Source organism: Hetaerina americana, unplaced genomic scaffold (genome assembly GCF_022747635.1).
Source record: "Hetaerina americana unplaced genomic scaffold, ioHetAmer1.1.p SCAF_5, whole genome shotgun sequence".
NCBI lineage: Eukaryota > Metazoa > Arthropoda > Insecta > Odonata > Calopterygidae > Hetaerina > Hetaerina americana.
The window spans coordinates 8,999,856-9,203,836 of NW_027287095.1; the positions used below are offsets into that span (position 1 = coordinate 8,999,856).

Below are 203,981 nucleotides of genomic sequence, written 5' to 3' on the forward strand. Positions count from 1 at the left end.
CTAGATTAGCCATTTATATTAAATTCAAATATCATTTTTCCATCTACTGTCCACAGTATATTTTCCATTAAAGTAGTTTAAATCTTCCAACACTTATTAAAGAAAAAAAAAAGATTTAACCAGGAAATCCAAGAGAAGTGGAAATAATACATAGAAGATCTACATGATTAAGATGTTAAGCCAACATATTAAGACATAGAAATCATGGCATGGATGAGGATAGCTTAGGTCAGGACATATTTGACAGTCATAGATTGAAAGGGAATTAAGAGAACCAAAATTAAATAAGGCTATGAGCACACATAACAACCCTGCAGAACAACTTCAGGGCTTAGACAAACGTGGAAGGAAGAGTATACATCAGTTCTTTCATAGCATTTATGCAGGATTTAATTGGGTGGGTAATTTCATCAGATCAGTGAAAGATCCCATCCAAGAAAAGGGAAAGGCAGCCATAGTGAGAACTGTACAACATCTGAATGAGTTCTCCCTCAGCTGAAGAAGCCACAATAGTCATAAATCAGATGATAGAGGGGAGGATTAATGATAACTTGAGAGGTGATCAGTTTGGATTCAGATCATGATGCCATGACTGTAATGTGATCACTAATGTAGTGGAACATAGAATAAAATCAGGATTTATTTGTTGGTTTAGTAGATTTCAAGAACGCATTCTATCGAGTGAATTGGGTAGAATCAGTGTATGCATTGCAGGAAATAGAAGTAGATTGGAGAGAAAATTTATCCACTACGTATGTACATGTCTCATACTGCTCAAGTGAGAGTGGATGATGGCGAGTCCGGAAGGGTAGTGTTACAAAGAGGGGTGAGATATGGGTAACCATTATCACCTGTGCTGTTCAATGTAAATGAGGAGGAAATGATTAATGAGACAAGGGAAGAACTGGAGGTAGGAACAAAAGCCAGGGCACCACTCTAAAAAATGGTTTGAGAGAGGGTTGAAGCCAATACTTTGCGGAAATTCATTAATAATGATACTGAATGTAAATTATTGCAGGATGATTTAAATAATGCTCTTGAGTGGATGAGGAATAATAAAAAATGGATGTAAATTGTATGAAAATCAAAATAATTATTTTGAAGACAAGTAAGCTCAAATATCATAGTAAATTTGGAAAAGAATACATACCAATAGTAAAACCATAAACACATTAATCAACCCAAAGGTCAGCTCGGTAGGTGATGATAGAGTTCACCCAGAGCTAAGCCCGACAGCATGTAAAATTCACATATCAGGGTAGGGGGGCCAGTTCCTTTCCCTGTGCCGGTTATGGTTTCCCAGGAATATGTGGTAACCGAAAAATCACATAGCCTGAGTGGAGCTGCAGGTGCCCATGGACTTACCAGGGAATCGAACCCGGGACCCTCCGGTCAGTAGTCCAACACTCTACCCCCCTGGACTACCGCGACCCATATACCCATTGTAAGTAAGTGTAAATACCTACCAGTAACTTTATCAAATGACTTCAAATGGAATAAGTATTTGGAAAGAATGACCTATAGACACGCAAAATTTTATCATGTATATTCTAAAGAAATGGAGTATAAAAACTAAAGAAAACGGTTAGCTACACATAGTAAGACCTATTAGAGTATTGATCAAGTTTATGGGACTCTCATCAGAATCAATCAGAGAGAACAATTGAAAGGGTGCAAAGGAAAGCTGCTTGCTTTGTTTTAGATAAATTCAAGAAGGAAGATATCACAAGAGACATGATTGGGTAATGGCAACGGGACAGCTTAAAGAAGAGACGAACAATTGGAAAGTCAGGGAAAATGTTTGGATTTTATGGGTGGAATGGGGAAGCATCAAAGGAAAAACAAAAAAGCTGGTTGTCACAAAGGAAGGGGAAATCATGCGGAAACTAAAATGGCTCACTCAAAGGAGTAACATTAGTAAGCATTCCTTCTTATATAAGGTGATTGGAACAATTTACCTGGAGATTTTTTTAAAGATTTTCCTTTGACCCTCACACAAGTTCCAAGAGGAGAATGGGCAAACACCTGAACTGAATTACTTTTTCTTTCTGATATTTTGATTTGGCTATTAGCTGGCTTACTTCTATTGATTGGTGTAACTGCACCTTGCCACCTGAGATTGTAAAATTGCATTGTCATTATAATACATAAATAGTGATATCTGGAAAATTTCACATTTTTCCAAGGTTTTTAAAATATTTAATTGCATTAATAATGGATAAAAATGCCAATCTGAATAGAATTCAATCAACTGCATCATTCACATTGGTAGACTCAATGTACGAGTGTGGTATGTAGTAGCACCAAATAATATGCTTATTTTTTTACCACTGTAACAAAAATGGAACCTAGTGACGCCTAGAGAGTAATCTTGGATGATTAGCAAACACAATTGAGCCATTTCAATTCAAAAACTCTTTTCCCATGACACTAGGATGGTTTACTTAAGAAATAAAAATGCTGGCCAAGGTTCTTAGAACTATTCCCTCCATATCACGTAATTCTTTGATAGAATACTCAGAGATGTTAGAATAGGAGTGTTTCAAACGATTTTGTTCCCATAAAGGGAACATATCTTCTATAATCACAAAATGTCTTCTTCAAACAAAACACATAAATAATTTTTGCCCAAAGAGTTAACACTGAGAAAGTAGGGGTCATAAGTTCGGCTGTTTGGAGACATATGAAATTATAAAAAATCTTGCAAAGAAGAAAAGCTGTGCTAAATTTTTATACCCTCCCCTCTTCCCAACAGTGGGGGAAAAACTGGCCTAGCACAAGTCCTTCACCTTCCATATACCTCCACACACTCATCAGTCCACTCCACCACCCTTTTCTCCAATTGTAATGTATAAATCTGGTATAAATGTCTTTTAAACACACCTGATGATACACATCTTCGATACAACCTAGGATGTGTTGTGTTCAATAATATTCTAAAAACAATGATATACTTTTTAATTTCAAACTACTTTGGTGTTTTTGTAACATATTAATGAAAGAAATCATGTGTAACTGATAGTACGAATGGGTACTACTTTCCGGATGACCCTCGTTTAAAAAAAAAAAAAAAACGAATTCTTCCACATTCTCAGATGGCTTGCAAGTTCCCACTCCATCTTAACTCCCACCATCTGAAAACCTATATGCAGGTACTGCATGAAGAGACAAATTCAGTGAACTGAGGGAAATGCCGTGACAATAGCTTTAGTGGGGTCATCTGCTAATGTGCATTCAAATGCATTCATTCCAAAGTGTAAAAATCATTTGCCTGGATGGGAATTCAAACCCAGATCCCTCGATATCCAACCAAGTGCTTTTCCCAATTAAGCCACCAAGGCATCCCCATACACTGTGAATTTCTAAGATATCAAGAGGAGAAAGATGCCACAAAATATAATATGAGGCATATTCATAAGGTAAAGGCTGTTCGCTTATATTTAAATATTGGCGCTTCAGAACACAGTTGTACTCCTGTAGCACCATCTACTGATTCATTGAGAAGCTATAGCAGCATTTGTTTTGTTTCAGAAGTTGCTTGCTTGTCCATGCATGCAAACAACAACAACCACGACAATCGTTCATCCCGCCAGCTGTTAAGTTCGTTGTCATACGATTCTTGTATTCAAAAGGATTGTCGGCTACTGAAATTCATCGGGAGTTATGCCTAGTTTATGGACCTACAGTTATGAGTGAAGGAAAGGTTAGACAATGGTGCTATGATTTTAAAAATGGACAAACAAATGTCCATGACAAAGAGCGAAGTGGCAGGCCCAGTATTCTGACCGATGACAATGTTCTGCAAGTGGAACAAAAATTGCGATGTGATCGTCAATTGACGATTAATGGCCTAGCTGAACAATTTCCTCCACTTGGACGCACTACTGTCTACAATATTGTCACGGAAAACCTCAGATACCACAAATTGTGTGCAAGGTGGGTACCGAAAATGCTCACCTACCACCACAAAAAGCAAAGAATGTCCAGTGGACAAGAGTTTTTGGGCAGTCCTGAACTTGCACCTGGCGACTACTTCCTCTTCTTGCACTTGAAACAGTGCCTCAGTGGACCAAGTTTCAAAACCAAAGAGGAACTCAAGAATAGCGTTGACAATTGGTTCAACTCTCAGGCGGCGAGCTACTATGCAAAGGGGTTAAAGAAGCTGGTGCAGCGGTACGAAAAATGCTTAGAAGTGAACGGCGATCATGTAGAGAAGTGAAGTAGGTTTGTAGCTAAAAAAAAGTGTCAATTAAATGTGTTTCATATGAGCATATTTTTTCCTGTGACCAAACGGCCTTCACTTTATGAACATGCCTCATACATATAATGTCACAAGGTAACATAGTCTCTGGTCATCTTGATCCTTTAAAGCCCCTACACATTCAGGGAAAGAGGATGGCCCGATACCTTGATTGGCTTAAGCACTCCGCTGGATATCAAGGGATCCGGCGTCATCAAGGCATTAAGGGAGAAGGAAAGGCAGTACAGAGCTCTACACTTAGTTTGTTGATAATCTACATGGTAATGAGACAAGACCGATGAAATAGCTATATGATGGAAGTCCAAGGAGGCCAAGTCTTGTGGGGTCGCAGACTCAACAAGGGTACGGGTATGACTGGACTGACCGAATATCAATGCTGACATGCTTATAATCCCCTTCAAGGGTTCAAAGGGTGAACTGAGTCATCCTTCGATGTCGTAGCAGGGTGGGGCCAGAGAGTAAGAGAAGCGGGCAAGTGTACTCTCCCCCACATCCCTGTCCCCCCCACCATGACACCTGGTTCAAATTCCAGTCAAGGCAAATGATTTTTATACACATTGAAAATAATATACGAGCATTTAAAGATACCTATATTATGAAAATATTGCATTGAGAGATAGAGTTTTGTCAAGGCTAAGTATTCCAGCTTCACAGTTATCTCACACCAAATAAAACCAAAAATGTATCCTACAACTAATAACCCTGAACTCACAAATTGTCCTTTAATTTTTCCCTTTACATCAGTTCTATAACTATGATTGGTAATGTATTACTTATAATCATGCTCCACTTGCAAGGATAAATGCAGAGGAGAAGAAGGCCATATTTTGAATTAATCCAAGTGAATTTGTAATTCCCTCATCTCCCTGTGAAAGACCATAATGTAATTATTTGCAGTGGCCACTTCATGCAGCAATCAGTAATTCTTATGATGTATCTGTCATTTTGGCAAAATTAATTGCATTTTCAAATTTGGTCGAATAGCTACATGCATCCTAGGTCTTATGCCATCTAAGTACTCAATTTCCCAGCCCATTAGACACTGTGATTTTTCACGTTAGAATTTACGAAAGATACTAGGATCAGACAGAATATGATTAAAGTATTCTGATGTTAACACTTAATGCAAAGAAAATTAAATTAAAACATTAAAAAATTAGCAACTAAACATATATCAGCATTCCTTCATTGTAAATCCCATATCGTAATCACTGTTACCAAATCATTTACGTAGTTATTTTCACAGGGGTTGACACTTTCCTCTGACACAATACATTCTTCATTTCTATGTAACTCAATGCTAATACTGCATTTTTAAACAGGCATCATCATCATATCCCTTTTAACTTCCCACCAGGAATTTCTTAATCACAAACACTAGAAATTGAGAGTAATTTCTTCTTCCCATTGGTGCGACATCATGAGTTGGTGCCTTATAACTTTTCCTACCTATTCAATATGCAGTTTTTGTCATATTGCAGATCTGATACTTATGCACAGGCCATAGTAATTTTTTTATTCATATCTGCATTTACTAAATCCATCTTCTGCTCCCTCTAATCTCCTATCTTTATCTAATTCAGAGCTAGGTCAAAACGCCTTTTAGCTACCCTGTTTCTGTGTGTCTGAAAGGTGATTCACAACTTCCAAATTTAAATGCAATTCTGTCCAACAATCTTCTCTCTTAAGATCCCACGATGATATTATTTTAACTTTTAGTTCTATGCTCGGTTTCTGCTATTATTTTGATATTATCAAAATTGTACTAAAAGTAACCATTTTCTATCCCTTCACGACACTCGCACTACTTAAGGTTTAATACTTGTAGACTCTGAGTTTATTGGGAGAGATACAATTAGTGTCCCAGCAGCAGGCAACATGCAGTGCGGACCGCAATGGTGCGGTGGCTAACGTACTGGCTTCCTGCACAGAGGGCCTGGGTTTGAATCCTTAGCACTGCAGTTATTTTTCAGTGGTATCCCGATCCCTACTTAAGGTACTTTGTGGAGAGCACTTGGAAAGAGTACGCCATCCATCGGATGGGACATTAAAGTGCGGAACCTCAGGCGCCTTTCAAATAGAGTAGGTTAATGCCAGTGCCGGGTTTCTCTCCACCCTTCCTCCTTTCCCATCCGAGGTGCAAATGACCTTAGCTGTCAGTCACCTCTCTAAAAACTACTACCACAAACATCCTCTTTAATCCAATGCTTACAAGTTTCACAGCAGCACCACGTGTGAGATGTAACTTAATGTGCTACATTTTATACATTTACAATTGGGGAATTTTGTAGGGATGTACTTTCAAAGGATTAATTAAAACTGTTCTTACTACTGACTCAAAACCTACATTTGTAGTGAAGGCAACCATTTTCTCTGTTTGATGCGGGAAAAATACCTAATAGTAAGTATTTTTCTGGCGAATCAGCTAGCACTTATGGGTGGACATTATACCCAAGTACCCTAGTAACATGCAGGCTGATTTTAGAACAGATTTTGGAGTAAAAAGTTGATTCTTGTGAGCCAGGAAATGCATATGGCATATGCTGCTTTTCAATTGAAGGATATTCTTTTGGCCCTAATTTAAAAATCTCCAGGCACTGCAGAGGCATCTTAAATTCTAAAATGTTCAGGCACTGACTGACCAAAAAATGTTATCCTTTTTCATGCACATGGTTAACAAGTGATTCCGCCAAATCTGAATCCGATTCCACCGATTCTTCAGGTGAACAAAGGTGAATGAAGTATAAGTTACCATTATCACCAAATCAGAAGGTCAAAAAGGTTTGCAAGTGTGGGTTGTATTTACTATATTAAATGGAAATCGCAATATTTTTACAATCAACTAGAACTCCTAATCTCACTTTACTGAAATAATTCAATGGCCTCCACACAAATCATAACTTTATTACAGTTATCTAATTAACTAATTAAAACTTGTGCCACTATTTACAATGCTTAGAATTATTACATGAAACTAAGTATAAAATTTGAAATCTGCAAATGAAACATTAGGTCCAAATTTTGTATCACAAAGTAATCAAAATTGATACACTTACGTACAATAAACACAATATATTAAGAAAAATACTCCACATTCATTCCATACACGGCAAGATTAAATGAATGTGGATGGCAATGAAATGCTAGTATTCATACCTCCAAATATCTGGATATAATTTTTAACAGCAAACATCCAGACACTAACTTAAAAACCATTCTATTCAATCAACCTATGGCTATTTAGAGGAAGAATTCAGAAACCATTAAGTTCACGCAACACATAAAGAAGATATGGTAATGTAATACTCTTTAATACAGAATCAGGACACAATCCAGAAGCAATTTATATGCAATGCATCATTGATATAATTAATCACAGGGAGTATAGACCCACTGCAAAGGCTACTCCTGTATTCTGTACATGATTATTTCCATTAATGGCTCATGCTCATACACCCTGGCAATGATAATAGGGCAGGAACTTATTTACATTGCATTTTTACATGAAATAAGGGATCATTAAAATATGTAAATGTGCCCTGTGTAAGCAGAGCATTTTTAATAACGGGCAATTCTCTCAATCCTTAAAACTGATGAAATACTCAGGAGCTCTTAATTAATCAAGGAAATCTAATTTCAAAAATATATTTTTAAGTAATGAGTACTATGAAGATTGGTAAAGACCTAAATGAATTTTTCTATTCAAAAAATGCCTGCCATTTAAAACTTCACTAATATAAGTAGAATGTGATATTATAACTGTAAGTACTGACCTAAAATGAAGTCTATGAAAAAATACCTGCCATTCAAATATCACTAAAAACATGAAATTGTATCAAAATATGTTTAACTAGACTTCACAATCCTTTTCTCAACAAAAATACCCGTTGGTGATTTCTATTCTCTATTCATGCACTAAGTTGGAAAAAAAGCTTTATCTGTCCGTATTTTAAAAAGATAAAGACAGGAAAATTTTCTAAAAAATTACATTTCTCTGAAACTTATGGTGAACTATAAAACTTATACTAACCATGCCTAATTTTTTCATCAATTAAGTTTTCAGGATAAATTATAACCACCATAGAGTAATGTAGGTCACCTAAAATATATCCGCAAGCTACAAGTTGGTCATAGTTTTACCATAAATTTCTCTCTCAAGAAAAAAAATTGCAAGTATATATGCATAAATAACGCCAAGAATATAAAAGTCGTTCCATAATCATCAATTTACAGCACCATTAAGTATGCCTTACTGTTATAGATGTTCAATTCCACTCATTGTTAATTCATGAACTCCATCGCATACTATAGCATTACAATAGTAGTGCCAACATTAAAGGGGCAGATAAATGCAGTACAAATATTACATGAACAACACCTACAGAATCCTGCAAGAACATACAGTAACATTTACAAATGTTGACATGGCTCAATCCCTTCCCACCACCTTAGTGCCATCACAGCAGAAACATGAGCTACTGACAGTTATTTCCTTCAAAAGTCAGCAACGGGAGCAATAATACATTTACTTGAATATCATCAAAAGGCCCATGTCGGGCCAAGTGTTGTCATAATAAGAGATCCAAAACAGACTAGCAAGTTGAAGATTTGCATTTCTTAGAGAACCATGAGCTGGCGACAAGTCGTGCTACGAGGGGCATGACGGGACGCTCAAGAGCTGACAAGACGGGAATCGGGAGAACCTGCCTCAGCAGGAACATCAGGGGCTCAGGCACAGACCACCAACATTTTCGGAGTATCTTCTGGCACAGGGAGCTCTGAACACCTTCTCCTTCAACAGGGACAAGCCTCGGTGATTCGGCTTGAGAAGCGGCGGCACCTCCTCTTCCTGGTTGACCGGTGCGGCGACGACGGCCAACCCTCTGATGGCATCAACTGGTGGTGACCAACTCGGGGGGCAAGTGCCCTGAGTCGCCTAGCATGTGCAACACCACATTTCCTTTCGGCCTGATGCTTATCCAAGTAATGCTGGCATTGTTAAGAGACAACCGTAACCATCCTTCGGGTGGAAACTGAAGAGCCCTGTTAGCACAATTGATTACAATCAGGTTAAACCAGCCAACAGAAGACATCCAACAATCACCACGACAAATGCTTTGTCATGAAATATTCACTATGAGGAGTCAGTTGTAAATGAAGAAATGGCCAAAAAACAGAGCATGCAAAAATGCGAGTCCCAAGCAAAGATTCACACACTCTGCATTTTTGCGATCAATTATCTTAGCAACATAAATAAGAGACATAAGTAAGGTAAACGATGAGAAATCACAAAAAGAACACTCACCTACACACAAAGTATCGAATTACATTGGCATGGCATACGTATATTTCAAAGCTGTCCTTTTCCTGAGACACAGGAGCTCTATGGAAGTATTTTCGGAAAGCTGCTTCAATTCTAGCACCATCTTCATAAAACTGCTGATAGTGACAGAAAGGTAGGCATTAGTGTTATGATATGGTATCGGAACCGTTAAGAAATGCCATGCAAAAATTAGGTTATTAACCACACTCCAAGAAAATTTAGCCGATTCAAAATAAAAGAAAGATATGGAGATAACGGAAAAGCAAAACTAGGAAACTAAGAGAAAACAATATATCTTGTCAAGAATATTTAAATCAAGCTTTCACAATAATTCTAATCAGTTTTAGTATTGATATGCACATGAATTAAACCATTCAAAAACTTGCAGTCTGCTTGTCATATCATTTTTAGTAGGTAAGCTCATACAGTCATCAGCTGTTGTCCAATGAAACTAAAAATATAACCCTATATTTCTTCAAAATGCAGACTTAAAACCCAAATGTCTAAGAATAAGCCTCCAAAAGGGCATCTTTTCCATGCACAATTTGATAGTTAACCACATAAATATCTACAGTTAAAATATGGATTCACATATAACATAGAGCTGCTTTTTCAGGTTGATGACTAAGGTCAAGTGAATGATATTAAAAGGCTAAACTGCCCTATCCAAATCAAGTAGTTCAGCCAATTGAAACATTTTTTACACACGTGTCACTTCACTATGGTTGAAGGTTTCAGGGTTCTCATGAAGCTCTTTGCATCCTCTCATTCTATTAGCCACAAATGGTGTCAATAAAAATTCTTCAAAAACATTCTTTTTATATTATATATTTATAATCTAGGGCAAAAAGAGGCCACATTCATATGCATGATGAATCCAATTTTGATAATAATATAAATATAAAATTCCTTTGGTATATAAGGCTTTTATGTGAAAAAATTCAGTGAATTATATGTCCAAAGCAGTGCAAAAACCTGCAAAGCAATGCCAGCACTTGTTTCAGACTCAATGCCATCAAATCCTCTTTCTTCCTTCTTCTCAGTTTCAATTATTACCCTCAAATTCCACACATTTCAATCTTCAAACTGTACACTTTGATGTTCTAAACATAGTGCTTATAAATATGAGGCATATTCATTAAGTAAGGGCTTATATTCAAATATTGGCGCTTTAGAACAAGTTTTACTCCAGCAGCGCCATCTACTGATCCATTGAGAAGCTATAGCAGCATTTGTTTTGTTTCAGAAGTTGTTTCCTTGTCCTTGCACGCAAACAACAATGTCCACGACAGTTGTTTATCCCGCCAGCGATGAAGTGCGTTCTGTCACACAATTCTTGTATGCAAAAGGATTGTCGGCTGCAGAAATTCATCGGGAGTTATGCCTAGTTTATGGACCTTCAGTTATGAGTGAAGGAAAGCTTAGACAATGGTGCCGTGATTTTAAAAATGGACGAACAAATGTCCATGACGAAGAGCGAAGTGTTAGGCCCAGGATTCTGCCCGATAAAATTGTTTTGCAAGTGGAACAAAAACTGCGATGTGATCATTGATTGACGATTAATGGCCTGGCTGAACAATTTCCTTAACTTGGACGCACTACTGTCTACAATATTGTCACAGAAAACCTCGGATACCACAAATTGTGTGCAAGGTGGGTACCGAAACACTGCTGCCAAAACCAATAAGAAAATTCAAGATTTCCGTTGGGAACTCTTCGACCACCCACCGTACAGTCCTGACCTTGCACCTAGTGACTACTTCCTCTTCTTGCAGTTGAAACAGTGGCTCGGTGGACAACATTTCAAAACCAAAGAGGAACTCAAGAATAGCATTGTCAATTGGTTCAACTCTCAGGCGGCGAGCTTCTATGCAGAGGGGTTAAAGAAGCTGGTGCAGCGGTACGAAAAACGCATAGAAGTGAATGCCAATTATGTACAGAAGTGAAGTAGGTTTGTAGCTAACTAAAAGTGCCAATGAAATGTGTTTCATACGAGTATATTTTTTCCTGAGACCAAACAGCCTTTATTTTATGGGCATGCCTCGTAAACATAGTTGTTTCATGTGAGCCATCAGGTGTATGTAAATACTGGCAAGCTGGTATGCATTTTAACTATGACAAATGCCATGTTTGGGTTGGAAACTCAGACTCCTCAGTATTATTGATCCAAAACCAAGAACGACAACAACATAACCCATGTCTCATGCCACTAGCTCCCAATCTTCCACCCCCCTACACCTTTGTAAGCCCCTGTGCTCCCACCTCATTCTCACCAAAGACTCATATGACTCTTTCAAAATGTTGCATTGGGTAATGAGAAGCCTCAAAGGGAGCAATAGAGCAACTAAGGGGAGGGCGTATAAAACCTTGACAAGACCAACTTTAGAGTTTGCATCACAAGTATCAGACCCATATGAAGAATGTGTTTAACCCCTCTTTGAATTCCAATGATTTTCATTCTTTAAGTTTTCTAAGCACTCCCAAATTGGCTCCTCTGAGAATTGATTGTTCACAATCAGTGCTACACAAAATTATAAACTTTGGTGAACTTAATACTTGGAACTTGTAGAAACCTTTACATTTGTGAAATATGAAGAAGACAAAAAGTTACTATGAAGGAATTAATATTAACTTGTATTTCTATTAACAATTTTGTTGTCACGACTAGCAAAGATATAAGATATTTCAGAATTCAACAAGATAGAGAGAAAATCTGCCACTTCATTAAAAATCACAATGAATGAGCATAGATCATCACACAATCAATGGAAGTCCTGTTTGGAGCCAATGTAAGATCAAAGATTACTTGTATGATGGTTTCAATCAATCAAAAGTAATAGATACATTACAGGTTGTTTATAAACAGCCCCTAACAACTACCACATACATAAGGGGGCCCAAAAGTTCCCGGCTTGACCTAGATATAGCAGTAATTGTTAGAAAAATATCACTGTATTAAAAAGTATGCATTCTAGAAAGCATATGCATCAAGTTTGAAGATGCCACGTTGTTTAGTATTTGCTTGGCAGCCATCAATAGTGAACGTTTCCAGTGAATTTGTGAAAATGAAGAAAATTGGTCATCGTTATGTGATACAATACTTATATTTGAAAGGTCTCAGCCCAAACAATATAAAAGCTGAAGTGGATTCTACTCTGGATGAGTCTGCTTCTTTGTTTACAACGGTAAAATATTGGGTAGCAGAGTTTAAACAAGGCTAGATGAGCATCGCATTTGTCAACCAAACAAGGTGAAGACTCCAGAAACAGTGAAGAAAATCCAAAAATAGATACTGGACGATCGTCGACTGAAAGTGCGCAAGCTAGCATATGCAATCTGCATTTCGAAAAGTTCCGTAGATTGCATATTAACTGAAAATTTGGACATGAAAAAGCTGTGTGCAAGATTGGTGCTCACACTCAAGCAAAACCAGTGTCATGAAGATGTTTCAATTGAGTATTTAGCAAAGCTTCACAGCAACAAAGCCGAATTTTTGCACCGCTTCATAACCATGGATGAAACATGGGTCCATTACTTCACACCAGAGACAAAAGAACAATCAAAACAATAGATTATTCAACAGGGAGATCCGGCCTCAAAGAAGACAAAGACAGTTTCATCTGCAGGCAAGGTCATGGCGTCGGTTTTTTGGGATGCAGGTGGGATAATTTTATTTGACTATCTTGAAAAAGGAAAAACTATCAACAGTGAGTATTATGCAAGTATTATTATTAACTTATTGCAATATTCTAGCAAAGAAGTTAAGCAAAAGCGGCCGCATTTGACTAAGAAGAAAGTGTTGTTTCATCAAGACAATGCACCATTAAATCCATTATTGCAATGGACAAAATTCATGAATGAAAGCTTGAATTGCTACCTCATGCAACCAATTCGCCACATTTAGCCCCCTCAAATAATTTTCTGTTCACAAACTTGAAAAAATGGCTCGGGGGTCAAAGATTTTCCAACCGTGAAGACATGATGTCGTCAGTTAATGGCTATTTTGAGGAGCAGGACAGTTATTATAAAAAGGGTATCGGATTTATTGAAAATTGCTGGGAAAAGTGTATAGAGCTGAAAGGAGATTATGTTGAAAAATAAATACATTCTTTCCAAATACTTTTTGTTTTCTTTGTTGGGCCAGGTACTTCTGGGATTACCCTCATATTACATTTCCTATGGACCTACTCCTGATATGTCATTTCTTGCAATGAAAATAAGCAATAACAACATCCAATTTGTCAAGCAGCAAAATCAATTGATGCTTGCAAACTGTGATCCTTATGTCTTCTCAATTACCATTAATCATGAGAAATGTAGACATAATTCACCAATTAATTACTTTTTCACGATTACCCATATTGTCTATGTTTACGCAATACCCCTCTAGCCCCCACAAGAGCATGTGGCAGGGGGGTGTTTGGACAGCACCCGTAAAATAGAATGTAACTATATGCAAAACAAACAAAAAACAAGCTAATGCACACCCACAAAGACAAATATATTCATGCAAAACCCATTTTAACAAGTCAAACACGCAAATACACATTCTAGCAACTAACAAAAACATGCACCTACAAATATACCACATGTGTCACTTGTAATTCTAATCTCTTTACTATTACTTCTAATATTACTTTGATTTCTTACTATGATGATTTCTGATTTTCCGAGGAAAGAACGAATATTTATAGCTATCCATGGAGAAGATAAAGAGATCACAAAAGACCTCCCTTATGTCATCTTTGTGGTCCTACCTATCTAAAGAGTGTGGGGCCATAATTATAATTCCTTTAGCGTCGTTGCTGAACTCGTTTATTCTGAACCTTTCTTTAAGTCTAAGTCTCGCTTGTTCTCATCGCATCTCAAGCAGCTCCCAGCCCCTAAAATTCCCTAAAAGTCCTGTCACACTCGTCTTCTTATGTTAACACTTTTTGATGATTCTGGTGGATTTACTCCGAACATCATCTAATTCTTTCATCAACACTTTCTCCCAAGGATCCCAAATACTTGTGGAGTATTCCAAATGTGGCCTAACCAGCATAAAATAACACCTCTATTTAAACTATTGCATAACATTCCCACCACAAACTGTTCAATGGAGCAGAGATGATGAATACTTCAAATATTTTATTTTACTCTCAGTAAATTACGGTTATGCTTCACATTATGCGATTAACTAGTTCAAAGAATTCATTTCATTAAGTGGCTTGCTATTTGTTTAAGTATCAACTGAATGCATATGAAGGTCACAAGCTGCTGAAATACATAAGCCGCTTTACACAACAGATGCATCCAAATATGGCATAACTAATCACTTTAATTCCATTGATCATCCAATTCATTTTGAGAATGTTTGGTTTCGGCATGAGGTTTTGGTTTCACCATGCTAAAAAAATGCAGCAAGTGATGAGTTGAGAAATATACATCGAGTGATATACGGAATGATTTTTTTTTTAAATGATTGAGTTCCAACATAAAGAAAATACCATAACATCTTCAATATCCTAAGGAAGCTTGCCTTCTAACTAAGACCAACGAATCGCGAACATAAATAAAACAAACTAAACATAAACAACAATAATCCAATGAATAAGAACTTGTAGAGCTAGAATTCATTCTCACATGTTTCTCTGGTCGCCAATGTCCCACTGGTGGTTCGGGAGGAATTGGTGCACCTTCTTGAATGAAAGCCGAGGATTCGCATGGCACATCCGGCAAGTGCTTTTGAATTATCTCAGCGGTCTCCAATGCACGAAACATTGTTGACCTTACCAGTTTAGTAAATGGAAAGTTGAGATCTTTCAGACGCTGGCCAGTGAGATCTGCCTGTTTCCGTCCTGTAAAACGATCGAAAGTTATAAAATTTGAACATTAAATTATTATTATTACACCGAACGTTAAAAATCTTTTATAACTCTTAAACAATATTTCACAGAAAATTGCAAGGCCACAAAAGGAGATCAAACTAAAACGAGGCCAAATTGCGGATGACAACGATTTAAAGCACAAGGAATAGACATTTAATTTTGCTTACAGGGATGCACTTGCCAAACAAAGACTATGTCGGGAGGAACCAAGAAGAATAGCACTAATATCAATGAGATGAAAGGCATGAGTTTTACATGCCATTTATTATTTAAATCATAGAAAAAAACGCACTACTATCGAACTAATATTCTCGAGTACCCATCACGATCATTAAATTAACCAAAACCGCTCACCATCTAACAAACAGGCACTTACCACATAATACCTTCTAATAAAATCGTTCTTAAAACAGCACAAAGGGATTTAAAAATATTTCAATTTTGCTATGGTTAGAAATTGAAAACAAAGGTAAGGACAATCAATTAAAAAACTAATAATGCAAGGACAAAAACATCACACACCATCATAATGGCATCCAAACTCCAGTGCGACAAAATCACAATAGGTTAAGCAATTGAAGAAATAAAAAACCCGAAAATTGTATTTCAGTGACCACAGTAAGCAATCCACAGCTTCGTTTGGTGGGAGGGGGGCAGGGTACATACTGAACCCAACAGTATGGGAAATTCACATATCAGGGTAGGGGGGCCAGTTCCTTTCCCTGTGCCGGTTATGGTTTCTCAGGATGACTATTGGCTTGCTGGCACATTTGTGCCATTAAGCAAAAAGTATTACTAAACCAAGCTCAGAGATACTCCGGATTCACTATCGCCATTCCAAAAAAGTTATCACTCTTATCACATCGCCAAGATACACTGCATATCATCACTCGCAACCAACGACCTGAAGGTTTATGCAATTACGCTAGTCTCTTACAGAAAAACTTAAGTAAAGTAAACAGCATCTGTTAAGATGCAGATAACTCTACAATATTGTGGAGATGAGTGCACCTAAGGTGTGTAATTTGCACCGCAGAAATAATGATTTAATAATTCAGTCACGCATACATTCAAGCATAATAACTACACGTTCGTCTCGAACGTATTTACTAATTTTGCATATAATTTCAAATAAGAAAGAGGTTCTAAAATGAAATAATATTGCATAGGGCTTACCAAGTTCTGTCAGACATTTCTCCTGGTCATTTCCTCCACATAAGTTGTACTGTCCATGTCGGATAAGGAACAGATTTCGCACGGCAGTCGGTTGTGCTTTTTCTATTTGCTCGTTGTACTTATTCTCATCTTTTTCATTTGGTTTTATGAGGCTTCTGGGTTCTCTTCTGTGAGGCAATTTTGCAGTTAATTACTGCATGTACAAAAGAACTAATTTATAATATAATAAAATTAATAAGATAACATACTTATCCCAGTTAAAGTCCCATTTCACTGATGGATTATAATTAGTCGTCCAAGAGGCATGAACACGTTTCCTGGTATTTTCGCGGAAAGCATAATAAAATATAAGAGCACCTCCACAAGCACCAATACCAGTAAAGACCGAACGTAGTCTTGAAAACGACGGCATGCTTACATAAATCACTCCTAAACCGCGATTCTAAGTGCTTCGTTCGGAGTAACCAGGACAATCTACATAATCGACAATGATAGCCTTAGCAACAGCGCCGCTGTCAAACGACGTCAAAATTCGTGTTTACATGCAACAATGTAAAAAATGAGCTTCGGCATGCGTAATGTGGGAAAATGGAAACTGTTTGAATTATTATAATATATATGTACATGCATGGAGCATATGGAACCACATCCATTGACGATATTATAATGCAAATAATCGACCGATGTAGCAATGTTAAGGTTATATGACTAAAGTTACATAATAGGAAAGTTGCTAAATCGTAGAATTTTTTTCCTGTGTATACTTATCCTCATGCATTGGTAATTTATAACATAATAATCACTCGGAGCATGCATATGGCTGGGTGGGTCTTGAAGGATGTTAATAAGTAGGTATATATCAATTAAATAAAATAAATGACATATATTCAACAATCCCACAGGCGAAATTTCCAGCAAATATGAATTCAAGTGGGTAAAAAATCAATTGAACAGGCTAGTGGTATTGAATAAAGCAATGATCCTTATTATAAAAATACTAAGGATATTCTGGTATACATGATTGTGGCCATTGAGAGAGTCTAATGGGATTACGACCACTCCCCTATGCAAATCAAAAGTATATTTCAATGTGTAAATATTTTCAGTCTTATTTTGTTGATTTCTCATTCTATCTCGGCTAAACATTTATGGCATGCGCGTAATTTATCTTTAAAAGTGTAATATGGATATCAAACTCAGTATAAAGTAGTCCTCGAAATTAAAAAATGTTTTGATAAAGATATCATTTTACAGAGCATGAATTTACAGATACGATGTAGTTAAAGTCAATATTTCTGTTTTTTAAATCGTGGTATGAAGTATTAAACTTCAGAAAAAAAAGTGTTAGTCACACTAAGATTGTTCCTGTGAGTTGGGGGGGGGGGGCAGGTTTGCCCCTAAAATACAAGGGTGCAGAGCACTGCAGTAGAGGTCAAGTGTCCAGCATTGCCCAAAGAACGTTTCTGAACTTTGGTGATCTAACAGGAACATGTGTTACAATATGACTAGGCTTCTTCCCTTCCCCAATTCATACTATAATCACGCAACTGACTCCTCTCCTTATAATTTGTTGAATGCTAATAATTTTATCAATACAATTCCCATTAAGACCTTCTGGTTCAGGAACTACAAAAAATTTCTTTTGTAGAAATTCACTGTGTCACTTTTCTTGTCAATCTTGGATGCCTTTAACGTAATGCCATCCTTTCTGTAATCCCTGTAATTTTTCGTGTAGTTCCTTCCTTGCTGAGCCCTTGCCACTCCCAGCCCCACTTCGTGTGGAAACTAATAATATGTGTATGGACAAGCCCTGAGGTTGGTTATCTGAGAAATGCCATGCCTCCGGCTGTTCCATTTGTTTCTCGGTAGATCATAAGCATTGGAATGATCCATTTCTTTGAATGGGTCTATTTTTGTTTTATTGAATTCTGAGAGTTGAACAGCCATGAAAATTCTTAATGATGTTAATAAAATAGGCTTGAAAACAATTTTGTAATTAATGATCTATGTAGCTAAGGATAAGCATGTACATTTATGCATTTTGTGAATCAAAAGTCAGCTGATGTAAAGTTGACGCTCTCTGAAGACGCTCTTTGAAACACGGGCGAAACTGTTGTCAGAAAAACAACCTATGCGGTGACATCCCGAGAATGGAGAGTCTTTCATACTCCACTGCGTTATAATATCACAATTTCAAAGTGTAAAAGTCATTCCCCTTGACTGGGATTCAAACCTGGATCCCTTCTTTGAAGCCCCCAAAATTTCAGACTGTTGGAGAATGCTTCGGTAGCTTAACTAACTGAAGCACTCCGCCAGACAACAAGGGATCCCAGTTTGAATGCCCATTTAGACTAATAAATGAATTTTATGCTTTGAAATTGCTGTGTTGTAATGCGCATTAGTAGTAAGCTCCATTAAAAGTTACTGTTGCAGTATTTCCCACAGTTTCTTTGAATACTCCATTGCACTTTAGATATTGCAATTAGTTAACCATCTGCTGAGAGAAAAGGTAGTGTGCTGTAAACATACATTTTGGAAGAAATAAAAACCTTATCCTAATACTGTCAAAATTTAGGCTGTTGAAATGAGGGCAGATGGTTTTAAAATACCCAGTTACCATGACCTACCAGAGGCTTACGGATGTTTATAAACCTGGCTACTCCACCCATATATCTGATTGTGAAAACCTAGAGTAATTATTGGGTCAAACAGTTGCCCCAGAAGCTCCAAAATCCAACCCTATGCCTACAATGGCTCCTTAAATTCACCAGCAGGGCTCAAAATCTTTAAGTGAGACAATTACCTGGAAACTATCACAACAAAATTTTATTGCAGCCCTCAAGGTCTAATGCAGTCTCCAATCTTACACTCCCGGTGACTTCTCTCGCATTCCTGTTCACAGTCTTCAACCTCTGCCATCCACCCTTCCATCCCCCACTTGCCATCTGCTTCTCCCTCTCCACTGCTCCCCTTTTCAGTAGAACTCACTTTTGGCCACCCTTCACTATCCAAAATATATACTAATATATGAGGTAAAGTGACCAATTAACTTCCATGCCAACCTAGTGTATTCAACAAGATAGTTGACGTGTAACTTCCACATTGACCATATAAAATTGTATTTATTGACTAACATCCAATATACTCAGACCTCATAAACTGATAAAATTGAACTTTATTGTATGTAACCTAAAATGAATTCCTAAACATGTTTTTGTAGAAGCAACTTTATTGCCGAGGAGCAAGACAGACAATACTCAGCTTGAGATTTCTGGCCGAAAAACTGATACACATTAATAAGCCATAATATGTGGCATTCGTGGACTTGGAGAAGGCCTTCAACAACGTCGAATGGAACAAGATATTCAAGATACTAGAAGTGCTTGGATTGGACTACAACAACAGAAGAATTATCCATAACCTCTACAAGAATCAGGTTACAACAATGCAAATGAAAAATGGAAGAAAGATAGAAGCCAAAATAAACAAAGGAGTAAGACAAGGAGGCAACCTCTTTCTGGCAATATTCAACGTATACCTGGAAGAGGCAATAAAGAAAACATAAGAATTGGGTATCAAAGGAGTCAAGGTAAATGGAGAAGAAATCAACATTCTCTGGTTTGCAGATGACATGGCAGAAGTGGCGGAAATGTAATAGGACTCGCAAGTAATCCTAAGTGCTATAGATCAAGTACCGGGGGAATATAATATGAACATCAACAAGAGGAAAACTAAAATCCTTGTATGTTGAAGAGAGAAGATGAATGCAGAGATCACAATTCGAGGGGTGAAACTAGAGCAAGTGGAATTCTTCATCTATTTGGGCAGCAGCATAACATGGGATGGAAGAAGTTCAAACGACATCAAGCGAAGAATAGCCCAAGCTATGAACGCATCCATGAAGAAGAGGCAATTACAATGTTCAAAGGATCTAAGGCTGGAAACAAGGAAGTAATTTGTTAAAACTTTCGTGTGGAGCATGGCGCTGTATGGTTCCGAGACTTGGAACATTGGAAAAGTGGACCAGGGAAGAATAGAAGCCTTTGAAACACGGCTTTGGAGGAGAATGCTGAAGATTAAATGGACAGACAAAGTAAGGAATAAAGAGGTATACAGAAGAGCATAAGACATGTACATAGGACAAATTAAGAAGGAAGTAAAACAGAGAAGGTATCAAGGATTGAAAGAATTGACATTGAATAGAGGGCTGCAATGGAGGGCTGCAGTAAACCAATCCTAGGATTGAAATACTGATGATTATGCGAAAATTCTGTTCTCCTCAGTATTTTCTTGAATTGTGGGTTGCATAATGATAGTTTCACTCTCCAACCCTGCCACTGTTCAAAACCAAAGCAAGTGGAGGAGGAAATACAAACCTGGGCACTAAATCTGAGAGACCAGAATGAATGACAGCCCCAAAATGCCTGTAAAGGTAAGATTGATTTTTTATTTAGATTGTTGATTATTCATCACATTGATATCCTGTGTGGAAAAAAACATTTTCAGAACTTCAGTTCTGTTTCAACTCCTAAGGAATATACAGACCCACAGAGGTTGATTTCTGTGTAGCATAAAACAAAACATAAATTCGAAAACCTAAAAATCACAAATTATTTAATGTATCCATACACATGAAAATTAAAATGGGTGAAAAGTATTTTATACTTTTCCGCCACTTTTAAGGATAAAAATACAAATGACTAAAAAATAATGACTTGACTATGCCAAATTTGAGAAATCCATGAAAATAGGTGGCCACATTTGAAGATAACATGTTCATGGCGCTTTCCAAATCTGCTTATAATCCATATATTTCTAATCCAAAGAGTCTCACTTGAACACAGCCATAGGTACCCTCACATTATTTTACATTTACATGCCACCTGACAATTGTATCTAAACATTCTTTCAATTTTTTCAAAGTGGTTATGAATATTTTGCTAATTCCACCACTGTTGGCAAACTATAATCAGAAATATTAGGTATATCAATTTTACTACAAAGTTAATTTAATTTTGTTGCGACAAAGTGTAAATCATCTGCAATCTTTGTGGAGTTTGGTGCACTTTTTAGTATTCAACTTAATTTTAGTGAAATCATTAGCCCATTGCGGAATTTACCTAAGAATATGCATTTCATGTAATTTGCAAAGCTAGTTAAAATCAGGGTTTGTTTGATGGAATGAAGGCTAAAAGATTAGATGTACTGACAATGGATATATATGAAATGAGTGTACTATTGGTTTGGTCATATTGAGAGAATGTACATAATGAACTACCAAACATACATGAGAAAGCAGTAGATACAGGTACATGGTTTGAAAGGGATCTCAAGATGAGGGATATCAGGAATCAAAGGAACAGAACAGAATGTGAAAGTGTACGCAAATTCAGAGAAATATGGGATAAACTAAGTTTCCTATCATAAACTCAGTTCAACAAAAATAATACAAACAGAAGAAGATATCAGGGGTACGTACACATTAAAATACCAGAGAAAATGTGTCATAATGAAGATTGGAATAATTTAGTATACAGAGACAAAGAAGGGTTTATTTTAACTTTGGATATTGGGTTGTGTTTTATTGGGAGAGACATAGAACTTTACTGTTGTACCATTGTATAGGTTGTGTCCACCCAAATATTTACCTTGAAATGTTAAATACCAATAATAATAATAACATAAATTATGATGTGGACTGACAATTTAATCACCTAACTAAAATTTATTTATTTCACTCAAGTATCCACCAAAAAGCACAGCTATCGGCAAAAAGATCAGCTTGATATGTGAAGCTCACCTAGTACCGAGATGTATGAAATTCACACATCAGAGGGAAGGGGGCAGTTCATTTCCCTGTGCCATTTATGGGTTTACAGGAAGACCAGGAATTCAAAGCTGACATTTCTTCATGACAAAGCTTCATTGACACAGCTTGGGTGAAGCTGAGGGTGTCCAGAGTTGTCAAACCCAGGCCCCTGTGTTATTAGTCTGAACCTCTACCCAATGGGTTATCACGTTCTCTCACTAAAGTATCGTATTGTTTCAATACAATTTCACTTGCACTATTAATATTATTTCCAGTAAGAATGAACCTAGTTCAAATGAGTGTCATAATGATGCCGGACATGATGAAATCAAAACGCGAGTTCTTAAGTTACATAAGAAGAATGAAGTAGTAGTAGTTTTGAGGGGAGGCGACCGACAGCTAAGGTCATTTGCGCCATAGGGGATGGACAGGAAAGGATGAAGGGTGGAGAGAAACCCGGCGTCGGCATTAGCCTACTCTTTACGAAAGGCGCCAAGGGGTCCGCAGTTTAACGTCCCATCCGACAGACGGCGTACTCACTCAAAGTGCCCTCCACAAAGCACCTCAAGTAGGGATCGAGATACCTCTGAAAAATATTCAACACCGCCGGGATTTGAACCCGGGCCCTCTGGGTGGGAAGCCAGTACGTTAGCCCCCGCACCATCTCGATCCCCAAGAAGAATGAATGATAGCACATTGAGAGTGAATAGTGAAATAAATGAAAAAGTTGATAGATTTGTATATTTTGGAAAAATATATGTAGAAGATGAAAAAACCGATCAAAAAACAAAAAATGTAAGCAAATAACTGTAGAAAGCTTGCTAGCAATATTTATATTACACAAAAAAATGAAAATTTATATAAAACAGCAGAGTATGAATATCTGAAGTCTATTTCCAATGGAAGTGAAATTTGAATGTGTCAAGATAATGTCTACCCAATGCAGGGGGCAAGGATTAAATGAGGAATGTTTGCATTCAAAATAGGAAGGACAAATAGAGGAAAGAAGAATGGATCACAAAAGAACAAAGATTAGATGTACTGGCAGTGTACATATATGAAATGAGTTCAATATCGGTTTGGTCATATTGAGAGAATGTACATAATGAACTACCAAACATACATGAGAAAGCAGTACATACAGGTAAATGGTTTGCAAGAAATCTCAAGATGAGGGATATCAGGAATCAAGGGAACAGAATAGAACATGAAAAAGACATACAAATTTTGCATGCAAACTCAGAGAAATTTGGGAGAAACTAAGTATCCTATCATAATCTCAGATCAACAAACCTAATACAAGCAGAAGAAGATATAATGGGCATGTATGCATTACAATAACAGAGAAAATGTGGCATAATGAAGATTGGAATAATTTTAACATTTACAAATAAAATAAATCACCTTAAACGTTCTCAATGAATATCACATATGTATTTAAATATTATTTCTTACATACCACCACCACCTAAATTCATCCTGAGATCTTTATGATGGAATCCATAATGAAAATTATTCCCGGCATCTACAGGACTCAGCCCAATCGGCCATTAGTTGTGTCTGGCAGCAGGGGAGGTAAGGTGAGACAAGATGACATAGGCGAGGTAAGACAATGCATTTCAAAGTGTTTGATCACCTTCAAGAAAAGACATTGCAAGGAAAAATTCTCAATGAGCTAATTTGAAAATAGTAGCATTTGAGAAAACTAATCCCTTAACTATGTCCCAGACTGGAATACTATACATATCTCATGAACCAAATCAAAACAACCCTGTATGCAGTTTTTAACAGTAGCTGAATAGTAATAGGAGTAATTTAATTTTAGGTGCCTTAGTCTTTTTTACAACAAGTAGGCTGCAACTGACATAGTTACATCACATTTTGTTTATGTCTTGGCGACTTGAAAAAGTTAAGTGGGGTCAGGCTGTTAATATAATTATTGGGTTTTTGACTATGGGCCTCATAAAAAAACTCTGTATTTAATATTTTAATCTGAAGTTAAACAAATACAGTAAACTCTCGATTATTCATGTGAGTATTATCCTTAGGATTCTCTGATCCCAATATCTCAAAAGTTTCAATAATATCAAAATCTTAAAGATAATTAAGTTAATGCTTCAAAAATGTTGATACTTTGAAAAAAAAATATTAGTTTGAGCACTTGGGTTTTCTTAAGAACTTTCATTTTCACAAGAGAAAAAGCTGTCAATAAATAGTATCTGTTTAAATTTAAACAGAATATTGTGCTACCCTTAATTTCCCATTACCGCTTCCTTCGAATTTTTAGCTCTTAAGAATTCCATATTCCCCTTTAAGATGGAGAAATGCCCAGTTTTACTGCACAACAAATAAAGGCAACTATCTATGCTGCAATGTTTTAATTTGCATCATATTATGACTTTGAATCCATATTTGTGATCCTTTGTCCCTATAGCTATGCTAGTAATGTTTTTTCCTTGCTGTGTGATTGGTTTAGCTTTCTGAGAAAATACTTTCTGCGATTCACTTGATGATTCTGTGTTCTTGTAAATTTATAATTCCACCCTCGTAAAAATGGCTGAAAAATGGAAGAAAGTGCACCTTCCAATGCTAAAACATGCAAACTAATCTCGTGAAATGAAAAAGGAGTCACCTCACACAGGGTGCGGCAACATAGCTTCCTTTTTTATAAAGCAAAACCCCTTTGAAAAAAAAGTTATGTAGCCGAACCCTGTAAATCTGTTCATACAAAGACCATATTTTCTGAATATTTCCAATATCTCCATTTTACAATTATCTGTATTTTACGATTACACATCCTTCATCATATATCCATTAGCAAGGATAATTGAGAGACTAACATACTGTAAAAAAATATTTACTAGAACTACTTTTAAGTTTTGCAGGAACTTTTAGTGATTAAGAATTAGGGAATTACACGGATCCAGGTTGAAGGCACAGAACTTTCAAATCTGAACACACCCTGAATGCTGCAATTGATTTGACTTCCACAGCATTTAAGAGTGATTATACCTTTGTGATTTCACTTATTATTGCAGATTGGCGAAAACACAGTATGGCTTAATTCAAGAAGGCAACATTAGAACCCAATTAAAAAAATAAAATAAAGAAATCTGATTTCAAAGAGATTTTTATTTTTAACGGACACTTCTTTTATTTTCAACAAAAATAACAATTTTTTAATACACCAAAGTTTACTACATATCTTTTTCAACCTATTATCCTAGACGCTCTTGGGATTTTGCCGGATAGGGCGTAGCAAAAGCCCCTCCCACCATTATTTGCAAAGGAGGAGGGTAACGTGGGTCAGATGTCAAGGGAAGTTTTAAGTTTGCAGGTAAAGGGTTATGGAGCAAGATGGCCATACGAGATGGGCACTTGCCCAAATATCTATCACTCTCATACCCAAACAGCTTGCCACACACAACAATTCACTCTTTTGCAGTAATTTTCACCAAATATGTAGCCAGCAACCCATACCGATGGGCATATATATGTGTTGGGAACATGGCAGGCAATAATAGATCAAGCGCATCCATGGTGAAGCAAGACTTCACAGGCTTCCGTGACAGTCTTTTTGCCAAGTCTCTAGTCATTGAAAAACACCAGGTTATTAAAAAAAATGAAATGGGCATCGTGTCCCTACTCCTTAGTATGCACAGGTCAGAGCAATTGAATTGTTTGGAAGAAGGATCTGGCGGGCAGGAGGCAGGAATGGGGCTTCTTAAAAACCATTTCCGGCACATCAGCACAGAATCACATCACAAATCACATCAAAGAGTGTATTTTTTTTACACCTGAGTTTAAAAAAGTTTCTGTATGTATTCATCCTTCCCACCAACCCTGCCAAAATAAACAACTCCCCCACACAGCATCATACCAGTTAGTAAGTTTGTTCACATTACCAAAAAAAAACAAATATTTGTCACATCCACTCTTATAGAAAAGATTTTATCCACATTCAAGGAGAAACAAAAGTTAAACAAGTTTTAAGCCCTCCTTTACCACATACATTTCTCAATTCTTCTTCTCAGAAATGAGAAATAAAGATCACATCGATCAAGTTCTTACTTCACTTGACACAAAGGGTACCTGGTCCGAAAACTTTTTTGTTTCCATTTTTTCCAGGATTTAAACTTGGATGTTCCAGCCATTTTTTTAAAAATACAAAAGATTCTAAACAAAATGTGTGGAAGAAAAATTCGCATCTTAAAATCTAATTTTCACTTGGTAAGCGTGTGTATTCACGTTTTTTCCTTCCAACATTTAAAATCGTGTTGCATCATACAACAGTCAACAGAATCAAGGTAGCCCAAGGCTAAGATTGCATGCTAAGTAGCACATTGTCCTTTAGTGTTTGTCCATTGAGTTTTTCCTTCCCCCATCCACCCGGCGACGTTCCCAACCCACCGAGGGTGCGAACGCTATCACCGAGCGAGGGGGCCCGTTTCAGTCTTCGTCCGAGAGAGGCTCATACTGCGCCGAGAGCAGGGGTGCTGGTTCCTGCCCACGGACTGCGGGGGCATCCCGGGGGGATCCCGTCCGGCTCGGGGGTCTCCGGGATATTGGGGACGGCTGCGGTGGTGCCGGAGATGGGACTGGGCCTGCCCCCTGGGGCGGTGCAGGTGAGGCTCCCCTCTGACCACCCGGCGAGGCGGATGGAGAGGACGCCGGGATGGCCCTGACGCTCAGGGCCGAATAGGGATAGTAGGAGGGTGCTGAGGGGAAGGTGGAGGCCGTAGCTGGGGAGGGCGTTGGTGGCGATGATCTTGTGTACGGCTGGAAGACTCCTCCCCCCGTGGATGGACTGCCCGAGGTGGGTGTCCCCTCCCGGGCCGTGTCCGCCCCACCCGCAGGGGACATGGTGTCTGGACGCGATGCAGATGGAGCCGAGTCTGCTGAACCAGGGGCACCACCTGATGCTACCGACGATGCCCGCCCCTCATCTATCACCATCTCCCCAGATTGGGGACTGTCTGCAGTCTCAGCTGCCCTCTCACCTCCGCCACTTTCACTTCCCTCTCCACACTTTCCGTCCACTTGGCACTCAGGGTCCCCCGAAGGGCTCACCTCATCTGTCCTTGACCTCTTTCCCCCAGCATCCTCGCGGTCCTCCCCCCTCTGACTGATGCGCTTGTAATGCCTAGCACCCACATCCTGCCGTGCACCATCACCACCACCACCACTCACACCACCTTCATCTGAAGTCCTCATCACCTCCACAATTCTATTTTTCACGTAATCCAGAGGAGAGAGATGAGATTGTGACTGCTGCGTTTGTTTGGTTCGATTCTGGTCTGCAGCCTGAGATCTTCTGTCTGCAGGAGATGCTTCCTGATAGAACCGCCTCGAGAGGAATGCTATATGGTCCCCTGCAGGACCACCTCCTTGCATCCAATGGTTACCACCCCCACCAGAAGGTGCACCATGACTGTCATTTCCCCCAGCACCTGGTGGTGACGCTGATCTCACACGATGGGTTGCATTGGCCCCTGCGGATGGCGGAGTCTTTGTTCCCGCTGGTTGTGCTATACGGATTATCTGCCGCTCATCCAGATTAAGTCCTTGAGCCTTTCCATCTGCTGCCATTCTCTCCTTCATTTCCATCTCCTTTTTCTGCAAGGCCCGCCTCAGTTTCCAGCTGTTGTGCTCAGTAGCAGAGGCTGCTGCCCCATCAGGCATTCCATCTGAGATCGGGGGAGGGGTTGACTGGTGTCTCGGGGGTGTGGGTCCCCTTCCAGGTGGGGGTGGTGGTGCCAAGTTATGGTGGGGATGATGTTGGTAAGGAGCCGAACGCACTGTGGTGGGATAACCACTGCTACCTGACACCACTGCCATATCCTTTGCTATGATTGAATCTATGTGCTCTGCAAGGGTCTTCTCCCGGCTACCCTCGCGATTTTCAGGCCCATCCTCCTCTATGGTGACTGCAGGAGATGATGTTGGAGGGTTGCCACCAGCAGGTCTCAGGGGAGAGGCCTTACCATTTGATTCAGGACCAGCTGATTGTACTGGCATTGGCTGGGATGTTGGTACACCACCACCAGGACCTCTGTGAGGATGATGAGGATTGTGATCTCTATGAAACCCTTGAAAGAGCCTGTCACCAGGCCGAGGGGCACCTGGTGTACCACCTTGTTGAAGACTGTTACCATCTTGGTCTGAACCTTGGTTTATTTGCCTGGTGATAATTGCATCAATTAAGCTAGCAGCAGTCAGTGTGGAATCTCTTGAACTGGAGCCACGTGAGTCCATAGAGCCAGCACCGTGCCGAGGTCTCACATCCCTCGGAAAACTACCAACCAGCATCCTAGTAGCCTCTCGTTCTAGGATTTCTGCATTGCTATTAGGTCTGCCATCCTGGGGACCACCGCCATCCCGTGCCATTTGCTGAGTGGGAACGGCACGCTCCCGTCCCTCTCTCTCCCCTCCCATATGAGAGTAGTGAGATAAGTCACGGTAAGCTGCAGCCATGTGTCTTTGCCGATCCTGCACAGACAGTCGAGCACCTTGCTGTTGCTGCTGCTGTTGTTGTTGCTGTTGTTGTTGTTGCTGCTGCTGCTGTTGGTGTTGAACCTGTTGCTGCTGATGGTGCTGCTGCTGCGCATGCTGTTGCTGATGCTGCAAATGTTGCTGATGGTGCTGCACATGCTGCTGCTGTTGCTGTGCATGCTGTTGTTGCTGATGCTGCTGTTGTATATGCTGCTGCTGTTGAGCATGTTGCTGCTGAGCATGTTGCTGTTGAGCATGTTGCTGCTGCTGCTGTTGTTGTTGCTGTTGTTGTTGTTGTTGTCGATGCATAATCTCACGTTCCCTTTCTCTCATCTCTCGAATTTGATGTAAATGCTGTTGATGTAGTTGCTGCTGTTGTAGTTGCACTTGTTGTTGCAGTTGCACTTGGTGTATCTGCATTTGATGCTGCTGGTGGTGGTGGTGTGCTAGGCTGTCCCTGGCCATTCGTTCTCTCTCCTGCTGCTGCTGCTGTTGTTGTTGCTGATGCAGGCTTTGTTGTTGCCTGATGTGGTGCTGGTGCAGATGATCAACCCTGGCACCTCCTACCATTGAGTCTGCCATGCTCTTTCCTAGACCCTCATGTTGAGGACCTGGAGGCTGCTGCACCTGATGGTGTCTATGTGGGTGAATGGGCCCAGGGGTAGCTGGACGTCTTTTCTCATCTTTTGGGACAGGTAGGCTAGGCTGTTGTACAGCTAAGTCAACCAAGGAAGATAGTGCCTCATGACCAGGAGGATATCCACCATGATGCTGGTGAGCCCTTGGAGAGCCACCAACCGAGAGGTGGTGCTGGGATAGCTGACCACCACTAGGTTGTTGTTGTGATTGAGGAGACTGACTACTTCCGGGTGACTGGTATCTTTCGGGTGGCGATGCTGGAGCACCTTGCTGAATGACCACTCCACTCATAGGTTTGCCACTCCGGCTCGTTGGTGTGTGATGCCTCTGAATGACACCTTGCCGAGGCGGGGGAGGTGGTGGTGGAGGTGATGTCCTTGAAGGAGGAGGCTCTGAAGCTGCAGGAGAAGGGTGGCGAGAGTGGCGGATGTCAGCTGCCAGGTAGGCTCCACTAGTGGATGGTGCAGGTGATGTGCCAGGAGATGGGTAGTACAGGGATGGAGAGGCATGGTGAGGAGGAGCAGCATTGCCTGGTGACAGGCGAGCATCCTTGTCCCCTCCCACTGATGGTGCAACTCCACCACTGCTCCCTCTTCTCCCGTGCATCTGCTGTGATGTAATATAATCACTAATGATCTGACGTGAACTCAACTGCTGTTCAATAGCATATGGTGGCCTTGCAGCATATGGAAATCCAGATGTTGCATTTCCATATGAATGATAAGCATCAGTGGTTGTGGGTGGGGGTGGAGGCGGTGGATGATGACTCTGAATTGCCCCAGGACCACCTGAAGACGGTCGTACATAATAAGGATCGTAAGGTACCGCAGGAGGTGCAACTAGTGGAACTCCTCTGGCGTCATATGCCTGAGGTCTTCCATCCTTTCCCCTCTGCTGCTTGGGATCATGGTGTACTGGAGTCCCTTGAGTAATTGAGCCTTCTTTAGGCTGTGCAGGTTGGGTGGGTATCTGCTGTGGAGGGGTTGGTTGACGAGAGAGACCATCATAGCGAGGCGATGCATGCTGGGGCAGTGGTGGTGCTGCTGGTGAGACAGGAGTGCCATGTGTAATGGACCCGGTCTTGGAGATCAGTGGCTTGGGTGATATGGAGCCCATCTTGGATGTTGGAATAGGGTGAGGCCCCTGTGAACGGACAATAGGCACATCCTCAGCATTCCACGGAAACTTTGGTTGAGAAAATTAAAAGAGAGAAAAGATTTCCATGAACATCAGCACTATACACAGACTAAACTAAATCTGACTTCGTGATATGTTGATAGAATGAAAACATAATTTTTTAAATTTATGAAAATTATTATGCTATTTGCAAGAAATACTTCTTTATACATGAAAGCAGTGAAGTCTGTGTATCTGACATTCAATGACATTGCATTTATCGATGAATGTAAAATTCACCATTCACCAAGATTATAAAAAAATAAATTGTGTGGTTAGGTTAAATAAATAAACAAGATTTGAACAATCCAAAGGCAAATTTTTATATTTAGCTTGTGCTGATCTACAATAGAGCATTTTTGAAACATCAAATAATGTTTCTAAAAATAACTTAACAATGGCTAAACTTTATAGAGTCAGGCTTCACTTCATGGAAGTTTGCCACATCAATATATTTTTAAATGAAAGAGAAACGTAGTTTTCCGAAAACTTTATAAAGAATAATTTTTCCTGTAGAAAAATACATCTTTCATTTGAAATATGAATAAATAATGGCTATAAATACATACCAATGTACATGGACAGTGAAGGAGTGAAAAAAAACTGAAATCAAAACTCACCTTTGGTGCCTTTGGCGTAGGATTAACTGATGTTATCTGTGCAGTAGGAGGCAGAGTAGTCCCTCGACTTGCTGAGCTCATCACAAGGTGAGGTGAACGACCATCAGGCACATACACCGACGGAGACTTGTTGCGAGACTGCTCAGGGGGAGGTGGTGCTGAAATTGGCTGCTGAGACTGATGATGGTGGAGATGATAATATGGGGAAGGAGAATCTCTGTACACAACCGGTGGAGGAACTTCTCGAATCATCACCTCTGGTAGCCTCAATGGTGGCGCCTTTGAATGGGCTGGTGGTGGGTGGAGGAGGTGAGGGTGGGCATCGCGAGCCCCTTGTGTTGAAGGGGCACTGGATGGTGGACTGTCATCACGCTTCTTCAAACTCAGGTCAAGGGTAACTGCCTCCGGCTCTCTCCCACTTTCCCTCAAGGCCTGCTGTACCTAGGTGATGGAAAATGAACTTGTTAAAATACCACACTACATCAATACTGGATTTTAATATTGCTTCACTTCAAGATGTTGTTACACTCAATTTCTTGCCTGGTGGTATAATATCCAATGATTGGGGAATCTGAAGAATCATCACACACTTAGTCATCTCAATCATTAAAATATGCATAAAGAATTCAACTTATTGCGTCAAAGTTGAGGCTATTTTAAACATGTTATGATATTTTATATAATCAGCAAATATTTTCTAGACTTAATAATTTGAAAACAAGCAGTCTATCAATTATAAAATATGAGTCAGACCAGTAAATGAAATATCATTCAAATTGAGTATAGGAATGGACTTTTGAAAGAGATTATTTTCACATTATATCCAAGTATCTCCATGTCTATTAAAAAATTTTTATATAACCACTTCAGTCTAGCAATTTATCCTGCTATTTCTCACTACCCCATTACTAGGTCGGTATGTTTATCACCACCTGTATATTACCTCCTCCTCTATTTTAACCACTTGGTAATTAATACATCAGCTTAAACCACTTCTATGAATATTTCAATTGTCATTACTAATAGGAGAATGAAATACTTGATGATGTCCTCATATTCAATCACAAAATATAAGACACAGAGGTTTTAAAAGGTTTGGATTTAGAAAAGATTAAAAATAACAGATTGAATGGATTCAGAACTTAAGATAGTTAACCATGTTTTTCAGAATGTTCAAAAAAATTCATCGACAAAATGAATTCTGCTAATGAACTCACCTGGACTACTACCAGCCCCTCCTTAGGTAAATCAGCTCTTCCAGGAGCAGGAGCTGGTACCATCATCGTACTCCCTCCTGGGAGTGACATTGGTGCTAGATGGTGTTGCATGTGATGGGTTGGAATCGATGAGGGCTGACTGTGATGCTGGAGTAAGTGATGAGAGCTTACATTGTGGATGGCAGGGGGAGGGAGCACAGACAGTTGGGAATGAGGAGTAGTTCTATGGCTATCAGCAGGTTGCACTGGGGGCGTTTGACCTCTCTGATGCATTACTGCACCAACGTCCTGGGAGGCTACCTGCCTCCTCGAGTTTAGAGGTTGCTGCTGAGACACCTCTGACTGCCCTTGTGAAATCCTACTGATCGCCGTACTGTTTTTAGAGTCACGAAACTCCCTCACAAAAGAAATGTCAGGTCGCTCAGTTGACTTGAGAATGGACGAGATTGTAGGCGATGGTTGATGCTGGGAAGAGAGAATGGATGACTGCATGTGGCCTCCAGTGTGTGACGACTGTTGCTGTGGCCCATGGGGCGTTTTCTTGAGCTGCATCTCGATCACACCACACATCAAGTCCTTCACGGTGAGCACTTCCTGTGTTGTGGTGTCGCCCCCCACCTCCCTCTCCCGATCACGGTCACCCCCTCCATTCGCAGCTTCCGATGCTACCCCGTGGCCCCTGTGGTGCTGCTCTGGAGCCCGTTGGCCCTGCTGTTGAGGCAGCTGCTGGATGGCTGCATAGTTTTTAGGTGACCCTCGAGCACCAGCCCCATCAGCCTCAGAGCCACCTTGACCTTCATCAGCCGTCTCCTGTTAAACACAAAAAAAATCATATTAATGAACAAATTCACCACGACATAAGTAAAAGTGCAATGAAGGATTTTGAAGAAGTCTACTTGAAATTAACTCTAAATCACATTTTTAATTGAATTCCATTGAAGAGCCTTTAAAATCATTATAATACATTAAAAATACTAGAAATAAAAGTCTCCTCTTTTCATCTAAGAAAAAATACACTCATATAAAGCTTATGAAAAAAACCAAGTGGTTTATGGTTCAAAGGTGAAGTTTCACAAAACAGTAACCATGATTCTTAAAGTCTGAAGGAAGTACTTTAACTTTACCAAGATTTTAATGACTTATCAAACAGAGAAATTGGGTTGCTATTTACACAACCAAAAGCAAGTATATGAAAAAGAAGAGTTTTTCAAATGTCTCGAAAGGCCTAAATTTAATAACATGAACAGGAAAAAAATATCACAGAGCATAAGAAATTTAAAACAGCAACATTCAATTCTTAAAATGTAGGGCAGTTATTTATTTAGCTGTGAAACAGGGTTGGCGTACCGTAGCAGAGCTGTCATAGTCTTCCTTGGCAGAAGATGTAGGCGCAGCAGAAACCCCTGGCATGGACATTGCGGAGTTCTGCCTCTGTTGATCTAATGATTGTGGACTTTGAGATGCCATACGTTCTTCTTCTACAACTGACATTAGTGATTTCTCAGCTTCTGGGTCTAATGAATCTGTAGTTTTTCCAGCTGAAAAAATATTTAGCAAATAATACAAATAGAAAAGAAGAAAAATTCCCATGATTCAGGGCATAATTAATTGAGTTTAGATATCAAATACAAATTATGTGAATAAGTGAGCAAATATAATGATACTGAAAAGAATCACACTTTTCATGATTTACATTACACAAATAATAACTCAATTCCCATATGCATAGTTTTTTTTTGAATGCACATCTACAACAAACCACATGTAACATGTAATCTCTTAGCCATAATTGAAAGGGTGATTTAATTAGAATTCTCAAACAAGGTAAAAACAGAGATTTTAAAAAAAATCATAACATGGCTCATTAGGCATGGGATGAGCCAAAATTTCAGGCACACAAAGTCAATTAATAAACTTTGATCAATCCTAAAATCATCAATTATAATCATATTAAATATTTCAGTAGAGCAATCATTAATTGAGTGAAGGCAAAGCAGGCATATTATTTATTAATTAATTTAGGGGAAATACATCACAAGCACTTAAATTAATGGCAACTAAGGGGCCAATTTTATGTCACACCATGAGAATTTAAAATTACTGATCCAATCGTTATTAATATAAATGGATACATGGGAATGTTTAATGTCAAAGTCAATGTATGACCCTCTCGTTTTTGCCGCACCTCCCCAAAAAACAAAGAGGCGGAATAAAAACAGCCAAACTCAGTGAATGAATTTCGCAACTGATGCACAGCCTTACCCCCACTTTGCCCTCCCCATGAAATTCACCACCCCTCCCCCATCCTGAAAATCGCCCGTCCGAATCCCCTGCCCCCCCTTCCCCACTCTACCGCCTCTCTCTCTCCCACACACACACACTTTGGCGTATTTATTTGGATAAGCTTGCATCAATCTCCAAAATTGGGGGAGGAAAAAAAAGGTAGTTTTAGTCCCCACTATATTCAATTACCAAAGATGGATCAATATGATGAGTAGGGGGGAGGTGGGGAGAGGAAGGGAGGGAGGGGAGGGCGTGAGGGCAAGCCAGCGACACTGTGTGGGAGGGATGAGTAGGCTCAACATATTTGTTAAATGAGATTATTACTACCAACCTACGGAAATCAATTGGTTAATCCTGTTGCAATGTTTGGTGCAGCTTCACAAGAAAAAAAAAACAAAAAAGGAAAAACAAGTGGAACAAGAGGCTTGCTTCTCTGACACACACAATTTCAAATTAAGGCACTCCGTTACAAATTCAATTATGATGAGCAACTTAATACAGGACAAATATTTGAAGTTTGCATGGAATCAAAAAGGGATAAATCCAATTTAATCTTTCAATGGAAAATTACACATAGACTGACCAGTAATCAATGAACCAAATTCTATGAATATACGTAGACTATAAAAAAATGCCCCTCTCTCCCCCCTCCCAAAAATGAAAAATTCAATGAAGCATGACAACAAATTTCATCCATGAAATGACCATGCAAAGGCAAATGACATCTAAACACAACGCAACATTTGATGATGACATGCCCAAATGGGCTGGGCTGCTGGGGCAGCCAAAAAAGATGTAGTAACGGGGTATGTTTCACGAGTTCTCGGCTTTAATAATTACCAATTGATATGAGAGCTACTCACCAATATGGTCACTCAGACCTCTGCTTTCAGTAGGGGGGGTTCCTGAGGTGGTAGGCGGTGGGTTTGGGGATGCCGCACTGGCTGTATCACTGCTGTCAGGGGCCATCCCAGCCTCATCACAGCTAGATGTACTCGACCCTGATTCTTCTTCATCCGTCACCGTTGGTGGGGCACCATCACCTCCACCCTTGCTCCGACCTTCCTCACCCAAATGAGCCTGAGGAAAAAATTTCGACAACTTAAAAGCAGCCTAACCAAAAGAGAAAGGTCAAAGAGGAATGTTCCTGCTTAATCTATTCTAAATTTTCCAAATAGAATCGTAAAGTGAAGATCGTATAATGAACATGTTACAGGTAAATGGAATGTCAACTGAAAAGTTCAGTAGAAGCCTGGAGTGCTCAAGCTAAAAATTCTCAGATACAGCTTATTATCGATTCTTTATTGATGGAAATGATGACAAATGCCACTTTAAAGGAAAAGGTAAGCATAATACATATAAGACTAAGGGTTATTCATTTCTTGCTTATTAAAGTCTAACAGATTCAAAACATTAGTAGAACATATTCCACACATGATGAATATTAGGAAAACTACCATTTACAACCTATTACTGCAAGATCATTTTTAAACTTTAATTTTACAACATGTAAAATAACATACCCTAATCCAAAAGTGTGAAGTTTTTATAATGAAAGTAGCATACTAACTTCATTTATAGTATTCATTAATCCATTTATGTGCAAAATTTAAAACTGAATGAAAAAGAGAAACTAGAAGGTGACATGGGTGATATTTGAGTCAAAATGGAAATTTATACACACAGAATTTGGTACATCTACTTTGAATGCAATTCAATTCATTGCAAAGTAAAGTAAAACTTGTCACATTCCCTCAAAGAAGGATACGTGGAAATGAATCCCATGCCTGTGTCACCTACCTCATTGTATTCTCTGATTATGGCATCCAAGCCAAGCTTTTTGCGATAGTTGAAATAGAAGTTCTTGCACTGGTGCTCAGACTTTGAGCCAACACGCTCTGAAATTTTGGCCCAGTGGCCCAATCCAAACTCCCCGAGTGCTCTCCTTGCCAAGTCGATTTCTTCATCCGTCCATCTTGACTGATCAGCTGCAGCCACAGCTGTGGCAGCCGCTAGTGCCGCAGAAGTCCCTGAGCCATCATCTGCCGCGCCATCATTGGGGGACAATCGACGAGAAATGCGATTGAAGCATGCAGAGCAACACTTTGTTACTTGCGCTGGAATTTCTGAGGAACAAATGCAGAAATATATGATTACATACTCATATATATGTTTATAAAAATATTGGATGAACAAAACATTTATGCCAACAAATAATATACATTTCCAATCTCGTTCTTATCACATTTACACTTATAAATCACATTGACAAAAAGTCCTTGAAATAATTTTAAAAGTATTTTCCTTCATTGAGTACTCAATAGGAGGAATTGTGAGATAACTGCAACATTCATCCTAGATATATGGCAATCATTTTATAATTTTTATTTCTTTCCATTTGGAAAACTCAAACAGCTTGTACAATAATAATACCTTCATGACATGATATTTTATTAATTTAACATGCAAAAGATCAGTCAAATATACTGCAGATTAAAATACTTACGAAATTCTGCTATAATAGGTTCTTTTATCTCTGAAGGTAAATCAGCCCATTTTCCTGGTAGAGGGCGCAAGCGTTTTGCTCTACCCTTGGCAGTAGGACACGTGGGAATGGGACACCTGAAACAATTTACTCATTAGTTACGACAATGGAAATAAACCTACTTTTATGAGACACTTTGAGAGTGAATCAAATTAACAAACGATATTTGAACACTCTTCACATTTTCTGCGCCTAAGCTGGCAATGGGATGTACTCCCAACTCATTCAATTCAATGAATAATTGTACTGATAGGTGGACTTATATATTCATCTTTAGTTCCATTTTACAAACTTACAATATTCTATTGCTTAAAACTATATATATGACTGATTGAGTTTAATTCCAGCAATTTTTCATGCTGAATGAACACCTCTTACTGAATGATCAGTGCATGCATCAAATGTAGTCCCACTTACTGAGTGTATCGACTGCGGACGGACTTGCAGCGGCAGGAGTTGCAGACACGTGCACCTGGAGGCACATCCTCGTCTCGAAGACCATACTGTGCGGCATGGTTCCGCGAAAGGGCTCGGGAGAGAGGATACTGCTCCACTGTCACTTTGCAGACTACACAAGGATGGGGGCCTCCTTTTTCTGCAAAAAATAAAATGTGGATAGACATTTTAGCACAATAGGCAATGTAAAGTAGAGGATACAAATTGATCCTATTCCTTAGAATTCACTTTACATGCACCAAGCTGTGTTTGCAAATAAACACAAAATGATTATAGATTGTTCAATTCTTCACCAATGGAAGAAGAAAAAAACCCAAAGTTCAATTCCAAATGAACAATTTCAAATAAGTAAATATTTCGAAAGTTTGGCTCGTATTAATTTTACAAATTTAACAGTAAATTTCAGTCAACTTTAGAAGTAGGCATAATATAAATTAAAAATATAAAGAATATAGATAATTAATACCACTCTTCAAACACATCCATAGCGATGAGCTTCCGACCTAACCAATTACCTAGGAACTAATCGAAAATCAATGATTTGTTGAATTTCTTCAACATTGTTTCGAAGATGGGTCGCAAAGGGTGAAATTACTATTAATCTTGCCTGAACTTAAAATGGGGCAGTCGTGCAGGAATATGGCGAATGTATTTGATAAGGGAGGAGACTGCATATTAGCCATGACAAAAATTGTGTGAAATGAGTGGCAAACTTCGCATCAGTTAATCCCCGAAACAAAACGTCAGCTGGAGAATTCATGAAAAATGGGCATCATCGCGGGGGTGAGAGGGCCGAGGGGAAGGGGGCGCGAGGAGAGACGATAGAAGACAAACGACATGCACGAGTGACAGGTTGGCAGGCAAGAGCGTCGTCGCCACGGCGATTACAAACGCCAACCGGACAGCGCCAGCAACCCGGGGAATCGTTTTTTACCGCTGCGCCTCAATTATGCACACCCTGCCGCCGTCGGCGAACCGATCACCTGCTTAAGCAATATAAATGAAGGCAAGCGGGGGAATGCGGTTGAGAGGAGAGAGAAGGAAGTGAGGAGGAGGTAAGAACTTCGGAGGCGCAACCGGGCCACGGAAAGCAGTCTCCGCAGCGCAAGTATAAAGACTACACACGAGACATTCTTCGTTTTGGGTCACCCGCATCTTTCACGTCTCGTTAGAGAGCAGGCAGGTGGTGGAGGTAATAGCATCTTTCCAAGGGTTTTGTTCTCAGATTGCTTATCCCCATTCTCGACTAGAATAACTTCCATCTAGCCGACCGTTTCCGATATATTTTCTCAAGGCTGCGCTCCAATGCACTCACTACGCCAGTCCCGGGCCTGTGAACTTCTGACATGGGTCAAGTGAGCGACAAAACCCTGACTAAAACGTTTGGAATGGTGCATTTGGTGTGTGGAGGTGAACAATTATATTAGAGGCCTAAACAAAAAGTTATAGGACTGTTTAACTGGCGCATTGACATAAGGTCAGAGCGCGGAGCGATTGACATAAATGTTTAAATCCCCTAACTTCCCGAGAGCCCCCGATTAAGTAGAATCTCGGTAACATCCTTAGTAGCAAACCTACGGTTTATTTGGTGAAATAAGTTTTTTTGTGTTCAGCGGTTATCAACAAATGAATCAAGGGAAGGGCAGCGCGTTCGCGTGAAATTTTATTCGGAGTTGGGTAAAGCGTAATCGGGCAATGTTCAAATGCTACTGGAGGTTTTCGGGGATGGAAGCGTGAGAGGTTCACGGTGCCGCGGGAGACGTTTACAAAATGTAGAAGAACATCGTCAGACGACAATTTTCGTTCGGGAAGAAGAGCCGTCAATCTAGACGCACGTCTCCGTCATGCTCCCTTCGACGGGAAGGGTACCGTCCAACAAGACTTAATTCCACAAGATTAAACGGTTAATCGCGCTCGCTACCTGGTAACCCTGAGCGAAGCGGTGAGGAGGAAGAGACCCGAAAAAAATGCGACGAAGTGGAATAAATGGTGTAACACCACGACAACGCACTCGCTCATTCGCGATTTTAGCACCAAAAACAGAGCACGGAGGTAATTTCATAGCCTCATCACTCACCCGATCTGGTCCCTTCGAACTTTATTGGCGTGCACATAAATATGCAAAACAAGGACTCATTTTCTAATTCCCGGCAAAAAAAAGGCAAAGCATCAACCTCCCAAGTCGATGACACCGCATAGGGGCATCGATAACAAGATGGTCCGCGATAATACTTCACTCATTAAAACGTCACCGAGATCTAAAGTGTCAACGGCGTCGACATTTTTTCGGTGACTTTGCCGTGGCAAACATCATTTGTCCTATGCCACAGCATTTGCACAGATTTCTTTCCCGGTGACTAATTCGGCGAGAGATTCGATCGAAAATGACCGAGGTTCATCCGAAATCATGTCCATTCATCGCCTCTTAGCAATAAAACGCGAGCACCGAATGCTCCGATGATGGGAGCAGGCGTCGCCAAGGGAGAGAGATAAAAAGAGTTGTCTTAAGGCACAATGCTTCGTGTGGAACCCTGTGCAAGACGTGGTGGGCAGTTGGATGGGAGGAGGATTGGGGAGACGGGGGAGAGGGAGGATGGGCGAGATAAGGAGGAAGATGCTTCGGCCCAAGCAACCGAATCAACAACAAGAACGACTCTCGTTCAGAAAGCACACAATAGTTCGGTCTGCGCTGCGATGTATATAACGGTCACCCTAGGGGATTTGAGGGGGCGGGCGAGGTGGCGGAGGGGGTTGTGGGGAGGAGGAGGAGGGGGGGAAGGACAGGGGATGTGGGGAGGGAGGGAGGGGGCAGGGATGGACCCACACTCAGCCCCCCTCCCACAGACCCTCCCGCCCGCCCTGAATAATTGATACTTTCATCAGGTGCACAAACAATTAGACGCGAAGGACGGGCGGCAGGTAGCCTCTGCACTGACGGATATATCCACGTCGGGCCCGAGAGATGAGCTGCGATGAGGAGTGGGTGGGTGGGTGAGTGAGTGGGGGGAGGGGAGGGGGCGGCGCTTAAATATGCACCCGTCGAGTGTGGGGGTATGGGGTGGCGAGTGGGGGGCGAAAGAGGCGAAGGCTCGACGCGGCGGAGCGGTTGTTGGGGCAACTTTCCCGATCAGACCGAAATGCGACCCCGCGGCGGTTTTCGATAACTCTAGCGCTCGGGAAAGTTTAAATAATGGAAATAAATATGGGAATAAACGAAAACTGACGGAAGAGCTCTGTATCCCGGGTTCGAGTGAGTCCAAAACGCGAAAGGGAGGGGGGGGAAGAGAAGGCTCTCAAAACCACACACACACGGACTGTGTGGGTGGGAGAGGGGGAGAGAGAGAAAGGACGGATGTTACTGGGCGAGGGGTTGGGATACGGAGCGTAGGGTGAGGGTGTGTGTGTGTGTGTGTACGGATGCTTCACGGGGCACACTTGCTTGTTTACAGAAGCGGAGGGAAAGGGAAAAACTCGGACGAGACGATACACCATCCCTCCCTTTCCCCCTCCCGCCCCCACTGCCCTCTCCCGCCCGCCCCTGGATCCTGGATCGTCCCTCCCCGATGTATAACGGTGCGAAAATGAACAAACAAAGTGACTGAGCGTCCAGATGTGCGTTCTTTGTGAGGAGAAAGGCAGCCGCTTTGAGGAGACCCGATTGTTTAACCAAAAGGCCCCGGGATACACAATTTCTGGGTTCAATTTTGCGAGAAAAATAATGCTTCGATCGTTTTACTTTTTCTCCAGCAGTAGATGGACTCGGGAAATATTCCGTTGTTTACACGAATGCAGAGTCCTATTTTATAATAAGTTTTTTTCCACACATGATTAAATGCACGAATACATATCCCACTAATTTCAATTCCTATGAGTTTCGGCAAAGTCGCCTAAATTAAGGGAGTTCCATCTTTCATCTGACCAAGATTTTCTCCCAAAAAAATAAACTTTTTTTCCCCCACACACGGATTTCAGTTTTACGCAACGTGTGTCCTGGGCGCAGTTCGTCAATCTTTGTGTGGGCATCAAGACTGTGAAACCAGAAGAGCGAGAGGCGTGGAATATAAATTCCTGCAAAGTTCGACCTTGAAATCTGAATCTATATACAAGTTGTCTGGCTCTTATGGAACACTAAATATCTGGCAGAAATATCGACAATTATTCGCATCGTCAATGACATCCATATTTCAAAGTGACTTCACACCTTGACTTCCGATTTGTCACGCATAGCTTCGCAAACATATAAATTGAATTAACTTCATAAATATAAGTTGTTTTGGCATTTGCTTGCAATTCTAGGAATTTTTTTACAATACATTTGCACGAAATACTAAAGAATAAAACATTTTTGATGAATGTGAATGATAGTCCTCGGTTTACAGCCTTGCCATGACTGGGAACACACAAGTAAACTTACGGTGCGGCGTTTTTGATTAATAAGGCTTCGTACGCTTTAAAATATTCTCTTTTCACTGGAATTTGTATCAAGTTGAATCAGTGCACAATGGCCTCGCTTTGACGAGGTAAATTAAACTTCAATTAAGATTCATTTTCAATTGCACTCGAACAGTAATGAACTTATTTTAAACGAACCTTGTATTCCGTCACAATCTATATTTTTGGTGCAAGTAATTGAAAAAAATTTGAAAACAACAGTCAGTAAAAGTGAGCTTCATCAGGCTTTCATCAAGCCGCACGACGAGTATTAATCAAAATGCACGACCTCCTGCACCGATCCCCCCAACAAGTAAGGATCACGGGCTAATAGAGGTGCGGTCCAGGGGGCGAATTCCGCCCCACCGTAATCGCTTGCCTGTCCTTCTGTGTGCACGGAAGGGCGGGAGGGGCCCGGCATGAGACAGTTCGGTGGATTTGATGCGATTTAATCGAGCATATCTGCAACATCTGTGGCCGTTAGACTAGCGGAGAGAGCGATAGGGGGGGTGGGAGGGGAGAGACGGGAGGCAGGCGGACTCATTCGTGGCTTGCCACTCAAATCGCCGGGGAAATGGCGTTAAGTAACATGGACGAGGGCGGATTGGGGGAGAGGGTAGGGGCAGGTGATCGACTGCACCTTTGACCGGAGGGGGGGGGGGAAATGGATCGGTCTGTCGAATGGTTGAGTGCATTCAGGGCACTGCAAATCCCACACACGCACATAACGGGCAATCTACACCAGCAAGTTTCGGACCCACAAAAATATCCCTACGGGTACGAACATTAGCATCTTACATGTCCCATCTACGAAACTACCGACTTTCATCAGTTCCAGATGCACTGAACATACATTCCCTTGAGTGACACAAACCATTTTTTTACTCTCTCATCCTCTCTCCCTTGAGCTACCCTCACACGTTTTACCTCGAGCGGCCTACATTCCTAATCTATTCCTATCCGCTCCAAGTTAGTTTGATATCACAAAGGTACTCGAAAAGAGGAGGCAAATTGGACGAGGATATTAAACACAAACCTCTCCGAGCCGTTCGTTCTTTATCTACGCGGTGAATAGCCTTTCTTAATGGCGGGAGTTTCGGGGAATCCGAGTGACTGCGGTCGAAAGCAGAGGACGGTCACTTGATTTATTCAACCGTAAATCAAATCCCGATTTCCTCGTAGAGTGACCCGAAGGGTAATTCGAAACGATCATCTTCACCCCGTTCGGGGGGTTGCGTATAAGTATTCTTCGGCGGCGAATATGAGATCCAACCGCAACTTGTAACTAAATGAGAGAGTAACATTCCTCTCCTTGATGAGGTCATCTTGGGACCATGTGTCAAGCTCAGTTCTTTCTCCTTCCTTTTCCTACAATATTTTTTCATATTTTCGCAATATCTCCTTTTTTCTTTCCACTTTTCTCTCGCTCTCTCTTCATTTTACCCTGGAATACCTCCAAATTTAACACACTATCCCTTGAGGACTTTCTTCCAATCGCTTCATATAGTATTCTTTTAAGATGTTCCTCTCACGATCTTTCTTTACTTCTTGGATCCAACTCGGGGCCGTCTTCTTTTTCTGAATAAATTTGAAGATGTGTTTTCAACCAATATCATCCACACTGCATTGATGCCCAGAAAAATGTTTCTTTTATTGCTTCCGTCGCATTTTATACATTTTGAAATATTTCATCAATACTTCTAAATTCATAAACAATATTTTCCCTTTCTAAAAATGAGCGATCATACGAGGGTCATCCGGAAAGTAGTACCCGTTCGTGAAATAAAGACACAAAAGTAAATATTAACAAACATAAAACATTTTATTTGAAAGAGGATACTTTAAACTACTTCTCAACATAATCTCCAAGCAAATTAAGGCATTTGTCATAACGTGTGACAAGTTTCTGTATTCCTGCTGCATAGTCCTTCGCCGCCAGCTCATTGAGATACGCGAGGGACCCATCTTGCACAAATTTTTGCATAATGCAGATGGTGTTTAACAATTTCATGAACAATTGTTCGAGAAACATTGGGAAAATGCTCACAGATGTCATCAATTGTGACGCGCCGATCGTTCCTCACGAATTCGTCAACTGAGCTCACCAGTTGGTCTGTAATGACAGACGGTCTCCCCGAACGCTCATCGTCGTGTGTGTTCCCCCTCCCCATGTTGAAGTTGCGACACCACCGCCGAACAGACGACTCGTCCATTACATTGTCTCCATACACCTCCTTTAATTGGCGATGAATATCACATGGGCGAACGTTTCTTGCATTGAGGAATTTAATCACTGCCCTCACTTCACAACTGGCGGCGTTCTCAATTTTTTTAAACATTGTAAACAATCACAGAAACAACACAGGCAATGCTAGCGTCACGCAACTTGGCTCAGAGAAGGCAGACAAGCCACTGAAGCTATCTGACCTCGTCCAGCGGCTACTCGCGTCGTCAGCACTTCATGCGGCACGAACGGGTACTACTTTCCGGATGACCCTCGTATATCTTTACTCACAAATTCATCATTTAACTTGATGATACAATACACTGTTTTCATGCCAATTAACAGGAAGAGATACTTGTGCTTAGAATTCAACTGCCTTGCTCTTTATTTTGATCTGGAAATTGATTCATTTTGTGGTTCGTTGGTATAAAATATTGGTTTTGAATTGCCCATAGAAGTCTACCAAGTTATTCCATTATAACTTGTTAGGAAATTCTGTTCCTTATCGGGGAAATATACGCGATATGTTTGAAAATAAGGGAATGGATTGTCATCCTTTCCCGAAAACTATTCCACCACGAATGGGAGTCCGCCAGGACAGAAATTGCAAACGGAAAAACGACAAACTGGGGCTTAAAAGGCTAAACGATGATAGTGAGTGAAGGCTATCTAAAATTATTTAGATCCAACCGAATAGGCCACCAGAACACCGTGATAAATGATCCTAGTCAAAAGAGATTAAGTAGTATGCTCTTCTTCCAACCGGGAATACATTAAAAAGCATCAACTTGGACATGCTGTTAAACTCACTCAATCCGGAGAATAGTACGATTAAGAAGAGCTCCGATTAAAAATATCCGCTGTTGAAAAACAAGGCAGGCGATCAAATACGTAAAAAAATAACTTGACCAATATTTCGTCGAATAACGCGCTTTCCCAGTTACGTGATCGCGACATATCCCGAATCACCAGCGTTAACAAATTACGCATTTTATTTTACATCCGAAGCCCCTCGCGCACTGCCCGAGGGCCGCCACTCCAAATCTTCGGCACTCGAGTGCCCTCTCGCCCAGAGCATTGTTCCTCCATCTGATGGACTCTTCCGAGGGAGGGTTGCCTTTCCACTCGTGCGAAGGCCTAATGAATCAAGTCAATCAATTCAACCCCCCCCCCCTTCACCCCCACACCCGCACATTCTTAAAAAACAAACGCCTCCCCCCTCCTCCCCACACGCCACAAACACGCGAACGTCGCATTCCACCGAACCGTCTGACCTCGACCGGCCACGACAGACACTAGACCCATCGCCGCCAATCATCGGAGATTGGCGTCTGTTCGGAGGGACGACTGTGTGTGTGTATGTTGGGGAATGATCGCAATGATAAGAGGGATTGGGGGAGGATGAGGACGGGGAGAGAGAGAGGCTAGCTAGAACGACATTCCGCGGATCGGCGTGTGATTCAAATCGGATGCATTTCGGCGACCAGGCGAAAGAGGGAGGGAGATCAAGTTCGCGCTCTTGTCGGGATCCTGTCGACCGTGCAAAGCGACGTCGTTTACGTTACGACGGCCGCTACGGATGGAGAGGAGGAGGAGAGAGTGACATAGGGCGTAGGCAGAGCGTGTCAGCGCTGGGGATAGGAGAAGGAGAGAGAGGGGGAGGAAGGGGATAATTCGATGTTTTCCTCTCTCCGCGTTGAACGGTGGAAAAATAAAAAAAATAAATCTCCCACACACAAAAAAAACAACGGCTGATCTCCCGAGAAGAGGCGTATATTGGCCGCCAGACCCTCCCCCCCCCCCTTCGCGCCGTCCACAGCGGGAGATTGACATAGGTCAAGGGTTTACCTCTTCCAACCCGAACCGTCCATAACCTCTCGCAACTCGGGGACTCGAATCGACCCTCTCCGGGCTCCCCTCCCATTTCGCCACTCGAGCGAAAACTGTCCCCGGCGATGGATGTCAACGACGACGGATAAAATCGAACGGTCGGTCGGCGCTTTTTTCCTGACGAGAGGCGATTGATCAGGAGGGCACCAAACACGGACGGGAGGGAGGAGGGGGGAAAAAAGAGGGGAAACCCGGATCGGGAGCGCCGGAAAAACGCCGCGGCTCACGTTCTCGTGCCACGACGGGAGACGAGTCGCACGTCGTGGTCCGAAATTTCATAAATTACGCCGAGAAAATAAAAACACTGGCGTCCAGTCTAGCAAATTCTCCATCAAAAGATTTTACTCAATCAGAGAGAGAGAGAGAGAGAATGTTACCCCATAGAAGGACGCTCCTATGCATTGAAAAAACATCCATAAGGGTCCAATAGCAATGAAAACCGATGCCAACACTCCTGTCTACGATACAAGCCCATAATTATTGGAAAGTCAAAAAAATTATGTCAATGGCTGACGACGGAAATATTAAAATACAACAGAAACGATTATATACATAAACTAAATGTTGGTAACACGACCAACTTCAGTTATTGGAAAATGGATTGGACTGAACTTACGAGTGCCAATTCTAATTTTATTTCCTACCGGATCATTTAAAGATTGCTAATTGCGTAAAAATACGCGGGGACGAGAAATCAACTTCATTTAAATAAATAACACTTGGCTAGTTTCGAGTATGATAGCAGTTCATCAAAATGTGTATCCACTTCAAATTAGACTCGAGAATCGACCTGCGTTCCACGAATGGCAACATATTTCGCTACCTTCCACAAAAGATGCTTCTGAAGCGTTAATCGCCAACGCTTTACCAAGTCAAGGGAGAAAGGCTCTCAGTTTTGATAGCACCACTAAAACGTCCACTACCTTCGTCCTATCAAATTAACATTTGACTGCAGTCATCTGTAACATTCCCTAGTAATTACCCTAACAATTTCTGTGATCCTCTATTACTGGAGGAAACCCTAAATACACATACATGCCTTTCCTTTGCAAATTCCTTCATCAATACATTCATTTGCCTCGCAAATACCTTTACGCATGATTCAGCAAAGAATACTTTTGGGGAAACAATTCTTTTTGCGAATTTTGACAAGCCGTCACGAAAGACAAGAAATGCAGTCTGATAGCTCTAAAAAAATCTCTAACGCGGATATTTTGGGTTAGGTTTAACGATGCGTTGCCAAGGGCACGTGGAGGGAGAGAAGATGGTCCAATCTCGAGATGCGGGAGAGAGAAGGAGGCTCACTTCCGAAAGGGGGGAGGTGGACAGGTTTCGGGGGGGGGGGGGGGGGGGGTGGATAGGCACACGACGGACGGGAGAGAGCACATCGGGGAAATCACGCAGCACTCGCCGCGGCCGGAATTTGTATTGACACTCCCCAAATGGAGCCCTCTTATTACGAATACGCGCCTCACGTCCGAGCTCCGAAAATTTAATCAATTACGGCGTCGCGACAAATAAACGGGAAGGGCCTTTGGAACCTACCGGGCGGCTAAAAATCTCCTCAAATCGCCACGCCCCTCCCCCCTCATGCTCGAGCGAACCATTTCAAAAAGCGATACCTCCCGCCCGGTCCCCCAAAACACTCAACGGAAACGGAGAGCACGTATTCAACCGATTGGGATTAGGAGCGCGCGAGAAGGCAGAGTGAAAGAGGGAGAGAAGGATGGGGCGAGCGGAGGGGGGGGGGGTCGCGAAAAGAGATACCAAGATGACGGCGATCGGCAGGCATTTGTTGGGCCGTTGTTGAGGAGAGCGAGGAGGCCGGAGTTGGGGGTGGGAAGGAGAGGGGAGGGAGGGGGCAGTACCCCACCCCCTTAATTACTTACGCTACGCGCGAACTTTGAGCTGAAGGGGTAACCGAGAGAGAGAGATGTTGGAGGTGGGACGGGGTGAGGGTTGGAAGGGGGGGTGTGGGGGGTCGGAAGCAAAGATGGTTATGGGGGGGTTTGATTCAATCCATCCCCCTCAACCGATATCCACTCACAAACGTCAAAATCGGGGGAGAGGACGGGAGACAGGGGAAAAGGGAGGATGCCCCGGCCCTCTCCTTGATAAACTTTGGGATTCTCCGTTTTGACTCGATAACGATGACGACGAAGGGGGGATTGGGGGCGGCGATCGAATGGGGGGGGGTGAGGCGCAACGCAGCAGGGCATACACAACAATCGGTCAAAGTGCCCCAACCCCCCTTTCCCCCCAAATCCATCCTCATCCACCGGCCCCGATAATTTGCACCCGAGGGACCTCCGCGCAGGGCGTACGCTCGCATGCCCACCCTGAAAAGGGACGATTCGGGGGAGAGGGGTGGAAGTGGCACGACTCAGGGGCGGCACGACCCCGGCGGACCATTCCAATTATCGAGATATAAATACACGCGCGCGGGGGAGTGGAGGGGGTTTCCGTTAATGCAAATTGTCACGTGCTAGAGGAGAGTTAAAAAAAAATCTTTGACGTGAAAATGCAATATGAGAATTAAGCGACCAAACCAACGCTCAAGAGAAACGCGCACCCGACGACACCCATCCCCCGTGGCCGCTCACTATGCTCCGTTCTGCCTCGCAATACATCAGATCAGAAACCACAGCGCCATTCCAAGGATTTCATTAACCATCGACCGTGGCAACAAAGTTCGAGCGCCGTTCTCAAGGTATTTCTCACTTCCAGAGGCATACGCCGAGAATGAGGGCGAACAAATGCTGACCGGTAGTCCATAAAATCTACGGAAAAATACTATTTTATATTCCAGCATTACACTTGGACAAAGTACGGTCAAAGACCATTATTACATTACGAATTAACAAGGAATTTTGGCTCAACTTTTTACAACTATTTGAATGATTACATGCGGTGAAATAAATATTCACGATTCGTCCCCTGGATACGCCAGGGGCGGATATAGGATTTTTGCCAGTGAAGCGCGACCTTGCGTTACCAATATATGTGGTAAAGAAAAAAATTGTGCGACATTTTCGGTGAACGTGTTCTGCTAATTCATTTATCTGTCATCCTCAATTAAATGTTTCTAAATAAAAAAGGACCTATGCTAGGAGTTAAGGGACAGAAAAAGAATGGTTCGAGTGCCATTATTAACAGAACAGATAAAATATTTATCAATTGGTCGATCGATTTAAATTTGTCCTGGGTCATTCAGAATTAACCCATTTTCTCGTTATCTTTCAACCCGCATTCGACTCCCTCCTACACTTCAGGAGGGGCGTCTGGCCTCCGCACTAACCGTCTGCATCCCTCCCTGACACGCGCCTGACTGTATATGCTTCTTTGTCTTTCAATTAAAGCCTATCCTATCAACATCATGAATCCCCTAAAATTGACAGTGGTCACCACACATTCCGATGAAAATATGCAATTTCGCTCGGGAATGGCAATCTAACACCCCGACATGTCTCACATTGCAATAAATCCCGTTCTGGGGAATCGTGCTCCATGCAACCTTGACGGTGAATCAAGCATCCGGCGAGAGTGGGTTGGTGCAATCCCTCGGAGAACCCTATCGCCTCCAACACTCATGGAACACGCAGTTTCCGACCACCGGGAGCAAGCGGAGAAGGGCGACCCGATTGGATTTCGTGGGTGCGGCGCGGGATGGCTCGGGAGATGCGGTTCCTGGGGGCGGAGGGGGGGAGAAGAGGAAAGGGATGGGTGGACACACTGCAGATAAGGAGAAGGAAGTAGAGGTGGGGGGGAGGTAGCAACACGGTGGGATGGGGTGGAGGAGCAGCATCGGTGGCAGGAGGAGCCGGAATGAGCAGAGCAAGGTAATTGGATTGAATTTGGCCGCGACGGTGCCTGGGGAGGAAAGTGCACGGCGAGGGGTGGGGTGTCACCGGTGTTGAGGGGAGGAGCGAATGGGGGCCGAGAGAAGGGCTCCGTTACCTCCGCCCCCCTTGGCGGTGCGTCCCGCAAGGGGGAGGGGCATCGGAGCGCCCGACTCGAAGGAAAAAAATCGCACCGGCAAGGCGGGAGGGAGACGGTTCCAAAGGCGCAAGGTCATGGCAGCCCATGGCACCCGACTGTGACCACAACGTCTTAAAAACGAACAATTATACCAATGCACATATCGATCGCAGATTTAAATTTTAACTACAGACAAACAGGAGGAAAAGACCTGGGCAACGAAGGGAGGACGTTTCATCAAATACAGCCAGGGGACAGGTGTGCAGAAGATTTGCTCCTCGCTATCAAGTCATGGCCGAGACGGTAGCAAGTAGCGTATTAACGTGGACGAGATATCAGTTTAAAAGTGAGGAAACGAGAAGATGAGTATTTCACGAAGCAGATCGTGCCCGGGGAAAAAATGTTCGAAATAGGAAGAGGGGACAGCATTAATGGGGGACCCCTCCACAACCCCTCCCCTCCCCAATGTTTGCCCATATGCGTTAGGGTTCCTTCCTACACACAAATCTCCGCCTCATGGCAACATCGAATAGCAATCACTAAATTGCACCAGCCCAAGAAAGGTGTCAAAGCTAGTAAATAATGTAAATGGCTTTAACTTTAAAACAAAACCTCGTCTCCTCTATTCTATCGATAAATTAATTAAAATAAATTAATTAAATTGCTAACCAATGTACGCCGCTGCTACGATGAATGAACCTCATTTGAAACAAACATATTAGGCAAGCACGAGAAAATGGCCTCCCACCCGAGGATATTCCTGGCTACACCACCGACGCACTACCTCTTCCTAGGGTACCTCCCCCACTCGGGTAGAAGCCCCAGAATTACTTTCAATGCTATTTCAACCAACCAAATGAGAAAACCGAAGCCGAAATGTACAAATAAAGTCTACCAGGAGCAGCAAAAATTTTACCGCGGGACAGAATTATTTATTCCCTCACTGCTCTCGATGATATTCTTTTCACATGAATCTCCTACAAAACAAAATTCCTTCATTTAGACGTTTCCTCAGCACAAAGAAACGAACCACCAAAAAGAAGACAGCACTATGAAATCGAAAATCAGAGACCTTCACGCTTTTAAATGCTCAATGCACGAAATATCGATTAAAATCCTCAAACATTCTCGAAGCGCGTAAACCATACGTGTATATGTGTGTGTTTGTGTATCCATCTGCGACGGGGAGACGATTCGCAAATTCCTTGAATGCCAAAAGGAACTCGCTGCTTACCCTGGATTTACCGCGACGGTGTCGCTGCGAGGCAATTCACAACGGATGAACCAGCCAAGAAAAATCAAAGAGGAGAGCCAAAGACTTCAAAACCACCATCAACACACACACCCTGCATGCATATTCCACCAAACCGCCACTCTCCCCGACCGCAATCTTCATCCTAGAAAACCACACTCGTTCGGGGAGTGGAAGGGCCTCCGGCGGCGGTGGCGTCACATCCGACCCCTTCTTTATACCCTCCCCCCCTCAGGATCTCCACCGCATACTACCCCCCTCCCACCCACCCACCCACACACACATACGGCTCCGTGTTGACTCTATCATTTGCGAAATTAATCCACGCATTTCCTGAGGGAGTCCGCCGGTAGGGCGCGGGAGGTTAGAGTCGGGGGACGAGAAGGGGAAGTGAGGGAGAGGACGTGGATGGGGAGGGAGGATTCTGGTGCAGGGCTCCTTCCTTGCACAAGTCACCACTTGGTGCGGGGAGGAGAGGAGGGAAAAGTGGGGCGCAGAAGGGTCTGGCGGATGGGAGCACACTGCAAGGGTGAGTCCATAGACATGGCGAACAGTGCCACGTACCATCGGGCTGCTGTGGGCGATCTTCAGAATGTGCACGATTATCCAGAAGGAATAAGAACAATAGCAGTACACATATTCATGGCAAAAAAACTTGACGAAACATCCTTTCCATAATAACATTCCTAGCATTCGAGCAATTCAGTCTCGCTTGGGAGTCGGTGAAGACATTCGAAACGAAGGACTAGACTACTGGGAATGACCAAATGGTTGCACCGTGCACTTTCAAAAGCACTGAATGCTGACTGAAAACGCTACATCAGAGAGTAACTACACGGAATAAGCTAGAGGAGGGGAAAATAAACACTCTTTTTGAGTATACACGCATACTTATATAGCACGAAAGTGGACATCATTTTTTTTTAACCGCCAGCCGAAACATTCTCGGAAGAAACGGGTGAATTATTCTTTCTCCTCAATTTATCGACTATCTGCGCGTAGAAACGAGGAAGGGTGCGACGCATGGACCCAGATTCCCCTCAGGAGGTCGGAAGGGGCGACGAAAACCTGCATAAAAACTGGCCACGCGTGGACGAAGAAAGGAAAGCACCAATTGCCTGTTGGCGACTCTTCCAGAGCATTAATCACGCAATGAGAGCGCGGAATTGGAAGTTTTTTCAGCTGAGGAAGATGTGGAGATATCCCCCGGGGGGGGGGAAGGGTTTTTTTCCGTTCAAGGGACTGGGGGACGGAGAGAAGACAAGGGAGGATGGTGGGCCATCGCGCCCTGCCTCCCCAATACACTCTCCCCCACCTTGGTTTGAGTGCCCCCTCCCCACACACCACCCCCCCATCGCCGTCCCCTACCCCTCTCCTCCAATCGACCACACGCACATAAGCGGACCCCCCCCCTTTCACGCACCCTTCCCCCGCTCCGGCCGATTCCTACGCCACCGCAAACCTTCCCAGACGATATTCCACACCCTAATAATGAACCATTTTTCAACTCCAGAGCAGGAAGCGACAACCCTTCCGAAATTATGAAAAATCGTACTCGCCTCGCAGCCGCTGCATGAAGCAGTCGAGAATTATTCCTCTCGCAGCCTTTACCCCTTTAAAGAGGCTCCTCCACGTATCAAACATACGTGTGGTTTAATTTTGATTAATGAATTCATTTCCGGAGAGAAATAGATTTTGAGTGGTTTGCTAGTCAAAAAAAAAACAAGCTCCGCGCCCTATCACGTAAAAACCACGTCCCAGTTGCCATTGTAAAATAATGCCACTAGCAGAGAGAGGAAATACTACGATTTACTACGATCTACGAAATACTACTATTTAACCCATGGCTCAGGATTGGGCATGGAGGGAAGCAAAAGGTTTCAGCCAGGATGCTTGATTCGGTGGCAATAAGAATATTATCATTGGTACTCAGTTGTGTCTTACTAAAAAAAAAAGACTTGTTTTCAACACATTTTGTTGGTTCGTGCACAGTCACCGTTCATTTCTTCCACTCTATGGATCCAAAATATTTTAGACCTATGAGAATTCCGAGGAAACTGCGGGAGATGCCGCAACAGTAACTTTTAACGGAGTCATCCGCTAATATGAATTTCAATGCAACAATTTCATAGAGTAAAATTCATTCACCTTGACCGGGATTCGAACCGGGTTCCCGATCAAAATTCAAAATTTCAGAGTTTAAGATGACGCCTCGACAGCTTACCTGGCTGAGGCACTCGACCGGAAATTTGAGGGATCCGGGTTCGAATCCCGGTCAAGGCGAATGATTTTCACACCGAAATTGTTGCATTGAAATCTAAAAGAATATTTTCCCTTAACTTTCGGGTCAAAGGGCAGACCACATCGCGGCATCTTGGAAGGCATACAGAATTAAATCGAATGCATGTGATGTGGACTGAATCCCTCCAATGGGGAAAAGGTTTCCCGCAGATTGATTTTTGGAAATGTGGGAGAGTTTCGCAGTAAAAAGGCGTTGAAACACCGGAAACCAAACAATTCAAACTATTTCAAATTCAAAATGCGAACGTCTCGCACTTTCCCCGCACGTGTCTTTATTTTGTTTTAAATATTATTTTTATTAATTTTGTTATTTCAATTATCATAAACTTATGACAACAAAAAGAGTTAATCCAAGTAAATACAACAGAAGACCAAACATTATAGGGAATCGCTATCCAGAATATTAAGTTCTTTTTTTCCACGGGGAAATATTTCCGAGCCCAAATACGCACGCACAAAATCTTAGAAGAACCTCCGTAGAACACGAAACAGTGGTCTCAGCACGAGGGCCAGTCAAATATGTATGAGCCCCACAAAGACTCGAGGGACGTAGTATATGGAAAAGAAACAGCGAAGACATGCAAACCTGTCGGACGTTCAAATTCCAATTGAGTTACCCCCTTTCCCACCTCGAGAGTTGCCGCTCCTCCCATCACCATCGTGCCCTCTGCAGCATTCATTATGGCTGGAACCGGAAAGGGGGTGTAAGCGTGGAGGGAGTTGAAAACGAGGGGGTGTGAAGAAGGGAAGGGGATTTGAACGTGGGTCGGAGTTACAAGCGAAGCCACCGCATCCTTCCTAAGACACTTCCGATCGCCGAACTTCAACTTTCATCGATTCCACGCTTTCCGAAGAGTCACGGGAATCACAGGTTTCCACAAAGGCCTGAAGATGAGACCGCGGTATGTTTTTGGGAAACCTTTTCTCATGAATTTTGCTAAGACATATTTGACGACCAATTCGATGTAAACGATCGGGTTGGAGCGGTAGACAAACTGTGGACCACTATGCGCCCATCGTTAAGAAGAGACGAATACCATCGACGCCGGGTTTTCCTTAGCTCTTCCCCCATTCCCTGTACATCACATCTCTACCAAATTACCCACCGAGGTAACCGGGGACCTAACGACGCAATTGACTATAGTTGTATACCATCATTGGAATCATTGGATGCAACCAATAACATCTGAGCTGTTTAAATGTTATTGCTTTCATTCGCAAATAACTTCTAGTACTCGATGATGGCAGCAGTTTGCTTGCTGACATTTCTCCTCACAGCGGCATGATACGAATCGGGATGAAACGTTGATGAATACACAATGGGCTGTCCTCTTGGGTAATTAGTATATAATAAAAAGCAATCATTCAAGTTTGAGGCACAAATTAATTAAGGAGAGAGCGCAACCCCCATACTATCATAGCGCAATAAAATTTTCCAGGATAGGAAGAGGGATTTTTAATCTCTTAGGATCAAGAGAAAAGTACGAAATGAATGAGGGGAGGGACATTAAGCACAAAGCCCACTACCGAAAATCCCTTCAGTTCGGCACTATTTAAATGATAGACTCGAACCAAACAGATTAACCATTATGAAAGTAACATTTTCCCGAGGTTACAAGCGAGAGCCTCGCCACCCGGCGTCGCTCTAAGCAGCCCTCGCGGTTTGCAGTCAAGAAATGTCGACGCTTTTCACCGCGAATAATTAATCTTACCTTTATATTAATCAGCAGAGTGGAAACAATTTTTCCTAAGGCTCCTTCCCCCTCAGAAAAACGCACTTCCTGAATTTGTTTTCAAAACGCGGAATCCAGCACAGAGAAGCTTCGCCATCCATCCAGTTTGGACATTTTTTTCTATACGCGAAGTTGCAGGTAATTAATTTAATTAATTTTTAGGGTGATTCACTCTTATGAATTAATAAAATGTAACGGCAACGGCCGACTCCACAATTTTTTTCGACGAGAGAGGAGAAAGATGTATTTGTTCGAACAATATTATCTCGCCAAAATATTTGAATCTCGAATGTGTTTGCGTTATAAAATACATTACTTAAATTGTACGCGAGTGGCCATTCGCACGAAAATAGAATCATTCTCGGATCCGCTCACTCCCGAGTACGATTTGTGTAAGCGTTTCGAAGGAAATCCGAATTAGGTGCACTTTTGTTTATTACGGATCTGGCGAGCTGGGGGAATCTACAGGGGTCACAACGACATGGTCGTCCATCGGCAAACTTACGGGCGCTATTCGCGGTTGTCTACGAGCATCCCCCACAGAAATATTGCCTGAATGAGGAGACAAATTGAATCCTTAACCATCGCCGAAGAAATACAGTATCCTCCTATCTCAAGACACGGAAAAGGTGGCCGGAACTTCTATCGTAAGTGTGCTGCCGCTGCGAGGTTCTTTTAACCCTTGATTAGATATTGAGTTCTCACCCAGTCTTTATCCAGCCTTTATTAAACAGGAAATTACTGGGCACCCATATTAAATTGGATGTATCGATTAAAAATTCCAACATCAGGATTACTCAAAGCTTTATGGATTCTTGGGTTTATGAGATGTGATACGGAGGGCTGGCTCACATTCCGGAGGATCCCTTACGTCCAAGTTTTCATTATTATAATAAGGTTATCTAACGGTTAAGGTAGGTTTTTGGATGGACATAATTACTAATTCAAATAATTTGTGACCCCTAGCAAAACACAACATCCTACTCTACATCAGGTCCCTCTTCATCTCTGAGTACTTCCTTCCACCCTTCATCCCGTCCAACATCCCTATCCTGTTCCTTCCCTTTCCTCGTTTGCCTAACATTCTCTCTTCTATCACAGTCTTCAACATCCCACCGCCGGTCAATACCCCCTTCATCCACTTTTCCTGCCTCCATAGGATTTCTCCCAACAGACCCATCTCTTTGCCCACCATACCAAGTGCTTCCTCATTTGTTTTCTTCTCTATCCATTTCACCTTCTCCATTCTTCCTCACACCCACATTTCAAAAGCCTCCAGTCTACGTCTATCCTCCTGTTTCAATGACCACGTTTCCGCGCCGTACATAGCTACGCTCCATATCAAAGTTCATTTCAAATAGCAACCCTATTAGGCAGGGTAGACGAGGAGAAATGTGAAGAAAACTTCCAATCGGTACTGAATAAAAATACGAACTTCCAACTAGAAATGCCGAGTTTTCCACGAGACGATTCACCTTCGGAAATTAGCCACATTGGCGAAAGATCATGAACAAGATGTCGAAAAGCAAGACGGGAACACTTGACGAGGGGGAGGGGTTAGGGGGAGTGGAGGCAAGCCCCGGAAAAACCTATGGATTATATACGTAAGAGGTGCGCACCTGCTAGAACGCGATGCTCATTTCGAATTAGTTAAATCGATGCCAGTCGAGAGGGATTAGCCGAAAGAAGAAGGGCCCGAAAAGAATAATTTACAACTGCGAAGCGCATTAAAGAATCAAAAACGAGAACCAATCGAAAACGATTAAAAAAAAGAACCGATTTTTTGAGCAGTTGAGCGATGAGGCTCCTTCGTCGCATTCCCCATTCATTCCTTTCAAATGTCCTTTTCCCCGGGCATAAACGGAATCGGTAAGGAGACACCAGCCGGAGGCGAGTGAATTATTAACGCCCGGTCCACCTCAACAATGCGCAACGAGCACAAAAGAGACAAATGGAATGACATAAACCCACCCCCGACTTTTGCAAATCCTTTTGTAAACTTCCTCACACACACACGCACGCACACACACACATACCCTCCCCTTTTCAACCCCCACTCGGTCCCCATTCCATGCAAAGGATCTAATAACAAGGGGTCCCGAACACTGTGAAGGAAAATAACCTTAAAAAAATAGACACTTTCATGGAGCAACAACCGGGGAAAAAATAAAAAAAGGGGACTAGAAGACACAAAGTTTTTTAAAAAAAAAGGCTGGGAAGCAAAAAAAAAGAAAGAAATCACCTCTCATTTACTTTTCCGTAGGAATGAAAAAGATAGCATCTCGCACGCAGCCAACCCGGTCCGCTAATGAATTACTTGGGAAGGCGTGGGTGGGCCGGGCTGCTTGCTCCCTGCCCCGAATTACATGTGCTCACTCCGAAAGTGTATCCCCCCATCACTTCGCACCACGTCCGACAGATGGGGTTGAAAGAGACAAGAGTCACTTCGTTAATCGCCGTAATTGCCGAATTTCGAAATAAATCGAACAGAGAGAGCACCGGGAGACGGAGGCAATACGGATTATTTGATGCGAAATATTTCCTTCGCCCTCCCCAAGCCCTCACGTATCCTTTTATAACGTCACCCCGGGTGATCTTCATTACAAGGATGGACAGCAGGAAATAAATGCTCCAGCAGCGGTGACTACTCTCTCCAGGAGACTTCCCCGGCGGATGACGTCAAAATTTTAATGTAACTCGGGGGGGGGGGGGGGGTGGAATCAGAATTTTGAGCTGGAGTGAAAAGATATCAAGAACGATACCCCGTAATCACAGGAGTATTAATCGTGCTGATAAGCCGACTTAAATCGCAAAACAAACATTTGCAGACGTCAGAAGGAATTTCGGATGATTTCAGGGTTATTAAACTAATGAACGCCATTAAGCGCTTCCATTTGCGAAAAAAATATGCAATCGCGGGTCCAAAGTCTTCTTTCCTCGATTCGCATCACGCAAGTAATCTAAATAGATTCGCCCCCGAGGAGGAGCCTAATAATCCCTCGCATTCCGCCACCGCGTTAGCTACTTTTTTTCTTTGGCAAATTAAGCCGAAATCGATGACGTAATTGAGACGCTTAACGACGATGCCTAACCAAATGAATCCCCGTTAAAAAGCAAGCAAACCGTGACATAACAAAGAAGATGCGAAAAACAAGTCCAGAATCCCTTCCACCCACATTGCCTTCCCCCAGGGAGGGAAGAATGGGAGAGTTGTATCGCGGGGGGTGGGGACTAAACCTTTGTTCAAACCACCCGGACGAGAGGCGGAGAAAAAACCTTTAATTTAAAATTCCGGCGAAGAGGAGTTACAACGGAGACAAGCACGTTTGCCTCCCTTATCCTTCGGGGAATAATCGCGAGCACACAAAGACGACGACTCGAAAAGAATGGAGAGGGTTAAATAAGAAAATTTATGTATACAAATTTATATATATACATACATACATATACTATATGTAACGAATATGCGACGGAGAGGAAACAAAAATTGTCGGAAGGACCCGGGGATCCCGAGGGAAGTTGTCGACAAGTCGCGCGGAGGCGAGCGGATGACTGAAGGAGGGAGGAAGAGAAAAAGGAGGGCGAGAGAGAAAAGGGGGGTCGGAGGAGGAGAACTGGAAGACGCGATAAAAAGACCTCTGGTAGAAAAACGGGTTAAAACATCGTGGGAAGGGGAAAAGAGAAGCGCAGGGAGGGAACACGAGAAAACGCTCGTCTTCCAGCACTCCAGGAGGGTGGAACGTGTTTATTTTCCGCACGCTATCCAGGTTTCGGATGTCCAAGGCTCGGGAGAGGGTGGAATGAGACGCGGACGGGGAGGTGGGAAGGGCCGAAAATATTATGCGCGCGAAAAGAGGGAAGGGGGATGGGATGTAGGAAGGGGAAGAAACCCTTGGAAGCACCATAAGGACCCCGCCCTCTTCAAACTGAGAGGAGGAGGGGTGTATGGAGGGAGGGGGGAAAGGACGTGCGGCCCTCGGACCTTTCCACCCCATCCAACCCCCCCCAGAAAGACTTTTGGGCAAAAAATAAACTGCAGGAGGCAACAAAAAAGGAGAATGGCGGGGGATGGATGGGGAAAGAGGTACGGAGGGGTCGCTGAGATGATTTAAGCCATTTATGATATTTGCCCTCTCTCTCTCCCGGAGCCAAAGCGGCGAGGAACCGATTCTGAAGGAGTGCGGGGAAGGGGGAGGGAAGAGGGAGATCGAAGGAGGGGGGCGGGGATACGGGGGAGTGAGGGGAGAGAAATGAGGTGGGGGAGATATGGTGGGGAGGAGGTATATCAGTTTGAGTGTGTGGACAGAAGGCCAATTAGAACGTCAAAGCGGAAAAATAAATGTGCCTTAGTCTGGCGGGAGAAAAGAAGCCCTGGCAGGGGGGTGCGTGGATGGATGATGAGGGGGGAGGGGGAAAAGGTGGGGGGGAGGGGGCAAAGGGGTGGGGGGGAGGTTTCGAGGTTGCAGGGAACAGGAAAGAGAAATCACACCAATTTTCGAACGAACCCACCGAAACGGCACCGTCCTTCCGACAGAGGCGATGCCGCTCTCTCGGATGAGCCCGTCGGCCCTTAGCCGCGAGGGAGAAGGGCCGGCGGAAATCCCCGCGCCTCGAGGCCGGGGCTGCGGGAAGCAATGTCGGGACCAACGCGGCGAACGAAACGCTGATCGGAGAGAATCGAAACGTCTTTTGCACCCAATCCTACCGAAGGTTTCGGCAGCGATGTGCCACCAAGTGATTCCCTGAATTGCTACGTAAAACATAAAAATCCTTTTCGTTGTAAAATCTTCCATCAAATATCGCTCAAGAAACTGGATTAGGATGTTATCGGATTCGCGAAAGGCGCGTTTACCTGGTATCAACTCCAAACGGTTCAGTTTCCAAGCAAGTTCTCGTTCACAGCCTTTCTCGAAAACTCTCGAGTTCCTTATTGAAACGGAAAACACATGATTAAGGGCTGACGTCCAAAAGCACGTCTACTTAAATAAGAGTATAAAGACGGAAACACCGTCTAAACGTGAAATTTTTAAAGTCATTAAAAATTTGTTAATGAACAAATTCCTCTTATTTCTTTTTTCCGACGTTTTCTTGCGAATCGATTCATTCTCCTTTGAAACGAAGTAATTTACGTCGTTTCAATGCCTGAATTTTCATCTTCACAAATTAAAGTTGGCCAATACCACTTATAATCCACTTGATCTATTTCGAATACGTCAGGAAAACTAAATAATAAATACGCTCTCTCTCTATCTCCCTCCTTTAATTGAATTAATAATTTCCCCTTTTTACGAACACTTCAATTATTTCATGTAGGTTAAGAGAAGGGCCAAGGAGGGACGAACCTCGCTCTAACGCCATCCATTACAGCGGAACGGCGGATAATGCCCCTGAAAAACGTCTATCTCGAAACGCGAGTATCATCTCTTTTATTAATTAATCATCCACTTAGCAAGGGGCCATGGGGTTTCCCTGTTGAAAAAATCCTGTCCTTCACGACGTATCAAACCGAGCGTCTACACAAGGCAATTCGCCTAGTTAAAGAGGCGACGGAATTAACGTCGCGCGGTTCGGGGCAAGGGAGGGAACTGGAGGAAGGATTTGCAGGCACAGAGAAACCTAAAGCGGCGTGTTTGAGCAGTCGAGGAGAGGAATATAAACGACATGAAGACTAACGCAAGAAAGCGTGTGAATACACACCAGGAAATATATCAAGACGGTCGCAATAACTACCTTAAGAGAGCCCCAAAGGGCGATTGCTTCCTCAAAGCTTCAAGGAGAATATTAAACCTTTAAATCTCTCTCCCCCTGAGACACTCTTGACTCGACGCTTTCTCAAAAACGGAGAAAGGGAAATCGCTTTCCCGCACCCTCGACCAGCATCGCAGAGAAGGGGAATGAGTTCTCTGATTAACTAGGAACTCACGGTGACGAAGCGTACTCGCGCGATGGGTGAAGACGCAATTTTCTGAGTGACGGCAGGGGGAAGGGTGGAAGAAGAGAGGATGGGGGTGGAGGTGTGAATCAACTCAGAGGATAAATGCCTCGCGCGATCGCGGTAATCCCCAGCAGAGCACTCGGCTGCTGTGGCGCTCAGATCCCCTTCCGAAGCCACCTTTCCCGCCGATCCCATAGTGCGAGCACAGTACAAACACGGGAGAGAGCGGCGACGATTTGCCGATGACGACTATCCCGTGTGCCAGCCTGACCTCCTAACGAGGGCGCGCGACCCCCCGGACGGAAATGCAGAGATGGGGAGACAGAAATTTGTAAGCGCCGACGAAGAAACTGGAGGACGAAGCCAAGAGAATCACGAAGACCACATAAACAGAAAACTTGCGCAGAAAATTACTTTCGCGTAATAATGAACGCTCCGCCAGAATAAAAGCCATTACATCCGACTCAGGGAGAAAACAAAGAGAACGTACAGGTTTGTCTAAGAAGTTTAAAAAAAAATAAGATTTCACAATATATTGCTACCATCCCTCAAAATTCTGCAAAGTACATCCCTTGAGCGTCGACACACTTGCCAGCGGCTTTTCCACGACTCGAAGTCTCCCTGGTAGGCGGATTACGGAAGGTCCATAAGGGTTTCACGCTTCTTTTACGACACTAAGGGTCCCATGATGATGTCCTTTGAAGGAGTATTTCACTTTTGGGAATAGGAAATAGCCTGCTGGTGCCAAGTCGGGACTGTAAGGGGGTTTGGGGAATCGTAGCGATGTCGTTGCAGCAGGTCTTGGCAAGAAGACACTCGACTCTGCTTTAGGTCGTCCGTGAAGACCTTCTGGACGAGTTCAGCGCAGATCTTTCCCATTGCTTAATTTTCAGTGTTATCATTGGTGTGAACTGTCATCTATTCAATGCCAATACGATCTGCGATCATGCGTACACACTTAACCGACCGTCTGAATTCACCACTTAACGCAATTCACGTCATAAAAAATTTGTTACCGAAATGTTGCATACACACCTTGTATACTCTCAATAATAAAACTTCCCGAGTACCTTTTCAAGTTCTCTCTTTCCAATTCTTTTTTTCGAACCAGCAAGAGTTGGTTCCGCGGCATTTGCGGAATGGTTTGAGGCTAAAGGAAACCAGGTTGCAAATCGGTTCTCCCAACGATTCAACTTCGGAATGAGGCCTAGCCTTCCCTGATAATTGTTCTGGCGCTGATCGGAGCATGGAGCCCGAAATCACCATCTTAATAACAAGCGAGGCGATAAAAGGAAACGCATTAATGCGATTAGCAAGACCTTTGCTCAATAATGGCCTTGCACAGTGCGAAGGTAACTTTTCTGCAGAACTGAAATCATTTTCCATCCGCAAACATGCGTGACTCAGATATGAGCATACAACGACTGACGCCGAGATTCCACTCGCGAAACGCCTCTTTTGGCACTAACGCCTCTTTTTACTCCGGCGTCCCCCTTTATGTTTAAACACCCTCAAAGTCAGCAGAACATCATCTCCGAAATGAAACATCTACCCAGGATAATACAGACCTCCAGGGGAAGATGAGATACATGCATTCACACAAGGTACTCATTCTGGGACTTGACTGCCAGCGACGGAGAAATGGGGCCTTATGAAGCTACGCCATTTGCTCGAATGAAGAAATCCCTTCACGCATCAGGATCCGTGCAAAAATTACGAAGATCCTTTCCCATTTGAAAAATATACGTGATTCTAAAACATATTTGGAAAATTTTCTGCCGACAGTTATATCATCCAGGGACTAGAAGAATGGTGCGAAATGTAATCGCCACAACGTAACTGTAATGTCCTGCGTTCTATGAAAATTCTATTTCAGATTCCAATTCCATGGCATATAAAACTGAGCTAGCGAAAATACTACGTAAATGGTGAATTACTTTACAAAGGGAATGCAAGCGAAAGTAACCGCGGTTGACGGCACATTCTCGATGTAATATGCCACCCGTTTACAACGTGCGTCGACAATCCAGAAGCGGGATTTTTAATTAGACAATTAAGGATTAACATTTCGATGTGCCACAGTATTTATTGTAATGATTTTATAACCGAATGTTTGTAGGAAAATCTTAGAGCATTTCAAGTACCAATTTACTAATCTGCCAATGCAGCAGCTCCATAAAAGAGCTCTCCCCAGTTACCCAGGGTTATCACGGAGATAATAACCCGGGCATAATATCAGGCAATCATGCTGAGAATAGATCATTCCGGTTTGTACTTCTCTTCCGGTTTCACGGCAATCCACGCAAACTAAAATATCGAAATTCATTGTATAAGGGTACATGGATTTCTACAATGCACGCCAACATGGTCGAATTTCTACTTAAATACATTTTCATTCAAGACGACATGCATGACTGTATTACGGCTCATTTTTTTAAAGGAATCGCCAAGCTATTGACAGCGGCAGCGCACTCCCCTTGGAGAGGGAATTAAGTGATCACCCTCCTACACTCTCTCAAGCCTCCTTGGCTAACCGAAAAACACATTCTACAAGGCGAATAAACCAAGAAAAAGGTTACTCCCAAGTGCTTTCCACTGAAGCAAACAGATTTCAAGTGATCCTTTTAAGTGCCTCACGAAAAATCAGAAGGAAACAGTCCAACATTCGGAGGGGAAAAAGATTCAAAAGAACTGCTCACAATTTGTCCTTACAACTCCGACGAAAGAAAAGAAGGGGGGGGGGGTGTACAACACGAATGGGCGGCAGGGGATAAAGCTATTCGAACTCACCCTTCTGAACGGAGGGCGACGTCGAGGAGAATGTCAACGAAAAGAGAAGATCGACCTCAGCCGCCTGCATCGACGAGGACGAGAGAGGGGTGCGGTCCGGGGAGGGAGAGGGCGGTGGGGGACGAGGTGCGGGGGAGGGGGCGCGAGGATGATGGGATCCCCTAACCAGGTAAGTAGCCGCCGTCGGGGAGGAGTAATGGGGGGAGGGTCAGAGGAATGATCGAAGCCCCTCGGAGCGGAGAGGAAGATGGAAACGAACCAGCCAAGAGCAGAGAGCGGGCGAGGAGGGGCGGGAGGCGTCGGATTGAAGTCGTGGGAGAAGAGATCGAAAACTGTGGTTAGGGGTGAAAAACCCGTGGAAATAAATAGCAGAACGGAACGTGAAGAGCTTTTCGGGCTCAAAACTTTTCGGTGGAGGGAGTGCAGGAGGCTACGGGAGGGGACGGAAGGAGGAGATGGAGGGTGGAGGGTGAAAGAACAACCCCCGGCCCCACAATTCCCCACCCCTTCCCCAAACCTCGCTTGTTATCCGAGAACAGGCCAGGGTAAACAATGGTATGGATGGAGTTGGCGGCTCTCCCCTGCCCCTCCAACCCCCGGCCCCTTACTCCCTCCTTCCCCTCCCCGCACTCCACCCCCTCCACCCGCACTCCTCTTCCCCACCCCACCGACTCCGCAGTGTTGACTCCTGGCTAATTAGCGTGAGATGATTAAATCCCTCTCCAGCCACGGCCTCTATCCTCCTAGACCTCTCTCCCTCCATCTCTCTCTCTCTCCTTCCTTCTCATCTCCTATTCCTCCTCCTCCTCCCTCTATCTCTCTCCCTCTCTCTCACACACACAAACCACATCATTCATCCTTGGGAGATGTAGATTCTTACGTGGGGAGTGCTGCGTTTGAGAAACGGGGGTCTTGCAGGGGGCTTCACGACGTCGAATGGGCTCCACGGGGACGAGCGGCGGCTGCGAAACTAACGGAGACGTGCCAATCGCGAGATGCGATCCTCGGAATCACTTCCCGCCTCTCGGGAGAATAACACCCGGCAACCCCCTACGCCCTCGACCTCCTCACCAAAAGTCCACCCTCCCCCCCCCCCAGCCGCCGGCACCAACCCCCCCCCCCCGCACGCCCTACGTACACCTCGCAGATCGACGGCGGAGGGAAACGAAGCCGCGGGCGTCGACCACGGGCGCCGAGGGCACTCCCTCGCAACCCTCCCGAGCCCTCCGACCTCGGAAGGACGCAGTGCACCATCGGCAGGTCGGGGAGAGGGTGGGGGACCCCGGAGCAGGCACGACTACAGCGCTCGATGCTCACAATCACCGCCCGAAGTGGTAATTCCGCCGAAAAATCACTCCAACTACTCTCGCAGGTGAAGAAGGCTCGCAAAAGCAATTGCCAGGACTGAAATCCAAAATGAAGAATGTGTACGTGTTTCTCAGGTTGGAACTGAAGTATGATTACGGAAGTTATTGGAAATCGATGACAGGATCTTCTCGCAGGCGTGAAACATTCCAAGATTTGATTATTCCCCCAACCGCAAATCTCATAGTAGAATTCAAAATTTCCAAATATATTTGCACTAACTAACCTAATTCTACATAACCTATCCGACTGGTATTGCTGCATACTAGGCCTTTTCCTGACAGCACTATAAAGTTTATAATTTGATACAATGATTGGAACGAAAATTACAATGCGTACTCAGTAAGCTAATATGTATAATAAACTTTGAGAATAAAATCAACGTGAATTCAGGCCGATGTAATGGCGCTAAATCCTACAGCATGAATAAATCTCTGAATAGATAGTTAATTTTAACGACGTGACCAAGACGATCAAAAAATTTACGCATTACATTGAAAAAAAATAATACCAACTTTAATAATAAACGTCTACTTTCCATAGTGAAAAGCTCTACTGGGAATACTTAACACTTATTTTAACTGATAGTTTTCGGGCAGGAATTCTCTCAATTTTGAGGAAACATTGACGCTCCATGTACAAGTGAGAAAAACATATAATATACATATATATGATAATGAAATAATCTCATTCATCGCGGAAGGTGGGTGGATTTAATTTTCGATAATTTTTAAATGTCGGTCGTAAGCGAATGGCGTTCATGTCGAAACGATCGTGACCGCTTCAATTGACCACGAAATGCAAATGAAGAAAAGGTGGGATTTATTATATGTCGGCCCCGGGTGGACCAAATCACATGGAACATTGCGAAGAGGGGGAGAAGGAGGGGAGACGAGAGAAGACGGCAAGGCGAAACGGTGGGTGGGATGAGGGGGGGAGAGAAATGGGAAGGGAGGAGAGGGAGTGAGCGGCGGGTGAATCCACTTACTTACTTCGAGGCAAGGAGCGAGGGAGGGAGGGCCGGAGGGCACGGCACGGGACGGGGAACTCCGGCCCAAGTATTATAATTGCTCGCAGAGAACTTAAACACACGGTGCGGCACGCGAAATCATGCCTAAACGATGAGAGAGTGCGAAGATACTTCATTCCGCTCGTCTTTTACGAACATTTTAATAATTACGCGGACGGAATCACGAAATGCCCTCCCATTTCTCTCTCCCCCTCTTTCCCGGGGCGGTGAAATTACTCGCAAAATGAAAACCGCGCACGAGAATTAAACAAAAAAATAAATAACAACCGCGGGTGGAAATGGCGCAGAGAGAGAAGGAAGCCTTAGGATGAGGGAGCGGCGGCGTGGTTTATGGGCTCGTTTCTGGTCCGAATTCTCGTGAGTGGACGCGTGACGTGATGACCCGGACCCTCTTCCCACACATCTCCATCTTACCTCGAAAAGCTACTATTACGAGAGAATGGCGCGCGGGGGGTTGTGGAGCCCTTTTTGAGTCAATGGTCATTAATACCATCCAGTAAGTTTCATTTCGTAAATTGCGTTTGCTAATGTTGTCGTCTCGAATTCAGCGAGAGGAGAAAAACAAGTACTTGCACATCGATCTATTACGAAGTAGAATTGCCGCAAACTTCCTCGCTGTGTGCTCTCAAATTTACTTACTAAGCGAGTGGCTCTACAGTAATTCCTTATGCTAGCGCTCAACTCGAATGATTCGCATCGACATTAAATTGTATGAATGGCATCTGTAATATTCGGGCTTCCGAAGTGCCTTTTCAAACTAAAGATGCCATTTGATGATAATCTGACGCTTTCCGCTCGTCCGTGATGTTTCTTCTAGAAGTGATGAGCGTTTTCCCGTAACGCCTTAAATTCCGAAATTAAGTCCCTCCCCCCAAAGAGTTTTCCTTCGCTCTTCCCAAACGCGCCCTCTCACTCCCGAAAAAAGAATTCGGCTCTTTGGGGAGGTGGACGCACGCACGCGTGCCCCCGTGAGAGAGCCGACTTGCCCACATACAAGGAAGGCGCCGATGAAACAAGAGCCAGTGGCCAAGGGCGGACACTTGTCGGCGGGCGAGGCGAGTCGCGGACCTCCCTCAACCCCGCTAAAGCGCCCCGGCTCGCACGGTTCAATGTATATGTTTATGCATATCGCAGAATTCGAGGTTTGAAAACTTCATTTTCATCACGCTGATGAAGACCACGGGAGCACAATTAATTCAATACTCACTGCGATTAATTACGTAAAAAACTCACAGGGCCAGCCACCTCCCTTCCCCACCGCCCCTCAAAATAAACCGCGCTTGCCATCCCACTAACCCCCACGACGCCCTCCCACTCCCTCCCGCTCGCTCGCGCGCCCCTATTTACTCATCCATCCGCTCATATTTATACGCGTAAAGAGCATGGTGGGTGGGTGGGCGGGCGGGTGGATATGGGAGGGAGCGGGAGGCGGCGGGGGCGGAGGCCGAAGGGGCGGGATATGCCGGCGTCGGCCCCCTCCCCTGGAATCCTCGGCGCGCCAATCCCGCAACGGCAAGAGCGCGCCCCGCGACGCGATGCGATCCCCGCCTTGCGCCCCCACACACACTCATAAGCGCGCAGTTGCATGGGGTGGAGAGAGGACGGGGGGGGGGGAGAGGTCATGAAATCGACGAGTGAAGCGAGCGATTACTCTAATTGAGGTGCGCATGGGAGGAGACTTTAGGAGGGGGAGTATGAGGGGGGGGGGGAGGGGAGGCAAGAGAGGTGCTCGCCCGAGAGGCGTGCCTCCAAGAACCACCCCTCAACCAACCCCACACCCCCCCCCCGCACCCGGCCCTTCCCCCATTCGCCGCCCCCAACCCACTTCCAGACTGACACCCTGGAAGAAGAAGATACCACTCCATCCCCTCCCGCCATCTCCTCCTCCCCTGGTTGGATGAAGGATCAAAGAGAGGGAGGCTTTTAGGAGCGGGTACGAAAGAGAATGAAGAGAATTATTTAGAGAGAGGGGTTGAAATAAAGACACCCGAGGTGTTAAAAAACGGTAGAAATTTGGTTCAACCTAAGAAGAGAAATGCGAAAAGAAATGGAAGCGAAATTGAGAGGCGATTGGGATGAGAGCAGGCAAGGCAAAAGATCAGAAGAGAATAAGCATCTAGGACCCTCCGAAGGCAAGCATTGAGTAAAAAAAGGAAATATCGCAGAGCTGAGTTAGCCGTGGAAGAGGATATTAAATACGGGCGAAAGGAAACAAGAATTCCGATGACCGTCCAAAAACTAACTCCACTCGGTAGATTACCCGCGATGGTTAACGCTGACTCAAGAGCAGTTTTTAAATTGTATTAAGGGATTACCACCACGACAATTGGAAATTGTTAGTATCCATTTAAAGGTTTTACACACTAAAAAACGGATAATATTCAGGAAAAATAGAGTAATAAAATGATTCCGTGCATATTTCCGACAATGATCTAAAAAGGAAAAGAAATATTTTTTGGATGCTGAAATTTTAGCCCTAAATCATCCACGGATTCAATTATATGCGCCCCCTACTGCGCCATTGCTGGCAAATACACGCTGACGGACGGAGCCCTTCCTTATTACGTTCGCCCGCTCGAAACGGACGTGCAAATGACAAACATTGCGCGGCAACTGCCCCTTGGACTTGCGAGGGGATTTTATCTGGAGAGAGTCCCAAACATAAAGTAGAAAAGCATCGGTGAAGACAAACTGTCCCCCGACCGCTGATGCAGTAATCGGCGCACCACCACGCATCGCTTAAAGAGCACAAACACACACACCCACACATGCCAAGTTCATTGGCGGACGGGGCGAGAGGGGTGGATGATGGGGAGAGAGAGTGGGGGGAGGGAGGGAGGGAGGGAATAGAAGGGGAGGGAGAAAGGCAGTTTGTGCGCAACAATCGAGTTCTGATGACTCCGTATTTGACGATGATTAGCGCGCGTTGCAAATTGAGTGGGAATCGTGGGAGGGGATGCGGGGGGGAGGGCGCTAATTAGGAGGGGAGGGAGGTGGGGGAATGGGAGGAACAGGCAAGGGAATAGGGGGGGTGGAGGGCTCATTCCAGCCCCCCGCCAAACTCTCTCTTCCCCCCGTGAAAACCTCCGGAACACACCGCGTTTCCGCGGCGACTGCAGCTGCAATTATTAACTTTATTTGCGGCGTCGCTCCCAATTGGGCAGCGGGAATTTGCCCACCTCCCGACAGACCTGCGACCGCCAGCCCCCCCACCGCCAACTCCCACCCCCGCTACTTACACACTAACCCACACACACATATATATATATACATACACGCACATACATATGTATATATACATACACACGCTCATATACAACATATATTAATGCACATGCGTGTGTGTATGTATATATATATATATGTATACACATGTATATATATGTACATACACATATACCGGTCGACCCAATCGATGATGATGATGATGATGACTCGGTCACTTTTAAGGACGGGAAGGCGGAGGCCGAAGGGAGCAAGAAGGGGAGAGGAGCAAGGGGCAGCAGCAAAGCGCTGAATCTGCCCCCTACTCACACGCACGCAGAATCCCGCCAATATTAAGACCCCTCTCCCTTCGCCCTGCTTCCCAGGACCGAGAACTGTGAAAGAGTCGTGGTCTGCAAACTGCGGGTCCGCAAGGAGAGAGGGCAGAGAATCAAAGTGATTGGGAAAGGAAGGCGGGGTGAGGCGACCCCGGCCATTCCCCTCCCCACGTTGGGGGGGTGGAGGGGAGCGGGAGTCATCATCCCCGCTTTGATCGGGCTTTCTCTCGACCCCCACCACCCCTCCGCAAAACGACAGCCCGCGAGAATATTCGTTCCGGTGGCTTCGGATGGACCCGACAAATGACACCCAAAGCACACACACAGGGGCCCGCGAGAGAAAGCGGGGAACGGACCGGGTGGTGGCGATCCCATCGCCGCCCCTTTCTGCCTCCGCCCCCCCCCCCACCCGAAAAGGCACTCGATGAATTAAACCGTCCGAAAAATGATGAATAATTTAAAATGGCGGCGGCGGTGGAGAGGTCAATGAGCAACCCGTCTCCCCTCCCTGACGATCGCGCAGCCCGTTCGAAAAGGGATCCCAAGAGTTAGAATGCCGATCCCTTTGTTTGCCTTATGATAATTTATATATGACTGCTCCGCGCCCGAATACCGCGAGAGCGGTCGCGAGTTCGTGTGGTTCCGGCGACGGGAACGAACGCATTCCTTCTCCCCCCGCCCCTTCCCATCTCTGCCACGCAAATCACCATGGTGCAGATAGGGTAGGGTGGGGGGGGGGGTTCCAACCCCACTTTTCCCTATCTCGCGCCCAGGAATTGGCAGGAATGGATCCTGCTATTCTCATCCCCTAGAAGACGCTCTTCCACTGAAATTAATTCAAGGTGTTCAAAAGGTATTAAACCATTTGGGTAAAGACTACAGCTGATAATAACACGCTTTCCGCAACTATCTGTAAATCGATTTAAATAAAATTAATGCATTTTAATAATTTATACCTAGACACAGCTATTCGTGAACCTACTCTACGGTCCCTCGAGGGTCAGAATTATACAATATTTCAACGGATTTATTTCAGCAGGCTCCTAACGTAACTGCACGATAATGACAAACAAGATTTTTGGGCTAGGATGACAATCTCAATTTTTGTGCAGTCGAGACAAATCGCGTCTCATTTGAGAGATAAACCTTTTTATTGGATGAAAGGAGGACAAGCATTTCTTTATTCGTATTTCTATGCATCCCGTTAAATTAGCTCTTCCTTTTCCAATCAAACATTTCAGAAAGACCATGAACTTTACCAAAAACCCAAGTTACACAACGTTGCGTAGTCATAAGCCATATACGAGTATAGACATAAGTTATCCTTACGTCTCAACTACGAGTCCAAGCCACCATTACTTTTGGATCATCTGAAACCACAATCGTTCTCTATACACCCTTACTTCCACGACCAATTAATTATCTCAACCCTGTTCATACACGAGTTCGTATAGCTGAATTGCTCTTTTCTCTAAATGTTATCCAACTTCTTAGTTCGTTAAAATCTCATTGCTTCCGCGTCGTTGAAATGTACATCCAATCCGTGCATTTCGATCTGCGGCATTATGACTTCGACAACAGGCATAGTATTCGCAGAAAATTGGTACTCCTGGGTGGTATACGTACAACGAACCACCAAAATAGAGCACAATTTCGGATTATCCCAATTAATTCCAGTCTGTTATTTAGAAGAAGACAACACCGAAACATGAATGCATACGAGTACATATCGTATTATATTACTAACTTAGAACGATTTATTGCAAATCAGTACCCTATTCCATCAAAGAGTGAATTTAAATCCACGAATTTAATAAATTCACTCCGATTATTTCACGTCACCTTTTTGATTAGTACCTAGGACGCGAAGCATTGAATCTAGTAAGTCAGTAACTCGTGTCACCAATTTCACCGAAAGCTTTCACCGTCCTTCCCCGCACCTGAATAAATCCCGTGACTCTCGAATCCCACGAACATTCGACAACTGATGGGAACGGGTACTTCTTTCGTGCCCAAGGCAACGCAGAAAAATGAATTTTTCGTATGCACGGGGAGGAGAGAGAAAGATTAAAACCAAGACTTATAAGGAGCTGGGAAGTTGAAAAAGAAAGCGGAGCAGGAAGAAAAAAACAATAGGCGAAGATTAAAAGAACCGTCCGGAAAGACGGAAGGGAATTCCTCACGCTAATTACGAAGAAATTCTCGTATATGAAGAAAGTGAGGTTTTTTCCATATCACCGCAGATCCAACACCTTCTGGACTATCTCGTCTCAAGACGGGAATGGATGGAGGGAAGCGCCAACCGGTGGGGGGGGAGTCAGGACGGTGAGGCAGCGGGTAAAAAGGAATGGTGAATGGGGGACGGAAGAGGAGGAGGAGGGGGCAGTGGCAGTGGGGCGGGGACAAGAGGGGAGGAGGCAATTCACGACGCTGGAGTGGAAAAGTTTGTGAAAAGAAACCGTGCAAAAGTGAATGCCATTTGCGAATCTGGGTAGGCAATCCCCACGCTCCTCGTACCTTTCTTTTCCTTCCATTTATCGCTTAAGCGCCACGCCTTGCGTGCATTAGCCATCCACAGAGCATGCCGGAGCATTAAGATAAAAAAAATGCGAAACAATATCGACGGAAATGTGCCTCACACCAAAGAATGAAGAGGGAGAGGGGTTGGGGGAGGGTTTGTGTCGTGCGTGTGTGAGGGTGGCAGAAAGGCGCGGAAAGGGGGCACCGGGGGAGGGACAACGAAAAAGCTTAACGGGGGGGGGGGTGTTGGTGGAGGCGGGACAAAGGACCAGCCAAATGGGAGAGACCAGGCAGAGAGGGAGAGGAGCGATGGCGAATTTCCACCGCGGGAGACGCAAACAGCATCAAGCTAATTACTGCCTAAGTTAGTAAATAAAAACACTTTCATAAAAACTGTATTCGAAACGCATAAGAAATGCATCATCAACGGTGAAAATAAGAGAGAGAGACTCGTGGAAGGTAAACACGTTGCATGAGTGGAACAAATACTTCGGGCCGGGCGAAACAACGAGATATGAAAAAAGATGCCTGGAAGGAAGAGAATGGAAGAAGAAGCGGGCTTTCCATCTCGACATTTGATAGAATGGCTGCACGAGAATCAGGTTTTCCACGACGCACGCGAGAAAAGATATAATGGGCGATTGTAATTATGAAAAGACATCGCGCGTAATGGACACGAAAAATACCACGAGTTGATTAAAAATACAAGTTGAAAAGACTCGAATCAAGCGAGAAATTCGCTGAGAAGCATAACGAGAATTTTTTTTGAGCGCGGACAACGGCAAACGCTATTTGGCGGACTTGACGAAAACAAGTGGGCGTGCAGGCAAACCGAAGCACACTCGCTCACGGCGATAGGACTGTGTTGGATGAATGCGAAATGGACCCATAATGAATGGGAAAGGGGAGACAAAAATTATGTAGACTTACTTTGCAAAAAGAAAAATGTGATCGACAAGAAAAAAACAATAATGGAGGTCGGTGAAATAAATGGGAGTAAGAAACTTAAACCCGTGGTCTTAAACAGACTCATGGACTACGCTCACAACATCAAAACAATTTACACGTCATATGAATATATAGAATTTCTTCTCAAAGGCTTCGTAACCGATACAAAATCAATTTATAACTTATTTCCGTTAAATTACGTGAACAATCCTTGGACCACGGGGACATTGCAAACTTTTTCCACATTATGAATGTGTTTATTGCTATGCGGCATTTTTTCCTGGAAGTTGCGATGAGAGAGAGAGAATGTAACTCATGGACACTTCTACTCGTACATAGTTCATAGGCTTGTACGCCAAATCTTTTACTGGGATATTAAGCTCAGCTTCTCATAAACGACACCGTGAATTTGCAATCAGTCACTTAATTCATCAAACGTCACCCTCGTGAACCGCATCTCCGAAGAAATAACCCTTTCGAGCAGTGTCAGCCTGGACCTTGAAGGAAAAAGACAACTGCGCTCCGTTTGGGAAAGAAAAATGACCATCAGATGACCCAATGGCCGCCTGCGGTCCAATCCGGTGAAAGATTATTTTAAATTCCAAAAGCAAGGGGTTGAAAGGAGATGATGGCGCTGACTGGCGCTTCGTCGAGCTGTGCTTCCTTTTCATGGTCCATTGGCCGGCCCGAAATGGCCCGAGAGCCCGAAGGACGCCCACGAAGTAGGGACAAAGGGATTAGGCGGTCGGCGCTCCTCCTCCGAGGGCGACCATGGGGAGGGGGGCAGGGGTGTGTGGGGTGGGGGAAGAGGATTTAAATCGCCCGTGCCGCCAGGATGATGGCTTCGGACAAGGCGCAGCGAGGGTAACGAACAATGACGTAACGCAACCGGTGACGAGAGGAAATTCGCGCCGAAGGGTTTCACGCTAGATCATGGGACTAGGCATTCGTAAATGGCACGCGACAGTTGGAAATTTTCACCCGTGACAGGATCCGGATAATGTTATTTTCACTCGACTGTTGAGCAGCGACTGAATGGAGGCAAGCTCATAGGATGGTAATTAATTCTTTATAATCTACGAATGTTTTCACCACCCACACGAATACAAATCTGTTGGCACGGGCTTCGCCGGGTGGAAATCGAGGGGAACCATGCCCCTCCTCCCCAACTGATGTCTGCCGAATAGAATATTTTTTTCAGCAAAGCCATTCAGTTCATCCAAAAATTTGTGGTCGAAAAAAATCTATTCTCCATAAGAGATTCAGTTTAGAACTCTTGAAATGTCTTTTCTTCTTATTCCTAGAATGCGAGTATAACTTGCCGACGAGACTTGTCGACTGAAGTTTTATCATTTATCAATATTTAAAAGGGGGGTTGAATAAATGAAATAGCTTTGCCATACGTTACCCCTGTTTGGTTGGAGGAACTGAAATTAATTCTTTCCAAGCTAACAAGGACAAAATTACAGGTAATATACAAGACATTACAGGTAAATGTTATAGCTTTTTTGTCAATGTATTATTTTTAGATAGTTTCGGCTAAGCCATAAATAACTTCCTATTAAAACTAACTCAAACAGATCAGTCATTCTTTTGATCAAGAAACCTTTTTCCAAAAACAGAATGTTTTACAACGGTAATGCCATTTAATTTTATAAATATGGTGTTGGCGTAAGCATTAACACTATTAACATTATTGAATAAATCCTGAATTTAGGTCATTTCAGGAAGCTTACTCCGTTTGACTAATTTCCTCCATTCTACGCCATCTTTCTTCTCTCGCCTCTGCTGTATCTATCCATTGGTCCACACATGCTCCTCTGCTCCCGACACTTCTAACACTTTTCCTCGCATTGAGAGCCAGACCGAACGCATTCACGCGTGAATTTCTCCACGCACGCCTTCCTCTCACAAAAACCAATTACTATTCTAATTTGTTCGGCGATTGACTCACCCATCCATTCCCTCAACATGACCAAACAGGTGTCGTGTATGCCATACATTTTTGTCCGATATATGCGTTATTTCAGAGACTTCTCATTCCTCATCCTATCATCTCCACTGCTTGGGAGCTGTCAGCGTGGGAGTACAGGCTAGACTCGTCTAATTTCATGTAACATTCTCATCAAATTAAAAGATCCCACCCAAGTATCCATACATTCAGATTCTGCCACACACCCTAGCAGTAGCATGCAGTGCAATTTTCAATAATAATTATATTTTAAATAATTAAGATAATAAAATAAAAATATTTTACACCTACATAAATTTTCATTTTACGAGTCACAAAATGTGCCGTCTTAACTCGCCCACAAATTGGCGTTAGCGTAAACTGAAATTTGGTTGATGAGCTAGACGCAATTTGGTGATCAGGGACAACGAAGAAGAAAAGGTATGTTTTTCTTTCCGATCGAGGTGCGTTTTTCGATCGAGAGAGAATGCGAAGAGGAGTCGGATAACGGCCGCAATGTGAGCGCGAGGGGCGAGGACGACGCCGCCCGGCGAGAACAGCGGCACCTACCGCCGGAGAGAAATACGGCGCACTTCATGCATAAAAAAAGGAAGTCAGCGAACTCCCATTGAAAGTATACCACGCATTCACCCGAAACTAAAATGGAAGTGATATTCCGGCGGAGAATATTTTGTAAAGGCTCTAAGTATCTCCAAAAAAAAGCGATCTTCGCGCGAAAGCGAAAGGAAAACTATGCGAGAAGAGGAGGCACGGATGGAAAGATTTTCCTTAAGCACCGAAATTGGGGAAAGGAAATGCATAGTCGCTAAAAGCTTCATTCGGCAGAAGCATTCACGGGAGTTAATCAGCGTGAAGATGTTACGCCCGAAAATTACGAGGCTCAAAAACGGTTGTTACTTCGTCAAAAAAAAGTGAGGAGCAAAGAAGCGCACCACCAGAGCCAACGAAAAACAATGAAAACCAAGGGGAAGTAAATTAATTGCTCACTATTGCCGCGTTCACTCAATCAACCTAGTCTAATTTCCAACGTTTCTTAACTCAGTTAAATTGCAACCAAGTGGAAGCCGCGCATAAATGAAAATGTCCTCTCCGTCTCTGCATCAGTTTCTCTGAGGTTCCGTAGAGGTTTCTCTCTCGTATTCATTGTCTAATAGTAAAACCTTACGTTGAGGATCGGAAACAAAACGAAACCAGGCATCCAATTTATAGTTCGAAAGGTAACATCTCTCAGCGTTTAAAATCCGCAACAATGAAAAGGCCGGTAAGTTTTGCATTTGGGTAAAAAAACACAGCTATAACATACTGAACCACAACGACAGGGCGTACAAAAATTACAGCTTGTAAAACCTTATGAAAATTCAACGAGTTAAAGATTATAGATTTCCTTTACCAGCGTTACTTCAAAGAATGTGCAACACTGTTGACGCTTTCACCTGACGACAGTATTTAAAAAGAACAATCAGGTAGTTAGAGGGGTCAAAAATGTCCAATTATGTTTTCCTACTTCACATCGTGCTAACTTAATGCAACGTCGGGGCAATTAAAATTTTTCCCATTACCTCGGCAACTAGGTTAACGATGGGAGAAACAGAACCCCGAAAATAATCTCCCCGCGGTAAGTGCAAAGGCATGTCGAACGAGATAAATATGTAATAATAGTATTAAAGATAATTAATTACAGAGAAATTGATATTCAATCCACAGTCCCTGATGAAAAACATCTCAAGACATCGAAATGCTAAGCACAGGGCGCGGGAAAACTCATTTAATCGACAAATTATTGTTCCTCATGTAGGTAATATTTCATCTCCGTCTTCGCGACTTTTCCCCTCATTCCCTAATTTTGGTGCATACTACTCAAAAACTCACGAAAAACATACGTATTTTAAGCACCTTCGCCCTGCAACGAATCCGACCTCACACGGTCTCATCACGACCTCGTCAGTCGAGGGCAAGAGCGACGGGCCGGCTAAGTGCGTTATGACGTGGAGGTGAAAATGAGGGATGGGATCACGCTGATCTCTGACCCCCGCCCCACCCCACGCCACCTCCCCGATCCCGTCACACTCCACCCCACACGGCTCCTGCCAGTCTCCACACGCACTGACACACATCCGCGCACACCGACGGACGGAAATTATTACCAATAAATGCAAGTCAATCGCGTAACGACATAAACCGGCAACGCAACGTAACTCGATATGGCTCGGGCACCGATATGCACTGCCATGAATAATCGATGGGAGAGGAAAAATGCCGCGCTTTTTTCCCCGTGCTTGTTTTGCACATTTCGATGAATAAAATAAAATGACACGACGCGGAGGTATGCACGGACGAGTCGACGTTTTTTTCCCCACCTCTCTCTCTCTCTCCTTTTTTTTAACCCTCTCGCAACGTGAATAAACAACGGCGGACCGCTGCACGCTTTCATAAATGCATGGCAGCAAGGCGTGAGAGCCGCGCTCGCAAGTGAGAGAGGGAGAGACAAGAGTGCTCTAAGAACATCCCATCATCCATTCTCACGAATGAACACACCGGGATCATATTTAACCGCGGCTTGGCGAGGGTTTAATATTCAGCGACGCTCCCCAAAGCACCTGTGCACGGCACGCTCAATACATAATACTGCCGAAAATTACCAAAAGGACAAAGTTATTCAAGGAAGCCAAGTTGGTGGATGATTCAACGGCGCAAAAAGGTGAAATTGAAATATTCAGAACAATCGCGTATTCAAGCGCAAAAAAGCCCAAACAGCCGGAACGAGCACGTGATATTCTTCGCTTGTATCCCTCATTTTCCGTTCGCGATCGGGGATTGCCTATTGCGGGAAGGCATTGCGGCTACAGCGGGCAGCACGCAGTGGACATCCTTATTCCGACGGACTAGTGGCACTTTCAAACACCACTTTTTCCTATCGATAATCCATTTCGTAAATCAATTAAGGAGTCATACATTTCAAAATAACCCACGGGATATAGCGAATTTATTTCCAGCGTGGGTTTCGCATTACATCCTCACATTTTCCAATCGCCACCACCACTACTACGTAAAAGAGTATTCTCTTTAATCGGGACGTCACTAACAACTCCAAGCTTTTCGGTTCTTCTTTCATCAGTTAATATTTCTTCATCACAAGGCGTAAGAAAATCAAATGACAACGAGTAAATACACTCCGACGAAGTCCAGCGTCGTGCATCAGAATTTTCCACGGGGTCGCGGAGAATAATTTTACAGACGGATGATGCTTCTTTATCCCCGCTTCATGGTTAACTTTAATTACTCGGACAACTGTTTGCGCTCCAATAGAAACCCAGAAACAGATACCCACGCGTATTCCACCCCCCACCCCCCCCCCCCGCATTCCGAGCAAGCGCACCGCTCAAAATTATCGATGCCGAGCAAACAATCCACAATTCGCCTCGCAATTCTTCTCCTGGAACAAAAGCAACACAATGACTCGAGGACACGAGAATAAAAAAAAACAATGAATTATTCCGTGTCCTACTTGTTCGACTAGACTCGGTACATTGCCTTCGCAATACGCAGCGCGGAGGAGGAGGAAACTAAGAATGGGGAGCGTGCGCTATCATCCCATCGAGTGGTTACGGACGAGGAGATAATTAGCAAGAGCCCCGCCCCCTCCACCAAGGGCACCAGCTTTCCGCGATGGGGGCCCTTTATGAAGTCCCTCACTCGCCTCTGCTGAACCGTTAAAGGAAAAAAAAATTAAATTCCCAACCCTCCTCGCTCCTCCGAAAACGCTATTCACTTCACCTCCACGCCTCAATGCCTTCCCTTCCCGCGCTCCTCTCCCGGAGCCCCGTGGACCCCACAACCGGATTATCGCAATTTTTCACACACTCGTTCCCCACCTTAACACATTATTTATATCGCAGAATCCGACCCCTCGACCCTCCCCTCCCCCCCACCTCGCTCCCTCTCATCCTAACCCAATGATTAGCGTTAAAAATCACAATATCACTCCGGCCTCATATTTCAGTCCCTTTCATGCATTCGCTCACACACCCACCCCTTTCTACCCCCCCCCCCCAGTTGCCCCTCTCCGCCACCCCACACACCCCCTTCTCCACACCCCCCCCCAATCCTCTCTCTGCAACTCCTCTTCATTCCGACAATTGGTTGCCTAATCCAAAGGAACCCGCCGCTGCTGGTGCTGGCTACCGGTGCAAAAGCAAGCCTCCTCCCACCCTCTCTCTCCCCCCCTGTCTCCCCCTCTCACCCCTTCCTTCTCCTCTAGAGCACTCCCCCACCGCCATCTAACCGTTCCAACTCCCGCATGATGGGAGGATGAAACAACGCCGATGGGAGCACTTTTGTCGACTCAAAAAAAAACCATCGCTCAATTACTTCTATTAACATACACGAGTTATCTGGAGAGAGAGAGAGAGAGAAAAAAAACCCTACTACGTCCGTTCCCGCGAGAGATGAATTATTCGCAAAAAGCGTCAATTTCAAGCATTTTGACAGGTGCCCCCATTTTTTTGTTTTTATCTGGACAACGATTGCAGAATGACACACCAAAACTCGGTTCCGTCGAAGGAAAATTTACAGCCGCATACCTTTGTCTTTTTGCTTTTTCTCCGGCTATCGCATTCCCCCGGGTTCGGGCTCGTCTGCACATTGCTGCCGGCAGAATTATTTCGCATCATCGACATCCGGTCGACTCCAAAACGATAATTTATGGGAAAAAAATAACGCACCCTGAAGGAAAAAGTAACTCGCCCAAAATTTAGTTTGAATTAATTGTGCATCTTTATTTCATAAATACACACGAAGGTTATCAGAAAATTAACAGATGAGCAAAGAGAAAACATCATTATTAATGTCAGCAACAGAATGTTCCAGTGGAAGAAGCACAATTACTCCTCCTCGAAACCACCAACGCGGTCGACCACCCCTGGAGACTATAGAATGTCTCCCCAGGGCCGGCACGTAACGATGGGTACCCTGAGAGACATAGTTGCATAGACAGTTGAGTACGTCCTGGCAACCTTTGGAGTAACTAGGGATGATGAAATACAAGTAGTTAATCAAAAATTAACAAAAAATTTTTTTATTTATTTCTGAAAGTAAATTAATCCTGGTTTCCGTAGGAGACACCGAAACTCGTTCCACGCAGAGTAAACAAGAAAATAACGGCCGGAATAATATGGTGTTATCAATAACGTTAGTCTCCCACAGACACTCGGTTTTGGATTGACAGACTAACAACGTAACACTACACGGCGTTACACATGCAATAAAACATATCCTCCTTCAATTCCGCGTACTCAATAAGAATATAATTAATATCAGGATGCAGTGTTATGAATCCCGAGATATTTCCGGCAACAGGAATTTCTTTGGATGACCTCCAACGGGGCGCGCGTTGATACCTTGCCAGCATTCTTGTCACATTCGTGGTGTCTGGAGGGGTCAATTTTATGTGAAACGGCGTGGGGAACTGACATGGCGCGTAATTTTGACCCACAAAGCCTTCGTACCGAAAAGGTGCGATGGCCACCGGAGTGCGAAGCGCCCCCCTTAAACCTTGTCACTTGTCTCCTCGGGAGACCCTCGGTCAAGGGTTTTGCGAGGCTTCAGCGCGGAGGCCGGCGCGGCAGAGACGAGTGACAGGCGTGGGCGACATCAAAGGAAAAATAAGGCGTGCGTCTGTCGGGCAAGAAGACCACCCCACCCCCCGGAGAGCCTAATTCGGGAAGACCGCTGATAATCAGTCCGCGCGCCGCGGAAAGCGAGCGAAGGAGCCATAACGGACCGCGCATTAAGCATTCCACGTCGACCCGTGACGCCAACAGTAGTGGCTCGAATCAAAATGGAATGGGACCTCACCTCCGATGACACCTGACACACCGGGCAACCGCCGGCAACGCGAATTTCGTCGCATTCCAAGTTGAGGATACATACTCGAAAGGACAAGCAGACGATGAAGAATGAATAAGTTGCAATAAGCCTACTTACTAAGCCGGCGCATCACGATCAAACGGAGTAGAATCGAGCATCCTAAGGACGGAACAACGCCATGGCGTCCTCATACGAGCACTTGCACATTTGGGAATAATAATAGTAAATATTAAACGCAAAAATTACCCAGTTTTGAAAGCATTTCAATCAAACTTGTCCACATCCGGTGGCCGCCGAAGAATGACATTTCCTACAATATGCATTGAACGTTTCATCGACCGCGCGCTAAAAACGACTTTGTTACGTAAGTGTGAAAACGTTACATCACCAACTGAGACGAGGGTAGCGCGGAAAGCTTTTGAGGATAGAACATTAAAAAATAGTATGTCCCTTCATATCACTTAAATTAGCCACAATTTATGCAATTAAAAGAGTATCTGCAGAATTTGTAAAACATTGGACAAATGTTTATCAGTTTCAAACAAAGAGGTCGAACGAGTATAAGCAGGTTGTCACGTCATTAATTTAGTAGAGGCGAGTTCATTAATTCAGTAACTTCCGCATTAAAACGAAATGCCAATTTTGTACGACTTCTGTGCCAACAAATATACTAAAAAAAACAGAGAAACAATACATGAATTGGGAATGGCATACACTTAATGAACATTTTACCTGCCTCGGCTACTCATACTGGTGATCCGCAGCTCGCTTTCCTGAAATCTAATAACGCGTGCGTGAAAACGAATCGAAAAATCATCATCGCCAAGCTGTACCGTGAGATGTGACAACATCGATGTTCAAAGGCAAGGTATCGAATCGCTTATAATTCTCACGTGAATCACAATTACACATCAAGCTCATTGAAACAATGACAGCCAATTATATCTCCAATATTAATTGCTAAAAAGCAAACGTAGAAACAACTTATGAATTCGCTGAGAGAGGAATATTCTTTTTAAACCTGCAAAATGCACCCGAAAAACTGGACGTGACAATCCAAATAATTGCTCCGGACACAAATGAAAAAACGATGCAATTAACATTCACGTGAGTAGTAGCATACGCAGAGAGGATATAATTAGACGGCGTAACTGCAACCGGAAAATCGAATTTAATTGCTCCTCCGATAATGGGCTCCGCGCTCTAACGCCCCAACTCGATCAAACACAGGAAATATAAAACAATCTCCCATTACAACATAAAAATGAACAAAAAGTTAATATTCATCCAATAGGGGCGATTGAATGCACCATTAATATATTCAGCAGCGTCATGAAAAAGTTTGCATTAGTGACGACGGGAACGAGTGCCATCGGTTAAAAAAAAAATAGCGGCTCGCGGCCGCATTCAATTAATTCTCAAGCCCGGAAGGAAAAAGTACATTATGGAAAAGAGACGACAACGATAAACAACGAATAACTGTCGATAACGGCGGGAAATAATGCTCACGCCATCAATATTGATACGTCCAAATATTCGATCTTTTTTCAACTTTCACACACGAGGACGCTTTTAACGTCATCAATCTCATTTCCGTCACAATGGAACAACATTTGATGCGTCCCGATATAGGCGTATTATCTTTTTGAATCTTTTGGAATTCTCTGATCGGGGGGTGGAGGACAGGATCTCCATATATATATGTATGTGTGTGTGTATATGTATATATATATATATATATACACACACACATGTATATGTATACATAAATATATATACACACACAAACAAACACGCACACGAAGCAATCAATCAATCAATGAGAAAAAAGTCGACACAAAGCAACGCACCGACTTAATAGTTCCGACTGAAAAGGCAATCCAATTCAAGGGGGAAAAGAGGAGTAACCCACATTCGAGTTCAGAAGCGAAATGCCGCTTGACTCTCGGTTCTGGAGGAGGGGAAATGGGTAAAACGAAATAAAAGGAACGTCTCGATGCCTGAAAGAGGCGACGACCGACGTAGAACTAGAACGGCTGGGGGCTCGAACCGAAGAGGAACGATCCTAGGACCCCCAGGGGCCACCCGCACCCACGGATGCCAACCCTTCCGAAGGGCCGGCATTAATCAAATGAGAAGCGCTGTGCAGGAGAAGGAATATGAGGGGGGGAATGGGAGGTTGGCGCGCGGGAGGGAGGGAGAGAAGGGAGTTGGGGGCTTGGATGTGAAGGCGCATGCATGAAACATGGGCTCAGCAGGCTAAACAGATAGAGAGTAGAGGGGCAGGCAATGTGCTCATATCGTATTCCGTTGCAGAGACCTCCCGGCCGACAGAGCGGCGAAAACCTCACCCAATGAGCGTCTATATCCGAGTGCATGTGAGTTCAATAGAGCGGATTGTGGGGGAGGGAGGTTGAAGGGGGGGTCGGGAGGGAGGAGGGTGGGCGAGGGAGGAGGACGCGAGCGGATAAAGGCCGGAGAGGATGAAAATGCGACAAAGGACCCTTCATTACACTGATAGAAGCGATTAGGTTCCATCAAACGTGTTCGAATTTCTCCAGTTATCGGCGGAGAGCGAGGCGAATCCATCGGAGACCCTCGTGGGGTTTGGCCGCGACGCAAAAGAGTGAAGTCCTCGGCGATTCCTGCACGGTGATACGATCGTATATACGCTCTCCCCTGCAATCCTCCGTTCAAGGGACGCATTTCAGTCGCTAATCCCATGTATTTATCATAATATTTTCGGAAATATTACCGAAACGTGCGGGTGGTTGGAAAAACGGTGATTTTATTTCTGCGAGAGTTTTCTATTTATAATTGAACGGGAAACAAGGTTTCGAAACGAAGAGAGGCGAATGAATAATGTACTAAATAGACTAACGGGCTGTTAATAATTATATTCAATTTCACTTCACCACCCGCTCCTTTTTCTGCATGCTCCAGTCTTAGACGAAAAGCTAATATCTCCCCAAAAATGGGGATCATAAGAAATATAATTTCAATATAATTAAATATTTAAGTACTTTTCATTTTTTACATAAATTCGAGATTTCATCCTTCAGCTAAAGGTGAACCTAAACGATCACAAAATATTTTTAAACAATTATAAACTGCTAGAAATGCCCTTATAATTTAGGTGCAAAGATTGACTCAAATGATGATGATAAATCATAGCGAAAAACATGTAAAATAACCCTTTGATGAATGATTGCAACGATATCTTGAACAAACAACATTAACTAACATATTGTCTAAATTCTGAGTGAATGAATGGGCGATTAAAATTTAACTAGCGAGTCCGATATAAGCAAAATGCAATGATTAAACACAACCGGGGCTACATATTATGGCATCACACAATGCTCTACCGGATATTGAATTTCCGGTTTCCTTTAGACAATAATAATCTCATTGAGGGCGCACCTAAAAGGTTCTCCTCAAGGATTCTTGCAAAGGAAAAAACTAGATTCTCTCACCACGACTACCAATAGTAAGAATGTTCCTTGCCAATCCTTGCATTCAAAGCTACACACAACAAATAAACGTATGAGACGAACAAAAAATCAACGTGCAACGTTCAATATACTTAAAGAAGTTAAGAAGGCAGAATATCTGCATAATAAGATAAGAAAATAATGATGGCACGTTTTTAGAAGCAAAAGGCAAGGGTTTTTGGGAAATATAATTAGTTCATTTACATGTAATGGTGGTGCAATTTAACTGCTTTTTTACTGTTAATTCTTCCATATTTTATCCATTCAATGCAATGATTTTATAACTAACATATATTTCATATGTTCCGCCACTCACACACATTTTAATGAACGCATTGAATGACTGCGAAAAGGAAATTGACTGAAGGCACCGAATGGAGATTTCAATGGTCGGGGGGCACTTGGGCCGAAGCGATCACGACTACTGAGCGGGCAGAGTACAATCCCGAGGGGAGCACACCCCGAGGGGGTTTGGGCGAGCGGGAAACATGGGGGGCATCGTGGGAGGTCAACGAACGGAAGAGAGAGAGGCGACGGAACTAGCCCCGCGCCCTTCCACCCACGGCCGCGAATGAGGGGAGGCACCACTCCCGCTGGAGGCGAAAGCAGGTGACACGCGGGAAAGAAGAAAGACGCGAGAGGGAGAGCAACCGGACTGCGACGCAGCCAACAGGATTTCCGCGGGCGTGAAGGTGAAACATTAACGACCAATTCGAAACGTATTTTTCGGAAAAACGATTCATTTTTAAGGAAATTTTTCTAAAATATCTTACAATGAAATCATAACAACGAACGTATCGAGACTGTTGTAATTGAGGTTTTAGTTTAAAAAACTAATATCGGACACAGAGCAACGGCAGATTGAGAGCGCAGGAGGAAAAAAAGGCATGATGGAGAGTTGTAATGTTTTTTCCGAAGAACCACCCTTACGTCACTTGACCAGCCACGAGAGAAATCTGAACGCCCAAAAGGTCACACCGCGGGTTAGTTCCGATCATTGTTCACGACAGTTCCTTATGATTCTTGGGGGATCTTGTGTTTCATCCCGATGGATATACGCCCTGAGTCGGTGACATACATAATTCCAATTGGAAAATATGATGTCTGAATGGGACCCAAGGATAGAGCCAAATAGAATAAGATTAAATATGGTTGCTGTCAATGGCTAAAAATCATCAGGTAGGGAGAGATTAAAAGTATAAATGGAAAATAGTGGGTCAGATAGGAATGACAACTCACGGGGCAAAGTTTTCCTCTGGAGAATACACGAATGAGTAGCTGAGTACTACTCCCCATTAGCTCGTTTAAAATAAGAATATTTAGGCATTTCGGGCCTATCCATTCATTAACTCGGGAGATTAGGCAATCTCGTTCTCCGCACTGTATGCATTGCAAATTGTGCCTCATACGACGAATCACAGAGGACAAGTTAAACGTAAACAAAACGCCCCCTTGTGTCGCCCTGGAGTAAGCCGTTTCTCGAGGTAAGGACGGAGGAGAGCAAAGCGTTGCGCAGTCGAAGGAGACGAAAGCCCTGATGAACCAACCCTCCCGCTAACGCGCCTCTCCCCTAACGCCGTGTGCTGCGATGATCAGCCCCTGGGAAACCCGAGAGGGAGAGAGAGCGGCCCCCTTGCGGGCTCTCAAAACTATAAAAACCAATCCGTCCCCAGGACAAGCGACGGGGGGAACCGATAGAAGGAGAGAGAGGAAGCCACAAAGGGTGGGTTGAAGCATGAAAAAAATAATACAACGCGAATCGTCCTAGGGTCGGAGATAATGGAGGGGGAGAGGGGACAATTCGTGGCGTTCATGTTAATGGCTAATAAGGGTGGCCAATTAGAGGGGAGTGGTCCACGGGGGGTCGGGCGGATGAAGGGGCCGGTGCAGGCGGCCATGAATAGACTGGCACGCGTGAATGGCAATGGGGGGGGGCGGAGGAGAATAGGGACTTGGATATTTGGGGATCGGGAAGCAGGGGAGGGTACGGAACTCTGGGATGGGGCGGAAATCACAGAGGATGAATGCATGTCGTAGTTGGTGGTTTGATGAGCTGCTCCCGAACAAACTTAAATGGACCGATGGAGGAGTCGGAAAATGCAATTCCTGCACCACTAAGAAGATTATAAAGGAGGACTTCTAACTCTTAGTGACATAAGGACACAACCACAACTGAAGCTTTGTTTCCCTCCTTCGTCTCGACTTCTTCGAGTTCGAACATATTAAGTTTTCTCCAAATTGAGGGAGTGTTTCCACAGAGAAGTATCGATTCTCATGATAAATCTATTCGCCCACACATGAAACACGTTGACATTAGAGTTGCGAAGTGTTATTTTACCACGGCTGCGTTATAAATATTAAAGATTAAATAAAGATTCGTTAATAAAGATTCGAATCTTGGGAATAATTCATATGCAGTGTTCGCGCAATCGGCTTTACGATATCCCAAGTCCGCATTGAGATTCTCCTAACACGTATGCAGCCTTGTGTGATACGCGGTGTGCCTTCCCCACAGGATAGCATGGTGCTTACGTCGTAGACGGTCGACCTGAGATAAGGTGCCACCAATAAACAATATAGGAAGCACGACAACACCTACCCTGCTCTCTTGAAATATACTGCATTCTAATCCAGATAAAAACGGATTTTCTACATCCAATACCACTCGCACGGGGTGCAAACGTATTCGGTGCCATACTTCCAAAAGCCTGGAGATATTCATGAATGCATGTATTTCAATTGAACGTACGAAGGGTAAAATTACTCAGTTAGTAAACGGTGCAGAGCCATGACATTTAAATGAGAACGCCCTTACATATATGATTTCAATGTTCTATTACAAAGCATAATATTCAAACACAGACATCACATAGTTTTATAAAGAAGACCCAACATCAAAGAAGGCTTATATTGAGAAAGCTTCATTCGGAAGTCAATCGCAAAACATTAATTCGTAGATGGATCACGTTTTAAAAATCGAAATACGTTTCGCCGTGGCAAAAACACGCGTAAAAGCTGTCCAAAATTGAAATAGAAGAATGGAAAATGGTTCGGCAATACTGATTCCACATTCAAATTCACGCACACAACTGTGGACTCGTCTGTAGCTCTGTCACTCACAATTGTGGAGACGTCGCCACGGGGAGACAATCCTCCTGCCCCTTCCATCTCCTTCACCCTCCCTCGCCTCCTCATCCTCCTCCGCAAACTCCCCCGCCTCCCGACCAATAGCTGCCTTTCGATCCAGCAAAGGCGTCCCATGAGAAATCTCATTCCCGTCATCCGGAGCCATCTTTTCCGGATCCACTCTCATCACTCAGCTCCCCACATTGTTCTTTCAATAACAATAATGAAGAGCGGCTCAAAGAAAACAGTTCGCGAAGAAATACACAAATAAAAAAATCCTGTCGTGGGACGTTGAGGGGACGGGGAGGTTGGAGGTGGTGGGAGGAGTAGGAAGACGCACGAACTGGGAGTGGAGGAACTGTGTGGAGGAGGAGACTGCGAGCGAAAGGTGGGAGCGCGCGAGTGGAGGAGGCACGGACAAAAGACGAACGAAAACGGGACGAGGCGGAGAGAACGAGCGAAAGGGAAGTGGAGGGGTGGGGAGGGGCGGCGGAGTGGAAGGGGTGAAATTATTGCGGATGGGGAACGGGGTAATGAGCGCAAACAAATTCTTTAGCCCATTCCCCACTTCAAACGAAGAATTCTTCCTAAAAGATCGTCATTATAAATTCACAGTTCTGTCAAAAAAGAGATGAAATTAACGCAAGCACGTTCAGAAAACCTTTCCAAGGGAGAAAGATTTAATGTGGCTGGGCTATTAAATATTTAGCTGCCCGTTAAAGGCAAAGAAATCAAATAGCGCGAAGGGGTTAGAGAACTAATATTCCGAGGATACGACTCCAAAAAACAGGATAACAGGAAGAATGCAAGGGATAAAAACCTTAGCGATGATATCAAGAGGATTTTTCAACCGAACGCTTTTCCAAACGCTCCAATGGAGCGTCGCACAAAAATTTACTCAAGAGTATTTCCATTATAATTAATTTTTTAAACATGATATCAAAATCACTTAAAACTATTTTCAACATATCTTCGTTAAGCCGATTCACTGACAAGTAGAAGCTATCACAGACTTTATTTTATTATTTAATAGAATTCAAATGTTTTCTCTGAGTTCCAACGGACTTAGCATTACGTTTACCTCACCGAAATTAGGATTCGTAACTTTTTTTAGATAGGATAGGCATCTTTTTTGTGCAATAAAATAGATATTTTACGAGTGAAATAAACTCCGCATATGCTAAGTCCGCTAACACTCCAACCGAGGAGTAAGAAAACTTGAAAACGTGGTCATTAAACCAGGCGAATGGAATGCGGAGCCCACTTTGCCGTGAAAGACTTTTCCACTTAAGACGGTTGTGTCAACATCTCATGCAATCACATTCGAGTATCAAACGATGACCGGGAGAGTATCTTTCCATCGATGAGCGAAATATTCATACGAAACGATTTCTGCCCGCGTTTATCAAAATAAATCAACAAACATACGCTCCATTTCAACGACACGGAAGGAAAAAACATCACGTCGTCGTCGTAGCGATGGCAAGGAAAGATAGAACGACCCTCAAACGAGAGCAGCTTTTGAGCTTTTTCGCCGAAGGGAAGAAGGCGTAGCGTAGTGGGCCCTGAACTTCCACTCGCCGCCGCCCCCTTCATACCCTTTTTACCCTCCCTCAGGAGAGCAGACCATCAAGCTCACAGGGGGCGGGGAGGGGGAGAGAGAAAGGGGGGAGGGGATGCGAAGATCGTACGCAAAGAAAGCAAAAAGAACAATTTTATTTCACTTTTTTGCTCTCTTTGCACTTTTGGATATGCCTACCGCGAGGTAATTATGCGATTCATCTTTTTGGCTGGAGGGCTGTTCAAATAACATCTGGCGGTTGGGCGACGGGGAAACGGGAGGGAAGGAGGCGGCTGATGGACCGAGGGGAGGCGGAGGGAGGAGCGGCAAAGGGAAGGGTGGTGGTCGGCGGAGAAAGGGCCGAGGGCGGAGAAGGGGGAAAGGGGCGAGGGCAGAGAGGGAGGGGAGAGAGGGATGGAAGAAGCGAGGGTGGAAGGGGCGAAAAAATATGACGTTTCTCTGGCGAAATTGGGCTCACAGACATTATATTTGACCCTTTTTCCATCATAAAATTTAAACTCGCAGCTCTCGGCATTCAATTTTCCGGGTGGAAAAAGTAATTTTTCAGGAAAGGTAACGAGCAAGGACGGAACTCTGCCTTTGCCAAAAATAAACCACGCCCCAACTACTCTGGAAATTAGAAAGGAGTCTTTGCAAAGACGAGGAATCTGTATTAAAACTACGGAAGCCTAGTGTAGGAACGAGATCAAATACCATGTAAAATTAATTCCAGGAACCTCGTTTTGCTCCAAGGAACCAATGGCAGTCCGGGAGAGAAACGCAAATAGAAGACGGTAGGGCTGAAGATACAAAAGTGATCGGGTGAGCGTGAGGGAAGACGAATGGGTGCCAACACCTCCTTCACGAGAGCAACGCTCAAACCATCCGGGTGGACCCTTGGACGGAGGAGAGAGAGAGAGAGAGAGAGAGAGAGCGGGTGCGCAGTAGCCCACAGTTTCACCCCAGGTCATCCCCATACCCCCAGCACCCCCTCCCCCGCTTACACGCCCTAAGCCCCTGAAACAGGACAACGCCGAAATGGCCTAAAAAAACCACGGCGAGCGAACGAGCCGCACACCAAGGACGAGGCGGGGGGAGACAAAGTACGAGGGCAGATGAAAGGTATCCGCCCTGTCTTCCTCTCGAGTGGACGACTCAAAATTCCACCGGAGAGAAGGCACACGAAACCACAGCGGGTGGGGGGGGGTGTGAATGGGGGCGGGGGGGAGAACGGGGGGGGGAGAGGACACGGAGGGAAAAGAGGAACGGAGAATTAAAAGGAGAGTTCCCAAAGAGATGGAGGTAGACGACGGAACGACGGATAGAGAAAACTGGGCAGATGCCTGGGATCCAGATCGATTGAATTTGCAATTGGAAATGTCTTTCTTGCGTCATCTACATATCAGTAAAATGTTATTATTCATTTTTAAAACATCAATGATAATATTTAGGGTAAGGAATGAGGAAGTCAGCTGACCCCCTTCCAACACCACCTCGTGAGAATGAAATACGGATACCAAGTGGGAGACCTGTCGTCTTATGCCAAATACCCCAACAGCTGAGCGATACCCTGTCAGCGAACACAAATGGGAGGATGGCAAAATTTTATTCACAAATTCCAACCTTAGTATACTAAACAACCTCCCAATTGTCCAATATATTATGCTCAGTTATACCGTGCCTATGCCATAAGCGCAGAAACAAAGGAAAATATAATATTTCAAAGACACAGGAAATAGAAAAAAAGTACGGGAAAGAAAGGGACTGGGCTAGTCTGACGAAATAATCATTTATCTCAAACCAACATAGAACTATAATAAGATGTATTTTGACCAACATCTTTTAAGAAATCCCCTCTGGTTATTTCTTTTCTCTCGACAGTACGCGCCAAGTTCACCGTGAACCCCCACCGAAACCGTATTTGGTGTGAAAACCCTGGAAAGGATAAGGGAAGACATTTCTTCACCTTGGGTATCTTTTCCACTATTCCAACTTCTCACTCGAAAATGCCCCCATTTTCCACGCCACGACACTCCTTTATGACATCGATACTTCAAAAACCTTACCGGGAGGAATAGATCGAAGCGAAAAAGAAGAGGGTCACACCCATCTACACACGCACGCACGCACTTCCATCCACCCACACACGCACACACGAACACCAACCCCCCTCCTCCTCCCCCTGGACCCCCGTAACCAAAACCAACTCCCGCGAGACGACTCTCCAGACCTCCCTCCCTCTCTCTTTTCGCCGCACACACGGGCAAAGTAGGCGCACGCGCTGCTCGGAACCTTTTATTTAAATTGCATCTATTCTTAAGTAAACCTTAGGGGTCCCTCCTCTCTTTCTGTGCCCGACTCATATCTCCCTCCCACCTCTCAGCACATTTATACATTAAAAAACCTCCCGGCCGCTGCCCCACCTCCACCCCTTCCATCTCCTTCCCCAGGGGCCGGCCTTCGAGTCCCTAGCCGAAAAAAAATCACCAGTTTCCTTTGCACCCTACCCTTCCGCAACCCATCCCCCACCTCCCCCCAGTCCCACGTCCCTCCCCTCCCCTCGGGAAGAACGGGAAAAGTCCGTCGGTAATTGCGATTTATATTTCATGCGCTTTATTTTCAACGCGGGCGGCTTAATTGGCCAGAAGACGGAGGAGGATGAGGAACTAACTCTCCGCCAGACCCGCTCCTCCTCCACCTCCATGTCCCGATACACGCTCCCCCCCCCCCGAGAACCCGCTGCCTACACGTCATCCCACCCTCTCGGCTCTACCGACTCCTCCGCGCCAAACCACGGGAAGCGCCGATTCAAAGAGAAACGGGAATGAGCGGGAAGGAGGGGCGGGGGAGGATATGGGAACGTGGGGGCGGAGGGAGAAGAGTGAGGGTGGCGTGAGGGGGGGGGTGCTAAAAGTGCCCGAAACCCGAGGGTGGGGGTAGAAGGAGTAGACGGTGGGGAGGGGGGGGGCGACCGACCGGAGAATAATAGGATGAAGAGGAGACGGGAGGAGTCCTTCTTCCGCTGCGAGTGTGGGGAACAAATCGTAGTCGAAAGGGAGGAGACGAGGACGCGCGAAGCGATTACGAGAAACGGCGCCAGGAGTTGGGAAAAGAATTAGAGAATATCAATGCGGAGGGCTTTCTCGGGGGGGAAGGAATGGAAGAGAATAAGCCCGAAGCCAATTCTTCAAAAGGGCTCTCCCGACCGTGTTTGCATTAACAAATTGGGAGACTCCCCACGTAGCTGCTTTTGCGCTTTCTTCCATTTGAGTTCCACTGTCGTCCTCCCAATATTAATTTCACCCGCTCGTCCTTGGGAGATTCAATGTACCACCATTTTATGCATGTAAAGCACAAAAAATACACCACGGAAACCTTCGTAACTCTTCACGAATTGAGACTGCAGGGTATTTTATTCTTTTCAAAGGACATGCCGTGACAGCGTAAATCGTTCGGGGTGCTCACATAAGTGTCACGCTCACTAGCTGCATGGATAACAAGACCGACGAAATTTCTGATCCTGTTAAAGGTGACGTTTCTCTTTCCTTGGACGAAGAATGATACGCTGTCACCGTTTCCGAGTGAGTAATCACCACCGATAATGCAAGCAATGAATATCCAAGGAATGCAAGCAAATGATATATCCACGAGACCCAGTGAGACCGGGTTTCTCGCTGAATAATCGACCGCTAGGAGATGAGGCATCGTTTTAACCTTCTAAACGCGTTATCTTCACGAAATATACATCGCAATTCGGCAGACACAAGGGCTGTGGTGATGCAAGTCTACGTAGATAATGGTGGTGACGGTTACTCTCGACAACTACCGCAAGCGTAACCATGTGGTCACGTTGTAAGGAATGGTTCCACCACGATCCATTGATTTTAAGGAGTGGCCGGCAACGCGCTAGGAACAACTGAACCTTCTCACTATTTTCATCAGGATCAAATTCCATGGCTAAGGCAATGACTAAATCCGCAAGTGAGAGGATTAATCGCAATGATCACTTGTTCGCGTACTCGGAAAGCGCCCACTACGTACGGAAAAGAACCAAGGTGACTAAGTCTTGAAGAAAGAGAGATGCTTTCTTCATTGGTCTGGCCACAGAAAATATGACCATGCGTTATATTGAAAATATAATCAGAATACAAGTTATTTCTGCGAAAGAAATGTAACGAGCAGTAGCTAGAAAAGGAGAACACCCAGCAACCTCGCGGAGAAGCGTGGCTCTACGAGCGATCAAGTCCCCGGAATCTCCACTTAACGACGGGTTACGCCTCCAATGCCTGAACTGTCAAACCTTCACCTATCAAGCGTGACTGAATATATCGGCGGAGACAGTTATTTCACCAGAGTTTTTTTCCCACCGTGGCTATTCATTTTTACCGACATTGCGGGACCTGTCAAAACAGACAAAATATCTAAGAGGAATAAAACCATTCAGCTGTCTGTGCCTACTTTAGTGACTGCAGCAATTTAACCAGAGAATCTCTTATGAATCATCTCAGGCGAACACAAATATAAAAAACATCCGCGGAGTGGCCCAGGGTGAGAGGACAATGTTCGTTGTTGATGGCCTATTTCTCGTCAATGTCGATGCCGTGACACTTGTCAAATTTTAGCGACAATCAAGCGATTCAATTATTACGATGCATTAGATAATGAAAAAGTAAGCCTCATTAACCAAAACGAAAAAATATCAAACCTTCTAAAGGAAACCACAAAAGAATCCTGACCGGTGTCTACACCGAATGAGACGAACCTAGGGTGAACATCAATCTAAGATGAGTAAAGATATAAAATAAATTTAAAAACTACATGAAAGGGGCAAAACACTACTAATAATCAAATTATTTTTACGCTCGGCACACTAAAACCTCAGGAATGGTAATAATGCCCTCCTTTTACATATGTCGAACAGACACGTTAACATTACGCATTCAGAAACATCAAAACTCTTGCAATTCTTCCCACGCAGTCTTAACAAATAGTAAATATTCGCCGAATCGGCTGCAAAACTCAAATGAGTCATAATAACTTCCGACAGAATTCTCACCTAAATGTGAGCGACAGGAAGACTCATAAATATCAAAGAAAAATATGAAGTATCACCGAATGAGATACAATAACGAGAAAGAGGTTTGCGGAAGGGCTTAAGGACGAGTTGCGGAGGATGCATTAACTGGGCCAGTCTGAGGTGCAGGAATGATTTAAAAAATTGATAGGCTCAAGGAGGAGACGGACATTAAAAACCAGCAGAAAAAAAAATTGAAGGTGCAGTTCCGTCCCCAAACTTGCCCGACGACGACAGAACAAGGATTTTCCGCCTCGGTTCGAGTGGATGAGGTCGCCGAAGGTACTTTAATAATTCATATGTTTACCGAAAATAATGAAATGTCAACGTAGGAATGCCTACTATGAAATTCAATTTTCTCCGATTTATTTGAAAGTGGGCTTAAATATTTCTTCCCCCCCCTCACCCGAGTCCACCCGAGCAAACAAAAAATACTCGGTTCTTCCTCTCTCGCGGGAGGATAGGGATAAGTTCCTCTGCGAAAATAGAACTTATTTGTTCCCGACCAAGCCTCGTCGTCCGCCTCTGTCGTGCCCTTCTGCTCAGCCAGAAAACTCCAATTACCGACTGAGACCGCGCCGTAACAAAAAATATAGACATTTGAAGAAGGTCCCTTCACAACGCGACCTTCCGAGCATTAGAAAATTATTTAAATGTTCACTCGAGTTTATCTTTTCGCATCGCCGAGGGACCACGGTTAATGAAAGGAATGAGTTCCTGCGACTAGACGTCCGGTGGGAAGAGGAGACGAAACGATCCCATTAGTACGCGATGGCTCAGCTAATATTAACAAGAGCCTACAAACTCTCATACTAACCAACGGATTAAATATCAATTAAGATATCAAATCTATGATCGCCCGAAAAAAAGCTCCCCGCCTTTGAATTTGATGGGTTCTTCCGCAGAATATATAACCGCCCTCGCACGTACAAAATGGGCTATTCCGAACCTAGGGTCCTCAAATACTCTCGCTCAATCAGTCCAGCTTGATGTTTAACGCAAAAGAGGGCGGAAGTCTCGATTTCACTCGATCTTCCAAATGCCTGATCGTCCTTTTCAGGAAAACACCTGCCTGATATCAGTGCAAAAAAATCTGCCGTCTACTCCTTGAGAATCAATCAGTGCTACTACGAAATAATTTGAGTTGTATAGGTATCATTTTGACAGTTAACTATATGATAAAACGATTACAAATTACCGAGGAAGACTTGGCAGCAGCTCAAGTCATTTTGCCATCTAGAATATGGAGTTATCTAAGGAATTGGGAAGAGACCGAAGGTTGGACGGAAATCGGACGACAGTATTCTTCTTCACGAAAAGCTACATTGGAGTGGCATCATTACGTCCAATCCCACGCACGACAACCTGCATCTGAAGTGCTCATTTTAACGTTAAATCTCACATGGCAATGGACCAGGAACCGGAGTACCAAGGAAAATGAGAAAATCACCGAAAATTTCTATCCCTATTTGAGGCAAGCAAATTAATTTATAGTTACCAAGCAAATCCCAAAACGGGTCAAGTGACGAAAATACGCATTCCTCTTTGATTGTGTGCTGACGCCAAGAATAAGCAGAACAAAACAATAACCATTAAATAATGAATTTAAAATTTGATAATTGTCAATCGATTGGAGTAGGGTAGTAGTAGAACCCATTCCTTCCCGTCGTCTGCGAGCCAATCCGGTTAGATCACTGGAGGAACCACAGCCGTGGGTTTAGGCCGTTTCAACCTCCGGTACAGCCATAATTACTAGGCGGCCGCATGAAAAAAGTTCGCCCGCATGCCATGGGACTCGGGGAGGGCTAACCACAGGACGGACGTCGATTCTGTCACCCCCGGCGACACCGCACCTCCACCGGGGTCGTATGGCAACGGAGAGAGGGGTCGACTCGAAGACGGACGAGGAGAAGGAATGAGTGGTGATTAGGGCAGCGGGTGAAGGAGTGGGGCGGAGGTAAAGGCGACCGGCGGGCCGCTCAGTGGGCAGGGAGCGTAGCCATCACTGAGAATTGAGTGAGGGACGACCGGATAGCTCATTACGGGGGAAAATGGGGAGGAAATGAGGGGGGAGGAAATGAGGGGGGAGGAAATGAGGGGGGAGGAAATGAGGGGGGAGGAGAGAAATGGGGGTGAGGCCCCTCGCACCCCCGCCCACAAAACGTCGACCACGACTTAAAGCGACCGCATTTCTCGCTCGCCCGAGAGGGAGCTTCAGAGGGGGGGGGGGAGCTTCGGGACCCCCCTTCCGAACGCAGAGGCGAATCTCCCAAAAGGCACCAAACACACACGCTCGCGCGGAGGGATATTAGAGGCGAGGCTCCCAAAGGAGTGAGGGAGGAGGGGGGGCTATGGTTGACGCGCTCAATTGACCGTGAATGGGTAAACAAATGAGGCGGGCGGTGACGTGGCCCAACGGCTTCCGCTTGGGCATCGACGGGTGCGGACAGCGGACGGGGAGAGGGCCGCAGCAAGATGAGAGAGAGAAGGTCCTCACCTGGTCCATCCGTTTCGGGAGGAGGCGCGGGGAAGCAGCCTTCCGCTCCTCCTCCTCCCCCCCCCTCCGAGAGGAAGGAGGGAAGGGAAGGGAAGTGGGGTGGAGCAAACAAACCAGTCTCACGCACGCGAGCTCATTTTTTTCCCCCACGACCGTCGTTCCGTTCCCCCGCGAGGTTCCTGGAGACGTTTCAACAAACATCAAACAGATTACTCACGTCATCACCACCATGGGGCTACACAAAGGGAGAAAACTCTCAGTCAAATCATTAGGTTAGAAGAAATGATCGATTCGCGAAAGAAAGCTCAAAGGGGGACGCAATGAAAGAGAGGGAGCTTCTCTTGAGGGCATCCATTTGACTGGCCACTTAATTATTGAATAAATACCTCCCGAGTCTGTCCCTTCAGTCAAAGAGACAAATATGTTTCCCAGGCTCCATTTGGACCTTTAACCAGATGTGGGAATATTTTACGGGAAATACACGTAAAACATCCAGGCGTGCTATAAACATAACAGAGTACTCATTTAAAATGTACACGTTTCATGATAATTAGGAAACGGTTAATAAAACGGAAATCGAGCAATGCACTTCTTTGCGGGATGACAAGCGGGTCATGTGCAAAGTAATCCATTGGCTCGCAAAGAACCGCTACTATTTTTGGGCCATGTCTCGAACGTCATATCTAGTTAATCGAATTTTTTAGTCCGCACAGCGTTGAAAAGAAATGCAACACGAATCGATGGCCGACCTAATGTGCAAGTAAGTTATTATCAATGACGGGAATGAAGTAGGAAGAAATCATGCTGGTCCTGCTTCCATTTATCCAAAGAGTTAAGTTGTCTCAGATTGGAAAGAACTGATAACATTCCGATGACGCCAAATTCTCTCAGGCCTTATTTCTTCCCGGATAGTTCAATTCAGCTCACGATCTCCATCGGAGGAACTTCACCCTGTAGTGTTTTTTTTTATCCTCTGTATCTTGGATTAAGTTTAAGAAGAAGGTGAATAAATGCTCCGCTTCCACAAAAAGGATATCCATGAACACTTTCGAACACACTGGACTTTCCGAATCCAAAGAAAAATTAATATTTCCTCGCGATTAATGAAAAATAAGGCTGAAATCCTGATCCTGTCTCTAAAGAGAGCATTTTCTATAACCAACCATGAAAAAGATTTACCAATACCATTAACTCAACAGCACTGTTTTCCTAACTTTTTTCGCACTTCCTGAAAACGTTTACTTGCATCTCAAAATACCATTTTAAGAAAGCAACCCTCAAAAATAAAAAAAAACACCATATCGTGAAAATGGAAGAATTTAAAACTCCCATTGAAATTAATTTGAGCATCACTGATTGAGCACTTGGTAACATTAAATACGGATTAAAATTTTTTCAAAATTAAATTAGCCAGTTACGTACTAATTCGTCACAGAAAATCAGACGCAGTGCCAATCAATGCTGAAAATCGCCGCAGGAATTTGGATAACACAAAAGATGGGACTTTCTTTCAGATTCCTTTCAATTTACTTTATGAAGTGCTTGAGCCCGCAGGCATTTCATTTGCAAGGCAGTTTGAGAACATTTTGACAGAGTCAAATTAAGGGAATATTAAATAGCCCTTAGCTATATTCTTGAGGAAAATATAACCACGAGTTCAACGATTGTATAAGATGTACTGGCTCAGTCAAATAAAATTTTTAAGGGTCCATTCTCATTGAACGAAAACCGAAAAATAAAAGCATAAAAGTGTAACTCAGGGTGAGAAAGTGCTGCCGATCATGATAGCGCCACGCACAATGAACATTTTACGTGAGCTTCTTACAGACAAATACAACATTCGATTGATCAACATCCTTGACGCAATACTAGACACATACGTACACCTGATAACGCTAATTTTTTCACAAGCTGAGTGTGCTGATAAATCGTATAAATTGATTTTTTTTAGCCTGAACGTTGCGGAAATTTTATTTATTAATTATATTGCAAATTTGAAATCATCCAGGGTCAACGGACATTTGAACCAATCAATATTTAAAAGTTACAGTAACAAATTAAATTCACATTTACAGTTCACTAGGGAAGATTGATTCAAACATCAAATTCATTAAATAATCTGATGAGGTCCAATCTTGCGCCTCTACTATCGGGGCCGACTACGTGTCGACCTGCATGGGTAGGTCGGTGTAGATCACACCAATTTTAGTGCTAACCGCTCGACCTATCGACCCTTCGCAGCCCTTGAGATTATTGTCACTGATTGAACCGTTAGCTACCCACCTCTTTCCATCATCTGGTATGTGCGCGTCGCAACGAAAAGGACCAATATTTTACATTTTCATTGAAGTACGATTAAAAATGAAGCAAGCGGCTAAGAACAAACTGCCATTAAAAATGATTATACACCTATCGCTACAGATATTATTTGCATAAATAAGGAGAGGTATGTAAGCATATTTACGCGCAACATTGTTTTTATTTGCAATAAAAATCCACAAGCATTGAAATTACGAAAAGTTTTGCTACGGTAAGAAAAGTTAAGCTTCGTAAAATAACGTATCTCTGGGGTTAGCATTTTCGACTAAAAGCCTGGCCGGTTAATCGTTCGCGAAAAGAAATTTGTCGGCAGTAAAAAGTGTTGAGGGATAACTCAAATCGAAGAGTCACTTGCATCGAAAACGTTTAGCCTAACTGTGCACTATCTTCTCTTTTCGAGACTATATCTATTACTCTGTATTAGAGATAACTAGCGCCCCCCCTTCTAACCCCTATACCCTCATAACATTCATATCCTACCCCTTCCCCCACCTCTTTTAACATTCCCTCATCTGTGATACTTGTCGACTATTACGTGATAAAATATGGTAATAAGCCCCACGCATGCATTCTCACCGACACCAAGTTCGGCTCTTCCGCGACAGGCACAATTGCGCAGTCAAAGCGGCGGCCCTTCCCGCCACCGAAGCCCACGCCCCGAGTGGTTCGCACGCGGATCTGGGAGGGGAGGGGCGAGCGGGGGTCGGGAGAGAGGGAGGGCGGTGGTTGCGGGGGCGTGGAACCGAGAATCCTTGCGCCTGCGCCTCTTGGTCGCCGCACTCGGGAGTGGGGGCGGAGAGCAGCCCCACCCCTCGGGGCCGCGCGAATGAATGGGGGTCGAGGGGGAGCCGGAGGGGGGCGGGCGGGGGTGGAGGTGGACCAAACACGAAGTGGTGGTGGACGACGTCGCCGCCGCCGCCACGCGGTCGCACGCGGAAACCGTGAAAAACGTTGTAGCGAGGGCGAAAGGGGGGCGGGGGGAGGGGGCCAGAGGGAGAGGGGGGTGGCGGGGGCTCACTTCGAGTACGTGCTCACTGACGATGACATCTGTCTGCTACGGGATAGTTATTCGTGAGCAGCCGCGGGCATTAAAAACTCGAGGGAATCCATGCGCATGGCGAGACAGGCGCCATCTCAAGAGCGAGGAGAACGAACCTTTCTATTCTGCTTGCAATTTCCAAAGTGTAATTTTCCACTTGACATCATGACAATTGAATTTGAAATATGCAATTTCCTAGCACAACCTATAATTATCTAAAGGTATTGACTCTCAGAAGACCCTAATCTTTGAAAATATCCGTCATGAAATGAAGTCTCGAAGAAAAGTTCTATGACGATGCATTAGTTCATATCCTTGAAAGGTAATCGAAGAGAAAAGATGGAGAGGTAATAGGAAATGTGCATTTTTCAAAAAGAAAAATATAGACAGACACTGAGCGCAATTATGCGAAGCAATAAGATAAAATGAATTGAGTATAAATTCAGCCCGCCATTTAATGTGAAACTAATGATCGCTTTCAAAGATACGTTCGCTCGAGATACGGCGAACGAAAATATACGCAAAATATAGGAATATTAGAATAACAGAAATATATCATAACCGAATCAGGATAGCGCTCAACGTATTTCTTAGGACCGACGCATCAGCGAACACTTGAGATGAATAGAGAATGAAAACGAGTCCCTAACTTTCGCAAATTAAGGGAGGCTCCCTGAAGAGCAAATTTACTTCTTTTACTGTAAAATTGCTACGTATTTCCTCACGATTTCCCATAGCCATCGACTGTCGATGAAGAAATATTTTTGCAAAAAAGAAATAATATTACTTAGACGGTGGATAAAGAAAGGTGGAGTTCAATTGAGTTCAAAACGTTGGGTTTTAAAAGAGAAAAAATACGAGGATGCACACCTGAGTTTTTAATAGAAATAATACTCCCGTGCTCTCACTAGAGAGAGAGAGAGAGGGAGGGAGGAGACCCGTATCGCCTGCTTTCTACGAGACTAATGAAAGGAATGATACAAGGATGCCATGTCTGAAAGTATTACACCCCCTAGCGAACGCGAACCAGAAGCGGCAATTTTTACAAAAGGCTCGTGAAATTAATTGTACTTTCTTGAGATTTTCAAAAGAAACATTTATGAAGAGAAAACCACACAAACAGATTTTATGTCGTTAAGCATCTTTGATTGTGGATACATCATTGGAAATCAATAGTTCATGATACTTTGTTCCCCTATAAAATAAACTAAGAATTTTAATAAATGTGGAGTTAATTTTAATATATGGAGCTAATTCAATTGACTTTTTAAGAAAATAAGAAAGATTATTAAAGCCACTCATGAGACACCCTCAAGTTATTAATTTCAAAACGTGGGCAGTCCAAGAATGATCCCTAAAATGGACGAAAAGTTAGTCGGGAGCAACGGGAATGCGTGAAGTCAAAGGTTCCAATAACGTTGAGCAAAAGTTGCACTAAACTTACCCGTTTCAACCTGCCACTTAGCTGCTTCCTTAACGTCTACCCGAATCCAATGGATAGATCTGGCACACCAAATGTGCCAGAATATTCATTAAAACGAAATGAGTTATGGAAAAATAAACTCACCTATTTGACTAAGATCCGTCTACTAAGCTACCCGAGAATTCCAGACTAATACAAAAGAATGAACACGGTAAATAATCTCTTGCTTCCTCTAATGATTCTCAACCAATCAAATGGACAGTCACGGCACTCGATTGAATTAATAACTTAGGTCAATTAAGAGGAAATAAAGGATTAAGGGAAGTGCTAAATTGATGAATGAGGCAAATCTGAATCTAAAGAAGTGTAAAATCTGTATACACTTATTTCAGCATCTTTTGATTTGACATCGATGAACTAATGGCCGACCTTCAAAATTATATATTTTCTATCTTTGGAAGTACTTTGCTCACTCAGCAAACGAATGACGAAAAAAATTCCTTGGAACAGATCAATAGTTATAAGTCAAAGGTAATAATTTATGACTGACTGCCTCGTCAGTTACTCGGATACATATTGCCTTCCGATCAAGCATACCGTCCAAATCAAAATGATAAAAAAAAGATCGATAAAACAGACCGATATGGAAACAAGCACACGACTCGTAAGAAATCCGCACGAAAAAAACGCAATCAAATAAAAATCAACCGATCAAAATAAATCACGGCACAGGGGACATGAGACGATCGCCTTGAAAAAATCTACGAACGTCGCAGGGGCGAGGGTCACGCGCAGAAGGACGGAAAGGGAATCGTGGCATGAGCACAAGAGGTGGAGAAACGTGAACCGTGAAGGGGAAACGCGAAACTGAACGCGCACGGCAAGGAAATAAGAGCTCGAATTGGAAAAAGACGCTCCTTGAGCGCACACACATAAAGAGGCTTCCGAGCAAGGGAAACCAAGACTAGGGTAGGACGTGGGAAGAGGAGGAAGGCTTGTGAGTTTGGGGGCCGCGGAGGGTACAAAGGAAAGCACGAGTCACTCTGGTCAACAGCGGGCGCGGAAGCTAATTCCCCATTCGCCGACTATATACCTCCACACATACCACCCACACATACGCCGCGCCGCCCCTCCGGCATTCCTCCATCAGAGCATATTTCCCCGTGGACCTCCGGAGATAGGGAAGGTGGAGAAGGGGGGGTGCTGGGGGGGGGGGTTGAGGAGAAGAAGGGGCAATCGCTCCGAGCCCTACCCCCGCCGCACCCTTATCCCTCCCATCTCATCCCTCCCTGCCCTCGACACATCACCCTTTTCCGTAGCGCGAGCCCCCAGCATCCGATGTATCTTGGGGATGTGGAGAGGGACGGGAGATGATGAGGGCCAATGAGATGCGTCGGGGATCGTGACGCTTCGGCTTCGACGGGCCAATGAGCGACGCGGCTCTGATGCCCGGGTGGAAGTGGCGGGAACCGCTCCAGCTCGGGCGGGAGGGTAGCGGGGGAGAGAGGAGGGGCGGGAGAGGGGTGCTGCGTGAGGGGGGAGAAGACAAAGAAGCACACGCGACATTTGGTGGAAGGAAGTGCAGCGCGAAGGGTGTCGCGCCATCCAGAAGGGAGCCGACGCCGAAGACCTCTCGGCCCCGTGCCTCTGCTGTCTCTTTCGCTCTCCCTCCGAAGACCGCCGGGGGCCACACACTCAAACCTCCTCCCACCAACGCGGGGCCCGAAGAGCCGCTGAGGGACTTGCAGCCACCCATCCCATCCCTTCGCCTCACCCCTCTGCGATCTTCGTCCTCCACGAGTGTCAGTGCCGGGTGCCGCCCCCGCTAGTGCCATGGGTAACTGGGTGGAAATACCTCGGGCAGTTGTCTGGAGTAGAAGCTGATCTCAAGCCGGTGCGACATTGCGGTTTCCCACGCAATTTATGCATCCCAGGGTCATTGCCTCGTCGAGAGTGACGCAACATTAGCCACTGCTCCCATTAGGTGGGGAAAATATAGCTCAAACTAAACATAACTTGACCCCTCAAGGAGGAATTGCTCTGAGCCTGCAACCGGGAGCCTTGGAAATATCATTCCAGAAGTATTTTAGTTCGTCGACTATTTCAACTTATTGGCGATCGCTGTATATTAACTAGGAATTTAATGGCGTACGAAATGAATTTAAATAGGAATAACCATTTACTGCGCTGGGGGACACATAGTCCCGATAAAAATAGGCAAGCTCTAGGATCTCATTAAAACTGATTAAAAAGAAGAACAGAAGTTTACGATGGTAAAACATAATACAGAGAAATCTAATAGGAACTACCGGTAATTTTGCACGACGAAACCATGGCAAGGATAGCCTAAATAAAATCCATTTCCTTTTCTGTTTCGCGTATCAAAAAACCCATATATCGCCATATAACCGCAAAATGGCCATCGATTTAAATCCCAAGACAACTCTCCCTGATAAGAAGCGCAATTGAAATCGTGTCTTGACTATAAAAGCTTGATCAATCGCGAAAACTCCACTAAATCTAGACTGAAATCGCGCGAGATGGTAACACAGTGATCAACAACGCGAACAATCTTTCCGGATATTCAAACGGAGCCTTCGTTCAACCACCGAGAGTTCGCGGCTAAAGGATGCAGCACGCCCTGCCCCACTTGGGAAACCCGGGGGGTCCGGGCGTGGGCAGCAGCGGGGCCGCCGCCACGGCTGCGGCCGCAGCGGCTGCCGCGGCTGCTGCCTGCTGGCTACCCCCGGCCGACGTCATCCTGACGGTCGGTGGCCGACCCTTCGCCGCGCACCGCGCAGTTCTCTCCGCCCACAGTGGCTACCTCAAGGCCCTCCTCGTGGCGTCCGACGCCTCCGTCCCACCCCCCACGCCCACCATCTCCGTGCCCAACGTCAGCCCGGACTCCTTCGCCCCCCTCCTCGCCTTCATGTACTCGGGCTTCCTCGACCTGGGCCCGGACAACATTTACGGCGTCCTCCTGGCTGCCCACCTCCTCCACATGCCGCGCGCGCTCGCCTTCTGCCGCGCCTTCCTGCTACACCAACAGCAGAGGAGGACGGCCCTCGCGGCGGCCCTCGCCTCCACCGGCCATCACCTGCCCCCGCCACCACCACCACCGCCCACCCCGCCGCCCAAGCCCATCCTCAAGCCCATCCCGAGCCGTAAGATGCTTCCGGTGCTGGTGCCACCGCGGTGGCCGCCCTCCCACCGGCCGTCACCCCACTCCCCCCCGCATCTCATGCACACCCCGGAGGCGAGCCCCTTCCGGGCCGTCATCTCGACGTCTTCCTCCTCGTCCATCTCACCGGGACTGTCGCCCCTCCAGCCTACGCTGCAGCCCCCGGTCCCACCGCCCATCCTCCACGTGCCCTTCCACCCGGAGAGGCCCTATTCGCCGCCCATCCACCACGCCGACCCGGGGCCGTCCAACCCCAGCAACCGCACCCCGTCCTCTCTCTCCCCGTGCCCCTCCTCACTGCCCTCCTCCAACTCCCCCTCGCCCATCACCTCCTCGCCCTCCCTCTCCATGGCCTCCAACTCGCGTACGCCGCCACCCTCCGCGCAGCCTAACCAGACGCTGACCCCCGCGTGCCCCTCCTCCTCCAAGGCACCCTCCACCTCCGGCGGCAGGGCCGGCACCGGTGGTACGGGCAGCGAGCCCAACGTCTCCGTGCCCTCCTCGTCCTCCTCCACCGTCTCCTCCACCAACTCTACGGCGGGCCCCAAGGTCGTGCTGGACGTGGCTTGCTGCGACGGCCCCGTCCGATTCCACAGGGTGCTCAACGACAACTACGGCCTCGAACTGGGCCAGTTGCTGGGAGAGAGCGTGGCGGAGAGCGAAGGTGGGACGGAGACTTTAACGGTGGTGGGGGAGAGGCCCGTACTCCTGACGGCACCCGAAAAGGGACCCGTCGAGAGGCCTTCCATGGGTCAGGACGTGGGTGAAGCGGCGGGCGTGGTGGAGGGCGCCAGTCGGGACGATTCTTCCTCGGTGGACGTCGATTCCATCAGCTCCGACGCCTCCAAGTCGCGAGCATCGACGGCCAACACCGCCTCCGAGCCGCTCTACCGATGCCTGTACTGCAACCACACCTTCAAGAGCCACTACTGTTACCAGAAGCACACCAGGAGACACATAAACCCAGTGGCCCTCGAGCTGGGAACGGCCGGAGCCCCTGGCTGCGGAGTGGCGGGGAAGTTGAAGGCCCAGGTGGTGGTCAAGGAAGTCAAACTCCTCGACATGAACGTTCAATATTACCCGTGCAAGACGTGCGGCTCCAAATTCCCCTCATATTACTTCGTTCACAAGCATAGGAAGATGTGCCACGCTGGGGAGATCGGGGAGGGCGGGGCGATCCCAAATCAACCTCAGCAGCAGAATCCACCGCCGCAGGAGGGTAATGCGGAAGGGAGGGACAGGGAAGGGACGGCAATCTCAGAGGGCGGGAAGTCGGAAGGTGGTGGAGAAGGGGAGGCGTCCGGATGCGAAAGGAAGTTTGCGCCCGTGTCAGAGGCGTCGTTGTCCGGGACAGAATGCCAGCCCAAGATTGACTTCAGCCCAGTGTTCAAGTCGGAGTCGGGAGGAGGGAAGTGGTAACAGGAGACGCCACCCGCCACGGTGCGAGTGGGAACTATGGATCCCGCCGATGACCAAAGGAATTCATAATAAATGACTACCGAACCACGAAGCTACCCCACCCGATTCCCTCTTTTCATTGTCATCCGACTAACCCCCATACTAACGGCACAGGAAACTCTTGTTAAGTGAATAAAAAATACGACAATTACTCTTAACATCAATTGCTAACGTTCCCAAAGAGGCCAAAAACTGTATCTCGTGTTGGATTAGCAATTTACGTGCAAAATAAAGAGTGTCCGTGGGACGTTTAACGATGGTGCGCGTAAAATTAAATCTAAATGATTTCGACGTTCCTCTAAAGATGCTAAAAGGGTCCAAGTGACTATATCAGTATTACAAAAATTCATTCCTCTATTGAACCAAAGTACACCGCCATGTAGTGAAAAATATTTAGTGGAGTGTCGATTGATACGGATGGCTACTGGTGGCTCAAGAAGGAAACACTTTGACTTATGCCAGAAGAGTGCGGCTCAACCGTGTGTTTCATGTGATGTGTTCCAAAAATCCTGGAAAGTGAGCAATGCAGAAAGTGGAAAGTGGTACTCACCCTGGTTGTCGACACATTCTTCGTCGCTACTGTCGACTTCCTCCTTTTTCTTCTTCTTCTCCTCTTTCCTCCTCTCCTTCTTGCTTTCCAACTTCCCTTCACTGCGGAGTGAAAAGAAGAAAAGCTCAAAATACAAGGAAACGTAAAAAATAAACACTTTATTTTCGCATTTATACATATCACCAAATCCTGGCGCTTCTTCATCGTTTTGTTTACTTGTCGTGAAACTTTAAACATAAGATCCATCCTCAGCCAACATGGAACTCCCCGATCGTTGTGAAATTGTAGTGGGCAAATTTATTCCAATTAGTGCATCATTGAGGACTTGTTTATGAATGGCAATGCCTCTGCTACATGGAATTGAAATTGTGTTGTAAATATATTCCGATTTGAAAACATCATCATGTCTTTTATTTGCATTAATTGAAGTGAAAACCCACTAGCCGCCCTCCCAATCTTTTCAGCTATAATTTATCCACGATATAAACATAATAATTATGCTTAAGTATTCATTAATAGTTATTTAAATCGAGGATAAATCCTTGGAAAGCACATAATTTAATTTGTGGTTGAATTCAGTGATTTTTAAACCATTACGGTTTTGGAAAAACGAAAAGAAAAACAAATCGCTTCAAAATTCACAACGTGCTACATATTCGACATCAAACGCAATTTGCGAAAAGTTTTATTGCAATTTTCCCAAGTCGAATGATAAGGTAAGAGATTAATCTTCCCTTATTGGATAGAAGGGTGCAAAAGCCATCGACGGTCTCACAGGAAAGCAATTCAATCAGCGAGATTGAAACCTACCCCCTTCTCGATAGATTCTACCAAGCATCAGCAGATGAAGATTAGAATCATGGGAGTGGTCCAGAGATTTGCATAGTAATCTTGCAAATGAAGGAAATTTGAATTTCATCATTTTGCGGAAAGTAAAACATTTTCAAACGACTTACAGCGATAGGCCTTCGGTTATCTCTCCGGCCCCATCATGCACCGAAAAAATTTAAGGCTGCTACTTCGGCGAAATTACAAAAAAGGGACCATTTTTATTATTACTATTAAGCTATCACGCATTTATTAAAAAACTAGTCAATCGATTTTACGACTTAAAAGGACCTGTCACATAGATTCAATCTACTATTGGTAGTCTTCTGGATTTCGAAAATCGGAAAAAATTTCTGTTACAATAGAGAAGAAAAAACGAGGTTGAATTTCCACATTGGTTTGTGATCGCTAACTTATCATAGTTTCAGCATAAAAATTCCATAAACGAGGAATTGGCACTAAAACACCGAAATCATGATTTATTGCAAGTAATAAATCAATTTTCTCTCTTGCAACACGATTATAGAGTAAAGCCACTAAGTAAAGCCCGAAACACTTTCCTGACAAAAAATACTGTAAATATTAAGTTACAAGTTGCTTTTTTAGAGATGTTAAGTTATGATAAATGGGTAAAAAATGAAAAGGTGGACGCACTATGCGACCGGTTAGCGCAAGCAATTACTACACGAAGGCATAAGGCATGAACAAATAAAAAATTAAATGGTGAAGACGGAACACAAATACCCATAATTCAAACATTTATTGAGACTGTGTGTCAAGAATGCCTTAAATAACTTTGCATGAGGTTCATACGTAAGGAGATCATCGGACACATAATATTTATGACATAATCTAACAGCTTGCGTGGAACGGATTTAACAAATAGAATTTCAACTTTAAAAAGGACACTATACTCCAAGAATAATGCTGTAATTTAGTCACCTTGAACCACCTAGAAAGATGGTGCACCAATATGACTCATGACCACACGAAGACGTGTCATGAAATTAAGGAGTGACATTTTTCCTTCCAATATCTATGGGTAAAAAATGAATAAATGAAAGATGAACTAACATTTCCGTAATTAGGTGTTTACGACTGCCACATTCCGTCTGTCCTTGCAATGTAATTATTAAGACTAAGTCAATATCCCCCTCTTGCACAAGATTCCTGTACCATTCTGGCGACTTCTAGCTTCGAGAATCCTAGAAATTTGGTACACTGCGCGGAAAGTAAGGTAACAAGGTCTCGAGTCCACAAGTTACAAGCTTCGTCACAGACAAAACTTAGGTTAAGTTGGTTGAAAAAATCGATAAATATGAGCTACAAACTAATTGCAGTAAATGGGAAATATGACGGGCATGAAAATATATGAGGTTCACTTCATAATTGCCATATCATCTTTCCCAAGCATTCTACTAAAACATTATTATTAGGCTATTGAGATAAATTAACAAAACGGTAGGAAAAGTGGATCCAAGGCATATATTGAGTGGTAATGTTTAGTTGAAGACCCATTGAGGGGAGAATGCAGGGTAAGTGAGCAGAGGGAGAAAAAGAATACACGGGTTGATCGGAATGAAGTGAGGCGGAATGTATACAGAGTTGAAAAATATCATAAAAGTGTAACGGTGAATACTATCGGGCGCAGTAAGGCTTAGGAGTGTAACAGATCTATTCTCCGTGTTCATATAAATGCATTGACTAGAACACCAACATCAATAACAATCAACGCTGTCTTTATGATTCTTGGGATGTGTATAAGAGGCAACCTTCACAAGTATTATCAACGCCCATTTATTAACAGAAAAAGCAGTTTCATTCTTTAATGCATGCTTTCTCGTACCACGAGTTTTAAAAAATGTAAACAATGTTCGCGATAAAAACTATGAACTTCAAATAGTAAAAATAAATTAATTATTTCGAGTTTCATCTCGCAGAGATATAACATTTGTGAAACTTAACTATTACCACAGTAATCAACCAGAAGGTTGGCCTTGATTGCTGAGAGTAGAGGGCAATTACCCCCAAAATTATCCCGATGTCGTGTGGGATAAGAATTCACGGCGGCCGGGGGCCATTTCCTGATCTAGTACAACAATACGGTTTTCCAAGAGATTAAAGTAACCCCAAACCTTGGTGGCTTTAGATGGCGGCTATGTCCAAAGGCATCACCCGAGATTTGAAACCGGGACACTAAGGTCAGTAGCCAAACGATGCAACCACAACGGTACCACGCTCCTCATCATGTCAATCATCACCAGTATTGGTAATCTACCCATAGAAGATGCATTTTGAATTATCAATAAAACTCTTAGGTCACAAGTATGCTTATTGCGTGGGATTTTCTCACGTTTGCCATTTACTATTTCCTTTCCTCATTGTGCATGCCATAGACCTGCCTTCAGGCCATCCAGAAGGTCTACTCTCTTCCTTCCTGTAACCATCTTGGAAAGAAATATGATATCAATCACTTTAAGGGTCTTTGAAATATGAACTTGCCAAGACGTTTCTGCTATCAGCGTATATTACGTGAAATAACGGTGATTCGAACCGATGGCGTCCCCTAATAAAGCTTTCACGAGTCTCCCCAACAGCATTCACCTTGGACCACTTCGGTCCTTAGGACCCTTATATGCTATTACCATCGTATAGTCGGCGGGTCGGGCGCCTTGCCTGCCGACTCTGCTGGGACCATTTTCAATCCAAGAATGCAGCTTGCGACTCACTATTGCATAGCATTAATTAGCATACTTTCAATCCAAAAATGATAAGTGGATTTTGTATTATATCATGAAACTAAGTATCTGATTTCACACTGGGCGTAAATGACTATCACAGCGCGCATAAGAATGCAAAAAGGGGGGGATGTACTTCAAATTTCTCACGCGGCCGAGAGACGGACACAATAAAAATTGCACGGAGACAAATTGACGAATATTTAGTGACGGTGAACGGATAAACGCAATCGCGTATCCCACGGGGTGAGCAAAGTCTCGTGAATATTTTGAATGTCAGCAAAAGCAAGCTCACTATTCTTGCTCATAATTAAGATACGGCGCACTGCCTTATCATTTGTCAACGCCGATAGTCGCAATCGAATAATTCAACGCCCAAGCCAGTTCTGGCGCTCCCCAAAGACAATTCCAGTGTTGTACTTCAGCTTAAGTCTAATTGTTCACACGTTTCGCAAAGAAAATGGAACTACGAATCTTCACGAAAAAACACGCACAAAGAAAATAAGGGAGAATAAAAAAATCTTTTAAGTATGAAAAATCCTCACTAAAAAATATTGACGGACGACACGTTAAACTAGAGGTCACCTTCTTTACCGCCTGAATGAACAATTATAGAGATTTAAACAACGGATTTAGGTAATCATAAATAAATTCGTGTCACAGAGATCACCTTATTAGTAAATAATTTATCGAGGGAATCTCGTAAATACAACCGCTGAAGCGTTGGTATCGAGTAATGGAAATAAATGTTTTCATAATCAAATGCGCAGGCCCTTCCTCGCACCAAGCATTTTGAAATTATTTTCCTATTCTACACCAGGTGAAGCTTTTTTAGTCATATAAATATGGCGTGGAAAGCACTTAATAATTGAAATAGACTTGACGAGCCAATTTTCATGAAGTTACAAGCTGGCATCTCTACAAACTTAATGTGAAGAATCTGCCTTCATCCATACATCGTACGTACTTCCCACATGAAGTTTCCAAATTTTAAATTGAAACATACATACATATATTCTTCAGTACTTCTACTCCATAAAATTATACTCTTCAGAAAAGTCTTTTCTGTGGAGGTGTCATGGCGCGGATTCTCAGATTTTCATTCGGCTGCATTTCAGTACTTTTCAAGGGTGCTAAGAACACAAATGTTCTGATTTCTCAGTTATAAATCACGTCAAGTTGACCCCTCTAAATATGAAAATGTGAATGCGCATAATTGTCCCGGGTCATCGTTGACAGAGTTTTGCGCACCCTTCCTCTTTCTCGTAGCCGCACACCTCATCCCCATTCGATTATCTCCCGTTGCCTTTTATCTCCGGCCCAGCCTTGCCCGCGAGACTCGTTATTGATTGTATTCCCGAGGTTACGATAGGATTTCGACGGACATAGGACTAACCACAGCTATTTTCCTACGCTTCGCCCAACCCAACAATAAACACTTCAGCGAAAAAACCCATCTTCAACTCTTAGTCTCCATTCGTTCCATCCGGGGTGACGATTCATTTCCTCCGCGTCCCCCATGCTCAATTTGTGTTGTGCGTAACTTGATTACCCGTGGCCAACTTACAACGACAAAAGCATCCTCGAAATCCACAAGCAAATGCATTCTGCTATATTCTGTATTCCTTTCTAGTGCTCTCGTTACCTCTGTGTCATTACGTCTACATCTTCTCTTGATCGAAACCCGACATGATCTTCCCGAAATTAATCACTTTCCCTCAGTTCCATCCTTCTGTCAATCATCGTACTATATTAGCTACACAAAAAGCAAACCTATGGTCCTATTAACCTCACATAATACCAAGTTTTTCCTTTTTTTTGGGATGAAAACCATCACTGCTCAAAAAAAGAATTCTCATCCAAGTTCCTCCTCCCTCATTCTAATCGCTAAGAACGAACCCAAAGAAGAACTTTTCCTTTCCCGTTTTCCCATATCCTTTAGTACTTTTGCAGGGGTGCTATCTACACCCACAACTAATGCTTGGTAACATGCATTCAAAAATTTGAACTTATTCTATTTTCCGAATATATTCAACAGATTCAGGCGAGATGTAGCGGAAGTTCGTCATTAAAACGCGTTGTACGTTACAAAAAAAATCCGTGGAAAAGTGCAAATTTGTTTTTCACATACACTATTCTCATTTAAATATTGGTATAATAATGAAAAATGGGTGTTTTGAGAAGTCATAATTTACTTCTCCAAGCATTCATTCAGATCAAGTAATATATTGGGTACACCACATAGTTTTTCATTTGCCACATCATGGTCCCCTCATACTTTACACACAGAAAATAATGCATTCTAATTTTTTTAACAATTCTTCTAACAAATCACAGCCAGTCCTACAAAATTTTAGTGTAAATAAAATCTATTCAACCAAGAAACAACAAAGCATAAAAATGTCAAAGAATGTGACCACCGTTATTCTGCAGGTTATCACAGCATGAGGTTGCAGGCGTTTTCCCCCCGGGTTTCTCCAAGTTGATATTCTTGACAGCTTATGCATAGAAACCCAGAAGAAGAATGCTTTCAATGCGGACGAAAAAGGCTACCAAATAACCAATTTAATCTCAAAAAGGAAAATATACAAACATTCCATCTTCCCATTTACCTCAACCTCAATGGCATTCATAGTTAATAAAAAATTTAGCGACATCCACTTTGCATAATTATACCCCATGATTACGTGTTTTTTTCAAGGACAAAAATGTTTCAGTTTTCTTCGTCCATTTCAAACCTACCCCAACTCCACAAACAACAATAATGTGATTTGAATTATTTACATTCTGACACACAACCATACATCGAGAAGTAAGTCTGATGCAAAATGTCATCTTATATTATTGCAACACCTCATCAAGTAAGAACACAATGCCATTTATAAGATTACACATTTTTAGTTTGTGCCCTGAAGGTTTAAAACAAAGGCATCGTAAAGCAAATGTCTTCCATTCTTTAAAGAAACATAAATCTCTGATGAAAAATTGGAGAAAGCCTTGAATATTCCCTCGCCAATTTTTTAATGATATGTCAGTGACAATTATAATTAATTGAAACATATTTTATAAAAATTCCTTCATTTTTGAAAAATTTAGTTTTCACACTGCAACTAGCTATTTGAATTTTGTCAAAACCTACCCACATAAAAGTGGTTATATCTCTCTAAAGAGTTTCATGAACTAATGTATTTATAATTAAGTTAAATGGCAGCAATGAACCATCAAATATTCTATAGATTCAATGGTATCAATATTTTCTTTCCAAAAATATTTTCAATTATTAGAATTTATTTTTTTGCTCCTAAATTCTGATTCGCCCAATAATTGTAACCAAAGTCTCTGGATCTAAGATTGAATAGGGTTTCAGAAATAGAATAGAGCTAGAATACTGCCAAAAGCTAAATTCATGTAAAATTTCATTGAGCAAATCCATTATGAATGTCATAATTTGGTTTGTCACTGAGATGGTATTGAAGAATCACCAAAGAATGATGGCAAATATTATTTTTCAGATATCCCATGCTTCTATTGCCCACTATTTTATTAGACTATACCAAATAATTTATTTTCAAGTTTAATGTCAAAACAGAATTCAAATTATCAAACCAATTTAACTATGACATATTAATTGAACCCACAGAAGCTAAGGTTAAAAAGAATTCTTTAAAAAAATATAATGGATTCTGATTTTGAACATTAGGTAATAGTTTTAAATGGGTAATATTATCAAAAGATCTCTGATTTACACTAAGAACAAATTTGCATAAAAGGAAGATAAATCTATCTTTAAGCCTTCTTATAATCCATATTTTTATAGTTGACTGCACATGCAATGAGCTATATTTTCACTATTAACCTGCAATGTGAAAGACTTTTATGATACTAATTGGACTACATTATATACTTCCATATTTCTTCATAATGTTTATTAATATATTAATAATACAAGGGTTGTCTGAAAAGTTTCCTACCTCAAAATGAACATGGCAACACTCTTCCTCAAACATGAAAAACGTGTTTGCACATCCATTGATAGGTAATCACCAAACTTCCAGGTGCCATTTTAGACAGTTATGTTCGACAATCATTGGAGTGAGCAGCTGAGGGGTTTGTTTTGTGAAAATTGAGAAAATTGAGTATTGAGCTGTCATTAAATACTTGTTTTTGAAAGGCAATACACCTAAGCAAATGAAACAAGTAGGAAGCTGTGTATGGGGAGTCTGCAGCATTATTTATGACCATAAAATTTTGGGAAGCTAAATTAAAACATGCCCCTACCAACTTGGCTGATGATAAGCATTCAGGACGAACTAAAATTGCAAAAACCACCAATAACATCAAAAGAGTTCACCAAATAGTACTACTGGATGATCATCTTATAAAGGTTAGAGAGTTGGCCGAGATTATGGGCATAGCAAAATAATGTGTTTATCATACATATTGACTGAATAATTGGATATGCACAAGCTATCTGCATGTTGGGAGTTGCGCTTGCTCACTTTGAACCAAAAACACATTTGAATGAACATTTTCAAGGCCATGTTGGAGCGGTTTAAGCAAATCGATTCACATTGTCAACTCGTAACTGTAGATAAAACTTGGACCCACCACTACACTCTTGAGGAGAAAGAACAGTGAAAACAGTGGACAGCAGAGGATGAACCTGCTCTATAAAAGGCAAAGACAGTTCCATTGGCCAGGAAGGTCAAAGCGACTGCTTTTTGGGTTAGTCTAAGGATTGCACAAACCAATTATCTTCAAAAAGATAAAACAACACCAGGATAGTATTACCCGTCATTACTTGACAAGCTGTAGGTGGACATTGCAAAAAAAACACCGCATTTAAGGAAGAAGAAAGAACTTTTCCATCAGGACAATGCACCTGCTCACACTTTGGCGGTCGCCACGACCAAAATTCATGAATTGCACTTGCACTGCTTGTATCCTGGCCTTAAGTGACTTTTTTCCGTTTCCTAACCTTAAAGTTTGCTTGGAGGACAGAGGTTTTCATCGGACAAGGAGGTTATCACATACGCAAACACCTATTTTGCGGAGAAAGGCATCAACTACTATTTGGAAGGATTTAAAAAGTTAGAGCGTTGCTGGAAAAGGTATATCACCTTAAAAGGAGACTAAGTTGAAAAGTAAAAATAAATTTGAAGAAAAAATGCATTGTTTATTAGGGAGGAAACTTTTCAAACTACCCTCATAAGTTCCTCAAAATTCATCTTTAATATTAATTTTTACTGTACTTAGTAATGCAGTAGATAAAATAGCAGCAGCGAAACAACACTTGTTTTACCCTAATAGTTACATTCGAAACTAATAGCTTCCATTTAATTATTCCAACACAAAAACTTTTCTGCGCACATCCATGTTGAGATAAGTGACTAAAAACCACACAGTTCTTCAATGAAATTATACAGACGGTACTTTTACAAATGACTTCCAATCCGTTAATCCAATTGTAATTTAAAATGTACCTTATTCTATACAAGTAGCAGAGCATATCCTCATTAGAAACAGTTGGTTAAACTCTTCATGATAATAATATGAATTATAATGCCATAGTTCCAACTGATTATATTATATTGTATTACTTTTTAACTAGAAATCTATTAATAATAATTATTACAAATGCATTGATAATTTTGGGCCAATTCCCAAGGCATGCACTTTTGCATTCAGACAAAAAAATGTACTAACATATTATGCACAAAAGGCATATCACTGCATATATCACATGGGGTCATATCAGCCCTAACACAAACAATGTTTACCTTCAATTCGAGCCAACTTTTTTGTATGGTCTCCAATATAAACAATATCCTTCTTCCTTAGTATGCCAGAGGTATATATTTGTTTTCCTGACTCTAGCAAAATCACAAATGAAAAACATAAAAAATGCATACTATCAAGTCAGAGGATATCTCTTTTCATTTAATTAATTTCCTTAATCACATCTACTCTTCATGAGATAAATAATTACAAACAGATGTTAATATCCAGGACTCACTGATTTTCCTTAGCATATCCCTTTAAAATAATAAAAAGATGGTTGATGCAGCATTTTATTATGGAAAACAGGGTTATACCACTGACTGACTGCCCAATCCTAAGACACACAAGTTTGTATATAAAGTATTGGTAATAATTTTTTTCCTGAATTGTGTGTGAAGTGCTGAATTCAGACCATCGATTAAATATGCACGTGATCACAGACCGTATTGACATTGATCAGATGGCACACATTTAACACTGAAAATTTGGCGATGGGAAAGATCTGCCCTAAGCTCAGCCCCAAGGTCTAGATGGGCGACCAAGAGCAGAGTCGAGTGCAAAGACTTGCAAAGACCTTCTGCAACAGCATCATAAAAATCCTCCTCTACCCCCCTTACATTCCTAACTCAGCACGAGCAGACTATATCCTATTCCCAAAAGTGAAATGGTCCCTCAAAGGAGACCACCGTGGGATCCTAAGTGCCGTCAAAGAAGCTGGCATTCGTACCCATAAGGACCTTCTGGAATCCACCTACCAGGGAGCCTTCGAGTTGTGAAAAAGCCACTGGCAAAAGTGTGTCGATACTCAAGGAATGTACTTGGAAGAATTTTAAGGCATTGCAGAAATATCTGAAATTGATATATTTTTCTGTAACTTTTCCCGATACCTTTCATATAAATCATTTAAGTCATGATATGAGTCCTTAGGGTGCCAATATATCACATTGAATAACAATTTGTGGCTGTACAAAAGTTATTGCAACTTCTGGTTACTACTTGGGCATTGAGGATAGTAAATAACAAATGGGTCACTATAATCCTAAAAATTGTGATGCAGAATCCCAGTAACCAGGTGTAGAATGATGATATTTCATTCAAAATAGCAGCTATATCATTCATTCCCATTCTCATGTCACCATAACTATTGCTTCACCACCTTGCAACACGTGACAGCCATTGGATATGGATTTTTAGTAAACTTCTAGTCAACTCTCACAATTTATATTTAATGCAAAAACTTTGTTTGCATTTCACTAATTCATAAGGCTCAAGAATCATGCACTAAACTTTTCCCAAAACTTCCACTTCTCCAAGCCTCCCAATTTTCTTGAGGAAAAATAAATCTGGTATGATAGAACTTTCAATATATGCTCCTTTGATAAAGAAACAAAAATGATTCCACAGAAGAGAAGCTCCAATGAGACATTTTTTAAACATTCATATTACTGTTAGACATATTTTAAATAGGCCATAGCATCTGCGGTCAATGGAATTTTTAATTTTTAGAGGAAATGTGCACAACCTACTCTCTTCATATAAACTCTAAATTGAGTAAAAGTTGTTAAATTAAGATCTTTTTACACATTACACCTTACAGATGTTCGTAGCCAGATTCATCACTGCATGTAATACAGACAAACTAATGCCATAATTGCTCCCAGCATTACATGCATCAGCTAATCACTCAATCTGCAACATATTTGGGCAAATTTTCATCTGAATATTGTGTTTATGAAAATGTGGTGTTCCCCACAAGTATTTAGTATGGAAATGTTTCATTTTACATCGGTTCTCAAGGGCAAGTTCCAATATGTAAGTTTAGACGGAGGACTTTCTGCTACCATAATTTAGGTCTAGTATTTTGAGAGAAATTGATGAAATTTAGAGAAATGAGGAAATTGAAACCTTTCCTCTGATAATGATAATTAATTAAATTAAATAAAAGAGAGGCCAATCCTCACCTTGATTCCAATTCACAATGGAAACAATTCTTTTCTAATTAAGTGCCCCTGCCTTGACTAAGGCTACTATGAACAAGGATACTTCATGAAACTGAAAAATAATCCTCACGATTAGGTATTTTCAATGATTTTGTCAAGATCAAAGAGAAAAATGAAAGTGATTCAAACGATAAAATTTCAAATACATTCCCAGTAAATAGTAAGTTGGGTGGTTTATTCCAAACAAAATCAACTATGGTAATTTTAAATATCCTGTGGAGTGGCTATCAGTTTTATAAGTGAGGCTGAGTCTTTCAGAGGTATCCTGACAAGTATTAATGAGCTAGGTTTCATAATTTACTGATAGATCAAAATGTTTTTTAGAGAATTTCTGAAAACCTTAATAATCAGCTCATATATGAGCTGATTATTAATTTAGCGTGGCTTATTTATAAGCTAGCCTATGAATCAGTTACTTATTGATTTTGCTAATTAGTTACTGAATTAGTTGAGGAATGAACCAACAATTAACATCAACAAATGCTTCTTAAGGGTATTTTAAACATAAAATAAATGGGTTAAATCAAAAGAACTGCCCAATTTGTGGATTCGTAATTACTCACTCGACATTCCTAATGAAAAGTGTAATCGCTAGCACTTTTAAATTTATTATGCCTTCATTTACTAAATTAATTCCTTTTCTAAAACCTTAAGCCTAAAGAGCATACATCTTACTACCATTTCCATACCCAGTTCCAGGATAAAATAATATTTAGCCACATAAGAAGGTTGTTTCTTTGACAATGATAATTCAAATGAATCTTCAACGTAATTATTTCCAATAATAGGTCTTCATTTGACTAGCACCACTGTGCCTTGAGGATATCCATTGCATGGATAAATATTAAAGACAAACCAATTTAACTCAAACTGTATGCAAGGGCAGTTAACAGTTGAATGATGGACTCCCCAGACACCAATCCTTTGAAGAATATCCCAGTTGAAGAATTTAAGAAGGGTTAACACCCCAGTCAATGAAGTTTTTGTCTTCACTGAATAATTAAACTTGTTATTTTTTCACAAAACTTTGGCAAAAAAATACCAAGTTAAATTATTTGATGACAATGAATTTTCACAAAGTAGAGCCTAAATCATACAATTAAAGTTTTAGCCTTGTCCTATTAGGTACAATAAACCTGGAAAGTGCTTAAGAGTAATTGAATCACTTAGTAATAAGGAGAGTAAAACATTCCAAAGAAACTGCGGGAGATGCCGCAACAGTAACTTTTAACGCAGTCATCCACTAATGTGCATTTCAATGCAACAATTTTAGAGTGTAAAAATCATTGGCCATGACTGGGATTCGAACCCAGATCCCTCAATATCCGGTCAAGTGCTTTAGCCAATTAAGCTATCCAGGCGTCCCCTAAAACTCTGAAATTTTTGGGGCTTTTTTAAAGGAAAAAGATGTTGCGACGAAATACCGCACATATAATCACAGGCGCATGACTACGAATGCCTGTGACATTGTATGCACGGTATTTCATCTCAACATCTTGTTTCTTTAAAAAAGCCCCAAAAATTTCAGAGTTTAACAGGACACCTGGATAGCTTAACTGGCTAAAGCACCTCGACCGGATATTGAGGGATCTGGGTTCGAATCCCAGTCAAGACAAATGATTTTTACACTCTGAAATAGTTGCATTAGAGTAAAACATGTTCAAGGCAGAATCTGAATATAACAAAAACCTAGCAAAGATAGAAATGTAGGAATCTTAATACATAATAAACCATTAATTTATTTCCAAACTATGTCCCCTCTGAAAACAACACTGAAGTGCTGACAGATAGCATTCATCATAGCTTATTGCATGAATCAAGGACAAACATGCATTTCCTCTAATGAGATTTCCTTGCCCGGTTAGCAAAACCTTGCCCAGACTTTTCCAAAGCATTATACTTAGCCACAATATCGTAAATAGTTGATCCGGGGTTCTAGAAGAATCGAACTAAAGTATAACGCCCAGCGGGAACACTTTTGATAATAGCTGCTCTAAGATTGTACTCTGCACTTGTACGTAACATCTCGGCCATTTTGAGGTTATGACTGTTTACTAGATGCCTATAGCTTTCAAAAACGTCAATCGCACCCTCCAGTGGAATTACAATATGGCGGGAAATCCAAATTGAAAGTTTCCCCAATTAAAGCGCGGCACCCTCTAATTTCAGGCAGAATATTTGCGGATGGCCAACACCTGGCTTGGAGTTGTCTAACAACAACCATGATGACAAACCCCTTTATTGACCAAATTAATTCTAATTGTGGACCGCTGTGCTTCTCAAGATTACCTATTCAGTCACTATAAATGTGTGCCTATGGAATTTGGAATTTTTTCAAGGAAACCCATGTCCATTGTTTCAACTTTTTTAAATGGAAAGTCAACAATCCCATCTTCGGCAGATTGAACTGCACTTGGCTCTTGATCAAAGGTAGACAATAACTGTCTTGAAAGAGAGTTCACTCAGTCAATTTGACATATTTCAATAGATATGAATTTTGGGTCACTCACAATCATCAGTGATTGCAATATTTTTTCTTTATAATTAATATGAAACTTGAGCAAAGACACTCAAACCAAAAACCTACCATCCTGGCAACTAGACCCTCAAAACATTAATATCACCAATACTCCATGGATAGCAATAAGTGATAAAGGGAAATATTTCTATCAAATGGCGAGCTAATAAACAACAAGTAAAACACTTAATGCTAACGAATGCATTATGAAATGACACAACAGTGGACTGTATTTTCCATTAACTGTTCTAAATGATTACCTGAACTGATGATGGCAAAATACTATGGGTTATAACTCAATATGCCAGTTTAGTCTTACAAGATGGAAGTTAGTTGGGTTAAGATTACCATTAGACTTTCAACAGCAATACCCAATAGTTCAACATTAGTCCATCCATCCAAAAAATAGGTTGTCTGCATTAATCCCAAGTCATTTCTGTTTAATCTTCATAGTTCTACCACCCTACATTCAACAGCTAAATAATACCACTTCGGGATGAAGACTTCTGTCTGTTTGGGTTTTCTATTAATATCTTATTTTTCTTTCCAATCAACTCACATTTCCAGGCTTATTTAAACCTCTCATCAAAGACTAATACAATCCAAATATCACTTACCAATATAAATATTAAAATATAGTGCTAGAATAAGCCAATATTTTGTCACAATATCTGAACTAGAAAAATCAAGTGATATTTGACAAACGAAGACTTTTGAGACCTTTAAGAAGCAAGAATCCACAATTAATCTCATACAATCTGAATGTTTTCATGAAAACTTATTACGTATAATATGATTGGGATTTTTTTACGGAAACAGAACTTACAAGGCTGGAAGAGTAGCAGAAGTACATAAAAAGTGCAAAATAATCCTATGCAGCTCAAAGATGCTCAACTCTTGCAAATTAAAATAGTAAAACTGTTCCTTGTATGCAAATTTTCATTAGGAGGAATGAGAGGAATGTACACTCATACTTTCACCAACCCTTCAACTTGCACTATGAATATCATTCCTAGAAGGCAACCCCTATGCTAGTTAGTGACATGATTCTTTTTTATAACAAATTTAACGTATGATATCAGGATTTAAAAATCTTTCACCAATGTGAAGAATAAGAAATAACCAAGCAAGCCACTTTGAAAATTTATGCTCACCACCGACTTCCAGCATTTTTTGCCTAATGCTCTCTTGTGCCTAACATATATGCATGTCACCAACATTAGGGAGACAAAACTTATATGGATAATCAACAAAATAGACTTTCAAAATTCAACTAAAATAACTTAATTTGGCATATCTTCTTATTTGCTCAAGTTCATTTCTTACAAATTAACTTTCTACATTTTTCCAAAGATTACCAGCAGAAATATAGGCTGATTTAAAACAGAAATCGTCTAGTTGTTGAGGTTAAGTATGTCACCACTATGTTATTAGTCTGCAATAATGACTTCCTTAAGGTTATATAGATTTGAGAGTTGATGTAGGAAATACTACTATTGAGGAAAACTGCACTAGGAGCACAAATAAATCTAAGTAAGGTGCCCATGAAAAACTAACATATTTGATCTCCTCATCAGATGATGTGAACCATAGCTCCATAAACAGTATCATTTCTACAATTTTCCTCATTTAATCAAGATCAAAATCAATTTTTATTGTTTTTATAAAGCACAAAATCTACTTGAACTATGTTCATTATTCTGACAGAACTTTACATTTCCAGCTTTGCTATATTTCAGTACACAGCAAAATGCCTGGCATTTAATTAAGACAAAACGAATAATGGACAAATATTGGCCCAATGATATTGCCAAGTATTATGATATCTTGAGGCCAGGTCAGTTAATTCAAAAATACCCTGATATTTGATTCTTTTTTTTTTAAGTTCTTTCAATGAATAATTCTACTACAACATACTAGAAGTTTAAACGTTCGAATCAAGTCTGATGACATGCAGATGCAAATAACTTTAGCTAAACTTGAAATTAAACTGGGACAGCATTAGAATACTGAAAAGTCAGATGATACATTTCAAATTGGCATGAAAGCCTGGGTCCTCAATATTAGGGACGAACACTTAGAAATTTGCTGTGCATTGAAGGTTGCGGCTTCAAATAAAATATCCCGAGATGCATCAACCAAACTCTCTTAGACTTTTGACAAATCACAAATAACCATAAACTATAAACACAGTAATCAACCCGAAGGTCGGTTTGGTAGGTGATGGTAGGGTTCACCCAGTACTAAGCCCGATGGCTTGTGATATTCACACATCAGGGTAGGGGGGCCAGTTCCTTTCCCTGTGCCGGTTATAGTTTCCCAGGAAGATCTGGTACCTGAAAAATCACATAGCTTGGGTGGAGGTGCAGGAGCCCAGGGTGCCTTGCCCAGGAATCGAACCCCGTCCCCTCCAGTCAGCAGTCCAACACTCTACCCCCTGGACTCCCACGACCCAAAACACAAATATCATCCAAAAAAAAAGCTGAGTTACAGATAACTAATGGAGCACTCACCTTCCACTTTTGTTTTCCTTATCCATTTCCTTGTCAGGAACCCCCTCCTTCATAATGGAACACAGACTGGTCACAGGCTGCACCCCTGACGAATTAGAAGGCGAAAGTATCCCAGAGCCACCAGTTGAACAAGGAGCCATTGAACCACCAATGGACACCATTGTCGAACTACCTGCTGATGGTGCCATTGTGGTTGTGTTGTTGCCTTCCGTGTTCGTTTGGGACACAGACACACTTGTAGAGGGAATGGGAGAGGGCTCACGGGGGATTATGGAATTTGACATGCTATCCGAGACGCTATGTTCACGTTCCCTCTCCTGCTGTTGTCTCTGTTCTCGCAACTCACGCTGCTGCTGCTCACGTTGCAATGCAGCCACAGACTGTCTGGTGGTGACACCAGTTGTGCCGGGGTCACCAGCACCACCAGCTCCCCCAGCTAGACCTGCACCAGCGCCCCCACCAACAGCAGCCGTGGGCTTTTGAGGGTTTCTGGAAGCTCTAGTCCTTTGTCTAGACTTCCTCAGTAGCTGCTTGTAACCCTCTGTTTTCTTTAAGAGGTAGTAATGCTGGACACAGTCGCACACACTTTTACGTTCGAGGTAAGAAGCAATAAGACCAAAGTTCTTCGGATGCTGGAGATATTTTTCACGAAATATCTCCCGCTCCTGATCAGTCCAAACATTGAGCAGCTGTCGCTCCTTATATTCTGCTACAAAGTCCTCTATGAGTCCATTGTTATTCTGGTAAGTCAACTTTCGCTGTTTTGCATCCAAGAGTATGGGAGGTATGACTGCATACGATCGCATCTTTTTATCCTCCATCTGTAAATAATGCAACAAAAAATCATTCTTTCACATGTAACACAACATGATAACATTCAGATTTAATACAAGCACTCATTTAAAGGCTTCATAATGAATCAATAAAATAGATGATTTGCAACAGAAATGAGCAAATCTAAAACTACAAAAATAAAAATCCACAAAACTAAAACAGTTTAAGGACTTTCTAACAAGTAACATACTTACTATAAGTGATTAGAACGATAATCGAATATAAGTATATCACGACTAACTGACAAAACGTTTCATCATTGAAACTATTATTCTTCGGGTAACTCAAAATTGCTCATTTGTACAGTATCAAAGCATTGAAAGAGTAGGACCAAAACATTTCCAAAAACTACCTCCCTACAAACAATATCGGTAACCACCCTATCAAGATTTCCTTAAGATGAGGTCTAATAATGCGTGCTTCATAAATTAATCTGTTACGTAATGATTTGCTTTATGCATATTAATTGGAGAGGGTTGCTTAAGGAAGAGAAATAACCAGAGTCTCTCTCAACCTTTAAGAGTACAATAATTCAAATCAGTTGATTACTATCTTTAAGAAGCTAATTAAAGTTTTAATTTAACCCTCAATTTCAATAGAAAATACAGAGTAAAAAATGTTCACAACAAGATTAAAGAACATGAATGCTAAACAACCGACTCTCTGATCCCCATGTTTACATGACAGCATATAAATTGGAATGTACAAAAAAAAATAATTTTGTCTAACTTGAATTCTAAGAAAAGCCATAGAAAAATGATGCACAATAGCTAATTACATATAAATAAATTTGTCTATCATGTGCTACTCCACCACCAAAAATTAGTAAATTCAATTCGCATATAAAAAAATACCTCCTGTGCAACATGAAAAAAATTGTAATTTGAAATGGTCGCCATTCAATAACAGGGAGCAAAAGTCAATTATATTTGCACAGTTTCTGGTAAATAGGTGGCTATCATATGAACTTTATCTAGATAAAAATGGAGAGTTTTAATTTTGAAAAACCATTTGCCAAAAAGAAATAATGAAATATGACAATCATACTTAATTTTTAAAATTTAAGTCTTAAAACAAGCTCCCTCTCCCTCTGGATCAAATATTTACAAATTATGAGGTGGTTGTCAGAACTAGAATGGAAACCAAAGTTAGAGCTTTTTGTTGCGCAATGATTTGAAGGGAATATTTGCAAAATTGAATTTTTAATATCAAATATTAGATATTTGATAGTGAGGTCCTCTGATTTTTCCCTTAAGTAAGTTCAATATTTGCACCTAAAAATCCAGATGTTATCTCCATGAAAATCGATAAAATTATGACTGCCATCTACTCCTCTAAGTAATAATAAATAATGCCTATCAAACGGGTAAAGCAAAAAATAACTAAATTGACTGCCATTTGGGCACATGTAGCCAAGATTAAATATTATTCATAACTTGTATTGAAACTACCCTGCCATCTCGTTAATATCTTCCTTGAGGAAATTTTAATTCCTAAACAGTAGGGACAGGGCTACAAATACAAGCCTACCATATGTCTCAACATCAACAGAAAAACAACAGATTCATAAATTTAGTATGATCTTATCTACAAATGAATATAAAAAGAAAAAATGGAACAGGAGGTACTGGAAAATATCGGTTCGATCAGCAGAAGAAAGTAAAACTTAATCTTTTGCAGAGTTGATTTGAAGGCACTCATCTGAGTTAAGAATTGTTACTTAGCTTGGATACTAGGCATGAAAACAAGCAGTCCTAATGTAGCTTTAGAATGCATCACAACATGAATATGGCTAAAGCACAAAAATGTAAATGTGCACTTGCTTTTGATTGAGAGGCTGAGAGAAAAATCACTTTTATATTAAGTAAAATTGAAAATTAAAAAAAAAACAAGAGAAAACAGTAAAGACTGAGAAAATATCCACAATAAATTAAACATAAGTTGATAAATATCAAGTGAATTTGAAACAGTTCAACTTAAGAAAAATTGGAAGGAATGATGCCGCCGGTAAGTGTAACAAAACTGTTTTATGAACAAAAGAATAAAAGAAAAAGGTTTCACTAACATTAATAGAAGGCAACAATGCAATTGGATAAGAGGGGGCCTGATTTATGGATGGTCACTTATGTAACAATTTATGTAACCTCTTAAAAAAATTCCCTTAAAAAATATTCATCTTTAATCATAAACACCAGCTGGATATGGTTTGGCATGATGAAAATTCAATATGGTGCATGGTTTTGTACAGTTGGGAGACATTAAAGCATGAGTATATTAAAGGCTTTTGAGATATGGGCATTGAGGAGAATTAAAAAAAATGGAATAGATGGAGGTATTTCTAGGCCCAGGGGAAGAAAGAGATGGGTGCAGCAAGAAATTCAGATATGGTATGAATAGCAGATGCCGGAAATTGAAATTGAGTGGCAATGGAATATTAGAGAATGAGATAGTGAAATGTAAAGTAAGTAAATAAAGTAAGTAAGAGGAGGAAAACATACAGAATGATGAATGGAAGGAAGGTAGGTATACATGTACAATATATGGGCTCAAGGGATGGTTTATTGTAATGTAGGTTTTTACCATCATGTTAACATGAGGGGACATTGAAATTTAACAGTAGTTAGTTTCTATGACCATCGGAAATGTAATTGCTAGCTGCACATTACACTATGATGATAAAACACCAGCAAAGCTACTTTCAACGTAATTCCAGGAAATAATTGCTATAAAATGAATTATAATATATCTCGTATTATTAAAACTTTACCCACTGCTACCAAAATGGACACTAGAAGGATTTTGTTTCAGGCTAATGTTTTCCTGAAGTGGAGGATGTTAGGAGAAGATGCACATGAATGTGTGTGTCGCTGAACAAACAGAAGAATCAATTCTTTTATATTATGAGGGAGATTCCAAAGAAACTGCGGGAGATGCCGCAACAGTAACTTTTAACGGAGTCATCCGCTAATGTGTATTTCAATACAACAATTTCAGAATGTAAAAATCATTCGCTAATGTGTATTTCAATACAACAATTTCAGAATGTAAAAATCATTCGCCTTGACTGGGATCCCAGTCAAGGCAAATGATTTTTACACACTGAAATTGTTGCATTGTTATGAGGGAGATTGCTGTATCACTTTTTGCACCCCCTGAATACAACCCCGGCCACTCAATCACTCTCGGATTGGCATAATTTATTTGCTTTTGGTATTTATACTGAGTACTTGATTTGATCAAAACATTTTTCTCTATTTGACATTACATGGTACCAATTAATTCATTTGAACACCTATAATGCTTTTATCAAGTTTTTCAGAATCACATCACTGCATTGCAATAGTACCCTTTTACAAATTCTAGAAACGTGCCTTATTGAATAATGTCAACTAATTTAAAAGCTAAAACAAATCCACTGATCTCTTAAAATAGTTTGAAGAAAATATCCCAACAAATAATACAAGAATGAACATGTAATATGACAGATACCATGACTTGTCATCAATATTTAATGCAACCGCAAACATAATAGGTATTAAGTACTTGGAAAAACAATTTTCTGCAGTGTAGACACATCCTGTATTCATTAGTTATTTATCGTCACAAGATTAATTAGGGCTAATAAAATGATCTTGTCTCAGTCTATGGCAAAATGACCACTTTCATGGTACCAGAACAATGGGTAGCCAAGCAAGTTCAAATGATGTAATGTTAATATGTATGTGATGAGGTAATGCTTAAACATACAATACTTCTGTCAAATGAATAATTTTCCTAAACTGGATATCTGACATTAATGCATCACATTTGGTTTAATTTAAATTCCAGCCAACAACAGGATGATTGGAAGGGCAAATACATGTCTTGTAGATGCCCAAAAGTTAATAAATAGCCACAATAGCAAAAAAGTAATGATACCTAAGAAGCATTTATCTTGTATTTTGATTTGAAGTTAATTAGTATTGTAAAAATTAAAAATACTGCTATTAAAAATACTTTTATTACAAATATTGCAGTCATTAATCAAAAATATTTTTAAAGATCAATGGGAGTTCAAAATCTGCCAAATCCTCAAAAAGGAAACTTCTCTCAACAACAAAATAATACACAAAGAGGCCTAAAGTGAAGACTTCATTCTACGTTGATCCCTTATCGGTGGCCCATATTGTGTGTAAAGGGGGGAGGTGGGAGGAAGAGGCATTAACTATGGAACAGGGGGATGGAGTAACAGAAAGCATGACGTCACATGGACAAAATAAAGTTTTTATGACGAAGACAAAAGAAACCCATTTATTAATTATGTTAATAGTTCCTAGTGTAGATATCCTCATTTCACCAGAAACATAATCAATAATGGCTCATATTTTACATTATAGTTGGGAACAGGGTATCAATATTAGGAGGTTTATACTTATATATGCCCACTCAGGGTTTATTTTGTAATCATCTTCCCTAAAAGATGCCATGACTATTAGTACATTTAAATCCGAGTAAAAAGCATTATTAAAGGCAAAAAATTACATGAATGAAGCATAATTTTTAAATGATAACGAAAAGATTTAAAATCACTCGTTTTTACTTCATTATGTGCTTTCATACTTGTCTTATGTTTTTTAATTCATGAAAAATAACAAGACTATTAGGAAATAATTACAATTGGACAAAACTGCAAGGACTATTATGCATTTCATGAATTGTATTTGTGTCAACATATATCAGTATTTTTTTTACTTTTCTGATTCTTGATGTAGTAAATGTCAACACAGAATGAATAAATATATTATTATTATAGTTGGTGGCCATGTTTCATTCAACAGGCAATAAATGAACAGAAATATGCAAGCCATATAACTGTGAATATCTCATTTTATATATGAAATAAAGCTTATATCTGTTAGCCAGAGCATAGGTTTTTTTGTAACTGTTTCTTGCTTTGCAACAATACTACCAGTTTGGTTACACACAGGTTTTCACAGAGGGACACATAGGTATCACCTACTGTTTCCTGCTTTCCCTGCACATCTTGTAATACATTTTGTAATTTGACATTAAAGGGTAGATGAAGGCATAAAAAGATGAGTAAATGCCCACAGAAAGGTTACTAATAATGTGTAAAGAAAAAAAAATAATTTGTACTTCTCTATGATAGCCAAAATGGAAGTCTATAAAAGTGTATTTCTCCTCACAAAAACATATGGTAGTAATGCTTGCTATCCCAGTATAAGGATGTCAACAAAATCAAGGAGGCATGAGGTAACAGAAGTGTTTTTATTAAAAACGGAAGAGATGAGGCTCCCCATTCTGGCAGTGAATCAAGGAATTGAGAAGTTTACAAGGAAAGGGCAGTATAGAAGAAACTAGTCAAAGTGAAGGGATGGTTCCTTTCATAGCCTAAACCAAGGTTCTTCTGACTGTCCCTAACCATGATGGAATGTATGCATAATAATTCTGTATTGTTTAATCACCCATTATTCCTCACTATAATTGACTGTGGATTCCTAATAGAATTGGGGGTAAAATACAAGCATATTCTTCACTCTCTTCCTTTTTTCATTCAGCCAAGCCAAGATAAGCCAGGTTACACCAGGCTACATTCCAGGCTACAAGGCAGGCTACATTCTGCCCTATCTTGCATTATTCTTTTACCTCCATCATATCTACAGGTAGAAAATTTCAAACTACAATATCCAACACTATACAGATCTGTGAAACAGGTAAATCTTTAAAAAATAGTTAATACACAATTCAAGTTTGGCAATGACAATTACCTCTTGCTCCTGTAAGCCATCCATTATCTCCTCAAGGTCTGCCTCACTCTTGATCCTAGCGCCTACCCTGTTGAACCTCTCTTTGTCTTCCCGTTGCTTTCTCAACTCTGGGAATACCTTCTCAAAAAACTCTCTGCTCTTTGCCTCCTTTGCTTTCCGCTTTGCCGAAGACTCAATCTTCTCCACTTTCCTGAGCCACTCCTGCATGAGCCGAGAGTACGTTGCTGTCATGTACTTCTCTCTGCCCTCTCTGTCACTATGCTTGCGTTTGAAATGCTCCATGAGACGCTTTTTGAATGTAATATGCCTGAAAAAGTAGATGAAATTCAATTAGTGCAACAAAAGCCAAATAAATCCCACAGAAAAATATTACATGCTATATATCTATACAAAATATAATCATGGTGGTTCCCCCAGCAGTATAAAACTTCTGTCCATTTAAAGAAGGAATAAATTAGTAGACTGTGCAATAAATACGCGAACTGGTGCAATCTGGCGGCCATGAGGTGGACTAGAGCCCCGCCCACTAGCAGCACTAGTTGCCTGAGACCCAATGAGCCATCTGTGCTTGGCAGATTGTCATGCCGAGCGTATGGTGCCAGTTGAGTTAGTTTCTGCTATCCTTGTTTTTACTCGTTTGTTTAAAATGGCAATTGACAAAATCACGGAGCAACAAATCAACATCAAGTTTTTTGGTGAAGTTCCGTAAGAGTTATCAAGAAATTACTGAAATGCAGACAGCAGTTTACGGTGATAATGCTCTGAAGAAAACATCAGTTTTCAAGTGGATTAAGCATTTTAAAGAAGGCTGACAAGATGCCAGGGATGATGCAGGACTGGAACGACCTTCAACCGCCTGTGTTGACGACATCATTGATCGTGCGCGGTTCCTTGTCCTTACCGATCGTCGAAAAACCATCTGAATGATAGCTGATGAACTGAATTTAGGAAAATCAACAGTGCACACTATTTTAACCGAACATTTGGGTTTAAAAAAAATGGGGGAAAAATCCTGCCCACGCAGCTGAAGTTCAGCATTGATTGTTTCCCAGTTTCTGGCAAAAAATTCAATCACCATCCTTGATCATCCTCCTAATTTGCCAGATCTCGCCCCTTGCAACTTTACCCTATTCTCAAAACACAAACATGTGATGAGGGGACATCACTGGGAAGATGTGGACACAATTAAGCAAGAAATGACAAAAAACTAAAAAGCCTAACTGTCAGCGACTTAGATTAGAGGAACTTAAAACAGTGAAAAAAGATGGAATAAGTGCATAGCAATGAATGGAGAGTACTTTGAAGGGGACAAAATTGATGTAGATGAAATTTTGAAAAATAAAGTTTTTAATAGCCTCAGTTCTCGTCTTTATTGGATGGACCTAATATTTCTGGATTGAGGAAATGGTTCTCTGCAGTTTTATCAGTAACTGATGCAGCCATTATTGATTTTAGCTCCTCCCCTAGCAGCCCTGCGCTAGTGCAGTGTATGTCTATTGGAAAAGCCCTCTGCAATTGCATGCCACATGTACAACCCTCTCATTCTTCTTAACCCCAAATGCTCATCTACATTCACAAGCATACTTCTCTCAAGTAACAACTCAAAGTGAAAGGGGTTGAAAACTCAAAATGAATCAGTCCTATATCTCAACAGTAGAAAAATTCCCACTCTTATCACCTAGGACAACAGTATGTTATTATTACTTAGATGGAAAATTCAGAAATATCAGTACTGATAGGCTTCAGGATGTATAAATAAGAAGGAAAAACCAAGCTCTCTATAATAATTACATCGCCAGTCAAGGGTACATGAATCTAACTCTCGCTCCTCAGAATAATGTAAACACAAAAAATATGTCTTTCACTTTTAAATCATTTTCTTGTCACTACAAACATGAGTGGTTTAGAATTTATGACTTATTATGTGTTCCACTTCTATCTTATATGAATCAAGTAAGAAATATATCATATATTTTTACGGAGCAACATAATAATACAGGACTTTCAAACCCGTGGCAGCCCACTGTGGCAATGACCATTGGATGAAGTTCAATGCTAAGACTTCCCATAGTTGTTTCTCATAATTTCATTCAATTATTAGAAATCTTTCACTTAATACGAATGATATAAACAAGCTGACCATTTATGCTTTTCAAAATTTGGATTGGACTACTTTATTTTTGCTCATTACATGTGACTTGATTTCTTGAAGATATTTTCTCTACTTTTGGCTTCACTTTCCAAAGATCCACAATAAAACATGCATGAGAGAGGACCGAAACCATTAACCACTGGGTTGGCAGCCCACCACACTGCCCATTATATAACTTGGGATGATTGAAATGATCCACAATCTACTAATCTTCAAATGCACTCTTAAAACTGCAAGACACCAAAAAAAGTAATCAAAAGATATTTACCTTCTTTTGTTTTCATGGTACACTGGTGTGTCCGATGGCTGATTGTAGAGTGGCTGAAATTGGAATGTAAACTTCTTTAAATCAGACAGTTGAGCCAAATGTGCAAGGAAGAATACTAATTATATCCTCTATAAAATGATAAATACTAATTAACATATTTAATAAGTACAGAACTATTTTACTCCCCTCACAGAAGCACGAGGAACTAATGTATCATATTCCTTAGTTAACCAAAGATTCCCTATACCAATCAATTACTACTGAATACTGTTATTTTATTATTCTTCTTCTTATTTCTTTTCTGTCATTATTATGGTGGCAATTACTTTAAAACTGCGAATATCTTCACATCCTTCTTAATAAAAAAAACCTTGGATTCAAAAGTTATTTTATTAACACCAATGATTCATAGCATTTGTGAGAGAGAATTTGGTAAAGTATATTCAACATGAGTTCAATTACTTTTGAAGAACATATTAATGACAAAAAAAAGGATTATCTACTTTGACTATTATTGTTAACCTCCAAAACTCCAGCCGTGTAGGGCATCAGCCAATGAACTAAATGGGATTCATTATTTGGTATTTAAAAGATCTAAAATTTTTCTCTAACATCAACTTATAACATTTTACTTGTCTTTTATTTATTCTGTTGTCATGTGCTAAAATTCTTATGACCTTAACATTAAATACTCTAAAACAAATGACAGTTAAAGTACAAATATATTTATGAAGTACTTCAACAAATTGGTCAATTAAATTAGATGCAACATCATTTGAAAAAGTCTCTTAAAAGCAGAACCAATTTTAAATTACCAATTCACAACTTATGGAAACCATAAAGCCCACAATGAGTAATATTTTCATGAAATGTAAATTTAAGCTCCCATAAAATGTAAATATGAAGAAGTTTAACTCTTTCCCATTCATCTGAATTCCTTTCCTCTGGTGCATTCAGCGAAGGACTTCCACCCAATTTTCAAAATTAACATTGTAAATGATCTCAATTAAAGACTAAAAACCACCCATATTAATATGAATTATGTACTTGAATTGCTTAGAATTTTCATTGAACACTCAGTTACAATTTAAATTTCTAAACCAATTTGTCTTAACTATCTTAATTACAATCATATACTCACCAGATCAACTTTTGGTCCCAGCTTGTCAAGCAGGATGTGAGCTTCCAGAGCCCTTTTCTAAAAAAGAATAGGATTAACAATCAGAGAAAAAGAAATATTTGGAATTAAGAAAAGAAAAATTTCCCAATGTCGAAATTGTATTTCGTTCAAAAGATAGCTTCCCATAGTTAATTCATGTGAAATAAGATACTTATTTAGGAAATACATTTTGCAAATTAGAATGCATAAAACAATTTTATAAATCTCTTCTTATGCGAAATTACAGTATTTTTAATTAGCTTCAGCAAAAAAAGATCTAATGAGACACTTTAAAAGAGACCGTTGAAAATTTTTCAGATTCAAAGGACATAAATTTAATCTAAATGAATCACAAACTGGGAATGAAATAAATCCAAGGCATCAACTGCCTACTGTTTGAGATTGAATCTTGTTTTTTTCTCATTCCACATCCAAATTGGAACTACGGAAAAAGGACGAATAAGGACAGCATTACAAAGAACATTAATTGCATGATGATGGGATAACTGATAAAAGAGAGACCAAAGGGACATCATTTAGTCTTGAGACACTGATTGAGATATCACAGTAGTATTAAAAATATAAAATATTTTTAGCTGTATGGTCAATCGAAAGCCCACCAGGCCAATTAAAAGGTTCTAGAAGCTTGCTTTCACTCCAGATAAATAGTCATACCAATGAAATTAATGATTACTACAAAATTTGATTATGAAAAATGAAAATATCAAGAAAGGTTTGACACTATGTTTTCGTCACAAGTGTACACTTTCAGTGTGATGAAGGTAATTTGCATTTATTTTTAAAGATTAATACTGGTTTTACCTAAGGCAATCATCATATTCGAAAGTGGCAGTGAAATTTAAGCTTGATTAGAAAGGAATAATCCTTCTCATTAATGATGGAAGAATAATGTAAATAAAATGAAATCTCTAATTACATGTTTCCATGTGAAAAAAAACTCGATGACAAGCCAATAAGCCTGTTAGGTTTAATTACCCTATTATCAGCATAAATGTTCTGAGCTAAACTCTGATGCTTGGGCTGGGCTATTTCTTCCTCTTCCTTCTTAACCACGGGCTTGCTAGCAACCTCCTCCAGTTCTTGCTGAAAATTGAAACCATAACTAAGTGAATGATGACAAAGGAAACATCAAGAATAATTTTATCAACTTTAAGAAGTAGTAGTGCTTTGTGTTTCAGCAGAGCACAGAGTTTAAGACATATCTTTCCCTTTGGTTTGACTCATATTATAGGATGAATACAATTTTTTCTGGGTTGAACTAAGACCACAACATTTACAGTAAATTCTTGATTATCCATTTTGAAGATTATCTGTTTTATGGTTTATCCGTGCAGTTCCTCCTTCCCAGCACCTCAAAATTGTAATAAAATTGAAATTGTGAAGATGATTAAATACTTGTCAATTTCACAGCATCAAAAGTTGCCCATAGTATTTGATGTTTTAATTAAAACATTTTCGTGCTGTCCACACTTTCCCATTGTCATTTCCCTAGCATTCATTTGCCCTGGGAATCCCTTACTCCCTTCTGAGGCAATCAAATATACAGAGTTTTACTAGGCAACAAATAAGTCATTAACTATCTCTACACTTCATTATTTTATATGACATCAAATGACAAACATGAATCTGTATCAGCGATCCTTTTTAAAAATGTGCCCTTCACCAGTCATTTGTTTTCTTCCCGGCTACGTGATTGGTTCAACTTTTCTGTTTTTCAATTGTTTTATGGTTTAGTGTTGTAAATCTATTTTTCCACCGAAATAAAATTACTGAAAATGGAAAAAAATGTACTTCCCATTGCTGAACCGCTCAAACTAACCACATGGAATGAAAAAGGAGTTTCCATGTGCATTTATGTGTATGTAATATCATATATATATAAACCATAAACACCGTAATCAACCCGAGGGTCGGTTTGGTAGGTGATGGTAGAGTTCACCCATTACTAAGCCCGACGGCATGTGAAATTCACACATCAAGGTAGGGGGGCCAGTTCCTTTCCCTGTGCCGGTTATGGTTTCCCAGGAAGATCTGGTACCCAAAAAATCACATAGCTTTGGTGGAGCTACAGGTGCCCAGAGACTTGCCCGGGAATCGAACCCGGGACCCTCCGGTCAGTAGTCCAACGCTCTATCCCCTGGAATACCCCGATCCATATATATATTTATTTATATATATATAGCCAATTATATAGTGACAACAACATTTTCCATCTATTTTGGTTATCCATGTTTTTCAATTATCTGTGCATCACTATGCAGCCATTAGCACGGATAATCAAAAGTTTACAGTAATTCACCTCCAGAGTTTACCATTGCCACCTCAATTTCACTTAAACATTCTGGATCCTTGAACAGCTCACAACTACTATTCTGAATCAATTTAAATCTGCACAATATGCAAGTGCTGGGACCCTGGCCACAATTTTCTCATCACAAATGACTCAGAATAGTGATCAGGGTTGCCAGCATGATGTGCTGCACTTTCATCCAGAATTACTCTTCATGTGTATATATGCCAAGCGTCGACTTAAGAAACCCCAAATGTCAACCACAACCTTGTATTAAACATTTATTTCACCTCAGATTTTATACACTCAAGCCTCAATAACAACTACAGTTATTGCAATTGATTTTCATTTAAATAAGATTTCATTTCATCACATTTTCATTCAGAATTATTAATAAAGTCAAATAAATTTGTCCTTCCGAATGATTTATTGCACAAAAGATTCCATTCAATATCATCGTTGGCCATCCTTTTGAGGTTACACATTTAGTAACGAAACAGCTGATATAAAAACTGCCTCCATCCAGCACCATTAAAAAAATAAGAGTATATGGCACTTCCACTTAAATTTTGAGATGATTAACAACTTACACAAAGGAAAGGGCATTGCAGCCCTTTGTTAAATAAAAATTGGCCAATACAGCACTTCTCAATCACTTTGTTTCGAGATACATCACAGCAAAATTTTAGATGTACCTGTCTAATACAATCACTCAACAAGTGCGTAAGAAATAAAAAAATTGCATTGCTTACAATTAAAGAATAAGTGAAGAATTTTCAACATAAAAAACTCTGCATCATATAATTTGATATGACAAGCCTTAAGAAAAATATTTCTTTTGCTGCCTCTTCAAACATCAGATAGTTGTCTCATTAAAAATATATGCAAAGTGATAGCCATTTATTCAGGAATGGTAAATATTAGTGCGGCCCCCAGACAGTAAATTATATCCATGCAGCATGCCCATTACTCTTGACAGAACCCAATTTGTAAAGGGGAAGCAACAAATAACGGAAGGTGGAGAAAAGCCATTTCATCTCAGCTTACCTGTTTCTTCTTGAGCTTCTGGATCTGGGATTCTGCTTTGGCGATCTCCCGATCCACCTTTCCAATCTGCTGCAGGAGGTCATCTTTAGTGGAGCGAAATGTCGAGTCCTCCTGGAGGGAATCCGGGGGCAAGGTTGGGGAAATGGCCTCCACCTGTGGCGTGTACGCTGGCTCCTGAAACAATGGAACTCACTCATAAACCTGGCCATATATTTAAATCCCAAAAATCAAATTACCACTATCATTCACGGGCAAGGATTACCAACCCCCCAAAAGTCTGAGTACATGAACTCAATTACTCTGGCAATGAAAATTGACTTTCGTCTAACTTCACCCATTAAAGCAAGACAACTATTTACTTTCAGTGAACTTTTTTAGTCCAGCACATAACTTTTCCTTGCAAGGATTCATCATGTAGCAATGATACAGGTTCAAATGTGCATATCTGACGTGGTTGAACAAAGTCAAATGAGCTCACTCCATCCAGAGTCATGTTTTAAAATGCTAAGTTGCTGCCTGAATGGCTTAAGAACGGTCTAGTTCAGATGATTTCAAACAATGCACCCGAGTATAGCATTCCCACCAAGTCCCAAATAAGACTGAGAGTGCGAATTAAAAATACATGAAATTCATGGATTCCTTCCTTTCATTTCTGGCCATGCCACGTCAAATAAGTGTAGACCATCAAAACACACGGAAGGACTTCTTGCACATATCATCTCTACCATTTCTATAAGCCTAAAAAAATATGTCTCTGGCTGTTGCCAGAAAATTATCCAAAAAATTCCCTCGCAAACAAAAACAACGCATATCTGAGCAGGGTTGATGAAGCCATCTTTTATTGAAAGGATCTAAAAATTAATGTAACGGGGAAAATAATGTGACGTAAAACATTTTCTTCAACTTGAGCTTTTTCTAAATGAACAAATGAGGAAATCAGATTGTGAGAGAATGAATACGACAATGAATCTTTAGGATTGAATTTTCTACTATAAACTTAAGAGGGAAATAACCCAAGGAAATACTATTTAAGGACCAAATGCTGACTACCTACAGATATTTTCAGGGAATAAAGGGAGTAATTTATCAAATGGAGCACCGGCGTTTCCCTTTCTTCTGCATTCCCTACATGTAAATGCGAATTGATGAGAAAGGTATCTACTGATATTGCCAAAAAATAGAGCATGATTGTGTAAAACAAATAATGCCTATTTTCCCTGTAGGTGGCAAATGTGTAATTCCACTATTTAAACCTATCTAGAACATGCATTCGTTTACCGAGATATTTCTTAACCCTGAGTAATATTAAGCGTCCATTGAATATTTCATAGTTCAACAAAATTAAAACATGTACGTGAATGTCTAACTGTATACTTCATTGCATAACACTTCCAACCATTATTATTATTATTAGGAAGAATGTACTCTGGGAAAACAAAACTATTGTCAACGGCTGACTGATGGCAACAATGGGGAGTTCAGAAAGTAGAATAGTAAATTCCCTCCAAGAGAAACTACATAAATAAAACTTTTCGTTAAAAGAAATAAGCTGTTCCCATGGAGGGGTATTTTTCATTTTAAAAATCTGTTCCTCAAAAAAAATTTTTTTTCTATCTTCCTCAACCATGAGGAAAAGGCTACAAACTAAGAAGAGAGGGGTTGGGGAGGGAGAAGACAAGGTCGACGAGGTGGACGGACCACGTGGGTTGACGACATAGTCGACCCACGCCTACCCCCCCTCATCGAGGTTCAACCATCGGCCCCCCACCCCACTCCCCCTTCGTCAAGCGCACACACAAACACGCACACACAAACACGCACGCACGCTTACACGATCGCCTACTACGACTCTGACCAAGGTGCGGACCGCTCGCGGAGGGGGAGGGTGTCACGCGGGCCCTTCCTACACCCGCCGCCCCCCTCCAAAGGCCGAGAAGAGGAGGGGAATGGAGGTGAAGGGGTTGGGCGAGCCCTCGTTCGCCGAGGGAGTGTACGCAGACAAGACAGTGCACCGTCGGTCATCGTCCCACAAAAACGGAGAAAGGGAAGGGAGGGAAGGAAGGGGGGAAGGCAAAGCAGACCAACGCATCATCCTGCCCAGGATCGAAACGAGTCTCTCTCTCTCTGAAAGACGCGATAAACCCACCCACACACCACTCCACAGCACAGGGGAGCTCGACGCTAACATAGCACACGTCCTCACAATAGCGAGCGTAAATCGGAATGGCTGAATTTCCACACTAGCAAAACTTTACCCGACTTTCTCACACCTGGCATCCAAGGTTTCAAGGCAAGAATGTCGACGAGGTCGCAAACGTGTTTCTCCAACTGTCTAATGGTTGTGGTCTATCGTTTAAGTTGTCGTGGTTCATTCGCCTGGATCTTGAATTAATCGAAACTTCCCCTTCTTACTTTCCAGTTCTGCACGACCTGTCTTGGTATGGTGGAGGTCTATCGTCTAAGTGGTTGTGGTTCCTTTCTATTCCCTTCTTATTATTATATCCTGGAGCTTTCATAGTGGGTGAAATTAACAACACTTGTTTGGAACGAAGTTCTCCGCTATCATGCTTTGGCACGTATTTTCGGAGATTTTTAGTTCATGTTTTCAAACCCCTTTTCTGACCCTTTTAACACTCTCCATCCATCTCCCTTACCCATAACGGCTGGTGCTTGTATCCCCTGCCACACACCTTTTTGGTAGATTTCAGGGTATTTAGGTAGAGGTGATTTGTATAGCACTAGCGCCAGAACTTTATCAGCGCATTCAGAAGTACTTCTACGTATGCGGGTGATTGTCCAAACCATCAGGCATGAAGAGAAACGCTATCGCAACGTACAAAAAAAACAACATTCGCATCATAATCGTCCGGAAAAAAGCTCTTGAGAGAGGTGTGGGGAGGGGGGGGTAATCCTCCCTCCCCCATTACCTTCCCCTTGGTACGTGCTGGCACGTAGTTGGATGTTATTTAACCACATTTTAAAGGAATGAAAGTCAAATAGAATCACGAAATTACCCACTGCCATGTTCTAGCGAAGGGAACTGGATTTTGATAATAATAGACCACAATTAAAACTAACTTCTATTCGCGAAGGGTAATTATGCAACAATTCATAAATATTTCACCTCGCTCTTCAGAAATCCATTGAAATTCAAGAGTCCAAACCGTCTGGTGGTTAAATCCCGACCGAATTCGGAACATAAATATTCTATCCGGCTTTACAAAGCAACAATTTCAGAGCGTAAAAATCATTCGCCTTAACCGGAATCAAGGGGGCCCCATCCTCCCTTCCATCCCGGTCAAGGCGAATGATTTTTACATTCCTAAATTGTTGCATTGTAATGCATACCCGGATGACTCCATCAAAGGTTATTGCTGTGGCATCTCCCGCAGTTTCTTGGAATTCTGTCCGGCTGCCACTTGGAATGTCTTCCACGGATATTGAGATTCTTTTGTCCCTTATGACGACCACGATAATACACGTTGCCGTAAAGTTGGCACCTCCCGTGTGGAAGGAAACCGTGCACCACGCGGCCAGCCCCTCACTCTCCTTCCTCCACGCACCTACTCTCCCACATCCCTCCCATCCTCCCTCCTCCCCAAGCTACTACCTCATTTCGCCTCACCTGTAAAGAGGGTCACCGAGGCGATGTTGCCGCGTTTTCCCCGACCGGAAAAGGTCTTTATAGAGAGAAACCGCACATGGTCACGAGGCAACGTCGGCGACGGGTAATGAAACTAAAAGGAAGAGGAGGTGACGCGTGAGTAGAGAGCGTGGGGCAGGGGAAGGAGGAAGTGCCGGGCGAGTGGGAGGAGGGTTTTGCGGCGGACGGGGGGGGGTGTATGTGAGGGGGAAGGGAGTTGCGTGGGTTTCAGGGAGTTCATGAAGGGTTCATGGAAAGAAGACGTACTAAAAGAACGTACGCGGGGAGCATGACAGTGAGTGAGTGCAACGAGGGAGAAGGTGGAAAGGGGGGGGGAAGCATCCGACCGTCGGGGAGTGTCTCAGTGTGTGTCGGTCAAACGAGGAAGAAAAAGAAAATTTAAGATTTTTTTCCTCTTCGCAGTGAGAACAGCAATAAGTAAAGAAAAATAAAGCCGCGGAGACCAAACCGACAAAGAGAGAGGAGAGGTGAGTGCAAATACAAAACACTGTACTCCCGAGGTGCGTATTGCAAAGGGAGACGAAGAACCCAACGCAGGGGGAAAAAATCCCCTTCGACCACGTCATTGACGGCAACTGAAAAATTCCACGGGAGATTTGCAAAAGGAATTTAAAAAAATTCACACGAGAGGCTCAAAGGCTACTTATTTCCCCCGCTGCGATGTTTTTCGCAGATTCGATTCTGCAGCAAACCGAATTGCGGGGGATGGCATGTCGTGGTTCAACATGTTTCAGGCCAAACATTAAACATTACAGATACGGTTTTCATACCGACTAGACTTTAAAAAATCAGAACAAGAAATATGCTTTAACAATTCTGCGTAGAGCCCATTTCGCTTAGATTAACTACGCTTGAGTGAGTAGTGAAATCAATCAATAGATTTGCATCAAAGTGCTTACATTAACATATTAATGCCATGTTAACACTGTAGTCGACTTGTTCGCGTTTACGGATTGATAGGCCAAATGATGGCCCTTAAAATCTAAACACGTTTTAAATTCGTACACCGAAACCCAAATCTATTCACCTGCCCATCTTCTCCACGTATACATATACGGTATGCATGAAGAAAGGTAAACGTGAAACTCAAGGGCGTTTCGGGACGTGGAGGCTAGTCCTTCATCAGCAGACGAGGATTGACGGGCCCTCAAAGCCCACGAGGCGTCCACGAGTTTTATGTTGAATCCTCCTCCACTTTCCTCAAGCAAATTGATTTTAAATGATAAACAGGTAATATTTGGGTAAATTACAAAGTTTTTTATGCATATACTAAACACACAAACACAAATATATAAATTCACACGCATGTTTTGGAATATCCTCGGGGAAAAACACTGCTCCCCTACTTCACGCAATAACAAACATTTTCATTTCAAAAAAATCACTTCAATACCTACTAAAAACTTCCAATAATCGAAATTTAACAGAGGGCAACTAAGGCAGACATTACATCATTTTTGCGGACTCCCCTAAAACCCAGATAGCTATCATTCGGTTCAACAACCCCTGCTAGAAAAGTAAATTAAAACAATTATTTTCCTGGTACTCGACTTCTTAATTAACACTCGAATGCAATAAGGGAGAGGGGGAATTTTTCCCTAGAAATTGGCGAATTAAAAGATCCTTCTTGCGAACTAAGTAGCACGTTCTCTGGTGCAAAAATTGTTTCACATTTTAGCGATGTAATAAATCAAGGAAGAGCGAAACAAGCAAGGAGGTATGGGGGAGGGCGGACGATTGCCAGTTGGAAGAGGACTCTTTCGTACGAAGACAAGGCGGATCAAGGGGTTGGGGCGAGTGGGGCGTTGGCTCTTCGGCCGAAAGATCAAGAGATAGGGAGCGCCAAGAAGGAAGTTGGCTTTGGGTGGCATTAATTCGTTATCGAAATAACCCGCAGTTCAAGCAGCGCCGTTGCCAAAGTTATCCACCTCCACACGCACTTCGGCTTTTCCTCCTCATCCTCACAACCTCTCTCCGTCTTCAAATAAGCCATTTTTTTCGGCGCTTCGCACTTAAACGAATCGTCGGAAAAGTATCATACGGTTTATCCACTCGTGAGATTCGCAATGCGCAATTTGTCTTAGTATGTAGCGTCAGTTCCGATTTTCGCACATCGATGCAGCACAATTCAGGCAAATTTCAAACGTTAGTGTAGAGGGGATAAAAATAAAAAAGGAAAAATTAATGGTAGTAGATCGGGTGAGACAACACTGGGGGGGGAAGGCTGGCATTCTCCGACGCCACTGCGTACGCAAGCGGGAATAGGTCACGCGAATAGCTCCCCCATCCTCTCCCTCCTTCCCCCCGCCGGCCAAGGGGAGATGAAAAATAAGGCATAAAATCTACAAGGGGAAAAAAACGAGATTGCTCAGGATGTGGCCTTGCCCGACAAAAGCGTCAGCTATGACATTAACCTTCGGAACGCCTCGAAAGGGAATGAGCAGACCGTCGCTGGAAATCGACGGGAGTGGAAACAAAAGAGATGCCAAAAACAAGAACGGACAACTTCAGTGGCTTCTCCTTGATCATAAATATTCCGCGCTAAAAGCTGACGAAAGTGTCGGACTCTACTATATTCTAATTAATGTTAATCTTTTCATTTGCGGGAGCATGAATTCCGACCGCGTTTCGATGAAATGTCATGCAAACGAACACGACCCGTTCAAACACGCTCAGAAAGAGCGATATATGCAGCATCATCTACACTTATTCGTTCGAAAACCTTGACCGGAAGACCGGCACCCAGCACACACGCACTGAAGAAATCTTAAACAGAAGGACGACCTCACGGTGAAGGGGTGGGGTGGGGAAGGGTGTTGCGACAAGTTCAAAATCAAGGATCCCCAAAAATGCCACCTGAGGCCGCGACTGAAAATGACAGCCCTCCGTCGCACACCTCGGGAGTGCCGCGATAAAACTTCACCGTCAGCCACTCGCGCGGGGCAAAACAAATTGGATGCCGTGCGATGCGAAGAAGCCATATGCAGGTGGTGTGCCACTTCGGGCTGGAGGGGCATAAACGCGGTAAGTCACCCGCCACACGCCATGACACATACGATAACATCAAATGAATTTTGAATCAATACATGGCTTTCATAAATTACGGTATAACGATATGGTTCAAACACGAAATTGGATTCCTCGACTAAGGTTTCCACATAACAGAATCAGAACGACTATTGAACATGAAAAACCATAAACACAGTAATCAACCCGAATGTCGGGAGTTCACCCAGTACTAAACTCTACACGGCGTGTGAAATTCGCACATCGAGGTACGGGGGCCAGTGCCTTTCCCTGAGCCGGTTATGGTTTCCCAGCAAGATATGGTCCCCGAAAAAATCACACAGCATGGGTGGAGCTCAGGGTGCCCAGAGACGCTTGCCCGGAAATCGGACCCGGTCCCTCCGGTCAGGAGTCCAACGCTCAACCCCTGGTCTTCCGCGACCCATGTACTGTGTAACAATATTATTTTCAAATTTTAATAATTGATCGCGAGAAAAATATACTTCGCCTATCATAAATTAGTCTTATCTTCTGCTAGACTACCGAGGGTATCTGTGCCATCAAGATTTATTTATCAAAAATCTTGTTTCTAAATACGACAGCGTCAGTATCATCAGAACTTGGCGATTGGACGAAGGGTAACTTCACCCTCTCCACAAAAGTGGCGCATGACGTCGGCATAAGGGCAATTCCACATCTCTGAAGTTCGTATCTTGCAACAACTTGGAAAATAAGTGTTGAAAGAATCACGGCCTTTCTTCATTCAATCGACAACTCCACGCAAAAATTCCCTTCGTCCTGTAAACCTCGCGAAGTTAATACGATATATCAGCGCACCCGATCGGTCATGGAAGAGAGTAGGTGGAGGGGGTGAGGGGTCCCACCCGATCCCAAGAGCGCTTTATTCTTAGTTCTGGACACTACACGCTCGGGAAAGTTCGCAACCCCCTACCGCAGCCGCAATTCGGTTGGAATCGATATCCTCAGGGTTGAATACCTACCCTGGGGGGGTGGGGGTCGTATGGGACGTAGAAGAGAAGCTTTTGAACTCCTTGGGCCAAACTGAGACAGACAACAAGCGTCCACTGCCCCACCTCCGCCCGTCCGCCCGCGATGAGACGCTGAGCTGAGAGTGTCGTAGGCGCTTAAAACGAGATCGCGGGGAGAAAGAGTCAAATGGGAGAGCGATGAGTGAGGATTGCATTAGGAAAGGGGTGGGGAAGGTTAAATGAATGTAGGGATTGAAGAGTAGGGGTGAGGTGGAAGGAGTTGACGATGACGTAGGGAGGGGGAAGGGGGTGGGCGAGAAGGGAGTGCGGCCCCCTCCGACGGCGGGGCGCGTTCACTCGCGTTCCTCCGCGGCAGAGGACATTCAAGGTCAGGCCTGACACGACGAGACGTGACGGCAGCCTTCCTCTCCCTCCCGTCCTGCGCGAGGAGATCCTCCGCCCGTTCACTCACTGACGAGGGCCAAGAAAGGAAGAATGCAAAGAGGGGCGGGGAGGGAGACACGGAGGCCTCCCTCCGCCAGCAAGAGTCCTAAGCGATTGTTACTCCTCTCATGCCCTTATAACGAAGTTTCAGCGCCGCACTGACGTCGCCCATTTCTCCGCGACAAAGGCTTCTTTTGTTTTGCCACCTCCCCGCCCCGGCTTCCCTTCCTCCGAAGAACCTTTCCCACCAGAAGGATATCCCGGGAGAGAGAGGTCCGTGCACCCGAAATCCTTCGCTGGGTACCGAGCCAAACAAAAATGAAAAACCATCGCATGCCCAGGAAAGGAATTTGCGAACGCGCGCTCGGAGAATAATGGACCTGGTTTCGGCTCTTTGTCGTGCGTGTATAATTTCGGGCAGTGATTCAAGCCTTGGAAGAAAAAGCAACCTTGTTTAAAAAAATTACTAATTATGAGAGTTGATCTTTAAAAAATAATTCAACGATGTGTTAAATTTGACCATTTCGACGGTTGAAACTTAATTAATTTAAGTGATCCCCAGAGAATAGCCAAGGAGACCTTTCGAATTTGAGTAGCTCTTTTCGATAAAGATAAAGGCTAGGTTAAATATATATTAAAATAGGAGCTAAAACTAGAGCAGGTGGAACAGTTCACCTACCTAGGAAGTGTTCTGGACTAATAGGTCGAAGTAGCACGGGCATAAGAAGAAGAATTACGTTAGGCAAAGAATCTTCCAAAAGGATGAGGGAATTATTAGTAGAGTTGTTCAGAAAACACTCATGAAAATTTTGATATGGAGCGTGACTTTGTCCTGCGCGGAAACATGGTCGTTGAGGCTGGATGGTAGGAGTAGATTGGAGGCTTTTGAAATGTCTGTGTGCAGGAGGATGGAAAAGGTTAAGTAAACTGAAAGGTAGACAAACGAGGAAGTGCTAGGAATGGTGGGGGAGGAAAGAGGTTTGTGGGGAAAAATCAAAATGAGGCATGGGAGATGGATTCAGATCATTCTATTGGCAATGTGGTGCTGAAGACTGTGACTGAGGGGAGAATGTTAGGCAATCGAAGAATGGGGCAGGAATAAGACAGGGATGACGTCGGATGGGATGAAGGGAGGAAGGAGGTATGCAGAATTGAAGAGGAGCCTATTGTAGTGTTGGATGCCATGTCGTGCTTTAGGTAATTAACGTTATACCGTTGCGTAGCTTGCTTCCGTCCCAAAGCTACCTTAACCGGTAGATTACCAATAGATAGCGGAAAAACCAGTTATTTCATTATCATGAATATCCCTGATTGACCTCCGCAACAGCTAAATACATCAATTCGCTACTTCCAAAATGTAGAATGTTCCATATTAGCACCGACTGTAGCAATGTAGAATGTATTAGAGCGTAGCAAGACCTAGTTGACATCTCATTCCGCCACGTGGTCACGTCCTGATACACCAAATTTTCGAGAGTTACGGCAAAATGTGTTACAGCGGTCATACCTCATGTAACTGCAATATTAATAACTGACATTTGGGAAAAAATGTTACCTATTCACGAAAAAATAGCCCTCCGAAACTAGTAGGAATCTACTTCCGGATCCGACCTAGCACCTGAAACCCCAATTACACGACATCTGACTCCAAAAGCGACGCAAGGAATGGGAACAACGACTGTCGAAGCGACCACCACGAAGTCTTCTTCTTCAGGGGGGAAGAGATGCATACGCTTCAAAATATGAGAATTATGTGGGTTACACTTTAATGAAATTTTTTCGTCAGCTCCGTCCATTCCGTGAGATCACAGTGAAGAAGGTAAGTGGAAAGGAAGAGTATTGAACGGCTTGAACGCGTCTTCCCTTCCTTTCAGGAAAACGCGCGAGGAAGGTGGGACAAAAGCGGGGTAGAGGATGGCGGGGCGGGGACAGAAGGGGGGGGTAGGTGGATACATGAACACACAAACACACACACAATGGGAGTAGGAGTAAGGGATAAGAGTGAGTGGGTGTGTGTGTCAAGACGGAACGAGAGTGTGGGAGGCGGGGAGGGTGCGGAGTGCCCGTGGAGGGGGTGAGTGGGAGGGGGGAGGGGAGAGTGGGCATTGTTGTGAGCCGGACAATGGAAGCGTCGCATTTGGCGAGAGGGGGAGGGCGCAGCGTGGGAGAAAGAGAGAGAGAGGGCTCTTCGGCCAAGGGGTGGGTGGGTGCGGGGTGGAGTGCTGGAATGAAGGAGGGACGTGGGAGAGACATATGCCGGGACGGGGGAGGGGGAGAATGGGAGGTCGAAGAACGCGCGGCGCGGAGGGGGGCGGGGTGACCAAACAAATACGCGAGCAAGCGAAACGTCTCCGCACAAACCGAGCACCACTCTCGAATGTCGGGAGATTTTTCACGAGCACGGCGCGATGCGAGCGTTCTTACAGAGGGAGGTCTTCTTCGTGAATTATGAAGTGGGCAGTGGAGGGAAGTGGAAAGTTCGTCTCGGGGCTGGCTGGGAGGTTGCCTGGGAGAGGCATTCCGGCCAAATTATTGTCACAAGGTTGAGACATTAACAGATCGCCCATGAGAACAACCTACTCCTTGACCGCCAACTATGAGAAGCATTGTCCGTTGGCTTTTGGTTTCCAGATTTAGGACCACTATGTGTAACAGTCCGCAATTCAAAGTCGAGTGTTGTTGTTTTCGAGCGGTGCAATACAAAGAATGGGATCCAGCAACAGTTTATAACCATTTAATACTCTAGCAGTAACGTGGAATTGACCATTTATTTCAATAAGGATTCATGTAGGATAAATTCAGCCTTAATTCAATTGGGATTTCAGTCGAGGAGAGGAGACCCGTCGACGCACACTATTTCCGTTTGCATCTATCGAAGGCAGAATTGTGCGACATTAAAAATTGATAATCCATGTTTCGGCACGACGACATCTAGGAGACGCCACTCGCCCGGCGTAATCTTACTTAAATGAGTAATGCGTGTCAAATTTAAACAAAATACGATTGCAGCTCTCAGCAGAGATGCGAAAAATACAGGACGGAGGGACGTGGGGATGGCGATGGGAAGGAACGCCGAGTGCCAGACTTAAGCAGCGAACCGCGAGGGAAAGCACACGGCGTCGGTGGCGACGGGAGGGGGGCATTGCACCCGAGAAGGAATTGCTTTCACGTCTCTGGGCGCCGTCTGAAAAATGTTTCCTTAACGAAGGACTACTCCGCCTTAAGTGGACGCCGCGGAGAGGGAGTAATTCACTCGAAAGCACGCCTTAAAACGACAAACGTGATTAAAGCTGCACGGGCGTAGAGATCTGCCCACGAAGGAGGCGGGCGTTGGGGGGGAAGAGACGTAAGGAGTTCCTTAAGAAACATGAAAGACGAGGAGATAGATTATCGAGGGGTCGGGTGGTCACGAAAATAGATAAAACACATCATTTGGGCCAATTGATGCCAATCCGTTTCTTTATTTTTACTTTTTTTTTAACCGGTGCTTATCAACCGTTGGTTCTGAGGTGTAAATCACAACAGAAGTTTTAGCCTTAATTTTAATGACGAGACGAGAGAAATACGGCTCCTCGAATTGGTCGATGCCGCCACTGTTAATAATTCAGTCGAACGATCGCATCAGAGGAGATTGCATTCACATCTACATGCTACCCTGTGAGCCATGAGCAAGCAAAATTAAATGAGGGTATGATGATCTTTCGAGGAGGGAGGACTTGAGTGTCTTGTACTCTCCATCACCCGCATGACTACATCCATGTCTGTGCCCGTCTGGAGTAATGAATAGCATTGTCTGCAGAACAACCGCATTCAATACTTTCTAAAAAAAAGTATTGGCTACTCACGATGACAGGCAATATCTCAAAGGAGGTACGAAGAATCACCTAACGCAATTATTGCAAGAGTAAAAACCTTTCGAAACAATCAGCTGAATATAATCATTCCTTGAACTCCAACACTTCCTTCATTATGCTTACCAGCCTTCTCCTAATTTAATACTTCATAATTTTCATTTAATTTAAGCACATTTCCTGTCGCGTTTTTCGGAGACACCTTTCCTTACATTTTCTGTCTTCATCTTGCATCACCAAAGCCAATAGTTACAATACCTACTCTACATTAAATTAAGGGAATAAAAACTTAATATCTTAAATGAGTTCAGTTACATCGACAATATGTGACGAACTTTAAGAGAAGGATATCAATGTGGATAAATAAGCATAGAAGTAATCATAAAAGTAATACGTATAGCAGTAATTAGGACTTTTTCTTTCCTCTATCAAATATTTCCACAGAGAGGTTCGCATGCGCTCTTCAGGAAACTCCTTTACTGAGGCGCAGATGGTTTTAAAATGATCTAGTCTTTAGAAGCGACTTGAATGATAAAGAGCTACATTCAGGCAGTCAAATACCACTGGACACTGAATTGAACACAACCGATTACAACCAATTATACGTTGCATAAGGTGAGAATCAAAACTAGCCAATAACTAAACTCCTATGTTCATCATTAATATAGGCTTCCCCTTTCACCCATATTCCTTGTTTTCCAGCGCACATTCTCGAAACGGTTTTAATGGCGAGGTGCACTATCACAATTTAACTGAAACGACGGCAGCGAAATCCTATCAGGGCGGGGGGGAGGGGAGGGAACAAGCCCTCTTGCCCCACCATCACTCCCGGCGACCCTAACACCTGGCAACATAAAATCACATCAAAAGGGCAATTATCAATTCGAGGATTTTTCTCGAACCAAGGTCTCTGTCTCCGCTGCACACACCGAAAGGGCCTGGCGACAAATCGTGGATCCAGAATGTAGGCACGGTCCGGCGGCGGCTAAATTAAGCGCAGAAATGAAACCCTCTCCTCCCAGCCGGCAACACTGGATGGGGACCGAATTGGGGTTCAGGGAGGACCCAGAGACGACCCCTCTTTTTACGTCTCCTTCCTCTCGCCCTGCCGCATCGCACCCTGTGGGGAGGGGGGCAGCCTCCCTCATCGCTACACAATTCCATATTCAGGAGGGCAGGAGGGGGGAGGTAAAGGGGTGGAGGCCCATCGCGGCTAACGGAAGGGGAACTCCCCGCTCCGAGGGCGGGCATCCTTTCAACCCGCCCCGAAAGAAGTAAGGCCGCTCCCCTCTGGGCGCGGCAGGGAAGGGGACCGGGCACCCCCCCTGCCCCCCAAGAGCTGTCACCCTCGAGGTGTGAAGGGTTACGGCGGGGAGAGTGGGGTGAAAGAGGACCGGGAAGGGTGTCCCCCAAACCCGACCCCTCCCCCTCAGTGAGGATACAAAGGGAATAGGAAGGTCTGGGGGCCCTGTGGGTAGGAGTTGGTTGGAGAAGGGTGAGAGGGGGGCCTAGGAAGGCAGAGCATGAATCTGGGACCTCGAGAGGGTGCACAAACGGGGTAAGGGACACAAACGGGGGAAGGGACATTTCAGTTGGGCGAAATTCAGAACCGGATGTATCCGACAAGACGACTTATGACACGAAACGGGAATTACAGAAAATTTAGAGTGGGCGTTACAACACTGAATGCTTATTCAAATGTCTGTCTCTGTGTGCTAAACGTCCCTTAGCGAGCTAACACGGAAACGAGAGATAAGGAGGCCTCAGCTATCCGTAGGCGAAAAACCAAGGGCAAGTTCAAGCCAGACGAGGAGGATGCGCCGAACATTTGCGCCAAACCAGGAGAAGAGGACAACTACGCTCACTCATAAAGAACGGCGACGTCACGAACGTGGTCTCCCATATTGCCAAAGTTACAGGGGTCTCTTTCTTCTTCGAGATTCGGACACTCATTAGCCTCACAATGTTAGAGCAATAAGTTGTTTCTGATTTTAGTTGAAGAGCCACTCAAACTGGACTCATCATCCATAAAAACGATTGAACGAGTTTTGCCGGCCTCAAACGACATGGGTTGTTGAGTCATACTTGTATGCAATAAGATATTTCGATTTTTTTATCAAATGATATTTAATTATATTATGAAACTTTGGGCCAAACCCTTATTTAAAACATGTTCAACAAATTTATAGGATTGAAATGTGTTTTTATTAAACGTATATTTACTTGTATTTAAATCGGGAATCGTACAAGTTAGCAATTGGAAGTGATAATAAAAATAGGACAGAAAATCGAATTACATACGAGGACAAGATTAAACGCTTCGTAGACATCTCGTACATTCGTTGCTGCATGTGCTTGTGTTAGTTACCATTACTATGTATTTACCAGTATGTGAGTGCAAAATGGGTTTAACATCCCCCGCCACACGCCTTTGCGGCGGCTTGCGAGGTAATGTATAAATGTACTTCCGTTTCCCTATAAAAAAAAACTAAATCACAAATGTCATTTGTGGAACGTGAATCCCGAATGTTATCCAAAAGGATGCGAAAAAACTTACGTCCTTCAAACTAAGTCCACCAATTGTAGATTAAGTACCGAGGTGATTCGCAAGGCCAAGTGCTCACAGGGAAAGCCAGCCTCCAAATCCAAGGCAGCTTTCGCTCATTAAGAATCTAAACCGCGGTATACATTTGGAGCAGCAAGATTGGATTTTTCATCTAATCCAGCGGTAATTCATCGTCACAGCGTATGGACGGCGGCCACAGAACGTCCTCCGAAACTAGATGTTAACTTTTAACCCAAGTTATACATTATGACCTTGAGAAATTCAACGTCAACGACTAAATTAATGCGCTCAGCAGTACGAGTGCCATCAATCGATATTGCTCATCACTTCGCGTCATGTCTCCGCAGCTGCTCGTGCAAAACATTATTTCGCGGGAAATGTCGTTTCACACTTGTCCAATTTCATTAGCCAGCACCAATTTCAGCAACGTCCGATTAATGGTGCCTGTTTCACTAAGGCCTAAGCTGAAACAAATTCTGATTGCAGAAGTCAGACAACGTGTTCCGGGGAGGGGGGCAGGGAGGGGGAGATGGGGGTAGGAATGCATTATCTTCATGAACGATCTTCAGGAAATTACTTCCTACTGGACACTCAATACTATGAATATTCAGCGGGGTCACATGCCAGCGGAATGACACGCAGTGGCATGTGACTGACTAATGAATCAGTCTGCGACGCGTTAATCCACTAATAGCCTCCTCTATGGAAATTACTATCCAAGCTTTCTCACGGCATGTTTCCTATGCAATCAGAAAGTTTCAAAACATTTAACACAGCTTGGAGCGAGAAAACCATTGACCTCGATCCGTCCACCCGTGAAAATGGATTACAATTACGGAACGCCAATGAGCACTTCCCAACGAAAAATAATCGATAGCGAAGCACGGGACTGGGGAAGAAAAATCGATTGAATTCGGATCATAACAAAACATCCGAGTGCCAACCACGGAGGGACTGTCAACTCCTGCCAAAACATCCGACGTGGAATAAGTGCTAAACAATTCGAATTCCCCAAGATGTGACATGAACCGCAATTAAGAGAGTGAATTCTGACGTGTGAAGCGGTTTCGTTTCCCGTGCGAAACCAGAAATCACGCACTGATTTTTGCTCGGGGACTCGCATTATGAAACTCAAAAAGAGGCTGATTTATTTTTTTTAGGTCATAACACGACCGTCCCCGTCACTACATGGGTTTGCGGTCACGCACATGGCTCTCGGCCGGAATTCGCCCGTATTTCAATTGGGGTGGGGTAAACGTGGGCGGGTGTTTGCACGGACAAACAAAAAAAACCGCGATTCGCACCCGCTGCGGGCTTTTGACTCAACGAAACTCATGATTAAGCTGAGCTCCCAGCCAGGGTGCGGCGCAACCTCAGATTAAGCTTAAAGCTATGTTATTAAAAGCGCTCTTTAATCAATAGCGATTCTTCCACGCTCGTGCCTGCCTCTGCCGTCGGCCACCCATGACTACCACCGAGACCCATACTGAGCAGCCACTAGAATCCGCGATTACAAATCCGGGTCACTGAATAGTACAAAGAACATCGCCCATGTAAGATAGCCACAAGAAAGGAACACCTCAGCGGGATAAAAGAGAGCCGTGGAAATTAAAGATGGCGGTTAAGGGTGGGAATTTTGAAAGATCGGAAAGCTAATATATACGAGGATTCTCGAGTTCTCACCTATATATTGGTGGCTGAATCGGGTAGGGATTCTAGGATGCTAAAAGCAAAACACTGGTCGAATGAAAGGTTGTAGGAATTGGCGTGTGAAGGGATAGGAAGAGAAGAGAGTTAGGCAGAATTGCAGGAGTACCGGTGATTGTTCATTCGAATGGATAAGGGGATAATGCATTCGCCTATGTAAAAAGGAAGTGCAATGTTTGCATGACAAAAGAAAAATAATGTTTTTTGAGAGGCAATTAGCGTGTGAACGAGGTGAGGGGGCAATGAGGGGATGTGGGGAGCAGATCTAATATGTAGACATGTTTACTGGTAATACATGGCGAGGAAAGAATCTGTAGACCCAGGGCAATAATATTGAATCACCTCCACTCCTAACCGATGAGGACCTCGGGAGTCATGCTACAGTGGGCGACTCCGCCACACCATCCGCATCGGTTCTTTCGAAGCATTCGATTCGGCGAGGAGGTTCACGGGGAGAAAATCGCCGCACATCCTCGCACTCGCAAGACTGGGCACGATTCTCCCGCGTCCACCACACCAAGTCCCTTGCCCAACGCCTCCACCCCCGCACGAGTACCCCCTGAGGGAGACTTCCCACGCCGCGAGAACCTCATTCCCCCGATGTTCTCCTCTCCGCGACATCGCGTCTCTCTGCCGACCCACACGCCCACCCACGCCCGTCGCTGGACGGGTGACTGCACCGCGGTGCCCGTGAAGCCAGCCGGCCCACGGAGATTGAAAGACTCCCCCCTCCCCCTTTCGTAGTCCGAGACCGCAGAAAACGATGCTGGCAGGAGGAGACAGAAGATAAGGCCACATACGTATGCTCGGTCTAAGCCGAGGATTCGGTATACCGCGCGGCGTTGACGAGTCACTTGGGCAACGCAATGGCGAAACTGCTTCGTTGAAGGGGGAAGTATGAGCAATAATCGTCCATCGCACAACTCGAGACCACAATAGAAGGAAATTCAGTGCATAGCTAACTGAACTTCCCCGAATGCCATTAATCTAAAGACAGTCGGGAATTACCTAACCCTTCCGGTCACTTTTCCACTGCCAACAGCGGGCTGCCACGTTTTCTACCTGTGATACTAGGCATGGGGCTCATATGTGACATGGCCATGCTTTAATAGAATTTTCCCCTTTTTAATTTCCAGTTAAAAACTGATCTGACCTGTACTGGAATGGTGTAGGTATGTCGTCTTAAGTGGTCGTGGTTCCCTTTTATTCCCTCCAATTTTTTTTACCCGAAAAATTTTCCAGTGGGTGAAATTAACAATTGTTCGGAGCTAAGTTTTCCGCTGCATGAATTTGCATGTATTTTCGGGGATTTTCAATTAATGTTTGTTCCCTTTTCCTAAGCCTCTGAACACCCTTCCTCTCCCTTACCCCATCCCACCCAGAGCTTGCAACCTCTGCCACACACCTTTTTGGTAAATCGCAGTGTGTATATATATATATATATATATATATATATATATATATATATGTATGTGTGTGTTTGTGTGTATATATATGTGTGTGTGTATATATAGTATGTCACACGCCCTCACAGCAGCTTGTAGGGTCAAAGGGAAATAATACTCAGAGGATCTCCAAATAAATTTGAAAGAGTGATAGTGGAGGGAACTGGAATAAACGGAACAAAGCTCAAAAGAAAAGTGAATGCAAATTAAGATACATTTTCATCTAGCCTTATCGAAGCGGACAATCTAAAATACCTTGCAAAATATTTCGCAAAGTATTTTGCCAACTATGAATACGGCTTCCACTGTTGAGTCGACCGAATAATAACAAGCATTTACGAATATGTATGAGCGAGCATTTGACCTTATTTAGCTGTCGGATATATAGTATACGTAGCTAGCAAACTAAAGATTAAGCTGCAACCGTAACCACGGCTTTCACCGTTAATATTCAAGTCCCAGAACTTTCCCCACAGAGATTTTATCAAATATCCACCGCATGGGGAATACCAAGACAGGAATCTTTGGACTCCAATGCGGACGTCCACCATTCAAGGAGAACGGCCGGAGTCATCCCAGAAATGTTCGTCACGAAGCCAGCAGTAATAGTAATCAGGGACAGAAACTAATCTGAGGGAAAACATTCCATACTTCCATCGGCGGGAGAAGAACCTGCAACGTAAAAAAATCAACCCCGAGAACAAAAAGACGCCAGCTTGTAAGGGGGTGGGAAATAATACCACAAGGAGGTGCACGGGAAATGACAAAAAAACGTATCGGGTAGGGGAGATTAGAAGGAACAGAAATAAAATAAACAACATAGGCGCCCCCTGCCTTCGGACGCCTCCTCACACGCTACGTGTCACAGTAATTGAAAGCTCGGTGACGTGGCTCGCTGGCAGTAACACCGGCAAGAGAACGGAAGAGAGAAATTGAAAGTACTGGAATGTGAAGGGGGGGCGCATCGCTTGGATGGGAAGCAAATAGGAAAGAGTTTTAATCCTCCACTCGAGGAGTTCCCCTCAGACTCTTGGGGCGTGGGGGGGGGGGAGGGGAGTGGCGTATAACGGATAAATGACGCAACACAACATCACACACTGGCAGCGAGAGACACAAAAGGTTGAGAGGGTGGAAATGGGGTTGGTGGGGGGAGGGGGCGCTCGGAGTGAGGGATGGGGATGGATGGGAGGGTTGAAATTGAAGCGGCGGAAGGAGGAGGGGAGCGGGGGCGTATGAAAGGTGGTGTAAAGAGATGGGGAGCATTCCTGGGGGAGGAAATGGGGTTGTCACTTGATCTGATTTTTCCGGGAAGGCTCGGGATTTCGGAGAGCATCCATTCAATATCCGGAATTGGCCTTAAAAAAATCGCCGTACTCTTCCAGGAAAGAGCCTCCCGCAACCCCACCGCCCATATCATCACACGAGGGCGCCCTTGACAATCTACTTCCTCCCAGGAACGCGAGGAACTCTTCGAAAGTTTTACTACTTCGAGCACACGGCAGTCTCGGGAAGTTCCTTTTTCCACATTCCCTGCCACACACATTGAACGTATTTAACCGGAAGTTTTTTTTTACCTGCCACAATATTAAATGTGACAGAAGCAAGCTTCCGACGGAATCAACATCCATAAAGCAGCAAAGATATTCTCCGGGTGGTGACCACATCGAAAGTTGTATGATCTTCAGTGCCCTCTTCAAGACTGGGAAAGTGAAAAGCGTATCCAGATCTACGCTCTACATGAGCCAAAGAGTGGCATTGCGGGCGTGCTGCAGAAGCCGGTAAGGCAAATTTGGAGAATTGTAACCCCTCGTCCACTAAATCAATCTTTGAATACGACTCACAGAATTTCCAAAATTATATTGCCCTATAATTATTTTTGTATGCTCCAAGCATGGAAATGACTCATAACGAAGGTTATCAGTATGAAACCTTTAAAACTTAAAAGATTATTTAAATCCCTGGCCAATGCACTAACATAGGATAAGACTTAAAACAGAGTAAAATGCGACAAAAAGTAGCGCAAACATTCGTAGAACGAGGACTCAAAAATCTTACACAAAAAAAATAATATCAACACAGTGAGGCAACAAATTCGCATTGCAAAATGAATTGTAGCCTAAAACAGTTGGAACACTAAGTACTCGGTACTTGGGGAGGTCAGCGACAGGGAACACTAAGAGACATTCTTTTTTTTTCTTGAGTAAAACCCTCGGGACAATCACAGGAAGATTCTCATGAATAACAATAACATTCCTGTATTTAGATTGATGAGAAAATTAAAAGTGAAAGTTTGAACTCCAAGCCAGTGCAAGGGGATCTAAAAGTCGAGTTCTCATGGTGGGGGGGGGGGGGGGGTGCTGAATTTAGCAGGAAAAGTAGAGACCTATCCTATACGCGAGACCCTGGAGAAATGTCAAGGTTCAATGGGATGGAGTTGGGTGACCAATGAGAAAAAAAAAGGCTCGCAGCGACGGCATTGAGACGATCGAATTCCGTCGGGAAGAGCGTAAGCGAGACCCGAGAGTGGGAAAGTATCGAGGAGGGATGAGCAAGGGATGGCAGGGAATGGGGGGGGGTTGAACTAAAGGGTTGGTTGACCGGATGCCGGGTTCCGAAACATGATGACTCTGACCTATCCCGCTAATGGCTCCCTTCCATCCTCCGTCACTCTGGAGACGAATCGAGAACAAAAAAAGGAGCGTGCGATGGGTACCTTGGAATACAATTACGAAGCACGTAAATCCACCGCGAGATTATTTATCTTGCGGCAGGCACTTGGGCATTGCCCACGTCACGAGAGAGAGAGCAATTATCTTGCCACACTACGGGTCGCACCCCGACCTGGGTGGGGGGGCTGCAAGAAAGTGCCTATCTACTTCCCCAATTCCGAAGACAGATCCCTCGACGTTACGCCCTGCGTGTTTCGCGCACCAAAGAGCAAAAGGGCCCAGTGAGACAAAGACTTGATCCCCGAATTCGCAAGTGCCGTCCTTCATCTTAGCACACCTCGCGGCGGCGGACTTCTGACAGGGTGTCTTCTTCTTCGTTCCAGCGGAGGCCCGAGTAAGACGGGGGAGAGGTCGGGGTGGGAGAATAACTCTGGCTAAGCATGAACACTCGTCAACGCAATTCCAGCGAACAAGGAGTCTGAGGAAATCAACGACCGGAATTCTCCGCGGAGAACGGGAAAGAAACGAGTTACAACTAAAGGACTCCGAAGCGATATCTCGAGAAACAGGAACACACATTTTCCATAAACATCGATCACCCAAAATGGCAGAATACTGGAACGAAAACATCACACTAACGATGCCGCGGTCTAGTACAGGTACGAGTGTATCGTAAATTTCATGGTCGCCAGGCGTAATTTTTCCACCGCAGTTCTTAAATGCCGTCGCATGTGATACCTCAGACCTTATATTCCTCGAAATTCATTTAAACTGACGGTAATAATGAAATGGGCTATTAAAATATGTATTAGTTGCCCGGATTTTCACGATTATTGTAAGCGAAATGGCTGAAATACGTAGGACGTTGTCAGACAACCATTACAACAACAATTCGTCACAACGTTTAAGTTTGAATCGAAACTAACCGAAGCGTGCTAACGTGCACGATAAGTTGGCTGGGATTCTTAATTGCATAAGCGACTTTCTGGATAATATTATAATAAGAAATGTTTTGGCTCGAAAACTTAGCCTCTAGCAATGGCACAGTTGATTCTTCCTGCTAGTACCACTTATTACTAAGACCGAGAGCACTTTAATCTAAATGAACACAGGCTAGGACAATAATTCATACCTTTTGCGCGATCGAAAGGTGATTTTTTTATCGACATAAGAAAAATAATAGGTTTCAAGAAGATGCCGGGGAATCAAGTTATCAATTGTTAAGGTAACATAGTCCCTACTCCGCAGTCGTTGACATGGTAGCCGAATATTCGCGACTCATTTTTTAAAAGTAACATCCGCGGCGTCTAATTATTTCGAGCCGGATAGGAACAAAAACCAAAATTCAGCGTCAGAAATACGATCACTTTCCATGATGGAAGCAAGGGGGTCGGGAGGGATGAGAACGGAGGCGTCGGATACCGCCTCCTCCCCGGCCTTCCGCTTTTTTGCATACACGCCCAAGTTTCAAGAAAACCTCTCATTTGATTGCATCCACGAAAAACTGAAAACCCAACCGAAAAATTTATTAACCGAGCTCAAACAGAAGCAGAAAATATTCAATTGAGGCATGAAACATCAATGCAACTCAAATCACCATAAATACAATCGGATAACTAATAAAACCGTTACTTACGTATATCCATCTGCACAGGAAAAAATTGACGATATTTCACGATATTTTTGCAATCTTTTGTGTAAAACACATTAAATGTAATATACTTATGGTACTTTAGAACATACTAGTTGACCGTCGAATATTACCATTATTGGTTTTCCACCGATTAAGGTAGGTTTTGGATGACAGAGCAAATACGATGGTAGAACCATACATTTTCTCGCCGAATACATGACGAGGGGATATTAATATCCGCATGCCCTTCCTCAGAGCCAGAATAGACTTAATCATTACCATATTCTCAGAGCTGCCCTTCTCGAGAGCAGATTAAATCCGAAGAGAGATGACGCCCACAGGAATATCACATAGGAGCGCCCGATGGAGGGACACTAACACTCTAATAATGGACATACTAGTCGGTCGTAGAAATCACATTCATACAAATGAATGTGATTGTATGTGGGGGGGGGGGGGGTGAGGGTTAAGTTCCACCGGCCCTGATTTGGTCGAGACGAAAATTTTGCCAATTTTCCTGGTAAAGGGAATCCTCGGCGAGTCAAGTTCATAATCCCCGGAGAACCCCCGTGGTCTTCTCATCACGGCTCGGAGTTTTGGTTGAGGGGGTAGTGTCACGCAGGAGAGAGTGGGGCAGGCTGACACAGGCGGGAGAGGGGGACTGTCACGGAGACGGGGAGGAGGGGGCGGTCCTCAGCTGAAAGGTGTAAGGGGAGGGGAGTGAATGTGTGAGAGAGAGAGAGCAGGGAGGGGAGAAAGGGGTAGGGTGGTAGAAGGGAGTATCGCGTGTCCCAGCACTCCCCTCCCGAGGGAGGTGCCAAGGAATGTCGCCGGTGTCAGTCTCACGGCCGATGGCGCCACTTGAGCCGCCCTCCACCCTTGACTGGTGAAAGGAGGAGGGGGTGAGCTGAGATCATTGTCTTCCATCTCCGCTTCTTCTTCCTTCGGATGCTCCACACGCCCCTCGCGGGGCGGGAGGAGGGGGAGAGGACGAGGGTGAAGGATCCCGGGTGTGGGGGGGGGTGACGGGGAGGGGATGAGGAGAGAGCGGGGCGCCCTGCCCTCTGGAGGGGAGGGCAAGGAGAGTTGGTCCTGAAGGGGAGGTATGCAAGAAACACGCGCCCCGGCGTTGCCAATTTGGCATGATTAATGTGTGCACACAAACACCCCCCTTCCCTCTCCCCTTTCTTTATTCAAGACGCACAAGAGACGGCAAAAGAAGGGCGTGCCACATACATACAGAAGGTGAACATTTTTCGCCAGTGAAAATACTCGAATCACAAGAGATCCGAGACGTGACAATGCATCGTTCATTCCCCTTTCGATCGAATCCCACGCTCCACCGCTAATCCGTCGAAACGTGAGCCCGGCGATAATAAGGCCATCGCGCGCCGCACGAATAGGAAAAGCAGCAGCCGAGGAGGAACGGGGGAAACGTTCACCGTCGTAAATTCGTCGGTTACCCTCGCGACGGATCACACCCGATGATGCCACGATCGCTATATTTACTTTACATATATATATATATATATATATATATATATATATATATATATATATATATATATAAATACAATCAAATTTTATTTATTTATATATATAAATACAATCTTTTTATTTATTATATTTACTATATATATATATATATATATATATATATATATATATATATATATATATATATATATATATATATATTTAGACGGCTCGGGGTAGAGCGTCGGACTACTGACCGGAGGGCCCCGCGTTCGATTTCCCGGGGCAAGTCTCTGGGCACCTGCAGCTCCACCCAAGCTATTTGATTTTTCGGGCACCAGATTCTCCTGGGAAACCAAAACTGGCACAGGGAAAGGAACTGGCCACCCTACCCAGATGTGTGAATTCCACACGCCGTCAGGCTTAGTACTGGGTGAACTCTACCATCACCTACCAAACCGACCTTCGGGTTGATTACTGTGTTTATGGTTTTATACGTGTCTATTTACTAAATTAAGTAAATGGCGGAATTTCCCGGGCGTCCCATCGAAGAGACACGAGACACCTATCACGCCCGTCGATAAGAGCGCGGGAAATGCCCCATGGGAAACGAAGTTGACGGAATTGGCGATATCGAGCGATCGATATGAGCGTCGGCCTCCTTGAGTCATTCCCGCGAGCGCGGAGAATCGCTGCGAAACGCAAATACGTCACGTATTCACTAATTATGGGGTTAGGGGCGGGAAGATTGATCAAATTACGAGTCCTCCGCAGTGGCATCCCATCGCGGCGATCGCTCGCTTCGGCGCTAAGCCCCCTCTGCCCAACCACCAATTACGGAGGCGGGAAGCCAATATCGCGAGAGCACGATTTTCAACTGTGGACAGCAACGGACACCGCTCGAAAAGTTCACCGTAGGACACCCACCACCTACTTGCGTGCAGGACACTACGTTGGAGGAACGCATTCTTTTACAATTGAATTTTTTCGACGGCCACAAAAACCTACACACTGCATTTCAGAGTCATGATCGATAGGTAACGACGCGGATGCTAACCGAGGAGAACCATTAAACAAACGGCTGGCGTCGACGGCGCACGAGTAGTCCTCGCGGGGATCCCACCCGAGAGAACAAAGGCGAGGGAGGAGGAAAAGCCCGGCCTAAGCGACGCAATGCAAATGACATCCAGCAGCAGCCGCCGCCGCCACCAATGAGAGCGACCGAGGCGCGGCAATTGCGCGCCTTTCATTCGGTTGCCATGGCGACAGAAACTCGTGCCATGGACCTTTCAGGGGAAGAGGGAGGGAGACAACAATAAACAAAAGAGAACGGTAATTTCGACGCTCCATTATTTTCACCTTTCGAGACGTTGGTAAAATAAAAAAATTCCCTTCCCGAGAAAAAAACTCGCCGAGAAGTGACGAGGCTCGGCGAAAAAAAAATATTGAATTCTGTCAGAAAAGCATTCCGACTCCAGCGCCGCCGTCGGGGACGGAGGAAAGGTTGAGGAGGCCGAGAGGGAGGGGGGAGGTTTAAGGGGTGAGTGGTGCGAAGGGAGGTTAAAGGGAGAAGGGGGGGGGGGGTTGGGCTTTTAAGTGTTCACAGTGATACCTTCCTCTTAGAAAACAAGAGGTAGTGAAGTGGAAAGAGGGAGAACGGCGAACTTCGAAAAGGAGAAAGCGGGGGAAAGTGGAAAGAGAGAGAGAGAGAGAGAGAAAGAGCGGGGTGGTGGGGAGGTGTGGGGAGTGAACGGAAAGGAAAGACGACGTTTGAGGGGTCTACGGTTCGGGAGGATTTCCGAGTCCTGAGCGCAAGCCGCGGCAGTTGAGGGCAAAGGCCAAGTTGCCGTACGCAGCAGACCCGATTTTGCTGCGGCCCTCGAGTCAAACATTCCCCACTTCTCTCGTGAGACCCTCGACTGCACAGAGGGGTGGCGGCGAACTTTCACATTTCGGCCAAGTGTGCTAAGAATCATATGAACGGTGTAAATATGTAAGTCCTTGATTGCGTGGGAAAGGTGCCGTTTACCGAGCCAATTAGTTTGATTGCTAAGGGTGACAAGTAGTATCCAACGCAACCTAGGTCTTATTCTTAAATGACAAGAAAACAAACAAAAGTCGCCGGCGAAACCTCATATTCAGTTTTACCTGCCTCGCGCCTACAGTGAAAACCATGAACAAACAATGAAGCGTGCACTCGGAGACGTCTAGAGTGACTACATGATGCAATGGCATATCGGCAAAATATCAATTTTCGGGAGAGCTCTTCTTTGAAGTTTACACTTTTGTCTTGGTAATTCACACGTCAAATTGCAAAATCCCCTGGACTATCTTTCAATTAAATCCTCCAGTAAGTGAACACTAGGAATATCATAGCGATTTTATATATTATTAACACGCACAGTGATAGAACTAAGCATTTCCATCAGTTTATATAACCCCGCCCCGTGTGCGGACGTGAATCCCAACAAGCCCTCATGAAGGTGAGTGGGGGGGGGTTTAGATGTAGGCAAAGCGGATCTGGTGAAATAATTTGGTGTCACTCTGGGCATCGAACTCAACACAGAAAAAAACCGGTTCCAAATATCCGTGGAGATGCATATGAGAAACTTGGCCTTATCAAATGAAGGGTTGCGAAATATCCGAACGAAACTGTTACGATACATGTTATTTCGCGTGGGTCATACGTCATCTTCAAAACGCCTCGAGCGTAGAAAGCGGAGGGCTGTGTGGAGTTCGGCGCAGAAAGATACGCAATTAAACATAACACAAAGGGAACTCGAAGGATTCGCTTCAAATTCTTATGAACGAAGTAGAATGCCACAAGGTTATCGGAAAATCCATTAGAGACGAGACAGTTACAATGTGTGCCACACAACCTATTTGAAAAATTCAAATTTAGGAGTAGAAACCTGACAATAAAAAGGAATATCCGCAGCACTTCATATTCGACCGGGTGACCACAATCGGAAGTGCAATTGAAATTCGTTCAAAACGGATACGAGAAATAAGTTCCTCAAAGAATTCACCACCCGCACAATACAAAATAACAGACAAAACCATTAAGGGTATTATCGCATTACACCTAATTGTCTTCTTAGATATACGAACTTGCAAATGGGTCATGAACAATGACGCACATCCCACAACAGTCAAAAGCGGCTTACAGGGTGACGTACTTGCTAAAAATGTGATCCATTAATTTAAGTTTCCCTCTACGAAATTCATACACCGATATCAAAATAACGTGCAACATCTCTATGCAACGACATCCTCGCCATGAGAGAGAGAGGGGTTAGAAGAGCGGACCAGTATCTCCCCAAGGACCCGTTGCTGCCCAACACTTACCACGTATGCTTCGTGAACTACCGCACTTTCCGCCAATCGGCTCCAGCTAAAAATGGTACGCGCCACGCATCTGTGGTATGCATGCGATACAAAGAATGATGACCACTCATTAAAGCGGCGGCGATGGAATCATAATCCCCCTTGTAAGCATGGTGGAGATTATGCCAAGAATAAAAACGAGGGGGAAAATAGGAAATAAGGAGGCGAGATTAAAAATGCACACGCTGGGATACGGCCGGGCCGGGATGGACGGAGGAGGGGGGGCAGGGTGTTGGGGAAGATGGGGGGGGGGGGAGGCAGGGACCAAAGCCGGATTAAAAAGTGCGAGTGTGCGGAGGGAGGGGGAATAAAAAAATAATTCTTCGCCCACCCCCCGTCTAATCCGACTCCCGACCCTCACCTGGTGGTGCCCGACCGCTCCCCCCCCCCCAACCACGCGAATTGGTGCCCCCCCCCAATCCGTCCCCAACCCACCCGGCCAGACACCTCCGCTCACAAAAGGGAGAGTGACTGTAATTTTTTTGTAATCGCCGAGCCGCTAAATGGCGCAGATGTCTACGGAAGAGTAGCCCAAATGAGACGAAAAAGCCGCCACAGAAAGAATGACTGACCCTGATGAGTCCCGACGCCTCCGCCCGCAAATCCCTGCGCTTGGGTGCCAAAACAAAAATGATAAAAATAAATAGAATAAAAAGATCCGCTCTCGAGTAACACGGGAATACGCGGAGAAATGCCGGCCCGACCCTAATCTGAGCGCAGTAAATTCTTCTAGACCGGAAGAGTGATGTCACCTGGGGGATTGCCAGGGAACGCCCAAAAACATGGCGAGGGCCGTGCGGGCGCTTGAGCACGTAGACAATACCGGGTGTAGGACGGTCACATGTCCTTTCCTTCAACGATACACAATTTAAACGTAAACTTTAACAAGAATTAAACCCAAAAAACCAAAAACAAAAAGCCAGTGGCATTCATGGAATGGATTTGACTAATTTTTTTCATACATTACGCATAAAAATCATTTATTGCGTGCACAAAAAACAAATGGTTGATTTTCCGTATGATATACCAATGGCTATATAATATCAAATTATTTTTCCCCAGTGTCTTCGTATTCCTTAAATGTTTTATCATGGTATCAAATTGTGGCAATCATTTTTAATGCGCATTGAATCTGGGAACTGAGTAAAATTAATGAAATAATCAAAGGTCTCAGGCTCAGCTTCGTCAAAGTTCACGAACAGTGAATAAGTAAACTTGGTTCATTTTAAAAATACATTTATTTATTTCGGTTACTCCGGTTTCGACGCGTTAACGAGCGACGTCATCGGGCATCTGATGACGTCGTCTATGCGTGGAAACAGGTAGTACAGAAATAAATTCACCCTGCAAAAATAAAATGCTTACTTATTCAGTGCAAAAAATAATGAATTCGAGAGAGCTGCATAACTTTCCCAAACCTCACCATAACTCAGCAAACACAATGCTTCAGGTTCATTAAACAATATTAAAAAACGAGGTCACGAGAATAATATTTCGCCGGCGCAGAGAGGACAATTACACTCCATTAAACACTTCATTTCATGAAATTCAAAACTATATTTATCATGAAAACGTAACCGTTTTTTCCGCCCACCTGAACTATAAACTAGACAAAGGTTTCAGTCGCATGGCTCGTAGTGTGATGCTATGCCTCCGTTCCGTTGTTGAACTGAATTCCCAGCATGAAAGCACACGTTCCACATCCGATGGCAGACATTACGGAGCTGATAGGATGAAGCCCTATCCGAATTCCTCAGGTGAAATTTTAATTAAGCATATCGAACTCGGGATCGGATTCACTTAAAGCAAGCTATAAACTAAATCATTTACCTAGTATACTACTTCGATTACGCACCTAATTGGATCGTGCATCCATTATGGATCAACAAATAAAACCACTGAAGTAAAAAAATACAATGCTGTCTTTCCACCAACTTTTTAATTAGGTTCGTCTAGTTCTAGTCTTGTCAACGCACCGGCGTCATCCTCAGCTCCGGCAGCAGTGATGCCGTTGAAACTAGACGAACCTAATTAAAAATTTGGTGGGTATTCAAATTTATTTTATTTAATGATAATGGATTTCCACAAAGTTAAGCCTGAACACATCGAATGTATAAATGAAACCACCTTGCTTTAGAAGAACAAAATGGAATCGAACTGCCTATTATTGATATATATATATATATATATATATATATATATATATATATATATCAATATATATATAAATATAAGTATATATATAAATATATATACATATATAAATATATATACATATATAAATAAAATAAGGGTCGGCTGGGACCTGGCTCGCCAATCTACTTCATGGTGGCGTGAAACGCGATGGAGGAGCTTCGTCATCCCCCCCTCCACTCGACAAGGGTCGCGGGACGAGCGTGCGCACACAAATATGCAAGCAATCCCGAGGAGGCGCGAAGGGCCCGGAGCCACCACTCAAGACACTCATTTCCCCGGGCCCTCGCGGGTGACTCAGGGCCCGGGGAGGGGCGGGCGGTAGAGGGGGGGGGGGCGCTAGAAGTGGGGGGAGGACGCAGTGCAGAGGAGTCGCTCCGGGTTGGAGTCATTCCAGCGAGTGCCCTCGTGAGAGATTCGCGAGGGATAATGCTCGCTCGGGTGAACACTCCCGACGCAACATCACCACGCGTCCAAGGGAACCATTTATTTCGCTCGCAATGATTCGTGAAATTAAACCGCATTTCAGTTATCACACTAATCAACTCAATCCAATTGGTGCATGCGTCGAAAAAGAAAGTACTCCGACCACGTTTTCGCAAAACTGACCCCTGTGACGCCCTCTTACGCTTATTTATCGTTCGCTGTCGGGAGACCCGTGTATCTCTCGAGATCTCTAAGGAAAGGATGTGCATGTACGAGTGGGGTATATACATATACACGCATATACCCCACTACGAAAGAATATCGAACATTTCATCAGTACGGGCGTCGTCTACATCAACAAAACAAGTAAAACAGATGGAAAGCATCTTGGACGCATCTCGGAGGAGAAAATCGAGTAAAGATCATAAAACACCGAAACTGGTAAAATAATGAATGAACCTACGCCGGGTTTAATCGAGGGTGTGAGAATACGATGCGAGACATATTGAAATCCTAAATGAAACTACTCTCCTAACATAAATTAGGAACCAAAGGTCGACGAATGGGAGCGATTAACATTTGTTAAAATCACGAAGAAAACCGCCTAGAATGATATCGGGTGTAATGAGGGGCCCCTTTATCGATACGCAGACGACCCCAAACGCGACTCGAAACAGTGCTGACTGAAAGGACAGATAGCTCCTCTAGACATAGCATACACGCTTGGGCGAGGGGCACACACCACCATCGATTTCCCTGGCCTCTGTCGAGAGGGGCCGAAATTAAGAAATTCTACCGTTAAGGACTCCCGTCATCAACTTCTCTTTCCCCCTCCCGGAAGTGGTGAGCTCCACGGAGGCGATGGGGGATGTGGAGGCTGTAGAGGGGAGGGCAGGTGGGGGTGGGGGAGGGGAGGAGAGAGGGAGGGTGGCGAGACGCCCCAGACTCCGATTCCAGCGGAGGAGTGGGGAAGAGCGGGGGAAGAAGGTTGGGGAGGTGGGGGTGGAGGTTGGAGGACACGGGGAACGCAGCTCCAAGGGCAGGGCCAAGGAAAATTAGGAAAACGGGAAAACGCTAAGGGGGGGAAGCCCCCGAAATGTAGGCCAGCGGGAAGACGGGTAATTTACGGCGGAATGGGGTGGGCGCGCGAGGAGGGGAGGGAAAGATACACCTACCCCTACGCGCAACCCCGCTGAAGGCAGCGATATATCTCGGCCGAAAGAGGAAACTCGAGAGGTAACACGTTAGTGCTCTTTAATCGGCAAAACTGGATGGAACGAATGCGAACAGAGAGAGAGAGTAGTAACTTCCACTTACTACGTCCTTCTAGTCGCTAGCGACCCGTCTCACAGCGTGTAGAGAAGTATTTCACGCTGAGATACTGCAGTGCACGTAGCTGTCGTCAACATCACCTCAATTATTTAAATATTTTGGTATATTTTTCTCTCCCACAAAGCAGCAAAACTTAACTTTGATGCAGCATTCCTGGTGTCACACATAATAGCGGTGGTTTGCATGGTGCCATGTTCAAATTGGAAATAATATCAGACATTTGAATCATGGCTTGGTTTGTCCGAGATTTCTCGCAGGTTGGCGAGGCGATTAGCGCTCTCGCGGCGAATAACCTGAAAGCCGTCGATTTAGGAGGCGGTCTGTCCTGCTCCTGCCTTTTATTTCGCTCGGAATCAAGGGCGATTATGATATGAATAAAACGACACGAAAATTACTATGATACGCACTGGATTATTAAACTTTCGAGGCTCAGAAACATTCGACAATTCATAAAACTCTGTGGAACAGGTTAGAAAGGTCACCAATATAAAATTTTTCAAAACGGTAGCTGCTTGTACGAGAGCGTAAATACGAACCCTCGGTGAAACGGTAGAAAATAAAAAGTTCCAAGTTGAAGAAATGAAGACAACGTGAAAAAATTAAAAGCCATATCATTAAATAGCAACATCAAAGATTTCGAAAGAAACGGTACGAATATTTTCTTAGTCGTTTTTTTTACTTATTTAAATTAAAATTTTAAAAGTTTTAATTTAATTCGTATGTCAGGAGGCCGACTCCCACCTGCAGTCCTAAAATATAAACCGAACGGGAAGGGGGACGTTGGCAGAGGGAGGAGAATAGGTGGCCACTGCTGCGGGAGACCAACCAGTCAGGGCAAATCCCTCACGCGAGGGAGAAAATGAGTGCGGCAAGGAAAGCACCCAAAAGGCGTATTTTCACTAGAATCAACGAAAATGTTTACCATGTGATATCCGCCTCCTCATATCCACTTCCCACTCTTCTCCAAGAGCGAAATGCGGATGCGAATCGCGACAAATGCGGTCAATAAAAATGCGAACATATTCAGGGTAACCTTTACCTGAACACAATCATGGTAAAAAATTCCTCCATTTACCGAAACTACAACGGCAAACATGTCGTCACCTCACTTCGAAAAACTATATACCTCAAAACTCTCTCTCCGGGAATTCTTCATTCGGGTTCCAGAAACATAATGTATGGGAGAGTCAAACTGTGAAGGATTTTCTAATTTTAAGAAGAGCAATTTTCCCTTGAGAATGCACATGATGGGACTGACTGATTCCACGAGGTGACAATTAATGCGGGTGGTATATTACGAGTTCTACTGCCGAAAAAGCGGGCGGTACTCGTAGGTCGGTGAGCAAATTAGAAACGCCCGATGTCTATTGAGCTTTTTTAATTAAAGTATCAATCAATAATGTGGCGCTATTATTTACTAGGACTTCGTTTATGCCGCACGAAACGCATTCACTACATCAAATACCTTATTTTAAAATTGGGATTTACCCGAAAAGTTGCCATCACTAATCTGAAAAAAAACACGACAGAAAACACAGTCGAACCCACTAATTACTTTAGCCCTGCTGCTTTAATCAAGATTTTTGTTTTATTCATTAACGAAGCCGTGAAAAACAAAACTTCAAACTTGAATATCCAGTCTCAGAAGAAGTTTATTTTTTTTTTTATATTCCGTTAGACCCCATAAAATGTGGACGTGTTTACACCCCGATGAAGATACATGATGAATAGCCATCCAACAGTGAAAAAAGCACGCGAAACCTTGGCAGGGGGAGGTAGAGGGGGTTGGGGGGGCGAGGACACAAAAAAAGAGAAACAAGCGAACAGAGGAGTGCGTCACAGTCGACGGAAAAGTACAATGCACTCCAGCTCACCGCTCACAAAAAAAAACACGCAGGCCGCATGTCAGAGCCCGCGGGGCACATCAACGCCCGCGTTAACACCCCACGCACATACGCTGCACCTGAACACCCCGTGTGACTCCCTCAAATTCCCCACCCGATGGGAAATTTAGAGACAGCTCATTACTGGCGCTCGGGCGAAAAAGTTCCTTCGCCGCTCTTTTACGCTTGCCCTTCTCACAACACCACCCGACACCGCGGAAATCATCAACCCAAAACAACCACTCCGATATAAATAATGTATTTCAAGCATCCCGCAAAGGTGTAATTTCCCTCACGCAAACTCAATTTGAGTTTAAAAACCACACCTGGTACCTATTACTGGATTATGGAATAATTAATTAAATCCTCCAAATTATGATTAAAACGCATAGGATTTAAAAAGAAATAATCTGCAAGCGACTGCGTTGATTACTGTGTTTATGGTTTTTACCTTATTTTAATAATCGTTCATTATCAATTGATTTTTTTCACTATACAACCCCCCATCATCACCTACAGTGAGTGATTGGCTTCACTTAACTCTCCACTCTCTTCTGGCAGATTGTTTTTTTCTTCCTCTCTCGGTGTTTTCACATCTCCTTGCTTTCACACGCATCATTAATTGCTGCATGTAGCCGCTCAACAGGGGTTTTCTTCCTCCGCTTCACTAGGCCTTCCGTGAATGGTTTCCGCAAGTTATCGCTTCAATGCGTCCAAAGAGGCTAGTCCTTTCCTTCGAAAGTGTTACATAAAAAGTCTACATCGACGACATTTCCCCCGACATTACTACTCTCCGCAAAATATTTACCAAGTTTTTCAACAAAAAAATGGTCGCACTCCTAACAAATCACGTCCGTAAGGCCTTCTACAGCAGTAATCACCAACTTTAACTCACAATATGGTTTACCGTAGAGAGAGCAAAGAATAGTTTTCAAACACCAAAGCCATCGATCGCAATTTTCACTTATAACGCACTCATTTCCCGGCAACAAGATCGAAGAGACAGAGCCCCGGACCATTACGCTTTGGTCCTCTCTCGCAAAGGGATCAAAAGTACGAGCGTTGGGTTTCCTTGGCGGCGCAGCGTCCCGAAATAATCTACCGAGGTCCCTGCCGAGCTAGGCTCCAGCTGCAAGCCATTGATGGTTTTGAGTGAGAGATCACGGCTTACCCACGGACATTAGAAATGCAAGAGCAATGAACTGTGATAACAGCGGGCACAGTCTACGTTCGCGTGCATCAGTGGGTCACCCTACCAGTGTGTTGTTGAATGTTTGACCCCGGAGCATTTTCCGAGTCTAAGGCTTCCGGAGTATCGGCCAAAGTGTGGCGTGGTATCCGCGTGATTCCACACAGGCAACGCACATTATTAATAGGTTCGGAACCATTACATGAGTGACATGACACAAAATATGGACGTGAATTCGGTTACCTGCATGTACGTACACCTAAACATCTATTCCAATTAGTTCCCAATCCACCTTTATCCCACGTTACACGCAAGTGCCCGACGAAGCGAAAAATTGCTCAAACATAAAAATACAAAGAAATTATGCCTCCGTACCCACCAAAATCTTAAATGAAAAATCTTAATTGCATAAATTTATCTAGTCCGAGTCCAATAAGTTTTGGGTTTTTCACTTCTCATCTAAAGTGGGCCTGATGAACATCTAGCCACGACCGAAAATGGCCACGTTTAGAGGAATAAATAACTTACGTGTATTTCAGGAGAGCGAGAGATCAGGGAAAACTAATGGATAACTTGATTCCAACTTTTTACGGCTCTACTATTCTTACGTCAATGGTACACAGGTAGCATACAATGCAGCGGAAACGTCATCCCACTTAGTGTTACTACCATTTGAAAGGCTCTAGGTTCGTTTCCCAGCGTGATACATTGTTTTTTTAAGCAAAACTTCGCTTTCAGATCGAATGCACGGTCGGGAACATTTACACAGCAAATCACACTTTGTCGGACGGGTCGTTGAAGTGTGTACTCTTCGCGTAACGAGTTGTTCAACTAGTCCCACCACCTTATTTCATTTACTATCTCTTAACATTTCTCCTTGTGCTTCAGGCCGTTGGCGAGGGGGTATAAAAAAGGACATAACGGTGGAATGCTCTCAATAAAAATCACCCGCCTGCTAAAAGTGCAATTTCGCAGTAAGGACGAGCAAAAAGTTTTCTCCTAGGGGGAAATGTGTGGAGGGGGAAATCTCCAGTTGATCGGAAGGACGACCCCCGCACAACTCAGTCCTAGCAAATGGAAGTGCCTCCCAGGGAGGAAGATGGCTTGCTCTCTCCCTCTCTCTCTGCCTCCCCCCTCTCCTCCCCACTCCACACGCATCCTTATCTCGTCCTTGGCCTCACCACACGCTCTGGATCCCGAGAAAAACGCAGTGGGGGGGGGGGAACCGCGGCAGGGGCATCCAGCCAGCACCACCGCCCCAGCAATCTGTCGAAACAGCACACGCGCACACAAACCTCGTCGAAATGAGTCCACGAAATATCAAGAAAATTACGCGTGCGGAATACAGTGCACAGTCACCGGATTCCCCGAGCGTGTCCTTAAAAGAGGCCACGCCACCCTCACGTGTGGGAAGGGCGAAAGGAATGGAATGATGGGAAGGACGGGGGAAGACTGCCAGGCACCTCCCAAGGCCAACAAGGGATAATAACCTTCAGAAAACTCTTTCGTAACCTATGGGACACCAGGGCAAAAACCTCTCCCGTACTGTTACCGAAAGAAAAATATGCCATCGTCCACAATTTCCTTTGAATGGACTACTTCTGTTTAATTTGGCAGGGCAATTTAAATTAAATACTCTTGTATGGAAATTAAGCATTAGCAAACGTAGAGTTACTGTACAATATTCCCCTACATAAGGAACGAATCAAATTAATATGTTCACTTTGGAAGCTCTCTACCATAAGTCGTTTAGAAGAATACCTGGGCGCTCTTCATATTTAAAGTCAATTTAGATAGATGCCCTAGTGGTCCAGATACTTGTTAAAAACAAATCCCTGCCTATTCAATACGGAAATTTTCTAAGTAGATTAAGACGACAAACATCACCGCACTTTTTGGTAATTCAATTGACACAATTTTGAGATTTCACCATGGATTCCGATCAATACGTATGAACTTGCTACGTGGAAAAACCCGTTATGGCCCCTACAACCACTAGAAACTTTGATAAACTATTGCTGTGACTGCGGTGTTAGGTTAACCAACGGCGATAACAGTACGCGTCATTGAACACAAAACGAAGCATTCGGAGATATATAACAGCACATGGAAACGAACTCAATCGGTGGGGTGCACCACATGGCGCGCGAACGATTAAACGGATCTAATTGGTCGCATTAGCACCATACACCGGTGATCCGCATGGAAAACCATAAGTGATCTCATGGTGCAAAAGGATAAACAAAAACTCCAAAGGTGTCTTAAAAATAATAATGAGGATAGGCTTTGGTGGTGGTGGTGGCAGAATTGCCGGAAGCATACGCCACGTAAATTACAAAGCGAAAATCATTTTAACCTGGAATACTTCTCACTAAGCCCACAACTTTATTTATTAGTTGATGAACGTTGAGCGTCAAAGACGACTGGAGGGCTTTGATAATCAAAGACCTCTAATTAATTTAGCTGGAGGCACTTCGGCGTTGCTAGTACCAGCATAAACAACCACAAAAGTGAGGATACGGGAGCCGCTGACAATGAAAAATTCCGTACATCGCAAGACCACAATAGCTGCCGACGACTCACAAAGATTGCCTCGTCTAGCGACGATGTCGTTACTGTGGCAACGCTGCTCTTTAAGCCTCGCTGCAGTTCAACGCTCACGTGTCCACGGCAGAGACACACCTACCCCTCCTCCCCTTCCCCCTGACGTGCACACAACCGCCACCCCCACCACGCTCTCTCAGCCAGATCCCACCGACTGACTATATCTGCCTCCGTTTGAAGACCTCTCCCTCGCCGACTCTGGCCGCGAGGGAAGGTGCCCAGGCAGGGGGGGGGCACCGGGCGGGAGGGGCGGGGAGAGAAGGAGATTCTCGCGTGGGATGAAGCAACATCTGTCGCATGCAATGCCCCCAGGCCACACACGCACACCGGCGCGCGTTTTAACAGCGCGACCCTCAACAGCTGACGACAGCGATATTACGGGGCGCATCCCTTCCCTCGGAACCGTACATACGTGCCCCATTGGGAAACCACAAGAGCGCAACCAACCATCAACGGGGATGGGAGGGTGCGATAAATTCCCAAAACGTACGGAAAGGTTCAAAATCGCCCCATCAAAAGTTGAAAAGAAAAAAAACGAAATTCAACTCCCTCCGCTGTCTAAGCTCCTTCATGCCCAACGCGACTATTATATCAACCCCGGCGGCACGGCGAGTTCGGGCAAAGCACACACACCGAGAAATGGAAGCACCACTTGACGAGTGGTGCACCAATGGTGAAGAGGATAGAGGAGCGGCGCGCGGCATCGATAATAATTCCAAACGGCTTTGATCTTCGAGTTCAAAATGAAAACCGTGACACAATTAAAGAAAATTATGTTGCGTCACTAACACGTAGGCCAACGTGAATTATAATTGGGGCAAAATATGGGGAATGATTCCGAGAGATATGATAGAGATCCTAGAGATATGCGAAGAAGTAATGTCGGCAGTTAATGGCTATTTTGAGGAACAAGACAGTTCTTATTATAAAAAGAATACTGAAACCATTGAACATCGCTGGGAAAAGTGTATAGAGCTAAAAGGAGATTATGTTGAAAAATAAATACAATTTTTCCCAAAATGTTTGGGTTTTCTTAGTATGGGTCGGGTACTTCTGGGACCACCCTCGTATAAATATTAAACGCTGCCACACCCAGCGGTTCAAGTTCAACGGTTTGAAGTCCCCAGCAGTGCTATTTAGGCGTCGGAACATATTTTCCCAATTTCTACTACGTGGACGAGGAGGCCTAAAATTTTGCCACTTTAAATTACTAGACAAGAGAGGATTGATTCATTTTATACTACTTTTAGTTTTTTTTTTAATAGGCAAATCAAATCATTAAACTACCATGTCAATTGAAAATTTAAGAAGATGTCTCTTCGTAAGTGAAAAGGATGCATCCAGGTTAAGTCCGCTGGCTCGAATTCTAATTGTAGAGTTGGATCGCGAGGGCTGTTAACTTAAGACGATGGCGCGGAATACTAAGGGATTGCCGACCCCCATTTCTCGCCCCTCCCCCACCCCTGTGCACAAAACCGCTGCTGCATCTCTCTCACTTTTATCTCAGTGCGTAAGTGATTCGGACTGCCAAGCAGAAATAAAGCAAAACACCCCTTTCGGCGGCGGGAAGAAAACGAACGCAGCCCACCTCCCCGCCTTCCTTACCCTGCCCCCCCCCCTTTCCCGTCCTTAAAGAGGATGCTCCCTTCGCCACACCTCCATTGATTTTCAGCGCCTCGCCCACAGAAGCAATGGGAAAATCAAAGAGGCGTCGGTCGAGAGAGAGAGGCGAGTGGGGGAAAGAGAAGGGGGAAGTGGGGGGGGGGGTGGCACTCCGCTTTCGGTAGGGCCTCCAAAGCGAGCGATGGGCCATTCCTATCCACTCCTCGTAGTTTATCTCAATCTACGAGACGGGCAGACCTCGAAAACGACTGCACGTACCGTCCCCAGCCGCATAAAAGCCCCGTGGAATCTGAATGTTCTTGTTATCCTCGGCCAATCAGGGGACGGGGTTCCTCCTTTTGCACAGACAATAACACGGATATACTATGTGCGTGCAAATGCCATAAATTGTGTCCTGTATTCCTCCCGATTGGTGAACGTGCCCGCCGCCGGTTATTCAACAGAACTGCTTCCTCGGAAATTTGAAATGCTCTTTACTAAACAACATCATAATGTGTCCATGAAAAAAAACGGCACACATCATCAAACACTCGGGCAGAGCGTCCAAAAATTCGACCAATCGAGACTGAGACACAATATTCCTTCCAGCATTTTGAAGAAGCAACACGTTTTCCATACTCATTTCAACTTAATTATGACAGCGAGGAATTGCATCTGACGGCATTTAATAGCACTTTGGTATTTTTGCAGAGATAAAGAAGTCATCTAAACTTTCGCCCAGTTCTAGGAAACTGACCCAGGGAACGTAGTAAAATGATTAGTTTCTCGCTTGACGAACCCATAACATAACACAGGTCTGGCGCAGGGTACATTCACGAGTGGGCGTATCCATCCCACGTCTCCAGCGCGTACGACTATGGGATGGCGACATTACAACAGAGAGGAACGATATCGAAACGGAGAACGAACGAACTGAATTGCATAACGGGGAGGAGGCGGAGAGAAGAATGGATTTTTATTTTTCGCCCTTGAGGGCTGAAGAGGAGGAGGGGAAGGAGTACTCGGTTCGTCAGTATTTATTGCATTGGGAGGGGGAGTTGGAAGCGGAAGAGGCATTTCGTGACGGCGCGCTGAAAGAAGGAAGCCGTGCGTATTTATTTACGCGGTAGCACGATTCTCTTAGCGTTAATTAACGTGGGCCGCGCGGGAGTGAAGACGGCCTTCGAGTGGGACGAGCAGGAAATCGAAAGGACGGACAATATGAATATTTATGCGGCGCAAAAAACGGAAAAGCGGGCTGAAAGGATATTCGCGTTTAAAAATGAAAACAACGGACGGTTTTCGACTCGGCAGTCTTTCGTTCAGCACATCCAGGCGAACACACGCGCTAAGGGTGGACAGTTAATGTTTAAAGATCAATGATCGCTAAGGATACTAACAAGAACTTCAGGAATAATTCGACGGAAATAGAAAATAAATGCCTCTCCAATCATCACGGACGATAAATACGAACTATACCACCGAATTCATGGAATTACAAATTTAATAATGTCGATACCTTTATAATTATCTTTCTCTTCTCCTAGTTTTGGCCGCCCTATCCTCATGGCCGAGGTCAGTGCCACAACTATATGGAGAAAATGGACGGAGGCATGTTTCTTCTATCACAAACCAACTAAAATTTATTTAGGTTTTATTTTTATGACTTTATAGGGGCAAGATTGAGACTTCTTAGTCCCTTCTTCCACCTAAACCATGTACATTACATTAAATACAATTACAAACACCCAAGCCCTAGGAGAAAACCCACCTAGTCGGGAATCAAACCCACGACCTCTGGGTTAGCAGGCGAAGACGTCACCGGAGCCGGTAATGCAAAGTTCAGGGGAATGCAAATAAATTATAGCAAATGAGAATCATTTCTCCAATATCATCAATTTTTAACCCTACTGAACTTAAACCCTGACTGCGCCTTCGGCTGACACGAAAATTGTGACTTGCCAATGAAAATCTCATCTTTTCAGGTTTTCCCATGCATAATTTATATTACAATATAACCATTTCAAACCTCCTACCTTACACAACATTACTATTATGTCAATACACTGTAATTGATGGATAAAATTTTTTTTTAATGGCTCCTCAAATGGAGATGTTGTTCACGCACATCTTCAGCTACTGTACGTAAAAGTAACTAACAAAACGCAATTGCTTACGCAAAATGTGGACCAAATAGCAGAGTAAAATAAGAGACTAGAAAAAAATGACTTGAGGCCATGGAAAAAACTGAATGTGAGTAAATGAAGGTCAGGATAACAATTATGGCTGATACTTATAAATAAAAGGCATTTACTTTCCATCATCATTTGTGCCTGAACGTTGAATTGGATTACTTAGCTTTAAGAATAATTTCATTATTACTTCTCCCGTGACAATCTACTAACTAAAATTTTTAGGTGTTGTTTTAGGTGTTAATAACAAGCAATGCCATTAACATGGAAAAACTGCGATTTCTACTTAATAGCAAATGCAAGGCCAAGTTCACAGCTGAGCGAATATGAACCCAAATTTTAGCATGCCTGCACACGGCCATTTGATGAATCATTGACATCAGATGTTCGATTAATCACATACTAAATAATGATCCAAATATCAACAACCTTGATTTAGTAGACAAGACTACAGACCATACCTACAATGCCTCTGATTCCTACAAAAATGAAGATTTAGGAGTAAATTAAACTTCATGATAACCCTTTTACGACCATGAGGAGGAATACATATTCTTGAAAATGTACTTGCCCCAATAAAAGACGCACTTATCAACATGGAGAAAGGAATTTAAACAGGAGAAATTGGAAAGTATCGATCTTACGCCGAGCAATGACACAAATTGAGGTGCACTGAAGGTCATTGGGCACATTAAGATATTTGCTTGTTGACATGTCCAGGGGTCTTCATCATTCGGTTTAAGGCAAAACTCTACTAATAAAATTATTAAATACCATAAAAATCGCACATAAAAAATATCCGTACAAAAACACTACTGATGGTACCTAAATGCATCACGTATGCGATTCCCTAAATCGGGTACCAAAATATCCATCGACAAGGGCTCAAAAGTTTTTGCCCGAGAGTTATTTCAGTCCATAAGTAGGTAGTACAGTACTGTATCATGACTCTGGATGATGTTTTAATTTAAAAAAATATTACAAACCAAGAATATGAAAATCGACGGCTATCAAAAATGATAGCGTGACAGTAACAATAAGGTCAAATGTCTAGCTGATACACACACAGAAAGTGCTGGCCTAAAAATTTCGCGAGAATTTCAAATTTTTCTAGGATCTGCTAAAGGTGCTTATTCACTCAAAGAATAATCAAATGCAGGAATGCGATGATGTAAGCTTCTGACAGCCAGGGAGGAAAGGACATCGAAACTTGTGCCTCCATGGACCAATACATTCCCAAACTTGGAAACTTCTAGACATTTCCGAGCCCAAAAATGTAAATTGTTCAAGACCAGATTTTTGAAAGCACGCCATCAATTTTGCCACGACAGCATCAGCACCAAAATGGCATAAACCTAACAACTTGGGAAAATCTAAAATAAAAAGAAAGCTCCACTCCAATCTGGTCTTTAAAGTTCTTCCATTACCTCTCAAACATTCTCCATCTACAATGCCCTGCTCAAGTCAAGTTTCAAGAACAGCCTTGATTAATATTTTAAGGACTAAAAGAGACAAAAATGGCCCCTTGGTCATGAAATACTCACAGCCACATACCGAAGTCACAGATACGTCAATAAATTTACAAATGTCTGTTGTATAGCTCAGGGAATTGCATAAAAAATATTAATAATGGTTAAATGAGATCAGCTGAATGAAATTCACAACCATCACCTTGGCTTGTCTTTTGTGGTTAACTTTCCCTTTAAGATTTATCCCATTTATTCAGATGATACCCAGTACTTAACACGTTAAACGCTAAAAAATACGTCCCCACAACATAGCAGATAAACTAATGTCACACAATTTATTTTCCTAATCACAGCAAGGTAGGGGGGGGGGGTGTGCAGAAATTTCAGTCACCAGTGGGGAGTGGGGGCCTTGAATGGGATTGGGGAGGGGATGGTTTGCTTAGGCGGCTGAGGCACTCACCCGCGTGTCTATCCGGAGGGGCTGTTGGAGGTCCGGGGGCGCTGCGGTGGCCGTCGTGGGCGCCGTGGCCGTCGCCGTTGTCGAGATGCCACCTCCGCCGAGGGGGGCGGCGGCTCCTCCGCCGGCAGCCGCCGCCTTCGCCTCGCCTCCTCCCGCCACCGACGAACCCATTCGGATCTTCTTGAAGGGCGGGCCCAGTTCCAGCTGGGCGGCCGCCGCTGCCCCCGTCGCCGCCGCCGAGCCCGCGGGGGCCGGTGGCGGAGGGGGCGGCGGGGGAGGCGGGGGCTGCTGCACCACGGCGGACACCATCGGGTCCCGGTACGCTGGGTCCGTCCTGAAAGAGTAGAGCGCCCTGCTACGGCATAACAACCTTACTTTAGTGTCTCGAGGTGGAAAATGGCTCAACAAAAAAATAAAAAAATCAACCAAAAGACAACGCCGTCTCCTCAAACGCCACCTCCTCACCGAAAACGTCCTCTACAACAGCTAGCTCCTCAATTGACGCTCACGGACTACAAAGATCCCCTCGCCGAATCATTACATCTATGTATACCCACTGGTTTCACATGTACTTTCGTTAACAAGCTGGACTCAAGAATAAAGTCCTAAACCGACTAAATACAATATTAACGAGTTAATTATATGCAAACATTTACCAACATCCATTACATCCCAACCCTTGTTTTGAATAACTACATAAGATACATGGCATTGAAATAAATCCAATTTCCTTCGAGATTTTACTTTTGATAATACCACCCCTTGTTATTTCATTGCCGGGGCTCTTGGAAAGCACGCCATCACAACGATATGCTCTTATGAACATTAATGAAAATAAACAAAATACGAGGGTCATCCGGAAAGTAGTACCCGTTCGTGAAATAAAGACACAAAAGTAAATATTAACAAACATAAAAAATTTTATTTGAAAGAGGATACTTTAAACTACTTCTCAACATAATCTCCAAGCAAATTAAGGCATTTGTCATAACGTGTGACAAGTTTCTGTATTCCTGCTGCATAGTCCTTCGCCGCCAGCTCATTGAGATACGCGAGGGACCCATCTTGCACAAATTTTTGCATAATGCAGATGGTGTTTAACAATTTCATGAACAATTGTTCGAGAAACATTGGGAAAATGCTCACAGATGTCATCAATTGTGACGCGCCGATCGTTCCTCACGAATTCGTCAACTGAGCTCACCAGTTGGTCTGTAATGACAGACGGTCTCCCCGAACGCTCATCGTCGTGTGTGTTCCCCCTCCCCATGTTGAAGTTGCGACACCACCGCCGAACAGACGACTCGTCCATTACATTGTCTCCATACACCTCCTTTAATTGGCGATGAATATCACATGGGCGAACGTTTCTTGCATTGAGGAATTTAATCACTGCCCTCACTTCACAACTGGCGGCGTTCTCAATTTTTTTAAACATTGTAAACAATCACAGAAACAACACAGGCAATGCTAGCGTCACGCAACTTGGCTCAGAGAAGGCAGACAAGCCACTGAAGCTATCTGACCTCGTCCAGCGGCTACTCGCGTCGTCAGCACTTCATGCGGCACGAACGGGTACTACTTTCCGGATGACCCTCGTACTATCAAATTCGTTTTCACCATATTTTGCAGTCATAAATGTTATTATTAGCACCATGTAACTAAGCAATGTACAACGTATATTAACCAATTCGTTTAAAACGTCCTTAGTAATAACTTTTAAAACATTTTTTAAAAAGGATTGAGCTGAAATGTCTAATTTTTATGAAAAAAAATAAGCCTGGGGCATAACAACTTTTCCCCGATCAAGTTGCCTCGAGCCATTATTTTATCAAAAATAGACGACCGAAGAAGCATAAATTTTCATTTTTTTTTCGATGGATAGTAAAATATGAGCAGTTTTTATGAGCGCAGTAATCCGTACAAAGTAAAATACATGCCAGGCCATCAACCAAAGTAATACCCACGAGCTGTCATTATCAAAAGTTCCAATTTATGACTATCTGCACGGTTTATCTCCGAAATAATGAAACAAGAGTAGTTATTTGGACCATAAAACGCACCATCATTACCTATTAAAACGTTGATTACATTCCACGTTCGGCGATAAAATAAGATCTAAATACTCGACAATCACATTGTTCCCAGAGAGTCATTAACGTAACGATCGAACCGAATGGTAATTAAGAAAGTGATGCCACACTCAATATGACCTCAACACACACGACGCTAATATTAGCTTTAATTAGCAATTTTTCGGCACATAACATTACTTGATTTTTTTGGAGCATTTTAGTTACGAGAAAGTCGTTAAAAAGATTAGATCTCCTATATCCGAGATAAACATTAATGATAACAATAAACGTGGAATAGTACGGTCTACATTATCAAATCACATTAAATGTAAATACATATCCAGAAATTTGATATTAAACATGACTACACAATTAGTTAGATCACACATTGCCCCAATATATAAAATAATTTTGCTCTCTCTTTCGTGTTTGTCTTTCCATGGATCAAATTACGATATTTTACACCGCCTAGGTCAAATATAGAAGCAATGGAATCTTTTGATTATGAAAATGGCATTCGGGTGTCGGCGTTTTTTTTACAAACATTACCCTAAACATATTTGTGCCTTTGACCTTGTCTCTCCGACAGGAAAAAAATCCGAGCTTTCAATGTTAGTGAATTGAATTTATAATCACCACAAGTTCACAGTATACTGCAGCAACCTGAAGCCTTTCCAGACGACCCCCACCCTAAGATCGAAAGGTCACTTCGTACTGACTGCGCAGGATAATGTTTTCCGTCCGTCTTCCAGCTCTTGGAACCATCGTCCAATGATCACAGGCAACTTCACCTATGATCTATTGATTAATAAATGAAAATGACCGTCTAAAGTCTGAAATCTAAAATCTACAGAACCACTGAAAAAAATAGCTGTGCTTTCCTTAGGAGTAATATACATGAGGGCACCACGGCCGAAACTCATTCCTGACAGTGGTGTGACATTTGAGAGGAGACAAAACGTGCACGGTCGCCTGAGAGTTTTTTTACGACTCCGAGAAACAATGGAAGAGCACAGAATTACGTATTTTTCCCAACCCTAAGATTGGGAACGCTAAACTCAATTAAATATTTATGAAGAGACCCAAAAAACTCTAAGTCAGATATAAAATTGTACTTTGAACGGTACTAACTAGGGAATCTGGAGCTTAAAATAGCTTTCAAAATAGATTCTTTTAAGCAATGCACGCTCAAAAGACAAATAACCAATCAAAACATTTGTTATTATTGTGATTTTTCAAAAGAAAAATTTACAAAATCAAACTGATTTTATTCTGGACGATGGCTCGTATATTTCAAGAACATGAGCATCTAATGATGAGATTGATCATTTTAAATAAATAAACACAAGCTACTAGGGAACATAATAAAAAAATTTCATTTTGAAAATATTTCAAAGCTAGCATGTGATGAAGACACAAACATTTCTTATATTATAAAATTCTTCAGAACATACAATTGGAAGCCAGAGTGCTTTCAAGAGACGGAGTGTGACAATAATACACAAGGAATAATTTAAGCCTTTAGTCCTCGGCGGATACTGCCAAATTTCTCCTCCTCCGCTATGTTAATCAGCGTTCTTCTTGTTACTGCAGTTTTCATATAACTAAGCACCCAAATGCAAAAAAATGCCACTTCCCTGGACAAACCCAACATTTGACAAATTGCAAGATTACATACAAATCATATTGATTAATTATGATTAATGCATGTACTAATTCCACAAATTATAAAAGAGCACTCGTCTTCATATTTCCCACATCTGCTTTACCTTGCGAAATATCTATCATGATGGGAGGCACGGATTAGAATCCCTTACACGAATCTAAGGGGGAAAAGGTAATTGTTTGCGCAGCTTTGCTTGGATCCAACTGCTTTGCTCATAAATTCGATTCAAAATAAACTTATATTGGCAAAGAGACATTCAATGGAAACACATCGTCCGACAGGTTCTGTGAGGGACAGCACATTGATCTAACACCAGTTAATCAGTATTAAACCTGTCAGATTGAACGTGCCTTGTTTAGCCACTTTAGCCATCAGGATCTTTTTTTCGGCAATCAGTCTGAAGGACCAGATAGATTAGAATAATTCTTACAGATCAAGGTGGGAGGCGACAAGAGCTATGGAAAAGGTTGGCTCAAGAGTTGCAAATCTTTCCCAGCCCCTTAAACCCAAGAAAGAATGATTCGCATAAGAACAGGGGCCCTACTAATTTCCTACATTCCCATTCCACACTCTATCCCCGATTATTCCCCCGGAGTGCTTGAGGTCCGATTAACAACTTCTTGTGGAACATCCATCACTTCTTTTCGCGTGCCGCTGGTATCACCGCAGTCAGTCCTGGTAGCAACTCGATACTGCCAGGGACCACACGCTACGCTAAAAAGGATCTGGGACGTTTTTCACAGAACTTAACGCCAGTTAACAAATCCTAGTAATTTGAACACACGAAGTCGGCTGGCGATAACAATGGCGCAGCGTTTTTTACTTTCTTACGCTAGTTATCATAGCACTTTACAGGTGCTTATGATATTTACGACAAATTAATCCGGGGACTTGTGAATCGACCGGAGAAGCAGGTCCCCGGTCTCAAAACTAAAGGGAACATCCATCGCTCTAAATGAGGATTCTCATATCAAACGACCGATTGAAAAAAAAAACGATTCTGAACTTTCCCCGATGTATTCAAAAGAATACCTAGTAACTCTCGGCTTTATCCGGATCGATTGGCCGCCCTGTCTAATGAGTCCTTTGTTAGGTCAGGGTAACCCCTGGGTATCATTAATTCATATGTATATTCGGCAATGCACCAGCGGAGGCGGTCAATAGGGAGGGAGTGAGGGATGGGGGTGGGATGGGGTCTGGTCGTGTGCTTACGAGGGTATCCTATTCCTGGGCAATTGGGTGAGGTACTCGGGTGCGGGCTGCAGCAGCGATATCCTCGGCCTCATCTGCGGTTGGTGGGGCGGCTGGTTCTGGCTGTGAGATGGGGGCTGCGACGGAGGCGGTTGCGACTGCGGCGGCTGTTGCTGCTGAGGCGGCGGCGGCTGCGGTTGCTGCTGCTGCTGTTGGTGCTGGTGCTGCTGGGAGGCCGGGGGTGGCGGAGGTGGAGGAGGCGGAGGGGCGGGCGGAGGGGGAGGCGGGGGTCCTTCGCGGACGAACTCGACCGCAGCCCGGTCACCCTGCGAGCACTGAAAGGATAGGAGAGAGAGAGACAGTTGATTAGAGGCTCTGATTGACGAACGGAATTGAAAAATTAGCAGTATATATATATATATATATACACACACATACATGTGTGTGTGTGTGTATATATATATATATATATATATATATATATATATATATATATATATATATATATATATATATATATATATATATACACACACACGGATATATTTACTAATTAACGTATCTTATTCGTGCAACAAGGAAAATGAAAAGGGATGATTCAAGATGGGCGTTGTCGTATTTCTGCGTGGCATTGCCACCATTCTTCGACCGATGACCGAAGCGGTTCGAGTACCTTGGAAACCCGAATGCGGCCCCCGAGGGCACAAAAATATTGCCGCGTTAACATACACACAAGAAATGAGAAATCATAGCATACACTCACACAACAAAAATAAAAAATCTTTTTTTCCGAGAAAAAAAAATTGAAAACCTAAATAATTTTCATTTCATACCGAGGAGAGGTGATGTTTTGATGCCGAGATACCGAACACAAATAGATACGCGTACGCGTGTCACGAAAGACGACTGCCGGATCACGGAATTGGATAGTGTGCACCCATCCGGGTGGACAATTTTACAATGATAAAGGCTGTGACGCTCCACGAGCCAACATGTGCCAGACAAGGACCTAAAATACACATTGACCACCAATCTGCCTTTTTCGGCAAGTTATGACGCGCGTACAGGACTGCCGTCGACTCCTCCAATTCCGCACGGCACAAATACAAGAGCCGCCTAAAGTTCACGGAGACTGTTAAGATTCGTGACACTTTACAAAGCATGAGTTCGTCTAATCCGAATTTTGGGTGAGCGCAATTCAAACTGCAATACGCCGCAGTAGCCGAGTCACGTAAAGCAACTAAAATACGATTAGGACTCCCCAACATTAAATATCCAACTGTCAATCAAACAACGTCATCCCTGACGTAAGTATAGCGATACCCCTCGCAGACTGGAGACGACACGAAACTCTCTCTGTACGCGGCCTTAACTCAGCGCCGGTCTTTGGGGCTGCAAATTCATCACGTAACAGGATTTAATCCACGTGCTGACCCTTCTTCCTACTCGCAAATAGAGCGGAGAAAATTCTTCATTTCCCCTTCATCTGTTACAACGCACACGAAGAAAAATTTCAAATACGTGAAATCCTTCACTTTCACAAACCTTCACGCTAAATTGAACTCGATGGCAAATGTCACGTAACGAGACCCTCAACACGATCGCCGCATTCAAATGAAATATTAGTATCCCAACACTATCGGTGACTTAATTCACTGGAGTACAAATCTTCGTGTGCACCGCCATAACACGCCCGACACGTGCATCGAGTATCGAGAAACACAATCGAACTGATGATAAGTAAAGGCAAAGAACGGCGGAAGTAAAACATCCTATATAAGCAAATTCCAAAATAAATGTTCATGTCTTAAGCGGTTTTCATTCACTCCTTGGGTTCATTAAGTTGAATTCTCGAAAAATTCTTCAACCGCAATCATATAACTATTGAGTTAGCACTACCATTCTAACAATCACACATTCCAGCTTGTAAAAACAACTTCATGAGCAATTTAGGTATTATAAGTATAAACCATCGGGCATCGCAACACAGCGAGGAACTGCGCTCGGTTGGCACGTATTATCGAGATTAAGCCAAAGTGCCGCTGTTTTTCACCGCCGTTTCCTCTTCCCTTTCCATACCTCGCCTTCAAAATCCTACTCTAGGAGCACACACGAATACGTTTTGGGGTGCTTAGCTTTATCTGACATCACTCCCACCTCTCCACCCTGAAATGTACCCTAAACTTCGCTTTAATTCAACTAAGAACCAAACCTTAGCTTCAAATGTTTATACCATTTCCTCCACGACTGTGTTGATATCAAGATTAGTCAAACAAGATAGTAAAACTTCCGCTATGAACTACTTCCCTTGGAAATTTCTTCGATCACGTACGTATTACCATCTATATTCACCCTCCTACCTCTCGCCAATTTCACGATGCGTACTTTATCCCCCCGCCACTCGTGAAATTACCAAGCCGCCATTCTCTGGACCTTCCTGACTTCGAAGATGAGAATACCGATGGGAGGGACCAACTCATTCCCAAAATTATCCTCCCAATGGGTGGGGTCGAGTGCGCGGAGACGGTGCCCATCTCCGGGCAGTGCCAGGCACGCACTCATTCCGTAGAAGTAAGAGTCCCAGGCTAGGGGCGGCGGTGAGCAATATGAAAGGCGGCCCTGAATACGTGGCCGGCGGAGAATCCGCGCCGAGTATCAACGACCGGAATATATGATGCCTCCGGGCCTTATTGTCGCTTCTCCTCCACCTCTCTCCACTTCGCAACCCCTCTGAAATTCCAACGCGAAAGGAAATTGCACCATTTCTCAAAGGCGAGGGAGTATTTTTCTGCGACTAACGAACCTACTTTGTCTCGACCGCCACAAAAACATTCGATGAAGTTTGTCAGTGTTCGCGTTCACGGATTTTTTCTCTCGTGATCAAGTGGAACTATTGATACGAATCTCAATACGATGAATCAGCACACGCGCCAGAGGAAAAAAGGTTATGCATGTATATATACATATATATATATATATATATATATATATATATATATATATATATATATATATATACGTGTATATATATTATTTATACACACACACACATTCATACAACATATATTCGCGAGACAGAACACAAAGGAAACAAATGAGCTGGTACTCGTGCGGAAGGCGAAAACATGAAAAATTGCGAGGGAATAACGAACGCGTTGGAGTTGAACTTGCACTGCGTCGGCGGTGGGGGGGAACAGGGGATGAAAGTGATGCCGGGAGAGGGGGTAAGGGAGCGAGGAGCGATGGGGTGGGCTGAGGGAGCTAAAGGACACCTAAAAGATGAAGAAAGATTACTCGGGGAGGAGAAAAACAGATAAAGACCGCATTTCCAGGAAAAACAAATTCGAGAGCGGTCCGGAGGGAAGAAAAGGGAGGAAGGAGGCGCATGTGAGATATATAGAGTATATATATATGTACATATAAACATGTATATACAAGGGTCCACGGACGGACAAATTGGAAAGATAACGAACCATTTGCGAGGAGGAGGGCCAATTTGCGGAATGAAAGCAGACGAGTGATTACGGGCCCGTGTAACCCAAACCGAAATGGTCCATCCCTCCTCCCCCAGCCGCGTGATTAAACGGCATAGGGGCCGCGAGTGAGTTTAAGAGGGGGGCGACGGGGAGGTAGGTTGGATTTTAAGGGACAAGGGGAACGCGAATCGATCTCCCACTCCATCTCTCTCCCTCTTGCGTCGTCTGTTCTGGCGATCAACCCCACCCGCAAAACGCCCTCTTCAAGGAAACAAACGTCTCCCGCAATTCAAGCCAGCGACCGGAGAGGAGGTACGACGCTCGGCGAGGACGTCCCTCGTACATCACCCTCCTCCCCGTGATATGCTCTTCTGGATGGACCCGCGGAGCCGCGGAAGCTTGCCTTCTTCCCTACCACGAACCCACGAGAAAAAATAAATAATCACACGAACCCTGAAGAAGCCTTCCAGATTCTCATTCCCTGCCCAATCGTTTTCCATGCAATGGAGGAGGTTGGGATCAAAACCGATTAATCCACTCCATTTGATCCATAGGTATTATATAGCTGAAGCGAATGCGACTGCAATAACCGAGTGAACCTAACGGGTTTACCACACAACCAGTGAAGAATTGATTGAACAACTGACGTTAATCCAGTGCGTGAAGTGATCCCATAATTACCAATAAAACGAAGATGCAAATAATTTCGTACTGCCGTGAGAATTCGATTTGACATGACCTGATGCTAAATTTTCTACACATAAATCATCTTACCATCACACCAAAAATAGAAAAGGCCCAAGGCCAAGGTTTAAAAGATCCAAAATGAGACGAGAGGGGCAGGGATTCGAACCGTGGATAGGCAGGTCAACTACATTTGTTTATACACTTTGTTTGGATGATTATGGTCACTGATACCAAAGAGACCAATGCGAAAACAGTGTGGAGAAAGTCCTTCGGAAGCACCCCATTCCCAACTGAATATAATTCAGCCTAAAATCGATTCGATGTAAAACAGTATATAAAACAGATACACGCTTGATTCTTGCGTTACTGAAGCATTACAGATGTCACGGACGTCAAACGAGAAATTCTGCATCCACGTCCAGTGTCGACACAAGGGAGATATCGAATAGTTCATGATCGAAACGACTACATACTCTTCTGAACAGGGTTCGTTCTGGGACAAGACACTGGGCAACCCGCCGCGCGCACGTAAGACCACGACATATGCACGCGGAACTAATGATTTTGTTTTTCCACTTTCTTTCTCAATAAAGGGTCATAAATTTCTACCAAACAGGCCAATGTGAAAAAAAGCATTAAAGCTACTCTCTTAGTAAAACTTTTATATTCTCCTCGTTAAAGGAGGAAAAGCCGAAAGGAAAAGAGAACTTTACACGCTATCCCCGTGGAAAGTTTTCCCATTTAGAACTTTGCGATGTACGCAAGGAGAATCAACATTCTTTCAAACATAAAGATTACAGCAAGTCCTGTCGTACATCAACGACGGGAGGATAACCATACTTTTTTCCAATGACACGGAAAAACCTCTCTGGGGCCTTAACTTCTCAGTTAAATAATTATGTTTACTTCAATGATGGCCAATTTTTAGTGTTTCTATTGGGAAGAACTGATAAAAAAAGTTATAAAAATACCATAAATTTCCTCCATTCACTCATAGAAAGTGATTTGTTCTTGCCCAATTATCCCAGTTATCACACTACTCAAAGCCACCAATCAACCTCTGAATGTTCAAGGCACAATTACAAACGAAAGTTGCATCGAGGCGATCCAAAACATAAAAGGAGCAAACAAAATATTCTGCATCGTACCAACTCGCCTATCCAGGAAATTTTCGTTTGAAGATTTCTTAGGAAAATCAACAGTGCACGCTATTTAAACCGAACATTTGTGTTTAAAAAATGTGTGCAAAAATCATTACCCAGCTAAATTGATTGTTCGTCAGTTTCTGCCAAAAAAGTCAATCCTCATCCTTGATCATCTTCCTTATTCGCCAGATCTCGCTCCCTGCGACTTTTTCCTATTCCGAAAATGCAAAAAATATGATGAGGGGATATGACTGGGAAGATGTGGACCCAATAAAGCAGGAAACGACGAGAAAACTAAAAAGCCTAACTGCCGAGGACTTCCAAGAGTGCTTTAAACAGTGGAAAAGAAGATGAAATAAGTGCATAGCAACGAATTGAGAGTAATTTGAAGGGGACAAAATCGATGTAGACTAAATTTTGCAAAATAGGTTTTTTTATGGCCTCGGTTTGCGTATTTATTGTACAGACCTCGTATTTATCAACACGGCACGTATCTTCCGATGATCGATTGGCAACAGCTCTTTCAATGTACTATCATGTTCCTTGCCCATCTCTTTATTCCCTCATGACTCCTTACACCGACATTTTCCATTATATGAATCTCGTAGTCCATATAAGGCCTTGCTCTACAATTCCCACAGCACTCACTGTATTCAAAATTTGAGAAAGAATACTATCTTCGAATATTTTCTCCAGAATGAACACTTGAGTTTTGACAAAATAATAGGAGTAAAAAGGAAGAAGCGCACAAGCGAGGATGAACGTGCAGGCATCTCTCGACTACCCAGAGGCACAGAATAGGAGCAGGAACGGAGGAGGAAAAAGGTGCCGGAAGCAAAATAATAGAGAGGAAAAGGATGCGATTCATTCGGCCGGGAATGAATTCCCAATCAGCGGGGGAAGGCGATACAAAGGGAGAAGCAGGAGAGGCTGGTTGCGTTCGATCCTTCTTCCTTAGACCAAGGGAAGAACTCCTCCTCTCCTTTAGAGGGTATTGCAGGAGGGTGGATGAGAGGGGGAGAGGAGAGGGAGGGAGGAGGAGCCGGTGGTTGGGAGAGGCAGAAGAAATGGCCTCGCGTGCGAGGGATGAAAGAGATGAAAGCGGATCGCTTCATCAGGGCCCTCTTGTCTCTTTTGCTCCATCCGAGGAATGGGAGGAATCGGGAACTTCGTCCACAGGAAACCCCTCCCCATGCTCTTGTTATTGTTTGCCTCCGAAAGCGACAGTGGGATGGGGGGATGTCGTAACAGGTATTCCAGATCAAGATAAGAAAGCAATCGAAGCAGTCCGCGGGAGTTTTTACTTCTCCAGATAACATTGCAGAGGAGGAGTAACAACATAACGACAAACCCAAAGTTCACCGAGTCATTTCTCATCAACAACCACTCATGACAAACCAAAAACTAAGCGAACGTCCAACAATCAACAGCACGCTAGACAAGTACACTCTGAAGGGCGTCTGAAGTGGAAGTAACGCAATCTTCAATTTCGACACATTATTAAGAATGGTTATAACTGTATAGGTCACTTATTTGACAGAGTACTACATTACTTGATCGATAGTTTCGCCAGAAAAGAGAATCAAAGGGAGGGAGACGGAAGAGCCAACGTCTAGGAGGGCAGAACGTTCGGCTTTTGACACGAGGGCCTCTGGTGACTTTGGACGAACTCCGGGTGATTTTGGACACACACAGCTTGGCCCAAGCTTGGTGGTTTTTCGGGTATCACGTTCCTTTGGTAACAGGAGGCCACAGAGGGAAAGGAAGTGACCTGTACCCCGCTGTTTTGGGCTCAGTACGAGGCGAATCTTGCCCTCACCCATTAAACATAAATTCAGATTACTTTGATTTCATCGAACCATTCGATGTGAATACCTGAAGTGAGGAGAAATTAATCGTTGAAACAAAATGCATTGTATCTGTGTGGAAATTCAAAAGATCCCGAAAAAATAAGAAGTACTCTAAATTAACGACTAATATTTTCGGAATCACTAATCACTAAGTTTTCAAGTCCAGGGCTACTGTTCTTACGTTCTTCACTCATTCTCTCACCACGTTCTAAAATAGTGACTTTATTTTAATTACCCGACATGTAATTAAAAATTTTGAAGCATGAAAATCATTCCTAATAAATTATACACAAACCTTCATCTGACTGAGGATAAATTAATTCGCTACAGGTGACATAATCCGTCGATGACAACGATTAAAGTATCAAACAGTAAAAAATACAAGAGCTCATAGATCGAAGAGAAATTATTCCGCACACCACTACTGTCTACGGAATTGGACGAGCGAGGCACATTAGCCTAGAAAAATTTCAAAAATCGAAAGAAAGGGGTGGGGGATAGGATAAATTACGAGTGCCCGAGGGGCAGGACATGGTTTCAAAACCGGGAGAGGGTGCAGTAAAAGCGGGCGTGCCAGCGCTGTTCATTGCCCAGTCTCAGGCACACAACTCCTCCCTCTGCACCACCCGGCGGCCGCGTCCGCATCCTCCGCGAGGGGAATCCAATTCCCTCCCTACCCCACCTACACACTCTGCGGGACGCCAACAAACCCCCCCGCCCCTCAAATGTACACCCAACCCTCCCTTTTCCATCCGCCCCCCTCCCCCTCCTCATCGACGTAACATCCCTCCCCCTCCATTCTCCCCGCGCGGCTGGATGGAATTCCCCCCTACCTCCACCCCCTTTTTATTGACTCCCCGTTCCTCCTTCCCTTCCACTGCACCAACACGCACCAAGCACCCACCCACCCACGCAGTCTCCGCGCGAGCGCGCGTGTGTGTCAGCTCCCATTCCGCGTCGCACTCCCTCTCATTGTCCATTTCCTACGCCCAGCCACTCAAAATACCCCTCCCCCTGCCCTACTAAACCCTCCTCCCCACTCATCTCCGCGCGTCTTTGTTCGCCTAGCCGCCTCCTGCATCCGGCACGCCCCTCATAGTAGACCACCTCCCCAACTATCCGATACCTCTCCTTTTATCCTACGCCTAAACATTTAAGTTCTTCTCAGGGTCGACTGCGTCGGTCGATCCAATTTAATATGTACCATAATCACCAGCAAATAAACCAGGGCATCGGATTGACGACTTCCAAATCGTCGAAGGTGAGAGTGAAATATACATTTCATCGCACTAACAAGAAACTTGAAATTTCAACTACAAATAAAAATGTTTTTCGTGCCTACGGAAATACCCTTTTAAGTTTGAACACTTTCGCAGTATTTGATGTAGAGCCGTGGGGGAATTAGAACATCGAAAATGACGAAACATTTGGGTTCATCCAGGTAATCATCCTCCCATTCAATACGTTTTAAATAAAATGACGGACTCATCGAGGCAGCCATTATAACCAACTGCGCAAGTTCCTACGTCAAAATGACCATTTATGAAATTTCATGCATACATAACAATAGACATTAGCAATAACTATGAAAAACTTTGTGGCCAGTAAGAAAATTTCCCTATCCACGACGCTAAATGACCCCTAAGGTCTCCTCTCATGAACAACTATTTCTCAGCGGGAGAGACAATTGAGGAGAACTTCCGGAAGGGACAGGGGAAAGCGTGAGTAAGACACATTACGACATTATGCATCGCCAGGGATTTATAATCTCCTTCCTAGTCGTAAACAAAAAAACCTCTGCTTAATTATAACGCGTGGTTTGAGGAATGAAAATTCGCAAATGTCCACTGTCGATTCGATCTCATCTCTTCCCACTCGATACACGCGTCCAGTATTAGTAACTTAGCAATCTGAGGAAGAAGCTAGCCTCCCTCTCCCCTTTTCAGAATGAAAGAAAATTGAGCGTTGCAATAAGATGCGAATAAAATAAAACAAGGATTAATTGGTGAACACAAAAGGAAGAAATTATGATGCAAAGAAGACTCGAATTACAATTCTTAAGTCTGCATTAACGCAAATACCTGAACAAAACATTAAGCGATCAGTCGCAAAAAATATTAATATTAATTAATTGACCGGAGTCTGACCAAAATTGCGGGAAATTGCCAGCGCTTCGACAAAGTATTTTTTCACTCTAAGGCGATCGAAGTGGAAAATAGCAAATTTTAGTTGCGTAACAAGAGTGCGCCTGGGTTGACTGCCGACATAACCGTGCACGAAATTTAGAAGATTAGCCACGTGGTATAACCAAGATTTAAAAATAGGAGTGACATTGTGATGAATGTAAAATACATACACGTAATGACGTGGCTTAGTGGTCCTTCAAGCATCGATATATTCTAAAAGAGAATATTAATTCAATCGGAATTCCAATATGATCGCCATTTCTCTAACACTCACAATGCCTCACTGCACTAAATAAATCACATGAGAATTACAATCCCCAGATTTAGGAGACATTTTTGCTAAATTTATCGCATTGTTGAATCTGCGGGAGCGCCGTGAGGAATATACCGCGACCCCTAGATAGGTAATAATAATAAATCCACGTCGGCCACTTCATTCGCCCTCACCCAAGGAGAACTCCTACGAGAACCATTCTTACTAACGGAGGAGTTCGCCTTAAAAATGGGACACACGGAGAACCCGCCCTCCGATGGATGCGAAAAAAACGAATCTCCAGATGGTTTTTTATACGAGGACCACAAGAGCTATATTGGACGGGAGTTCACCTCTTGGCTCAACTGATTTACTACTTAAATAATTTATTGCTTTCGCTAATTACTAGATTTCTTTAGATTAGCTAATTTACTGATTAAATTTGCTGAATGTGATCATTATGATCATGGTAACACTGGCCAAAATCTCCATGGCATTAAGAAATTGGCACAAAGGACAAAATTGGAATCACTGGAAATGTCGACCCAGGAAAATACGATGAATATCAAAAGACCGCGTGGATAACGAACCAAGAGGCTCGTCGAAGAGTCGGGAGGAGGATGAAGGAAATCCTGAAAAGAAGTGATAAGAGTGATACGACCCTCCTGGACACAATTTGCGGCACGATGAGCGGACGATGAAGACGGTCGTCGAAAAAAAGAAGACATAAGAACGAGAAGAACACCACAGATGTAAGATAAATGGAACTAAGAGACGTCAAAAGAGAAAAAATTGAACACATGAATTGGTTAGAAGAGCATTTTTCAACGAAGCCAACACTAAGGTGCTCAAAACACGGTAATTAGTGTCTCCATGACGCAAAAAAGGGTTTCCCACTAATGTACGAAAAGCACTACGCACAACAATGAAATGCATCACAATTTTGTATTAATTTGACAGGTGACATATTAAATTGAAATAATTAAAAACGTGCAATTATAATTAATACTTATACGGAAATTACGCAGACGTAAACTTAAGAACGAATTACGGCTGGGGAAGAAAACATTACCAAGTTGGGAGGGAGTGCCGCTGTGAGAAAAAGTTGGAGAATTTTGGGTCAGCGGATGTAGGAATCGAATGGAGATGAGGGTGAAACCAAACAGGACTCATTTAAGAGTGCTGACGACTGACCAAGAGGGCGTGCGTTCAAATGGCGCGAGAGAGGCGTTACCGGGGAGGTAACGGCGAGCGGAAAGTGCTGCTGGGTGCACGCAACACACGCCGCCCCCACATGTGCACCAGGAAGGCCTCCACCCAGAAATCAAGGATGCAACTACCGCCTCTCTTCCCCCAACCCACCCCCGAACCCCGGCCGCACAGCCCCCCCCCCCTTCTGCCTCCCTGCTCCGACCGGGGAAAAAAAGAGGAGCACTCCCGAAGGAAGGATCTCTTTATGCCGCCATAATTCAATCCCTAAGCGGAATTAATGGTGTCGTTTATACAGCCGGGATATTACCGAAATGGAAGATAAAGGGGCGGTTGTGGGTACGGCGGTGGTTGGTGGGGGGGTCTCCTTCGCCTGGGGGCCGCCTGTTCGACACCCCTGCCGCACTCGGGAATAAGTCAGGGGGGAGGGGGGTCGCGCTGGGGAAGAAGTTTCGTTCGGTTTCGGAGTGCGCGGAGGGGGGTGAGAGAGAGGGAAGGGATTGCAGGGGGATGGTTTATTTCCCGCCTACAGTCAGGCGAAGGACGTCCGTTTCCCAATCTCCAGGGGAGAAGTTTTATTTTATCGCCGACCGGGAGGATAAAAAAAATGATAACGGGATAAATCACCGAATACGGCAACCAGACACTCATTCGAACATCAAAAGAACGAAAATAAAAGGCCGACAATACTTAAAAACACTTAACGACCGAAAAAAAACAAAAGGGCTCCACTTCGAACGAACGAGAGTAACAATGCGTACGTTATTCATCCAAGACAACGGACTTTTAACGTCTAACGACGATATGGGACATAGGAGAGAACCAGCGAAAAAATTATTGGTAAAATGCAAGTATTTCAACTCACAAGCTATGACAAATTACGTTCTTATCGACAAAGGTAATCATATAATGGTCATGAGACACAATGGCAGCATATGATCACATAAGAATTCAGATTATCACGCACACATTTCATCGCTCATGATTTCAGGTGTTCTTAGATGGCCGCAGAGATTTAGTTTAGAAAATATATTTCCTCGATAGAATATTGTCACCCACCGTAATGCAAAACGTTCGAAAGATGCATAATACAAATTTTAGAGAAATTGACAACCAAACTGTCGCATTTTGTCTCTAGTTGGAGTATAGTATTCGACTTCTTGAGAGTCGTTCGACCGAAAACAATTTTTAAATATAAGATTTATTAAATTATGAAAGGTCAATAATGTCTTCTTTTAATTCTTGAGCACATATTTTACCGAGGTTACATCGTTAGCTTAATGTGTGCAAGATATTGCGTTTTGCACACGTGATACAAGTTTCACTGATTTTGCTCCATCATTAATTACGTCACCGGTATCTGGTGCACTACATACATACGTTAGGCTGTGCAACGCTACCACTCCATCAACCGAATTATGCACCTCAAAAAAATCATACAAAGTTTTTCGCTCGACAATTAGCACCTTCAAAATCCAATAATAGTATCCTTCACAAAAAAACCGGACTCATAATATATTTACTATCAGAAGTGCAAATCATCACGACCCCGTTTTTGACACCGAAACGTCCTCCGAGTAAGGAGGGAAAAAATTGAAAATTACATTAATACTCATTTATTATGGAATATATCGAGAAAAAAATACTGCTGATCATGGCGTCCTTTGCCCTTTCCACGGTAGCACACCGTTTAACTGTTAAAAGAAAAATATTTCAGCTTATCGGCACGGACATTCGTACCTCTTCTACAAAAAACTCCTAAAAAAACCTTCTATTGAGTTTTTCTGATACTTGTGCAATTTCAAATACGCAAAAATCTCACAAATCTAAAGAACAGTTTTCCGCGAGTAATATTTTAACACCTACGCATTACTTGCTACTCCGCACAATCCTGAAATCCACCGAGGGAAATCATCGAGTCAAATCCATCGCAAAACACGCTTCCCTGCGGAAAGTTCCAAGAAAATCGTTTAAAAAGCTATAATTCAAGTAGTTCAAATAAAAAAATGAGTCAACACACACGCATGTGCCTTTCCAATTTCTCAACTTATACGAACGCCAATCTCCGCCACAGCATTCGGAAAATGAAATATTTGCTCTCCCAAGCGCCAAAACGAATTACTATTTACATCCGTAAAAAGGATCCCTGTTCGTTTTATTCAGCCACCGTTTACATCTTGCCACACGCATTCTCAACCACTGAATTTCATTGAAATGGACAGAAGTTAAACTCGACAATCATCTACCTCTTCCTATACCAACAACAAGCACGTCTTAGGCTAGAGGATCAGGATGATTCATTTTATAACCAGGGTAGAAAGAAAAACACGATTATTCTCGCAATGGAGAGATGGCTCCAACATTCCACGTGGCAAATGCATTCCAAAAACGTAATCCAAGCACGATCGGGACAAAAAGGTTTAAATTGGAGCTCGATGACTTGCCCATAACAAACCAACACAAAAACCCATCGAAGCACAATTCTCCCAACACTGGACCAACTTCCGAGCCCAGCTCGTAATTGTTGCGAAAGATAACGTCATTGCCTCGTAACCAAAGCATTCCGTTTCCACAATACAAAAGTTGACGGTGAGGAAGAGACGTGTGCCCATCAGAAAGACAAGAGGGAAGAGAGAAAATATCAAAACGCAATGCAAAAAAAATGGCGACGTCACTTCCGAATAAAAAAAGAACACCGAAAAATGTACGGGATAAAAATATACGTACATAAAACGCAAATACACTTGCGGGGCGAACGAGCGAAGAATACGGGATCGGCAATAAAGGAGGAGGAAGCGACCTCGCGCCGATCTTTAGGGACGAGAAACAAGTTCTCCTTTAATGCCCTTCCACATCCCACACACACAAGAGGAGTACGAGGCACACACGGCCCCACCCATCGAATCTCCCGCAAACCTCCTCCCTCCACCCCCTCCCCCACCCTTGCACTCTCTATTTCTTCCCTTTCCGACCCCACCCCCGCACAACAGAGCACCACACCCACCCTCCCCCCCAGCTAACATCATCCCCCTCCCACCCTCAACCTTCCCCGCTCCGAGGGGAGAAGAAGACCGGGAAGGAATCTGCGCTTGCGCCCTTTGGGCCGCGTTCATTCGCCTCGCTACTTTTTCCCTCCCTCCGCGGGGGTGCCTCGACCACCCCCTCCCCATTCCCGCCTCCCGCGCCCGCCTCTCCCCCGCCCGAGACCCCGGAAATGCCAGCCTCCGTCTCCGCAGTCGGCCCTGCGAGGAGCCACGGCGCAGGTCGAACCCCAGGGGACGGCGGCGGCGGGGACAAGAGGCGACTGCCCCCACTGCGACTCTCTCCCCCGGGAAGGAAAGAGAGACTCCCTCACCCCCACCCCCCCAAACGACTCGTCGGACAATGGGCACCCTCTTTCCCTCCCTCGCCATGTTTATAACGGACAATCGCCCGCTCCTTTCATACTCGCATGGCGTGGGAGGAAGGAAAAGGGAATAAGAAACTTGCAGTATGGCATTCGCTTCCCCGAGAGAGGACTGCGGAAGAGGGCGGAGACGTAATTTCACCGGGCTCGCTCGCTGCTGAAAGGGGAATTATAATAGTTATAAAGGGATGAATGCGGAGGACGCAATAAAAAGGGTCGTGACGGGAGAGGATGAGAGAGATAATAGTTATATTGGAAACGCGATATAATTCCCATCGCACCCCCCTCATCCCTCTACCCTCGTCTGCACCACACTACACCCGTCCTCATAACGCGCCTCCCCCCCACCCTCCTTCAAATTCTTCCGCCCCACTGCTGATTAATTCCCTTCGGAATCGAACACCTCCGCCGACGCATATCACGCGCGAGTCCAACGAGAAGGCGAGAGGGTTGACGGAGAGGGGGGAGGGGGTGGCCGGGTGGAAGGGAGGGGAAGGGCGATAAGGAACACCTACCCGCTTTCGAGTCAGCCAAATTTCGCGTTCGTGACGTCGTCGGATTTGCATTTGTTTTCGTGGGGCGAAACAATTTACGAGCTGCATAGGAGGGGGGAAGGGAGGGAAAAATGGGGCCATTATCCTGGCGCGGAGATACCCAAATGACCCTCCCTGATTCCTCTCTCAATTAGCAAGAAAAAGTGCGTGATAAAATCTTCAATTCAAATTCAGCCTTCGGAGAACTGCAATTAAAATATATTATATCCACGCTAACCCCTTTGCCCAGGAGGTAACTGTAACTTGCCAATGGGTTTGTTGAAATTCATGCATTGAATTCGGCAACAAAGAGAAAGGATGGCATCTCAGTCGCGCATGTTTAAAAACGCACAATTAGCCAACCCACAGATTAAATTCGCAATTTAAAGACTGACGATTAACACTTTAATACCGCATTACTCTTAATCTTATGGTAAAAGTTATTCTTTCAAAAGAGTAACATACAGAAACAATAAACGTTGGCGGGCAACCATACCATAACTGACAACCTTCACAACTTCAACGGAAAATAAATTAATATTCAGTAATATTGCATTCTCGCCTGCTGTTGAATAATTCACACACAATAACCGAGGGTCACATTGATGAAATGAGATATGCTTTGCAAAAATCACGCCGCAATCATAAACGTAAACGTTTCCTATTACGTTCCAAGGGGCTGGAACTGGGTGGGGGGCGGGAGCGGGCCGTAAAAGCCGTAATTAAATCCATTCACTACCCACCACATCCTCCTCGTTGTCTGCAGCACTAAAACCCCGTGATTGAATTTCCTGGACTACGGCAAAGCCATCTGGCGGAGAGGAGGGAATCTCGGGGTGGGGGGGAGAGAGAGAGAGAGGAGTCCCATCTCTCGGAGACAGGATTCCAGATATCTTCTCTCCATGCCTCCGAACCCCCCCCCCACTCCCCAGCGCACCCACTTCTCGCCAAGGGGTCCCCATGGCAACACGTCTCGACCTCGGAAGCTCACACGTCCCCCTCCACCCCAAAGAGGCACTCGCCCCCGGATGCGCCCTCTTTCGACAGGCGCACACCCGGCGATTGGCCCGGGGCGGAAGGGCAATGTCGCCAACTCAACGACACCATCGACGGATTTCGTGGCCTTCATCCGTTCCTCGACGAATCATTGCGAAAGCTTCGTCCGGAACTTCAGCCTCTCCAAAGCACGGAAGACCTAGGATTCATTTCCGACGTCCGTTAACAGGGAGGGACTTTTGAATGATCATACGTACTTGCACCCATGAATGTTGTCAATCGACTACTATTCTACGTGCATCAATATTGAAATTTCAAACGATCTAATGACTACGGTGGAACTTCCAAATGGTGAAGAGCTTGTCAGCCCGCAATCTACGGTGCTATTATAACTGATCTCATTCCCTCCCTAATTATTTCTTAGATCACATCGGAAATCGATTTTCTGATGAATAGCTTTACTAAGTTAATTCATGTCAAGAAGATTTTCTTTTGATACCCTCTGTCCTCTGAGGCTATTGAAAATTAAACTGACCGGGCAACAACGATTTTTTTGAGTCAAAATGCGAATTTTACGTTATATAATTTCCCTAGGAACCAGAACACTCCGCAAATATGTACGTTAAACCTCCACGATTTTCCAGATGCGTGCATTATACGACTTGTCCTTCGTTCGTGGAAGAGGAAATGGGTAACTCCCGAAAAATATTAATGCCGAAATATCAGTAATATCACGAGGCAGAGGTTGGAATTGCACCCACTCTCCCCTCTCATGTAATCGACTTTTTCGGACGCCCGCTGGTAGTTAGGCAACCAGATGGATTCAACGAGCTTCGGGTTGTCTGTTGGCAGGCGTCAGCCGAAAATTGTCCTCTCCCTGATCTCATTGCCTCGATTGAGCGCCTCCCAGGGCACAGAGCAGCAGCTTAAAAACTTACAATTAGAAATGGGATTATTTACCAACAATATATAGACATGAAAAATGAAGACACAAACACGACAGTGATGACGACGGAAATGATGCGAAACTACCGAGTTATTTGACTACCGTTCAGCGCTTCCAGGAATATTACTACAAACGGAAGGGGAAGACGATGTAGCCGAGAACGAGGCTAGAACAAAAGCAAGGAGGGCGAGTTAGGACTAAATTAAACGACACCGAAATAACCCCATATAATTTTAAACTCAACAGCAAAAGGTTTTGGCAGCCTCTCCAGCTCTAGGGACGCTACAGCCATGTTGGACAACCGGTGAAAGATAATTATTACTAAATGAATTAAAAATACATACTTAGGGAGATATGTATCAAGTCGACGAAGATATGTTCCGAGGAGAAAAAGGTCCGACTGAAATTAAGATGACGGCCACATCCAGGGAGAATACTGTAAGACGGAGAGCTTACATGAACGACAAGATGCACAGGATAATTCAATAATGAAACTGAATTAATGATGAGAAATGATAAAAAAATGGTAGTACGATATTTATAGTAATAAGATGCAGTCAGGGTTTGTTCCATGGTTACAGTCTTTCTTAATGACAGTAGAAGCAAGGGGCCACGAAGGTTTTCCTTATTATTACATTATGCAAAAATGCATGCATCCTCAAAAAAGAATCTCAAAATCATTCCAGCTTGCTCCGTCTTCGGAGGCAAGCAGGAAATGCGAGGCAGGAATACGCGAATTCAGTGACACGAAATACTGACAGGTAAAACACGCTGAAGACGAGCCCGCGTATGTCCACAGACACGGACGGCTATTGCATTGGTGAGAAACGCGACATTAAATTTCATAAAAAAAAGGAAATAAAAGAGTCCTTTAAGCGAGTAAGACTAGGTCCCACTTAAGCCTTAAAGAGTGCGTGTAAGAGAGAGAGAGAGATGGGGAAAGGAGAAATGAGCGGTGAAAGGGGGGAGGGAAAGGAGGGGGGGTTTGGCGGCCAGAGGATGCTAGGGAGGAAGGAGGGATCATAGGGTCTAGACTCACGTGCAGGTGAAGGGGGGGAAAGGGGAAAGAGGTAGGAAGGGGGGGACGTGCGGACGGGGAAGCGAAACGATTACTCATCACGTGACCTTTCAAACCACCAATCCGCTATTCCCCGTCCCCCCATAAAACAGCCACGGAACCGCGCAGCCGGAGACACTCCCGCGTGCACCAACACACACAAGATTGCCATCACTTCCCCCCGCTCCCTATCCCTTCCCTTCACACTCCCCATAACCCGACCCAAGCCTTTCTGCCCATAAACCCTCCATCCACGCCCCCTTCCCCATCGGCCACATCCATCCACCCACCTATCCTTCATATTCACCCTCCTCCACTCACACACGGGATCTATCACTGCCCATCCTGTCCTCCTCCCAATCCCTTTCATCCCCTCCTCCCCCCCCTCTGCTGCTTCTCCCATAACGCTGCGATCCGACATTTTTCTTTTTTCCTTGCCTTTCCAACCTCGGTGACTCTCATCGGCACCGCGAAATTGGCCGGGGGGCGAGGGGAGGGAAGAGGGTGGGTGAGAGGGGTGGTGGAGGACGGGAATAATGTAAGGTCTCGACGATGGCGACCACCCCCGCCGACGCCGATTTCGATCGGTGGTAACGGGCGCGCTCCTCCATTCCTGAAACACCTGGTGGAGTCCCCATCTCGGCTATCCGATACACGTGGAAAGGTCGCTTAATTTGAAGGTCATCGTGCACCATTTAAGCCACGCAGCGACGGACTCAGGTCATTTACTTCGGAATAATCAATAACCCTTTGTTGAGACCTCTTAAGTTCAGCCCATTAAGTTCCAGTGAACCCGTCTCTTTATTTATTTTACGTACAATGATCTTTCGAAATAACCTCAACGACGGGATATATTACACCGGTCGCGCGTAGTCAACGTTGGTGTTGTTTGAAGATGGCGGAACTCCGTGTCTGTGTGTGCTACTTCCTCGAATGGTAAAAACACGACCACTAGAGGTCACCGGTTATTCTTGGAACAAACCTAAATTATCGAGCGAGTCATTCTTCCGGGAGGGTAACAGGATAAGAACAGGGAAGTGATTTAGGGCTTTCGATCGGCGTTGACCAGCAATTACATCAAACAAGGATCACGAAAGTGATGAAATAATTTCAACGGCCCAGACCCCCTAACACCACAAAATTGGCCCATAAAAATATAAACTGAGAAACACTAAAATAGCTTTTTGGCGACAATGTCGCGTTTTAGGGGAAGGCAACCAAAATAAAAATTTGCCAGACAATTGCAAAACACACTAATACACGTGTCGCCGCCCTTTGTCGGTTTAGCATGGATCCTTGACATGTATTTCTTAACCCTTTAATTCAACAAAAATTCGTTTGAAATAAAGGCTTAAAAGGTATCCAGAAAGATTTTTCTGATGGAACAAATGCCTGTCTGATACCCTTGGAGGCACGGCCATTGAGCTCATTCGGTAACGAAGAGCATGCATTTCCCCACTAGTCACCCCTGCAGGTCCCAAGTAGTCTCCCAGGAGCCTTTGCGAAAGCGTCAACACAGGAAGCCCTTAATTGTCGTCTCAAGTTAAGTTTACTAAGCGACTCTCTTCCCTCACCCCACCACACCCCCTCGGTATCATCCTGCTCCCTCCAAAGACACGCCTCCCTCTCTCTCTATCAGGCATCTCCGCTTGCTGCACAAACTGCGTCGTCGGCCCGGGCACAATTACGACTCCCCCCGCCCCTCCCCCGGCACCATTGGAACTCTCTAAATGACATCTCATCCCATCCAACCCTCTCCCCCCCTTTAATCCACGTCTTCGTTACTTCCGGGGAAAACCCTGAGACGACAGCACTTCCACTGCCAAGGACCGCCAC

General features: G+C 43.5%; 3 protein-coding genes across 5 annotated transcripts; 1 reads left to right on the forward strand and 2 right to left on the reverse strand.

Moving 5' to 3' along the window:
• Positions 1-7,200: 7,200 nt before the first annotated feature.
• Positions 7,201-17,111, reverse strand: Pgam5 (Phosphoglycerate mutase 5). Of its 3 annotated transcripts, XM_071591804.1 has the most exons (6): positions 17,049-17,098; positions 16,879-16,947; positions 16,631-16,797; positions 15,210-15,424; positions 9,567-9,700; positions 7,201-9,304 (listed from the first exon to the last, which is right to left on the reverse strand). In XM_071591804.1, coding segments are annotated over exons 1-6 (738 nt in total). In that variant the 5' UTR covers positions 17,051-17,098; the 3' UTR covers positions 7,201-9,153. The 3 variants fall into 3 exon arrangements, with proteins under 3 accessions (XP_071447905.1, XP_071447904.1, XP_071447903.1); XM_071591803.1 differs by having other exon boundaries at positions 9,567-9,697; positions 16,879-17,111; XM_071591802.1 differs by having other exon boundaries at positions 16,879-17,111.
• An 8,442-nt stretch (positions 17,112-25,553) lies between these two features.
• Positions 25,554-179,778, reverse strand: LOC139693503 (nuclear receptor corepressor 1-like). The gene is made up of 16 exons (XM_071591687.1): positions 179,470-179,778; positions 137,283-137,456; positions 134,921-135,028; positions 133,907-133,963; positions 132,766-132,818; positions 130,346-130,652; positions 123,744-124,564; positions 107,366-107,466; positions 37,829-38,006; positions 37,373-37,488; positions 36,667-36,992; positions 35,730-35,946; positions 33,931-34,121; positions 32,584-33,393; positions 31,367-31,807; positions 25,554-30,755 (listed from the first exon to the last, which is right to left on the reverse strand). The coding sequence occupies exons 1-16, from the start codon at positions 179,776-179,778 to the stop codon at positions 26,889-26,891; spliced, it is 8,076 nt and encodes a 2,691-aa protein (XP_071447788.1). The 3' UTR covers positions 25,554-26,888.
• On the forward strand, positions 104,806-106,776 carry LOC139694350 (B-cell CLL/lymphoma 6 member B protein). Its single transcript, XM_071592854.1, has 2 exons — positions 104,806-105,243; positions 105,316-106,776. The coding sequence occupies exons 1-2, from the start codon at positions 104,806-104,808 to the stop codon at positions 106,774-106,776; spliced, it is 1,899 nt and encodes a 632-aa protein (XP_071448955.1).
• Positions 179,779-203,981: the final 24,203 nt, after the last annotated feature.

What these genes read in the sequence shown, in the direction of transcription:
- Pgam5 (XM_071591802.1), bottom strand. Translation starts at nt 17,042, where the DNA reads ATGCCGTCGTTTTCAAGACTACGTTCGGTCTTTACTGGTATTGGTGCT. An exon ending in ATTGGCGACCAGAGAAACAT is followed by an intron (nt 9,701 to 15,209) that starts GTGAGAATGAAT and finishes TGTCACTATCAG; the next exon opens with CAGTTTTATGAAGATGGTGC. An exon ending in ATTCGATACTTTGTGTGTAG is followed by an intron (nt 9,305 to 9,566) that starts GTGAGTGTTCTT and finishes TTGTGCTAACAG; the next exon opens with GGCTCTTCAGTTTCCACCCG.
- LOC139694350 (XM_071592854.1), top strand. Translation starts at nt 104,806, where the DNA reads ATGCAGCACGCCCTGCCCCACTTGGGAAACCCGGGGGGTCCGGGCGTG. An exon ending in AGCAGAGGAGGACGGCCCTC is followed by an intron (nt 105,244 to 105,315) that starts GCGGCGGCCCTC and finishes CCGCCGCCCAAG; the next exon opens with CCCATCCTCAAGCCCATCCC.
- LOC139693503 (XM_071591687.1), bottom strand. Translation starts at nt 179,778, where the DNA reads ATGGTGTCCGCCGTGGTGCAGCAGCCCCCGCCTCCCCCGCCGCCCCCT. An exon ending in AGAAGCTCAAGAAGAAACAG is followed by an intron (nt 135,029 to 137,282) that starts GTAAGCTGAGAT and finishes TTCAATTTTCAG; the next exon opens with CAAGAACTGGAGGAGGTTGC. An exon ending in GTCCGCAGTCGATACACTCA is followed by an intron (nt 37,489 to 37,828) that starts GTAAGTGGGACT and finishes AAATTGTTTCAG; the next exon opens with GTGTCCCATTCCCACGTGTC.